Raw genomic sequence first — 285607 nt, forward strand, 5'->3', positions numbered from 1 at the left:
GGCTCCCTTGAGGACCCAGGGACAGTTCCTCCCGCTCAGCCTGGTTTTGGGTTGAAAATATTGGGCTGGTACCAACAGACCCAGTTTCTAGATCCCTCTCCCACCAGAAAAGCTGCCTTGAGGACTCTGGGACAGTTCCTCCTTCTCAGCCTGGTCTGTGAAAATGATGGGCTGGGTATCAGGAGACCCAGGTTCTAGGTCCCACTTCAATCACAAAAGCTCTCTTAGGGACTCTCGGCTACTGCCTTCTTCCCAGATCAAAAGCCGATAGACAATGCCAGAAATCAAATTCAGCTGTTTATATTCTGATAAGGGGACATTTTGGGACTTGTCATGCAAGCCCTATCAACCATGTTATGAATGTTTCAATGTTTATTTAAATCAGAATAGAGGCGGAAGGGACCTTGGAGGTCTTCTAGTCCAGCCCCTGCTCAAGCAGGAGACCTATAACATTTCAGACAAGTGGCTGTCCAATCTCTTCATAAAACCCTCCAGGGATGAAGCCCCCACAACTTCTGAAGGCAAAGCTGTTCCACGGGTTAATTGTCCTCACTGCTGGAAAGTTTCTCCTTAATTCCAGGTTGCTTCTCTCCTTGGTCAGTTTCCATCCATTGTTTTTTGTCCTGACTTCTGGTGCTTTGGAAAATAAATTAACCCCCCTCCTCTTTGTGACAGCCCTTCAAATACTAGAATACTGCTGTCATGTCACCCCCTAGTCTTTCTTTTCTCCAGACTACCAAACATCTCCAAAGTTCCCAATCACGTCACTAGCTCTACAGAAGGGGTGGGGAACGATGGTGCCTTTATGACTTGTGGACCTTCAACTCCCAGAATTCCTGAGGCAGCCTGTCTCAGGAATTCTGGGAGTTGAAGTCCACAAGTCATAAAGGGACCATCGTTCCCCATCTCTACCCTAAAGCTTGTCTGACAGTGCCTGCCATGAAAACGGTAAGGAAGCCTTTTGGATTTCCAAAAAGCATTTTGTTTTTGATAAATTATTTCTCTCCCTACTTTTCTTCCACCAAACTACCGGAAAAGGAATTGCGATTGGCCGCAAAATGTCTGGGGACACTGGCACTCCCAAAGATATACCTGTCAAACGTGTTTGATGTGAGCCTCCCTTTAAGGGAACTCAGCCCTGTTCCAACTCAATTTACAGCAAGGATTCCCAGGAGGCTTCACACTACAATATACGATCATCAGAATCTCCCTCTGTGATGCTGGGAACCAGTTTCTCCTGTTCAGAAGCTATGCTGGCGAGAAAGACATTTCTCCCAGCGGGTTTGCACAACGGGCTCTTTATTTGCTTATTGCTTATTAGATTAAACCCAAGGGACTCACAGCGGCGTGCTTCCGTGTCTGATTTTTTTTTTCCACAACCACCTTACAAGAAAGAAAGTGATTGGCCCAAAATCATCTAATGGGGTTTTGGTGATTGAAACTAGACACGAGTCTGGATCTCTAAGGATCCAGTCCACTCAGTAACTACAGGTAATTTTTGACTTTCAACCACAATTCAGACCAGAATTCCCATTGCTAAGCAAGTCGGTTGTTAAGTGAGTTGCCTGACTTTATGGCCTTTTTTTGGCCTTGTCTGTTAAGCCAATCACTGCTGTTGTTAAGTAAATCACATGGATGTTATGTGAGTCCAGTTTCCCCATTAATTTTGCTTGTCGGAAGACATCTGGGAAGGTCACAAATAGCAATTTTTAGCAAATTGTATTTGCTAAAAATTGGAAAAATGAGAAAGCACCATCGCAGGAGGAAACTATTAAGAAAATATTGGAATGTGCTGAAATGAGTAGATTGACATTTGAAATTAGAGAACAAGAGGATAAACAATTTTACAAAATTTGGGACCTTTTCTATCAATGGTTAGATAATAAAATACAATAATAGAATATGTAGAATTTTAGAAAATAATGAATATATAAAGATGTATTTCTTTTCTTTTTTGTTATTATATCTATAAAATGTCTTTAGGATAGATTTGGGAGGATTATATGAATTGTTATAAAATAAACTAAGTAAATTATAGTTATCTCGCAAAGTATGAATGAACAAAATTACAGTCAAATGATTGTTTAATAGTGATACTAGGGTATTCAATTTTTGATTGATAATATGAGTTATTATGCAATGTAACTGTAATTGAGACTATGAAATGGATGCACAAAAAATTTGTAAACCAACCGACACACTGCTTGTACACTTATGAAAGAAAGTTGGATGTTTTTATGTTTTGTTTGTTTTTATTTGTCTTTAAAAACCAATAAAACTTGCAAAAAACCCCAAAAACAAATAGCAATCAAAGGACCCCAAAATGTTCCAATTGTTACAAAATACATGCTATTTGCCAAGCACCCAAATTCGGATTATGCGATCACAGGGATATTGTGACAGTCATAAGTGTGAAGAGTGATCGTCAGATCTTTCAGTGCCGTTGCAACTTTGAATGGTTGCTAAACAAATGTTTATAAGTTGAGGACTACCTGCATTTCATAGCTCTAGTTTGGTACTCTGTCATAGATTACTGTGTTTCCCCGAAAATAAGACCCTGTCTTTTTTTTTTTTTTGCCACCAAAAAAGGCACCAGGTCTTATTTTGGGAGGATGTCATCCACTGACTAAAGTCACTGATGCACGTCACCTCGGCCTCCTTTTCGCTGTCAGAGGCCTTCAAGAACTTACTCTTCTGCAGCCAGCAAGGCTTTCCTGAAGGCCTCTGCAGTGGATAACAGAGCTCTGGATCGATCTGGAGCTTTGTTATCAGCTACCGAGGTCTTCAGGACAGCCTTGCCAGCTTTGCTGGCTGCAGAAGAAATGGGCTGGCAAGGCAGGTGTGCGAGGCCTGGCTACAACTGTCCAAAACTAAATAGTAGGGCAGCTCCACCCCGCTCATCCTCTCCCTAACTTAATTTTTATCTGTCCACTCTGGAGTGGGGGGGATATTACTTAGGGCTTATTTTGGGGGTAGGAATTATATTGGGCGCACATATAAAAACCAAGTTAGGACTTACTTTCAGGGTAGGTTGTATTTTCGGAGAAACAGGGTACTTAGTTGCCATCATGTGTGTGACTTTGCCCAAGCGGTATTCCAGTATTTGAGAGACAAGAGGGGGTCAGCTTATTTTCTAAAGCGCCAGAAGGAAAGACAAGAAACAATGGATGAAAACTAATCAAGTAGTGAAGGAACCTGGAATTAAGGAGAAACTTCTAACAGGGAGGACAATAAACCAGTGGAACCGCTTTGCCTCCAGTGTCAGGGCTCCAACAAATCTACCCTCATTCAAATCAAAAGTCTCTAGCCGCATCTCAGAGAAACGTAAATTAATTTATTAGGAGTGGTCATGTTGGCGTAAGCTGGATGCAGCCGATACTAAATTATATCATACATTTCCCCCCTGACCCTTGGTCTTTTTGGCTGCCATTCAGAAGTTGTGGGAGCTTCATCACTGGAGATTTATAAGAAGAGACTGGACACTTGTCTGAAATGCTATAGGGTCTCCTATTTGAGCAGGGGTTTGGACTAGATGACCTCCAAGGTCCCTTCTAACACTATTTTGATTGGAAGAATTTTTTTTATTTGCAAATAAAAAAATTGCCCAGAAATGTGAACATGGGAAAATGGGAAACACGCCTGCTTGAGCGGCACCCTTTTTATACAATTTTAAAATGCACATATTGTCATGAGCCAATCATGGGAGCATACACCAATAATAAAAAATCATCATCAGGCCTACATTTCAGTAGTCATAGCAACATGGTTCAACCAGGGGTTTGATTCAACTAAAAGTTGGAAGGTATGCCAAGGTTTCTACCTTATCACCAACATTCCTACACTAAAAGCATTCCTAAATAACTTGGTACCAGGGTCTCATCAATCCCCTTGATAAGAAGGTGTTTCTAAGAAAGAAGACAAAAAGTTTATTTTCTTCTACAGGTAGTGCTTGACTTACAACCGGTCACTCAACAACAGTTTGAATTTACGACAGACCCCTCAAAAGTTACAGGTGTCCTCAACATTTAGTGACCGTTCAAAGTTACAATGGCACCGAAAAATGTGACTTTTGATTGGTTTTCACAGTTGCAACCTTTGCAGTATCCCCATGGTTGTGTGATCAAAGTTCAGATGCTTGGCAACTGGTTCATACTTATGGCCGTCCTGGGGTCATATAACCACTTTTTGTGACCTTTTGTCAAGCAAAGTCAATGGGGAAGTCAGGTTCACTTAACAACCAGGTTAACTTATCAACTGCAATGAATCACCTAACAATGTCAAGAAAAGTCCGGAAATGTAACTAACACAGTGTTAGGGACATATTATCATATGTGGTGGTCAGGCATCAAAGCAAAAGAATTTTGGTGGCAGATTAACAAATGGTTGGAAGAGATGCTTGGCTAAAAAATAGAGTTTAGACCAGAATTGTTCCTATTGGGAATTATAGAAGGAAAATATAGCAAAGGAATGATATACTTAATGTTACATGTTATAACTGCTGCAAGATTGGTCGATGCCCAAAATTGGAAGAATGGGAATTTCCCCGAGGAAAGTGAAATAATAAAGAAAATTTTGGTCTGTGCAGAGATGGATAGGCTAACATTAGAAATTAAAGATAAAGGTGAGACAGAATATTATGAAGTCTGGAACAAAATGTACCAATGGTTAGAGTCGAAGAAAGGAAGTTGGAATAAAAAAACCAAAAACCAATTGTGATGCTTTTATAAGACTGAAGGTGGAAGATTCTTAAGCTAAAGACAATGTAATATAATGATTATGTAAAAAGAACGTGCAAGGAAATTATGTGGTTAATAGGAAAATATACAAATAGCACCAACTTAGTAATGTAGAATAAGGAAGAGATCAATTGTTATATGTGGGTTTTATGTTATAGCATCTATGGCAAAATAACTGCCAGGAAAGTCCCACTGTGTTCAACTGTTTTAATGTTTATCCAATAAAATTTGTTAAAAAAGAAAAGAAAAGTCATAAAATGGGGCAAAACTCATTTAACAAATGTCTCACTTAACCACAAAAATGCTGGGCTCAATTGTGGTCGTAAGTCAAGGACTACCTGCACTTACAACCTGGATTTGGAGTATTGATCGTTGTCCCCCACCCTTACCCCACCATGTGATCCCATTTTGGGCCCTTGGAAACCGCCCCGCATTTATGGCAGTTTGCAGCTGGGGAATTCTGGGAGTTGAAGTCCATATATCTTAAAGTTGTCCAGGTTAAGAAACATTGAAATAGATTGTATCTATAAACAGGTGTGAGTTGAAGATGGTGGTCTTGTATTTCTGCCTCCGTTTTCCTTCTTTGTATTTACAGCAAGCAAGAGTTCCACTTGTAAAAGTAGCATGAAAGTTTGCGGGCTACTCTGAGCACAACGTTTATGCACACATGAAGAACATCCATGACTACATTTGTGGCCTGTGTTCCACATGCAAGTGATCGTCAGACCTCTGGTTCTAATGTTTCTGCTGAAAAAAAACCCCATGATGATAGTTAGAAGAAACTGGAAAAGTCGATGTCACAACACTGCAAAGGTTGCATTTGTGTTGTTTTGTTGTTGTGCTGTTTTGTATTTGTGTTGTTTTTAACTGTGTAAAATTCAATAAAAAATTATTTTTTTAAAAAAAGAAAAAACCACGATGAACAAAGAAGGTATGGCAATGATTCCTTCCACAGTGAAAAGCGAATAGCCTCGTATCAGAACAGGCTGCTGTTAAAACTAGGAATGGATGGAAATGCCCTCTCCTGACCAAATCATTTCTGGCTCTTACATACAGGAGACAGGATACAAAGGAGCAGGAATTTTAATGACTGTTTACGCATACAGATAGTCCTTGACTTACAACAGTTTGTTTAGTGACTGTTCAGACGCAAGGGTCTTCAAACTTGCCAATTTTAAGACTTGTGGAATTTAACTCCCAGAATTCCTAATAAAAATACTTTATTAAACAAATTTATACACATACAATAAAACCAAACATTCCACTTGTCGCAACGTAAGCAATGTGTTGACTCAATCTGACATCTCTCAAATTATGTAGAATAACCATGCACACTTATTACATTTATAACACAAAGTTTCATCTAATTATATATTACAAAAATAGTTGCATGTAATGTTGCTAATTTCCATCATACCTTTTTATTGGACTTTGTTTTGTTCCTTTCATGTCTACCTTCCAACCAACTGTACCAAAAATTCCAAATCTCATAGTATTCTGACTCCTCTTAAGTTCTATTGACAACCTGTCCATTTCTGCACATTCCAAAACTTTCTTTATAATCATGAAGTCGGGGGAAGTATTTTCACATTTCTAATTTTGGGCAAAGGCAAGCCTTGCTCCTGTTAATACTTGGAGTATAATATATAATAACATTTTACTATTTGTTTATTTTAAAATTCTTAATAAAAATATCTCTGGTTTCCATTCAATTTTTTAACTTTTGTAATTTCTTCTAGCCAATTTCTAATTTTCTGCCAATATTTTTTTGCTTTTGGGCAGGTCCACCACATATGATACTAGATTCCCTGCTCATAGCCACATTTCCAACAGCTTGCCAAATTATTGGGAAACATTTTTGCAAGTCTCGCTGGCAGTAAATGCCAACAATAAAACAGAATTCCTGAGCTTAAGATGACTGGAGGAGGAATTCTGGGAGCTGAAGTCCACAAGTCTTAAAGCTGTCATGTTTGAAGACTCCTGGTTCAAAGTTACAAGGGCATTGAACAATGCAACTTTACAACCGTTTTTCACAGTTATGACCTTCGCAGCATCCTTATGATCATGTTATCAAAATTCAGTTGCCCACCAACTGGTTCATATTTATGACGGTTGCTGCGTCCCAAGGTCATGGGATCACCTTTTGTGACCTTCAGACAAGCAAAGTTCATGGGGAATCCAGATTCACTTAACAACCGGGTTACTAACTTATCCACTGCAGTGATTCTCTTAACCACCGTGGCAAGAAAAGTTGCAAAACGGGGCAAATTTCACTTAACAAAGGTCTCACTTCACAACAGAAATTTTGGGCTCAATTGTGGTCGTAAGGGCTACCTATACAGCAGCGGTGCATTTCAAACATTTTTACCACCGGTTCAGTGGGGGTGGCTTGGTGGGTGGGTGTGCTTTGTACACAAACTTTGTTCATGTACCAAACACGGACATTGCACAGGCACAGAGGTTTTCCGACTCGCCTCCTGCAATCCTGCACTCTCCCTGTCGCTTCAGCGGCTGCCCTGCCGGCAATCTGCCGTGCCGCGCAAAGCAGCGCCGCTTCAAAAGCAGGACATAAAGGTTAGTATGGGAGCCACATCAGGTGCTCTTATGCCCATGTGTGCCTGTTTATCTCTTGCAGTCCAGCTAGAAGCCTAATGGAGCTCTTTTGGATTTGGGAAATTGAGTTTGGGGGGGGCACCCTACCTCCTGGAGGGCATTGTGCTCAGGAGAGTATCTGCAGCCTGGAATGATAACGTTGCAAGGTGGGCTAAACAAAAGCTAAAAATTGGTGCTGTGGCTCAAACCATAGAATTCTCGGTGCTAGAAGGGAGGGAGGGACGGAGGGAGGAGGAGAAATAATTATGATTTACAGCCAGAGCTTCTCAGGGTCACTCCACTGCTGTTTTACATCTGCTAAAACAGCCACTTGACATTTTCCAGTTGAAAGACTGTTATCAGCTCCTGATTGTTGTCCAAGTAAATACAGTCACATGACGCTGCCCTTGGTTATAATGTAATTCCTTCCAGAAAGGTTGGAACAGGTCCGAGTCCGGGAGAAGTCACTCCAAAAGACTGTTCTCCCCCTCCCTCCTCCCTCCCTCTCTCCCCTCCCCTCCACCTCTCCCCCCTCCTTCTCCTCTCCCCCCTCCCCTTCCCTCCCTGCCTCCTCCTCTCCTTCTCTCTCTCTCCCCCTCTCCCCTCTGCCTCCCCTCTCCTTTTCTCTCTCCCCCTCTCCTCTCCCTCCCTTCTCCTTCTCTCCCTCCCTCCCTCTCTCTCTCCCTCTCTCTTTACCTCGCTCTCCTTCTCTCTCTCCCTCTCCATCCCTCCCATTCTCCCTCTCTCTGTGTTGTGCATGTAAAGGGCATTTTTAGGTTAGATGTTAGGAGAAATAGGATTCCTTAGTGTAAGAGTTCCAATTTAATTGAGAACTATTTGGGGGCAAGAAGTCTCTGAAACGGCATAGATGCCCTAGAAATTTCTGGGTCAGCTCTGAATATTGCAGTTTAAAATGTTACAACTTGATGCAAAAGAGGAAAGCTTCTGAATACTGTCAAAGAGAACGGACTGATTACAAATATTCTATATATACCATAAGGGTATCTATTGACACCATTTTCTTTTAAATACCCCATAATCCCTTGCAGGAGTGGAATCTGGGCAACTGAATGGAGCTGAGTGTTTACTGGCTGGATGCTCTTCTTGTTGCCAATGCAGAGTTTTGTTCAGCAGATATATTCTCAGTATGCATAGAGAAATATCTGCCTCTACCTAGGATCAAACTCACAGCCTCCTGATTGTGAAACGAGAGCTCCACCTCTAGGCCACCACACCACTCATAAGGGTATCTATTATATCCTGGGGGCTAAACTAGAAGATCTCCAGGTCCCTTCCAGCTCTATTCTGATTCTGATCCTGTTGGGCATATCAGCATCAGAAGGATAAATGACATTAATGGTCACCATCCTTTAGCATAAAACAGTACTAATTAAACAAGCCCAATGGATGGATGGATGGATGGATGGATGGATGGATGGATGGTGTAAATAAATCCATCCATGTGGACATGTAGAGTATATTAAATGAAATTTGTGTTTTCTAGTGAGTCTTGGTACCTTAAACCAAGTTTATCATCTAAAAATCCAGATCCAGATAGAGCCTTTAGCTGACCTTGTTAAAATTTATTGTGCAAACGCAGCCACTTGTTCGTGTTTAATCAAGCTGATTCATAGTTGTTGTGCTGAGAATCCAGCCAACTGGATTCAGGAAGTTTCCAAGAAAGTCATTAATTATTCCAATGGTCAGTCTGTTCTAATTAAACATTAAAAGAGTTGCCATTCCAGAACCATGGGCAGCGCTCTTATTTATTTTATTGGTTAGAGCCCTAATTTGTCCTGCAGAAATTGAGCAATACTGGCATGACTGAGGTGGTGGGGTCCTCTGAAAAGTTGTATGTGTGGGGTGCATCATTCTGGGGTGACTTTCAATAAGATAATATAACTTTTATTGTTACTTTTTCTGTGAACAAACTGGCATAAACATATATGGCATCCTGATGATGGCAGATGAGATTCTGCCGAAACGTTGCTACAACTTTAAAAGCACAACTACAATGACGTGGGAAAATACCCGAACAAAGCTGAATGCCATATATGTAAGTACCCGCGAAAACTTAAGAAAACAAATATACATATATATACATATACACATATTTATACACACGTATGTAGAGTAGGGTAGGGTAGAATAGAAACAGAAACAGAAACGAATAGAATAACAGAGTTGGAAGGGACCTTGTAGGTCATCTAGTCCAACCCCCCGCCCAAGCGGGAGACCCTACACCATTTCTGACAAATGGCGGTCCAATCTCTTCTTGAAAGTCTCAAGTGATGGCACTCCCACAACTTCTGAAGACAAAGCTGTTCCATTGGTTGATTGCTCTCACTGTCAGAAAATTTCTCCTTATTTCCAGGTTGAATCTCTCCTTGCTCAGTTTCCATCCATTATTCCTTGTCTGGCCTTCGGGTGCTTTGGAAAATAGCTTGACTCCTTCCTCTCTGTGGCAGCCCCTCAAATATTGGAAGACTGCTTTCATGTCCCTCCTGGTCCTTCTCTTCACTAGACTAGCCATGCCCAGTTCCTGTAACTGTTCTTCATATGCCTTAGTCTCTAGTCCCCTAATCATCCTGGTTGCTCTTCTCTGTACTTTTTCTAGAGTCTCAACATCTTTTTTATAATGTGGTGACCAAAATTGGATGCAGTACTCTAGGTGTGGTCTTACTAAGGCTTTATAGAGTGGTATTAGTACCTCACTTGATCTTTGATACACACACACATGCATACATACATAAGAATAGAAGTAGAGTAGAATGTATGTGATGTTATGTGTTATGTTATTTTATGTTATATGCTTTATGTTATGTTATTATACACACACCCATATATATATTAATCACAGACCATTTTGAATACACGGTGGAAATGTTTGGAAAATCAAGTTTCAGGGCTTCGGGGAGAAGGGACTAAACCTGGTTCGCATCCACGTGGCATCTCCACGACTTCTTTCACTGAAAAACAGCTTCCAAAAGGCAACGTGGAAAGGGGCTGGAGGGGGCGGGCTTAGAACGTCGGTACCTGGCGTTGCCGGGGACGCCTGCGCGGTTGCTAAGGCGTTCGTTGAGGGGACCCTTCCCGGATCTGACGCGCCGGCGCGCTGGCACCAGAGGGGAAATAAACAAGAAAGGGGAGCGCGAAGGAGGGAGTGAGATCAGCTGGTGGAAGAGGGCGGGGAAGCGGCTGCCGGCTTCATCCAAGGCAAGATCTGGTGGGTGATCGGGGAAATGAAGCGGTAGTTTATGGGGAGGGGGAAGTTTACGGGTGCATAAATTGGGAGCATCGGATGCATAAATTGGGAGCATCGATCTAGGACACGCATACACACATACATAAAAGAGATCTAGAAGAGATTCGAATTGCTTGATGATCATATCTTGGAACGGGGTTGATTTATTTATTTATATTTGTCAAGCAAGTATTAGATAACAGGTATAAGTATAAGCATGGTTATGAATACATGAAATGGATACGAATCAAAAAGAAACAATAGGACAGGGACGCTTATACCCGCCCTCTACAGAACTCTTAGGAAAGGGGTGAGGTCAATAGTAGACAGTCTAAGGTTAAAGTTTTTGGGGTTTGAGGAAGAAACCACAGAGTCAGGTAGAGTATTCCAGACATTGACCACTCTGTTGCTGAAGTCGTATTTCCTGCAATCAAGTTTGGTGTGGTTTACCTTGAGTTTTTATCTATTGTGTGCTCTTGTATTGTTATGGTTGAAGTTGAAGTATTCATTGACAGGTAGGACATTGCAATGTATAATTTTATATACTATGCTTACAAAGTGCGTGTTTATTTTCGCCAAAACAAAAACCAGGCTTTACCTAATGGGACTGGAGTGATTTACTCGGTCTCGATCCGGAGGAGTTTTTAATTCCTTTTAAATCTTGGGCAGGGCAGGACTTTTTCCTCTCTCCCCAGAAAACTCCCCTCCATCCATCCACGGTTTGCAATAGGGGGAGAAGCTAATGGGATTGTAAGGGGAATTCCTAATGGGCTTTTCTTTTCTTTTTTTGCCCAAATTCAAGCCACAAACTTGCAAGGATGGACCTGTAACTGTATGAGGGGTGGGGTGGGGGCGGAGGGGTGGGGGAAAGGGACCCTGAAGATTAAAGGATCATGGGCGGTGTAGTCTCTCTGACGACTAGAGGGCGCCCGACAAGATCAGGGTTGACTCTTCTGCCATCTCATCCATTGCAAATCCGAGAAGGGAAAGATTTCAGCGGGAGTGGGGTGGAAAACGACGCGTCTGAAAAGAGGCTTTACTTAAACCGGAGGGCATCGGAGGAGCTCTTTCGTCGCCCTACGCCGAGAAAAGAGGCTGCTGTGCCTTTAAGAGCCGCCCGGTGCGCCAAGGCAAGCAGCTCCGGACTGTGAGAAGCTTTTTTTTTTTTAAGCGGCTTTGCAATAAAATAAAATAAAATAAGCCAAGCGGGCGCTCTCGCTTTCTCGGCCGCCCTTGCTGGATCTCCACCTGGGCATCCGCCAGAGATGGAGGAGCGACTCAATTGGCCGTGACGTGACGTGACGGGAGTCGCCATTCGCGTGGAATTGTTTTTTTTGCACGGTTTGGAAGACGCGGCATCAAGCGAGGTGATGGACTCGCGCGACAGGCCTCTTTCCCTTCGTTTTGGGCGGGGGGGCTCTCGTGGGGTGGGCATGTTTCTAACCGGGTTAGGTTTAGAGAGAAATCGGAATCCGGTTTGTGGCCGGGTCGGGAAATCGAACCACGGTGTAGTAGTCGATTCTTGCATTCACGCGATGTGGCCTTTACTAAGGAGGGTGGGTTGGGTTCACACAACACGTTGAGGTCAAACGTGGGTGGCCGGTTAGTAGTTTTGTGGTTTGATTAAGATTTGGGGCTGAGGGATTTTTCCCGTACAAATAGTCCTTGATTTACAACAGCTCATCTAGTGACCTCTGGAAAAAAAAAGGGACTTATGAACGGTTTTCACACTTATCATTCCCGTGGCTGTGTGATTAAACTTCAGGTGCGTGGCAACTGACTCATATTTATGACGGTTGCAGTGTCCTGCGGTCATAGGACCATGTTTTGAGACTTTCTGATGGGCAAAGTTGATGGGGAAGCCAGATTCACTTAACCATTTTAATAATTTAACAGCTGTTGTAAAACGTAGCCAAAAAAAACCTCACTTAACAAATGTCCCGCTTAGCAGCAAAATTGTTGAGCTCAGTTGTGGCCGTAATTGGGCACAAAAGGCTTGGATGTCAGCTGACCGATGACATTTGAGCTTAGAGAGTGACTGAGCCCGCATGGCTGGTGTGCAATGACATGGGTCATTTATAATATATAAGCCCTGAATAAGTGGGGTAATTGTGCATTGTGGTGTGTGTTTTCAGTTACGGGTAAGTGTAACACTATCATTACTGTAGGAATTGTTGATAATTAAGTTTAGCTACTGCAGTAGTTAACTTTTGGATTTTCCCATGCCATGTTTCACTCTTCATTAGTCAGATTTTCTTTGTGTTTTTCATCTCAGTCATTCTAAAGATTGGCTGACTTTGTCATGCTGCCTTAGGAAACAGGAAGAATAAAAGGCAGCACTACTCGTGGATGTTTGACCTGGTAAATGATTGCCTTTCGGTGACATTTGTAGTGCAAGACTTGTGGGTTGTAATCTGGGAGCTCTTGATTTTCTTGATTTGATTTTTTTCTTGTGAGGAGGGCAATCTGAAATTTGGAACCAGGTCAGAAAGTGACTACCATCTGGGGGAAAAAGGCACTCAGACTTTTCGGATGTCTCATTTCAAAAACAAGAAGAGAATAAAAAAAGTCCCTCACTTGGAGCCCAGAGCTTGCATGAATAGAACAGAATATCAGAATTGGAAGGGACCTTGGAGGTCTTCTAGTCCAACCCCCTCTCTAGGCAGGAAACCCTACACCACTTCAGACAAATGGTTATCCAACATCTTTTTAAAATCTTCCAGTGTTGGAGCATTCACAACTTCTGAAGGCAAATTGTTCCACTGATTGATTGTTCTCACTGTCAAGAAATTTCTCCTTAGTTCTAAGTTGCTTTTCTCCTTGATTAGTTTCCACCCTTGTCCTGCCCTCAGTTGCTTTGGAGAATAGCTTGACTCCCGCTTCTTTGTGGCAGCCCCTGAGATATTGGAAGACTGCTATCATGTCTGCCCTAGTCCTTCTTTTCATTAAACTAGACATATCCAGTTCTTGCAACCATTCTTCATATGTTTTAGCTTCCAGTCCCCTAATCCTCTTGGTTGCTCTTTTCTGCACTCTTTCTAGAGTTTCAACATCTTTTTTATATCGTGGTGACCAAAACAGACTAGACATACCCAGTTCCTGAAACCTTTCTTTATAGGCATGGTGTTAAGAGGAGGCATAAATGGTGTGCCTACGTAGAATAGGTCATATGCCTTGCATTAGCCTGTGTGAAGCCAACTAATATACTAATAAATTATGATTTAGCACAGTAGTTCTTAAACTGTGGTCTGGGGGCCATGATGTCATCACAGGGGGCCTGTAAAGGCTTGAAAAAATGGTATGATTTAAACACTGAGTTAAGTCTTGGTGGGCCGTGGCCACGGTCCATGGCCCCAAAGGGTATTTAAAGGGGAATCCGTGGTGAAGAACCACTGATTTCGTATATGTTGTATAAGCAGTTGTGACTTATTTATTACAAGTATTCCTCAACTTACGACCCCAATTGAGCCCTAAATTTTTGTTGCTAAGCCAGACAGTTGTTAAGTGAGTTTTGCTTCATTTTATGACTTTTCTTGCCACTGTTGTTAAGTGATTTTGCTTGTCAGAAGGTTGCAAAAGCGGGAACGCATAATCCCAGGACCCCACAACCACAACCATCATAAATGTGAATCAGTTGGCAAGTGTCTGAATTGTGGTAACTTTGAATGGTCACTAAACAAACTGTTGTAAGTCGAGGACTACGTAGCTTGTGTATTTTGCATATCCAAGATGGCTTAGTTCATTTTTCATACTTCATAATGTGGGGTTTTGTTTTATTATGTTGCGTGAACTGAGTCATGGCGTTTATAACCAGGATTCCTAGCTTAGAACAAAATATGAACTCTTCCATTCTTATAGATATATTGGATAGAATGTTGTAAGGATAGAAAATAGGGAAACATACTTTTAACAGTATTTGTGTAACTAGATTTAGCTATATTTGTGTTTCCTTTTTATCTGATGCCTTTTCTTTCGCTTAATATTCTTTATTCCTTTTCTGCAGTTCACATAACATTGCTAATGCTGAAAGGGTACTGTAGGGTTAGTGTGTGCATATGATTAAAAATGGGCATTTTTGAGCCCATGCTCAGCTCAGCAGCTTACCATCTTTAGCAGAATTAAACTTTCAGATGTTTTTTTTAACCCACAAATCCAGCTTCTTATTATTTCTGTAACTGGAGAGAGTAACTACATCTGTACAGTGTATCTTTCTCTATGCTTAACTTAACCATGCTTATAAGTTTGATTTGCTGGTTACACAAAGCCACAATCAAACCTGGATTCCTGCAAACTGTGGTTGAGTTTTACTTCAAGAATGGCATGTGAAATAACCGGCAAAGAATGTCACATTACGATTGCTTATCATTTGGAAGTCAGAAATCCGTTGTTGATCCACTGCAAGTCAACCAGGTCGAAGATTAGATCTCAGAATGAATTTTCCCTACCTGTATCCAGTGCAAGGATCATTTCCCTGAATTGACTCCTCAAGTTACAACCACCATTGAGCCCAGATTTTATGTGGCTAAGCGAGAAATTTGTTCAGTGAGTTTCACCCCATTTTACGACTTCTCTTGCCACCTTTGTTAAGTGAATCAATTCACTTGTTAAATTAGTAACGCAGTTGTTAAATGAATCAGGTTTCCCCATTGACTTTGCTTGTCAGAAGGTCGCAAAAGGGGATCCACATGACCCCCCAGGACACTGCAACCGTCATAAATGTGAGTCAGTTGCCAAGCAACTGAATTTTGATCACATGACCATGGGGATGCTGCAATGGTCATAAGTCACTTTTTTAGTGCCGTTGTAACTTTGAATGGTCCCTAAGCGAAGGCTTGTAAGTTGAGAACTATTTGTATTTTGTTTGAAAGTCATATATTAGGAGAGGAAAATTTATGATGGGGTTGGATAGAAGCTTCTATTAGCCAAGACAGCATAAACAATTCCCAACAGCTTTTCTTAGTTGTACCTTAGACATTTGTACTTTTCCTAGACAGATGAAAATAGCAAGCTACATATATTTTAGATATTGCTCTGTTGCGTTGGCTTTCAGTGCCACCACTTAGTTATATCCCTTTGGGGCCTTTCATCTTCCTGCAATTTCTGGCTCTGCATCCTCCTTTCCACTTTTAAAAAGCACCATAACATTTTGCAACCAGCCAACTCAAAGTCGGTGCTAAACCTGAATACCTTCCCCCCCCACCCCCTGAATGCCATCACTCTGTTAAACAAATAATTCGCTCAACACCGTTGAACTATTTACTAAGTCTGCATTACCATTACTGTTACTATAACTCCTCCCACCCTTCCTTTCATCCATCTCCTCCCACTTATGACTGTATGACTATACAACCTTGTTGCTTGTATCCTAATGATTTATATTGACCGTTTCCTAGTATGGTTTGATTGCTTATTGTACCCTATGACTATCATGAAAGGAGCTTTGGTGGTGCAATGGTTAGAGTGCAGTACTGCGCGCTATTCCCACTACAGTTTGGCCGATCGAATCCCACCAGCCTCAAGGCTGACTCAGCCTTCCATCCTTCTGAGGTGGGTACAATGAGGACCCAGATTATTGGGGGGCAATAGGCTGACTCTGTAAACCACTTAGAGGTAAACCACTTGAGGTAATTCCCCATTAGGAGAATGAGCGCATACAGGGAGACGTATAGAGAGGAGTGTTGGAATAATACACACAGAGCACGCAGATACACTGTACAGTAAATGTAGGTTTTTACTTCCAGAAAGGTTTAAGCAAAGTCCAAAATAAGCAATCCAAAAATCATTCACAGGTAAAATCAGTCAGTTTTCAACCCAGGGATAATCCAAATATCAAATTCCAGTGTCAAAAACAGTTCAGTATCAGACTTACATTAAATCCAGTAATATCAGTCAATTAGGAAAAATGGAGGAACGGCAATATTTCCCAACAGAAGGAAACAGAGAAAAGGGTAATGGAAAGGGAAAGGGTATGGAAAGGAATTGGGTATGGCTAGTCTAGAGAAAAGAAGGACTAGGGGTAACATGACAGCAGTTTCCCAATATCTAAGGGGGCTGTTGCAAAAAACAGGGGGGTCAACCTATCTTCCAAAGCAACCTAGGAGAGAAGCAACGTAACAGAAATTTCCTGACAATTAATCAGTGAAACGACTTACCTCTTGGAAGTTGTGGGTGCTCCCCAACATTGGAGGCGTTTTAGAAGAGATTGAACAACTATCTGAAATGGTATAGGATTGAGCGGGGGCGGCGGGGGGTTGGACTAGTCCAGTGGTCACCAACCAATGGCCTGGGGACTGCTGGTGGTCTGTGAGAAAATTTTGGTGGTCCACAGAGAAATGTCACCCCTAAAGTGCCCCCCAAGCAATTAACGTGGAGGGTGAAGGATGTGTGTTTATGTTTATTTTCATGGTCATGATGTGCACTGAAGATGGTGTTTGATTTCGTTGTAGGAAGCGTGATGACAGTAAAGTAAACTAACTAACTAATCCAGTTAGTTGCGCGGGAACACAAGGCTGCGCTGCCCACATGGCCCGCGGGAGCACAAGGCTTGCGTCGCTTGCATTGCGAACAACACGAGGTAGTGAGGGGAGGGGGGAAAGGGTGGAGGGGGGAAACTTGCCCCATGTACCTTGCCTGGCCACTGGGCTGCTTCTTTCCGCTTCTTTCTTCTGTTTTTGGCTGCATGCAAGGAAAGCACCAAAAGTCTTTCTTTCTCTCACCCAAACTCCGCCAGCAATGAGTCTTTGGGACCTGCAAGGCATCCTGCTTCAAGAGGCTGCGCCATTCTGGCGGAGTTTGGGGAAGAGAAAGAAAGACTCCTGCTGCTTCTGCTGCTTTCCTTGCATGAAGCCAAAAGTCTCTCTCCCCCACTCCCCCAAGAACAGAGCTGGAGACGGTATCCTGTGATCCCAAATAAAGAACGATCGATCGGTAGGAAAACAGGGTTAGGAATTTTCCTGCAGACTTTTGGGGGGATTTTCCTAGGGTCTCTGGTCCTTGAGATTTAAAATTACGAGTTTGGTGGTCCCAGAAGTCCAAAAGGTTGTCGACTCCTAGACTAGAAGACCTCCAAGGTCCCTTCCAACTCTGTAATTCTCTTACTAGATAGCAAGGAAACTGATTCCATCTAGTCATCAGCAATTGGGTAGACCAATCCTGCTATTGGCTACCGGAGAGTGGTCAAGCCAGCAAGAATTTACTCCCATTTCCATAGCTTTTTGTCCTTGGTCATTCTCTTTTACCATTTAGATAAGGAAATATCTCTGAAATGATGACTCAACAGTCTTGGGTTGTCTTGTACGCTTTTAAATATGTTTTCCCCCCATGAAAGGGCCAATCACTGCAGTTGTTCAGTTAGTAACACTAATCTGGCTTCCCCATTGACTTCGCTTGTCCGGGGTTTCAAAAGTTGATCGCAGGACCTTGGAACACTGCAACCGTCATAAATATGAGTCAATTGCCAAGCATCCAAATTTTGATCACATGACCATGCTATAATGTAGCAGTGGGATCTTACCTGTTCCACTATCGGTCTGGTGATTGCACACGCAGCTTTCCCCACGATAGCTGAGGCCTGCAGCACCAATCAACTGAGAGGATGTAGAAGAGAAAAGTGCAGGAGTGGGTCTCTTCTCAGCTAATTGTGGAAGGTTTTTTCCCTCCTCTCAGCTGATCATAGGCGGCTTTTTTAAAAAAAAAAAAACTACCGGTTCGGCCAAACCGGTCTGAACCGGTAGCATATCACCACTGCTATAATGGTTGTCAGCGTGGGAGAAAAAAAATATCACTTTTTTTCAGTGCGATTGTAATTTTGAACGGTCCCTAAACGAACTGTTGTAAGTCAAAGACTACCTGCATTTCCACTGCTTCCTTGTGTTGTGGTTCGCCGGCAGCAGGTGCGGACGGCTGAGGTTTCGGAGAGCGAGGATTCGGATGAGGTGCCTGCGTGTGATGCAGGAATGGGATCAGGACCATCAGGGAGTGGAATGCCGCCTTCGGAGATTATGGAAGCTAGCAGCAATGATGAAAAAATCCCTGAGGAGCCTGTGCCCAGTGTGCTCGAAGGAAAGAGCAGCTGTAGCAGCACAGGCGACTCGGGAGTAAGGCTGCCGGGTAATGGCCCCTTCCTTAAGAGAGAAAAGCCAGCTGAGAAACCGGAGCTCTTTGCAGGAAGCAAAGAAGTTTTTGTACTCAAGCCTTGTGGACGTTCTGAATATCTTGGTTGGTGTTTGGAGACTCTTTGTGTTGGAAATATTTCTTAGTAACTTTATCTAGTATTCTTGGTAGCTTTGCACAACCTTGGCAAGGCTTGTTCTTATCAGAGACGATTAGTTTGAAACAGCCTTTTAACCGTGAAGGAACGGAATTCGTAAAGAATCATTAAAAGGTTTTGCTGTTACCTCTGTTTTGTGTTTGTTTCCTTGGAACAAGGTTTGGGTCAAAACATCTTGGTAGAATAAGCAGAAAAGAAGTACATCCCCTTCTGCCAGCCATGAGTTGTGTCTGGAACTGGTGATGGAGAACGTGCATAAAATATGTGGGATTGAGAGAATCTAGGGCAGATCCCTGAGCCTGGTGTCCCCCAGGCACACTGGAATATTTTGCTCCCCAGGATCACTTATTGAGAGATGGGCAGATCCGCAGATTGAATTAATATATAAACAACCCCATGATGATGGCATTTGTATTGCCACGTTTCAGAAATACACAGGGAAATGGATGTAGGACAAGTGTTCTCCAGGAGAGCAAATACCAAATAAATTATTATATCGATCTCCTTGCATCCCATTGCAGGAATCTAACAGGCTTCCTCTCTCTGTGGTCTCCCTGGCCTACTTCACCCATGATCGACTGGGTTCATCATGGCTTTAGGATTTGTTTTAGTTTGACCTAATGTTTGCATGAAACAGCTGTCACAGCTCGGGAAGATATTTAGTTTAGGTTTATTTATAGCATTTACAGTCACTAATTCCTATTTTAAGAGTCCCAAACTTGTGGAATAGCTGTGCCAATAAGCGAGCAGGAAAAGAATGGCTCATCTTCATATCCTGTGACATCAAAATGTTTTGACTAACTGTTTAATATGATGAAAAGGTTGGGAAAGAATTCAGAGGCTAGGATAATGGTTATAATAATAGTTGTGACCGTGTACCTTTAAGGTAGAGTGTATGTATGTTAAAAAAACAACCACAAATATTTTTTTTAAAAAATCCAACCCCCCAAAATCTAGTAGCCAAACCAGTGCACAAAGATTAACATTGAAGACAAACACAACAGCGTGAGGCTTTCAAACAATGCTTTCGAACGATGCTCTGTGTTACAATAGAAACCCTGTCATTAAAATATTAACCCGGGAACAAGAAAATAATAGGATGGGATACTCAGGCCCTGTATTACCGTAATTCACTAGTCCAACGTCTCCCAAACTTGGCAGCTTTAAGATGTGAGGACTTCAACTCCCAGAATTCCCCAGCCAGCTGGCTGGGGAATTCTGGGAGTTAAAAGTCCACACAACTTCAAGTTGATAAGGTTGAGAAACACTGCGCTAGTCAAATAAGAAGGTATTTAAGCCCTTTTTAAAGGCCATCAAACTTACACAAAGGTGCAAGGAAGGAGGAAGCTGATCCCTGAGTCTGCAGGACTAAGTGCCTGGTATTGCCCCCAAAAGCCTGAACACCCCCAACCCTGGAGCAAGAAACGTAAGGAGCAAGTGGGATTGTAGTGAGAAACAAGGACAGGCACAGAGGTGGTATATTCAGCAGGTTCTGACCAGTTCTGGAGAAACCAGTAGCGGACATTTTGAGTAGTTTGGAGAACTGGCAAATCCCACCTCTGACTGGCCCCGCCCCCATCTATTCTCTGCCTCCCAAGTCCCAGTTGATCGGCTGGGTCTTCTTTGGTTGCCCTGCACAGGAGAATGGAGCTGGAAAGCAGGTTAGTGGGGTGGGGAGGGAATGGAGATTTTGCAGTAACCTTCCCCTGCCACGCCCACCAAGCCACACCCACAGAACCGATAGTAAAAAAAGAAATTTGAATCCCACCACTGGACGGATAGATATAAGCGTGACCAGAAATTCTGTAAATACAAACAGAAGTAGTATATACTAAGCCCTGGCTCATAACACCCATAAAGAGACTTGCTCAGTAAGACATGTAACAGTTGTGTAGAAGGTCCAGAACAATCACAATTACCCTTTTTTTGGTTTATGATCAATGGATGGAGAGAAGAAGTAAGAACTCCTGCCAGGGAACTATTGCAGCAACCAAGATGTGAAACAATCAGATTATTTATCAAGAAAACCAGAGTTTCCTTCATCAGAACACCCCCCATCCCCGATGTTCTCCTGTCCCTCCCCACTACAGTATAGGTAGTCCTTGACTTACGACCACAATTGAGCCCCAAATTGATGCTGCTAAGCGAGACATTTCTTAAGCGAGCTTTGCCCCATTTTACGACTTTTCTTGCAACCGTTGTTCAGTGCATCCCTGCAGCTGTTATGTTAATAACATGGTTGTTCAATGAACCTGGCTTTGCTTACCAGAAGGTCGCAAAAGGAAGATCACGTGGCTCTGGGACATGGCAACCGTCATAAACATGAATATGAATCAGTTGCCAAGCATCCAAATTTTTATCAAGTGACCCTCAGGATGCTGCAATGGTTGTAAGTGTGGAAAATGATCATGAGTCACTTTTTTCAATGCCATGGTAACTTTGAGAAGGGTCACTCAGTGAACTGTGGTAAATCGAGTAATCTGTTATCAAACCCACTGTTTGATATAATTGAAATGATTAATGGGACGCCCTTCGAATGTTTTTGTTCTCGTCCCATAAATGGCAGCCGGGGAGCACCAATGAGAAGAACAAAATTTCTTTGCTGAAGGGCCTCAGGTCAGGGGTAGGATTCTACCGATTTGGACCAGTTCTATAGAACCGGATGTTACTATTCTGTGCACTTCAGAGAACCGGCAAATCGTGCCCCTGTCTGGCCCTGCCCCTCTCAGTCTGCCCCTCCCTTGTCTGCCCAGTCAGTCCTTATCGCACATGCACGATATTGTACGCATGCACAACATCACTGAGTCTGTTCTCTCCCTCCCAGTAACTCCTTAAGGTCTTTTCCCTCTCCCGATGATCAGCTGTTCTGATGATCAGCTGTGCCAGGATTCCTCTCGCTGTCTTATTGTTTTGCCCAGGAGGCTTCCCTGAGGCCCAGGAGGCAATTTTCTCTTTCCCAACGATCAGCTGTTCTGATGATCAGCTGTCCCAGGATTCCTCTCGCTGTCTTACTGTTTTGCCCAGGAGGCTTCCCTGAGGCCCAGGAGGCAATTTTCTCTTTCCCAACGATCAGCTGTTCTGATGATCAGCTGTCCCAGGATTCCTCTCACTGTCTTATTGTTTTGCCCAGGAGGCTTCCCTGAGGCCCAGGAGGCAAAAAGGGGCGCGGGGGAGTGTGGGTGGGTGCTGCACCCCCCCGGCTCCATTTTTTTAACCTTCCTGGGCTCCACAGAAGTTTCTTGGGAGCAAAAACGCCTCCCAGGAGGCTTCCCTGAGGCCTAGAAGGCCCCAAAATTTGAGCGGGGTATGCTGCAAAAAAAAAGAAGAAAAAGCCATGGCCACCCAGTTACATGGCCATACCCACCTACCACGCCCAAAAAACCGGTTGTTAAAAAATGTGAATCCCACCCCTGCCTCAGGTTTTCATTAATGGAGGAAACTCATGGCCCTTTCTCTGCCTTGCTACAAAATCTTCTGCATGCCTTATAAAGAAACACGCTTTAAACAGGCTTACTTTTTAGGCAAAGGGGTTTTTGGATTGTAACCTTGGTTCTGGCTTGGTTCAAACCAGTATCTAATGTTGCTATCTATATGAATACAAAGAGATCAAGGAGTAGGTATGCAGTCCGTGATTTGTTTGATGTGGTTGAACAAGCTTTAAATTCAGGTTTAGAAGCCATAATAAGGCCTGGATTTTTACCCCAAGCCGAAGCAACAGCATTATGATTGACATTTAATATATTTCTTTTTTATATAATGATATGTTATATTTATGAAGGCCGAAAGAGCTGAACAGCAAAGTCTAGCTATAATCTAAGAGGCTAAGCGTAAGATAAAACAGTTGGATAGATAACATACATCGACAGGTATTATGTAAAACATTTCAAAACTAAAATGTACTATTAGGGATTACTTCTGCAGCCATAGCTAAGAAGTTGGCTGTGGCCATTTGTAACTTAGAAATTTTTAACCCGATTAGTAACATTTTAACGTTTTCAGAAATATCTCTTCCCTGCTTCTTTGTGTTCATCTGGGTGGCAACATAGATGCTGATTTTAAAAGGATTGAGGTTACAATCCAAAAATTCTTTGCCCGAAAATAAGGCCTTTTGAAGTTTCTTTATGAGGAGACATGCAGAAGATTGCACTGTTAAATATTTCAGCTTTTTGAATCCGTTCCCAGGCATTGATTTTTTAAAAATATATTTCTAAGTAATCTTAAAATACGTTTTTGCTTGTCCATCCCTGGCTCAGTGCGGTACAATTATTTGCTATTAATGTTTGGGCTGGAATGCTAAGTTATATACTTTCTTTAGAGGAAGGGAATTGAACAAACCTAGATTTTTTTTATTGAATACATACTCGTACATTTTATTAAGCAATTTATCCTAGTGGTTTCTGGCTATGCTATAATGGTGTAGACTATCGGGATAAATGGGTTTCATAAATAATAGAAGGTATGATACTGGACATGTTTAGCAATAATGGCAGTAAATGTTATATTCTCTTTGGGGGTATAACATACCTTTGTGGCATTTCTTTAACCTCTCTGGCTACTCTTTGCATTATTGCATTTTCCCTTCCTTTTAAAAACACTTTTATAACCTGAAACTACTCAATGATAGGTTTCACACATTGCACTAAAGTCTGGTTTGCTTTAGGATGTGCTTAACCATGGTCCAGACAAGGTCCCCACTTCCAAACTTGCAGAATAGATTTAGCAGAGCTGTAAACTTGTGGGAACAGGGTAAATTTCCCTTTGCCGATTCAACTAACCAAAGCCATGGGCACTCTTCAGGTTTCTCCCATGTGATATTTTCTGTTATACAGCTATGTAAGTCGGACAACTTTATTAAATCAGAGGTTTTAATTATTTCTTTGATGCAACTCCCCTGTTGTCATCAAAATCTACATAGACTGTAGGCAGCTTCCATCACAAGCTTGTAACTGGCAGCAGTTAGCTAATATAATTGCGCGAATCAACCCATCTATTTGAAAATTGTGAAAGGCACCAGATAAAGGGGAAGCCACGCAAGACCATATTGCTTGCTGGAATTGTTGTGATGGTGCAGGGGTTTTCAAACTTGACAGCTTTAAGACTTGTGGACTTCAACTCCCAGAATTCCTCCTCCAGTCATGTTAGCTCAGGAATTCTGGGAATTGAAGTCCACGAGTCTTAAACTTGCTAAGTTTGAAGACCCTTTGTTAGTGAAAGGCAAGAGGGAGGGGTCAATTTATTCTCCAAAGCACCTGAGGGCAGGACAAGAAACAACGGAGAGAAACTAATCAAGGAGAGAAGCAACCTGGAATTCAGGAGAAACTTCCTAACATATGCGAAGTGAATTTTGCCCCATATTACGAACTCTAAAGGGGTTATTATGTGAATCTGGCTTCCCCATTGACCTGTCAGAAGGTCACAAATGGTGAGCACGTGACTCCAAGACACTGCAACCATCATAAATATGAGTCAGTTGCCCAGAGTCCAAATTTTGATCAGGTAACCATGGGGATGGGTGCAGTGGTCATAAATGTGAAACACAGTCACATTTTTTCAGTGCTGTTGTAACTTTAAACAGTCAGTAAGTGACTGTTGTAAGTCAAGGACTTCCTGGATTTGTCAAAGAGAAGGTTAGAGTAGAGTAGAGTAGAGTAGAGTAGAGTAGAGTAGAGTAGAGTAGAGTAGAATTGAATTGAATTGAATTGAATTATTTATTGGCCAAGTGTGATTGGATACACAAGGAATTTGTCTTGGTGCATAAGCTCTCAGTGTACATAAAAGAAAAGATATATTCGTCAAGAGTCAAGAATCATGAGGTACAACACTTAGTGATAGTCACAGGATACAATAAGCAATCAAATCATACTAAGAAACAGTCAATAAAATCGTTAGGATGCAAGCAAGGAGGAAATGGGTGGAAGGGTGGGAGGATTCATAGTAATAGTGATGCAGACTTAGTAAATAGTTGGACAGTGTTGAGGGAATTATTTGTTTAGCAGAGTGATGGCGTTTGAGGGGAGGCGGACTGTTCCTGTGTCTAGTTGTTCTGGTGTGCAGTGCTGGAATCATGGGTGAAATGGAAGGAGAATCAGATTTGAGTAAAGAATCAGATTTGAGTAAAGGGCCAACTTATTCTCCAAAGCACCAGAGGGGCAGGACGAGAAACAATGGATGGAAATTAATCAAGGAAAGAGAAGCAACCTGGAATTGAGGAGAAACTTTCTAGCAGTGAGGACAATTAACCAGCAGAACAGAAGTTGTGGATGCTCCATCACTGGAGGTTTTTAAGAAGAGACTGGACAGCCACTTGTCTGAAATGTTATAGAGTCTTCTGCTTGAGCAACAGGTTAGACTAGAAGACCTCCAAGGTCCCTTCCAGCTCAATTTGGTAGAAGCTACGTAAGGCCTCAGGCTGCCACAGATGATATTTAAGTATAAACAAGAGGTTCGCTTCTCAAGAGTATCTCGACTGCATCCTTTATTTATTTTATTTGATTTGTCAATTGTTTACAAGATAATAAGTATAAGTGTATACATAGTTATGAATACATGAAATGGGTACATATAAGAAAAATAAAAGAAAAATAAAAGAAACAATAGGACAGGGACGGTAGGCACATTGGTGCACTTATGCATGCCCCCTAGAGACCTCTTAGGAAAGGGGTGAGGTCAATAGTAGACAGTCTAAGGTTAAAGTTTTTGGGGTTTGGGGAAGAAACTACAGAGTCGGGTATCCTGCCGTATAGAACCTGTATTCAGTGGTCAGCCTAAGTTGACCCCTGTGGCCTTGTCCAGTTGTATTGTCCTCAATCCACTTCACGAGTGTTTCACCTTGGTGACCTTTATTTTGGTTAATGTTTGAGCAGGTTGCACCCGGTCCCCGTGAGTCACTTTTACAGCTCTCCGTCATCGTGGGTCAGTAGAAGTTTTGCTTGTCTCCTGTTGATACCCTTGTTAAATCTTCTGTTGCAGAGCGAGTTAACTTGACATTGATTCATGAGTTGACAACTTGTCTGCGTTCTTCCTCAAGCAGGTTAAAAGAAAAAAATAAAAGGAAGGATGAATGAATGAATGATGGCCAAACTGAATATTCTCCAGATGAGCTGTTCAGAGCATCCATTGTTTGGAGGGGATGATGCTTCTGTCGCTCGTTTGATAGGCCGGGCTTTAATTGGGAGGACGCTCCTCCTCCTCCACGGGACTCCTCCCTAGCGTCCCCAGTTTTTGCTCAGCCTTCGTGGATATAGGCAGCTTAATTTCCTTTCCCTTGGCCGGAATAGCAAAGACTTCAAAAAGAGTCAACAAAAAAGTTTGCTTTTAAACTCTAAACAACTCCTTTAAGGCTTTTAGTTTCAATGAGTCAAGCAGCTCTCTACAATACTCGAGCCAAGGGAGCTCACCGTAGCTTCAGATAATGATCTCTCACCCCCAGGACGATAGGAGGTGATAACACCTCAGCTGCATGGCTAACAACTCACATTACGATCTTTTCAAGCCGAGCCGCTACGATCGCCACCACCTGCGTCCGACGGGAGAGGCTCCATTTTAAAAGGGTCCGAGGCTTTTTTCTCTCCCCTGGGAACACCGTCCGGGGTGGGGGCATCAGTGCCCATCTGCCCCACCGCGCCTTTTTTATTCAAGGGGAAGCTCTGCAGTACCGACTCCCCACAAGGTGTGGAAGTGCTGCTGAGCCGATTTACCTCATTACGCGCCTAAAGAGATAATGGCTGGTGCCATTGCAGACTCACTAACCATGCGGTAGTGATCTGCATTTTATTTCTGGAACTGTGAGAGGCTTTTCTTTTTCCAAGCAGGGGTCTCCTTCCTGGAACCCGAGAGGAATCACCATAATACATATGTGTGTGTATGTATGTATGGATAGAGAGAGAGAGAGAGAGAAAGAGATTCAGATATAATTATTTTATTTTGGACCCTTATTCATTAAGGAGGAAACTGTTGGCTTATGCCCTCACAGAATTAAACAGCAGCACCACAGCGAGCACCAAGGCCCGTGTCCGCCTGTGCAGGAAGCTGTCGCAGGCCTACATCTTATTTCAACAATTCCTCCTTTCTAGGCCTATGAGGTGTTCCTAATTTGGCTAATTTGGAAATAATAATATTAATAACAAAATAATAATAACAATAATAATAATAGGAACAAGAATAAGAATTCAATATTCTTACATAAGATTATACAAAACTGGGGAGCATTGTTTTAGCGTTCCCTGGCCATTGCTGGTTCAGGCCTCTGGTCGTGCCAACCACCCAACGTTTCAGCCTCATTAACAGTAAAATTTAATAAGCGGTCACAATGGCAAGTGGCAGTAGCTCAAGAGCCATGTCAAATTCTCAAAACAAATTGAAGCATTCTAAGTGTATCTCCTAAGCAGCAGAAAAAGACGCTAACAAGTGCCATAAGGTAGTAGAAAAACACATGAAGTTGTTCATGTGGGAGGATGAAGAAAATTCTCAAACCTCATCTCCTCCAGGCCTACTTCGGCTCCAATCCCCCTCTGCAACCACCCCTGAATCTGTCTGTGTAATCCAGATGGAGCACAGCTGCACAAGATCAGATAGCCCATCTAGATCAGTACAAGTGACTCGAAGTGACTCTGTGGCCACATTGCTCCAACAGCGGCCAGATTCTGTCAAGATGATGACTTACCGGAAAAGATCCCCACAAGATTTGACTGTGGATGGAATTAGCAATAGGCCAATGTATCTCTGCGGAGGTGCAGCATACTGCTCTGAACAACAGACCGCTCCTTCTGACTGGAATTCCCTATAACTCCAGTCACTAAGCAGGACAGAGCATCCTTACCCTCAGGTATCTTTCCACAGGAGATTCTGTAGTTTCAGATATACTCCCGCAAGGTATATAGAAGAAGCAAGGGCTATTGATCGGGTGGAGCCAGAGGACTCTGAGTTCTCCTGCTCAAATTCTCAAATTCTAGTTAGATTCGCATCGGCTCACATTAAAAGGTGATGGTTGATGCTACATCTTGATGATTAAAACAACACCGGCATCATTTTGTTTATAAGAATTCCATGGCATTATCTGTTGAGAACTGGTTCAACCCAGGCCTTTAGCAGCGCTACTTGCCTGACAGACAGTTGTGGGACCACACCAGAATTCCTCCTCCCAGAGGATATCCCTGACAAATTGAAGGCCTGGAGGGACATGGCAACTTGAAGAGGCATTGCAGCTGGGGCACAGTAGAATTGAGGGCTAGGCAGCCTCCACAATCTGACCTCGATTCTCACTCGATTTAGTTACTATGCAGAATAGACCTTCATTACCAGCAGGTACCTCCTTCAGGGGAGTATTATATAACCCAGTTACACATTCACACGATGCACAGGATGAGAGAGAACTAGAGATCAGATGGAACAGGTTGAGGAAGGGTCTACTCACAACAGTGACCAAAATCTGTCAGAGGCGGATCCCCTAAAAAGGGAGGGCATGTCAAACATTGAAGGCATTAAGCCAGAGCACCGACCTTCAGGTCTGTTTCGCCCTCAGACTTTTTTCAAGTCTCTGTTGTTTCCAAAAAAAACCCCAAAAACCTACTTCCTGCCTTGATATTCCATTTCCTCTCGGCCCAACAATCGTTATATAAGGGGGGGTGTCAGATGAGTTAATCTTCTCCCAACCAGTAATGTAAGAGGAAGTCATAACTGTCCCACAGAGGTTCTCGGACCTCGTCCAGAAACAAGGGGTCTCTTCAGTGGCGTATACCCCTCTTACAGGATATGATAGCAAAATTTTAATTTCGTCTTCTCATTCTGCTAAATTTCTCGTCACCATGATAGTAGATAAAACAATAATGGCAATTATCATCCTCCTCTGCAATTCCAACGGAAGCAGAAGAGGCTCTCAAGTCAAAGGATATACAGGGTCGAGTTGTCCCCATGTAGGGCATGTCGATCTGATGTGAGGGCCATAAGGGCGGAGTCGGACTCATTCCCCCCCCCTTTTTTTTTACTAGATCGTCTCTCAGGTTGCTCCAACATCTGAGGGAGATTATCTCAAATTCCAATACCAGGGCACACAAGAACGCCGCAAAACTCTATTAAATTATCTGCTCAAGCCAGGGCATCTCAGGTTACTCCTTGCCTTCTGCTATAGCTCAGACATTGGCAAGCCGATATCACACGACTAATGGAAGCTTGCTTCCTCCCCAATATAGGGAGATAATTTGGTTGGTGGTGCCCCGACCTATCTCTGATAGAGACTAGAAGCAGAAAATAAGTTCCTCTCTTTTCATGGACCCCAAAATAGTCCTTCCCAGCTTTTTGGAGGGTTCCTTCGTTCCCTCTACCAGGAACTTTTTCTTTCCAGACTCCAGGGACCGTCTGGACGCATGAATCGCCAACAGTCAGATAGTTTCCGATCTGGAGATAGATACTGAAGGGGAGGGCAGAGCCAAAGAATCTCTTGAGGAACATGAAATAGAGGTCTCTGAGGCACAACGTAGGCCTCACGACTGTGCCCCTATTGGTGGACAGATGGGATGCCTTTCACGGACAGATGGGATGCCTCTACCTCTGTTTCCTGGGTTAGAGGTATCAGAAGTTTAGGCCTGGCTATAAAATTTCCATCCTCTCCCCGGGACCTTTGCATTACTTGCCTTCTCTCTGGGGATCCTGTTAAAGGGAGCAATGATGGAGACAGCTATTGTTCATTTATTGGAGATCCAGGCAACCGACCTGTGGCACCAGATCAGCAGGGGCAATTTTAGTTTTAAAATGATTTAATTGATCCATAGTTCATAGGAGGATTTAGATGAGCATACTGAACTCCATACTTCTGAGCTTCAGAAGGGGCGACTTTCTACCGTCCATTGACTTAATGGAGGCCCATCTCCACATTCCAATTAGATCCTCACATAGCAAAACTCTTAGTTTTTGTTATAACGCTCAACGTTTTGAATACATTGCACTGTCCTTTGGGTTGTCATCTGCCCAAGGTTCTTACGAAGGTTCTGATGGCTCTGGCTGTCCATCTCAGGGGAACACCTGTTAGACGGCAGTGTTATTTATATGACATTTCATTATTATCTTGTTCATATAAACAGGCAAAGGGGAGGCCTTAGCATCGGTCATCACTAGGAGAGACTTGTAGTCCATCTCTCATCACCCACGCATATGCCATTTTCTTGCACGGGGCTACAATCTTACAGCCTCCTGTAGTGCATTGATATCACACGTGGGACCTCAACAAGGTCCTTACCGCACTCAAGAAAACTCCCTTTGAGCCCATGTAGACCATGCGTCTCCATTCCTAACGTACAAGGTGGTTCTCTTGTTTGCCATTACATCGGCCAGTTACATCCTGGATCTGTTTGTCTTGTCAGTTAGACAGGAGCTCTGTATTTTTTCACACAGACAAAGTGGTCCTTAGTCCAGATCCATCTTTCACCCATAGATAATTTTGGGTTTCCACAGATCATAGGAACTGATGCTCCCGCACATTTGTCTGAAACCGACATAAAATCTGGCACGACAATGCCGCAATCTAGATGTAAGGCGAGCTTTCTGCATATATTTCAACTGCACGATGTGTGTTAGGAAACAAAGGTTCTCTTCGTTTCTTTTCAACCACCCACGATTGGGTGCAAGACCCCTTCCTCAATGACCATTAAGTGGCTGAGAGCACAATTCCCAAGTCCTCTGAGACACAATCTCTTCCTGTACCCAGGGCCATCACTGCTCATTCGACCTGGAGCGCTGCGATGTTGACAACATGGACCACAAGCACCAATAGCGAAAATTTACAAGGTGACAACATGGGCCTCACCATCGCCTTTTATTTAGAAACTATTAGAAAGATGTCTTCGCCTCTATGGGGGCTGCCTTTGACAGGAAAGTGTTACAAAGGGTCCATAGGGACCAAGAAAAAGAGGAATCTGAACCAGACGGAAGCCCTCCCGTAGGACACGCCAAGCTTTGGTATGTCCCAAACAATGGATGTTCTGAACAGCTCATCTGGAGAAGGGGCGTTGGTACTTACCTGACACGCCCTTTCTCTGTGAGCCGTGAAGAGCATCCATCCCCACCCTTATTCGTCTGGTGGGATGCTATTCCGGCCAAATATTAGAAAGGGTGAAGGAGAAGAAATATTTCATCACTTTGACTTCGCCAAAACTGGGGACGCTAGGGAGGAGTCCCGTGGAGGAGGAGGAGGGTCCTCTCAATTAAAGCCCAGCCTATCAAACGAGCGACAGAAGCATCGTCCCAAATAAACAATGGATGCTCTTCACAGCTCACAGAGAAAGGGCATGTCAGGTAAGTACCAACGCCCCATGTCATCACTCCTTATCGCCCATCCCCTCCCACTTGTGACTGTATGACTGTAACTTTGTCGCTTGTATTCTTACGATTTATATTGACTCTTTCCTAGTATGATTTGATTGCTTATTGTACCCTAGGACTATTATTAAGTGTTGTACCTTATGATTCTTGACTCTTGACGAATGTATCTTTTCTTTTATATACACTGAGAGCATTTGCACCAAGACAGATTCCTTGTGTGCCCAATCACACTTGGCCAATAAAGTATTCTATTCTATTCTATTCTATTCTATTCTATTCTATTCTATTCTATTCTATTCTATTCTATCATGCTGAAAAAGCCCCGATTTCCCCATGCAGCTGGGCATGTCCTACTTGTGAGGCTGAGTTAAGAAATACCCATTTAAGAAGTACTCTTTTGCAAAGCGGAGAAAATGTGGCATTTGTACCACGTGTGTGTGTGTGAAGCAGATCAGTGGTGTTCTCTTGCACCATCCGGTTCTTGCATGAGTTTTTGCAACTTCCTTTTTAATTATTTCATGAAGGGAAAAGAAGCAGAATTGGACTGTGCCATGCTAGACTGAATTTATGGAGTCCTGTTTCTGACAGAGGTCAGTCAAAACCAGAGGTGGATATTCAGCAGGTTCTGACCAGTTCTGGAGAACCGGTAGCGGAAAATTTGAGTAGTTCGGAGAACCGGCAAATACCACCTCTGACTGGCCCTGCCTCCATCTCTTCTCTGCCTCCCGAGTCCCAGCTGATCGGCCTTCTTTTGTTGCCCTGCAAAGGAGAATGGAGCTGGAAAGCAGGCTAGTGGGGTGGGGAGGGAATGGGAATTTTGCAGTATCCTTCCCCTGCCATGTTCACCAAGCCACACCCACAGTATCGGTAGTAAAAAAAAATTGAATCCCACCACTGGCCAGAAGCTTCTCCTTTGAGACTGCTGCTCGTTTATGGGGATGTTTTTAAATAGAGGACACCCCACCCTCACAAACAGATAACAACTTTGCAAGGAGTTGTTGGTGTGGAAAGAAGCCACAGAGGCTGCTTATTTAACAGATGAATAGAGTTGGAAGGGACCTTGTAGGTCATCTAGTCCAACCCCCACCCCACCCAAGCAGGAGACCCCTACACCATTTGTGACATATGGCTGTCCAGTCTGTTATTGAAAACTTCCAGTGATGAAGCTCCCACAACTTCTGAACGCAATGCTCTTCCATTGGTTGATTGTTCTCAGTGTGAGAAAATTTCTTCTTACTTCCCGGTTGAATCTCTCCATGTTCAGTTTGTATCCATTATTCCTTGTCCGGCCTTCAGGTGCTTTGGAGTATAGCTTGACCCCCTCCTCCTCTCTGTAGCAGCCCCTCAAATATTGGAAGACTGCTATCATGTCTCTGCTGGTCCTTCTCTTCACTAGACTAGCCAGGCCCAGTTCCTGTAACCGCTCATCGTATGTTTTACCCTCCAGTCCCCTAATCATCCTGGTTGCTCTTCTCTGTACTTTTTCTAGAGTCTCAACATCTTTTTTATAATGTGACCAAAACTGGATGCAGTATTCTAGGTGTTGTCTTACTGAGGCTTTAAAGAGTGGTGGTAGTACCTCAGTTGGTCTTGATTGTATCCCTCTGTTAATGCAATTTAGGATTGTATTAGCCTTTTTTGGCTGCTGCTGCACACTGCTGGCTCATATTTAGCTGGTTGTCCACAAAGACTCCAAGATCCCTCTCACAGTTACTGCTATTGAGCCTGGTTTCACCCAGTCTATAATGTGTACTTTTGGTTTTTCTTGCCTAAGTGTAGGACTTGACTTTTCTCTATATTGAATTTCATTTTGTTAGATATGGCCCAGTATTCTAGTCTGTCAAGATCCATCTGGATCTTGAGCCTATCTTCTTGTGTGTTAGCTATTCCTGCCAGCTTAGTATCATCTGCAAATTTGTTAAGTTCCCCTTCTGTTCCCTCATCTAAGTTGTTTATGAACACATTGAAGATTTGGGGTTGCTTTATCAGGTTTGCAAGTTAAGAAGTTGACTTTTTTATTTTTAACAGTATAAGCAGTACAAATAAGGTCTCCTTCAAGTTGAGTTCAGTTCCTGGTAGCTGCATGGACATATTTGTGCAACTTTATTTTTTTGGCAACAATCCAGAAATGCTGCCACCTGTTGAGTCAGTTACCGAACAGAGAGATTATCTAAAGAGCTGCAGGATGGAAAAATCTCAGTCCAAACTATCTTGTTCCAACCTGAGCTGTGCTGACATGCCAGACATGTTTCCAACATCTTGGACTTAGAAGCAAGGGAAGTTTAGAAACCACAGAATTTGAACCTCAAAATGTTTTGTATACGTTACCTTCTTTGAACCTTGAGTCATAAAATCATGACCTAATTCTCCTGTCCTTCAAGATGTGTCAGTCACTATTTAGAATAGAATAAAATAACAGCGTTGGAAGGGACCTTGTAGGTCATCTAGTCCAACCCCTTGCTCAAGCAGGAGACCCTATACCATTTCTGACAAATGGCAGTGCAATCTCTTCTTGAAAGCTTCCAGTGATGAAGCTCCTACAAGGTCCGAGAGTAAGCTGTTTCATTGGTTGATTGTTCTCACTGTCGGAAAATTTCTCCTTATTTCCAGGTTAAATCTCTCCTTGTTCAATTTCTATCCATTATTCCTTGCCTGGTCTACAGGCACTTTAGAAAATAGCTTGACTGGAAGACTGCTATCATGTCTCCCCTGGTCCTTCTCTTCACTAGACTAGCTGTCAGCTTTGGAAGCCCTGTTCCACGCTGCCACGTAGCCTGAGAAAGTGGGAGGGGGGTGATTTCAATTAAGTAGCTCTAAGTAGACAAAATAGAATTCCTTTTTTTAGTTCAAGGTCATTTAGTATGGCACAGGATGAAATAAGGATCTTACTTTTGGATGGATCGTGATTGGGCCTTGTGATATGATGACAACTAAGGGTGGATGGATTTGTTGTTGGGGGAATTGTGGAAAGCCCGAAAACTTTTAGATTTGGGATTCCACAGATGTGCCAGGTGCTATTCTAATAAAGGTACTTTTGAGATATGTTTGTCTCTGAGTTACTGATTGGAATGGAGGTTTGCTGCAAAGCTGACACTAGCCATGCCTAGTTCCTGCAACCGTTCATCGTATGTTTTAGCCTCCAGTCCCCTAATCATCTTGGTTGCTCTTCTCTGCACTCTTTCTAGAGTCTCCACATCTTTTTTATAGTATGGTAACTAGAATAGAATACATCGGAGCACTATAAACTGGAAATAAGCTGCCTTTAACATCTCCTCTCTCAGTTTTGCAAGAAAAAGATTTCCTGGTCTAAAGAAATACAATTCCTTCCTTTATACTGCGGTTTTATCACCTTAGTCCTGCATGTGTGATAGTAGAATATATGCTCGGTATGAAAGTTCTTTGGAGCAATCTGCTTTCTCCAGGAAAAAGTTTCTTCGAGAACTTCTGTCAGTCAGGATTCAGAATCGGGAGACTAGAATTCCTGAGCTAGCAATAGCATAAGTCAATTTGCATGGCAGCAGTTCATCATAGGATTCCCGGTGGCGATGAAAGGAATCCTCTAGCCCAGTGGCCCCCAACCTTTTTAGTACCACGGCCCGGTACAAAATGATCCACGGACGGGTACCAGCATCAGCACGCACGACCAAGGCAAGGCGAGCCAAGCGACTGGCCAGCCAGCCGTCCCCCGCTTTTCCCCGCCACCTTCAACTCCTCCTTTGTACCTTCTCGCGGTCGATGGGCTTTTTCTTTCTTAATCTCCTCCTGAGTAACGTGAGACTCCACCGCCATTGGGACGGCTCTTCGTTCGAAGCCTCCCCCCACTTTGACGAAACTAGGGCGCGAGGATTCCTTCAGCACCCAAACGCCGCTTTCCAACCGACGAACGACAAGCTCACCCGGAAGCACTTTCTCAAGCACCGTCGAAACAAGATGGCGGTGCCCAAGTAAAATAGGTGGCCCGGTACAAAATGATCCACGGACCGGTACCAGTACCGGTCCGGGGCCCGGTGGTTGGAGACCACTGCTCTAGCCCAGTGGCCCCCAATCTTTTGCGCACCAGGGACCGGTTATGTGGACAGAGGTTTTTCCAGGGACCGGAGGGGGGGGGGGCGTGGTTTTGTGTGCTGCCTGGATCCCATAAACGGGGCTTCACATGTTTGCATGGCCCAATTTCTGGCATGCTGTGCTGATCCATGGACCAGGGATTTATTTATTTTATTTTATTTTATTTTATTTATTTTGTCAAGTAAGTATTAGATAACAGGTCTAAGTATAAACATTATTATGAATACATGAAATGGATATGAATAAAAAGGGAACATTAGGTAGGCACGTTGGTGCACTTATGCACACCCCTTATAGAACTCTTAGGAAAGGGGTTCAAGTTTTGGGGGGTTTGGGGAAGAAACTACAGAGTCAGGTAGAGTATTCCAGGCATTGACCACTCTGTTGCTGAAGTCATAGTTTGGAGCAGTTCACCTTGAGTTTGTATCTATTGTGTATTGTGGTTGAAGCTGAAGTAGTCATTGACAGGTAGGACATTGCAATGGATAATTTTATGTACTACACTTAGATCAGACTGAAGGTGGCATAGTTCTAAATTGTCTAAGCCTAAAATTTCAGGTCTGGTGGCATAAGGTATTCTGTGGTGAGTACAGGAGTGGAAGACCCCTGCTCTAGCCCAACTTTCTATAGCCTAAGTAGTCCTCCATTTACAACGGTAATGGAGTCTGTCCATTAGGGTTTGTAAGTTGTGATAATTGTAAAGCAGGACATCACTTGACCAAACCCATTTTTACCACCTCTTTTTAGTGGTGGCCATTAAGCAAACACTACGGTCATAAAGTGAATTCTGAGGTCATTAAGGAAACCCACTGTTTGCTGGGGGGGTATTTTTTTGGCAGAAATCAAAAGTAAATGCTGATTTTTGACAAAAAATTTAAATTGGGACTGTGTGATGCTGCAGGTGTAGGGCCACACCTGGAACACTGCATCCAGTTTTGGTCACCAAATTACAGAAAACAGATGTTGAGACTTTGGAAAAAACGCAAAGAAGAGCAACTAGGGCAGTGGTGGCTAATCTTTTTGTGCCAGAAATTGTGCGTGTGCTTGCACACTCGTGCTCATATGCCAGCACCCCCATGGCCCCTACACATGCGCACACGATCCCCATCCACCCCCGCCACTCCCTTACCTGCACTGCACCTCACAGCTGATTTTCGGTGGGTTTGAGGCCTTTTTTGGCCACCCAGAGGCTTGAGGAAGGATTCTGCTGGCTTCTGCAGGCTTTGCAGGCCGAAAATTAGCCCCATCTCATCACTTCCGGTATTTTCAGAAAACCAGGAAGTGATGAAACAGGGCTAGTTTTTGGCCTGGAAAGCCTGCAGAAGCCTTCCTCAAGCCGTTGGGAGGCCAAAAAAGGCCTCAAACCCACCAAAAATCAGCTGTGAGGCGTGCGCATGCACAGTGAGGTAAGTTTGTCTGCAGCTCGCATGCCAGCACAAATGGCTGTGCGTGCCACCTGTGGTACGCGTGCCATAGGTTCGCCATCATGGAACTAGGGTGATGAAAGGCCCGGAGACTAAAACATATGAAGAACGGTTGCAGGATTTGGATATGACCAGTCTAGAGAAAGGAATGACCTGGGGGTGGGGGGGCACAAGATAACAGAATTCCGGTATTTGAGATGCTGCCACAAAGAGGAGGAGTCAAATTATTTCCCAAAGCAACAGAAGGCCAGACAAGAAACAATGGATGGAAACTAATCAAGGAGAGAAGCAACCTGGAATTAAGGAGAAACTTTCTAGCAGTGAGGACAATTAACCAGTGGAACAGCTTTGCCTTCAGAAATTGTGGGAGCTTCATCACCGGAGGATTTTAAGAAGTGACTGGACAGTCACTTGTTCGAAATGGTACTATAGGGTCTCTTGCTCGATCAGGGGAGTGGACTAGAAGACCTCCAAGGTCCCTTCCATCTCTATTCTGATTCTGCTTAAACTGCAATAATGCTGGCCAATTGCTGAGCACTCAAATTGCGGTTATGTGACCCAGGAGTGGCCATTTGCAACTTTGGAACCAGGCCCCGGGGAGATCCATCATCCCGTTGAATGGTTGCTTAAGCATCCAGTTGTACGTTGAGGACTATATGCAGAAGTATAAAACCATCCTTGAGAAGGAGGTATCCAATTTTCTCATAAAAACCTCCGCTGCCTCTGGAAATCGACTTCTTTACTGTTTGAAAGATTTTACCGTCAGGATGGTTTTCCTTATACGGTTTTGCTAGGTAGTTGCAACTTATTATTTCTGCACCTAAGTTTTGTGGCAACATAAAATAGTTCCTGCCTGTCTCCTCTGTGGCGCCATTTAATGGGCCGGAGCGCTAATATTGCATCTCCTGCAATGGTGTTAATGTTTTTCCTCCTTACATTTCTCCCTGTTGAGAACATCTTGTTCCTCTTCGCCCGGTCTTCCAAATTATCCAGGTCAGAACTGCAAACTTGTTCTGTCACCCTGGGTGTTGGCTGGACTCTCTCCAAGGTTGGCTAGACTTTGCAATTGTGGCTCTACCTGATAGTAGTGTCATCCAAATTGCACTTTAACATCTTGTCAGTGAGAACTTCTTGTCAAAAGCTTGGCTGCAAAGGGGAATCATTCCTTTGTATTCCATCTTTATTATTTGTTTATAAATAACTCAACCAGATCTAATACACGTACTTGTTGACTTATGACCAGGTGAGTTTTGCCCCAGTTGACGAACTTTTTGCCCCAGTTGTTAAGCGAATCACTGCTGTTGTTTAGCGAATCATACGGTCATTAACGGAACCTTGCTCCTCCCATTAATTTTGCTTGTCGGAAGCCAGTTAGACAGGCTACAAATGGTGCTCACATGACCCTGGGACACTGCAACTGTCATAAGTACATGCCAGTTGCCAAACACATGGATTTTTGTCACGTGCCCATGAGGCTGCTGGAACAATTGTAGGTGTAAAAACTAGTTATAATCCTCCCCCCTTTCAGTGCCATTATAACTTCAAACAGTCACCAAATGATTGGTTGTAAGTCAAGGACTACCTGTACTCCTTCCTTCTCCTATTTTCCCCCACAACAGCAGCCCTGTGAGGTGGACTGGGCTTGAGAGAGAGAGTAACTGGCCCAAAGTCACCCAGCTGGAATTCATGGCTAAGGTGAGACTAGAACCCGCAGTCCCCTGGTTTCTAGCCTGGCGCCTTCCCCGGTCTACTAAAGCTATTACTATGTCAGAAAAGATTTCTCTCACATGACTTCTTTTTGGCAAAGCCATACTGGCATTTAGCAATTACAGGCATTGTCTGCCGTAGATAAAAGCAGAAAGTTATGAGACGGTTGAATCCTTTGATATGCTTCTGGGGGTATTGTGTCTCAGTGCTGTAGGGAAATATATATATATATATATATATATATTGGATTTTTTTAAAAAAAGAAAACTATTTTATTAGGAACTGCCCTGATGCTGAAGCCACTCTGGTGGCTCCCAAAACAACATAAAACATGATTTTAAAAAATAGTTAAATAAGATGGGATCCACCCACTCCATACAAACCGTGTACAGTAACACCTCCAACAACTAAAAATATGAGAAGTGCTACATTGGATTGGATCCAAAAAGCTATTAAGCAGCGATTTAGCGAAGATTCCACTCTGGTTGTAAGAGAAAAAGCCACCGCCCTGCTTTGTTTACTTGATCTATATCTCGTCCTTGTTTTGATCAACTTAAGGCACTGTATACAATATGGAATTGAGAATAACAAGTTGTTTGAAGGGACCCTGAAGGTCTTTTAGTCCAATCCCCTGCTTGAACAGGAGATCTTATACCATGATGGGAAACCTATGGCACGTGTGCTACAGGTGGCACGGACAGCCATTTGTGCCGGCATGTGAGCTGCAGGCAAACTTACCTCACTGCTCATGCGCACGCCTCACAGCTGATTTTTAGTGGGTTTGAGGCCTTTTTCGGCCTCCCAAAGGCTTGAGGAAGGCTTCTGCAGGCTTTCCAGGCCCAAAACTAGCCCCGTTTCTTCACTTCCTGGTTTTCTGAAAATACTGGAAGTGACGAAACGAGGCTAGTTTTCGGCCCGCAAAACCTGCAGAAGCCTTCCTCAAGCCTCTGGAAGGCCGAAAAAGGCCTCAAACCTGCTGAAAATCAGCTGTGAGGTGCAGTGCAGGTAAGGGGGCAGCAGGTGTGGGTGGGGAGTGCACACGCATGTGTAGGGGCCGTGAGGGGCACGCATTTCCTTCTGGGTGCTGGTATGCGAGTGTGCAAGCGCGCACACAGTTTCCGGCACAGGAGCCCAAAAAGGTTAGCCACCACTGTCCTATACCATTCCTTCCAGTCTCCATTGTATTTTTCCATCACAACGATCTTGGGCAGAGAAAAAGCAACGGTCACCCAACCAACTTTCCTGTCCAGAGGAAGAATTTTTTAAAAAATTATCCCAGTTTGGTGCTGCCTTAACTGCTACACTACACCATCTCTGATACAGTTCTCGGAGGTCTTCCATTGAAACATTTGTCATTTCTAACTACAGTTGTTCTATGAAGGTCATTGCAACACATCTGTGTAGGGTAATCTTCAAATTGCAGCCATTCGTTTAGGACCATTTGAAGTTGCAACGGCACTGAAAAAAAATGACTTATGACCGTTTTTCACACTTACGCCCATTTTCAGCAACCCCCGTGGTCACATGATCAAAAGTCAGGCACTTGACAGCTGAGTATGTATTTAGTACGGTTGTAGTGTCCCTGGGATCATGTGATCCTCTTTCGTGACCTTCCGATGAGCAAAGTCAATGGGAAAGCCAGTGTCAGGATTCCAGCAGTTACCCTCATTAAATCATGAGTCTCGAGCCAAACTTCCAGAACTTCAAAAGGATTTATTGGGAGTTAACATGCCCGGCACTGCCTGGGTGTAGCCGACTCTGAGACACATAATTCATTGTCACCCTTGACCCTGGTTTCCCCCACCCCACCCCCTGGGTATATCATAATTCATATTCCCCAATGAGATACGCCCATAGCCAAGAGTCATCCATCATGCTCTCCAGTTAGAATTTTGCATGGGAGAAACTTCAGTCACCGTCTTTGAAAATTATTTATGAAATGCACTTTTGATTTCCAAGCTACCTCGTTGCTCTTTCGAACCCCTTTCCCCCACTCCCTTTCTGTTGGCAACTCTAAAAAGACCATAGAAATATTTTATGAGTTGCTAGCCAGATTCAGTTAACCACCATGTTACTGACTTAACAATGGCAGGGATCCCCTTAACAACTATGGCAAGATAGGTCATAAAATGGAGTAAAACTCACTTAACACCTGTCTTATTACTTACCAATGGAAATTTTGGGTCGTACGTTGAGGACTACCTGTATTGAGGAGGAGGAAGAGGAGGGTTTGTTATTGACATACCATACTAACCTGTCAGTCTCCTTCCATGGATCTCCAGCTACGTAGTCCCCACACCTGGGACCTGAAATATCTAGGAATTTCCCAGGGGAGTTTTACCCAGGCAGGAAGTTATGCCGACCTCACCTTTTTTTTTCCACTGGGGAAATGTAGCTTCACCTGGAATTTAGGTGGGGTAGACGGATTCCTCCTTTTCTCAGGAATAAAATGTTTGAGGCTCCATTTTAACTGGGACGTGCAGGCCAGGATGAGGCTAGCCTAAAATTCAGTATTGGATTCTGACAAAGACAAGAACAAAGGACTTGAGGGAATAGTTTAAAGGCCAGAAATTAGATGGGACTGAGATCTACAAACTCAGCCAAAACAGTAGAATGGGGAGATTCTAGCCCAGTGTTTCTCAACCTTGGCGACTTTAAGATATGTGGAGTTGAAGTCCACACATCATAGAATGGAATGGAATGGAATGGAATAGAATAGAATAGAAAATAGAATAGAAAATAGAATAGAAAATAGAATAGAATTAGAACAGAATAGAATAGAACAGAATAGAAAATAGAATAGAATAGAATAGAATAGAATAGAATAGAATAGAATAGAAAATAGAATAGAATAGAATAGAATAGAATAGAATAGAAAATCGAATAGAATAGAATAGAAAATCGAATAGAAAATCAATAGAATAGAAAATAGAATAAAATATAGAATAGAATAGAAAATAGAATAGAAAATAGAATAGAAAATAGAATAGAATTAGAACAGAATAGAAAATAGAATAGAAAATAGAATAGAATATAGAATAGAATAGAATAGAATAGAATAGAATAGAATAGAATAGAAAATAGAATAGAATAGAATAGAATAGAATAGAATAGAATAGAATAGAATAGAAAATAGAATATAGAATAGAAAATAGAAAATAATAGAAAATAGAACAGAAGCTGAAGGAATCCTGGAGGTCTCCTGCTTCAGCCCCGTGCTCAAGCAGGAAAACCTATACCATTTTAGATAAGTGACAGTCTAGACCAGGGTGAGTTTGACACCCCTGGTCTAGACTCTTCTTTAAAAACCCCAGTGATGAGACGTCCACAATTTCTGAAGGCAAGCTGTTCAATTGGTTAATTGTCCTCCTGCTAAGATGTTACCTAGCCTGGTAATGAAATGTTTGGAAGTCAACCCACAAGCTTGGAGAACGAACTTTCACCCTCATCCTACATCCGAGCTACAAATATTCACCACTGTTGCATATGTTTACTTCTCTCCTGTCATGTTCCCATCATACGCTAAATAATAATATAAGCTGTTAAATGGATCCAGCTTTTCCCACCAACTTTGCTTAAGAGCCGTGGTGGCGCAGTGCTTAGAATGCAGCATTGCAGGCTATTTCTGCTGACTGCCGGCTGCCAGCAGTTCGGCAATTTGATCCTGACCGGCTCAAAATTGACTCAGCCTTCCATCCTTCTGAGGTTAGTAAAATGAGGAGCCAGATTCTTGGGGAGTAGTATGCTGACTCTTTAAACCTCTTTGAGAAGGCTGTGAAGGGAATAGGGAGTGGAGTGGAGTAGAATAGAGTAGAGTAGAGTAGAACAGGAATAGAACAGAACAAAACAGGAATAGAACAGAATAGAATTCTTTATTGGCCAAGTGTGATTGGACATACAAGGAATTTGTCTTTGGTGCAAAAGCTCCCGTGTACATAAAGAAAAAATAAAATACATTCATCAAGAAATGCACTGTGAAGCGGTATATAAATCTAAGGGTTTTTGCTATTGTCAAAGGCTGGCTGGAAAGGTTACAAATGATGATCTTACGATCCACCAGGGTGCTGCAACCATCATAAATGCATGTTGGTTGGCCAAGCGCTCCGATTTTGATCCTGTGTGAGCCTGGGGATGTTGCCACGGTGCTAAGCAAGAGGACCAGTCATGAATTCCATTTTTCAGTGCTGTTGTAACTTTGGACAGTTGCTAAAAACATGCTTGTAAGTAGAGGACTACCTGTGACTCCTTGCCCTTATTCCTGTTACAGTTGGATATGTGGAAACGGGCGAACCTTGTGCTCCTTCAGATGATCTTTTGGGATGTGTTCCTTTGGTGCTGATAACATTTCTCGGCTGGTAGACAGAATGCTAATAATTACAAATCTGTAATTATATTCCCCACGTGCATTGGATGTCACGTTCATAGGAAAGGCAGGTCTGTTTGGAGAAGAACACATCCCCCAAGAAGACAAATGGTGTACCATGAGATAGTGGTGAATGGGCGTTGGTAGAAGTTACCCTGAACGCCCTTTCTATCTGTGCTGTGAGAGAGCCCAGGATGAGTTGACTCCTTCCTATGACGTCATTTAGCTGAGTCTGTACTAAGATATAAAAGCCAGCCCCCGGGAGAGACCCCAGCTTTGGCGAAGAGACTGAAAGCTTTGGCGACAGACTGAAAGGGGTCTCTGAAAGCACAAAATGAATACAGAAATATGACTTACCCACTCCGGACGAATCAAGGGAGAGCCTGGGCGCTCTCGCAGCATAGATAGAAAGGGCGTTCAGGGTAACTTCTACCAACGCCCATTCTCCTCCATGCTGCATCGAGAGCCCAGGATGGGACATACCAAAGCTTGCATGTCCACGGGTGGGTCCTAGTCATGCTCATCACACCGACTGTTGAACCACTCGTTGAAGCACCCGTCTGCCCAAGGCTACAGTCGCCGAGATGGTAGTGTCTGATGAAAGGAGATGGGGAAGTCCATGTGGCTGCATGACAGATCTCCTCCAAGGGTGCTTGGTTCGCCCAGGCAGCAGAAGTGGCCGCGCTTCTGGTAGAGTGCGCTGTCAGACCTTGAGGAACCGGAAGGGCCGCAGCTTTGTAGGCCTGATCAATGCAAGATCTGACCCACCTGCTAATAGTAGGAGAAGAGGCCTTGTGCCCCAAGTGAGAAGGGAAAAGGAAACAAACATGGCTTCCAACTTTGTGAAGGAGGAAATGCACTTAATGTATATTCTAAGAGCCCTTCTTATGTCTAGCGTGTGCCACTGCCGCTTTAAGTCATGTTGCGTGAGGGGGCAGAAGCCAGGCAACACAATGTCCTGGGACCTGTGAAACCAGGTGTTAACCTTTGGAATAAATGAGGGGTCCAGACGGAGAACAACCCTATCATCGTGAAAGGAACAAAGGACCTGTCTGATGGAAAGAGCAGCGAGCTTGGATACCTGCCTGGCTGAAGTGATGGAAACGAGGAACACTACCTTCAGAGTCAGGAAACGGAGAGACACTGTTCTAAGGGATTCAAAAGGAGGCTTCATAAAGGCATTAAGGCATTAAGGTCCCAGGAAGGATACCTGTGAACCACCGGTGAGTGCAGGTTGGAAGCCCCTTTCAAAAACCTCCTGACTGGAGGGTAATGGGATAAGGAAGGAAGCGAACCCCATGAAAGAACCGAGGAGAGGGCCCCAACCTGCCTGTGTAAGGTGTTGGAGACCAAACCTGTCTCCAAATCATGCTGAAGGAATCTAAGAACCTCAGCCAACTCAGATGAAGCAGGAGAGAAACCCTCCATAAGGCACCATTGGGAAAGGGCCTTCCAGGTGGCATCATAGATGCACCTTGTAGAAAGTTTGCAAGATGCCAGGATAGTGATGATGACCCCTTCTGGAAGATCAGCCTCCTCTAGCCGCTGCCGCTCAAGTGCCACACGGTCAGCTTGAGCCACTGGGGCTCTGGATGGAACAGAATCCTCTGATGAAGGGAGATTAGATGGGCTGGGATCCTCCAAGGAGAAGCCACCGATAGGTTGACCAGGTCCACAAACCAGGGTCTCCTTGGCCATAGGATGCCAAGAGGAGGAGCTCCGTTCATTCCTCCAACATCTTACGAATTACTGCCGGAATGATGGGAAGCGGGGGAAAGGTGTAGAGGAGACCTTTGGGCCATCTGCACCGAAGAGCATTGGTCCCCTCTGCTCCCTGGCAAAGAAACCTGGTGAAGAATCTGGTGTCCTGGGTGTTTTGAGGAGTGGAGAAGAGATCCACCTCCGGCATTCTGAATCTGAGGGAAAGGTCCCTGAATAGAGATGGAGGAATGGACCATTCTGCCTGGTCGACTAGGCTCCTCCTAAGCCAGTCGGCCTGGGAGTTGTCGACCCCAGAGATGTGGTCTGCCGAGATCGACAACAGGTGTTTCTCTGCCCATAACCCCAACCGTAGAGCTTCTCCCAAGAGGGCTCTGGACCTCGTCCCCCCTTGCCGGTTGACATGAGCCATTGCAGCCAAGTTGTCCGAAAGGACTAGAACATGAGAGCCGGTCACTAAGTGCCTGAAATGCTTGAGAGCTAGAAAAACTGGCTCTGAGCTCTAACCAATTTATGGGAAGGGTCTGCTCTGACCTGGACCAAACGTCCTGAGCTATCGTCCTGAGCTATCTGGCCCTGCATATGGGAACCCCAACCCAGGAGGCTGGCATCAGTGGTTATCGCTAGCCTGTCTGGGACTCTGAACAGAAGTCCCTACCAGATTGGGGAACGCCACCAATTAAGCTCCTCCTTCTGGACTGATTGGGTGCGTTGCCCACGTCTTTTTCTCTTATTGGGCTTAAGAGACTGTTCCACTGGGGGTAGGGAGGGAGAAAGCTCTGCCTGAGCCTTATCTTGCTCCATTTGTAGAATAAAGGCTCTTGCAATGGAAAGAAACTGTTTGGAAATTTTTGTATTAAGCCCCTTAGGGTATAAATTGGCCCCTGGGCTTACAAAATGGCCGCTCACCTCGTGGTGGAAGGCTTCAATCCAAGACAGCCGCTGACTAGGGAAAACAGGCTCCGAGATCGAAGAATCGCTCCTTAGGCTATAAAGAGCCCCGAGCGAAGTCATCAAAGGAAAGGGCAGCCTCCGTCCGCACGATCAGCTGGCTGACGCTGTTATCGGTTTGCTGATCGCTTTTTACGACCGCTCAAACCGCAGGCGTGGGGGAAGGTCTACAGACGCTGCCCAATTTGCCCGAACAGCGCTCTGGCAATGCTGCTCCCAACGTTGCAGGAGAGAGAGAGCCCTGCTCTCCTGGAAGAGCAGCTGCCCAGATCCCTGGGAAGGGAGGAGGTTTGAAACGAGGAAAAAAGATACTGAAGATCGCTGGTGATTGCTGTCTAACAGAATGCTTTCAGAGACACAGCTACTGACTGAAAGGAGCTGAGTCAAAAGCTGGGGTCTCTCCCGGAGGGCTGGCTTTTATATCTTAGTACGGACTCAGCTAAATGACGTCATAGGAAGGAGTCAACCCATCTTGGGCTCTCGATGCAGCATGGAGGAGAAGATAATGGTGAGCCGCCTCCAGGAAATTACACAGTCACGCCTATGGTCCTCAACGGTTGACCTTCACTCTAAATCTTTAAGCTTTTAATAACATTTCTCTTCTTTCAGATGGAAACTTTATGAGATCCAACTGCCAGTATTAAAGAATAGGGGTCAATAAAAGCTTTTACACAAAATCCTTGGCAGGCCTAGCTTGTTGTAACAAAAATACCATCATTCTTCAAAGTCACATTATTCCTTTGTGGGGGGGGGGGGAACCCAGATCTGCTTTGTCATTTGTTACCACACTGGGGGATAGGGATAGGAATAGGAATGGAAATAGAATAGAATAGAAAGAATAGAATAGAATAGAATAGAATAGAATAGAATAGAATAGAATAGAATCTAGAAAGGATCTTGGAAGTCTTCAAACAGGATACTCTATTCTATACCATTTCAGACAAGTGAATAAAAATGTGGTTTTTCTTGCATTTATTTTTAAACCCTTTTGCATGCTTGGGACAAAGTAGGTTTCCAGGAATGAGAAGTATGATTCCAGCCCATTTCCTTAGGCTGTCATATTCAAAAATGTTACAGGTAACATATGGTGGGAATAAACAACTTGGAACTCTCCAGATGTTTTGCAGATGTATCCGAGCCCCAGACCAAAGAATCCATAGCAAAAGATTTGGGAACATTTGGAGAATAAAGGTTTCCTCTGATAAAACACAGTAGATACAAACTCAAGGTAAACCGCACCTAACTTGATTGCAGGAAATATGACTTCAGCAACAGAATGGTCAATGTCTGGAATACTCTACCTGACTCTGTGGTTTCTTCCCTAAACCCCAAAAACTTTAACCTTAGACTGTCTACTATTCACCTCACCCCTTTCCTAAGAGGTCTGTAGGGGGCGTGCATAAGCGCACCAACGTGCCTACCATCCCTGCCCTATTGTTATTTTTTATTTTTCTTATATGTATCCATTTCATGTATTCATAACTATGTTTATGCTTATACCTATTATCTTGTAAGCGATTGACAAATCAAATAAATAAATAAATAAAAAATTGCAATAAAACAGGGCTTTATAAAGACATCAAGAATTGTAGATGATCAAAAAGTTAATTTTCAGTACCAGAAGTACCCATTGTTTTATTTTGCTTTTATTTATTTGAATTTCTTAGCCATCCAATTCCAATAGATTCTGGACAGTGTACCTACAGGACAGATAGTCTTCGACTTAAACAGTTCATTTAGCGTCTGTTCAAAGTTACGACATCATTCTTTAAAAAAAATGACGTGATCAGAATTCTAACCTGAGCTGTTCTGACACGTGATCAAAAGTCAGGTGCTTGGCAACTGACTGATATTTATGACCTTTGCGGTGTCGTGAGATCATGTGAGCATTTCTTAAGAGAGGCAAAACTCTCTTTAAGAAATCTCTCACTTAGCAACAGAAATGTTGGGCTCAATTGGTGGTCGTAAGCCGAAGGACTATCTGTAGTGAATTTTGATAGGTTTGTCACTATTTAAATTAGATTTTCAGTAAGGAAGGAAAAAAAAAAAGAGAGATTTTGAACAGCATCTTAGGAATTGTTTTAGGATGTAGAGTAGAGTAGAATAACTTTATTGTCACTTGAGTGCACGCTAATCAGCATACATTAAAATGAAATTTCATTGCACACAGCTCTCAAAGGGTCTCCACCTCCAAACATACACTACACAAACATGAGAAAATAAATAAATAACTACAAAATTATGCATATAGCCACATATATTATATGACACAGAGAAACAACACTATCTAGTTCAGATGTATACGTGTACATGGCAAGAAAAACGAATCTTGCGAGTTTACCAGATGGATGGCATAGGGAAATGCTTGAAATAGGTACTTCGAAAACTCCTCCCAGAGGGGAGCGACAGAAACAGACCATGAAGTGGATCTGCGGGGTCACTAACAGTGGTTTGAGCTCTAAGCACATAGGGCTTATAAGCACTATCCTGAATAACAGGAAGCGAACTTCCTATAATCAATCTTCTATGCTGTCCTCACTACTCTCTGTAGGGACTTTCTATCTGAGGCACTGCTGCTATAATTTCCTGGGTCTTTTTTCTTTAATATCACAGCAGATTTTGATCCAGTTATATGGATGTATGTTTTCATGTTTGTTCGAGATTAACATAGACGTTGGTAGTCCTATAAAGGTAGTCCTCAACTTACAACCATACAATCATTTAATGACTGTTCAAAGTTACAGTGGCACTGAAAAAAAAAGGAACTTGAAACCAGTTCTTGCACTTAAAACTGTTGCATCAATGCCACAGACATTTAATTGCCATTTATGGAAACCCATCTGGTTTCCGACAAGCAGTGAGGAAATCCAGATTTACTTAACAGCCGTGTCTGATTCACTCAATGATCACAGCAAAAAGGTCATAAAAGCAGGTATCTTGCCAAGATATCTCTTGCCAAGATATCTGGGATTTACCTGTCAAAAGGACAGCTCTCTTGCCAAGTTATCTGGGATTCATTTTGGCTCGTGGCTTCTGAGAAAGTTGGTGGAGTGCCCTCTGGGATGACCTTTGCCCCCTGAGGGATGCCTCCATGTGGTCTTGTGATTTCCCCCTGGGTAGTTGGCGGGGATAATTTTTTCTGGGTTTTGGAAATTGTAGAACCTCAAATCAAGGCTCTCTTTTTGGAGGCCTTTCCTGGATGTGGAGGAGATAATTTTCATCCAGCCTCCAGCTCTCCTTCAGTAAAGGTTGTTGGGTCAGTGATGGGAACTCGATCGTTTGGCATACCCTTAAAAAAAGTGGACTGGCAGGATGACCCTTTTCAATTGGGCTTGAGATCTAGCTACAGGGTACTCCTTGACTTATAACCATAACTGAGCCCAACATTTCTGTTGCTAAGTGAGACAGTTGTTAAGTTTTGCCCTGCTTTACGGCTTTTTTGTCATTGTTGTTAAGTGAATCGGTGCAGTTGTTAAGCTAGTTACATGGTTGTTCAGCAAATCCGGCTTGGACTTTGCTTGTTAGAAGGTCTCCAAATGGGATCACATGACCCCCAGGACACGACAATTGTCATAAATCTGAGTCATCTGAACTTGGGTCACGTGACTGGGGATGCTGCAACAGTCATTAGTGTGAAAAACGGTCGTCATAACTCACTTTGTCCAGTGCCGTTGTAAGTTTGAATGGTCACTGTACAGACTATTGCGAGTCAAGGACTACCTGTATGGAATTGGAACGGGGTTGGTGTGTACTTGGATGAGCCTTGTTGAGACTTGAATGGAGAGCAGTCTGTCATCTTGGTCCTTTTACAACTCATGGTGCAGTGATGGTATTCTACCGGTACGGCCCGATTCAGCTGAGCCAGTAGCACTGATGAGCAGCGGAGACCAAACCGGTTCTCTCCGCCACTCTGCTATTGGGCCCACCTGCCCGCCTGGGCTCCCATACTCACCTTTATCCACGGGTGGGATTCTACCAGTTCACACCTATTCGCTAGAACCGGTTGTTAACATTCTAAGCAGTTCGGAGAACCGGTTGTTAGAAGAAATTATTGGCCTAATCCTGTAAGGAAGGCAGGAAGGAAGCATTCTGGTGTTGCTTACGGAAACTGCCTCTCTATTAACCCTTATTACGTTCTTGGCAGGGCTAGACTTCCTGTCTCAGGAACTTCTCTAGAGGCTTTTTCCCCTCCTTTGCTGGTACTTTGCTTGTGTGGAGTGACCATTCAAAGTTACAATGGCACTGAAAAAAGTGACTTATGACCGTTTTTCACACTTAGGACTGCATCCCCACAGTCATGAGAGGCCAGGGGAGGAGATGCGTGCCTCAATGTGAGTGATATTGAGTTGGCCGCACCCAGCCAATAACATGACCACCAAGACACGCCCACCCAGTCACATGATCACCAAGCCACACCCACCACCTAAGCTATTCCCACAGAACCGGTTGTTAAAAAATTTGAATCCCACCCTTGCCTTTATCCTCTCTTTTTGAAGTGCAGCTGCTTTGCACGGCACAGCAGAGTGCTGCGCGGCAGCTGCTAAAGTGACAGAGAGTGCAGGCTTGCAGGAGGTGAGTTGGACCGCCTCGGTGCCCGCGCACGTAAAGTGTGTGCATGCACACAAAGTATGCCCACCAAACCACGCCCACCGAACCGGTGGTAAAAATCTTTGAATCCCACCACTGTCATGGTGGTTTTCAGTACCACCAATTATGGTTTTGTTCCTGGCCTATGGGCAGGACTTAAGAATTGGTGGCATTGTTTCAGGTTGGTTTTGGACTGACCGGACCGATGGTTTTCCAGAGAACCTTCTTTTCGGATGCTGAGTAAGTCTTTCATGGATAGACTAGACTAGACTAGACTAGAATAGAATAGACTAGAATAGAATAGAATAGAATAGAATAGAATAGAATAGAATAGAATAGAATAGAATAGAATAGAATACTTTATTGGCCAAGGGTGATTGGACACACAAGGAATTAGTTTTGGTGTAAATACTCTCAGTATACATAAAGAAAATGTACATTCGTTAAGAATTAAGAATCATAACGTACAACACTTAATGATAGTGATAGGGTACAATCAACAATCAAATCATACTAGGAAACAGTCAATATAAATCGTAAGGATACAAGCAACAAAGTTACAGTCCTACAATCACAAGTGGGAGGGGATGGGTGATAAGGAGTGATGAGAAGATTAATCATAATAGTAGTGCCGACTTTGTAAATAGTTGAACAGTGTTGAGGAAATTATTTGTTTAGCAGAGCGATGACATTCAGGGAAAAACTGTCCTTGTGTCTAGTTGTTCTGGTGTGCAGCACTCTATAGCGTCGTTTTGAGGGAAGGAATTGAAACAGTTTATGTCCAGGATGTGAGGGGTCTGTAAATATTTTCACAGCCCTCTTTTTGACTCGTGCAGTATACAGGTCCTCAATTGAAGGCAGGTGGGTAGTAATTGTTTTTTCTGCAATCCTAACTATCCTCTGAACTCTGTGTCTGTCCTGTTGGGTTGCAGAACCAAACCAGACAGTTATAGAGGCGCAGATGATAGACTGAATAATTCCTCTGTAGAACTGGATCAGCAGCAGCTCCTTGGGCAGTTTGAGCTTTCTGAGTTGGCACAGAAAGAACATTCTTTGTTGTGCTTTTTTGATGATCCGTAACTGAATCCGGGTACTTTTGAGGGCAGCCTGAAGAATCTCTAACTTTGATGTTCTTCTGTGGTAGAGACACCCACTGAGGAAAATATGGAGGCTTGGGAGACCGCTCGGCTTTCTACCTAGCCCACCTCATCTCCGCATCATCTGAAATCATGATTTACAAAACTTCTGTAGCCCTTGGTGCCGGTTGCTTGTCAAGTCTTGTGTTGATCAATGATGAAAGGAATTCCTTGTCTCCACCCATAGGTGTTCTGTTGCTTCAAAGGAAAGGGGCGGAGCTAGGAGAAGTCCTTCTTAATCCCAACGTCCTGGCCAGAACCATGCCATAGAGCTCAAGGTCTCTCCAAGCACATCATCCAGAAGTGGGAGTGTTGCCCAGTAGAGGTGTGAGCAGGTAAGACTTCTGGGAAGACTTTAGGGTTTAGCTTGGGTGTTCCTGTTTTAACTCCCGGAAAATACTGTCTTCACCGCTGGAGACATCTGATAGATGCAGACCTTTCATGTAACAGCATGTCATTACCACAGTTGTTAGTGTGGGTAGTGCTTCCAAGAAATTATAGGTTTGGTCTTTGAAGGTTACTCCGTATTCCCAACATGCTTGGTGTAAATTGTTTATATCGGAATGAGACCTAATGTTGAGCATAAGGCCTGCCAGCTTGTTTTAAGCCTTGGCTTTGATCCAGAGTTGTGTGTCTTAATTCACTTGATTGTGTGTGTGTGTGTGTGTGTGCAATCCATCAGAAAATCAAAGTCCTGTACTTTAGGTGGTGTTTCTCTTCATTTCAAACTTGTCTTTCTTTTAACCAAGGGATAGCAGAAAGGGCCTCTGAGCAATTGGAATGAATGCGTTGTTTGTGATACAGTTTTCCAGATGTATCTGCTCTTCAGTTTTAATATAAATACATACAGTAACACGAATATCCATGGAAATTCTTAGTCATCCAGGTCGTGGTTGACTCAAGGGTGCTTTTTCAAAAGGCAACTGGACTTCTCTTTTCCATATCATGGAGTTGGAGCGGGGCTATTTCCCTGATCGTCCACACAGCTGTTTTTCAACCCTTGTTCATTTTTATTTGAGTTGTCCTTAAAGCATGGAATTCCGAACAATATGAGAGCGATCAAACACTCCTGTTTTGTGTATGAATTAAAAAAGAAAACCCCCAAACTCGCAAATAATACCAAAGCTCATCAAACAAGACAGGAGCGTCCAAGTTGAGGTTAAAAAAAAAAAAAGTCAAAATGGCATCTGCAACCAAAATTGTGCCTTCCCCCCCCTTTTTTGTGATGCTAAGACTTGATCTCTGGCCATTATCTTGTCTTGTATGATAAGTATCTTCCGCAGATATTCTCTTTTAACTGTGAGCTTCATATTTTGGGCGGATTGCCTCCTGCATATTCATTTGTTTACAAATAACTTGCTCAGCCTAAATGTAGTCATGTTTCCAGGAGTAACACAGATTCCCCGTTCTGGCCAAACAGAGATTAGCAAACATGCACAAAGCATAGTAAATATATATATATATATATGGAGTTTCTCAGTCATCCAGCTCACGGTTGTCCCAAGGGTGCTTTTTTCAAAAGGCAACTGGATTTTCTTTGTTTTTCCTCGAAGACGTTTCGCTTCTCATCCAAGAAGCTTCATCAGAACTTCTTGGATGTACTTTGGGGCAAAGCATAGTCGTGACAGTGTATGTCATGTTCAAAGAGTTGTGTGTTTCTGTCACCATCAAGCAGAGTTGGGAAATCTGCGCCAAATCCCAGAAAGAAAGAACCAGTAGGCGGCAAAAGATCAACTAGTGCAGCCGTGGGATCCTACCTTAGTCGCTACCGGTTCGGTGGTTGCGCGCCCCCAAACACGGCACCCCTAACAACAACAATCAGCTGAGAGGATAAAGAAAGCTAGGGGTGACCCTTCTACCCTCCCTTGCACTTTTCGGTCTTTTATCCTCTCAGCTGATTGGAGGCTTTTTTTTCCTCCTCTCAGTTTGAACTGTACTCCGTATTGTTGTGTGTCGTAATTGTTTGGGAAAGCTAAATGTTCAAAGGAACATTTTCGGATTGGCTTTGATCTACATGGATCCCTGAATCTTGAAAGCCTAAATGCACTTCTTCTTTATCTTTGTGTTGAGCTAAGGAGGGGCTTGTTGTCAGAGATGTTTCCTCAGATTGCTTTCTTGGCTAGGGCTCAAATCCCTCTTATCTTATATAGTTGCCTTGATGGCTGCTCTTCATTCCCTCTGGCCAGTACAGCTGCGCTTAACAAAACTGGTAGTTGAACTCCCTCCTTAAAAAAAGGTTCGGATACAGGAGGAAGGTCCCACAGTTTGGCAGGTCCAAATCTCCCCTCATCCTCTTCAACTGAAGATTTTGGCGGTCATAATCTATGTATATTTTAAAGCGAAATGTCACTCACGCACAATCACAAAATCTCCAGAACCGTAAAGCCTACAAACTTGAAATTTGGCCCTGATGTTGCTTCTAGGTGTTCACTGAGAAAGGGTTTTTTGAAATGACCATCAGAGCATTAGTACTTCCTATATTAGTATTAACACGCTCTGATTCTACAGAGTTCTACTCCCTCTCCTCACCTGAAAAGAAATCTCTTCCAAATGCAAAACACAAGCAGAGGAGCTTCAGTTTTATGTTCACAGCAGCAGCAGCTTTAGTACAGAGCAGTTGAGCTAAGACACACCCAGGCTCCTTGCTGTCTCCTTCTCGCTCACACAGCAAATACTGTTTCAGTTTCCAGACAGCCCTCAACTCTCTCACACACTGACAGGACGCTAGCCAGATTAATACTGATAGGTAGGCAGAGGCACATTTTTCCCCTTATTTTCCTCCCCAAAAACTATGCCCGACCACATAGTTTTGTAGCGAAGCACGGGTATCAAGCGAGTCCAATATATTTAGAAGTCACAAAATGAGAAAGTCTGAGTCAAAGTTTCGATACTCACTTTGTACATTTTGGCACCTATGTACAGGTAGTCCTCGACTTACCACAGTTTGTTTAGTGACCGTTCAAAGTTACAACAGTGACTTAATGACACTTTTTTTCACACTGACGACCGTTGCGGCATCCCCATGGTGACCTGAGCAAAATTCATATGTTTGGCAACTGACTCATATTTATGACGGCTGCAGCGTCCCAGGGGTCACTGGATGCCCTTTTGCAGCCTTCTGACAAGGAGAGCCAATGCAGAAACCAGATTCATTCAACCACCCCTCGTACTAATTTAGCAACTTCTGTGATTCACTTAACAATGGTGGCAAGCAAGCTCGTAAAAGGGGGCAAAGCTCACTTAACAAATGTCTCACTTAGCAACAGAAATGTGGAGGCTCAGTTGTGGTCGTAAGTCAAGGACTACTTGCACTCTCTCTATTTCTCTCTGCTTAACCCATGTTAAAGGATTGCTGTGAAGATCAGTTCAAAATATAGTTTTAAGAGGCTTAAAATCCACCTGGAGTTTTTCTAAGGAGGAACTAGATATTGAGAAAAGATAGGCAACGCTTGGTTGAATATTCTAGATTACCTGACAGAGGTTATTACTTGGCAAAACCCAATATACTGGTCCTCACAGTATAGCATGTGTGAGCCTGGCCTATCTGAATAGACCTGCAACATTGTGTACATGCAAAGTTGCAGAAGGCTCTCCTAGAGAAATCCTGGCTAGTTAATTAACTTAATTAACTGGCTAGTTAATTAAGTTAATTAACTTAACCTTATATAGAACGTCAGACTTCTGCAACCTACCATCAGAAATATCTTAGGTCAATGACTGTAGCTTTCTTTTGGGGTACATTGAAATGGGTTTGGATCTGACTGGGTACCTAAACTTGGGTTTTACAAGCATCCGTTTAGTTTTTTTTAATAAAAGTTTTATTAAACTTTTCAAAGTAAAAATAACAAAAGAATTATCAAGAAAGAAAATAGTAAAGGGGATGGAGAGAAAAATAGGAAAGAAAGGTACAGTAAAATAAAACAAAATGTAGAAAGATGCACAAAAAGGAATGATTTCTGGTTCCTCTTAGAGGAGATAGAAATGAAACTTAAGTTCAACTCTAGAATTACAGATTTCTCTCTCTTTTTATGACCCCGTAATCCCTTGTATTGGGGTAGAATTGTGTTGACTGAATGGAGCCGAGCGTTTGCCAGTCCAATGCCCTTTCTGACTTCTATGTGAAGTTCACAACAGATATTTTCTCTTTGCACCCTGATAGAGAAGCATCTGTCTGTGCCTAGCATTGAACTCTCAGCCTTCTGAGACCACCGCACCATCTAAAAGCCACTGCACTTGTCTAAAATTACAGATTAATATCCGTTTTTAAACAGGGTATTGCTAATCAATAAATCTATACGTCATAATTTATTTATAAATAACAGATAACAGATAATCAGAGTTGGAAGGGACCTTGTAGGTCATCTAGTCCAACCCTCCCCCCCCTGCCCAAGCGGGAGACCCTACACCATTTCTGACAGATGGGAGTCCAATCTCTTCTTGAAAGTCTCAAGTGATGAAGCTCCCACAACTTCTGAGGGCAAAGCTGTTCCATTGGTTGATTGTTCTCACTGTTAGAAAGTTTCTCCTTATTTCCGGGTTGAATCTCTCTTGTTCAGTTTCCATCCATTATTCCTTGTCTGGCCTTCAGGTGCTTTAGAAAATAGCTTGACCCCTTCCTCTCTGTGGCAGCCCCTCAAATATTGGAAGACTGCTATCCTGTCTCCCCTGGTCCTTCTCTTCACAAGACTAGCCATGCCCAGTTCCTGTAACTGTTCTTCATATGCCTTAATCTCCAGTCCCCTAATCATCCTGGTTGCTCTTCTCTGTGCTTTTTTCAGTCTCAACTTCTTTTTTATAGTGTGGTAAAAGTGGATGAAGTACTCTAGGTATAGTCTTACTAATGCTTTATAGAGTGGTATTAGTACCTCCCTTGATCTTGATTTTATCCCTCTGTTAATGCAATTTAGGATTGCATTAGATTTTTTTGCTGCTGCTGCACACTGTTGGCTCATGTTTAGCTAGTTGTTCACTAAGACTCCAAGATATTTATTTTCTGTGTCCCATAAAGAGTTCAAAAGAGGTGTCTAATTGGTAATAAAGTTAGTCAGTATCTTTTCTTTAAACATCCATTTCTTCAATGTTTGTTCTTTGTTATATTCCAAGCTCTGGATTTTAGTTTCTAATAATACTAAGGGTCTTTAAATTTGAATGTGTTTGTTTATGGATTCAGATGAAGGGAATGCATTCAGGTCTTGGATTACGCTTTTGAGATGGAAGACAGATTTCTTCTGGATGACGCAATCTGTGCTTTTCAGCGCTGATTTGTAAGGGACACTGCCTGCTTGTGTTGAAAGTAGGTCAGTGGAATTCCTGCCCGGTGAGCAATAATAGCAGATCAGGGCTCACTTTCACATCCGTCCTGCATTTACGGACACCGAGTTGACTAAGGCAAATTATCTCCGCTTGTATGAATCCTGGTGCCTCTGTTTGAAAGAATAAATAGCGTAGTCAGGGTTGAGTTACTGCGAGAGTGATCAGAGAAAATATTGAAAGTAAAATTTGTTTTCAAGATATGCATGTGCATTGTTGCATTCACAGGGGCAATTATAATTTGTTTTTATGTTTTATATTTCTGATTTTTACATTGATAATGGGTAGATCTTTCCAATTACTCGTGCCTCATAGGTTACCGATCCTTCATTCTCTTCTCTTTTTTTCCCCACTTCCTGGTCAAAGACAAAAAGATTATGTGATTTATTTCTTTATTAAATTTATTTATCTTACCATGGAGTAATTGTAAATGGCTTACAATAGCCATTGCAATAGCACTTATAAACAGCTTCATGGTGCTTTCCAGCCGTCTCTAAGTGGTTTTTACAGAGTCAGCTTATCATTTTACGCACCTTGGAAGGATGGAAGGTGGCGTCAACCTTGAGCCTGGTGAGATTTGAACTTACCAAATTGCAAGCAGCCGGCAGGCAGCAGAAATAGCTTGCAGTACTGCACTCCAACCATTGCACTACTGTGGCTCGTACAGTATTAAAAAGACAAAACTATATAAATGAAATAATGCAGAAATTCAAAATACAGCACACAGCCCTAGCTAAATGATAGGGATGGAGGGAGGGAGGAGGCTGGGGTGGTTGGGAAGAGACGGGATCAGTTCTTAATCTATCAACCACCTTCAGTGTGATGCTTCCCCAAGCCAGCTGGCAGTACCAGGTCTTTTAAGCTCTTATGGAAGTCTTTTAAGGTCTTACAGAAGTCTTTATGCTTTACGGAATGTCAGGAGGATTGGATCAGAGAGAATTATAGAATGCATGCTTTGGAATGTACCAACATGAATTTAAGATGGTAAAATGTGAAAAAGAGTGCCCACGGGAAAAAAAGATGCTGGAGAGAATTACCTTATCCTTGACAAGCTCGATGCAAATAAATTGTCAACCGTCCCACTGGGGAAGACAGCAAAAGAAACTCTTTTTTTTTTTTTTTAAAACCAAGAGTATAACTTTACTGAGGAATTCCTTATGGGTGCAGAAGTGGAAAAGCCAGATCTAACTATTTCACGCGCAAACAGCATGAGAAAACTTTCGCTTTCCTCCCCTGGACCTTCCATTGCCCATTCTCCAACAATCGTTTTCACTTGCATCGTTTTGGGAACAGTTTGTCTGCCTCAGATATTCTCAAGCAATGACCTTGGGGTGTTGGATCCACCTCAGGCTTCCAGTCTCCACACTTTCACCCCAAATTTCCCTCTCAAACCTCCCTTGCATTCCAATGCATTCCCTTCCCGCTTCCATTAATATTGTCTGGTGGCAAGTGGGTTTTTTATTTTATTTTAGACAACAGAGAGGTGAATTCAGTAATTCTACAGCTGTCTAAATATGGTACATGTAGCCCACATTTACAATTTTGTTTCAGCCAGAGTGAGAATTAAGCCAGGGCCCTCTGACTACACGAACTCTTGAAATGAGTATTAGACTTGTATATTTATTTATATTTCACCCTTCTTAAGTGCCCATATTCCTCTGTAATGTTTCAAGCTGCCGGCCTGCCTACTGCTCCTAGGGGGGATGCATTGGAGATTAAATTTTCCTCTGCAGCCTTTTTAGGAAATAAAATGTGGAATGGTTATAACCTGAAGCTTTGATTCAAACTGCATCCTCCGGCCCAGAAAAAAAGCAACAAAATTAAGAGAGGGGGAAGAAAGCATTTAAGGAACAAGTGAAGGTGAATGGGAAAGGATGTCAACATTTGCCTTTGGAGTAAATAACAGGTGTGTTTGTGTGTTTGTGTTTTGTGTGTGTTTGTGTGTGTGTGTCCATCCAGATCCCCCATTTTGTGATTCTCTTTGACATGGCCGTAGACTTAATGTTTCCCGCTTCTAAGTTTGGGCAGTCACTCCATAATACACTGTTGAGCAGAGGAAGGAATTTCCGGCTTAAATGGACAGTGAGAAATCTCTTAGGATTGGGCTGGAGGTCAATTTAACCCTTCTCTCTTCTCATCCAGCTGGTGGGACCATGCCACACCACCGAGACTGTCTCCGGTTACTGGCTGCTTCCTGCCTCACCTTCCTCTTCCTCACGTTCACCGCCTCTTATAAGCCTGTCATCGTTGTCCATGGCCTGTTTGACAGCCCTTCTGACTTCCAGCTCTTGCTTAATTTCATCAATGAGGTGAGTGGGGAAGGCCGCGTTGATCAGAGTGACGGGGAATGATGGGAACCATAGACGTTGACCTCATAAATAATTATGTCTCTTCTCTCCCCTCCCCTCCCTTCCTCTCCTCTCATTCCTCCCCCCCCCTCCTTTTCTCTTCTCCTTCCCTCATTCTTCTGCTCCTTTTCTTCCCTCTGCTCTCACTTTCCCCTTTTTTTCTCTCCTTCTCTTTCTTCTCCTTCCTTCCTTCTCCTAATCTTTTCTTCACCCCTCCTTTGCCAGTCTGGGAGGGAGAACATCTGTAGTCACCCTGTCCTGATTAGAATCTGGATTAAGGTGTACTTTATTTTTCTGGGCCTCAGGTGACTCATTCTGGGCAGGCAGCAGACAGAATATACGTACTCCTGTGTGGAGCGATAAACAGGCTGATATTGCACAGGGATTGAGCTAGAAAATCTGGTTTTTCTGGGCAGGGGAAAATGAAAGCTGGGACTCTGAAGCTTCCAAATGCTTGTTTTATTGCCGTCCAAATGTCAATTCATGACTCTTCATTCTTTTATCCAGACCAAGCAACGTGCCACAAAGTACAGTTTTAAATCTGACAAACCCAAGCCTCCTTTTTCTTTAGCATCCTTGCAACCATGTATACTTATTCTCAGTGTTTTTTTCCCTCTCTTGCCATGTGAACTTAGAAATATCCTTTTGCCATTGTTTTAAGTTATACAGTCCATGAATCATCGCTGTTGATAATGTCTGAAACAGAAGCCACATCTTTGGTAAAAAGTTCATCTTGATTATGGAAATTCTGCCCAACAACGATAATTGTAATTTAACCTGTCTAAGTATCCCACCCTTTTTTCAAGTTCAGTCATCATATTCCTTCCTCTACCCCGTTTTTCCCTTTGCAACACCTTGTAAGGTAGTTCAAGTTGACAATTATAGTGCTACTTCCATACTCATCATTAATTGGTTCCAAAAACTATGAGTACCAAATAGATTTTTCCCATGAGGAATAATGTAATGAGTCACAAGACAGCTGACCCGGATAAGTTCTAGCTCGTGTGTTGAGTACTAAACGAGTACCAGGACAAAAAAGTTCATGTTAAAATGCGTTGAGTAACAAATTTGCTGAGTTTCAAAGCAATTGAGTATCAAGGAACCATTTTATGACTCAGTAGGACTATGAACCAACAACTTATTAATCCAAGTTTGGCCTTATCTAATCACTACATCAGGCTGCCTCCATACATGAAAGAAAAAGGGGAAAAATCACCACCAGAAGATATTCCCCCCTTCCAATCTTAGTGTGTCATCAGAGGCACTTTCTTCAAATTTCAAGGCAAAAGGAGTTTAGGAGTTCTGCTTTCTGCACAGAATGACTACAGTGGGTAGCTGAGGTTGTGCTGTGACTAGACGTTAAGCAAACCTTGTTGATTGGGGCAAGAATATTTTGGAGAAATAGATCATCAGATCTTCCCTGATGGAAATAAGGAATAAATTGGGACTAAGTAACAAATGTAGCTTTATGTTTGTGGTATTTGTATCTAGAAGGAAAAGAAAAGATTGGGATAGTGCAGGGCTTACATTTCCCCTTTGTAAATCTTTTATACGTCCCTCATCCTTTCTCGCTGTTGAAAGCTGTGTGTTGTTACTTTACTGACAGAAAAAAAGACTTGGTAATTCCTTTGAAAAAATTTTTTTATAGCACTGTTACATTTATGCTTCAATCTTCTTCCTAAAGGTTCAGTTTAGGTTCGGCTTCAGCCTAGATTTTTCCCAACGTCCAAGGAATGTGATAAAGGATTGAAAATATCTTGTGCTTTTCACCCCTGTCAAATTCCTGCAGACTCATCCAGGAACCAACGTTTCAGTTGTGGATTTGTTTGACCGAACAGAAAGCTTGAAATCTCTATGGATGCAAGTGGAGGGGTTCAGACAAGCGATTTACCCTATTATGCAGAATGCTGTTGATGGAGTCCACCTTTACTGCTACTCACAAGGTAATGGGGCTCTTGCTATGGCCAAAGAAAGGTCTGGCTCCATATAGGAAGGGGCTAACTGATAACAGATAATCAGAATTGGAAGGGATCTTGTAGGTCATCTAGTCCAACCTCCCGCCCAAGTGGGAGATCTCACACCATTTCTGACAAATGGGAGTCCAATCTCTTTTTGAAGGTCTCAAGTGATGGCGCTCCCACAACTTCCAAGGGCAAGCGGTTCCATTGGTTGATTGTTCTCACTGTCAGAAAGTTTCTCCTTATTTTCAGGCTAAATCTCTCCTTGTTCAGTTTCCATCCATTACTCCTTGTCTGGCCTTCGGGTGCTTTAGAAAATAGCTTGACCCCTTCCTCCCTGTGGCAGCCCCTCAAATATTGGAAGACTGCTATCATGTCTCCCCAGGTCCTTCTCTTCACTAGACAAGCCATGCCCAGTTCCTGTGTGATATGTTCTTCATATGTTTTAGTCTCCAGTCCCCTAATCATCCTGGTTGCTCTTCTCTGTACTTTCTTTCTAGAGTCTCAACATCTTATTTGTAATGCGGTGAACAAAACTGGATGCAGTACTCTAGGTGTGGTCTTACTAAGGCTTTATAGAGGGGTATTAGTAACTCACTTGATCTCGATTGTATCCCTCTGTTAATGCAACTTAGGATTGCATTAGCTTTTTTGGTGGTTGCTGCACACTGCTGGCTCATATTTAGTTGGTTGTCCACTAAGACTCTAAGATCCCTCTCACAGTTATTGCTAATGAGCCTGGTTCAGTGGAGTGCTCCTGCCCTAGCCCTTAGTCTCCAGTCCCTTAATCATCCTGGTTGCTCTTTTCTGTACTTTTTCTAGAGTCTCAACATCTTTTTCGTAATGTGGTGAACAAAACTGGATGCAGTACTTTAGGCGTGGTCTTACTAAGGCTTTATAGAGTGGTATTAGTACCTCACTTGATCTCGATTGTATCCCTCGGTTAATACAATTTAGGATTGCATTGGCTTTTTTGGCTGCTGCTGCACTTGTGATGGCTAACCTTTTCAGCACCAAGTGCCCAAAGTGCACGCGTGCACCCCCAAAATGCAACGTGTGCGTGCCCCGCGCATGCACATGCGTCCCCCCCCACAACCCTTGCATGTGTGTGTGACCCCCAGGGCATGCGCCCCACCCCCCCACTGCTTATGCATGGCAGAGACCTGAAGACCAGCTGGCTGGCAGGAAGCACGCAAGCACATGCGCAGCTGAGCTGGAGCGACGGCTCAGGCGCCCAGAGAGAGGGCTCTGCGTGCCACGTCTGGCACGCATGCCACAGGTTCGCCATCACGGCCCTATAGAGTTCAAAGCCTTCCTCTTTGTGTATGAGCTTCACCGTATCATCTTCTCCATATTTGTTTGAGCTGCAGGCCTAAAGCAGAAAAGCTATTTTGATACCATCCTGGCTTGCAACCCGGGGCCTAGATAAAACTGTATTCAAGAGATGATTGGACTGTACGGACACCACCCAGTCATCTTTAAACCTCCCTTCTTTGACCTGGGAGTTGAAGTTCACACATCTTCAAGCTCCTGAGGTTGAAAAACACTGGCCTGAAGCAATGTTTACCAGGGCAAGCATCATTCTGTTATTCTGAGGGCTGTAAAGCATTATAAAGCAGTATATAAATCTAAGAGCTATTGCTATTAGCTTGCATTTAGGAAGTTTGCTCCGTATGCAGATATCTGTAATGTTTGTCCTAATCTTTGATGCTACTTGTCATAATCTCCTTGCGAAACTCACAGATGTTTCCAAATCTGAAGAGAAATACAGTTACAAATTGTCCTCGACTTATAGCAGTTCATTTACTGACTGTTTGAAGTTACAATGGCACTGAAAAAAGTGACTTGTGACCGTTGTTCACGGTGATGACCCTTGTAGCATCGCCGTGATTGTGTGATCAAAATTCAGCTTCATGGGGCAACTGGTTCATACTTAAGACCGTTTCTGTGTCTCAAGGTCATGTGATCCCCATCGGACAAGCAAAGTCAATGGGGAAGCCAGATTCATTTAATAACTGGGTTACTAACTTATTGACTGCAGTGATTTGCTTAACAACCATGGCAGGAAAGGTCGTAAAATGGGTCAAAACTCACTTAGCGACAAAAATGTCAGGCTCGATTGTGGTCGTAAGCCGAGAGCTATCTGTAGTTCTTGACTTCCAGATGCAACTGGGATTTGAATCTTCATCGCTAAGCAAAGTGTGTGTCGCGCCTGATTTTTTGGACACTTTTTGCTACAGTTGTTAAACATTTTTAAGTGAATCACGTAGTCATTAAGCAGATCCAACTTCTCCCATTGTCTTTGCTTGTCTGAAGATTGCTGAGAAGGTCGCAACTCGTGACCACAGGTCTTTGGGGTGTTGTATACCAGTTGCCAAGCCCCCAAACCTGGACAGGGCTGCTACAATGGTCATAAGTGTGAGGACCAGTTGCAAATCACATTTTTCCAGTGGCATTATAAGTTCAAGCAGTTTGTAAACAGATCGTTGTAAGTTGTACCCCGAAGGCTTCACTTCTAACCTTCAAATCTTCTACATATTGTGAAAGATTGGTGTTTTTATGGAAGGCCCCAAAAGTCAAGATAGAAGAACACCTTTTTTTTTTATTTGGGTGAAATTTTAGAGAAAAATGTTGTGATGTGGATGCTGTGTAGACTTGAATTATGTTGGGAGATGAAGGAGCTGTTGCCCCTTTTCTAAAACTCGATTATTTTCTGTTAAAATCTTTAAATTTAGTAGCTGGAGCAGTGGGGTTGTGTGGTGAGCCACAACACACAGTTGTGGTTGAGTTTGAAGAGCGCTGGCTCCTATGTGAGTCAGTCTGCTCTGATTGACTGCTATGGGTGTGGAGGGGGAGTTTACCCCTTTTCCCCCACCCTTTTCTTCTCTGTGGTTTGTATGCTCCCCGATTTACCTCATGATGTACTGATGTGCCTATCTTATTTACTGTAAATGTAGATGTTAATGGCATTTATATACTGCACGAGTCAAAAAGAGGGCTGTGAAAATATTTACAGACCCCTCACATCCCGGACATAAACTGTTTCAACTCCTACCCTCAGATTGACACTATAGGGCACTGCACACCAGAACAACTAGACACAAGAACAGTTTTTTCCCAAACGCCATCGCTCTGCTAAACAATAATTCCCTCAACACTGTCAAACTATTTACTAAGTCTGCATTACTATTACTATTAATCTTCCCACCCTTCTTTTCATCCATCTCCCACTTATGACTGTATGACTGTAACTTTGTTGCTTGTATCCTAACTATTTTTATTCTGTTTCCTAGTATGATTTGATTGCTTATTGTACCCTATGGCTATCACTAAGTGTTGTACCTTATGATTCCTGACTCTTGATGAATATATCTTTTCTTTTATGTACACCGAGAGCATTTGCACCAAGACAAATTCCTTGTGTGTCCAATCACACTTGGCCAATAAATAATAAAGAATTATATATTGGCAGAATGCATCCATAAATACCAACTGGCAGCCAGAAGACATGACAAAAATTATTTAATTTCACAACACATAGACAGATTCAACCATAGTTTCAATTGGAAAAATGTCACCATCCTAGACCAGGCCATGTCCAAAAATGCCAGGGGAATTTCTAGGAGCCTGACAGTGACAAATCAGCCATCAATAGACACATACACATTAACAACATCTACAGACAATGCAAAAGAGACAATTAACCAACCCAAAAGAGAACAAAAAGACTCCAGCATTTCCCCACCAGTAATCTGCACCCAAATCAGTATAGATTAACTCCAAGGTTATCTTCAGACCAACAACCAAGTAAACAATACCCCAATCAAGAAATTGCCAAAGATCCATCAGTAAACAGCCCAACCGAAGAATCTATAAGACCACACAGACAGGCAAGAAACCAGAATATAAACTGACATCAAACAGCACTCCTTACTACCGATAGCACTGATGTTGTTATCTAGTTAGGATAATAAAACATCTGCAAGAAAACAAGCTCAGAGAGCACCAAGGACCCCTTAAATATATTTATTTAACATCAGGGCCATGGTGGCACGGTGGTTAGAATGCAGTATTCAAATAGCTTACAGCCATTTGTGGTTGTTGCTAAGTATGCTGTCAAAATGTACATCAAAATGTCAAATGCAAGAGCCTCGGTGGCACAGTGGTTAGAATGCAGTATTTCAGGCTGACTCTGCCCACTGCCAGGAGTTTGATCCTGACCTGCTCCAGGTTGACTCAGCCTTTCATCCCTCCAAGGTCAGTAAAATGAGGACCCAGATTGTTGGGGCAAATATGCTGACTCTGTAAACCACTTACAGAGGGGCTGTGAAGCACTGTGAAGTGGTATATAAGTCTATGTATTATTGCTATTAATATAAAACTACAAGTCTATGTCAGCGTCTCTGACTCCATTTGGATACCGGCTACGCAATTCCCTGACAATTTTCACTCTGTCCTACAGGAGGGCTCATTTGTCGTGCTCTGCTCTCTACGATGCCCGACCACAATGTAGACACATTCATCTCTCTCTCCTCCCCGCAAATGGGGCAATATGGAGGTAAGTGCTGCAGTGAAACAAGGACAAGGGGACACTCTGGTGACATTTGTGTGGCACTTTGGGATGCAGGCCTGGAGTGTCAGGGAAAAAGAAAACAAAAGCAGAGACTTACAACTCTTTTCAGTGCAGTAGAATACAAAAGTGCAATTAGAAACGCAACTTTTTTGCTTTACGTTTCTGACAGTTACTTAGTCATTTCTACAACAACAAAATAGAATATTTCATTTTCAGTCTCTTATCCCTTGCCCTGGAGTGGTGAGGTGGCCTAGAGGTGGAGCCCTTGCCTCACAATCAGGAGGCTGTGAGTTCGATCCTAGGTAGAGGCAGATATTTCTCTCTTTGGGCACACTGAGAATATATCTGCTGAACAAAACTCTGTATTGGTGACAGGAAGGGCATCCGGCCAGTAAACACTCAGCTCCATTCAGTTGCCCAGACTCCACCCTGCAAGGGATTATGGGGTCGTTAAAAAGAGATGATGATGATGATCTTACCCCTTAGTCCTGTTTGGTTTACCGTTCATGCCTGACCAATCCAGAAGTTTCATTTCTGCACCTCCATTTCTGCACTTGTTTCAATTATATTTAAACATAGGTTTGTAGAGGTAATCCTCGACTTACGACCATAGTTGACCCCCCCAAATTTCTGTTGTGAAGTGAGACAGTTGTTAAGTGAGTTTTGCCCCATTTTATGACCTTTCTAGCCACAGTTGTTAAATGAATCGCTGCAGTTGTTAAGTTAGTCACATGGCTGTTAAGTGAATCAGGCTTCCCCATTGACTCCGCTTGTCAGAAGGTTGCAAAATCTGTTCACATGACCCTGGGGCACTACAAGGGTTATAAATACGAGTCAGTTGCCAAAAATCTGAATTTTGATCACATGACCATGGGGATGCTGCACCGGTCACGAGTGCGAAAAAATGGTCTCTAATTCACTTTTTTTCTGTGCCTTTGTAACTTTGGTCACTAAAGGAACTGTTGTAAGTCGAGGATTAACTGCATTTACCTTTCTACGTTTATTTATATTTGCACTGCTAAGATGGAAATCTCTGGAATTTTGACAGCCCCGTCTTCTAGCTTTTCCAACTGGAGCTGCCTCCAAATAAGTGGATTTCAACTCCCCAATAAGCTGGGATCAGTGATGGGATTCAAAAATATTTACTACCGGATCTGTGGGCGTGGCTTGGTGGGCATGGCTTGGCTTGACTTGGTGGGTGTGGCTTGGTGGGGCATGGCAGGGGAAGGATACTGTAAAATCTCCATTCCCTCCCCACCCACTAACCTGCTTTCCAGCTCCATTCTCCTGTGCAGGGCAACCAAAGAAGTCCCAGGCGATCAGTTGGGACTTGGGAGGCAGAGAATGGAGGCGGGGCCTGTCAGAGGTGGTATTGGCTGGTTCTCTGAACTACTCAAAATTTCCGCTACCGGTTCTCCAGAACTGGTCAGAACCTGCTGAATGCCACCTCAGGCTGGGGTGCATATAGCTATTTACTTTTAGTAAATTTAGTTAGTTGCCTTTTTGTGCTTCATCCTTCCTAAAGCACACAGGGTCACCCTGTCTGGAAATATCAGATTGGGTTACGAAAGGATAGATAGGAGATCCTGAACTTAAAACAGTGGTGGGAAAACTGTTCATTGGCTTCCTCTGCGTTTCTTTCTCAATTCAGATACCAAGTACTTGAAATGGCTCTTTCCACACTACATGAAAAGCAATCTGTATCGCATCTGCTACACACAGCTGGGCCAAGATATCTCCATCTGTAACTACTGGAATGGTAAAATTCGGTCTGCTTTTTGACTTCAGCAGTTATTCTGCATTTCATGGGGGGCTTTGGAGGGTTTAAACCCGTGATGGCAAACCTATGGCACGTGTGCCACAGGTGGCACGCAGAGCCATTTGTGCCGGCATGCGAGCCGCAGTCAAACTTACCTCACTGCACATGCACGCGCTTCACAGCTGATTTTCGGCTGGTTTGAGGCCTTTTTTGGCTTCCCAGAGGCATGAGGAAAGATTCTGCAGGCCTTTCAGGCTGAATAATAGGCCGGTTTCATCACTTCCTGTATTTCCGGAAATACCAGAAGTGACGAAACGGGCCTATTATTCGACCTGAAAAGTCTGCAGAGGTTTCCTCAAGCCTCTGGAAGGCCAAAAAAGGCCTCAAACCGGCTGAAAATCAGCTGTGAGGCACAGTGCAGGTAAGGGGGCGGCAGAGGCAGGGGATTGCGCGCACATGTGTGGGGGTGGGCGCATTGCCTTCTGGGTGCCGGCGTGCAAACGCATGAGCGCAAGTGCGCACACAATTTTTGGCACAGGAGCCCAAAAAGGTTAGCCACCACTTGTTTAAATTTTTTTCACTTATGAACGAAGTTAAATATGCGTGTCTCAGCATAATGTTGCAAGATCAACTCTGGCTCGGTCACCAGGACTAGAAGTTTTTGTCTTCCGAGCTTTCAGACTCGTGCTGGAGCCCATCTTCATGGAACTTCTCTCTCTCCAAGAACCTTTTCACCTATATTGGTGAATTCATATATTGTGCGAGGCCATGGTTTGGTTTTAAATGTGGTTTGCTGAAGTTCCAGTAGCTCAGCTAATAGCACTAAGCGATAACCACCATGACATTATGGTTAATGCAATGGGTGAGCTCATCTTTTGGCCTGGTTCTTGTCTTAAGCCAAGTTGGATGGCCAAATGTCATTGGGTTGAGTGAATACAATTCACTAAACCATAAGCTGTGGCTTTCAAATTATAGTTGCTGAATTCACGCTATGGACTTAGCTAAAAATAAATAATGTCTTAATGGGATGTTTGATTTGGCCTCTGCATCAACATAATTCCTTAATAAGCCAATGTTTATCCACATTTTCTGTTTCTAATGTGTGGGATGTATGAGGCATTTACTTACCCAGCCACAATAATAAGATAATAGTCTATGCCAAAAGTGTTAAATTAGCATTTTAATTGCTCATTTCCAGTATTAAAAATTGGTTCAGATCTACTTTTATATCTAAAATGTAGGAGGGCAGAGAAATTTAGGCTAGGTTCACACATTGCCCTAAATCTCAAGGTTGATTTAGTGATTTAATTGATAGATACAGAAACAAAACAAGATTTCTCTCTTTATTGTTCTCTCCCCCCCGCCCCCAATGTCTTTTCCATTTTCAGACCCACACCATCGGGATCTTTACCTCAACAATAGCAATTTCTTGGCCGTGTTGAATGACGAAAGATTTCACCCCAATGCAAGTGGTAAATATTTTTTGACATCCTTCAATTCCAGTAACGGAAGGGAGAGTGGTGAAATAGCAAACATCGCATATATTCCTCCTTTGTGGTTAATTCAAAATGCAGGTAGTCCTCAACTTAGGACCACAGCTGAGCTCAACATTTCCAATGCTGAGCAAGGCAGTTAAGTGAATTTTGCCCCGTTTTATGACCTTTTCTTGCCACACCTGTGAAGTGAATCACTGCAGTTGTATTATAGTTGTTAACACGCTTGTGAAGTGAATCTGGGTTCCTCATTGACTTAGCTCGTCAGAAGGTCGCAAAAATTGATCGTGTGACTGTGGGTCATCGCAACGTTCAGTTAATACGAATCAGCTCCCAAGCCTCTGAAGTTTAACCATGTGACCATGGGGATGCTGCAACAGTCATAAGTGTGAAAAACAGTCATAAGCCACTTTTTTCAGTGCTGTTGTAACTTTGAACATTCACTAAATGAATTGTTGTAAGTAGAAGACTACCAATATTATCTTAGTTGCCTTAATACTTGCACCAACCCAGAATTTGCTGCTATACTATGAACTGGTGTTTGTTCTTGCCGGGGTAGAAAAATGCAGTTGAAGCCATGGTCCAGTTTGGAATGCAAAAACATGGCACTTCAAAGGTTGTTAAACTACCACTCCCACAAGGCTTTGCTAGTATGACTAGTACAGTGAAGGATGCTGGGAGTTTTAGTTCATCAATGTCTGGTAGGCTGCAGAATCTTCATTTCTGAATTGAAGCCAAACAAGGATGGATATAGATAGTTCTTGGCATACGACTGGTCATTTAACAATCACTTGAGGTTACGACAGATTTTTTTTAAAAAAACTGGTCATGACCCATCCTTGAAGTTGTAACATCTGTCCCTTCCCTCCCTCCCATAGTTACATAATCACATTAGCTCTGGATCCCATTTATGATTGGTTGTAGCATCCTGTGGACACGTGGCTGCAATTTGGTACATTTTTAATTAGAATAGAATAGAATAAAGTTGGAGGTCTTCTAGTCCAGTGGTGACTAACCTTTTTGGGCTCCTGTGCCAAAAATTGTGCGCGCGCTCACATACTAGCACCCAGAAGGCAATGCGTGGCCCCCCACGCCCTGACCTGCATTACGCCTCACAGCTGATTTTTGAGGCCTTTTTTGGCCTCCCAGAGGCTTGAAGGAAGCCTCTGCAGGCCAAATAGGCCCGTTTCATCACTTCTGGTATTACAGGAAGTGATGAAATGGGCCTATTTGGCCTGCAGAGGCTTTTTTCAAGCCTCTGGGAGGTCGAAAAAGGCCTCAAACCAGCTGAAAATCAGCTGTGAAGCACACGCATGAGCGTGTAAATTGGCCTGCGGTTCATGTGCCAGCACAAATGGCTCTGCGTGCCACCGGTGGCACACTTGCTATAGGTTTCGCCATCACGGTTCTAGTCCAACCGCCTGCTTAGGCAGGAAACCCTACACCACTGATTTAATCCAACTGAGGTATCACCCATCTCACTTTCAGAGTGACTCTTTTCTGGCAAAAACAAGAAGAAATAGATTTGCTTAACAACCACATGATTCACTTTACAACTGTTCGACTCACTTTGCAACCATTGTAAGTATTATCATGAAAGTCCAATCATGTGGTATCTCAATTTATGGGAAAAAAACCCCCACGATTTATGACTGAAATTCCAGACTCTGTTGTTGTCAAAGACTACCTATAGTGGCTAGGCAGCTATCAGCCCAGGATGCTTTAGTTCAATTCCTGCACCAAGAAGAGTTGGATTCAGTGCCCAAAATAGCTGTTTCCAACTCTATGATTCTCTGTTCAAACCCCCAGAGCAAACTAAATCTCCAATGTATTCTTGCCAAATGGGATTGTTTTGGGGAGCCTGTCCAAACTACCTTACTGCCTCTGTACCTCCAGCAGTAGTTTAGAAACGAGACTGCAGATGATTTTATTTGCAAGCAAAACATTTCCTAATATGGAGAATACAAGTTGACTGGAAAAATCATAGCTCAATTTCCCCCCACCACCCAACCTTTCACAAAGGTCTGGCCAAGCTAGATTAGCTGGGAGCTTTAAAATTCAAGCTTGTCAAATTTCCTTCCCTTTCAGGCTTTGGGATAACAGTGAAATGCCATTCAAAATCTTTGCTTCGGGGATAGCTATTATGGCATGGACTAGCTTTATTTTTCTGCATCATTTCTTGCAAACTGCCTAACCCAGCATTTTCTAATTTTGGCAATGTATGAACTTCAACTCCCAGAATTCCCCAACCAGAAATTCCACTCCCAGAATTGCTCAGTAGCTGGGGAATTTTAGGAGTTCAAAGTCCACACCTCTTAAAGTTGAACCAGGTCAGGAAACAGTAGTCTAACCTAGGCATTAATTCATAAAAACAATTGACAGATCACAAATCTTAAAGTAAAAGAGGAACAAAGCCAGAAGGGGAAAAAATGGGATTAATTAAAGGCATCAGTTATGACAACTTTATTAGAAATTTCCTGGAGGTTGAATGGTTTGTTTAATTTGTCCACAGGTAGAGCAGGAAAATCTATTTTAGGCCTGGAACATCCTCTCTACCTGGGGCCAGGTGAGGGTGGGGCCAGTGAAATGATGATGTCACTGGAATAGGGGAAGCTGAAATACCCAGGATCATTTTTAGTCATTTTAAAGAGAAAATAGATTCCACTTAAATCTCCCTCAAACATATAGGTAGCCCTTGACTTTTGACCACAACTGAGCCCAAAATTTCTGTTGCTAAGTGAGACCTTTATTAAATGAATTTTGGCCCACTTTATGACTTTACTTGACACAGTTGTTAATTGAGCCGCAGCAGTTATTAAGTTAGTAATAAGATTGTTAGGTGAATCATGGCTTTTCCATTCACTTTGCTCATCAGAAGATTGAAAAAATGATCCCATGACCCTGAGGTACTGCAGTTGTCAGAAATATAAACCAATTGTCAAGAAGCCGATTTTTTTTTTATCACCTGACCAGGGGGATGCTGCGAAAGTTGTGTGAAAAATGATCCTAAGTCACTTTTTTCAGTGCCATTGTAATTTCTGACGGTCACTAAATGAATGGTTGTAAGTTGAGGACTACCTGTATTGTTTTGTCTGCTTTTTAAGAGGTATAATGTCTTTTATAGGAGTGGTACGGTGGCCTAGAGGTGGAGGCTGTGAGTTCAATCCGAGCTAGAGGCAGATATTTCTCTCTCTGGGCACATTGAGAATATAGCTGCCGAACAAAACTCCACGTTGGTGACAGGAAGGGCATCTGGCCATTAAATTAAATATGCTAGCTCCATTCAGTTGCCCAGACCACACCCCACAAGGGATTATGGGGGTCATTAAACGTAGAGGATAACATCTTTTATAGGTGTCCTCAAATCTCAGTGAAACGGAAGGCATGTTTTTTTTGTCCCGCATTTCAGTCCTCTCCTTTCTGCAGGCTGCAAACAGCTTCCCCACTTAATGGCTTAAAATACTCCTCCCCTAATCTCAGAATTTCCAGAAATGTGAGGACCACAACTCCCAGAATCCTCTGGGAAAGGGCAATCGCAACAAGACATGGAGAACGTCAAATAGGGAAAGATGAAATAAGTAGAACTGGTTTTATTGCTTATGGCTTTTATAAAAATAGTAGGAAAAGTTGCAAAGTTTCTGTCTACGGAGATTCTCAGTCATCCAGGTCATAGTTGTCCCAAAGGTACTTTTTTTTCAAGAGTCAGCTGGACTTTCTGGTTTTTCTTTGAAGACATTTCACTTCCCATCCAAGAAGCTTCTTCCTCAAGAGCTGAAGAAGCTTCTTGGATGAGAAGCGAATCGTCTTCAAAGAAAAACCAAAAAGTCCAGCTGACTCTTGAAAAAAAAGCACCTTTGGGGTTCCAGATTTTCTGTAAACTTCGTAGAAGAAGGGCGCGGGGAAAATTCTCTTTGGTTTACTACTGAGGGGGCAAGAAGGAGGGAAGGAGAGAGAAGGGAAAGGGGAGAAACTGGGAAAGCAACCACATTTCTGAAATTCTGCTCCTCTCGCAGCGTGGAAGAGAAACCTTTTGCGCATTCGTAAGCTGATTCTGATCGGCGGCCCAGATGACGGGGTGGTCATGCCCTGGGAATCCAGGTGAGCTTTCGGACGTGGCAGGAAAGAGATTTGGGTTCTGGAGTGAGAGAAGCCAAGTGCTGATCGCCACTTAAAGGTTTCAGCAAGGAGAAACTGTTTAGCACCACTTGAAACCAGTGGTGGGCTGCAAATTTTTTAACAACCAGTTCTCTGGCTGGGTAAGCATGGCCGGTTGGTCATGTGACTGGGTGGGGGGCTGTCACTCATCACATCCAGCCCCGCCTTTCAGGCACTCGCCTCAAAGACAGATGTAGGATTCAGGCAGTTGGGCTAATCCCACCACTGGCTGGCCCCACCCCGCCCGTTTTTCGGCCAGTTTGGGGGCCATTTTGAGGCTGTTTCTTGGGTTGTTTTTCAAGCCATCTTTGGCCCAGAAAATGGGCCCCAAACCAGGCTATTTTGGCCAGTTTTCAGGGCAGTTTTCAGACTGTTTTGGGCCATTTTTCAAGCCATTTTGGCCTGGAAAACTGCCTGAAAACGGCACCAAAAACAGACTGTTTTGGGGCTTTGGGAGGCTGTTTTCAGGGCATTTTCCAGGTTGTTTTTGGTCCCCAAACAGCCTGAAAATGATCTAAAAACAGCCTGAAAATGGCCCAAAAACCCGGACAAAAAAATGGTCAGGGGCAGGGCCAGCCAGTGGTGGGATTTGCCAGTTCTCTGAACTGCACCTAATCTTAACTTCCGGTTTCCAGAACCGGTGTGACCTAGCAACAGCTCTGTTTGAATATTGGGAATATTGGAATTGGTACAGTCTTGAACTGCTTAACTTGTTTCCTTCATGACCCAGTGGGAGGCAGAGAGCGAGCCCCCAGTGTTGAGGTAATTCCCTGTTAGGAGAATGAGCGCATATAGGGAGATGTATTTGAGAGTAGTGTTGGAATAATACACACAGAGCCCACAGATACACTGTACTTTACAGTAAATGTAGGTTTTTACTTCCAGAAAGGTTTTAGCAAAGTCCAAAATAAGCAATCCAAAGTCATTCACAGGTAAATCAGTCAGTTTTTCAATCCAGGGATAATCCAAATATCAAATTCCAGTGTCAGAAACAGTTCAGTATCAGACTTACATTAAATCCAGTAATATCAGTCAGTTAGAAGAAATGGAGCAACGGCAATACTTTCCAACAGAAGGAAACAGAGATACACACTCAGACACACTCTCTTCTGAGACTAAGACTAAACAACCCAGCTTTCTGGCTCCATCTTATGGCTGTTTGAGAAACCACACCCAATTGCATGCTCTTGCATTCCCTTAAAGACATAGTACTAAAATGTTTATCCTGGTTTATATATTTCTAACCCAAATACCTGTTAGGTGACTTATATTTCTAACACCCAGTGTTCACTCTGGCTGAATCAAAACATGCTTTCTAGCCACTGGGATGGGGTAAGGGACAAACACATATCCTACACCCTTCATGCCACTTCAGTTTTGATTTTCTGCAGCCATCTGCAGAGCCATTCTGGAGTGGTACGGTGGCCTAAAGGTGGATCTTTCTCTTTTGCCTCACAATCAAGAGGCTTGTGAGTTCGATCCTAGGTAGAGGCAGATATTTCTCTCTCCGGGCACACTGATAATATATCTACTGGACAAAACTCCGCATTGGCAACAGGAAGGGCATCCGGCCAGTAGAACATTCTGCTAGCTCCCTTCAGTTGCCCAGTCTCCACCCCACAAGGGATTATGGGGTCATTAAATGATGATGATGATGGTCTGCAGAGCCTTTCTCCTACTTATACTGGTAGTCCTTAACTTTCCATGTGTTAGTGCAGAGAAGAGCAATAAAGATGATTAGGGGCCTGGAGGTTAAAATATATGAAGATTGGTTGCAGGAATTGTGTATGTCTGGTCAAGGGAAAAGAGGGATTAGGGCCGTGGTGGCTAACCTATTTGGTGCCAAAAATGTGTGCCCAGAAAATTGCCCAGAAGGCAATACACGCCCTCCTACACGCCCCTTATGCATGCACACGCAATTCACCCCGCCGCCGCACCCTTACCTGCACTGTGCCTCACAGCTGATTTTTGGCCAGTTTGAGGCCTTTTTCGGCCTCCCAAAGGCTTGAGGAAGGCTTCTGCATGCTTCTGCAAGCTTTGCAGGCCAAAAACTAGCCCCGTTTCATCACTTCCTGTTTTTTCCAAAAATACCAGAAGTGACGAAACGGAGCTAGTTTTCAGCCTGCAAAGCCTGCAGAAGCCTTCCTCAAGCCTTTGGGAGGCCGAAAAGGCCTCAAACTGGCCTGAGACGAAAGGGCCAGGGAGGGCGGGGGAGCGTAGAAATAGCTGGGATGTTGTAGTCTAAATAAAATTATTTCTCCTGGGAATCAAGGACGTTGGTGCAGGTGTTCGAAAGGTGGAGACTGAGGTCACCTAGCAACTGGGCTATATGCTGATTGGACCATGTGACTGATGAAGCTTTACTTTTAATTGGGTGTAAAACTGGCAGGAACTTTGAGCTGGTTTTTCACCAAGACCGTGCCAATTTGATAAGTCCCAATAAAATGTTCTTTGAGGAATTTGCCTGCCTCAGAGTTCTTATTGAATTATTACTTATTACCCTGACATCTGGCTTCTCCCACTGACTTGTCAGAAGCGATCTGGGAAAGTCATGAATAGCACGCATATGACCACAGGACTCCCTGCAACCATTGTAAATACACGCTGGTGGCTAAACATCTGAATTTTGATCACCTGACCTTGGGGGTGCTTCAGAGGGCTGGTTCTAAGTCGCTTTTCTCAGTGCTATTGTAACTTCCGAACAGTCACTAAATGAATGCCTGGAAGTCAAGGACTACCTGTATAGTCTTTGCTTCAGTTTCCCTCTTCAATATCACGATTGTGCCTTATCATCATCACTTCCCATGCAAGCGTTTAATTTTTTTTTCTTTCCAGCATTCCCTTGCCGAGTTTTATCCCAAATCATTTCCTCTTGAAATTCATTCACTTTTCCTTTGGAGGGAGTTTTTCACTCCTCTTCAGCCACTTCCAAAACAACTTTTTATTTCGGATTCCCTGCATTTACCTTTTATTTCTTCACCTTAACCATCCTTTGTTCCAATGGTAGCATGCTACCGGTTTGGACCGGTTCACCTGAACCGATAGTAAAAAAAAAAAAGGCTCCCACGATCAGCTGAGGAGGAAGGAAAAAAAGCCTCAGACATCAGCTGAGAGGAGAAAGAGGAGAAAAGGGCAGCATTGGCCCTCCGATCTTCCCCTGTGCTTTTCTTTATCCTCTCAGCTGATTGGCGCTGCAGGCCTCAGCCGGTGTGGGGAAAGCACACAGACACGCGCACGATCGCCGAACCAGTAGTTAGGATCCCACTGCGGCTTTATTCTCTTTATTTTTTCACTCTGTACATACACACCATCGGTACCTCTTGTAAGCGGGTGAATTTTATAATGGTCTTTGATCAGCGTAGGTACACATATGCACATCAACATACATACATTCTACATCGGTCATACAAATAGTGATGAAAAAGGAATTGAAATATTTAAAAAGAAAAAAGTGTTGGGGTAACTTCCAGATTTATCATTAGACACACTATAAATCTACATGGGTTGTTCGGTTTTGTTTCTTTTACAGTATGTTTGCCTTCTATGACGATAACGAGACGGTGAAGGAGATGACATCTCAGCCGGTGAGTTGAGCCTGAGACGTTTCCTCAAATTACATTTCTTCTTTGGGCTCTGATTTCTCTTATCTGACTGTTGCCTTAGCTGTGAGTCTTCCTCAGGGTTATTTTTTACAATCCGTTACGTTATGAAAATGCAAACTGCAGGCCTCCTGAGGCAGGATTTGCGATGACTTTTTATTTGTTTATCTAATTTACATAACCGCCCATCTCGTGAGCAAGTGGCTCTGGGTTATCTACAACAAAAGTAAAACAAAATTTACGTTTCTCTTTATTTCAGAGTGAAATAAATATGCTAGGTCTGTAGCAAGATTAACACAGCTCACATAGAGGCCTTCCCCATAACGTCCTCGCAACAGTCCTATGAGATTGGATGGGTGGAGAACTGAAGATTGTCCCACGATCATCCACTGTGTTCTGTAATGAAGGGAAACTCAGATTTTAAATATCTGGGATGCCAGTCCTGTGCCTTAACTACTACCCCAAATACATTCTATTAGTTCATTTCAGCTCTGCATGGTCTAGGACAGTGGTGGCTAAGCTTTCTGGGCTCCTGTGCCAAAAATTGTGCACATGTTTGCACGCTTGCGTGCCAGCAGCCAGAAGGCAATGCGCGCACTCCGCCCCTTACGCATGTACACACAATTCACCCACCCACTCACCCCCCGCCACCCGCTTACCTGCACTGTGCCTCACAGATGATTTTTGGCTGGTTTGAGGCCTTTTTCAGCCTCCCAAAGGCTTGAGGAAGGCTTTTGCAGGCTTCTGCAAGCTTTGCAGGCCAAAACTAGCCCCGTTTCTTCACTTTCTGTTTTTTCCAAAAATACTGGAAGTGACGAAATGGGGCTAGTTTTCAGCCTGCAGAAGCCTTCTTCAAGCCTTTGGGAGGCCGAAAAAGGCCTCAAATTGGTCGAAAATCAGCTATGAGGCGCGCACATGCACAGTGAGGTAAGTTTGCCTGCAGCTTGCATGCTGGCACAAATGGCTCTGCATGCCACCTGTGGTACACATGCCATAGGTTCACCATCACAGGACTAGGACAGTGATGGTGAACCTTTTTGTTGTGTGTTAGAAGTGCGCGCGTGCCGGCACCCACAATGCAATGCGCTCCACCCACCCCTGCGCATGCACGTGCAACACCCCCACCCTGCCCCCTTACCTGCACTGTGCATGTGTGCACCTCCCAGCTGATTTTCGGCCCATTTGAGGCCAGTTTTGCCCTCCTGGATGCTTGAGGGAAGCCTCTGCAGCCTCGGGAGGCTGAAAACGGGCCCATTTTGGCACTTCCGGAAGGCCTGTTTTTTGGCCTCCTGAGGCTCCAGAGGTTTCCCTCGAGCTTCCGGGAGGGGGAAAACGACACCAGTCCCATTCAACAGGAAGTTGACGGTTGAATGGGGATTCCCTATGACTTCCTCGCACTGCTACCTGGGAGTTGGAGGCTGAATGGGAATTCCCACATGACATGGCTGCGGCACTCCGATTCATGATACTTAAGGATTCATACAGCAGGTGTTACGAGGTGTTCATAGAAGTAGAGGAGATCGGTGGTAGGTAGGATGCAGAGCGTTCTAGGTTATGATACAGGACTACAGCCTAATCACCTAATTAGTCATATTAGGAAACGTTGGATCCATGGGTGATTAGAATAGGCCAGTCCGCAGGAGGTAGCTGTGATTAGAGGGGTGGGGTAATGCTATAAAGAGCACTGGAAGGCAAATGCTCCCAGTGCTAACCTAGATTGGAATTCAAGCAGTTATCACTGGATGGGATGTGCATTATGTGTACCAATAAAAGACTGCGTACCTCAATGTTTGTTGGTTTGTATCTCGGGAATATGAACATCCGGAAGACTGGCTAACACTCTCCAGGCTCAAGGTTGACTCAGCTTTCCATCCTTCCAAGGTCGGTAAAATGAGGACCCAAATTGTTGGGGGCAATAGGCTGACTCTGTAAACCGCTAAGAGCAGGGGTGTCAAACTCAAGGCCCGGGGGCCATATCCGGCCTATAGATTACTTAGATCTGGAACATAGTTGCAGGAGGCTGTGGCAGCCGAAAACAAAATTTGGGAGCCCATTTTTGCTGGCAGAGTGCTTGTGCGGCCCACAGATGCCCCCGACATGAGTGATATTGAGCTGCCACCCACCCCCCGAGGTCAAACACAACCCAGATGTGGCCCTCAATGAAATCAAGTTCACCCCTGGCTTTAGAGAGTGCTTGTCAAAGCATTGTAAAGCGGTATATAAGTCTAAATACTATTGCTACGCTATGGGACCAGAGGCATAAACATCTCCAGCAGCGCCACAAGCAAACGAAAGGTTGCCCGTCAGGAGATAGTTGCGATCTAGATTTAAAGAAGGCGAAGGAAGGAGGAAACTGAAAGCAGCAGAGCCAGGAAGAGAAACTGGGGAAAATAACAAAGGGCTGAATTATCCATTTGTTGGTTGAAGTAATAGCCCTGACATGTTTAGAGCAAAGCTGACCCAGTTATTTTAAAACGTGGGGCATGGTTTGAAGTGGCTGTTTCCCATTTTGTCATTCAAGAGTGCCAGGGGGCACTGGGGCAACTCTTATCACAACCAGGGGGATAGCTGGCTGAGAAATTCTGAGAGTTGAAGTCCACGCCTCTTAAAAGTTGTTGAGAGCCAACCTCATCATCCTTTAAACTGGGTGGACTTCAACTCCCAGAATTCCCCAGGCAAGAAACCAGCTGGGGAATTCTGGGAATTGAAGTCCACAACGTTGCTAAGGTTGAAAAACCCTGATTTATTGCCTTTGCAACCCTCAAATTGTGGGGCTTTGGAGGTCCACCCAGTTGAACTTTTGGGTTTTTGTTGGTCTTTTCTCAGGTCTACCTCCTCGACACGTTTGGCTTGAAGACCCTGGACGCACGTGGCGACATTGTTTTCTGTAAAATGGCCAATGTTTCTCACACGACCTGGCACTCCAACCGCACCGTCTATGACACTTGCATTGCCAAATGGTTGACGTAGCTGGCCAAGCCTGGGAAAAGGAAGAGGAAGAGAGAGAGAGAGTCCAAAAACTCTGAGCGGTGTTCTCTGACCTCAACTTGGCGTTTCTCCTCCCACAGAGGAGAAAAAAATATCATCTGCCTGTAACTTTTCTAGGAATGTATTTTTTCTCCCCCACAGCAAAACGGACTTTTTCCCTGCAAGACACTTTGGTAGAAGTCAGTAGCAAATTTGGGTGCTCAAAGATGCTGCATGGAAGGCCTCAAATGAACTGGATCCTTAGTCCATTTTTTTGTGACTAAGCTACAAGACAAACAGACAAAAAAGAAGACCGTAAATGGATTACAGTTACATGTAATGAAATATACCCAAAAGTCATATTTTCTAGTAGCCAGCCTATGGCAGAAACATGGCAACTGTGAGAATTGGAGGTATTTATCCTTTTTAGGTTTCAACTCTGGTGTTTAGTGTCATTTGATTCCCAGTTTGGAAATGTTTCAGTTGCGTAGATTATATTTTTTTGTATTATAATAATGCCACAGCTACCCAGGACCGGGTTTAAAAGAGACTAGCCCAACATTTGTGAGAACAAATTCAGGGGGGAAAAAATCTTACTATTTATCCCCTCGGTTAATTTGAGTTTTGTGCTTCGATTATTGCTTTGGCTTTCACCAGAGCGGGAAGAAAAGGACAAGTAAATGTGTAAACTTTGATCCAGAATCCAGTTCCACGCCACTAAAGAAAACTTTAGTGGAATGCCAGAAACCCGAATAACTCAAAAGAGTTCCACTGGAAAGCATATTTTGTGTGTGTTTCTTTACATAATCCAGCTGGAAATAGCTTAAAGATCCCTGCCTCCAGTTATACATCAAAATCAATATTATAAATTATTTGGACTTTGGAGGGCAGATTGCATTGGCGTATATTTCTTCTCTCCTTAGAAGCAAAACCTCAGGATGGCAACAGAAGGCCAATTTAGCTAAAATTGTTCAGGATCTTGCTTTATTATTATTTTTTTAAAAAATGTGTATTTAAGAGTGACTAGCCATTTTTAAGAGACCAGAACTTTCAATAAGGCGACCTTTCTCCCTGTTTCTAGAAGCAGAAGCTGCACGGCTTTGCGTGCAAAAAGTATTAAACTCTTACATTTTTATCATGTTACAGTAAGATGTTTACATGGACTCAGGTTCAACTTTTAACATTAGATCAAGTATGAAGGGGAAAATGCGTTAAATTTAAGCTGAGATTCCAAGGGGATGATATGAAATGTGTGTAAAGTATCTTTTGCCTTCCAGATGTTTCTGAACTGAAGTCCCAGATTCTGGGGGCTGCTGTGTTAAAGTTTGCAGCAGAAATTCAAGTCCAGAAAACACACAGATTAAACTTCTTTTTATATAAAATAAGTAAATGTAGTTTCTTCCAACATGGACATAAGCAAAAAAAAACACAAGCAGCAGCTCAGAGGCCTCAGAACAGAACTCTAGTTTCACTTTCAATTCTCAGCAAAGCACACAGAGCCAAACCACACCCAGGCTGTCAGCTCCCATTGGCTGGTCTGTTGCCATGCTTACTTTGTTAACCATGTCTCTGCCAGTTAATGAATATACTCTGACATGCTGGCTGGACTGCTGGTTGGTTTAGCAACATCTGGAAGGTTCCAGCTGTGTACTTCATGTAGAAAGTCCTTACAAGTGGACTTGGCAGCCTTCTTACAATGAAGATATTCTTTGGGGGGAAGCAATCAAGAATGTGACACACACACACACACACACACACACAAAGTGATACAACCCTGTTACTTGAAAAGGTTGGCTTTAAAAAGCTACTCAAAGTTTCTCCTCTGAAACTTCCCCTTTGACATATTTCCAGCTGCCTTCTTTCCTTCATAAGGACTCCCAGCCATTATGGTTTGTGAACTCTGGTTTACGGTTTAACGGTGACTGGGGAGTTGAGCCACTAGAGTTTCTGGGCATCTACTTTTTGGCTTTGGTATCCCGGAACTCTCTTATTTTGCTTGTTTAGGAGGAAGTGACACAATTGAGCTGCCTTCCGGTAAACAGAGCGATCCACAAATTTGATACAGAGGGAATTAGAGATTTGTCAGTCTTATCGGATTAGAAGCACTTGTGACGCTTTGACGCACTCTAGCAAGGCGGGGATAGGATCAGGTTTTCAGGAAAAAAATAAATGGTTTTGAGAGAAAACTCGGACAATCAAACAAGAGACTCACAAGGATCAGTCCCACTTTATTTGGCTTTGAATGCTAGAACAACATCTCTCCGTACAAGAGTGTGCTATTACCTCAGATGGTTTGGGCGAGGCAGGATTATTCTGAAGAGGTATTCCTCATTTTGTTGCTTTTTGCAAAAAAAAAAAAAAAAAGTTGGGGATCAAAAATACTTGCTAATTTGCTACAGGTAGCCCAGAAAACAAGCAATTGATCCAGTGGTGGGATTCAATTTCTTTTTTTACTGCCTGTTCTGTGGGCGTTGCAGGTGAAGGATCCTGCAAAATCCCCCATTATTTCGTTGGTCTCAGGTTTCTGAGTACAATGACAATAAATTTATCTATCTATCTATCTATTCCCTCCCCACCCCACTAACCTGCTTTCCAGGTCCGTTCTCCTCTTCAGGGCAACAAGAGAAGACCCAGCCAATCAGTTGGGACTTGGGAGGCAGAGAAGAGATGGGGGCGGGCCAGTCAGAGGTGGTGTTTGCTGGTTCTCCGAACTGCTCAACGTTTCCGCTACCGGTTCTCCAGAACTGGTCAGAACCTGCTGAACGCCACTTCTGAATTAATCCCAATCCATTTTTTTTCCCTAAGGCCGTTCCTTCCTTCATCATACATATAAATTTGTAGAGAGCCAGGTTGGTTTAGTGGTTAAGGTACCATGGTAGAAACAGGAGACTGTGAATTCTGGTGCTGCCTCTTAGCTATGAAAGCCATCTGGTTGACCTTGGGCCAGTCACTCACTCTCTCTCTCTCAGCCCAACCCACCTCACAGGGTTGTTGTGGGGAAAATAGAAGGAAGTGTATTATGTTTTCCACCTTGAGTTATTTCTAAAGATAATAAAAGGTGGGAAGTACTAGTAAATAAATCTGCACATTCACTCTGTACTAAGTGTGGCAGGATACTTGGTTACTGTTGGCCTCTGGGCACTTAGAAGTATTTTTTTAAAAAATGTCAATTTTGTCAAGGCTTCAATCTGGGAAGGATAATACAGAGTATTTCTGGCTTGACCAGGTGTTCTGACCCAACCGGGTGCCCAAAGAGCAAACACAGACAAAGGCAGCAGCCCCCACCCTTTAAGGTTTAATAGTGAATTCTGTTCTGAAGGCTGCTTTCCACTGATTAGCTCCAACAAGAAAGAGCCTTGCCAAATTGTTTGTCAAGGCTGCCCAAAACCCAAAGATAAGAACTAATTTACAAAATTCTACAAACAGGAACTAAGATGTCCACCAGTTGAGCTTAAAAGCTTCTTGGCTGTCTACAAAGAACGCTTTTTCAAACCTGACTTTTATCCTCTTGAGGGGAGGGGCCATTACCTTGCAGCCTTACTCCCGAGTCGCCTGTGCCGCTGTAATTGTTCTTTCCTCCGAGCAATCCTTTGTGCACGTGCACTTGGCACAGGCTCCTCGGGAACCTCCTCATCGCTGCTGCCAGCCCCCACAATCTCTGAAGGCAGCAGTCCACTCCCTGATGGTCCTGGCCCCTCACCTGAGTCCTCGCTCTCCTCAGCTGTCCGCACCTGCTGCCGGCTAACCACAACACCAGGGTACAAATTTTAGATATGCTTTGATACATTGATACATAGAATAACAGAATTGGAAGGGACCTCAAAGTCTTCTAGTCCAACCCACCCTGGCCAAGCGGGAAACCCTGTAGCATTTCAGACAAGGGCTTGCCCGATCTCTTTTTTGAAAGCTTCCAGTGATGAAGCGCCCACAACTTCTGGTGGCGAGCTGTTCCACTGGTTAATTGTCCCTACTGTTAGGAAGTTTTTCCTAAATTCTTTTCTCCTTGATTCGTTTCCATCCATTGTTTCTCATCTTGCCTTTGGGGGCTTTGGGAAATAGTTTGAGCCCCCCTTCTTTGCAGAAGCCCCCCAAAATAATGGAACACTGCTATCGTGTTTGAATGATTAGGACAAAGGTGTGTCAGATACACACAATTGTTTTTTTTAAAAAAATCATTTTTCACCCCCATTCTTTACCTGGGGTAGAAACGAGAGGGTAGGGGAAAGGCAGGAGTCACACAAATAAAAACACAAAACTCCGTTCTTGGATCTCTTTCCATTTTAAACCTTCCTTTGGTTTAGTTTTACCCTTTGCCTTACAATAAGGTTTATTTCAAGAACAAATGTGAATTGCATAGAAGCAGCCGCATTAGAGGCTGACGTGCCTTCACTGTGAATTCATGTCGTTTTTAGAGCACTATGGCCATGATCACATGTTCTCTCCTCTCCCCAAAATGCAATTGGAATTTAGAGGCTTGTTGAATGTCGGGGGGAATGAGTGGGTGCAGTGGCCTAGAGGTGGAACTCTTCGCCTCACAATCAGGCGGCTGTGGGTTCGATCCCAGGTAGAGGCAGTTATTTCACACTGAGAATGTATCTGCTGAATATATAACTCCGCATTGGCAACAGGAAGGGCATCCGGCCAGTAAAAACACTCAGCTCCATTCAGTTGCTCAGGTTCCAACTCGCAAGGGGTTATGGTGCTGTGAACAGTGATGATGATGATGATGATTGAAGGCTGGGGTTGGAAAGGACTTCGGAAATATGTTCCAAATCTCTTCCCGAGGACAAGATCCTGAAATCATTCCAGATACATGACTGCTTCGCCTTGGATTTAAAGCTTCACTGAGCACCAGGGCTGGCTGGGGAGTTTTGAAAGTCCATCCATCTTAAGGTTTCTGAGGTTGTGGAAGTTTGCTTTAATAGATCAAGGTGTATGCTATGCTTGAAGTGATGTTTGTTCCATTCTGGCAAATCAAACCCCAGATTTGCTAGGAAGGTTAAAAGGCCATTCAAAGGATGGGTGGGTGTGACCTAAGGAGAGGTTATACTAGTATATACTTGTGACCAATAATCTCTTAATGACCCCATAATCCCTTGAGGGGTGGAGTCTGGGCCATGGAATGGAGTTGAGCGTTTACTGGCCGGATGCCCTTCTTGTCACCAATCCAGAATTTTGTTCAGCAGATATATTCTCATTGTGCCCAGAGAGAGAAATAACTGCCTCTACCTAGGATCGAACTCACAGCCTCTTGATTGTGAAGCAAGAGCTCCATCTCTAGCACCAATCGCTGTGCCAAAATGAACCACTGGTGTCCCATAGAATCGAGAAGCTATACTTCCTATTGAGGCCTAGTGAGGCCTAGGGACCACCCTGGTGGGAAGGAAACAGCGCTCTGTGTGCCTTCGGCATTTAGTCAGTGGCGGCCACATGACCACGGAGACGTCTTCAGACAGCGCTGGCTCTTCGGCTTTGTAACGGCAATGAGCACTGCCCCCTAGAGCCGGAAACGACTAGCACGTATGTGCGAGGGGAACCTTTACCTTAGCATTCATTAGTGCTTCATATTCAGCAAGTCAAGATCACAGCTTAGCAATAATGCATAAGTCCTGTCTGTTTACTACAAATTGGAATGAGAAACCAGCGACTCGGTGCAGTGCTGATTTGCCAGATTCCTACGTGGCTCTTATTTTTTTCCCCCAACCAGATTTCTGTAATAGCTCTGCACTGTGTACTTTTGAAAAGAAAATGATGGAAGAAAAACATGCCAATATGGGTACTAATGGCAAAAGGCACATTTCTCATTTGCTTCTGTCTTAAAATATGGGAATATATAGCCGGTCCTCAATTTATAATAATACATTGAGCAACCCAAGTTACAATAACACTGAAATAAGTTACAACTAGTCCGCACACTTCTGACCCATGTAGCACCCCCATGGTCATGTGATCCAAATTTGGGAGTTTGGCAACCGTCATGTATTTAATAAAATGGTGGCAACATCCCGGGGTCATATGATCTCAACCGGCTTCCAACAAGCAAAGCCAGTGGAGGAAGCCAGATTCACATTAAAGTAACTGCAGTGATTTGCTTAAAAAAAAAACCTGGTATTAAGTTCATAAAATCAAGCCAAAATCACTTAAAGGCCCAAATCATTTAACTGCCTTGCTTAATGATGGAAATCCCATTTGTGGCCGTAAGTTAAAGAATACCTGTGCAATTAAGTCTGTTATTCTGTTATGTCAAAGGTGTCAAACTTGATTTCATTGAGGGCCATATCAGAGTTATGTTTGACCTCGGGGTGGGGTGGCTTAAAAATTTAGCAACTGTTTCTCTGCCCAGTTGTTGGGCATGGCCTAGTCAGCCTCCTGCACTACAGTGGAGAGGCCCGTTTTCACCCTCCCTGGGTTCTGAAGGCTTTCCTCGAGCCTCCTGGAGGATGAAAATGGCCTCCCCTGGCTCTGGAGGCCCTCGAACCCTAACCCTTCCAGAGCCTCTGGGAGGCATGTTTTTCGCCCTCCCTGAGCCTCTGTGCGGGCCCTGCACTTACCTTGGATCCAAAACGGTCCATGTGGGGACCCCCTGGGAGAGGTGGGGTGGGGTGGTCGGAACCAGCCAGGGATGGGATTTTCCGGTTTGCCAAACTGGCCATAAAATTAACTACCGGTTTGCCCAAACCGGGGTGAACCGGTATCAGCCCACCCCTGGGGGGGACATGGCCAGGGTAGATGTGGCCAGCTCAATATCACTCATGTGGTGGCCTGAACACTCTGTCAGGGAAACCATTTTCACTGGCAAAAGGTGACAGGAGGCCGTCGCAGCTGAAAACAGAGCTCAGGGGGGCTGTATGCAGCCCTCCCGAGCTCCATTTTTGCTGGGAGGCACCCCACAGGCCAGTCTTTTGCTGTTTCCAGAGTGGCCCCCACGGGCCAGATCTAAGCACCTCATGGGGCCGGATTAGGCCCGTGGGCCTTGAGTTTGACACTCCTGTTACGTCCTCTTCACTTGGGAATATGCCTCAAGGTTTGCAAGTTATTCTAAAAAAAAATACATTCATGGATTTGGAACATCACAGGACACAAAACTGACATCTTTTAATGATTTTTTAAAAATGGATTTTTAAGCCTTTGTTTTTAGTTTGCTATTTCCTGGCATATCAATTGTATTTGCTCTGCTTTGCACGATTGCTAAAAAGAGACGAGACCATCGTCCGCCATAGTGGTAGGGGAAATGGATGAATACTGGGGCTGGTTGGGCTACAGTTATGACCAAATTTTCTGTTGCTACATGAAGCGTTTGTTTTGCTCCATTTTACTACCGTTCTTGCCACAGTGGTTAAGTAAACTATTGTTCTCCAAGTAACCTAGATCCCTGTCCCGAGATTGCAGCTCAACAAAATGGCTCCTTTTTTCTTGTCACATTTTGCAGAAGACAAACCTACACACACACACACACACACACACACACACACACACTCAAAAAGAGAGGAGGAGATTAAAATGCAAATAAAAGTTGCAATGGTTTCTGGCTAGAAGCTGGGCAAATGCAGAATTTTCTAGAATCTGGATATTGAACCCCAAAATGGTTAGCTAAATGTTTATGGTGATTCTCAGTCATCGAGATCATGGTTGTCCCTGCTTTTTCTAGAGTAGAGTAGAATAGAATAGAATAGAATAGAATAAACTTTATTGTCATTGCATTCCATAAATATAACGAAATTTGAAAGCTACTCCAGCATAGTGCCCCAAACATCACATCACAATCATACTACAGAGTATTTAAAAATTTAAATAACTATAATAATAATAATAAGACTAAATCACAAATGCATTGTTTGATTCAAGACAGTTACTGCCTTGGAAAAGAAACTGTTTCTCAAATCTATTAGTCCTCATTTTAAGACACCTAATACGCCCCCCTGATGGTAACAGTTCAAAATATGAATGTCCAGGTCTGTGGAGATTTTTAGTGTTCTAGAGAAGAGTCTGGTCTTTGCAATCTCTTCCAAAGCAACTGGACTTTCTGGTGTTTCTTTGAAGACTTTGCTTCTTATCCAAGAAACTTGAAGATGTTTTGTTTCTTATCCAAGAGCTGAAAAAGCTTCTTGGATAAGAAGTGAAACGTCTTCAAAGAAAAACCAGAAAGTCCAATTACCTCACAAAAAAGCACCTTTGGGACTGGATGTTGAATGTTTTTCAATGCATCATTCCATAATGTACAGCTAGTCATCAAATTAAAATAGTTCGGTTAGTGACCATTCAAAATGACAATGGCACAGAAAAAAGTGACTTAAGGCTGTTTTTCATGCTGTTTTCCGTGCTTACAACCGTTGCAGCAAAATTTTGATCACGTGATCAAAATTCACACACTGATTCATATTTATAATGATCGCAGTGTCCCATTTTGCAACCTTTCGACAAAGTCAACAAGGAAGCCAGATTCACTTAACAACCATGTGACTAAGTTATAAACGGCCGCAATTCACTTGAAAGAACCATGGCAGGAAAAGGGGGCAAGACTCACTTGACAAACGGCTCGCTTAGCCATAGAAATGTGTGCCTCCGTTGTGGTCGTAAGTCGAGAACTACCTATAGCAGTGATGGTTTTTTTGGTGGTGTGCCAAAAGCACGTGCCCACCAGCACCCACAATGCAATGCACACCCACCCACCCACGTGCATGCACGTACAACACCCCCTGCCTCCCCCTCTTACCTGCACTGCGCATGCCTCCCAGCTGATTTTGGGGCCATTTGAGGCCTTTTTCGGCCTCCCAGAGGCTCAAGGGAAACCTCTGCAGCCTTTGGTGGCCGAAAAGCAGGCCCATTTTGTTTTTGGGCTTCCAAAGGCTGCAGAGGCTTCCCTCAAGCCTCTGGGAGGCTGAAAAAGGCCTCAAGTGGGCCAAAAATAAGCTGGGAGGCTCATGCACACGCAGTGCCATTAAGTTTGGCTGGGGCTCATGTGCCCCGCAGAAATGGCTCTGCGTGCCACCTGTGGCACACATGCCATGGGTTCGCCATCTCGGACCTATAGTCCCCCCGCTGGTCAGTTCCTTTGGCCCCCAAAGTGCTGGGATGGAGAGAAAGTTCATTTGGGGAGAGGAGAGTTGAGACCATTTGTTTCGTTCCTGGAAAGGACCCTCTCCGTCTTTTGAGCCTCGCTTGGCAGAGCCATCGCCCTTTGCAGGCTTCCCACGACCCAAAGGTTTTTCCGCAGCGGGTCGGGGCGTTAAAAAACAGGCCCCGGGTGACTTTTGCAACGGCTGCAGCCAGCCAGCGTCAACAAGGCAGGGTGGGGGCCGAGGGCGCGACGTGGCAGGAACCGGCCCGTCTTCAGGTGAGCAAAGGCTCTTTATATAATCCTCGCCTCTTCCAGATCTGCCGCCGAAGCTCCCTCTGGCGGCGCGCCCGTGGAACTGCTACTCGGGGCGCCCCGATTGCCAGACTCCCGACGGAAAAGTGGGGGGGGGGAGTTGTGGCCAGATCCGGCTTGCAAAACTCCGGACCGCCTCTAGATGGCAGCAAGACCTTGCAAGTGAACTCATCTGGGGCTCCTTGGAAAGGAGGCGGCTCGCTGCTCCGCCTCTGGGCTCCGTGCGGGATTCAAGGAGAACCACATGCCCGGATCTGAAGGGTGGCTGGGAAAATCGTTCGTTCGGAGCACGGAGCGAGCGTTCTCACGATCCGCGAAGGAGCGCAAACAGACAGCCCCGAGGCGCAAAGGCAAGCGGGCGAGGGCCGGGGTGGAGTGGAGTGGGGACGCCTTTTAACCGGGACGAGCCTCGCAGGCAAAGAAGAATCCGAGCGGCGGATCCGCGGAAAAGCGGGGCTCGATCTTGCAAGGGATCCGCTGGGGATCCAAGATCCCAGGAACTTGGCGTCTTAGGTAGTTAGGATTTTCTGTCCCGAAGTTTCTTCAAAACCCGGAAGTGAGGCTTCACAGGGCGACTGTGCTTTTCGACGCGCGAGAGGGTTAAGCGGGACAAGCCGGGAATCCCTTCCGACCACTCGGATCCTCTCGCCGAGGGCGGGGGTGGAGCGATCCCGTTAAAGGGATCGCTTTCGGAGACAGTCCGGGGCCCCGTCGCGTGCAAACGTCAGTCAGGTGCAGCTCAATACAGCAAGGAAAGGCTTATTTCCCTCTCCCTCCCGGGTGTGGATTGTTCTTACCTGTTGCAATGGCAGCGGAAGAAGCACGGGTGGGTGTGCGCGCGGGTGTTTGAAGGTGCGTCTCCAAAAACTGGAATTGACTCGGGTGCAGCTCTCGCTATATAGCAAGAGGAGTTTTCCCGGGTGTAGATTGTTCTACCTGTTGCAACGGCAGAGGAAAGCCCGGGTGGTGTTATGCGCGTGTATTTTTAAGGTGCGCCTCCAAAAACCGCAGTCGAGGGGGTTCCGGGAGAGGCAGTTTTTGCAAACGGAATAATAGGTGGAGTAGAGATGTTGTGCTGGCCATTTAAAGCACCGAGTAAGGATTTTAATAATCCGGGGAGATCAGAGATGACAAAGAAGTAACATTTTTTTGTCTGGAGTTTCTCACTCACCCAAGTCACGGTTGTCCCAAAGCTGTTTTTTTTTTTTCCAAGAGGCAACTGGGCTTTTCTGGTTTTTCTTTGAAGACCTTTCGCTTCTCATCCCAGAAGCTTCTTGGAAGTAGCCTCTTTCTATCATCTAGATGGGGGAGAATAGAAATAGGACTAGACTAGACTAGACTAGAATAGAATAGAAAATAGACTAGACTAGAATAGAATAGAAAAAAGAATAGAATAGAATAGAAAAGATAATAGAATAGAGAATAGAATAGAATAGAATAGAATAGAAAAGAGAATAGAAAATAGAATAGAATAGAGAATAGAATAGAAAATAGACTAGAATAGACTAGAAAATAGAATAGACTAGAAAATAGACTAGAATAGAAAATAGACTAGAATAGACTAGAAAATATACTAGACTAGAAAATAGACTAGACTAGAAAATAGAATAGAAAATAGACTAGACTAGAAAATAGACTAGAATAGAAAATAGAAAATAGAATAGAATAGAAAATAGAATAGAATAGAATTCTTGATTGGCCAAGTGTGCTTGGACACTCAAGGAATTTGTCTTGGTGCAAATACTCTCAGTATACATAAAAGAAGAGATGCATTCGTCAAGAGTCGAGAATCATAAGGTACTTAATGATAGTCATAGGGTACAAGTGCAAAGCTCTTTAGCCCCTCCCTGCGCCTTCAAGGGGAGAGGTGGCAAGCCCAAATGCTTATCCAAGGAGAAGCCCCTCCTCCCTCCGTCCTCCCCCCTTGGAGAGGTGGAGCTTCTAAGCCAGGTGTGCTCCGATCTCCTGCCCTTTGCTCTGGATGGAGTGGCCGAGGAGCAGGAGAAAGGTAAGAGGGAAGAAGTTGCAGACTACAAGAAATAGCCACCCCTCCCTCTCTCTCTCCAGGGAATGGCTCCCTCCCCTTTCCCAAACTGGGGAATAGGAAGGGAGATTCAGTGGGCGAGGGCTTCCTTCTTATTCAGCCCTCCTTGGTCCGTTCAAAGTCCAGCCCAAGAAGTTTGCTGGAAGCTGGTTTGCCGGCTCCGCTTTGGAGGCCCAAACCCTGGTTTGCAAATTGCATGCCAAAGTAACCAGGGTTTGAGGCATCTTCCGTGGCCAAAGCCGGAAAGTGACACCGCTAGGCTAAAGAGACCAGAAGCCTGACTCAGCGGCTGGTTCTTCCTGTTTCGGGATCTGGGCAGGGCTGAGAACAGAAAGGTTGTATTCTTGAGGACAGGAGTGTGTACCTGTCGGAGGGCTTAGCAGGTTGCTCCAGGCCTGCTGGAAACCAGCAGCAGTCTGACCTGTTGATTTGGGAGGTTCTGGGGTTTGGTCTGCAAAGATGGATGGTTTGGGTGGCACGAACCCTGCTGTGACTGGAAGGCTTTTTAGCTTTGTTTTGTTTTTTTAATGGACTTGATTGTGTAAATTAGGTCATACTAGCAGGGTCACCCATGCTTCGCTACGAAACTATGTGATCAGGCAAGTTTTGGGGGAGGAAAATAAGAGGGTGAAAAAAATTGGGCCTCTGCCTACCAGCATCCATCAGTATTCATTTGGCTAGCATCGTGTCAGTGTGTGAGACAGTCGAGGGCTGTTTGGAAACTGAAACAGTATTTGCTGTGTGAGCAAGAAGGCGACAGGAAGGGGCCTGGGCGTGGCTTATCTCAACTGTAGTTGGAACAGATTTCTTTTCGGTTGGGGAGGGGGAGTAGAACTCCTTATCATCAGAGCATGTCAATAATAATATATGAAATACTAATGCTCTGATAGTCATTTCAGAAAATCCTTTCTTAGTGAGCACCTAGCAGCTAAGAGGAACATACGTGCCAAATTTCAAGTTTGTAGGCTTTATGGTTCTGGAGATTTTGTGATGATGCATGAGTGGTATTTTGCATTTATATATATAGATTTGTGGGAAAATGTACCTGATTCATTTTTAAACTGGAGCATGACCCATAAGGACTTCTCTTTAAAATATGACAGGTTCATGTTTCTCTCCTCTCATTTCTCTCTCTCTCTTGTGACACACACACACACACACACACACACACACACACACACACACACACATCCTTGTTAGCCTTATCAGTTTTGTAAACATTGGAAGAAAGTTCCATATGGGATCTCTCCATGCATGTAAACATTAATGACAGTGAACCAACCTTATGTAATTCCTTCCCTCTATTGATCTTTTCCTTTAAGCCTCTTATAAATCGATTACCATCTGCCTCCTTTCTTTGTGATCCAACTGGGACTTCCTTGTCCACAGTTGTGCTCTCCAAAGAAAATTGAAAGTGTCAGGGAAGAGGAACAAAGATGATTAGGGCACTAGGGGCTAAAATATATGAAGAAAGGTTGCTGGAACTGGGTCTGTCTAGTTTAATTAAAAGAAGGACTAGGGGAGGCATGATAGCAGTTGTTCCAATATCTCAGAAGGGCTGCCACAAAGGAGAGGGAGTCAAGCTATTCTCCAAAGCACCCGAAGGCAGGGCAAGAAGCAATGGGTGGAAACTAACCAAGGAGAGAAGCAACTTAGGAGAAATTTCCTGATCGTTAGAATAATTAACCAGTGGAACAACTTGCCTCCAGAAGTTGTGAATGCTCCAACACTGAAAGTTTTTAAGAAGAGATTGGACAATCATTTGAAATGATCTCCTGCTTGAGCCAGAGATGGACTACAATAGTGATGGCTAACCTTTTCGGCACTGAGTGTCCAAAATTCAATGTGTGCACATGCCCCACGCATGGATACACATCTATGTGCATGCATGCGCATCCCCTGTGCATGCACCTCACCCCCCCCACATGTGTGCATGTCCCCTGTTGCATGCGCCCCATCCCCGGATATGCATGTGCATCCCTGTGCCTGCACCCCATCTCCCTGCATGCGCCCCACCTCCTGTGCATATGCGGCGGAGACCCGAAGACCAGCTAACCGGTGGGAGGCATGTGCACACGCATGCACAGCGGAGCTGGGGCAATGGCTTGCAACTCACAGAGAGGGCTCTGCGTGCCACTTCTGGCACGCATGCCATAGGTTCACCATTACGCGACTAGAAGATCTCTAAAGTGCCTTCCAGCTCTATTGTGATTGATTGATTGATTGATTGATTGATTACTCTTGGATTCTGGGTCATCTGAAAACAGCTGGTTCTTCTTTGTGAAGTTTGTATTTCCTAGTTGCCTGGCCCAGGCAGTCTTTCTTGGCAAGGAGAAGGATGAAAGCTTGTCTATTTTTGCACTGTGTTTCCCTTGCTGTGTAATTACTACATCTTATAAGACTTGGAACAAAATCACAGCATAGACTATTGCTTATGCCTTTTAAAGCATGTTTTTATGCTTTTTGCTCTTTGCTGGTCAAACACAATTACTCGACTGAGCTTTTTTGGGGGGCATGGGGGAGAGATCCCCATGTTTGTTTTTCTGGAAGGTTATTTTGCTTGCTTGCTGCTTTCACCAAACTTCCTTCTTGTCCTGAAATTTCTGGTTTGGGTTCTGCGAAGATTCACGTTCGGGGAATCAGTTTTGTAGAACTGTTGTGCTTTTCCGGCAGCCTGTGCAGATGGCAGCGGAATCGGACAGTGGGGAAGAACGGGTACCAATCCAGGAGTCTGGAGAGGACTCGGATGAGGGTCTTGCATCCAATGCAGAGATGGGGGCCAAGACCATCTGGGAGTGGGGTGCTGACTCCAGAGCCTCCGGAGTCTAGCAGCAGTGAGGCAGAGGACCCAGGGGAGCCTGTTCCCAGTGTGTGTGTGCACAGAGCTGCTAGAAGGCAAGAGCAACTGAGACAAAAGGGGTGACTCAGGAGTAAGGCTGGGTGGTGATTGCCCCTCCTATGAAGTACAAAGGACAGGCAAAGGTGACGAAACCTTTGCAGGAAGCAAAGTCATTCGTTCTGTTCGGATTAATCCTTGAAGCTCTTGTGTGGACTTTGTACTTCGGTTGGTTTTTTTTATAGTTCATTTGGCACTTTGGTTTTTGGCAGCAATTCAAAGGAAAGAAAGGTGGGTGCTTATCTTGAGGGACTGGGACTCATTACGGGCTGGGAATGCACATAATTCCCAGCGTAGAAATAAAACAAGAGTTGTTTTAACTAAGCATATGCTTAATTATGGTTTCAGAAAGCCTTGATCAGAACAAGAACCCTATAAAGTGGGCACATTCACAGTGGGAATCTGTGGTGGCCAGTTTATTCCTTGGTTCATTTTGTGGACTTGCCAGAGACCTACAGAGAGTGATTTTTTTAAAAAGTCAAGATGGCAGCCATGATGGTTCAGTAAAATAGACTAGAATAACAAGAGTTGGAAGGGTCCATGGAAGCCTGAGGAAAAATTGGAAATAAAAGAGTCCTTTCTCTTTCACTTCCAGCGCTTCTGAATTCATGGAGAGCCCTAACAATTTCTGCCGTCTTTGTGGCACTGTGCTGCGTGGGAATCAACGGCGGTGGCTTTTCAGCCGGAGCAGTAATGGCGCGCGCCCTGACCTGCTGGTGATACTGTCCTATGTCCTCGACCGAGAGCTTCCCCGGCGTGGAGATGGGTGCGGAGAATTCCTGTGTGGGAAATGCGCCCAGGCCTTGGGGCGGGTGTACCATTTCGACACGGTCATCGCCCGGATTCAAGCTCTCTCCATTGACCGCCTCCAGCGCCTGCTTTCGGAGAAGGACCAGTTGGCCCGCTCGCTGCGCCACATCTACACACGGCGGTTTCCAGATAGTGGGGCCTCCGTGTCCTATGCGGGCCAAGAGATCTCAGCCAGCATAGCGGATTTGCCCCAAGTGCAGTACCAGCGCCTCCTTCAGGATGATATGGCCCTCTCTGAATATGAGTGCTGGGCTGACAGCCCTGACAGCAGCCGTCCGGGCACCCCGTGTCGGAACCGCCAATGTCGCAGCTGCCACGGGCTGAGGGTGGATGACAACAATTATGAGTGGGTGTGCCGGACACCAAGGCGACTGGGAACCTGGTCCCCCATCTTCTCCCTCTGCCGGGACAAGTCACAAAGCATGCCCACCGTGTGCTGCGCGGGCTCCCAGGCCTCTCTGCGGTCCCAGAGCTTGGGGGACGTCGAGTCGTGTTCCATGCTGTCGTTGGACACTTTGCCAGAATCAGAACTTGCCTGGGAGGCGCTGAAAAACCTGAAGGACATTAGAAGGAAGCGGCTGAAGGTCCCGTTGGGCAGTAAGATCCCTGTCCTGGTGGACAACTGGCGGGGGGCCACTCCCCAGAGAGAGAGCCCCGTGGGAGAAGAATCCTATGTGGACCTGATGGATGAGTTTCTGCCTCTTGAGCCAAAGGTAAGAGGCACAAAGAAGTAAGGGAGGGTTGGCTGAGATCAGGCATTATCCTAAGCTGTGGGATGTTCTAACCCCCATTTGTTCTGCAGGTAGTCCTCCACTTACAACCATTTGTTTAATGACAGTTCAAAGTTAGAATGGCACTGCAAAAAAAATGACCATTTTCTACGCTCATGACCATTATGGTATCCCCATGGTCACATGATCAAAATCCAGGTGCTTGGCAACTGACTCATATTTATGACGGCTGCAGTGTCCTGGGAGTCACGTGATCCTCTTTTGCATCTTCTGAGGAGCCAAGTCAATGGGGAAGCCAGTTGCAAAACATAATCACCGAACCGGTAGTTGAATCCCACTCCTGGGCACCTGCAATTCCTAGTAAAAAGGGGCCGGGCTACAATTGCTCAGGGTGTGTCTGCCATCTTGGTTTTTGCCCCTAGGCCAGGGGTGTCAGACTCAAGGCCCCTGGGACAGATCCAGCCTGTGGAGTGCTTCGATATGGACCGCAGGGCCAGGCGGGAAACAGCAACGGCCCTCAGTGCCTCTGCCGGTGAAAACAGAGCTCGGGAGGGCTTTCCGTGGCCCGCCCAGGTTCTGTTTTCAGCTGTGATGGCCTCCTGCTGCCCTCTTCCAGTGAAAACACGTGGCCCTCCCAAAGTTCCGTTTTCACTGGGCCACCACAGATGCCACCAACACTGACGTTGAGCTGGCCACACCCACCATGGCCACGCCCCCCATGCCCCCAGGTCAAACACAACCCTGATGCGGCCCTCAGTGAAATCGAGTTTGACACCACTGCCCAAGATGGAACCTAGGTGTGTCCCTGCCCTATCTCGACAGCACCATTGGCAGAAAAAGAGGTGTGTTTGAGGAATTCTGGGAATTGAAGTCCACGCATCTTAAAAGATGCCAAGGTTGAGAAACATGGCTCTTAAAGGAGGTCCCATGGACCCTTGTCGCTGACAACTCAAGGGTGAAGAAGGAGGTGGGAATGGAATGAACTCAGAAAGGACCGTTGTGATAAATGCATACATTGTCTCTGTTGCCCAAAGACTGGGGTGGGTAGTGGAAGCATGGCTGGCTGGGGAATTCTGGGAGTTGAAGTTCACGTACCTTAACATTGCCAAAATGGAGAAAGACTGGCTTAGAAATTCAGCTCTATCTGAGCTCTGAGCTAGAAATTAGCAGAGGTGGAGAATCAGGACTCCAGGAAATCCCAGATGTTCCACAACCCACTGTAAGTGTGATTTATGAATGAATGTCTAGTCTAGTGGGAAAAAAAGGACTAAGGGTGACATGATTGCAATGTTCCAATATTTGAGGGGTTGCCACAAATAAGAGGGAGTCAGTCAACCTATTTTCCAAAGCTCGAGGAGGCAGGACAAGAAGCAATGGATTGAAAATATTCAAGGAGAAAACCAACCTATAACTAAGGAGAAATTTCCTGACAGTGAAAACCATCAGTGGAGCGGCTTCGCTCTAGAAGTTGTTGGTGCTCCATCACTGGAGGCTTTTAAGAAGAGACTGGACAGTCTGTATGTCGGGGTTCCGACAATTTCCCTAATTAAATCATGAGCCTCAAGCCAAGCTTCAAAAGAATCCAAAAGATTTATTAGGAGCAACATGTCTGGCACTTCCCCCCCTCCTTGTTATGGCAACTCGGAAATAGGCATAGGAATGCTTTACGAGTTGACACTGTATGTATTCTCAGTCATCCAGGTCATGGTTGTCCCAAGGGTGCTTTTTCAGGAGGCAAATGGACTTTCTTGTTTTTTTTTTCTTTTGAAGATGTTTCGTTTCTCATCCAAGAAGCTTCTTCACCTCTGACAGGATAGTGGCTAAGAAGGAATGGAAGGAATCCTTCCATTCTCCACCATCCAGTCAGAGCTAAAGAAGCTTCTTGGATGTGAAGTGAGATGTCTTCAAAAGAAAAAAACAAGAAAGTCAAGTTGCCTCCTGAAAAAAAACACCCTTGGGACAAGAGACTAGATAGCCACTGTCTGAAATAGTATAGGGCAGTGGTCCCCAACCTTTTTTGTACCAGGGACCAGTTTCACGATTATTCATTCTTTGCGGCCTGGTGCAAAATGGATCCACGGACCGGTACCGGCATCAGTACGCACGACCAAGGCAAGGCGAGCCGAGCGACCGGCCAGCCAGCTGTCCCCCACTTCTCCTCGCCATCTTCAACTCCTCCTTTGTACCTTCTCGCGGTTGATGGGCTTTTCGGGCTCTTTCTTAATCTCCTCCTGAGTAACGCGAGACTCCACCGCCATCGGGACGGCTCTTTGTTCGAAGCCGCCCTCCCCTTCGATGAAACTAAGGCGTGAGGATTCCTTCAGCATCCAAACGCTGCTTTCCAACCGACGACTGACAAGCTCACCCGGAAGCACTTTCTCAAGCACTGCCGAAACAAGATGGCGGTGCCTAAACTTTCATTCTTTGTGGCCTGGTAAAAAATGATCCACGGACCGATACTGGTCCGGGGCCCGGTGGTTGGGGACCATTGGTATAGGGTGTCCTGCTTGAGCAGGGAATTGGACTAGAAGATTTCTAAGGTCCCTTCCAACTCTGTTGTCAGCTTTGGAAGCCATATTGAGACCAGATGCCCTCCCACACGGCCACTTTTTGAGCCTGGGAAAGTGGGAGGGGAGGAATTTCTTGGAGTGTACGTAGTTAGACACCATAACATTCTTTTTTCTAATTCAAGGTCATGTTATTTTGCGCATAAGTGAGGGGAAGTCTCAAGTTGGGACGAATGGTGATTGGAGCATGCATTGTGATGATGGGTGCAGGGGATGGATTTTGTAGTTTTGACTTATTGCCATGAAGCCCGGAACTTTCAGATTCGGGATTCCCCCAGTTTGTGCCAGTTTACTATCCAAAATAAAAAGAACTTTTTGAGAAGATGTCTTTCTCGGAGTTATTGGTTGGGAGTGGAGTTTTGCTGGAACGCTGACATTGTCTTTCCCAAAGCTCCAGGTTCAGCGGTCTCTGCACCAGGACCTCCAAAGATCTTTTGATAATTTGAAGGAACTTCTTGAAACAGCCAAGGGAGAGCTGAAGAGCTTCCAGGAGAAGCAAGGAGGGGCACCTAACCAGGTAGAATCCGTAAGTCTTCCTCGTCTCTTTTATTAAGCAGTGCCTCCCAAGCAATGGATGCCACCCAAAGGCAGAGGAATTGACCTCCAGCCTCTGGATCCCCCTCTTTGGCTCAGGATTTACCCCCATTTGTTTGCTCCGGGGGCAAATTAGTTTGACACCCAATAAACGGGGCTGGTGCAGGTTGAGAGAGAAACGGTGCAGCCTCTCTACTTCAGTGGGGCTTTATGTCTGTGTAACCTTATTCTGCCCACCATAGCAGCTCCTTTTCAGCCTGCTCCAGGTGTGTTTGAGACATATTGGATTGGCTTAAAAAAAAGGTAGGTTTCCCTATCCGTCGTGTCTGACTCTAAGGCATGGTGTACATCTCCGTTTCTTGGCCGAGGAGCCAGCCTTGGCTGAAGTCAACTTCTGTGGTCATATGGCCAGCATGTCTGTACACCAAAGGCTCTTACCTTCCCACCAAAGGGGTACCTATTAATCTACTTGCATTTGCCTGCTAGATCAAGGTCAAGGGAAGCACTAATACCCCTCTATAAAGCCTTAGTAAGACTACACCTAGAGTACTGCATCCAGTTTTGTTTACCACATTATAAAAAAGATGTTGAGACTCTAGAAATAGTACAGAGAAGAGCAACCAGGGTGATTAGGGGACTGGAGGCTAAAACATACAATGAACGGTTGCAAGAACTGGGCTTGGCTAGTCTAGTAAAGAGAAGGACCAGGGAAGACATGATAGCAGTCTTCCAATATTTGAGGGGCTGCCACAGAGAGGAAGGGGGTCAAGCTATTTTCTAAAGCACCTATAGGAATAATGGATGGAAACTGAACAAGGAGAGATTTAACCTGGAAATAAGGAGAAACTTTCTGACAGTGAGAACAATCAACCAATGGAACCGCTTGCCCTCGGAAGCGCCATCACTTGAGACTTTCAAGAAGAGATTGGACTGCCATCTGTCAGAAATGGTGTAGGGTCTCCCGCTTGGGCAGTGGGTTGGACTAGATGACCTACAAGGTCCCTTCCAACTCTGATTATCTGTTAAATTTGCTAGACAGGCAGGAGATGAGGCCAGAACAGGAACTCACTCACCCCATTGCGCGGAGCTCAAGTCTAGAACCCAATTGACTGAGTCAGAATTAAAGTAGCAGAAGAGGGAAAATATTGTGACTTGTTTAACCAAAGCCTGGTTTATTCCTTCCTCTGTCACTGATGCCAGAGAAAGTCAACTGACTGTGATGGGCTTAAATGAAAGAGGAAGTAGGCAGAGGAGCATAAGCCAGGATCCTGGGTTCAAATGGGAACATAAATTGTGATTAAAGCAAGAGAGGATTAGTAAACCAATGACTGCTTTGTTGTCTATAATAAAACACAGTTTTGGGATGAGTTGATGCATTAAGCTCAGCCAGAAAGGAGTAAGCAGAATTAGGGTTAAAATTAATTGAAATCCTTGTCGGTCTGTCCTGTTGAGATTCCCTGGGATTAAAAACCAAATTGACATCCTTAGTGTTTCATTAAAGTCTGGGAGTGTCCTTAAATGTTATTTCTTACTGAATCTGCTCAAACTTTGAAGCCTCCATAATATTTCTAAACCCCAGGGTAATATTTTTATATTTCTTTGATCCCTTTTTATTATTCTTTTTCCTTACTTTTTTCAAAGAGCTTGTTCTATATTGTAAACCACTAGTGAAAATTTTATTGTTAAAGTTGCTTATTCTAAGTTACAATGAAAAAGATATATATATGGATGGATGGATGGATGGATGGATGGATGGTATTCAGCTTTGTTTGGGTATTTTCCCACGTCATTATAGTTGTGCTTTTAAAGTTGTAGCAACGTTTCAACAGAATCTCATCTACCATCATCAGGCTTCTGTATTGTGTTCGTCTGTGAGTCAGACTTTCACAGCCGTTTCTGTTTTAAATTTGGGGCTAGCCTACTGCTGCGCCAGAATGTTTTTTTTCTTCATCCTGATTGGTTGGGAGTCTTGGTCTGTGTTTATTGGTCTTGGAGTTTGCTGTGTTCTGCTTGATTGGTGTTTCTAATATCTTCTGTCTGTTCTTTAGCATTTTTTGTCTTGTCCTGCCCTACATAAGAGGTAGTACAGACAAAATCAGTATGATACCACACAGGCATCACTTCAAGACTGCCTTCAAAACAGACAGAAAAATAGCAGCCACTCTAAGAAACCCCAAAGATAAAATTGACCAGGAAAACCAAGGCATATATGAAGTCCCCTGTGCATCATGCCCTGCCACATACATTGGACAGACCAATAGAAGAATAAGCACCCACCTGGATGAACACAACAATGCAGTAAAAAAGCTGGAACACACTTCCTCCCTAGTCCAACACATGAAAGCCACAGGTCATAGCATCGACTTCAATGGCACCAAAACCCTAGCCACTATAGAAAACCCCAGCCACAGAATTATCAGAGAAGCCATAGAGATTGAAAAAAGACCTGAAAGCATGATTAGAAGAGATGATTCCACCAGACTGTCAATCATTTGGAAGCCTGCACTCACAAACAAAAAAATCTCCACACCACAAGCCAGGCAAACACCTGGGCACAAACAGACCCGCCCCCCCAATACCTCTTGTTTGGGTATTTTCCCACGTCATTATAGTTGTGCTTTTAAAGTTGTAGCAACCTTTCGGCAGAATCTCATCTGCCATCATCAGGCTTCTGTATTGTGTTCGTCTGTGAGTCAGACTTTCACAGCCATTTCTGTTTTAAATTTGGTGCTAGCCTACTGCTGTGCCAGAATGGTTTTTTTCTTCATCCTGATTGGTTGGGAGTCTTGGTCTGTGTTTATTGGTCTTGGAGTTTGCTGTGTTCTGCTTGATTGGTGTTTCTAATATCTTCTGTCTGTTTTGTGGCTTTTTTTTTTTGCCTTGATTGGCTGGCAACATTGTGTTTCCTGTATTGGAGGCTTTTAGTGCAGCTTGGCTCCGAGTAAACGGACGGCTGTCATTTATTAGGAAACTAGGTTTCATCTGGGTGCCTGAAAATGGTGACCTATGACCATTTTTCACACTTACGACCACTGCAGCATCCCCACAGTCACGTGATCAAAATTCAGTCGCTTGGCAATTGGTTCATACTTAATGACGGTCGCAGTATCCTGAGGTCACATGATCCCCTTTTGTGACTTTCCAACAGACAAAATCAACGGGGAAGCCAGATTCACTTAACAACCAGGTTACTAACTTAACAACGGCAGCGATTCACTTAACTGGTCGTAAGCGTGAACTGGTCATAAGTCACTTTTTTTCCCCGTGCTGTTGTAACTTTGAGATGTTAGTAAATAAACAGTTGTAAGTCAAGGACCACCTCTATGACTTCTAGACATGCAAGATTCTGTTACTATAGCCTTGCGCTACAGACAGAGCTAATAATTCTAGCTATGCTTCTTATCCGGACTACCTCACAAGGCTGTAATGTTCTCCTTTTACTTTTTTCCCCACCCCCCCTCTCTCTGACCCAGGAGGCTGGTTTTCCACCTGAGAAGGCCATGAATCACCAGGAACAGCTGATCCATCAACTGACCAGGTGTCTGCAAAGCAAGGAGGAGGTGTTACAGGTGAGCCGAGCAAGAGAGAATTCACCTACAGGTGATCAGATGACTGCCTCACCTGCCTCATTTCCTGGGTGAAGGATATCCTAAGGCTATGATAGCGAACCTATAGCACGCATGCTGGAGGTGGAATTTTTCCATAAAAATATTCATTTATTTTATTTTGTCAAGCGATTATAAGATTACAGGTATAAGAATAAACATGGTTATGAATACATGAAATGGATACATATAAGAAAAATAAAAAGGAACAATAGGACAGGGACGGGAGGCACGTTGGTGCGCTTATGCACGCCCCCTACAGACCTCTTAGGAAAGGGGTGAGGTCAATAGTAGACAGTCTAAGGTTAAAGTTTTTGGGGTTTGGGGAAGAAACTACAGAGTCAGGTAAGAGTATTCCAGACATTGACCACTCTGTTGCTGAAGTCGTATTTCCTGCAATCAAGTTTGGTGCGATTTACCTTGAGTTTGTATCTGTTGTGTGCTCTTGTATTGTTATGGTTGAAGCTGAAGGATTCATCGACAGGTAGGACATTACAATGTATAATTTTATATACTAAGCTTAGATCAGACCGAAGGCGGCGTAGTTCTAGGTTTTCTAGGTCTAGAAGAAATTTCAAGTCTGGTGGCATGAGGTATTCTGCAACGAGTAGAGGAGTGGAGAACTCTTCTTGTGAAATATTTCTGGACTTTCTCAACTGTGTTAATAGCAGATACGTAATGCGGGTTCCAGACTGATGAGCTGGATTCGAGTATTGGTCTGTGTGCCACTTCCGGTATGCATGCCATAGGTTTGCCATCATGGCCCTATAAAATGGGTGGGGGGGAGGATGAAAGAGGAAGTCAAGAAAAATTTGGTCTTTTCAGAAAGGAAACTCTGATGCTTTTGTCTTCATTTTCTTCTGCAGGACTGTTTGGTCATCTTGCTGTCACTCGGATCGCCTGGGGTGAACCCCCCGCAATTGGAAACCCTGATCAAGGAGATGGCCCTGCGTCTGAAAGATAGAGACCAAGCATTAGAGGTAAACCAGGAAGAGGAAATCCCAAAGGTGCTTTTTTTTTTTCTCCCCAAGAGACAACTGGACTTTCTTGTTTTTTCTTTTAAAGATGTTTCGCTTCTCATCCAAGAAGCTTCTTCAGCTCTGATTGGATGGTGGGGAATGGAAGGATTCATGCTCCTTGCAGACAGCTGGTCATTTGCACTCTTTTAGAGAGTCCTTGGGGCCACTTGGAGATTTATCTGTGTCCTGAGTGGTGCAAATGGGTGTAGGAACTGCTGAAAGGACTGTGTTGGAGATTGGAGATAAGGTGATGCTGTATCTACAAGAGAGTCCTTTCAGCAGCTCCACACCCATTTTCACCACTCAGGTGACTCTGAGGACACAGATAAACCTCTATTTCTCTATCTATCTATCTATCTATCTATCTATCTATCTATCTATCTATCTATCTATCTATCTATCTAATCTAATCTATCCTATATCTATCTATCTATCTATCTATCTATCTATCTATCTATCTATCTATCTATCTATCTATCTATCTATCATCAAAAATAACTCCTAATTCTCTCTTTTTGCTTTGACTGCCACAGAAGACTCAGTCCAGCCATTTCTTGGCCCTGGAGTCTGTGCACCGTCAGTTAAGACACCTTCAGGAAGCACTGAAAGATAAAGATGCTGACTTGGCACGACTCAGCACCAGCCTCCGTACGGAAGAGGAGACCATGCATGTATGAATGGCCAGATCTGGGGGTCAAGCCGGGAGGGATCCAGTAATATAGACAATGTGGTGGAAGATTGTTCGATTTTTTCCAAGGTTGGAGGAATCTCAAATGGTGTAAAATCTCGAATGAATATCAAAAAGGGAGGTTTGGGACAGATGGGAATTTGCAGCCGTTGGGTTGTCTGGAGGCTTTTGACCTTCTCTGGTCCTTCTTCTTCTTCTGTCCCAGGCTCTGAGGGAGCTTTTGAACCAGAAAGAGCGGGAAATCCATCGCCTGGAGTCCCTCTGTGCCTCAACTCAGGAGTTCTGGCAACTGCAGGGCCAAACCTTGGTCTTCGCTTTGAAAGAGAAGGAAACCTTAATTAAAGCACTCCAGGAAGCTTTGACCAGTAGCACCAAGGATGTGGAGGTAGCCCTACGCAAATTCAGATTGTATTTCTCGATACGTTGTGCAGGTAGTCCTCGACTCACAACTGTTCACTTAGTGACCGTTGGAAGTTACAACGGCACTGAAAAAAGAGACTTAGGACCATTTTTCACACTTGCGACTGCTACAGCATCCCTGTGGTCAAAATTCAGACGTGTGGCAATTGACTCACATTTATGACGATTGCAGTGTCACGTGGGGGGGGTCATGGGATCCCCTTTTGTGACCCTTTTAACAAAGTCAATGAGGAAGCCAGATTCACTTAAGCAACCATGTTACTAGCTTCATATTAACCAATTTAACAACTGTAGCGATTCGCTTAACAATGTTGGCAAGAAAGGCCGTAAAATGGGGCAAAGCTCTCTTAACAACTGTCTCACTTAACAACAGAAATTTTGGGCTCAATTGTGGTCGTAAGTTAAGGACTACTTGTATTTGTATACCCGCCTTTTATTGAGTACCTTGAGGCACCCTAATGGTGCTCTTCCTCTTATTTTTCTACACAACCATAATCTTCTGAGGTAGTTTAGTTTACTTTATCGTCATTGCATTTCGTACAACGAAATCAAACACCGTCTTCAGTGCGCATCCTGCTCATGAAAATAAACACAAACACACATCCTTCACCCTCCACACATTGAACCGAAAACCCCCAACACCACACCAACCCTGCACGCTACAGTAGAATTCAATATAATTACTGCCCTGGGATAGAAGTTGTTTTGCGGCCTATTTGCCCTTGTTTTTATTGTCCTGTACCGTCTGCCAGATGGCAATAGTTCAAAAAAAGGTTGCTCAGGATGAGATGGATCTTTGAGAATGTTTTGAACTTTCTTAGGGCAGCAGGAGCTATAAAGCTCTTCCAAAGAGGGAAGAGGGCAACTAATGATCCTCTGGGCACTGACGTTAACCCTCTGGAGTGCTTTCCTATCTGCCACTGTGCAATTGGGAAAACATACAGAGGTGCAGTAACTTAAGATACTCTCTATGGTGCAGCGGTAGAAGGTGACCAGCAGTTTTTCATTGAGTTATTGTTTCCTGAGAAGTCTCGGGTAGTATAATCTCTGCTGGGCCCCTTTTGACCAGGGCTGCAATGTGAGCACGCCAGGTCAGGTCCTCTTTTAGGGTAACACCCAGAAACTTAAAATTGGCCACTTGCTCCACTCGGTTTCTGTTGATAAGCAAGGCCTGGATGCCTGATCTGTTTAGGTTGGGTGGAAATAGGGTTCCATGCATCTTCCATGTCTGAAGGGTGATTAGAACCTGGGTCTCTCTTCTCCTGGCCCAGAACCTTTTTCGCCCCCTATCCTACAATGGTTGTTGGGCTGAAAGAGGGGGACTGGCCCAGAGTAGTCCAGGGAAACTATGTGGTTTAGAGACAGTCAGGATCTAGGCCTCCCTGCTCCTAATCCAGCACCATCCCCACTACCCTGCCTGCATCCTCCAACATTTTTAGATATATTAAAACAATAATCATAGCACTTACAAACTACTTCACAGCGTTTTACAGCCCCCTCTCAGCAGTTTACAGAGGCATGTTCGGAGTATTGCAGCGTAAATTCAGCGCCACAAAAGTAAACACAGATGGCTGAGGCTTCATTTAACTTCTTTATAAACGTATAAAGTAAATTTTACAATACCAGTTGTAGATTTCTCCAACATGGAGCCAACTCAGACAGAGGCAGACATGTTGCAGGTTCAGAGCAGGACAGCAACTCAGGAGCTCGGAAACAGACATCAGTTTCACTTTAGTTCAGCAGGCAAGCAAGACACACAGCAGAGGAGAAGCAGTTTCATCTTCAATAGACAGACTCAGAGCTTAACATAACTTCAGAGCTGCAGCGCTTAATATAGAGCCACGCCTAGGCTACTTCTAGTTTCAGTTTCCAAACAGTCCTCATTGGCTGGCTTAGTTGCTATGCCTATGCATTGGCTGACCTTGTTACCAAGCTCTATTCCAGTTCATGAATATACTCTGACAAGGCAGCTTATTGTCCCCCGCAACAATCTGGGTCTGTAGAGTTGCAGGAATGTTCCAATCTCGGATGGCAAACCTCAGATAAAGAATGTTTCCAAGCAAATACAACTCAGGTAAACAAAGTCACTAATCTAAAGGAGGATTAGAGAGAGGAAGTAAACATATTTAACTAGAGATAATTAATTCCTGTGCTAAACAGTAACCAAAGTTAAGCAGTAACCAAAGTTAACCAGGGATGGAGGATAACTAAAAATGTGTATAAATGCAAGACTAGAATCCAATAAAGATCATCATGATTCAGTTGTTCATGATCAAACAACTCGACTGCCTCGTCGTTACAACATGGGTCCTCATTTTACTGACCTCGGAAGGACAGAAGGCTAAGTCCACCTTGAGCCTGGTGGGATTCGAACTGCCAAATGGCGGGCAGCCGTCAGCTAGCAGAAGCAGCCTGCAGTACTGCACTGTAACCACTCTGCCAGAATGGCTCATTACGTGTAGAATATGGCCCTTTCCAGATTGGATAACTCTGATAGATCTTCTCTTGCCTCTTTGTCTTGGCTCTAGGCTCTTGCAAATTCCCTCAGCAGCTCCGACTTGGCTCCAGCGTTTCTCCAACAGATCCAGGAGAAGGAAGACTTGCTGGCCCAGTCCTTGGCTGAGCAGACACGGCTCCAGGCCGAGTGGCAAAGGCAGCTGCAGGTGGTAGAAGAGGCAGCCAGTGCCCGAGAACACAAACTCCAGGTAACGATAGGTATGACTGGGGGCATCCCGTGATTTGGGAACCCGAAAAAAGGGTTGGCCTTTCTCTTCAATCTTGTTTTTGATCTTGAGATCAGTGGTGGGATCCAAATTTTTTTTACTACCGGTTCTGTGGGCGTGGCTTGGTGGACGTGGCAGAGGAAGGATACTGTAAAATCTCCAGTCAGACATTGTATTTCCGGTTCTCTGAACTACTCAAAATTTCCGCTACCAGTTCTCCAGAACTGGTCAGAACCTGCTGAATATCCACCTCTGCTTGAGATGGTGTGTGGGAAAGACCTTGGGAGGCTTGGCAAAGAGACTCTTGTCAAGGGAATCGTCAGAGAAGAGACAGCATAGCCCGCAGCTGGATAGTGGGCGGGGCAAGAGACTCAGGAGCAGGGGTGGGCTTCAAAAATTTTAGCAATGGGTTCTCTGCCCAGTTGCTGAATGGATGTGGCCATGGTGGGTGTGGCCTAGTCGTCCTCCTGCACCATGGTGGGAGGGGCGTTCTTGCCCTCCCCAGGCTCCGGAGGCTTTCCTCAAGCCTCCGGGAGGGCGTAAACAGTCTCCCTGGGCTCCGGAGGCTCTCTGGAAGCCAGAAACAGGCCCATTTCTGGCCTACTCTTCTGAGAGGCCCGTTTCTCGCCCTTTCCAAGCCTCCATGCGTGTCCTGCACTTACATGCATCCAAAACGGGCTGCGTGGGGACTCCTTGGAGAGGAGGGGTGGGGTAGGTGGGGCCAGCCAGGAGTAGGATTTGGGGGTTCTCTGAACCGTACAGATTTTAGCTAGGGGCTCTTCTGAACTCCTGCGAACCCCCATCAGCCCTCCTCTGCTCAGAAGGGACCCTCCCTAGTTTCTCAAGATGTAAAGAGGAGTGTAGTTTCTGACTTGCATGAGTGATGTGAACCTCACGGGATAAAACAGCTCAGTGAACTAAAACCAGATGAGCTAAATCTACCCCAGGCTTGTCAAATTGGCGGCCTGGAGGCTGGATACGTTGCACGCAGGCCACGCCCACCCTAGCTCCACAAAGGAAAAAAAAAGTCACCATACGTCTTGATCCAGCCCATGAGGCAATCAAGTTCAACACCCAAGATCTACTTTACGTGTAAAACTGCAGTACAGGTAATCCTCGACGTACCACAGTTCATTTCAAAGTTGCAACACCGCTGAAAAAGGTGACTTCCCGCCATTTTTCACCCTTATGACCATTGCAGCATCCTCATGGTCATGTGATCAAAATTCGGATGCTTGGCAACTGGGTCTTGTTTATGATGGTTGCAGTGTCCTGGGCCTTCTGACAAGCAAAGTCAACGGGGCAGCCAGATTCACTTAACAACCATGTGACTAATTTAAGAACTGCAGTGATTCACTTAACAAATGTGGCAAGGTTAGTTGTAAAATGGGGCAAGTTGCTTCCTTAACTAACATACATTTTGGCCTCCACTGTGGTCGTAAGTCGAGGTCTACCTGTACTTGTACACTCACTGCAACTATTGGCCAGTGCAACTTAAAATGTGTTAAGGCCTTGGGATTTAAGAGCCAACCAGCAATGAAGCTGTGGCTGATGCAATAAGAATGAATCAGCATAACATGGGTATTTCCCTTTAAGACTAGGGATGGGTTCTACCCCTTTAAGAGGTGCTTATATAAAGGCAGCCATTAGAGGGCTTGTTCTCTCTCTCTATGTCCAGTATTCATTGCAGAGTTAAGGACAAAGATGGCTTGTAAGGTATTTTTCCTACCAGGTATATGTCTGTATATAACTATTGTATATAAACCACTGTTAAATGTCTTAAGTCTCTGTGTGCTGTGTTTTGCTCCTGGGTTGTTTCATACTGGTAGTCACGCTGAAAACTCTCTGACAAAATGTTTTTTTATTGTACTCCTTCTCTGTGGAAGTAAATGCCTTCTGCTTCTCTGGGTCTATTTAGGAGCAGTTATGTCAACAATCTCAGGATGCCAAAGAGCGAGGCCAAGAAATCGCACAACTCCGCAGGCAGCTGGCCCAGGCTGAAGCCAAACTAAGCCAAGGAGCTGTTCTCCTAGAGGAACACTGCACAAAATTGGCTGAACTCCAAGAGATGGAGAACCTAAAGGCACATGCGCTGGAGGTGATCAAAATCGTCAAGGCATTTGCGCTAGATCTGGGAAACAATTGAATGACGGGAAGAGGACTCCCAGATTTGGGGTCCAGAACACTCTGCGTTTCTCCAAATTACAGGTAGTCCTCAACTGAACAACCACTTACTGCCAAGCAAGGCGGTTGTTAAGTGAGCCACTCCCAATTGTACAACCTTCCGCTCCCCCCACCTGCTTTTTTAACTAAATCACAACAAACTCACTTGTCTAATTGAATTTGGCCTTTCCCATTGATTTGACTTGTTGGGAAGCTCACAATTGGTGATCACATGACCATTCAGACATTGTAACTACGAGATTACTAAAGGCCCAAGTTTTGAGCACGTGAGTTTGGGGATGTAAGTTGTAAAGGTGAGGACCAGTCGTAATTTTCTCCACCGCTGTTGTAATGTTGAATGGTCAGTAAAATTTACAGTTGGAAGTTGAGGACTACCTGTATTGTCTGGATGGTACTTTGGTCGCTAAGGGACCAGTTGTAAGACGGGGATTCCCTGTGTGTAGCAACTTCTCATACAGGATTACTCACCAGGAGTGTTTTCTCCAAAGTGGCGCCTTTTCGGGTTAACATTTCATTTATTAACATTAATGTCATTTATTAACAGTGGGGAGGAAGAAGGGGGAAGAGAAGTGAGGAAGGATAAGATAAAAAGAAACATCGACCTCCAACTCTCTCTGTTGCAGTAAAATAAAATCGCACCTTTTTTGTTTTGTCGCAATAATACGAACAAGCCATTTCTATGAAGATCTATCAATCTAATCAAGGGTCTCTTTAAGACTTGTGGACTTCAACTCCCAGAGTTCCTCAGCCAGCAAAGGAACTCTGGGAGTTGAAGTCCACAAGTCTTAAAGTTGCCAAGGTTGGAGACCCCTGATCTAATAGATAAAACCCCAAATCAAAGTTTCATTCTTTTCGACTACAAGCACAAAGTTCAGAAGCGGTCTCCATTTGGAACAAAGTGGTGCCTTTTCAGCGGGCAAGGTTTAGTTGGGGAACTCCGCAGGTGTCAAAAATAATCAAGATGGCAGTTATGTCATCCCACATAAAAAAACAAACGAGAGGGCTTTGATGGCAAGGCTATAGCCACCATCTTGACTTCTTTGACCTTCTGCCCCTTCCCAGATATCCCTGGGTATATTCCTCCTATTAGCCGCAGGTTCAACTTCACCTTCCTCTTCTATTTTTGGCAGAAAGCTCTGCGAGAAGGAGAGGAGAAGGACCGGCTCCTTCAACGCTTACAGGCCCACTGGGCTCCGGCAAGAAAGCATGTTCCAGATGGACAAAGTAAGTCACGAGGGAACAAGGCTGAGCATGTGGGAATGGCAACCGGGGCCAACCCATTGCCGACTCCTGAAAGAGGCAAAGAAAACACTTGTGGATGGGAACTGGACCTCAATAAAGAGCTAGAGCGGCGAGAGTAGCTTTCACCACACTGGAGATAGCAATAGCAATAGCACTTAGACTTATATACCGCTTTATAGTGCTCTCTTAAGCAGTTTGCAGAGTCAGCCTATTGCCCCCAGCAATCTGGATCCTCATTTTACCCACCTCGGAAGGATGGAAGGCTGTGTCAACCCTGAACCTGGTGGGATTTGAACGGCCAAATTGCAGGCAGAAGTGGTCTGCTGCACAGCACTCTAACCACTGTGCCACCGAGGCTGTTATATGGTGGGCACCTATAGCTATGTCCTCCATCTGGGTTTGGCTTGATGTCATCCATTCTCTGAGGGAGAGAAGGAAGGGGAAGGGACGGGAGGAAAGAAAAGAAAGGAAAAGAAAGGACAGTAATAGCAACAGCACAGATTTATATACCACTTCACAGCCCTCTCTAAGCAGTTTACAGAGTTAGCCCCCAACAATCTGGGTCCCCATTTTACCCACCTCAGAAAGATGGCAGGCTGACTCAACCTTGAGCAGGTCAGGATCGAACTGCTGGCAGTCAGCAGTCGGTAGAGTGAACCTGCAATACTGCATTCTAACAACTGTGGAGGGACAAAGGAAGGGAGGGAAAGAGGAAAGGAAGGAAGGAAGGAAATGGGAGGGAGGGAGGGAGGAAAGGAAGGGTGAGAGGAAAAGAAGGAAGAGGAAGGGAGGAAAGAAAAAAGGAAGGCAATGGGAGGGAGGGAGGAAAGGAAGGAAGGATAATTGTACCAGAGAGAAACAGACATTGTAAATACATGCTGGTTGCCAAGGACACAAATTTTAATTGTGTGGAGCTGAGGAATCCTGCAACTGTTGTACGAGAACCGGTTGTAAACCACTTTTTCAGCGCTACTCTAATTTTCGCTGCTAAACGAATGGTTGTAAATTGAGGATTACTGCCATTTATAACCATTCTGTTTTCCTTTCATCTTTTTAAGTTTTATTTTCTCATCCTCACCCTCCGCTAAAAAGGGAAACGTAATTAGAGGATGCTTTCGGATTGAGCATGCTACTTCTTCCCCAACTACCTGCAGTCTTGCTTTGGAACCAGTCATGTCATGTGGTGACTGAAGTAACGTCGGCTCCGATCCAGTTCTTTGGCAAACAATCTTCTTCCCTTCAGAGCATTCCTTCCTAGGCTTTAATGTCCAGAAATCTTTATTGTCCCTTTGGCATTTAATTGTATTTTCATCTTAATTGCCTATTGATGCCAAAGTGGATTTTTCCGATTTCTTATTTAGGTCTCTTAGCTGTCAGTGTAAGGAAGGAGAGAGAAGAAAAAAAAAGCCAAACCTTTCCCTTTTCACTTTCTTTCGCTGCTTCCGACTCTTCTTTGGGAGCGATGTTATCTTTTGTAAAATTTAAGTTCCAGAGTACCTTAGTTATTGCTTTTTCAACTTGACCCAGTCAGCCAAAACTTTCATTTCTTATCTTCCTCCTGCACGTGCTTTTCCGGTTGAGTACTTCTTTGAGGTAGCCATTTCTGACCACCGCTCCTACCGCCTTTGGGAAAGGGAGTTTGGCCAGCTGAGGAGGAGAGATGCGGCTCTTCTCGACCCTGCTGGCGGTCTCCCCCCTATTCGCCACCTCAATGGGGTGGCTTAGCCCCGAAACCAGCTAGCTCGGGGCGCTCCAGCAGCGAGCCCAGGCAGAAACCGTGCACGATCGCGGATTCCTGTCTGTCGCTGAAGCCCTTCAAACCGGAAGTTCCAGCATTCCTTCCTAGGCCTTAAGCAACAACTAATCTGCAACACTTAAATGATTCAGGGAGTCCTCCAAAGGCAGTAATAATGTGTGTGGGTTTTTTTTTCCTCTCATTTTCAGGCCATCTCCTGCTTCCTCCCATTTGAACCCGACCTCCAGGATCCAAAGAATAAGAGATGCCAAAGAATGAGAAGTGGTCAATGGATGAATGGAAATAAAGGAGCAGCAGCGGGTGATTGATCGAATGGGCTGGTGTTTTGATTTTTCATTGCTTGGGGAGGGAAAGTATGGGTTTGCTAGATGGGATTACCTCTCTACCTGTAGTGAGGGGAGCTCTCCTCAGAAGATTTTGCAAGCTAGAAACTGCTGCTTTTAGGAATTCACTGCCTGAAATAAATTAAAATGACAATATCAAGCCTTCTCGGATGTTTCTGGGGTTCCTTTGGTTGTGGGTTTTTTTTTTTTTTCAGGAGACGGCGGCCCATTCTAGGTCAGACCAGAACCAAAACATGAGGCGGCGGCTCCAAATCAGAAGGTTCACCATCCATGGAATGAGCTCAGGGGTGGCCTTCAAAAGTTTTAGCAAAGGGTTCTCTGCCTGGTTGCTGAGCGGGTGTGGCTGAGTCGGCCTCCTGCACCATGATGGGGCAGGCGCTTTTATGCACCCCAGGCACTAGACATTTTCCTTGAGCCTCTGGCAGGGCGAAAATAGCCTCCCCGGGCTCTGGAGGCTCTCTGGAAGCCAGTAACAGGCCCATTTCCACCCTTCCAGAACGTCTGGGAGGCCCATTTTTCATCCTCCCCAAGCATCCACACATACCCTGTACTTACTTGCATCCAAAACAGGCTGTGTGGGGACACCTGGAAGAGGCAGGGTGAGGTGGGCAGGGCCAGCCAGGAGTGGGATTTGGGGAGTTCTCGAACTGCATAGAATCTTAGCTAGGAGCTCTCCTGAACCCCTGTGAACCCCCAGAAGCCTGCCCCTGGGTTAGCTGTAAAACAGCCTGAAAACTCCCTGGAAAATGTCGTGAAAATGGCCCCAAAACAGCCTGAAAACTCCCTGGAAAATGTTCTGAAAATGGCCCCAAAACAGCCTGAAAACTCCCTGGGAAATGTCATGAAAATGGCCCCCAAACATCCTGAAAATTCCCTGGAAAATGTCATGAAAATGCCCCCCAAACAGCCTGAAAACTCCCTGGAAAATGTTCTGAAAATGGCCCCAAAACATCCTGAAAATTCCCTGGAAAATGTCATGAAAATGGCCCCCAAACAGCCTGAAAACTCCCTGGAAAATGTCATGAAAATGCCCCCAAAACAGCCTGAAAATTCCCTGGAAAATGTCGTGAAAATGGCCCCAAAACAGCCTGAAAAATCCTTGGAAAATGTCATGAAAATGGCCCCAAAACAGCCTGAAAACTCCCTGGAAAATGTGAAAATGGCCCCAAAACAGCCTGAAAACTCCCTGGAAAATGTCATGAAAATGGCCCCAAAACAGCCTGAAAATTCCCTGGAAAATGTTCTGAAAATGGCCCCAAAACATCCTGAAAACTCCCTGGAAAATGTGAAAATGGCCCCAAAACAGCCTGAAAACTCCTGGAAAATGTCATGAAAATGGCCCCAAAACAGCCTGAAAATTCCCTGGAAAATGTCATGAAAATGGCCCCAAAACAACCTGAAAAATCCTTGGAAAATGTCATTAAAAATGGCCCCAAAACAACCTGAAAACTCCCTGGAAAATAGCCCAGAAAATGGCTTGAAAATGGTCTGGAAAACAGCCTGAAAAACACCAGAAAACAGCCAGAAACCAGAAGAGCAGCTGGCGATGGTGCGCATGTCCACTGAGAGGGCTTTGTTTGCCACCTCTGGCACATGTGCCATAAGTTTGCCATCACGGGAATAAACTCTCCTACTCAAGCATGGGGCTGGAGTAGCTCAGGGGCCCCCAAGCAGTGTGCCATGACCCACTACCGAGCCAAGGCCTATTTGCCAGCGGGCCGCGTTAAGCTACCATGGACTCCGCAAAAGATTACTTATGACCCAGTTCAAATAGCCGCTCCCTCCCCTTTCTTCCACAGTCACACGACCGCATTTTAGGGGCTTGGCAACCAGCCTGCATTTAAGACCGTTTACAGCACCCTGTGGTTTTGCTTAACGAGGGTGTGGTATTCACTTAACAACCATGCATTCATTTAATGGTCATGGTGATTCACTTAACGACTGCCGCAAGACAAACATTCTAAGATTGTCTTGGTCATGGGATTTATGACTGTTACAATTTATGACCGTAATGAACAAATTTGATTATGGTCGTAATCGAGGATTAAGGTAAAGGTTCCCCTCGCACATATGTGCTAGTCGTTTCCAGGTCTAGGGGACCGTGCTCATCTACGTTACAGAGCCAGTGCTGTCAGAGACGTCTCCGTGGGCATGATTGAACGCTGATGGCGCACAGAACGCTGTTACCTTCCCACCAAAGTGGTCCCTATTTTTCTACTTGCATTTTTTACATGCTTTTGAAGTGCTAGGTTGGCAGAAGCTGGGACAAGTAATGGGAGCTCACTCCGTTACACGGTGTTAGGGATTCGAACCGCTGAACTGCCGACCTTTCTGGTCAACAAGCTCAGCGTCTTAGCCACTGAGCCACCGTGTCTCATAAGTCGAGGATTAGCTGTATATAAAAGAGCGTTATACTGTCTTTCACCAAGCTTTGGAGGCCCTGCTGGACCAAACTTTTCCCCCACTCCCTGAATTATTCAAATAAAGGAAACTTTTGGGTTGATACGCCAATGCTGGCTATTGACATAAAAAGATCTGGCTACCTGAGCCATGTGGCGCAGTGATTAGAGTGCACTACTGCAAGCTACTCCTGCCAGCTGACTGCAATTTGGCAGTTTGAATCTCACCAGGCTCAAGGTTGACTCAGCCTTCCATCCTTCTGAGGTCGGTAAAATGAGGACCCAGACTGTTGGGAGCAATAGGCTGACTTTTTAAACCGCTGAGAGAGGGCTATAAAGCACTGCAAAGCGGTATATAGGTCTAAGTGCTATTGCTATTCAGGCTGTCATGACAGAATATTGCAAGGTGATTTATATGGGGCTGCCTTTAAAGACTCTCTGAAAATTGCAGTTTGTCCAGTGGGCTGGCAAATGGACTGGACTCCTGGCATTGGGAGAAACAAAAAAATTGTGGGTCCCTGCACTGGTTGCTACATGATTTCTGGGTATAATTTTAGTTGCTGGTTTTGATCTATAAAGCCACGGTTATTTACAGGTCTGCCTTCACTATCAATTAGACCAATTACAATAGTGCTTTTCCAACGTGGCAATTTGGAAGATGTTTGGACTTGAGTTTCCAGAAGCACTAGTCTGTCACCTTCTGTGCTCTCTTCCTTGTCCCATCTCTTGGCACCCAGCTTCCCTGATTCCTTTATTATTATTTTATTTGTATCCTGCCTTTATTATTGTTACAAACTCAAGGAGGCAAACACAAAAATGCTCCTTCCTCTTCCTAGTTTCCCCTCAATAACAATTCTGTGAGGTAACGCAAAGATACTTTTTCAAGAGGCAACTGAACTTTCTAGAATAGGGGTGTCAAACTAGATTTCACTGAGGGCCCCACCAGGGTTGTGTTTGATCTCCGAAGGGCTGGGGTGGCCATGGCTAGGGGAGGCTATGACCAGCTCGACAGCACTTGTGTCGGGGACATCTGTGGTGCCAAGTGCTAAGGCAGGACTTCCCTTGAGACTCTCACTCTCATAATTTTTCTTTCCTTCCTTCCTTCCTTCCTTCCTTCCTTCCTTCCTTCCTTCCTTCCTTCCTTCCTTCCTTCCTTCCTTCCTTCCTTCCCTTTTTCCTTTCCTTTCCTCTCCTTCCTATCTTCCTTTCCCCCCTTCACTCATTCTTTCTTCTTCCTTCACCTCTTATTTCCCCTTCCTTGCTCTCTTCCCACTTTCCCTTTGTCTTCCCTCTTTCACTCTCTCCTTTCCTGTCCCTTGCATGGTCAAATGCAAACGGGGGAAACATTTATCTTTTTCTTTTGTTTTTAGTTCATTATGCTAGTCCTCTGGCCATAAGCTGGCAGAGCGCTGCAGGAGGCTGTCATGACTCCTGAGCTCTGTTTTTGCTAGCAGGAGCACTGAGGGCTGGTCCTTTGCTGTTTCCAGGCCGGCCCCATGGACCAGTTCTAAGCACCCTGAGGGCCAGCTCCGGCCTGCAGGCCTTGAATTTGACACCCCCGTTATAGAAAGTCCAGTTGCCTTTTAAAAAGGCATCTTTAGGACAATCATGACCTGGATGACAGAGAATCTCCATTGACGTTCCATGAAGTGATTTGGGCTGAGACAGAATGACTGGCCCAAAGTCACCCAGTTGTCCTTTGCTCCTGAACCAGAGGTGGTATTCAGCAGGTTCTGACCAGTTCTGGAGAACCAGTAGCGGACATTTTGAGTAGTTCGGAAAACCTGCAAATCCCACCTCTGACTGGCCCCACCCCCATCTATTCTCTTCCTCCTGAGTCCCAGCTGATCCGCTGGGTCTTCTTTTGTTGCCCTGCACAGGAGAATGGAGCTGGAAAGCAGGTTACTGGAGTGGGGTGGGAATGGAGATTTTACACCAAGCCACACCCACAGAACCGGTAGTAAAAAAATTGAATCCTACCACTGTCCTGAACTCATCATAATCAGGAGCTATGATAAAATAAAAGAGTGGGATTACTGGAGCTAGGTAAACTCTTACTAGCAAAATGAGTGAGTCAACGAACAGAAGACCGCAATCACTGTTATTTAAAATCATATTTAATCGCACATATTCTTTGTATAAAACAATTTCTTTTCATTTTTATACATACGAGAAAAAGGTATGTACAGAAAATGCCTGCAATGGCACCCTTGCATAAGATACAAATTGATCCGAAGAGCAGAGGTTGTCCTTTGCATCTTGCCATAATATTGTTTTTATGATTATTTTTTTTAATGGCAAGAGATACCCTGGAAAGAAAAAAACAGAGGAAAACCGATGCAGAAGACTGCAGAAAGATAAAAGTGAAGGAAACAAAGCAAAAACAGAGGTGACAGGAAGTTGGTGTGAATTAAGCTGGTTTGTAAATCATAAACTCAGGCCAAACGTTGGCATTGCAATATTAGAAATGGAGTTTATCCACAAAGGCACTTAGGAAATAAGATGGCCAACATTCAGCCTACCAAAAACCATTTGTCATTTGGGGCTTGGCCAGTGCAATATTGAACAATTCCACCAGTAAGACTTTCAGAAATGGAATTGGCTCAACAGGAAAACAAAAACAACAACACAATTTGATCTGAAACATAAGATGGCAGGTTGGAATAATTACCAGTTTCAGAAAAGTCTTTGGTCAGAAACAGGAATTCAACAACACGCAGGACTTAATCCTCTAAAAATAGTCAAAGATAAAAATATACATCAGAGGAGACAGTAGGAACAGCCCTTTAGAAAATGCTCCAAGTATATCTGAAAGGCCAACCATGTTCTAACAGTCACCGAAGCTGAAGAAGGATGGACCGAGCAATCGAAATGATTTGGACTCCCGACTCCTGCTCGGAAGTTCGCATTCGAAACACCTGGAGAACATCTGGACACCTGGTCCAAGACACTCTTCCAGAGGGTATCCACTCAACGTGCCAGGGAAGCAGGACTTTTCTGAGATCGTTCCACACAAGGATGGTGGCAACAGGAGAAGAGGTGCTTCTGAAGGACACGTTTTAAGGAGGAGCTTCGTGGTGGTTCCCCACTGCCTGATTTGGCCTGGAATGTAGCTAAAAAGGTTTGTATTTTACAAATGGAGTAGGTGGATAATCAAAGACTATGAAAAGAGTCCTGATTTTGACCCATCAGAAAGACAGTTGACCAAAACAAGGGCAAAACAGCCGCGATAGGTTGAATAATCCCAAACCAAGGAAGCGGAGTGGTCTGTTCTGAAGCAGGAAAGGTTTGGGAAGATGGGAGATCAAAACAAGGATTCCAAAGAGACCATGGCACCAGAGATAAATTAAATAGATCAATTATTCATAAATAGTCAATCTGCGCAATAAACAGCAACCTGCTTGTTTTACAAAACGGGGTTGTTTTCTGCGAATGGCAAAATATGGCAACCAAAAATAAAATAATAAAATGAGGAAGAGTTTCAAGTCGTGGAAATCCACAACATTGTACGAAGGGGAAGGGCAAGAAACATTAAGTTGTCTCCGATATGGGCGAAAAGAAACGATGAAGAAATGATAGGGACCAATAACATAAGTGGATGAGTTTTTCCTCCAGCCCCAGGTTTTTCTATTTGTCTTTAGCCTTCTGGTTTTTCTTGTTCAGGATCTTCATAAGAGACTTGGACATGTAATACGGCTTTTCTTGGGAACCATCATTTCGCTCCAGGTCTTCCACTATGGGGATAAAGAGAAGGTTGGCTAGTATGATACATTTCTTCTCCAACTTGAGACCCTCCTGGTCCTTGATTTCTGCTGACTCCATGGACAACCCCCCTGAAATTCTCTTAGCAACATTTTCATAAAAGTACATAGAACAACAGAGATGGAACAGACCTTGAAGATCTACTAGTCAACCTCCTGCTCGAACAGATCCTATCCCAGGGCTGTCAAACTCCCGGCCTGTGCGCCGGATGCATCATGCGTTGGCCACACCCACGGGAAAAAAGTCCTTATAAGTCATATGACGCCGCTGGGATGACGTGAGTTTGACACCCCTGCCCTATACCAATTCAGACAAATGGCTGTCTAATCTCTTCTTGAAAACCTCCAGTGATGGAGTACCAGGGGTGGGAATTCTACTGGTTTGGGCAAACCGGATGTTAAAGTTAAATCTGGTTCACTGAACCTGTACTTCAACTGGCCCTGCCCACCCCATCTCTCCCCTCCCAAGAATCTCCACACGGACTATTTTCAATGGAGGTTAAATGCAGGGTCTGCGCGGAGGCTCTGAGAGGGGGAAAAAACGGGCTCTGGAGGCCTACCGGAAGCCAGAAACAGGAAGTTCCGGTAGGCCACGCCCACCCAGCAACCATGCAACAAACAGGTTGCTGGGATTTTTGAGTCCCACCCCTGTGGAGCACCCATAACTTCTGAAGGGAAGCCGTTCCACAGGTTAATTTGCCAGGAATGTCTTCTTAGGGACTAAGACTAGCTCAAGGTTACATACTGAGTTTGGTACCCAGGGCAGGATTAGAACTCAAGACTCCCTCCTCCAAATCCACTACCTTTCACCAGAGCACCAGATATATTTGTGACTAAACCCCAAATTGGAGCAGCTGCAACCTATCTCGAGGGGGAAGATTGGGGAAGGCTGGTATACTCTCTACGGCAATGTTTCTTAAACTGTTTTTTTTTTCCCCAGAAAAAATTCCCCCCATGCTTTTAAAAATTATGGTTGACCCCCCAAAAGAGTTTTCGTTTGTATGAGTTATGAAAAGGTAAAGGTTTAACACCACTAGTTGTAGCTGAATTTAGGAGGCAATGCTCATCTCCATTACTTTAAGATGAAGATGTTTCCACGGACCTGTGGCCAGCATGACATCACGCCACAGTTCAAAGCACACAGCATAACACAGAAAGCTGTTAGCTTCCCATGAAGTGGTACCTATTTATCTACTCGCATTTACTGTTCATGCTTTCCAACTGCTAGGTTGGCAGGAGAAGACGCAAGTAACGGGAACATGGTGATAGGATTTGAACCACCGGAGTATAGACCTTCTCCGGTGTTTTTTAAGCCACTGAGCTGCCGTATTTCCTTATATGGCTTATATGTATTGCTATTTACTGTATCAAACATTAAAATTAATGCGTTTGTGACCACTACCATGTCTCACCATCGTTCTATGGGATTTTAATATTGTATTATTAAGGCTGGCAAATAATTTTGATCTCATAGGCCCCAGAGAGGATCTTGGGGATCCCTCAAGGTTCCTTGGACCACACTTTGAGAAATATTGCTCTTAGGGAAATGAGATCCAGAGATGTGAGGTGGAATACTCACAGAAACAGAGGAACAAGGTGTCAACACACATATTGTAGACACTGAAGAATCCTTGGGCGATGAGGTAGGAACCTACAACCACGGTCTAAAGTAAAAGAAAGAGAGGAAAGAAATGAGAGAGAACTGGAAGATGGTGAGACTTCAGTTTTAGAATACTGTGGGATGCTCTTCATTTTACGATATTCCTATCAACCATGTTCTTAAAGATGCCAATTGGTGGTTCGCAATTTATATTCACAATCACAGAGTTGGAAGGGACCTTGGAGATCTTCTAGTCTAACCCCCTGTTCAAACAGGAGATCCTATACCAGTGATGGCTAACCTTTTTGGGCTCCTGTGCCAAAAATTATGCGCACGTTTGCGCTCGTGTGCCAGCATCTAGAAGGCAATGTGTGCCCCCCATGCCCCCCACACGTGTGTGCAATCTCCACCCACCCCCGCCTCCCCCTTACCTGCACTGTGCCTCACAGCTGATTTTTGGACGATTTGAGGCTTTTTTCGGCCTCCCAGAGGCTTGAGGAAGGCTTCTGCAGGTTTTTCAGGCGAAAAAGTAGGGCCGTTTCGTCACTTCCAGTATTTCCGGAAAAACAGGAAGTGATGAAACAGACCTAGTTTTCATCCTGAAAAGCCTGCAGAAGCCTTCCTCAAGCCTCTGGGAGGCCAAGAAAGGCCTCAACCCGGCCAAAAATCAGCTGTGAGGCACGTGCATGCACAGTGAGGTAAGTCTGCCTGCAGCTCGCATGCTGGCAAAATGGCTCTGTGTGCCACCTGTGGCACGCGTGCCATAGGTTCGCCATCACCACTCTTTCCTTCTATTCTTTCCCTTATCCACTGTACCATGTCTGAAGAACACAGGAAGCAGTTCACAGTTGCCTCCAGTCTAAGACACTAGTTTACTAAGGATGTTTTCTACCACTGTGCTAAAGTTTCTCTGACTCTTTCTCTCCACTCTTACCACCCTCAGCATCGTTTTTTTTTTCTCTACCAATTCCATGCAATTTTATGCCAGCCACCTCATTTGAGATTAGGGGCCTGCAGAATCTTTTCATAGATTTAATATTCTGTATGTACTACAGATAGTCCTTGATGTAGAACCAGATGCTTAATGATGGACACCCCCTCAAAAGCTACTTAGGACTCCTTTACAAAGTTGCAATGGACACACACACACACACACACACAGACAATTCCATGTGGCATCCAGCTCACCTTTGCAGCCACTTGCAGTGTCCCACAGTTACAACTATGATTTTTTTTTTTGCCAGTTTCTGTCATTTATTTCTGCTTTCCAGCAAAAAAATATGGCCACTGGGTAAAATGGATTTGCTTAACGACTCCGGCATTTGTTTAATAACCACGGCATTTACCTAATAACTGCCACAAAAAATGGATTCAGTCACGGGATGCCTCAATTTATGACTTCAATGATTTATGACCATAATTCCAGACTCTGTGATGGTCATGTCGAACTACTTGTACCTCTGCCCTCAGATCCCAATTTTTGGATCTTCCCTGTCCAAAATTGTTTTAAGAAGGTTTGAAGGAGGTAGGAAGAAGCCATGTATTTGCCCACCAAACAACCACCATGATATACCAGAATGGGCAACCAGTAGTAGTTGAGTACTGGGGATTTGAACCGGGGATTCTCAATGGGGATTCGCCCCGTGAAGAAGAAAAAGGACAGGATGCCGATTCCTCCAACCACCAAGAGCTTCCCAAACAATAGCAGCAGATCTGTGACTTTGTCCAGGATTACGACTCTGCATTGAGAAGAAGAGAAAGGCGAAATGGAGATTGAATTTCCCTCCTTCCTTGGCCAGGTTGTCTGAGGGGTTCCGCTGTCCCAACTTGGTTACCTCATAATATTCCTCATCAGGAGATTGAAGGCGTTTTTGGCTGATACACAAAAGTTCTTTCCATAAATGGCAATCTGAAATGGGAGGATTTTTAAAAATTAGTTTACAATATAAAATACAAAATAATAATAATAATAATAATAATAATAATAATAATAATAATAATAATAATAACGGGAAAGTAAGAGAGGGAGAAGAGAAAAGTGTAGGAAAAGGGGAAAATTGACTCACGCCTATAAAATGGTATAGGTTTCCTGCCTGAGCAGAGGGTTGGACTAGACGACCTCCAAGGTCCCTTCCAACTCTGTTATTATTCTATTCTATTCTATTCTATTCTATTCTATTCTATTCTATTCTATTCTATTCCATTCCATTCCATTCCATTCCATTCTTCCCAACTCCTTTTGCTGCAATAAGACAATGGCCTCAAACAACTTTCGACTTTTACACAGTGTTACAAACTAGCCATTTCTATAACGATGAACCTATCTAATTGGTAAAACCCAAAACCAAAGTTTAATTTTTTTTTTCCACCTCAAGCATAAAGTCCAGAAGTGGTCTCAAAGTAGAAACAAAAGTAATTGTGTGTTGTTGTTTTCTTTAATCAAAGGTGCTAACTCCGACTTTTGCAGCCATTCATCCATTGTGGAAATCAAAGTGTCCTTCTATTTTTGTGAGCATTTCCAAATGATGTTACATTTTTGAGGGAACTATAAGATTTCTCTTTTTGCCTCCTGAAAGCACCGGATTTCTTCCTGGTTTTTAATATGGGTTGAGATGGTTCTATATAATCTGAAACCTCAACGTTATCCGCCTCTCCTTTCTCACCTGGCTACACACACACACACACACACCCATTTGAATGACTGATTCATTGGAGGAAAAAGCTTGGAACTCAAGATTTTGATTAGTTTAACACACACACACGCTTTGCCAAAGTGTTTGGTTTATTTCATAATTAAGCCAGCCACTGTGGTTTAGTTTAATGGCAGTGTTAGTCATCACTGCCATATACCATACGAGCCATGGTGGCGCTATGGTTAGAATGCAGCATTGCAGGCTATTTCTGCTGACTGCCAGCTGCCTGCAGTTTGGCAGTTCAATTCTAACCGGCTCAAGGTTGACTCAGCCTTCCATCCTTCCATGTCAATAAATTGAGGACCCGCATTTTTGGGTGGCAATATGCTGATTCTGTAAACCGCATAGAGAGGGTTGCAAAGCACCGTGTGGTGGTCTAAGTGTTATTGCTGTTGGTACTTTTAAGAAAACCTGAATTGTTTAATAATAGCAGCCATGACTCACCATAATGTAAGCATTACGGTTGAGGAATTTGAGGAATTTCTCCAAGCACCAGAAGCAACATTTCAGGCAGCATAGAAAAAACTTGGCAACTGGATTTTCGGAATCTGCAAATATCAAAGCAGAATTAGAAGCACAGTAAGACCGACATGGCTTTTGTCTGAAAAATGTTTTTTTTTTCCAAAAGGCAATTGGCCTGTTTCTTTTTTCCCCTTGAGGAAGAAGAAAACATTTCGCTTCTCATCTAGGAAGCTTCATCGGTTCCGATGATTCATCAGTTCTGACAGAATCAATTTCTGATCCTGTCAGAACTGATAAAGCCTCTTGGATGAGAGGGGAAGTGTTTTCTTCTTCATTCTCAAGGAAAAAAAAAAAACAGTCCATCTGCCTTTTGAAAAGGCACCTTTGAGACAACCATGAATAGAATAGAATTATTTATTGGCGAAGTGTGACTGGACACACAAGGAATTTGTCTTGGTACAAATGCTTTCTGTATACATAAAAGAAAAGATACACTCGTCAAGAATCATAAAGTACAGCACTTAATGATAGTCATACGGTACAATAAACAGTCAAATCTGGATGACTGAGAATCTCCACAGACATGGCTATGATTATATCACTGTTTAACTCTCAGGATATGGGCTGAGCTGCTATGGGAGGAAGAACCCTGATGTGCAGTGGTTAGAATGCAGTATTGCAGGCAAATTCTGTCCACAGTATGGAATTCGATCCTGACAGGCTCAAGGTTGACTCAGCCTTCCATCCTTCTGAGGTCGGTAGAATGAGGATCCAGATTGTTGGGTGGAAATATGCTGACATGGTAAACTGCTCTCAAAGACTACCGTGACACACTAAGGGGCAGTATATAAGTCTAACTGCTATTGCTGCTATTTTTTTTCCAGACTATTGTTCTGAAGTGGTTTGGTAGGAAGTAAGCCACTTCAAAATCTGCAATGGTGGCGCAAAATCTAGGTTTAACATAGCCCTGTAAGCAGGGGTAGGTTCGCAGGGGTTCAGGAGAGCCCCTAGCTAAGATTTTGTGCAGGTCAGAGAACCCCCAAATCCAAGTCAAGACAGTTTGTCACTTGCCTTTGAACTTGTGGTCCAGATATTCTAGTACCATGCGTATCAGTTGAACGATGGTGAGGATAAGAGAGCCGAAAGCTAGTGACCCCATGTGGAATCTGTGGATAAATTATATAGTTATGCTTTATTTATGCTCTATTTAATTTATATCTCACCTTCATTTATTTTTTAAACAAATAACTCAAGATGGCAAATACATCTAATGCTCCTTCTTCCTCCCGTTTTCTCCACAACAACAACTCTTGTGAGGTGGGTTGGGCTGAAAGACCAACTGACTTTCATGGCTAAGGCAGAACTTGAACTCAGGGTCTCCTGCTTTCTACACTGGTGCCAGGGGTGTCAAACTCTATTTAATTGAGGACCGCATCAGGGATGGTGTTTGACCTTGGGAGGTCGGGGCGGATTCGTGTTAGGGAGGGCACCTGTTGGTGGCCAAGTGCTAAGGCAGGACTTCACTCAGATCCTCCCTCACTCTCATTATAATCTTGTAGAATAACAGAGTTGGAAGGAACCCTGGAGGTCATCTAGTCCAACCCCCTGATCAAGCAGGAGAATCTATTCCAAGTATTGACCTCTACCTAGGATCAAACTCACAGCCTCCTGATTGTGAGGCTAGAACTCCACCTCTAGGCCACCAGAACCGATTCTCTCCTTCCTTCCTTCCTTCCTTCCTTCCTTCCTTCCTTCCTTCCTTCCTTCCTTCCTTCCTCCCTCCCTCCCTCCCTCCCTCCCTCCTTTCCTTTCCTTTCCTTTCCTTTCCTTTCCTTTCCTTTCCTTTGTTTTCTTCTCCCTATTCTATTCATTCTCCTTCTTCCTTCCCCCTTTCCTTATTTTGCCTTCCTTGCTCTCTTCCCATCTTCCCTTCTTTTTCTTTGTCTTTCCTCTTTCCCTTTCTCCTTGCCTGTCCCTTTTTGCATGCTGGAATGCAAAAGACGGATCATTTCTCCTTTTGTTTTGTTCTTAGTTTGTTTTGCTAGTTCACTCCGAGCAAAAACAGAGCGCGCCCCCCCCCAGGGTCCCAATTTTGGCTGCGACAGCCTCCTGCAGCCCTCTGCCATAGAAAATGCACCTTGGGTTCCATTTTTGCTGGCACAGGCACTTCCGGGCGGCTTGGATCTACGCACCCTGTGGACCAGATCCGGCCCATGGGCCGTGAGTTTGACACCCCTGCACTAGGCCAAAGTGGCTCTAAATCAGAGGAGATTGCACTCACATGTTCCATTAAAAAAAACTAAAAATGAAGATACATTTGAGGAAACAAAAATAGAGGAAGAAGAATTCACGTACAGGTGGTCCTCACCTTTAAACCAGATTTATTGACAATTTGAAGTTATTATGGAAAATGTTACTTATGACCGGTGCTTGCAGTTATGACTGTCACAGGATCAAAATCTGGTTGCTTGGTAAGAGGCAAGTATTTACAAGGGTTTCAGCATCCCAAGATCATATCATCACCACTTGCAGCCTTCCCAGATGGCTTTCGACAAGCAAAAATAATGGATTTGCTTAATGACCACACAATTTACTTAACAACTGTGGTGTTCTGCTTAATAACTATGGCCAAAAAGGTCATAGAAGAATCAGAGGTGGCTCGTTTAACAACTGCTTTGCTTAGAAAGTTGTTAAGTAAATTGTGTGGTCATTAAGCAAATCTGCTGGAGGCAGAGAGCCCCCAATTACCTCAGAAAGACAAGCAGCAAGGGAAAGCTTTTAATAGTCTCAATTGAACTTCTGGGCATTCAGCCAAGAGCATTTCACACCTCGTAAAAGTGTTGCAAGCTAGATAAACAATCCACTCAGCGCTTATGAGGCACAGAAAATCAGACAACATAGCCACTAGCCTCTGAAGGGATTAATTCCCCAATAATAAGAATCACGTAACTCACCAGAAACTCCACTAAGACTCTAAGATCCTTCTCACTATTAAGCCTGGTTTCACCCAGTCTTTGATTTAAGTATTAAATGCACAAAATAATAAACAACTTTTTGGTATATATCTTTTTTTAGGTAGTTAGGGCAAAGAAGCGACGTCGAGTTGGCCACGCCCACCCAGCCACCTGACTACCTAGTCACACCCACCCAGCCACACTCACCCATTAGGGCAGAGAGCCCCTTGCTAAAAAATTTGAAGCCCACCCCCAAAATCCGCGTGCTGAAACCATTGTAAATACAATAACGGGTGTGTGGGATGTGTGTGTGTGTGGATGGAATGTCAGGGAGAATGGTATTCAAGCATCCGTTGGCTTCCGTGAGACATTGCTGGCATCTCAAGGACATACTGAGAAGATTTCCCAGCGTGGCTACCTGATTCCCATCACATAACGAACAGAAGAGATTGGTGGATGTTATGGACAGTGGGTGGCCCGTAGGGAAAAGGAGGACATTGTGCAGGAAACCCAGAGTGCGTTTAGCTCCTTCTGTGCCAACGTGGTTTATTCAGTAAAGTTTTATACTCCTGGTAAAATAATTTCCCAGAACTTCCTTTTTTTCTGGATTCGCCAACTGGACAGTTGGCAGCATTTTTGAGGCAACTATGACTTGGATGACTGAGAATCTCCATAGACGTTTCTCCTCAAACTACGCACCTTAATGTCCGGAGGAAGGAACTAGACAGGGCACAGGCTGGGATATCTTGAGGCTTCTTGAAGGCCCAGTAATAAGAGGCAAAGGCTCCCGCAAGTACACACTGCCCCAGAGCAATGACGAAGTTGATACACCAAAGGAAGCCCACAATGTTGTAGATCTGAAGATTGAAGAGGTTGCGCTGGTAAAGTCCTTCATCATTATATCTGTAGAAGATGCATTCAGTTACGCAAGGGAGACTGGCGGAGGCATTGAACTCCTGAGAAAAGGAAGAACAAGACACGTGTGATGCAGGTAGTCCTTGGCTGACGACCACAATGGAGCCCCAAATTTCTGTTGTTAAGTGAGACAATTGTAGAGGTGAGTTTCATCTCACTGAATGACCTTTCTTGCCACAGCTGTTAAGTGAATACAGTCTAGTACAATCCATGGTTGTATAAACAGAGGCATAGAAACAAAATAACGTGAAGTAGTAGTACAGCTTTATAAAGCCTTAGTAAGGCCACACCTGGAATACCACATCCAGTTTTGATCACCTCATTACCCCCAAAAAGATGTTGAGATTTTGAAAAAAGTGCAGAGAAGAGCAATTAAGATGATTAAGGGCCCGGAGTCTAAAACATAGGAAGAACGGTTGCAGGATTTGGATTTGGCTACAGAAAAGAAGGACTAGGGGGGACATGATAGTAGTATTCTGTTATTTGAGAGGCTGCCACAAAGAAGAGAGGGTCAACTTATTTTCCAAAGCACCAGAAGGCAGAACAAGAAACAATGGATGGAAACTAATCAAGGAGAGAAACAACCTAGAATTAAGGAGAAACTTCCTAAGAGTGAGAACAATTCACCAGTGGAACAGCTTGCTGTCAGAAGTTGTAGATGCTTCATCACTGGAAGTTTTTTAAGAAGAAACTGGACACAAATTAAGTTGCAGTTCAAAAGATTTATTGCTCCAGCATATACATAAGATCTTGTCAAATGCCAGATAAGGGTCAACGGAATTCAAGAGAGGTTAAACCTGGATCATTTGTGGGAATTTAATGACTCTAAGCTAATGATCTATTTAACGCCTCCTTCCAGCTCTGCCTGCTCTTCTACAGATTTTTAGTTTCTTATTTAATCTTTTTCATATATATATATATATATACACATACAAACATGCATACATACATACATACAGGGGTGGGATTCTACCAATTCGCACCTATTCGCTAGAACTGGTTGTTAATATTCTAAGCAGTTCAGAGAACCGGTTGTTAGAAGAAATTACTGGCCTAATCCTGTAAGGAAGGCAGGAAGGAAACATTCTGGTGTTGCTTACAGAAACTGCATCTCGGTTAACCCATATTATATTCTTGGCAGGACTAGACTTGCTGTCTCAGGAACTTCTCTGGAGTATTTTTTTTCCCTCCTTTACTGGTACTTTGCTTGTGTGGAGTGACCATTCAAAGTTACAATGGCACTTATGACCATTTTTCACACTTACGACTGTTGCAGCATTCCCACAGTCAGGAGAGGCCAGGCGAGGAGATGCGTGCCTCGATGTGAGTGGTGTTGAGTTGGTCACACCCAGCCAATAACATGACCAACAAGCCATGCCTACCACCTAAACCACGCCCACAGAACCGGTTGTTAAAAAATTTGAATCCCACCTCTGTGTGTGTGTATGTATGTGTGTATATATATCTCTCTCTCTTAAGTTTTCGCGGGTACTTACATGTATGGCATTCAGCTTTGTTCGGGTATTTTCCCACATTATTTTAGTTGTGCTTTTAAAGTTGTAGCAACGTTTCGGCAGAATCTCATCTGCCATCATCAGGCTTCAAGAAATGAAACATTGCTACAACTTTAAAAGCACAACTACAATGATGTGGGAAAATACCCGAACAAAGCTGAATGCCATATATATATATGGGTATTAGTATGTGGATCTTTGGTTATTTGGGTTTTCTCCCACGTAAGATTGGAGGTATCTAGGCAACGTTTTGATGAAGTCTCATTCATAATCTTCAGGCTTGTGTCTTTGGCTCTGTACTTCTCAGAGTAATGTGAGCTTGCAGCTGTTTTTTCTTTTAACTGCCAGTGGGAGTGCCGCTTGACTGGGTGGGGCTTGGCTATGTTCTGATTGGGTGTGGGTGTGTTCTCACTGGTTGGGGGCCTGGCTGTGATCTGATTGGTTGGGGGGTTGGCTGTGTTCTGATTGGCTGGGGGTGTGTTCTGTTCAGGTGGGGGCTTGGCTGTGTTCAGGTTAGTCTTAGTTGTCAGGGGATTTGAGCTGGTGAGCTGTGATCCTGTTGTTTGGCTTTGCATTCGTGGTCGTGCCAAATCTTCATGTTGGGCATCAGTTCACTTCATGTATGGGATGGAGGGGTTTGAAGCGGGTAGTGATGCAGCTACGATACGGCTTCTGGTCCGTGGTCGTGTCTCATCATCTGTGGGGGTGTGAATCTGCTTTCTATGTGGAAGTGTGGTGGTAGCATCTTGTGTGGCCTTCATGGATGATTTTGTGTCCAGAAAAACACACTGAGACATAATGGAGACCTAGAAGATGAACAGACCCATGGAACATCTGTCCTGCCCTACATAAGAGGTAGTACAGACAAAATCAGTAAGATACTACACAGGCATCACATCAAGACTGCCTTCAAAACAGACAGAAAAATAGCAGCCATCCTTAGAAACCCCAAAGATAAAATTGACCTGGAAAACCAAGGCATATATGAAGTCCCCTGTGCATCATGTCTGGCCACATACATTGGACAGACCAATAGAAGAATAAGTACCCGCCTGGATGAACACAAAAATGCAGTAAAAAAGCTGAAACACACTTCGTCACTAGTCCAACACATGAAAGCCACAGGTCATAGCATCAACTTCAATGGCACCAAAACCCTAGCCACTATAGAAAACCCCAGCCACAGAATTATCAGAGAAGCTATAGAGATTGAAAAAAGACTTGAAAGCATGAATAGAAGAGATGATTCCACCAGACTGTCAATCATTTGGAAGCCTGCACTCACAAACAAAAAAATCTCCACACCACTAGCCAGGCAAACACCTGGGCACAAACAGATTCCCCCCTGAGACCTCCAGCTCAAACACACCCCAACCAGGCACCCAGATGAAATCTAGCTTCCTAACAAATGATAGCCGTCTATTTACTCGGAGCCAAGCTGCACTAAAAGCCTCCAACACAGGAACACAATGTTGCCAGCCAATCAAGACACAAAAAAAGCCACAAAGCAGACAGAAGATATTAGAAACACCAATCAAGCAGAACACAGCAAACTCCAAGACCAATAAACACAGACCAAGACTCCCAACCAATCAGGATGAAGAAAAACCATTCTGGCACAGCAGTAGGCTATCCCCAAATTTAAAACTGAAACAACTGTAAAAGTCTGACTCACAGACAAACACAATACAGAAGCCTGATGATGGCAGAGGAGATTCTGCCGAAACGTTGCTACAACTTTAAAAGCACAACTATAATGACGTGGGAAAATACCCGAACAAAGCTGAATACCATACATATATATATATATACACGCACGCACGCACGCACACACACACACACACACGCACTTTTGAGTCATTTTAAAAGCCTCCCAGAGTTGCCAAAAGAATCAGATGGGCAGCATATAAGATAAACAAACAATGTCCATCTTGCTTGGCATTCATTTTCCACTCTGGCTGATTTGCTATAAGCTTGATATTAGGGATTGAGGAGAGCATACAGAACCGGGAGAGGAGCTGTTTACAACGTAAAAGCTTTGGAGTACCCATTTCTGATACAGGCGACATGAGGTTCAGTTATCCAGAACTGAACTGATTTTATTCGGCTCCCGAAATTTCTATTCTGGAAGAACAGGATCCGTTTCCTCCCAATCATTCTAAACTTTGAAAAAAACGGTGCTGTAGCCAAAAGGCATCCAATTCATTTGCGAGACTACTTCATGCGCTTCTGTCCCCCTTAACACCAAAGCATTATCATAAGAAAAAACAGAGACATTCCCAAAATATGATACTATCGTTCATCATATTCCAATGGCTAAAGGACTAGCCAAAATGGCTCTGGGGATCAAAGATGCTAGTATTTAGTAGCTGGAACACTGAGTGGTACGGTGGCCTAGAGGTGGAGCTCTCGCCTCGATCCTACGTAGAGGCAGATATTTCTCTCTCTGGGCACGATGAGAATATATCTGCTGAATATAACTCCGCATTGGCAACAGGAAGAGCATCCGGCCAGTAAACACTCAACTCCATTCGGTTGCTCAGACTTTACCCTGCATGGGATTATGGGGTCGTTAAAAGATGAAGATGATGAAGAATGAAGTGTACAGCGGGCCAGAGCACACAGCTGCAGTTGATTGTCCGGAGTGTGTGGACTCATGCATGGTTGCAGTCTATGCTGTGGGTTGGTTGCTTTGAATGTGGAGGGAGAGTTTCCCTTTTCCCCTGCCTTTTCCTTGTGTGCGATCGGTATACTGTTTCATTTACCTCATGATGTTCCTGACTATCTTATGTTTTTCTCTTTCTGGATTATGATTAACTTACAGGTTTGTATTAGCGTCTCCGACTTCATCTGAAAAGCTGCTGCACAAATCCCCGACCAAAGATACTTTGGTTCTGCATCTGACCACTTACCAGTGGCTTGCAACTTTCATTACCACGATATTTTTCACAGCCCGGGCCAGAGTCATTTCTTGGGGCGACACGAAAAAGGGGCTCTCCGGAAGTAGCAAGATATCTTGAGAGATGGAAAACAGTCAAGGAAGGTTTTCAAACCAAAATATCCCCTTTCTGTCCTTCACAATGCGGAATAGAATAGAACATTAACCAAGTGTGATTAGACACACATGGAATTTGCCTCTGGTGTGTAATAGTAACAGCACTTACATATTGCTTCACAATGCTTTACAGCCCTAAGCGGTTTATAGACTCAAACATATTAACCCCTGTGGTCCGGGTCCTCATTTTACTGACCTCAGAAGGATGGAAGGCTGAGTCAACTTTGAGCTGGTCGGAATTGAACTGCTGACAGGTGGCAGATTTAGCCTGCAATACTGCTGTCAGGATTCCGGCAGTTATCCCAATTAAATCATGAGTCTCGAGCCAAAACTAAAACAGGATTTATTGAGAGTTTAACATGTTGGCATGACCTGGGTGTAGCTGACTCTTGAGATACATAATTCACTGTCACCCTTGACCCTGGTTTCCCACCACCACCACCATGGGTGTATCACAATTCATATTTTCCAATGAAACACGAAACACATCCACAGCCAAGAGCCATCAATCACGTTCTCCAGTTAGGTTTTTGCGTGGCAGAAACTTCAGTCACCACATTACAATCTTTGAAAAACTATGCATGGAATGCACTTTCGATTTCCAAGCTTCCACACTGCTCTTTCAAATCCCTTTCTGTTGGCAACTTTAAAACAGCCATAGAAATGTTTTATGAGTTGACAACTGCATTTTAACCACTGTGCCACCATGGCTCTCATAAGCATACGTTCTCAGTGCACATGCAAAACAACCAATTAATGATAAAGATAATAGAAACAATAATCTTAATCTTAATATCAAAGTAATAATAATCATAATAATGATATCAATAAGAGAAGGCAATGGAACAGTTGAGAGGAATAAAATACAGCCATACAACATGGATTAATATCGTGAAGACACAAGACAGTACTGTGGGAATTAGGTGCTCAGCAGAGCGATGGCGTGAGAGAAAAAACTGCCACGGTGTCTGGTTGTTTTGGCATGCAGTGCTCTGTAGCGTCACCACTCCAGAGGGGGTATTATGGGATGGGACACAACCCTGGCATCCTGCAGTTGGGAACACAAAATGTATTGCCACTGGAAAATATTGCAAAGGAGGACTGAACCAAATCTATACAAATGCCCTATTTTGCAACTCCGGATTTGAATGCGGCCTTTCTGAAACCATAATTCAGACTATTGAACTTGACGTTTGATACCTCGATACAGGAAGTCCTCGACTTATGACTCCAATGGAGCCCCAAGTTTCTGTTGTTAGGTGAATTTTGCCCCATTTTGCGACCTTTCTTGTTAAGGGAATGGCAATGGCAGTGGATAAGTTGGTAACATGCAGAGGTGGATATTCAGCAGATTCTGACTAGTTCTGGAGAACCGGTAGCGGGAATTGTGAGTAGTTCAGAGAACCGGCCAATCCCACCTCTGACTGGAGATTTTACAGTATCCTTCCCCACCAAGCCACCCGCACAGAACCGGTAGTAAAAAAGAAAATTGAATCCAACCACTGGTAACAGGGTTGTTAAGTGAATCTGGCTTCCCCATTGATTTTGCTTGTCAAAGCCTGATCCCATAACCTTGGGACATAGCAACGGTCATAAATACGAATCAGTTGCCAAGGATTTGAATTTTAATCGCATGATCATGGGGATGCTACAAAGGTTGTAAGTGTGAAAAAAAAATGGTCGTAAGACCATTGTAACTTTAAACGGTCACTAAATGAGCCGTTGTATGTCGAGGACCACCTGCATTTGAATGCTTTAATTGAGGACGTTCTTTGCCTTTCTCCTTATACCCTGGCAAGGAAGTGAGAAGGCTGAAATGAGACATTAAATGCCAACTGTCAAACAATGAAATACAGTCAGGTCTTTAATTTATCTCATGTATGCCTTGGATCTATTTCTAGACTAACTTTCTCCCATCAAGGGCACAAGGTACAGCATCAACAATTACCACCAGGTTATAACTGAATAATAAATGTAGCTATGGAAAAAAAAACCCTAAATAAATATTCTCCAAATGTTCAAAGATTCAAAGATTACGTTAGCCCTGAATATAAAATAACAGTTGTACTTTATGGAATCCTTGGTGCTTTATGAGCTCGGTTGTTTGCAGATGTTTCATTAGTGACTAGTAAATCGGGAAAACCACTTGGTTTCAGGATTAGTGCAAGTGAATGTGGGGTTTGCTTTGCTCCCTATTTATCCCTATTTATCTGTCTCGCACCCTTATAGCTGCTTGCCCTGCCAGTTTGGGTGCGGGTGCGGGTTTCTCCTTGCTGGTTCCATGATGAAGGTGTTGTTTGAAACTGGAAACCGAAGCAGAAAAGCAGAAAACTTTATCTTAAACACGGAACCGCTGCCACCAATCTTGGCAGGCCAAGTTGCTGTATGTAAACCCCACACTCTTTAGAACCGATGGTGTAACCTAATTTGGTAATGCAACGTCTGCAAGAAAGAAAGCAACCAAACCCCACATCAAGGACCCCACAGCCACAGAAATTAGATTACAGCCAGGGCTGGGCTGCTGGGGGTTCACAGGAGTTTGGGAGAACCCCTAGTTAAGATTCTGTGCAGTTCGGAGAACCCCCAAATCGCACTCCTGGCTGTCCCCCCCTGCCCCCTCCCTCCCAGGAGTCCCCACACAGCCCGTTTTGGATACAGGTAAGTGCAGGGCGTGCACAGAAGCTCGGGGAGGGTGAAAAACGGGCCTTCCGGAAGTTCGGGAAGGCTGGAAATGGGCCTGTTTCCGGCTTCCAGAGAGCCTCCGGAGCAGGGGTGGGATTCAAAATTTTTAACAACCGGTTCTGTGGGCGTGGCTTAGGTGGCGGGTGTGGCTTGATGGTCATGTGACTGGGTGGACATGGCTTGGTGGTCATGTTATTGGCTGGGTGTGGCCAACTCAACATCAGTCACATCGAGGCACGCATCTCCTCGCCTGGCCTCTCATGACTGTGGGGATGCTGCAACAGTCGTAAGTGTGAAAAATGGTCATAAGTCACTTTTTTCAGTGCCACTGTAACTTTGAATGGTCACTCCACACAAGCAAAGTACCAGCAAAGGAGGGGGAAAAAAACTCCAGAGACGTTCCTGAGACAGGAAGTCTAGTCCTGCCAAGAATGTTAATGGAGAGGCAGTTTCTGTAAGCAACACCAGAATGTTTCCTTCCTGCCTTCCTTACAGGATTAGGCCAGTAATTTCTTCTAACAACCAGTTCTCCGAAATGCTTAGAATGTTAACAACCGGTTCTAGTGAATAGGTGGGAACTGGTAGAATCCCACCCCTGCTCCGGAGCCCGGGGAGGCTGTTTTCACTCTCCTGGAGACTCAAGGAAAGCCTCCGGAGCCCGGGGAGGGCAAAAATGCTCCTACCTGCCATGGTGCAGAAGGCCTACTAAGTCACACCCACCATGGCCATGCCCACCCAGCAACCGGGCAGAGAACCCATTGCTAAAATTTTTGAAGCCCACCACTGATTACAGGTGAACATAATGAAACACTGTATACGTGTGTGTGTGTGTAAGATACACTATTTTGGAAATTTTATATGTGTATAAACACACACACACACACATGCACACACACACATATAAAACTTCCAAGAGAGTATACCTTTTCAAACTACGTGTGGATAACTTCCAGAGTAATGCTTTTAAATGAACAACACACAGAGGCACATATTTGCTAGTGTTTTGTAAATAGCAAAGACAATATACTGTATTTATGCAAGGAAGCATTTAAAAAAAATATAATTTGCCATATGCAGTCTGAAAAAGCAAATGTCTTCATACCATTACTTGGCAACAATTCTATGACTTCTTATAATATTGTTTGCCATCTTAATTATTTTTTTCCAATTGCAATGCAGTTTCTCTCCTTGTTTCTTTGTTTACACTTCTTTTTTTTTTAAACAACCTGTTTATCAAGTAACCGGGTGACATAAATCCGTGATGCATAGGAAAGAAAACCCATCCACCAAAAAGTAAATAGTGAGAAACAAAAACCACATTCATACTTCATAAGCATGATCGATATGTCTGTAGCAATACTTAAACTTTGTTCCCAAGTTTGACAGAACTGTAGTTCCTGCCTCTGATATTTCCCTTTTTTAAAACTCTAAATTATTTTCAGCATCATTCGTGAAAGCTTTATTTAATCCACACCTCGATTGTTAAGACTATGTAGGTTTTCCAACAATAAGGCCATCGTTATTTTAGCTGCTAAAATTAAGAAATACAGGCATTATTCGACTTATGACTGGAATTGAGCCGGGAATTACAGTCATAAGTTGAGGCATCATGTGACCGGATTCAAAGTTACAAACTATTTCTTACAAGAGTTGTTGTTAAGCAAACGCCGCAGTTGTTAAATTGAACCCATTTCCCCCAGTGGACCTTTTTTTCCCGGAAACGGGAAGTAAACATCGGAAACCAGCAACGAAGGGTCACATAACTGTGGGATGATTGTGCAAACACTCATAAAAGTGAACTGCTTGCCAAGCACCCAAAAATGATCACATGATGGGGTCCACTGTATCTCAGAAAACAGGTCATAAGTAGCTACGGGGAGACCTGAGAACGGTCATTAAACGGTTCAAGGTCTGGAGGACAAAACGTATCAGGAGTGATCGGAGGAACTGGGTATGTACAGCTGGAGGACAGAAGGCAAATGGGGAGACATGATTAAAACCTTTAAATATATTACAGTTGTGAATAAGGTTCTAGAACAACATTTCCCGCTTTACAGACAGTGGTGGTGGGGGAACGGAATGGTTTGTACAAGCGGCCAGCAAGCGCACACACATGTGCAGCTCTATTTCCATACACCTGCCACTCACGCAAACGGAGAGCGCGTGAGCTCGTCAGTTGTTCCCGCGGCTCAGTTGCAAACTCCTCAGGGCCCACTTAGTGGGCCACGCGGCCCACAAGGTTGGGGACCGCTGTTCTAGAAGGCGTTATTTTCAACATTAAGCAAAAGTCAAGGACATCAGAGCATAACACCTCAGACTGACAGGAGGGAAGTTCAAAAGTAAGATTAGAAAGCATTACTTCGCAGAAAGAGCAGTGAAAGCTTGGAGCCAACTTCCAGCAGAGGTGGTAACTCAGCAACTGAGTTTTAACATGCTTGGGAGAAACACATGTCTATCATCTGACAAAAAATAAAAAATAAAATAAAATATAAAATATACAAATAATAATTAAAAATAATGAATAAATCAATACATTAAAAAGAAGACAACAAACAGACTCAAAGGACCATTGGGTCTTTTTGTGCCATCATCTTTCTATGTTTCATTAAGCGACGCGTTATAAATCATGGGCTAACTGTAACAAATTCCTTATTTTCAAACTTAAGGTTCAAGGACAGGCAGGGTAGAAAGGTGCGTTGTGATCACTTTGTGTACAGAGCAGTAAAAGAAAACAGGCCTGCCAAAGAACTGGAATGGACAACTCTCCGTGGCCAACTCAACACGGCCAACTCAACACGGCCAACTCGCGGTGGCCAAGTCACCATGGCCAACTCATTGTGCAACAACTCACCACAGCCAATTCACTGCAGAACTTGCCGCGGGGCAATTCAACAATTCAATTATTTGAAATAATTTTAAAAAAATAATGTTGAATTTTTGTCATTCACATTTCATTTTGTCCCTCCTTTAGCATTCTTTCTTTAATGATTCTATTCATTTCTTCAATATTAGTGTAACTCTTGTCCCACGGCAAGTTTTCCCACGATGGGTTGGCCATGGTAAGTTGGCTCACGGTGAGTTGGCTGTGGCAAGTTGACCACAGCAAGTTGGCTTTTGCAAGTGATCCTAGACCCCCAAAAACACAGTGCCTGAACTCTATCAAAGCTGATGCCAGCCAGAGCATAGAACAATTTAAATAAGTACTGCAAGATTAGATGATGTGAAGAGATCTCGAACATAGAATTGCCAAGAGTCAGTTATGACTGAATTGATATCATCATCATCACCATATACAGATCTGACATCAGCTGATTCTCTTAAAGGAAAGCACGAAAAAGCCTCCCAGTGTTGTTTTAGCGTGAGATGGGCACCATATAAATGCAATAAATAAATAAAACATCACAGCATCATCGGAAAGGATACAGAGCCGTCATGCCCCAATAGGCCACGCAGATCACGATTAAGATAAAAGTCAGCAGTGGGTAGATGAGGGTGGACATCATATGTCCAATGGCTCTGGAGAAAGAGACAATGGAGAACTATCAGTCTCTTCCTCAGTTCCCATCCAGAACCTAAATGCAATGGCACCAAAGTATTGCAGGAATCCACTTACCGGCTGGCTTCTTTGATAAGCGCAATGGCAATGAAGATCCGGTTGCGGAGGAACACAAGACTAAGCAACAAGATGGCTTCCACCACACAGAGGACAATCACTGGAGGAGGGAGAGAGAAAGGAGACTGCGGTTTGACTGCAGCTGCCTCAAAAGAAGCTGGGAAGAGCTTTGGGCCAAACCACCCCAAGCGAAGGCCATCATGGGATTTGTTTCATTGAAGCTGATCCTGAGGTGTGAAATCGCCCACCAAATGTGTAAACCACGGCCTAGTGTGACGATGTCTAAGTACAAATGTAAACTAATAGTATCTCTATCAACTGAACGATATTAAAGAACTCTTGCTAACCCAAACAATGGTTTAACTCGGGGTCTCCAAACTCGTCAACTTTAAGATTTGTGGACTTCAACTCTCAAAATTCCACAGCCTTCCATGGGGTGAAATATTTCACTTAACATCATAAATTTTAGGCTCAATGGTGATCATAAGTAGAGGAATATCTGTAATATAGTATTGCACCTAGGAATACCTGTAATATAGTATTGCACCTATCTGTAATATAGTATTGCACCAGATTTGCACTAACTGTGGTTAAGAAATGCAAGATTACAAATGGGTAAGAGGCCAATAATTGTTTTGATCTTCCCAATGCTCATTTTGAACCATCCTTGCCCATTATCGTAATCCATAATAATCTTTTCCATAGACATCTATGGAGATTCTCAGTCATCCAGGTCATGGTTGTCCCAAAGGTGCTTTTTTCAAGAAGCAACTTGACTTTCTGGTTTTTCTTGAAAACTTTTCGCTTCTCAGCCAAGAAGCTTCTTCAGCTCTGATTGGATGTTGTGGAATGGAAGGATTTATATTCCTTGCAGTCGGCTGTTCATTTGCATCCTTTTAGCAAATCGTTAATGTCATCTCGAGGCTTATCTGTGTCCTCAGGGTCACTTGAGTGGTGCAAATGGGTGTGGAGCCTTCTTGGAATGGTTGAAAGGACTGTATTATAGATTGGAGTTATGACATCACCTATTTTCAGTCTATGACAAAGTGCTTTCAACAGTTCAAAGAAGGGTCCACATCCATTTGCACCACTCAGATGACCTTGAGGACTCAGATAAACCTCCAGGTGGACTCAATGACTTTCTAAAAGGATGCAAATAACCACCTGTCTGCAAGGAGTATAAATCCTTCCATTCCCCACCATCCAATCACAGAAGCTTCTTGGCTGAGAAGTGAAAAGTCTTCAAAGAAAAACCAGAAAGTCTAATTGCCTCTTGAAAAAAGCACCTTTGGGACAACCGTGACCTGGATGACTGAGAATCTCCATAGATATCTATGGAGAAGATTATTATCGATTACGATAATGGGCGAGGCTGGTTCAAAATGAGCATTGGGAAGATCAAAACCATCACTGACCTGTTTTGTACATTTGTTTTGTACATTAAGATTACATTTGTAATCTTGCGTTTCTAAGTCACAGATAGTGCAAATTTGTTCCCAAATAATAAAATGGGTCACGCTCATGCTTATGGATACACACACATTTCCTTCTATCCATTCATCCAGACAGACAGACAGACAGACAGAGCCAGCCAGCCTTTCTGTCTGGATCTTCCCAAAGACAGAAGTCTAGAACCTCAGAACAGCTGGAAGGTTCACAGTCCAGCAAGCAGAAGATAATCATGGATGGGAAACCTGGTAAGGTAATTCCATTCTCTATTAGCAAATTCAATTTAAAAAAGAAAGACAGAACATTTTCACGCCTCTTGCTTGATAATTGTAGACCAAAACGGAGCAATCGCGTTTAACTGCAGAGAAAGGAGGCTTAAGAAAAAAAGGGATAGCTTAAAATGGAAAGGGGGCAAGACTAGAACAAGGAGAGTTTATCATTACAGTACATTTTATCCTTTCTGTGATATTGGTCCTCTTACCTTTGGAATTTACTCATGCATACCAAACTAAAAAAAACAACATACCCACAGGCACTTCTTATGTACAAAAATATGGCAACTCGCAACTTCCTGCTGGTTGAGCAGTAAACTTGTTTCACTTGCCAATTGCGTGCTGCTTTTGACGAGCAAAGGCAATGGGGGAAGGTGGATTTGCTTAATGACCAAGAAATAATTTAATGAACTGCAGTGATTCATTTAACAAGTTGTAAAAGGGGGCCATAAAAATTCGGTGCGAATGGCTTAATGACTGCTTTGCCTCCTAAAGGAAATTCTGGTTCCAGTTGTGGTCGTAAGCCGAGGAATAATGGTATTTCATTAAGAACTGGAGAAATGAATATCAAAAAAAGGATGAGATTTAAGCAAAACTTATGGAGTGGGGAAGAGAGATAGATGGAAGTCAGCAGAGGTGGTTTTCAGCCAGTTCTGACCAGTTCTGGAGAACCAGAAAATCCCACCTCTGACTGGCCCCACCCCCATCTCTTTTCTGCCTCCCGAGTCCCAGCGGATTGGCTGGGTCTTCTTTGGTTGCCCTGCACAGGAGAACGGAGCTGGAAAGCAGGTTAGTGGAGTGGGGAAAGAATGGGGATTTTTTAGTAACTTTCCCCCAGGAGTGGGGAGGAAATGGGGATTTTACAGTATCTTTCCCCTGCCACGCCCACCAAGCCATGCCTACCAAGCCACGGCACACCCACCAAGCCATACCAAGCCCACCAAGCCATGCCCACAGAGCTGGTAGTAAAAAAATAAATAAATTGAATAACACCACTGGAACACAGCTCCTTCTTTGCTTTGATCAGATGCTCCTGCCCTTGTCCTGCTCCCACACAATCCCAAGATCCGCCAAAGGCCATGTATCTGTGCCCTTGTCCTGACTTACAGGCTACCATCCAGGTCTCCTTGACACTGCCATAAGCACTCCAGTTGGTGGTCAATCCAATGGTCTGGATGGTGGCTCCCTTCTTTTGGAGCATATCATACTCTGTGTAACAGTGGTAGATTCCTGGAAGGGGGGGGGGGAGGGGAAAGAAAGACCGATGGAAAAAAATACTAAACAAGAGCATTCTTCAAATCCTGTTTCCCTCCCTCCGCCATTTTGTTTCATAAGAGTCCTTCCCCCGTTTCAACCTTCTTTCCCCCAACGACCAACCAGTGGCGTGATGTGCCTACAGGATGGCACCAAGACTCCATATCTTGGTGATTGTTAAGATAACATGGCACTTCAGATGTTGCCGAATTACAAGTCCCGGCATCCCTCACTACTGGCCAAATGGGCTGAGGGTGCAAGGTCTGAATTCACCAACATTTTGAGAATCACAGGTCACCCATACCAAGCTTGGCTACTTGTTTACTGCACTTACTTGCTAAATATATTCAGAGATGCTAGATAGCTTATTTTATGGTTATGACACCTGGCAAGTACATGTATGTGTGAGAATCAATGTTCTGCAGTGGACAATCTGCAGAATATTGCAGAGTAGAGTAGAGTAGAGTAGAGTAGAGTAGAGTAGAGTAGAGAGTAGAGAGTAAAGAGTAGAGAGTAGAGAGTAGAATAGAATAGAATAGAATAGAATAGAATAGAATAGAATAGAATAGAATAGGCAGTGGAAAATATAATTCTGAGAACTGGACAAGCTTTGGCCTACATAGAAGATTTCTGATCATCTAGGCCAGGGCTTTCCAAACCTGAAAACTTTAAGACTGGTGGACTTCAACTCCTAGAATTCCTCAGCCAGCCATGCTTAAAATCTTAAAAGTTGCCAAATTTGGGGACCCTGATCTAGGCTAACATTATACATTTTGTTATGGACAGTTTTTCAAGATTTGGACAGAAAGGAAGTTCTTCCTAGCCTAGGTATAAATATCCATAACAGTGTTTCTCTATCTTGGCAATCTTTTAAGATGGCTGGTTGGGGAATTCTGGGAATTGAAGTCCATGCATCATAAATTTGCTAAGGTTGAAAAAAACCCTATCTATAGACTGGGTAGCTTATTTGGTATATATGTGGAAGATCTATCATAGCAAACCCCTGAATGATTGCTAACGAGGCCTTGCCTATTTACCAAATGATTGACATGATGGACCTGACTGGTTTAAAAAGGTCCATCAAACCACTGTCTACGTCTATCGCCTGTGGTAGCACCTTTAGCCCATTCATCATTTTGGTGCAGTATATCAAGATTTTTAGTTCAGCTACTTGGTCTCATTTTACTCACCGTATGCAATGATGCTTACTACTCCCACAATGAGAATCCATACCAGGACACCAGCGACATATCTCAGCAGCAGGAGAAACAGGAGGCTCAGTAACATGGCAAATAGGAGACCTCTGGAAAGAGAAAAGCATAAAAAAAGAAAGGATGTGATGGCATGACTTTCTTCTCCACCTGTTCTGCTTGTAAACTCTAATCTCTGTCTATGTTCTGACCAAGGCTTCCTGGAATTAAGCACACTCTTAGTTCAAACAACTATTGTTTTATTTCAACGCTGGGAATTATGTGTATTCCCAGCCCGTAATGAGTCCCAAACAGTTCCTCGAGATAAGCACCCACCTTTCTCTCCTTTGAATTGCTGCCAACAACTAAAGTGCTAAATTAACTGTAAAAACAACAACAACAACCGAAGTACAAAGTCCACACAGAGCTTCAAGGTTTAATCCAAACAGAGCGAATGACTTTGCTTCCTGCAAAGGTTTCTTTACCTTTGCACCTCCTTTATACCTTAGAGGAGGAGCAATCACCTCCAAGCATGGCTAGCTGAGGAATTCTGGAAGTTGAAGTCCACAAGTCCTAAAGTTGCCAACTTTGGAGACCCCTGGTCTAATCCCTCCTCCCTCTCTCTTCCTGAGAAGGAAGATAAACCCCAAATCTGAAGGATTTTCTCAGTTATGTTATGGTTCATGAAATGCCCACTTGACTGACAAATTTGGAGCTAATCTTCCTGCCTTAAAAAAATGAGAAACAAAGATGTTATTTTGTACCGAAGAGTTTTCAGTACCTTTAATAAATCAATTATAGAGGCATCCCTTGACTTTCAACCAACTTTCAACTGAGATATTGCGTCTTCAGCTACATCCATTCTGGAGCTTAAAGCAGGGATCTTAGAGTCTGGCTGAGGAATTCTAGGAGTTGAAGTCCACATGGCTTAAAATTGCCAAGGTTGGTGACTGCTGGTTTAGAGTATTAATAATGCCTTTAATCTCAGAGAGTACAGTTGTCAAATTTTACTCAACATCTGGCAGAACTATCACTATAAGAAAGGAAAATGGTAGCAGAATATTCTTGGGTGCCAAGTCATCTAAACCAATAAGGAACAAGCTCTTTTGGCTGATCAAAATATCAATGACCTTGCCTTTCCAATTCTGATAGTAACAATTACTGCAGAAAATAATTATGAGCTGTAGAAATGCAGGAGATGCCCCATAAGTCATTTTATGGTAGCACATTTTGAACAGAAGTCTCTTCAAAATCCTTTTTGAACCAAGTGAGGTACTAATACCACTCTATAAAGCCTTAGTAAGACCACACCTAGAGTACTGCATCCAGTTTTGTTCACCACATTATAGAAAAGATGTTGAGACTCTAGAAAGAAAGTACAGAGAAGAGCAACCTGGATGAGTAGGGGACTAGAGACTAAGGCATATGAAGAACAGTTACAGGAACTGGGCATGGCTAGTCTAGGGAAGGGAAGAACCAGGGGAGACAGGATAGCAGTCTTCCAATATTTGAGGGGCTGCCACAAAGAGGAAGGGGTCAAACTATTCTCCAAAGCACCTATGGGCCAGACAAGGAACAATGGATGGAAACTGACCAAGGAGAGATTTAACCTGGAAATTAGGAGAAACTTTCTGACAGAACAATCAACCATTGGAACAGCTTGCCCTCGGAAGTTGTGGGAGTGCCATCACTTGAGACCTTCAAGAAGAGATTGGACTCCCATTTGTCAAAAATGGTATGGGGCCTCCCGCTTGGGCAGGGGGGTTGGACTAGATGACCTATAAGGTCCCTTCCAACTCTGATTATCTGTTATCTGTTAACTATGATGACCAAAACAATATGCAGTATTTTTCACACTTGCAATCATTGCAGTATCCCCATGGACCACTCTAGCATCCCCGTGGTCAAAATAATCAAAATTCAGATGATTGACAACTGATTCATATCTATGATAGTTGCTGTGTCCCAAGGTCCTGTGATCCCCTTTTGCAACCTTCTGACAAGCAAAATCCATGGGGAAGCTTGATTCACTTAACAACCATGTTACTAACTTACCAACTGCAATGATTCACTTAACAGCTGTGACAAGAAAGGTCATAAATTTGGGCAAAAGACGGTTAACAAATGTCTCATTTAGCAACAGAAATTTTGGGCTCAATTGTGGTCGAGGACTACCTGTACTGAAAAACCCTGTTCATCTGAAATTTCCTTAGGATTTTTTGGTACAACCACAAAGGCAAGAAGGGTCCCTAAAAGGATATGAAAAATGTAGTTCGATTCCAAATCAAGCCAAGTTCCACAATTGATGCTTACACAACGAAAAAAATAAAAACCTCACCATACTTTATAGGTTCAAGAATCAATATAATCACAATATAATATAATACATAGTATATAACCATGATGGTGAACCTATGGCATGTGTGCCACAGGTGGCATGCAGAGCTATTTGTGCGGGCACATGAGTCCCAGCCAAATTTACCCGCACTGCGCATTTGCGTGCCTCCCAGCTGATTTTCAGCCCGTTTGAGGCAGTTTTCGGCCTCCCTGAGGCTCGAGGGAAGCCTCTGCAGCCTCGGGAGGCCGAAAAATGGGCCTTCCGGAAATACTGGAAGTGTCCATTTTCAGCCTCTGGAGGCCCTCTGGAGCCCGGGGGAGGCCATTTTTGCCCTCCTGGGAGCTCAAGGGAAGCCTCTGCAGCCTTTGGAGGCCGAAAAACAGGCCTGTTTCGGGCAAAAAAGGCCTCAAACGGGCTGAAAATCATCTGGGAGGCGCATGCATGTGCAGTGCAGGTAAGGGGATGGAGAGTGCTGGGCGTGCATGCACAAGGGGGCAGGACACATTGCATTGTGGGTGCTGGCACGCACACACATGCTTTTGGCGCACCACAACCAAAAGGTTCACCATCACTGATATATAACCTAACCTACACAAAGGCCTCTTGATTTCTTCAGCCCCCATGGACAATTTCCTTCTGCTGCAAGAAAGACTCACATGAGAATCCATGACCACGTCCGTGTAAAATCCTCAAAGATCTTCACGCTGATATCCTTCACATTGAGAGAACTTAGAAGTTGTCTATAAAAACAAGAAGCCAAACTCAAGACTTTTGTAGAAGGGAATCCATACCAAAAAAAAAAACAAAACAGTTTAATGTGCTTTCCTCCGTTCCAGTGCAAAAGTATCCCAACCCAGTTTGTTAGATCTTCATAATCAGTCTCTACTCTGCTACAGCAGTTGTGGCATTGTCTATTTACCGCTGGATAGGTTGAAGTGCAGTATTTCCCTATTTTTGCAAGTATAAATTCTAGGAGTACTTCCATCCTTATGTAAGTTACACAAAGTTTGCAGAGTCCTTGATGCCGAGCTTGGTTGTTTGCTGGCAGACCTTTCATTACCTATGTAACATCGTCAGTGCTACTGAATGTGGAATTTAATTCCTGTTTAAAATACAATAAGTTGCCCTGCCACTGTTGGTGAGGATGTGGTTTTCTCCTTGGTAGTTCCTTGATTAGAGTATTGTTTTCCACTTGATTGTCTGCCAGGTGTTAATCCCTGCTTAACTGAGCGTCGGTTGCTGGGTATGATCTATTTTGGTCTTTTTGTTTCCTTCCTAGCTTTTTAATGTGTCTTTTGAATGGTGTGTAAATGTGATTTAGTATCTCTATGTATCAACTGATGGCTGATTTATCTGAAATCATACCCCAACCTCCGCCAACCCAGGCAAAGCAAGCTATTGTAGATAAACAGGGAGCAAAACTGTACTCAGTAGCACTGATGATGTTACCTAGTGGGGTCAGGAAATGTCTGCTAGAAAATAACCAAGCTCATTGAGGACTCCACAGTTCAACCCTGAGCTACATATATTCTCTTCTGATGGAAACAGGGAGTTTGCTATAGAATTGTCCCTTGTCCTGTTTTCCATGGCATCAAGCCATACAATAAAAATTTAGAGGCTGTGGTGTCCTAAAAAAAAATAAAAATCAAATCAAACCAATCAATCAATTCATTTTGGTAAGGCCAAGCAAGTTTCAAATAACCGAGGCAAGGGAGAGTCCTCACCAATGGAGATGACTGTGATAAAAGATAGACTAGAGTCATGGATCACTGTGTTTTCTTATTGAAGGGAATAGTAATAATAAATAAACGTAGTAAAATGTATTACAGCATTAAGTAGATGGTTACTCTATAGGCATTTCTTATCTTGCTGTTGTAAAAAAGATTTCCTTAACCTTTCACTTGTTGTAAAAGAATTATAAACACATGCCTGCAATCAGTTACATCCCCCTCCTATTAAGACACATGATTGTCCCATCTAAACCAATCTGAATCCATCTGTTTTCCTGGATTGATACATTTCACCCCAGCATCACCCCCTGGGAATGAAACGTACCTCTCTGGGAATGTATCGTACCTCCATTCGGAGGAATCCACACCTTTGAAGTATGCGGTTAATAGCCTCCTTAAGTGGTCAATTGTGATCAATTAGAATGGACAATTGGAGAAGAGATAATGAAAAGTAAACATTGCCGGAGAGAGGTTTGTCTTTTGCAGGATAGATGTAAATCTAAGTTAGAGAGTTTTACAATGCAGTTACTCAGGATTTCTAAGAATCTTAAAGGTATAAGAAGGACAGGGCATCTTTCTGTATTTTGTAGAATGTTCCTCCCATGTCTCTTGTGATGTGCTAGGAGCTTCTTCCCAGATCTTTAACTTTGACTAAAGATTAAGTCTACTTTCTTTGATTTGCAAGCCTCCGTTTAAGACTTTGTTTTGGTTCATTTTGGGCTTAAGCCAGACCTTATATTATGTTGGTGTGATGTTTTCTTCATGTTGATGTCAAGCTTTGCAGCGTATGCAGGCTGATTTCGTTTTGACAGCTTCACACCTTGCCAACAGACCGGGAGAATAAGGGAGGAGATTGGAATGTACATTCCAGGAGATAGCAAGAAACTGAGAACCAAAGCAGTGGTGGAATTCAAAATATTTTACTACAAGTTCTGTGGGTGGGCGCTTCATGTGTGCAAGGAGCGTCCTAAAATGGGTAATTTTAAGCATGAAACTTACGTTATCGTCAGCACTGGTGAGTAAAACAGCTGAGGCACGGCAATCCGCTCTGCCGCGCCTATCAGCTGAGCTACAAGCGAAGGAAATATAGGACAGGAAAGGGTGGGTGTGGATCGGCGGGACCAACGGCTAACCAGCACTACCGGATCACTAGAACTGGTGCAAACCGGCAGCATCCCCACCCCTGAACCAAAGGAGTTCCAGTATTTGGTTGCTAGGGTCGTGGAGGTTTCCATAACAATACCTGGACATTTAATTGGACTACGTGACCTGCACTGATTAGATGGGGGGGAGGATTCCAGGGGTGGGATGCTACCGGTTCGGCCCAGTTCTATAGAACCAGTAATTCTGAAGAGCAGCAGACACCGAACCGGATCGCTGCAACAACTTTTTGTTCGTCTGTTTGGCCTGCCCACACACCGGCCCGGGTTCTTGGGTGTCCTTTATTTCCTGCTTTTTTCAACCTCAACTGCTTTGCGTGGCACAGCTGAAGTGGAAAAAGCACCAAAAGAGGATTCTCAAATGCTGTGCAGCTGCGCGCAGCACTTGCCAGCTGTCCGGGCGGCACAGCTGAGGTTTTTTGAAAATGCTGTGCATATGTACACAAAACTCTCACCGAACCAATAGTAATACCGGTTGAATCCCACCCCTGGAGGATTCTATACTTTAATAATAATGAATTGCCCGAATATTAAACAGAGCTGGCTTTGCTTTCAATCTGCACCAATATGATGTACTCAATAAAGATTAGCATAAAGACATTGGAACAGCCTGCCCCCAGAAATTACAGGGGCAGTTTCTTTAAGAAGAGACTTGGCAGCCGCTTGTCTGAAATGGTATAGGGTCTCTTGCTTGAGCAGGGGGTTGGACTAGAAGACCTCTAAGGTCTCTTCCAGCTCTATTCTGATTGACTGATTGAAGATTGGATCATCTTGACCACGCTTGCTTGGTTGGGTTCATCAGTCAGAACCTTTATAGTTGGATTTTGAGAACGAGGTCTGGGAAGAGTGGGAAATTGCCACTGTGGCTGTAAGACATTTGCTCAGAGAAAGGCCTTGATGAAGATTTCAAACTATTAAAAAAAAACTTACTCTGTGCCGTTGGTGATGTGCTCCATGGTTTCATTCACTGACATTGTACCCACACTAAAGCTTCCAATATCAGCGGTGTTAAAAAAAGGCAAGCAACGATTAAGAACTGTAAATAAAAGGAGCGGATATAAATTAGGGGTCATTCTGGACATTCATTGACATCAAACTATTTTTCTCTGCAAAGTCCCAGCCCTCAGGGTGAATTACAAAGGATTAAAATTCATTTTGAACAAATGCATTCATTTTTTCTTCTTCTCCTGTAGCCTATCTTCCAATTTCCTGGGATTTATTTCCTCCCCCCGCAAGACACTGGAAATGCTTTGGCATGAAAGCTATCGGTGCCAGTGTTTGTCAACCTTTAAAACTGGTGGACTTCAACTCCCAGAATTCCCCAGACAACATGCTGGTTTAAACAATCCCTCTTACTGCATCATAAAGCGACCAGTCCTTGGAAATTGAGTTCCCCAGAGACCAAATCATTCAATTTTATCTCGACCCAAAATGTCAATGGTTATTTCTTCCAGTTAAGATTCTGTTTTTCCATTAACAGACTACAGGTGGTATAAAGTGTCATGCTGGTTGGGGAATTCTGGGAGTTGAAGTCCACCCACCTTACAACTTGCTGGTGTATAAGATCCTGGAACCGATCTTTATCTTCACACTAAATCTTTCACCTCCTAAAGGATCTATGTGCCCAGACCTTTTTTTTTTTTTCCTGTTTAAAGACACAGAAGTAGTGTTTGGGGTGCGTTACAAAGCAAAGCTGAAGCTATGCCTAGCATCTTCACTCCCTGCATACCAACTCAGGGGGAACCTCAGAGAGCATCTAGATCAATCGCTGTGCAATCCTTGAAGTATCAATTTCTATTAGGTGTAGGGGTGGGATTCTACTGGTTTGGCCTGGTTCGGGCAAACCAGTAGCTCCGAGGATCAGCTGGGAACGAACCGGTTCAGTTTGCTCCAACGATCGGCTGTTGGGCCCACCCGGGCTCTATAGAGGCTGTGCTTTATATCCTGTTTTTCAAGCTCAGCTGAGCACAATGGATTGCCCCGCATCAGCTGTTTAATACACAGATTTTCTTGCGACGCTTGTTAAGCAAATCGCTGCAGTCATTAAATGAGGAACATGGTTATTAAGTGAATCTGGGCTCCCCGACTGACTTTGCTGGTCCGAAGGTCGCAAAATGACTGACTCCTGAACTATGCAACCATCGTAATAAATGTGAGTCCGTGGTCAAGCCTCTGAATGTAAATCACGTGACCGTCGGGCTGCTGCAAATGGTCACAAGTGGGAAAAATAGTCACGTCGCTATTTTCAATGCCGTTGTAACTTTGAGCAGTCACTAAACAAACTGTTGTAAGTCAAGGACTACCTGTAAAGCAAAGTTTGAAAACCTGACATCTCCTGTCTAAGATTTGTTTTGCTTTCTGTCATTTTCAACAACATAATAGCGGAATCTTTTTTGTCTTTGCAGAATCAACACTTACTTGGCCTGGTTGGGATGGTGAATTGAAGACAAAGTTGCTGGTTGAAGATTTCTGACACGGTCTGGGGGGAAAAAGCAAGAGAATTATATCAATGTTGCATTCAGATAATAGAATGGCCCCCTAATGGAGGAATTATTGGGGTGAAGTGCCAGGAATATTGCAACGAGACAAAACTCATTAGGGAAAAAGAGGAGAGTTTACTATTCTCAAGGTGACTCCAAGATTTGCCGATATACATATATGTTATGTCTCACCTTTACAAAGGAGGTGAGAATTCCAGCTGAATACAAACAAGCAAGCAAATCCAGTAATTATAGAGTTAACTCCTTGAGCCGATAAAATTCTTGGCAGTCTTACACACGCTGTCTGCCAAGTCCGACAAGAAAGCAGGAATATAAATCACACAAGCTATCACCACACAGAATAATCGAGAGCTCCTCTGAATAAGTCACACGTTGTCCCATATGAAACTCTCAGAGCGAACACACCCACTTTTATTCCTTGTGGGGTGTGTCAGTCCCTCAGCTCAGTCTCTGATTCGTCCCTTCCTCCTGCGCTGAAGCTCACACTTTTGCCTGCGACGCTGCCTCGCATCAAGCCAGCATTCCTCTGCTTGATTCTCAGCCAGAGACTCTGATACGCCCTCCTCCTTTTCCTGATTAGCCTCAGGTCTTCCCTCTCGTTATCTGCCAACACCTGAGGCACAATCAGCGAGGAAGGCATTGCCGAAGAGGAAGGTCCTGGGGAGGAAGGCATTTCCAAATCCTCCTCTTCCCCATTGTCCGAGTCTTCGTCCTCTAACAATGCAGGCTCAAACCTCAGAGCCACAACACATATATACATAGATTATATACATACATACATTAAAAGCAACAAGCACCAAAATGCTAAACATTTGAGGCAGGGATCCCCAACCCCCTGGCTGCAGCCGAGCACCAGATTGTGGCCTATCCCAGTGGTGTCAAACTCAAGACCCAGGGCCCAAATCCAGCCCATGGGTTGCTTAGATCTGGCCTGCAGGGGCACCCTGGAACCAGCAAAGGACCAGCCTCTGATGCCTCCGCCAGCGAAAACAGAGCTCAGGAGGGCCACATGCCTCCCAGCCTCTGTTTTTGCTGGCAGAGGGTTGCAGGAGGCTGTTGCAGCCCAAAACGGAGCTTGGGAGTCTGTTTTTGCAGGCAGAGCGCTTGGGCCACGACAAATGCCCCCAACAGGAGTCACACACACACACACACCAAGATCAAACACAACCCTGATGTGGCCTTCAATGAAATCGAGTTTTACATGCCTGGGCTGCATGAGTGGCAGGCCTGGTGCACATGCATGCACAAGCACAGTTTCATGCGTGTGAGCAGCGCTCAGCTCCACTCCCACAAACAGTGGGCCAGGGTGCACAAGCATGCATGCGTAGCTCCACTCACACGAACGGCGGGCTGGAGTGTACTCGCATGCCCACCGGCCCACTGCTCACACAAGGGGAGCTGCCCACGGGCGCACCAGTTTGCCGCTTGCACGGCCCAGTTCCCCTCTCCTCCCTCCCAGCTGCAAAAGTTGGGGATTGCTGGTTTAAGGGAAACGGTGAGGAACAGTGAGGCAGGAAAGCTGGAACAAGGGCATCCTGTTAGAAAGAAATAAGCTAAACCAGAGGTGTCAAACTCAAGACCCGGGGGGGGGTGGGAGGATCCATCCCATGAGATGCTTCGATCTGGCCTGCGGGGCTACCCTGGAAACAGCGAAGGACTGACCCGCGGTGCCTCTACCAGTGAAAACGGAGCTTGGGAGGGCTGCGTGTGGCTCTCCCGAGCTCCATTTTCATTGGCAGACGGTTGCAGGAGGCCATTGCAGCCAAAAACGGAGCTCGGGAGCCCCTCTTTACTTGCAGAGCACTCAGGACTCCCGACACGAATGACATTGAGCTGGCCACACACAGCCCGCCCCACCCCGCCCCCAAGGTCAAACACAACCCTGATGTGGCCCTCAATGAAATCGAGTTTGTCATACCTAGGCTAAACACTGGTCAGCCACTCATGAGGTCCACTGGCCAACAGGCCATGACCCGGTAGTACGACTACAGCCCACAGGTTGGGGGACTCCTTTCTTAGACTGTATTCTTATTCTGGGCTCTTCTTCCACCTCACCTCTGTTGAGGGAGGTATGTTCAATTCTAACAAGATGGCTTCTTTTAATCCTCTCTTTCAAACCGGTGGTCCTCTCTAGGATCATTGTCTGTGTGCAAAACATGCAAGGTCCACATTTTGGCTAGAGAGGCCGCTTGGTTGGAAAGAGGATCCATCTACGTTAGCACTGAACAACACCCTTCCCTCAACAGAGGGGGACGGATAAGACCAGGGGTGGGATGAGACAGGGTTAACTACCAGTTTGGTCATTGACAAGGTTTAGTGATTTACGATGTGCTTCCCTGCATGCTGCCGGAGCACGCCTGTAAATCGTCATCAGCCTGCTGCATGCAGAGAAGCAACCTTTCAAAAAGCCCTTTTCCCCTGCTTTTTAAACTGTATCTGTGCCTCGCACGGCAGCTGAAGTTGAAAAAAATCAGGAAATAAAGGTCGTGTCAGAGCCCGGGTGGGCGAGTGGGCAAAAACATCAGCAGACATAGAACCGGTCTGCTGCTCTTCAGAGCTACCGGTTCTACAGAGGTGGACAGAACCGGTAGAAACCCACCCCTGGATAAGATACCATCTATCTCCAGTCTACAACGCAACCTTTGCAGGACTGCCAGGAAGATTCAACAACCAATTGCACCCTGATTCAGATAACCTTGAGAGCACAGATAAATCCCCATGTGGCCTCAACGACTCTCACAGATAGTACAAATGACCAGATGACTGCAAAGAAATACAATGCTTCCATATCGCCCCCTCCCCAATCGTCCTATCAGAACCTATCCTTCCACCATCAGAACTGATTAAGCTTCTCGGATGAGAAGCAAAACTTCTTCTTCCTCAAGGAAAAAAACAGTCCAGTTGTCTTTTGTAGAAAAAAACAACAACACTTTTGAGATAAGGCCTCACTGAATATCCAAGGAAACTTGAAACACTCGTCAGGATTACCGGGAAGGAAAAGAATTAAGATTGGGCTCATCCAAAGGCAACAACTTACCAACTTCGTAGTTTCGAGATCAATGCTGAGTTGGCACATTGTCTGATTCCAAACATCAGAAGGTTTCTTACTTGAAGGCACTAAATCAGCTGGAGGCACCACCCAGAATATGCTGGAGCAATCGGAGACACAAATCTGAAAAGGAAGGAACACAGGGAAGCCGTCTGAAAAACCATCGGCAATGATTTCTAGGACAACTAAGATGATCAAAAGGCCTGGAGACTCAACCATACAAAGAATGGCTGCAGGTTTTGGGTCTGGCTAGTCTAAAGAAGAGAAGAATCAGCCAAGAATGTGGAAAACTCCCCAACCCATCGAGGGTCAATTTAGTGACCGATCAGGATTACAGATGTGGTCACGTGACATGGACTACATTTCCCAGGATATCTTAACTACATTTACCATGATACATTCCCTTAAGGGGACAGCTCCCAATTGCTACCTAACTATCCCAATTCCCAGACACTGGCTGGACAGCACAGAAACCCAGAGGCATTGTGGGAAATCCAGGCTGGTACAGTGTTAGCAGTATTTTTTTTTCTTTTTTCTTTTCATTAAAAATACTCCCTAATCCAGTGGTGGCTAACCTTTTTCGGCTGCCGTGCCGATAATTGAGCGCATTCTCACTTGCGCATGCTTGTGTGCCGGCACCCAGAAGGCAATGCATGCGGGCCACCTACACGCCCCCCGTGCATGCGCATGCGATCCCCTTGCACGCCATGCATCTCTGCCAATGCGCACGTATCTCCCACCCACCCCCGCGCATGAGCACCAGATACCCAATAATCACTTGTTGGGCGGCGCCGGGTGCACCTTCTGGGCAACCTCTCGCATTCCAGGGGAAATGGCTATGTGTGCCACTTCCGGCATGCGTGCCATAGGTTCACCAACATGGGCCTAAATGTTAAGGTCTGCAGAACATGCCTAGGAGCAGACACCTAGGCTGTCCTCGTTTCGCGACTGCCTTGTTTAGTGACTGTTTGCAATTACAAAGGTGATGAAAAAAACAACCTTGCCACCAATATTCACGTTTAGGGCCTCCTCAGGATTGTTAAAGGAAAGCTGAGGTGAGAACCTAAGTACCGTCACGGTTTCACTTAGTAAGTGCTTTGCTTAATGACCAAGTTGAAATCACCGAGGACTATTTGCACCTGGTTACACACATGCGCAGGCACACACACAATGTCAACTAAAAAAATACTTCTTTGGTCTTTTTAGCTGCCAGAAAAGAAAATGGGGAAAAACAAGGCATTCCTTAAATGCCTAGATAATCACCCCAGCAGCCCAAAGTTGTCGGAGCATAAGAAGTTTATAGGAGAGCATGATGGAGGACTCTTGGAGATGGATGTGTCCCATTGGAGAAGTCACATCCAAGGGCTGGGGGGAAGACCAGGGTCAAAGGGGAAATGTATGATGTAATTTAGTATCGGCTGCACTCACCATGCGTCAACACGGCCAACCCCTAATAAATCAATTTTCTTTTCTCTCAGATGCGGCTAGAGACTTTTAATTTGAATGAGGGTGGATTTGTTGGAGCCCTCACACTTACACAGAGAGAGAGAGAGAGAGAGAGAGAGCAAGATACCTGTGGGGTAGGGCATTGCAAGCCCTTCATTGCTATTGCCAGTGGATTCGCTTCCACGACACATTGCATGAGATTGAAGTAGAGAAGGTAAGGTTTGCCACTAAACAGAAAAAGGGAATTGAAGAAACACATTAAAAGAAATAATTCCTGGTAATGACAAAAAAAAAAAAAAAAGACACTCGGGTCGCTCCTGTTCTCAAAGTACATCCGGTTAACTGATTGCCGGACAATAATTTTGTACCGGTAGTCCTCGACTTACGACCACAATTGAGCCCCAAATTTCCGTAGCTAAGTGAGATATTCGTTAAGCGAATTTCGCCCCAGTTTACGACTTTTCTTGCCACGGTTGTTAAACGAATCACTGCAGTTGGCAATTTAGTGACATCGTTCTGAAAGTATATCCGGCTTCCCCTGTCGACTTTGCTTGTCCGAAGGTCGGGGACGATCCCACACGAGCCCCGGGGACACTGCAAATGTCATCAAGAGGAGCCAGTTGCCAAGCATTTGAGTTTTGGTGAGGTGACCCTGGGGACGCTGCAAAAGTCGTAAGTATGAAAAACAGTCCTAAGTTATTCTTTTTAGTACCGTTGTAACTTTGAACAGTCACTAAACGAACTGTTGTAAGTCGAGGTCTACCTGTACAGAGTTTTTTTTTTTTAATTCCAGGAAAACTGCGGCTGTCGGAGCTTGGTTAAATCTCTGCTTGTTAAAAATCCCTCCTCCAGGGGTGCGCTGGTGGGGGTTCACAAGGGTTTGGGAGATTCTCTAGCTCAGTGGTCGCTAACCAGTGGACCAGGGACCACTGGCGGTCCACAGAGAAATGTCCCCCCCACAAAGCAATTAATCCAGGCTGCTCCAGAACACAAGGCTGCGCCGCGCACATGACCTGCCCACCCGCTGGCCCCCACCCTTCGACCGAGCGCAAACCTTACCTTGAGTAGAGCCACGCGAGCTGGAACTGGAAGTTAAGACCAACGGTGGGGGAGGGAAATCCGCCCGGGGTGGATTGCTGAGGTTGGTGGAAAAAGTCAGTCCCGTATTCCAGAGCTGCAGTAGTCACAGGACTGGCCCTTTGGTCATCCCGGAGCAGCTCCTCCAGTCCATGGCAGGCCGGTGCGCCCGGGTGGAGGAGTAGCTGCTCTGGGATGACCAAAGCACCAGTCTTGTGACTACTGCAGCTCTGGAATATGGGACCGACTTTCCCACCAACGTCAGCAAGCCACCGTCTGTCAAATTTCATATTAGCGGCCCGAGGGATTTAAAATTATGAGTTTGGTGGTCCCTGAGGTCCAAAAGGTTGGCGACCCCTGGACTAGCTAAGATTCTGCGCAATTCGGAGAACCCCCAAATCCCGCTCTTGGGTGGCCCCGCCCACCCCACCCCTCCCGGGAGTCCCAACATGGCCCATTTGGGATGCAGGTAAGTGCAGGGTGCCCGTGGAGGCTCAGGATGGGAGATAAATGGGCCTGGCAGAAGTTCAGGAAGGCCAGAAATGGGCCCTTCTAGAGAGTCTCCGGAGCGCAAGGAGGCTGTTTTCGCCCTCCCGGGGTCTCGAGGAAAGCCTCTGGACCCAGGGATGGCAAAAAAGCACCCCCCGCCTCGCTGTGGTAGAGAAGGCCGACTGGGCCATGCCCACCATGGCCACGCCCACCCAGCAACCGGGCAGAGAACCCTTTGCTAAAATTTTTGAAGCCACCCCCCCCCCCCGCCCCCGACTCTAGCCAAGCAACAGTTTTGACGAGTCCCTTCCTTCCTTCGCAGGATTTCCAACGTACCGATTGCCGCCAATTCCGCAATAGGATCCCGTTGAATTTCTGGGATAAATAACTTGCCGCGGATCACCGTAGAGCCAGGCTTGAAAAACAAAAAAGAAGGGAGGGAGGGAGGGAGGGAGGGAGGGAGGGAGGGAGGAGAGAGAGAGAGAGAGAGAGAGAGAGAGAGAGAGAGAGAGAGAGAGAGAGAGAGAAAGAGAAAGAAAGAAAGAAAGAAAGAAAGAAAGAAAGAAAGAAAGAAAGAAAGAAAGAAGGAGGAAGGAGAGAGAGAGAGAGAGAGAAAGAAAGAAAGAAAGAAAGAAAGAAAGAAAGAAAGAAAGAAAGAGCGGGAGGGAGGGAGGAAGGGAGAGAGAGAGAAAGAAAGAAAGAAAGAAAGAGAGGAGGGAGGGAGAGAAAGAAAGAAAGAAAGAAAGAAAGAAAGAAAGAGAGGGAGGAGAGAAAGAAAGAAAGAAAGAAAGAAAGAAAGAAAGAAAGAAAGAGAGGGAGGGAGGAAGGGAGAGAGAAAGAAAGAAAGAAAGAAAGAGAGGGAGGGAGGGAGAGAAAGAAAGAAAGAAAGAAAGAAAGAAAGAAAGAAAGAAAGAAAGAAAGAAAGAAAGAAAGAAGAGAAGGAGAGAGAGAGAGAGAGAGAAGAAAGAAAGAAAGAAAGAAAGAAAGAAAGAAAGAAAGAAAGAAAGAAAGAAAGAAAGAGCGGGAGGGAGGGAGGAAGGGAGAGAGAAGAAAGAAAGAAAGAAAGAAAGAGAGGGAGGGAGGGAGAGAAAGAAAGAAAGAAAGAAAGAAAGAAAGAAAGAGAGGGAGGGAGGAAGGGAGAGAGAAAGAAAGAAAGAAAGAAAGAAAGAAAGAAAGAAAGAGAGGGAGGGAGGAAGGGAGAAGAAAGAAAGAAAGAAAGAAAGAGAGGAGGGAGGGAGAGAAAGAAAGAAAGAAAGAAAGAAAGAAAGAAAGAAAGAAAGAAAGAAAGAAAGAAAGAAAGAGAGAGAGGGAGGGAGGGAGGGAGAGAGAGAGAGAGAGAGAAAGAAAGAAAGAAAGAAAGAAAGAAAGAAAGAAAGGGCGGGAGGGAGGGAGGAAGGGAGAGAGAGAGAGAGAAAGAAAGAAAGAAGGAAGGAAGGAAGGAAGGAAGGAAGGAAGGAAGGAAGGCAGAAAAAAAATATCAATATTTCATAATTTACCATGGATATTCACCAGTTTGGAGCCCCCCAAAATGAGAATTTTAAGAAGTGTGGACTTCAACACCCTGCTGTCTGGGGAATCATGAGGTGTGAAGTTCACACTTCTCAAAGTTGCTACAGTTGAGAAACACTGAATTGAAGGGGGAAAAAAATCACACACTAACTGCAGATCCTTCTTTTTTTAAATGTCCAAACAACTTTCTCCTAATTTCTCAATTACAGAGGATTGATTCTACTATTTTAGTTGTTATGGGTGGGGTGGAAAGGCGGAGAACTGGGGGAAGAGATACATCCATCCTATCTAAAGTCTTCAAGAGAGGAGTTATTCCTTCCAGACCCCAGGGAGCTTTTAAACAAATGATCTGCTGGACAAAAGAAATAATTTCTTTTCAGAAAGCTTTAAGGAGGCTATTTGACTCTCCTTTACTCTTTTTGTTAATGAAATGCAAGTCTCCTTCCTTCCATAAGTTGGAATCTGAATGCTTAAAGCTGACCAGTTATATAATGCTGGCTTCTCCAAAACAATGATCTCTTCCCAGTGCCCAGGAAATGCATAACTCAGTGGGGCCAGTCTATTCTACATAACAAAGATCTACCTCCTTCAGGCAGAGCCATAATAGGAATTGCCCAAAGCCAGAGATGGTATTCAGTAGGTTCTAACCAGTTCCGGAGAACCGGTAGTGGAAATTTTGAGTGGTTTGGAGAACCGGCAAATCCCATCTCTGACTGGAGATATTACAGTCTCCTTCCCCTGCCATGCTCACTAAGCCACGCCCACAGAACCGGTAGTAAAAAAAAATTTGAATCCCACCACTGCCCAAAGCCCTTTCATTACATCATCACCCAGCAAGAGTCAACCAAGCCTGGGACTCAAAAGACAACCTACAAAGTTGCCCCTGCATGGCCTCATGGGAGTCTGACAACCAATCAGAACACAAGCTCAAATTCAAAGCCCAACAGGGGTTATATAACTAAGGGACTCTCAGCATCTCTTCCCTCTTTCTTCACCCAAGGCATGTGATCCTGTCCACCATTAAACCATCTTTCCAAGCAGTCAACATGTTTCCAGTGTCTTTCTTCCCCACTTGGAGCTGAACCCAAAAGGACATTTCTTCCAACAGCATTACTTAATATGACAAATAGAATATAAAGTTGACCAGTGGCAATAGAGATCGTTTCCCTTGGTCCTCTTCTCTAAGTTAAGAAACTTACTCACCCAAAAGCCCTATTATCATGTAGCCAGTGAGGAAGACCCCAAAGATAACACAGCAAATAATATCTGTACAGCTCCTGGAACAGAGAAAGTGAAGGGTTAGTCATCAACATACTAACTTACAGGCACATGTGTATGGGTGTTTACATCAAGTGGAAAGACTAAAACCTCAGCCTCAAATTCTATTGTCTTTGGGTATATATCCATAAAGCTTTTTTAAATGATTTCCCAAGTCAGCTAACACACATAGGATCTCTTGTAGTTTCTGATTCAAGCATGGATCAAGCCAAGTTTTTTTTTTCTGAGGTCAGCCAAAGTTGGTTTGGGACTGCCGTATACACAGCGGAAAGTTCTTGACCAGCTCAAGGTTGACTCAGCCTTCCATCCTTCTGAGGTCGGTAACATGAGGACCCAGATTGTTGTGGGGGCAATAGGCTGACACTGTAAACCACTTGGAGAGGGCTGTAAAGCACCATGAAGTGGTATATGCCAGGGGTCGCCAACCTTTTGGACCTCAGGGACCACCAAACTCATAATTTTAAATCCCAGGAACCACTAACAGTTCTATGGGCATGGCCTAATTTGTGGGTGTGGCTTGGTGGTCATATGACTGGCTGGGCATGGCTTATATGTAAACATTATAAATATTTATATAAATATTGAATTTTTATTAAAAAAAGAGCAACTTTTACCCAAAAGCAGGCAAAGCAGGCAGGCTGATTGAGTTGTTCACAGAATCACAGATTCATTCAGAGATCGATCTATCTGCCATTGGCTAACTCAGTCTGTCACATAAAATTTGCCAGCAAGCAAACTCACAAAATTAACTCACAACACACCATGCATGTAAATATTGATTTTTTATTAAAAAAGGAGCAACTTTTACCCAAAATCAGGCAAAGCAGACAGATTGAGTTGCTCACAGAATCATTCAGTGATCTATCTATCTGCCATCGGCTAGCTCAGTCTCTCAAATTTGCTTGCCGTGAGTCGGCACTGAATAACAGAACCTTCAGTCCTAAGGGAGGTTCGGCTGTGCTTAGCTAGAAAGCAAGAAATCCTACTATTTCCGGCTTCCTAGCTAATCTAAATCTCCCAGAACAGCAGAACAGATGAGGGTCGGAAAAAGGAAAAATAGCAATTTAGCAGGCAAGTTTACTGGGTAAGGAGTGAGTGGGCAAGGAGCGTTCCTGCGGACCATGTGGGCGGCGCAGCCTTGTGTTTCTGTGCAGCCTGGATTAATTGCTTTTGGGGGGGGTGTTCTGGGGGGTGAGATTTCTCTGTGGCCCACCAAAATTTTCTCATGGCACACCAGTGGGCCACGGCCCACCAGTTGGCGACCGCTGGTATATACCGTAAGTCTAAGTGCTATTGCTATCATTGGATGCTGGGCTCTTCCATGGGTTATGGGTTGGAGGAACACAAGGCTCTTCTCCAAGTAGACTATGCCTCCCCCCTCATTTTAAAAAATTGGCACTTTCCAGCATGGCACCCTCCAGTCCCCTTGAAGTTCAAACTGCGGTATCTTTGTCAGCCAAGCCATGCGCTGGAATTCAGAATATAAGTTCAATGTTGATAGAACAGTGCCAAGACTAGCCTTGCTTCCTAGGGGATTACGGGGCTCAAGTCCAACCTGTCCAGAGTTGGGAAGGCTGACTGTAGTAGACACAACGACAGTGGAAAATATGTTGATGCATCATCACCAGGAAGTTAAAAGCACTAAACTGGCATTATTTGCATATAATTTTATTAGGGATTCTGATTACAATCGTAAAAACTCATTCAAACTAAACTTAAAGAGAAAAGACAGTACAAAGTGCAGAAAATGAAAAAAGGATGAAGAGAAAGGAAAGAATGTAATAAAGGGAAAGGAAAGAAATGTATAAACAAGTAACTTCCAACCCTCATCATAATTAGATTCAAATTTAGTGGCTCTTCACAACCTTTTAATATTATAAGCACTAAACATGCGTTTTATAGCAGGCTGATATTTGGGGGGTGTTTTCTAAAACAACTTGCTGTGGTCAACTCACCACAGTCAACTCGCCACAGCCAACTTGTTGTGGCCAACTGGTCGTGGCCAACTCATCATAGAACAGCTCACCAGATCCAACTCGCCAGGGAACAACTCGTTATGGGACACGAGTTACACTAATATTGAAGAAATAGTGGAACAGAATCATTAAAGAAAGGATGCCAAAGGAGGGACAAAATGAAATGTGAATGAAAAAATTTGAAATCATTTTTTACTTATTTTAAATAATTAAATTGAATTGTTGAATTGTCCTGCGGCGAGTTGGCCATGGTGAGTTGGCCATGGTGAGTTGACTGTGGTGGATTGTCCGCGGCGAGTTGGCTGCGGTGAGTTGCCAGATGTGGGAACAAACAACATCAAAAACCAAGAGGCTTACTTGAAAGAAAATGTTTTTTTTTTCAGAATCTCAAACATTCATGGTTCCAAAAACATGTATCAGTCAGCAGATCTCCTGACGCCCAGAAATAAAACTCAACATCTCAAGCAAAATGTAGACCTCTTCCACATGCTTTCCAGCAACTATCCCTTTCCTCTAAATTTTTTATACTGCCCCACTTCCCAGGGATGTCCTTGTTCACAGACCTCCCTTCTTCCCTTCTGAGCAACTAAAGCTTCTCTCTTGTCTTTAGCTCCAGCAGCCTCGATCTCCTATTTGACACTCCAGCCATCCCCTTTGTCGCACGAGGTGTCCTTACCTCTTCTGGATAGGACCATGAAAAGAAGGATCGTATTGAGATTTCTCCCCTGGGGAAAAGAAAAAGCAAGAATGAGAACACATTTGGTCTAAAAGCATTACAGAAGGAAGAGGAGGTTCCTTAAAATCTGATCTCTATGGCTGGGTGCACATATAGACATACGTGTTAGTCGTTTCTGGCTCTAGGGTGCGGTGCTCATTTCCGTTACAAAGCCAAAGAGCCAGCGCTGTCCGAAGACGTCTCTGTGGTCATGTGGCCAGCATGACTAAATGCCAAAGGCACACAGAATGCTGTTAGCTTCCCACCAAAATGGTTCCTATTTTTCTACTTGCATTTTTTACATGCTTTAGAACTGCTAGGTTGGCAGAAGCTGGGACAAGTAACGGGGGCTCACTCCATTACATGGTGCTAGGGATTCGAACCGCTGAACTGCCGAACTTTCTGATCGACAAGCTCAGCATCTTAGCCACTGAGCCATTGCGTCCCTGTAGACATTATTAGCATAGTTTAATTTAAATACAGGCAGTCCTCGACTTTCGACTACATCCGAACCCAAAATTTCTGTTGCTAAGCAAGACAGCTGTTGAGTTTCCCCCCCATTTTACAATCTTTCTTGTCACAGTTGTTAAATTAGTAACTTAGTTTGTTAAGTGAATCTGGCTCCCCTATTGACTTTGCTTGTCAGAAGTTTGCAAACGGGGATTCACATGACCACAGGACACTGCAACCATCATAACTGTGAGTCAGTTGCCAAGCTTCTGAATTTTGATCACATGACCTTGGGGGTACTGCAATGGTTGTGAGAAAAACGGTCCTAAATCATGCTTTTCAGCACCACTGTAACTTCAAATGGTCAATAAACAGACTGTTGTAAGTCGAGGAGTACCTGTACAGGCATAGCACAACTCAGTGCTGGAGAGGGTTGTACCATCGATCTAGATAGGTAGGTAGGTAGGTAGGTAGGTAGATAGATAGATAGATAGATAGATAGATAGATATAGATATAGATATAGATAAATATACATAGATAGATAGATATACATAGCTAGAAAGATATACATAGATATACTGTAGATAGAGAGAGAGAGAGAGATACATAGGGAAGTAGGGAGGTAGGTAAGTAGGTAAATAGATATAGATAGATGATAGATAGATAGATAGATAGATAGATAGATAGATAGATAGATAGATAGATAGATAGATATAGATAGAGATAGATATAGATATACATAGATAGAGATAGAGATAGATATACATAGAGATATACATAGATAGATATACTGTAGATAGATAGAGAGAGAGAGATACATAGGGAAGTAGGGAGGTAGGTAAGTAGGTAAATAGATATAGATAGATGATAGATAGATAGATAGATAGATAGATAGATAGATATAGATAGATATAGATATACATAGATAGATAGAGATAGAGATAGAGATATACATAGATAGATATACTGGAGAGAGAGAGAGAGAGATACATAGGTAGGTAGGTAGGTAGGTAGGTAGAGAGATAGAGATAGATAGATATATATATATACTGTAGATAGATAGATAGATAGAGAGAGAGAGATACATAGGTAGGTAGATAGGTAGGGATAGATAGATAGATAGATAGATAGATAGATAGATAGATAGAGATAGATATAGATATACATAGATAGAGATAGAGATAGATATACATAGAGATATACATAGATAGATATACTGTAGAGAGAGAGAGAGAGAGAGATACATAGGGAAGTAGGTAGGTAGGTAAGTAGGTAAATAGATATAGATAGATGATAGATAGATATAGATATACATAGATAGATAGAGATAGATAGAGATAGAGATATACATAGATAGATATACTGGAGAGAGAGAGAGAGAGAGATACATAGGTAGGTAGGTAGGTAGGTAGGTAGGTAGGTATATATATATATATATATATATATATATATATATATATATATATATATATATATACTGTAGATAGATAGATAGAGAGAGAGAGAGAGAGAGATACATAGGTAGGTAGATAGGTAGGGATAGATAGATAGATAGATAGATAGATAGATAGATAGATAGATAGATAGATAGATAGATAGATAGATAGAGATAGATATACATAGATAGAGATAGAGATAGATATACATAGAGATATACATAGATAGATATACTGTAGATAGATAGGGAGAGAGAGAGAGAGAGAGAGAATGGGAGGGGGAGAGAGATATTTTGTGGACAATACAATGTAGGAGATAACATATTACATTAAGATGAAACCATAGTAAAACTACCATAAGAAGCCATAGAACTGCAATAGGATAGATGTTGTAATTCATTATCAAAAGAAGCTAACCATCTCTCAGGGGTCTTCAAACTTGACAGCTTTAAGACCTGTGCACCTCAACTCCCAGAATTCCTCCTCCAGTCATGTTCGCTCAGGAATTCTGGGAGTTGAAGTCCACAAGTCTTAAACTTGCCAAGTTTGAAGACCCTTGATCTAATTGCTTCTGGTGTGGGAGCAGTGAGATCATCCCAGATGCCTTGAAATTTCCTGAGGGGATATTCTTGAACTATCTGTGTTACAGTTTGTTCCAGTGCATCATATTTGACAGAGGACACCTATAAAAAACATTCAGAGCTGCCATCTAGATTTATTTATTTTTTTAACCATACTCCGGGGACTTTCCTTCTTCCAAAAACAGGATTCCCAGGCCCAACGCAGCACAGCTTCTGTGCCCAAGCTAAGCTGGCTAGGAGCTCCCTTTCCAAATAATAGTTCTAAAATCCACCATAAGCAACAATAATGTTCCTCCAAATCCTGATCACACCCACTGGCAGCCTAGAATTTCGTGGCAATAATACGTTCTCCACATTGCCTATGTCTTTTAACATTTGGCAATGGCTGAGGTATTTCCTTGGCTCATTTCTTTACTGTAAGCCAGGGGTCCCCAACCACCGGGCAGCGGACCAGTACTGGTCCGTGGAACATTTCCTACCGGGCTGCCGGTTTGCTGGGCGCCGCCATCTTGTTTGACGAGAAAGTGCTTCCGGGTGAGCTTTTCTGGTTGGAAAGTGGCATTTGGGTCCTGAAGGAATCCTCGCGCTTTAGTTTCATCGAAGGGGGGCAGCTTCGAACGAAACTAAGGCGCGAGGATTCTTTCAGCACCCAAGGCAAGGCAAGCCGAGCAACCGTCCCAAAGCCGTCCCGAAGTTAAGCCCATCGACAAAGGTACAAAGGAGGAGTTGAAGGTGGCAGGGAGAAGCGAGGGATGGATGGCTGGCTGGTCACTCGGCTCACCTTGCCTTGTCATGTGTGCTGATGCCGGTACCGGGCCACGGATCATTTTGTGATGCCGGTACTGGGCCGTGGCACAAAAAAGGTTGGGGGCCACTGCTGTAAGCCACTGAACCATTTCAGAGTGGGGAACGCCAACATATTGTTGTGTTCCCACGCAGAGGCCAGCAAGCACTTTCACAGATGTGTTGGGAACGGGATTACTAAATCCACAATCATCATGGCTTCCCATCTTGTCCAGAAGACATCAATTTCAGAAACATGCAATATCTTCTGTTCCTACTTGATACAGAAAATGTGTGGCACCTCAGCAGTGGTTCTGTGGGCATGACTTGGTGGGCGTGGCAAGGGAAGAGTACTGTAAAATCTCCAGTCAGAGGTGGTATTTGCTGGTTCTCCGAACTACTCAAAATTTCCACCGCCAGTTCTCCAGAACTGGCCAGAACCTGCTGAATATACCACCTCTGCACCTCAGCCAATGTCAGGTCTGCCATCATAAACACTTCAGCCTGTTTTGCTTCGCTGGCATCCTGCCATAAAATGTGGAAGGAGGGAGAAAGGGAATATAAAGGAAGACAGATGACAGGAACCAGAGGTGCCAATCTGGAACAGACTGGAACATCCAAAGACATGAGTGGGAGAACGGAATGCAAAACTACACCAAAGAGGCTCCATACCGCAAAGCTGTTACCAAAACATCAAATTCAAATATCATTGGACACTCATGAACTGATCAAGGAGGAAGCATCCGAGAAAAGGCAGGTTTTGAGCTGGAATATTCAGATCCAGCCTTGCTTATGATGCAACCACTTGGCTTTAGTCAAAGTGTACCTTTCACTACAAATGGACTCTTCCTTTCCTAAATGCCGAAGCTGGGGCAAGACTGACAGTCTATTTCTTTGTCACCTCCAGGGTCAATTGCTAATCTAATGATAAATCTATTAGGTCCAATTCTTTGGTATAAGAAATAAACAGGAAAAAATTTAAACAGGAAATAACCAAAGTTCTCTGAAAACATTCCAGAGATATGCCAGAGGTTTGGAAAGGTCACTGACAAAGTATGCAAATATTATAAAATGGACACTTCATCTCTGAAATTCCCACAATGGGGGCTATAATGTAACATCTGTGTTTCTGGTCCGAGAGTTTAAGGGAAAGTGGATTGTGGGTACCATTCAGAAAATATCTCTATATCACCTCCTACAATTGATGGGGGCCAGGACTCGGGAGGCTCCAAAACTAATGCATTGTACACAGTCACCTAAATCACAAAATTTAATGAGCTGAATTCTGAGGTGAGGGTTTGAACCCCACAAAATAATATCTGATAAGTCCCAATAGGATGAAAACTGGGCATGTGGGCCCCCTGGTGGTCAGTTCAACCTGATTCAGAAGTTTCTTACAGGTTGACCTTGACTTCAGGTTACCTGGTAGATGCAACCACGTAACTTCTCTGGCAGCTATATAGAAGGAACTCATTACTATCTTTTTCTAAGATTTTTAAAAAAAATATCTTCCCAGTCTATCTCCAGCTCTTGGAATTTCCTAGCAGTAGTCCAGGCAAACACTAACAAAACTGCTTAGTTAATATCAGCCAGGTGCTACTTTCTACTGTGGATCTAACACATACTGAAGGCACCTCCCCTGCGTTCACACAACAGAGTCAAACAATGGTTGAGTTTCCCAGCATCAATGCTCGTTCAATTCAGCAGTCCAGAGCTATTTCCCTCCAGGTACAATTTCTGGGGAGTTAATAGGTCATATTGTCTTCAAGTCTTGGTTGCAAACAATTCCTGGCGCTGTCACCTTCTTGGCCTCATCCACATAATTTTCTTAGGAGTAAGAGTCATTTTCCTCTGCTTTTGTTTTCCATGTGACTTCCTAGTCTAACCTGACTGATTATGCGCCATTAGTTGTTGCTGGCTCCTAGAAACTGCAAATATAAACTTTCTCCACCACGATCTGTTCTTAACATGGTACTGCTTCAGGTGTTCCAAAGGTTTCTTCATCTCCGTTACACCGAGACCATCCATCTTGCGGCTGGTCATCCTCTTCTCTTTCTTTTCCCCTTTTCCAGAATCAGAGTCTTCTCCAGAGAGCTAGATAACAGAATAACAAAGTTGGAAGGGCCCTTTGGGGGTCTTCTAATCCAACCCCCTTGTTCAAGCAGACCTGATACTGTTTCAGACAAATGGACGATGTTGTGTTCATAGACTGACGGCGGTCCTCACTCCGGTCCGCCGCTCGGGTGGGAGCGCCGACCGCTCCCATTGGCTGATGCCGTTTGACAGCCGCTATAAAAGGAGCTGTCAAACTGCATCAGCTGTTGCCGCCAGCTGACTGCCAGTTAGCCCCGGCAGCCGCGGCAACCCTTTATTCGAGTGAATAAAGCCTTTTAAAAAGTCAAGCCTGTGTCTGTCTCAGTATCTGCCGCCACTCCACAACACTAGCAACGAGGGCGGGATACAATTAGAGACAACCAGGTGAAGACAGCTGAGCCAGTCACTGTCAAAAAGAGCCGAAGCCACTGAGAGCTGAATAACGTCACCGCCGCTGACGCTCTCCATGAGCGCGAAGTTCAAAACTCCCCAGCTGAGGAGCCAGATGCCGCCTGACAGGCGCAGCCGCAAGCGCTTTTCTAAAAGCGCGAATTTAAAGCTCCCTCAGCTGAGGAGACCAACGCTGCCGCTTCACGATGGTTTCAAACCCGGCATTCCCTCCCTTCCAGCCGACGGCCGAGACGTGGGAGTCGTACATGAACCGGTTCGAGTGTTTCCTGAACGCGATTGACCTGACAGAAGCCACCGACCTGAGGAAAAGATCCTATTTCCTGAGCTTCTGTGGAGCTGCTGTTTTTGATACTGCCTCCGCACTAGTATCCCCCCGCTCTGTGAACTCCTCCCTGGGAGGAGTTGCAGGGAATCCTGTCTAACCACTACTCCCCCAAGCCTTCTCAAATAGCTAGAAGGCTGGCTTTTAGAAGGAGAGTTCAGGCTGAGGGGGAGACCGTTAGTCAGTATATGGCAGCCTTAAGATCAGCTGCCATACACTGCGGCTTTAGAGATTACCTGGAAGACGTGCTTCTTGACCAAATCGTAGGAGGGGTTAGAGACCTAAAGCTTCAGAGGAGATTACTAGTAAAAAAGGACTTAACTCTAGCCATAGCCATAGAAGAAGCTCAGGATGCTGAGCTGTCTGAGCTGTCAGCAGCTGAGATTCAAGGGAACCCCGTAAAAGAAGGAAGCTCTACCATTCGTTTCGATGAGGTTTCCCCAGCTGAGGAACCGCTTGACGTAAACTGTCTCAGACAAACAAGACCCCCTCCAGAGATACCAAGGAAAAACACCAACCCAGCAACCAGACAGCAACCCAATTGTCTGAGCTGTGGGGGGGCACATCTCAGGTCAGCATGCAGATTCAGAAATGCCATCTGCCTGAACTGCCAGAAAAAAGGGCCACACAGATAGGGTTTGCCAAGCTGAAAAAACCTTCCCACAAAGACCGCGAGCCATTTCTTCCTTCCAAAGGCAAGTGGAAGATTGCTACACCTGTTACCACTCAGACAATACCACCCCTGGGTCTAACAAAATAAGCATTTTTGTCTTTCTAGAAGGTAAACCCTGCCGGATGGAGGTGGACACTGGGTCTGCCCTCTCTATCATCTCGTGGGCCACCCTGAAGAAGCGGCTGGTAATGTTACTCTGGGATATTACTCTGGTACCCCTATCTCATTTGATGTAGGCCCACAAGCTACCCCCATTCGTTTAAAACCTCGCAGAGTCCCTTTTGCCATTCGCCCTAAATTGGATTTGGAACTAAACAAGCTAATTAAGCAAGGAGTACCAGAGCAAGTAGATTTCGCAAAATGGGAGACACCCATAGTTACCCCTCTTAAAAAAGACGGCAGCGTGCAAATCTGCGCAGACTATAAAACGTCCCTCAATCGTTTCCTCCAAATTAGTGCATACCCAGTCCCCGTAATCCAACACCTGTTGCACTCCTTTGAGCCAGGTACAATTTTCGCAAAACTAGATATGTCACAAGCATATCAGCAGTTTCCTGTAGACAAACATACTGCTGATTTGCAAACAATAGTTACCCACAGGGGCGCTTTTAGGTGTAAGCGTTTACAATTTGGAGTTAGTGTGGCCCCTGGGATCTTTCAGTCTCTTATGGAGAGGATTCTCCAAGGATTCCTAGGTTTAGTCCCATATTTTGATGACATTTTGGTCTCTGCCACCAACAAAACACAATTATTGCTTAGGGTCAGGTCAGTTCTTGACCGTTTCAGGCAGCATGGGTTAAAACTCAAGAAAGACAAGTGCACCATTGCCACTAAGCAAGTGGACTTCCTAGGTTATCGAATTGACGCCTCTGGAATACATCCTATAGAATCAAAAGTCAGGGCCATCCATGAGGCACCCACACCCTCCAACAAAACGGAACTACAAGCTTTCTTAGGGCTTCTGAATTTCTACGCAGTTTTCCTTCCTCACAAGGCTTCTATAGCTGAACCTTTACCTAGACTCTTAGATAAGAAAGCTCCCTGGCACTGGGGACAAAGAGAAGCTAATGCTTTCCAGGCAGTCAAATCCCTGCTAACTTCAAACGCAGTGCTAATTCAATTTAACCAACAGCTTCCCCTGGTTTTGGCTGCAGACGCTTCCCGCTTTGGCGTGGGGGTAGTACTCAGCCATAGGCTGCCAAATGGCTCTGAGGCCCCAATTGCCTTCTTCTCAAGAACCTTCTCTGCAGCAGAAAGAAACTATAGTCAAATTGATAAGGAAGCCTTAGCAGCAGTTGCTGCTATCAAAAAATTCCACGAATTCCTGTATGGTCTTCACTTTGAACTTATAACAGATCACAAGCCACTTTGAGGACTTTTAGCAGGAGACAAGCAAACCCCACAGGTACTATCCCCACAGATGACCAGATGGACCCTGTTCCTAGCCGCCTACTCATATAAGCTGGTACATCGCCTGGGAAAGAACCTGTGCCATGCAGATGCCCTCAGCAGATGCCCCCTACCAATACCAGTGGAAGACCCCGCGCCCATCCACGTCATTTTTGATTGCAATGAACTCAACCTGCCCATCTCAGCTGAGGATATTGCTGCCCACTCCAGAAGGGACAAGGTAATTCCCAAGTGCTGGATTGGGTGGGGAGGGGGTGGCCGGAAAGTCAGTACACCCCTGAACTGATACCATTCAAGATCCGCAGGCAAGAGTTATCTTCACTACAGGGTTGCTTACTATGGGGGACAAGAGTGGTCATCCCCACTACTCTACAAGAGCCAATTTTAAAAGCCCTGCACAAAGGCCACCCTGGCATCGTGAGGATGAAGGCTCTGGCCCGCAGCTACGTGTGGTGGCCAGGCCTGGATGCCCGAATCTCCAGCTGGGTAAGCACGTGCCAGCCATGCCAGGCAACTAGATCGGCACCACCAGCAGCTGCCGCAACTCGATGGGAGGATGCTGGGGCCCCTTGGTCCTGGCTGCATATTGACCTGGCTGGCCCAGCACATGGGCGGACCTTTTTAGTCATAGTAGACTCGTTCTCTAAATGGATTGACGTAGCCTTGCTTCCCTCCACAGCTACGCTGGCTGTCACGAGAGCCCTGACCAGACTGTTCGTCACGCATGGCCTCCCTGACACCTTGATATCAGATAATGGCCCCCAGTTCACCTCTTGTGAGTTTGAAGTTTTTGCAGCCAACCTGGGCATCAGGCACGACCTCACAGCCCCTTTTCACCCTGCAAGCAATGGGATGGCTGAGAGGGCTGTTAGGTCTGTAAAGGAAGCCTTGGTAAGGTTCAGCCAAGCAGATTGGCACTCCAAATTGTCCACTTACTTGCTCACCCAGCATTCTACTCCATGCACCAACACCAACAAGTCCCCTGCAGAACTATTAATGGGCAGATGCCTTAGGACCACCCTGGACAGGTTGCACCCCCATTATGCCCCTGGCACCCCTCTAGGCTCTGACAGCCATGCCAGGGGATTCACCCTGCAAGACCTGGTTTACACCAGGAATTATGCAGGGAACCCTCTATGGATGCCAGGGCAAATAGTTTCCATTACAGGCCCCAAGTCCTACAGTATCCTCCTGGAGGACGGTCGAGTATGGCGCCGGCACATCAACCAGTTAAGGAGGCGTTGGGAAAGAGCTGCCATTGACTCCCAGGGGCCGCCAGATGTACCGGTCTACCAGCCGCATGCTGAAGCCTACCCACCGAGCCAACTGGTCTACCCAGCGGTCGCGAACGGTTCCCTGCCAGACGATCCGGTCTACCCGCCGAACCCCGAGCCGTTCCCGCAGCGAGCCGATCGGAAGGATCTACCTGGACAGCAGCCGGATACTCGGGCAAGGGCTTCAGAGGACCAACGTCGAGCTCCAAGCGAAACCCCGGAAGCAAGAGACTCCTCTCAAGCAAGTGAGTCCCCAGGACTGTGGCAATCTGGCCGCGAGTGAAGGCGGCCTACCCGGCTGCAGGACTACACATGCTCCTGGCCAGGGGAAAGGAGTGTTGTGTTCATAGACTGACGGTGGTCCTCACTCCAGTCCGCCGCCCAGGCGGGAGCGCCGACCGCTCCCATTGGCTGATGCCGTTTGACAGCCGGCTATAAAAGGATTTGTCAAACGGCATCAGCTGTTGCCGCCAGCTGACTGCCAATTAGCCCCAGCAGCTGCGGCAACCCTTTATTCGAGTGAATAAAGCCTTTTAAAAAGTCAAGCCTGTGTCCGTCTCAGTATCTGCCGCCGCTCCACAACAGATGACCAATCTCTTCCTAAAGACCTCCAATGATGAAGACCCACAATTTCTGAAGACAAGCTATTCTACTGATTAAGTGTTCTAACTGTTGGGAAATTTCTTCTTTTTTTTTTTATAAAATTTTTATTGGTTTTTAAAACAAACATAAACAAACAAAACATAAAAACATCAGGCCCTCTTCCATATATGTACATACAGTGTGTCGGTTGGTTTAGAAAATTGTTTTGTGCTTCCATTTCGTAGTCTTCAATTACAATTACATTGCATATAATCTCATATTTTCAATCCAATATTAAATACTTTGGTATCATTATTAATCAATCATTTGACTATACTTTTATTCATTCATGCTTTGGAAAATAATCATATTTTACTTAATTTGTTTTGTGACAATTCATATTATCATCCCAAAGCTATCCTAAAAACATTTTGTAGATATAATAAGAAAAGAATACATCTTTATATATTTAGTATTTTCTAAAAGTCTGCATATTTCATTACTATACTTTATTGTCTAACCATTGATAAAATAGATCCCAAATTTTATAAAATTGTTTATCATCCTGTTCTCTAATTTCAAATGTCAATCTACTCATTTCAGCACATTCCAATATTTTCTTAATAATTTCCTCCTGTGATGGTATTTTCTCATTTTTCCAGTTTTTAGCAAATACAATCCAAGCCGCTGTTAATACATTTACAATCAGGTATTTCAAATCTTTACTATATATTTCAGCTAAAATTCCCAATAAAAATATCTCTGGTTTCAAGTCTATAGGCTTTTTTTGTCATTTTTTCCAACCACGTGTGGATTTTAGTCCGGTATTTTTTAGCATCCACACAAGTCCACCATATTTGGTAATATGAGCCAGGTGTCTGATGACATTTCCAACATTTTTCGGATTTATTCTTGAACATTCTTGCTATTCTTGTCGGGGGAAAATGCCACCTGTGAAACATCTTATACAAATTTTCTTTATATGCTGTTGACATTGTCATTTTATAATTTTAAGACCACAATTTTTGCCATTTCTCTAGATCAATCCCATATCCAAAATTCTTCCCCCGAGCAATCATAGTTTCTTTAACTTGTTCTTCTTCTAGTTTAATTTCTAATAAATATCCATATAATTTTTTAATCACCTTTTCATCAGTACCTGTCAAAATCTTATCTAAATCAGTTTATCATAGAAACCTTCTGTTTTAAAATCTTTATCATACCTTGAATTTATTTGCGCATATGAAAACCAATTCATCTTTATACCTTGTTCCTCTAGTTTTTGTACAGATTTAAGTTCACCCTTTTCATTCAATATTTCACCATATCTAACTGTTTGTTCCTTTTTATATATTATAGGATAAGAAAATGCTTCAATAGTTGATAACCAGACTGGAATTTTCAAATAACATTGTCTTTGAATCTTCTCCCAGTTTAACCACAGAGACTCCCGTATATAATGTCTTCTAAAATACCCCTGTGTTTTAGTTCCTTTAACCATAGAAAAGCATGCCACCCCAACAACAGATCATGTCCTTCTAATGTCAACAATCTAGCATTTCTTAATGTTATCCATTCCTTAACCCACATCAAATTTATAGCTTGGTAATACAACTTCCAATTAGGCAAACCAAATCCTCCTCTTATTCTAGCATCTTGCAAAAGTTTTAACTTTATTCTCGCTTTCTTACCTTGCTATATAAATTTCAACACAATTTTATTTAAATCTTCAGAATAGTCTTTTCCAAGCCTAATTGGAATTGTTTCAAACAAGTATAAAATTCTGGGTAATATATTTATTCATCTTGATTGTTGATATTCTCCCTATTAGTGACAGTTGTAAATTTTCTCATTTCGCCAAATCTAGCGCTATCTGCTGTTTAAGTTTGATATAATTATTTTCTTTAAGTGTACTACATCTTGCTGTCAAGTATATCCCCGAGTACTTGATCTTATTCGTGACCTGAATTTTCAATAGGTCTGCCAGTTCTTCCTTTTGTCTTAATAGCATATTCTTTGTCAAGATCTTTGTCTTATCTTTACTTATTTTCAAACCAGCCACCTTTCCATATGTCTTTATCTTTTCTATCAATTTTGATGCTGTTTTTAGTGGGTCTTCTAGAATAAAAACCAGATCATCTGCAAATGCTTGCAACTTAAATTCTTCCTTTTTAATTTTCATCCCTTTTATATTCTTTTCATCTCTAATATTTCTATTTAGCACTTCCAACTGCTCAAGAGCAATAACTGTGAGAGAGATCTTGGAGTCTTAGTGGACAACCAGCTAAATAGGAGCCAGCAGTGTGCAGCAGCTGCCAAAAAAGATAATGCAATCCTAAATTGTATTAACAGAGGGATACAATCAAGATCAAGGGAAGTACTAATACCACTCTATAAAGCCTTAGTAAGACCACACCTAGAGTACTGCATCCAGTTTTGTTCACCACATTATAAAAAAGATGTTGAGACTCTAGAAAAAGTACAGAGAACAGCAATCAGGATGATTAGGGACTGGAGGCTAAAACATACAATGAATGGTTGCAGGAACTGGGCTTGGCTAGTCTAGTAAAGAGAAGGACCAGGGGAGACATGATAGGAGTCTTCCAATATTTGAGGGGCTGCCACCGAGAGGAAGGGGTCAAGCTATTTTCTAAAGCTCCTATAGGCCAGACAAGGAATAATGGATGGAAACTGAACAAGGAGAGATTCAACCTGGAAATAAGGAAAAACTTTCTGACAGAAAAACAATCAACCAATGGAACAGCTTGCCCTCGGAAGTTGTGGGAATACCATCACTTGAGACTTTCAAGAAGAGACTGGACTGCCATTTGTCAGAAATGGTGTAGGGTCTCCCACTTGGGCGGGGGTTGGACTAGATGACCTACAAGGTCCCTTCCAACTCTGATTATCTGTTATCTGTTATCAGATTCTCAATGTCTTATGAGCCATGGTGGTGCAGTGGTTAGAGTGCAGTATTGCAGGCTACTTCTGCTGACTGCTGGCTGCCTGTTCAAATCTCACCATGCTCAAGATGGACTCAGCCTTCCATCCTTCCTAAGTCGGTAAAGCGAGGACCCAGATTGTCGGTGGCAATAATCCTGACTCTGTAAACTGCTTAGAGAGGGCTGTAAAGTGGTTTATAAGTCTAAGGGCTATTTTATTTCCCCTAAAAAGAGAAGTAGAAACTCAGAAGTAGAAATTCACCTCGGTAGCAGAAGCTCATCCTTACCTTTGTTAATGGATGGGCCATTAAGATCTGGGCCAGAATATTCTACATAACAAAGGCCTCTACCCATCTCACCACCTGGCCTGCATCAGCCAGCACTCAGGTGAAGCCACGTGGTCCAGACAAAGTCTACAAAGTTAGCTAAGACCCCCACCCCCCTGGGAGTCTGACAACCAATGGGATACATTCCTTACACAGGAACAGGAAACACTAATGTTGCAGGAAATTATGAGATTCAGACCTTGGAATCCAAAAATAAGTTGGTTTTATTTGCGCAAACCAGTTCAGAGTATTTTAGTGAGAGTCACTTCTGAACAAATGTCTTATAGAACAGCACATGCCTATATACTTCTTCAGAAGGGGCAAAACACAGAAATATAACTTGTCAGTCGTTCATTGGTTACTTGAAACACAGCTTTCCCCCTCCCCTGTTGTTAGGCTAGGATGGCTGGATGTCACAAACCCATCTTGCTAAACTCCCTGGCTTGTGGTTTTGTTACAAGCGAGACTAGGTTTCTTGGCAAATGTGACCGATAGATGATCCTTGTGCTTTGGCTTTTCGAACTTCCTTGTTCTTTTTCTTGCTAATACCACATATCTATAAAACTTGTGCCATTATTCCTCTAAAATTAATATATTTTTATGTCCTGCCTTACTAAGATGGGGCCCAACAGAGGGTATATAACTAAGGGTCTCTCAGTATCTTGCCCGTTTTTTCTTTCCCTTCACCCAACATCTTGAAGCATGTGATCGTCCATTTCACTTTGGAGCTCCAAGCCATGTGGTCCTGTCCACCATTAAACCATCTTTCGAAACAGCCTCCATATTTCCAGTGTCTTTTTTCCCCACTTGGAACTGAACCCAGAAGGATAATTCTCCCAACACAAGTGTTTTAAGTGTGATCTTATCAAGGGACTCTAACGCGGTACTAACTTTTCACATAATTTTGATTCTATCTATCTATTAATGCAGCCTAGGATTGTGTTGGCTTAAAAAAACAACAAAAAAGACTGCATCAGGTTGTTTGCTGGCTTCTTTGTCGGCTGCAGCTGCAGGTCTCTGTGTTAAAGTGTCCAAAGTAGGATAATTTGAGCTTGGTCATTTGTGCCTCCAGTGCCTTCAGGTTGATTTGTTTGATGTTTATTGTCTGGCCTTTCCACAGCCTTCTCAAGCAACTAGCCTACAGCTTTGGAATTCCTAAGCGGCAGACTTAAATAGCTTGAACTCAACCCATCTGAGACGATGCCTGAAGGGCTTTATGGTTCGGCAGGCCGGAGAGAAGCCTTCTCTCTGGTGTAGCATCTTTAAAGATAGGACAGCGTTGTTGATCCGGAGGCCATTCTCAGTAATCGATTCCTGGAATGAAGGGATCAAACAAAGCCCTGGGTTTCTCTCCCACCCACCCACCCAAGCTTTCTTCTTTCTTGAATGCAGAGCGCTGAGGGCAGGTGCTAAGTGCTCTGAGGGGCAAAAGACCCCGGCTGGTTTTTCAACAAGAAAAACAACTTTTATTGAAGCTTCTGTGGGACTTACATATTCCCAACATCTTCGTAGGTTTTGTAGCAGGTTCTGGTGTTGATTTTTTGTTCTCCTCCTCTGTCAATCTCATATGCACGTTGAAGAAATCCACTCCACTTTTAAATGTTGGCTTGAAATGGGTGTTGCCTCCAAAGAGACACCCTTCCCTTTTCATGTGTTGGAAGTTAAAACCCACCCTTCTCCTAGAAAAAAATGGAATGTTTTAGGATATATATTACAAAGGCAGAATATTTCCCCTAAAAGAGAAGTAGAACCTCAGAGAGGCAGAAATTCAGCTGCCAGGAAAAGGGGAGTGAGGGAAAATAAGGCATTCCTTAAATGCCTAGATAATCACCCCAGCAGCCCAAAGTTGTCGGAGCATAAGAAGGTTACTGGAGAGCATGATGGAGGACTCTTGGAGATGGATGTGTCCCATTGGAGAAGTCACATCCAGGGGCTGGGGGAAAGGCCAGGGTCAAGGGGGAAATGTATGAAGTGATTTAGTATCGGCTGTACCCAGCCACGCCCCAACATGGCAACTTCTAGTAAACCAATTTACTTTTCTCTGAGATGTGGCTAAAGACTTTTAATTTGAATGAGGGTGGATTTGTTGGAGCCCTGACACACTTTTTATAACCTTCTGACAAGCAAAGTCAATGGGGAAGCCAAATTCATTTAACAACCATCTTACTAATTTAACAACTATAGTGATTCACTTAACAATCATGGCAAAAAAAGGTTGTAAAATGGGGCAAAACTCACTTAACAACAGAAATTTGGGGCTCAGTTGTGATTGTAAGTCAAGGACTACTTAATTAACTCTCATGCAACTTCAGGATGCCAAATAAACTAGCAATGGTGGCCTGCATCTTTGTTTGTTTGTTGATTAAATTTGTATGGCACCCATGTCTCCATCCATCACGCAACGTTCAACATAAGTAACAGAATAAAACAATTCCAGGATTAAAATATCAAACATTGAAAGCGGAAACATTACCATTAATATTAAAATGGATAAGCTAACCTTCACCTAGTGTAACTTCTTTACAATAAATATAAAGGTTTCACCCTAACCCATTCATGATGTGGCTTTGTTAGTTTTGCGGTTGTATTATGGATCCTTTAGCACCAGAGGTCAAGGAAGGTATTGTCAAGCTATCATGTTTAAACTGTTCTGTGTACATTATAAATGCATATTTCTCTGGGTGTTTTCTCTTAAGGTAAGATACTCAGAAAAGAGGAGAGCAAATGTCATCTCATATTCAGTTTTTAAGCTTGCCTCACAGGGGGGTGGGTCCAGTGGATTTTTATACTTTAATTGGATTGCATTAATATATACCAGGGGCAGGCTGCAATGTCCCCTTTACGACCTGTGGACTTCAACTCCCAGAATTCCTGAGCCAGGCTGGCTCAGGAATGCTGGGAGTTGAAGTCCACAGGTCGTAAAGGAGACATTGTAGCCCATCCTGGTATATACAATGCATCTATTTCCCTAATTCAAACTTGGCAAGTTTAAGACTTGTGGACTTCAACTCCCAGAATTCCTGAGCTAACATGACTGGAGGAGGGATTCTGGGAGTTGTAGTCCACAAGTCTTAAAGCTTGAAGATTCCTGTCCTAGTTGGTTGTGATTGGCAATTTATTTGTTTATATCCTGCTTTTATTGTTTTCATCAATAACTCAGGCAGGTGAACATAGCAGATACTCCTTTCTCCTGCTTTCCTCCCCACAAAAACAACAACCCTGTGAGGTGGGTTGGGGAGAGAGACAGAGAGGGAGGGAGGGAGGGAGGGAGAGAGAGAGAGAGAGAGAGAGAGAGAGAGAGAGAGAGAGAGAGAGAGAGAGAGAGAGAGATTGGCCTAAATGCACCCAGCTGGCTTTCATGCCTAAGGCAACTTGAAAGCTCTGATATAAACAATAAACATTACCAATAGCTGAGAAATAATTTATATAACCAGGATGTAAAGCTATGATGAAGAAAGAATAGCAGAGACACAGTCCTTAGCCCTCATTCCATGAGGTAATTACTCTGGGATGAGTGTTTCAAGAACAGGGTGTGTTTAAAAAAAAAAAAAAACCCACGACTCTCCTACAGCAAGAAATCCAATGAAGCAGATTTTAATAGGTCATTTACTTTGGTGATTATTTCTTGCTCAACGGTCCTGCATTGTTTTTATACAGAATCTTGATCTACCAGTTCCAGATTGTTGCTCTTACAATTCTGCATCTACCAGTAGGCACCTGGATGAGTTACCACAGAAGAACATCCATTTTTCATCCTCGGTTATTGAACAATAGCAGTACTCTCCGGGCCGTCCTCGACGTAGGGCAGCAGTTGAGCCCGGCGTTTCTGTTGCCTGAGTGAGACACTTGTTAAGTTTGCCCCATTTTACAATCTTTCCTGCCACGGTCGTTAAGTGAATCGCTGCAGCTGTTAAGTTAGTGACACGGTTTTTAAGTGAATTTGGCTTCCCCATCGCCTTGCTTGTCAGAAGATCACAAAAGGAGATCACATGACTCCAGGACACTGAAATCGTGATAAATACGTGCCAATTGCCGTCTGAATTTTAATCATGTGACCATGGAGATGCTGCAACCATCGTTAAGTGTGAAAAAGATCCTTAAACCATTTTTTCAGCGCGACGTCAGTGTTCATATAGTCTTCGCATTCACCTACCTACGTGAACTTCAGTATAACTTCAGTCACTAAATGAACTGTTGTAAGTTGAGGACTATCCAGATTGTCTTATATGTGATATATATGTAGGACCTGTATTGTCCTAAGGTAGGTAGGTAGGTAGGTAGGTAGGTAGGTAGGTAGGATAGATAGATAGATAGATAGATAGATAGATAGTAGATAGATTGGTAGATAGACAGAAAGACAGATACATACATACATACTTACATACATACATATACACACACACATATATGTGAGGATACACACACACACACACACACACATGTACTACATGTCAGGGTTCCAAGTAATACATCTATAGCAAACAGAACTCTGAGGCAGGTAGATTCCTCAAAGAACAGTTTTATTGTATTTATCATATTGGCACAGACTGGTGAAAACCAACTCTTAAAGGTTCCCACGGTTTTCACCTAATTAAAAGTAAAAGTTTCCCCCCTTTTCCCAAACAAATGAATCACATGATCCAATCAGATTGCTGTCCTGTTGCTTGGTAACTTCATTCCTCCTCCTCTTCAGCCACCTGGTTGGAATGTCCTTGGTTCCCAGGGGAAACGATTTTATTTTGGCTACAAAACCCCAGCTATCTCTATTTCCTAACCCTCATCACTGTTGTGGCAACACTGAAGCCTGAAACATGGCTACAGCCAGGCTATCTTCAAAGTTGACACTACCTATACGTGACTATATGTAAGCCACACCATGGTGGCTGGGTTCAGAAGCTACATTTACCTGTTGTGCGGTTTGTTTGAGTTGCGTTGTTAGGGTTCAGAAATTCTAGTTCAAGTCTTAGCATATTGCGTGAACAGCTGTAGCTTTTTGAATAAACATGGCATAGAACACATCCAACCCAGTGAGTTCTCGCTGTAAGCAAGATGATACCTATCGTCCTGGCCTTTTTCAGAGCAGCTCCCTGTAGCGCAGCTGGTTGTTTTTTTTTTGCTCCTTAGCTACTTAAGATGTGCTTTACCTTATCATGCAGATCAACAGCATCTTTCACACTGGGAACTAAGCCAGAATTCAAGTTTCATTTCATAGCCAGTAACTGCCAGGCTAGATAAGCCAAGATGTAACTTCCAAAGTTTTATGCCTTAGAAGTTCAGGATGAGATGAAGGACTGAATGGAGATGGTTGGTGGACTTCCACAATTCCCCATCAGCATGACTATGGGCAGGTCCCCAGCTTACAGAAGCTTTGGTAGATGCATCCATCCCCTTAATCCTTGATGTTGATGCTGATATTCATTCCGTTGTGTTCAACTCTTGGCGATTCTCTGGGCCAGGTCTTTCCACATCTTCCGATCTTGCACTACTTCTTTGAGTTGTTCAACATCTGCCCGGTGTCATGAGCTTTGATGGTGTCCAGCCATTGTGTTTTTTGATGGCCTGGTTTCCTTTTACTGCTAACTCTTCCAAAGATAATTGCTTTTCTCCAGTGAATTCTTCCGCATCACATGGCCAAAATAGGTGAGACACAATTTTGTGGTTCCCCACTCCCCACTTCCTAATTAGAATTAAGATCATAGTTTTTTAATCGTTGTTCTCCTAAAGAGATAATTAAGGGAGTGGGGCTCACTGCTTTCCCAACTTCTAGATGTTCTGGGAGTTATGGGATCTGAATTCCAACACTTCTTCTAGAGAGGACAAACTTGGGGAAAGCCAAGGGCAATTTTCTGAGTTTTGCTTCCTGCAGTAACAATCACATGAAACATAATCTAGGGCAAATAATACACTTATTCTTATTTGCTTTGTTGCATTTCCTTGTTTTGCTTTCTCCTTTCTCTCCTGCTCGTAAGGCTACACCCTTCTGATCAAACATCCCGGTCAGTTTCCATGGATTCCATGGGGGAGATAGAAGTTGCTTAAGTTTTGGGGTAACTATTCCAAAGCTACTTTAGAACAATCTGTTTTTAAGAAATCATTAATTTGAGAAGCATTTGGAAGATGCAGTTTAAAATACGCCTGAGGAAACCAAACATAATCATTCCAACAATAAGAGAAACAATTTGGGAAAAAATGTTTGTTTGAAAATTGCAGAATACCACCCAAAACCTTCCTGCTAAGTATGATAGATTTAAACATGGAGAAAAAATATCAATATTTAATTTTGCACATCGTAACTGTGGCCAGAATAACCTACGCACAAAACTGGAATCTGTCATTCATTTTTTCAGAGGATATGGTAATTAAAATACATGAATGTGCTGAGATGGATAGCCTAACCAAATTGTTAAAAAATAAACTTGATAGTGACTACTATGAAATATGGAACATTTGGTATGATTGGTTAAAGAAAAGGTAATATTTGATATTTGGATAAGTTATGGAAATGACAGAAGATGTGCATTTAATTATAAACTATATAGAGAAATTAAAACATTAAAAGAACGAAGGAGTTATTGTAACAAGGCAGATCATGTCAATGATAAAGAAAAAAAATTAACCATTGCTCAATACATGCTGTAAAATGTGTATATGTATATGTATACATATGTTGATTTGTCTGTTTTAAATGTATGTCAAATAAATGTTTTTTCTAGAATAAAATTTTTTTAAAAAAAGAAAATTCCAGAATACTTTATGCCACCAGACTCGAAATTCTAGACCTAGAAAACCTAGAACTATACCGCCTTTGGTCCGATCTAAGTATAGTATATAAAATCATACATTGCAATGTCTTACCTGTCAATGAATACTTCAGCTTCAACCATAACAATACAAGAGCACGCAATAGATACAAACTCAAGGTTAACGGCACCAAACTTGATTGCAGGAAATACAACTTCAGCAACAGAGTGGTCAATGTCTGGAATACTCTACCTGACTCTGTGGTTTCTTCCCCAAACCCCAAAAACTTTAACCTTAGACTGTCTACTATTGACCTCACCCCTTTCCTAAGAGGCCTGTAGGGGGCGTGCATAAGCGCACCAACGTGCCTACCGTCCCTGTCCTATTGTTTCTTTTATTTTTCTTATATGTATCCATGTATTCATAACTATGTTTTTGCTTATACTTATTATCTTGTAAGCAATTGACAAAATAAATAAACAAATAAACAAGCAAGCAAATAAATAAATAATAAATAAATAAATAAAATTCACTACTGATAATATAACTAATGGGAGAGCACAGTGAAAAACATCACAACACATACAAAAAAGGGGGCTAACAGATTAACAGAGTTGGAAGGGATCTTTTACGTCATCTAGTCCAACTGCCGGCCTGTTCTGCCTGTTCTGACTCAAACCTTGCTTTAAGGAAACAAACATGAAACAGAGATAACAGCAAAACCTTTAAATGATTCTTTATGAATTCCGTTCCTTCACAGTAAAAAGGCTGTTTCAAACTAATTGTCTTTGATAAGAATGAGCCTTGCCAAGGTTGTGCAAGGCTGCCAAGAACACTAAAGTTACTAAGAAATATTTCAAACACAAAGAGTCTCCAAACACCAACCGAGATATTCTGAACATCCACAAAGCTTGAGTGCAAAAATGTCTTTGCTTCCTGCAAAGAACTCCGGTTTCTCAGCTGGCTTTTATCTCTGAAGGGAGGGGCCATTACCTTACAGCCTTACTCCCTAGTCGCCTGTGCTGCTGAAGCTGCTCTTTCCTTTGAGCTGCCCTGCGTGCACACGCACTGGGCACAGGCTTCTCGGGGATCTTTTCATCACTGCTGCCAGCCTCCACAATCTCCGAAGGCAGCATTCCGCTCCCTGATGGTCCTGGCCCCATCCCTGAATCACACGCAGGCCCTTCTTCTGAGTCCTCACTCTCCGAGACCTCAGCCGTCCACACCTGCTGCTGGCGAACCACAACACTGCCCAAGCAGGAGACCCTACACCATTTCTGACAAATAGCAGTCCAATCTCTTCTTGAAAGCCTCCAGTAATGAAGCTCCCACAACTTCCGAGGGCAAGCTATTATTCCATTGATGGATTGTTCTCACTGTCAGAAAATTTCTCCTTACTTCCAGGTTTAATCTCTCCTTGATCAGTTTCCATCCATTATTCCTTGTCTGGCCTTCAGGTGCTTTGGAAAACAGGTTGACCCCCTTCCTCCCTGTGGCAGCCCATCAAATATTGGAAGACCGCTATCATGTCTCCCCTGGTCCTTCTCTTCACTAGACTAGCCATGCCCAGTTCCTGTAACCAGTCTTCATATGTTTTCATCTCCAGTCCCCTAATCATCCTGGTTGCTCTTCTCTGCACTCTTTCTACAATCTCAACATCTTTTTTATAATATGGTGACCAAAACTGGATGCAGTATTCTAGGTGTGATCTAGGGTTGATTTGGTTGTGACTCCTATCTTGACATTTTCAACCCTCTTCCTACACCCATTTTTGTCCATTAAAGCTAATAAAATGTGTGAAGGCACCCAGTTTTCCAAGAGAGAGCATAATATTTGAAACTAACTACAAATGGTCCTCAACTTACAATCGTTTGTTTAGTGACCATTCAAAGTTACTTAAATAAAGTGACCTATGACCGTTTTTCACAATTATGACCATTGCAGCATCCCCGGGGTCATGTGATCAAAATTCCGATGATTGGCAACTGGCTCATACTTATGACTGTTTCTGTGTCCCAAAGTCAGGCAATCCCCTTTTGCTACCTTCTGATGAGCCAAGTCAATGGGGAAGCCGGATTTATTTAAGAGCCACATTACTAACTTAACAACTTGCAGTGATTCACTTAACAACGGTGGCAAGAGAGATAGTCAAATGGGGGGGGAGGAACTCACTTAACTGTGCTGCTTAACAACAGAAGTCTTGGACCCAATTGTGGCTATAAATCAAGGACTCTCTGTAGTCTTCAGTTCATACAAGCAACATTACTTCAGGATGACCATCAGCCAGTTAGAAGAGAAAAAAACAGCCCTTGATTTGAAGGGCACCTACGATGTCTGCACGATGCTTCTCCAGCATTAAGCTAACCATAGTTTATCTAACCCAGGGGTCGACAATCTTAAACACTCAAAGAGCCATTTGGACCTGTTTCCCACAGAAAAGAAAACACCGGGAGTCACAAAACCCTTCCCATGCCTGGCTATTTCCTAAGTGGCCACAAAATTAGCATATGTATTTGAATTAAACATTCTGTTTTCTTCTGAAACTGTTTTTTCCTTGGATTAATCATGTTTGGTCAAAAAACTCAATAAATCGCCTGCCGGCGGGTGTCACACACGGATGGGATCCGACTACCGGTTCGGTAATATATGTTTTGCTGTGCACGTATGTGAAAGTTCGTCAGCTTGCTGCCTCGACAGCTGAAAAGCGCTGCGCGCGGGTGCACAGCATTTGAAAAAGCACCATTTTCCTGCTTTTTCAACCGCAGCTGTGCTGCGCAAAGCAGCTAAGGTTGAAAAAGCAGAAAATAAAGGTCAGGTAAGAACCCAGGTGGGCGGGTAGGCCAAAACAGCAGCAGACACAGAACTGGTTCTGTGTCTGCTGCTCTTCAGAGCTACCGGTTCTACAGAGCCGGACAGAACCAGTAGAATCCCACATTGGCGGTTGTGACACATATTTTGAGTGACAGGGAGCTATAGCAGAGGGATGAAAGAGCCCCATGCGGCTCCAGAGCTGTGGGTTGCTGACCCCTAACCTAAGCCAACTGAACCAATTTCCTGTTGGTGGTAAAACACACCAAGCTACCCTATAATTAGCAATGCAGGCAGGTTTCCAAAGAACACCTAGTAAAAAGAAAAGGGCTTGTTTGTCTTTCAATGTGGCATGCCAACATTACTGGAATTTGGTGTGAATAATAAAAAATGATCAAAAAAGAGCAGCTAAAAGATTTCCCACAGGTAGATCTACAAAGTCTGGCAATGCCCTGATCACTGCCTTTCCCCTGTGGGGAAATAGTAATAGCACTTAGACGTACGTACATACCGCTTCACAGTGCTTTACAACCCTCTCTAAGCGGGTTTACAGAGTCAGCCTATTGCCCCCAACAATCTGGTTCCTCATTTTACCCACCTCCGAAGGATGGAAGGCTGAGTCAACCTTGAGCCTGGTGAGATTCGAACTGCCAAATTGCAGGCAGCCGCCAGTCAGCAGAAGTAGCCTGCGGTACTGCACTCTAACCACTGATTAAATAAACATATAAATGATGCAAGTATGGGCATATATACATGCACATGTGCATCTAGGCAGATCTGTAAGAATTAACCCAGGGCAAATTTAAGGCATGTTTATTCTGTTTTTCCTTGGGGGAAAATAGAAATGGCCACCGTTCTGCTTGGTGCTTAAATCCAGAGGTGCTTAAATCCTGCAATCTGAGACACGATTGATCCAGCCTGTGCCATTTCATCTCATGCCTCTTGCCCTCAGGAAATGAAGGAAAGCTCTCACCCACCCTTGTACAGGAGAAAATGCTCCTTGAAAATCTCAGAATGTAAGGCTTGAACCTGTTTGTCCCTAAGATTTAATTTCTCTCTATTTCACATCTTCTGAGGCATGTTCAGCAAGTAGCCCCAAGGCTATGAATCGTATGATATCCAAAGTATAAAATATTAATTTGAGAGCTTCCAAAATAATGTCAGGGCCCAGCCTAGGTGGCACAATCATGCAAAAGGCTCAGGGCTAATATTTCTTTCTTTCTAAGATTGGGGAAAGGAAATTGAGTGGATTCATTTTTAAAATAATAATGTATAACCCAAAAGTAAATTAATTGTATTTTCAAGTCAGTCCTTCCTTCCTTCCTTCCTTCCTTCCACTTTCACTTACTTACTCACTCACTCCCTGTTCCTTCCTTCTTTCCTCCCTGTTTCTTCCTCCCTTCCTCCTTCCATTCTTCCCTCCCTGTTCCTTTCTTCTTTCCTTCCTCCCTCATTTTTCCTCCCTCCTTCACTCACTCACTCCTTGTTCCTTCCATCTTTCCTCCCTCCCTCCTTGTTTCTACCTCCTTCACTCACTCACTCACTCACTTCTTGTTCCTTCCTTTTTTCCTCCCTCCCTCATTGTTCCTTCCTTCCTTCCACCTCCCCTTCCTGTTTCTTCCTCCCTGTTTCTTCCTCCCTTCCTCCTTCCATTCTTCCCTCCCTGTTCCTTTCTTCCTTCCTTCCTCCCTCATTGTTCCTCCCTCCTTCACTCACTCACTCACTCCTTGTCCCTTCCATCTTTCCTCCCTCCCTCATGGTTTCTCCCTCCTTCACTCACTCACTCACTTCTTGTTCCTTCCTTTTTCCTCCCTCCCTCATGGTTTCTCCCTCCTTCACTCACTCACTCACTTCTTGTTCCTTCCTTTTTTCCTCCCTCCCTCATTGTTCCTTCCTTCCTTCCACCTCCCCTCCTGTTTCTCCCTCCCTCATTGTCCTCCTTCCCTCCCTCTCTCCTTCCTTCCTTCCTCTTACTGCCTGATTCATCTCATTGGGGAATCCCATTACTTTCAGAAGGGGCACCCAACAGTCACAGAGAAAGGAGCAGGACAGCTTAGGAACGTCTGCCAAGAAGATTTTTAAAAAGTTCAAGTTGGTGCAAGGGAATGGGGCTTCGATCATACCATCATCCTGACTTCGACATCTACCCCTTCTCCCCCCCATGACGGATCTAACGTGGCCTGTATAAAAACCCGTGGCCAATCTTGTTTTTCTGGGAAACAATTAATGTGAGATTAGACTTTGTTTTCTTCCCCACATGATTTCAGGTCTAATTTTAGAGCAACCAGGAAAGGCATCAAAGAATAAAATGAAAAAAAAAACATGCGGAAATCTTATTTAAGACACTGACAGAACATTATAAAAGTAAATTATTACACCAATTTAATTGCTGACATTTCTGGTATGGTGCCCCTCAGTTCCTCAAGAACAGCTTCTCCTCCTGATGACTCTCATTTTTTACAAGCTTGGAATCTTAGACTTCCTCGTTTCTCATAGCCAAACTACTTTCTATAGCAAAAGACATTCAAAAAAGGGATTTTTCATCACTAATTCCTAGTACAATCGGAGCGTCAACAAGATCACATCTTGGAGGTGTCTGCCAAACACCCGACAGATATTTTTCTAGGTCCTTCCATAACTTAAGTCAATCTACCTAAGGGATGCTATAACAGAAGAATTTACGGTATCTAAGATTAGTGAAGTGTTCAGAAATCTTAGTTACCTCAATGAGGAAGTATTGTTGTTGCGTATGAAACCTAGTAACCACACAGCCGGTTTTTGAAATCCTGAGGGAAGGAATTTTGAGTAGATCTCCTGGGTTTCCTCTTTTAGCAGAAGGAACTATAACCCTGGCTTAATTTTAGAAGGAATCAGAGAATCAACTACCAGTAATCCTCAATTTACAACAGTTCATTTCGTGATCATTCAAAGGTACAACGGCACTGAAAAAAAGCAACAGGACCATTTTTCACACTAATGACCTTTGCAGCGTCCTCATAATCATGTGATCAAAATTCAGGCGCTTGGCAATTGATTCATACTTACGGTGGTTGCCATGTCCCAGGGTCATGGGATCACCTTTTGAGACCTTATGATAAGTGAAGCCAGGTTCACTTAACTACCACGTTACTAACTGATAACAACTGTGGCTAGACAGTTCGTAAAATGGGGCAAGACTTACTTAATAAATATATCGCTTAGCAATGGAAATTTTTGGCTCAGTTGGGATTGTAAATCAGGGATTACTTGTAACTGAGATAAAAGATAAGTGTCTAATAGAAGTGCAAACAAAAGACCCCCCCCAAACATAGCAGTAGCACTTAGACTTATATATAGCTTCACAGTGCTTTACAGCCCCTTTCCAAGCAGTTTACAGAGTCAGCCTATTGCCCCATATAATCTGTGTTATGTCCCTGGAACTTGCCAAAGTCCCCACCCAGGTCTGTTCATGCTGCGGGGGCGTTTGTTGCCCCTCATTGGCTGGCCTCCCTCGACGGCCGGCTATAAAAGCCAGCTGCAGGGTCCGGCCAGCCGCTGATCGCTGTGAGCCTGCTCCAGGCAGGGCTAACACGTACAGTCCTTTATTGTCTCAATAAAGTCTTGTTGCATCCATGCCCTGGTCTAGCCTCTCATTGCTCAACTACAACAATCTGGGTCCTCATTTTACATTCTACTATTACTATTAATCTTCTCATCACCCATCCCCTCCCACTTGTGACTGTAACTTTGTCACTTGTATCCTTTTTATTGACTGTTTCCTCATAGGATTTGATTGCTTATAACCCTATAACTATTATTAAGTGTTGTACCTGGCGAATGTATCTTTCTTTTATGTACACTGAGAGCATTTGCACCAAAGACAAATTCCTGTGTGTCCAATCACACTTGGCCAATAAATAATTCTAATTCTACTGACCTCAGAAGGATGGAAGACTGTGTCCACCTTGAGCCACTCAGAATTGAACTCCTGGCAGTGAGCAGAGAGTTAGCCTGCAACACTGCATTTTAACCACTGTGCAACAACAGTTGTATATAAATAAAGTAGATATCAATGAAAGTTCAACTTTCACTCTCCAATTAAAAATGTACATTCCATTTTCCAAGGCATTTATAAATACTACTAATACCCAAACCCATAAATGATGATTTCATGTTTTCCTGTTTTGCACAAAAAGTCCAAAAGGGCCTTCCAACTGATATTAAATCCAAATGAAAGTAAATTTCACGAATGAAGGTGAATATACATGTCCTGGGATAATATGAAAGGATCCAATCTGGGTTGGTCACCGGGATCAGAAGTTTTGTCTTCCAACACACATTCAATTTTGCAGCTACTCAGATTATTGGGGGAGCAGGCACAAAAACAGCCAGTGAAGGGATTGAAGCCTGGGAAACAGGCCCCTCGTCAGTCAACCTGCTGACTTACCACCAGCCTATCAAGTAGTTAAAAGGCGAAGGCTGGGCAGCACAAACAAATGACAGGTAATGACTTAAAAGCCAGTCATCAACACACTCCAATCAACATCTAAAAAGCCACTTACAACAGGCACTATAAGTACCACACGCAAAACAGCACACACTGCGAGAAAGAAACTCCTTGAAGATAAGACTTCAACGCGACTCTGAAAGTTTTGGAAGACAAAACCTCTGGTACTAGTGACCGACCCAGATCAGATCCTGGGAAATTAAATGTAGTCAACATCTATTCTCTAATCAGAGCCCCAAGCCACAGAAGCCAACAACTCTATCAAGTTTATCAACCATTCCTCCTTGTGGAATCCTACGAACAGTTGTTCTGTAACAACTATAATGATGTGGGATAATACCCAAACAAAGCTGAATACCATATGTGTGTGTGTGTGTGTGTGTGTGTTTTCTGAGGTTTTTGCGGGTATTTGTATGTGGATCTTTGGTTATTCGGGTTTTCTCCCACGTAAAATTGGAAGTATCTAGGCAACGTTTCAATGAAGTCTCATGAGACTTCATTGAAACGTCACCTAGATACTTCCAATTTTTATGGGAGAAAACCCAATAACTATAGATCCATGTGTGTGTGTGTGTGTGTGTGTGTGTGTGTGTGTGTCTGAAAAGTGAAGGAGGGCAAAAAAATTAAGAGGATGACTGCAACTGCACAGTTCAAGCTCTGCTCCTCTTTAACATACATGATGTATATAAAATGGATGTAGCTTTGATCACATAATCACAGACACTGTCTTATTTTTTTACCTCCCCCATGTACATCCAGTTTGATATGTCTGGCATAATATCCAATAATAAACTAAGATGCATGAAGCAATTTTAGTTTTTGGTCAGTGGGTTGGGTGAACCCAGATAATCGTGTTTGGGAACAAACCGTCAATGATCCTCATTTGATAATCTAGAACAACGTTTATCAAACCTCAGCTACTTTCAGATATGAGTTGAAGTCTACATGTCTTAAAGTTAGACTTTTAGACTTTACAATGACTTTATTGTCACTTTAAATGTTACTCAGGATGTGAAACATTAGGTGAACCCATCTCCATGATTAACATTGACACTGTGCCTCATAAGATAACCTTTATTGTCGTTTTTTTAATTGTGAACGCACTGGCACACATTAAAAATGAAATTCTGTTGCCTGCTCTCAAAAGGAAGTATATATCTTACCCACACACATTGGTAACACACGTTTGAATTGACATTAAAAAGAGCTTTTCTTTCTGATATGTTTTCAGGAGAGTCAATCCATCAAACAGTTTAGCACTTAAGGTTTCATTCTGACTGGCAGAAAGGATGAAAGGCAGGTTGAAGACTCTTTCATGCTGAGAGCACCAGATATTGAATTCAAAATCCTTTTGCAAACCAACATTATGTTCTGCTATGCAGAGCCACTTTGGTCTAGTGGTTAAGTTGCTGGTTTCAGAACTCGAGAAACTGTGAGTTCAAAGTCCCATCTTAGGTATGGGAAACAACTGAATAGTTTTGGGGGGGCGGAAATTCTCTCAGCCCATTTCATCTCACTGGGTGGTTTGTTGTGGGGAAAAGAAGAGGAGGAAGTAGTATTAGGTAAGTTTGTTAGTTGAGTCATGGCAAGGGGACCTCATTTTCTTTTTAGTTTGAAATGTTTTGCTGCTTGTCCCAGTATCTTCTTCCATCAAGCTGGTTAGGGGGATCAGTTGCCATTACTCAACTTCTAGACAATTCTACCTGGATGAGTGAGAATCTTCATCAACTAGTATTAGGTATGTTTGCCACATTTAATAATTTATATCTATATATCTATACATCTATCTCTATATATCTCTATCTCTCTACCTACCTACCTACCTATCTATATATCTGTGAAATACAACTCACGCATCACCACAAAATCTCCAGAACCATAAAGCCTACAAACTTGACATTTGGCACGAATGTGCCTCTTGGCTTCACTAAGAAAGGATTTTTCAAAATGACCATCAGAGCATTAGTATTTCCTATATTATTATTAACATGCTCTGATGCTAAAGAGTTCTACTCCCCCTCCCCACCTGAAAAAAAATCTGTTCCAAATGCAAAACACAAGCACAGGAGAGGAGTTTCAGTTTCAGTTTCACATCAGCAACCAGCTTTAGTACAGAACAGTTGAGCTAAGCAACGCCCAGGCTCCTTGCCGTCTTCTTCTTGCTCAAACAGCAAATACTGTTTCAGTTTCCAAACAGCCCTCAACTCTCTCACACACTGACAGGACGCTAGCCAGATGAATACCGATGGATGCTGGTAGGCAGAGGCAGAATCCCCAGCCCTTATTTTTCTCCCCAAAAACTAAGACCTATTTTAATTAGCTGGATACCTGTATCCAGCTAGTAGAACAATAAAGGTGGAATAAAGATCAAATAAATAAACACGGTAACATTTGCCTTCCCACTTCAAAATGCAGAGAGTCCATTTGATGTAGTGGTTAAGGCACAGGCTAGGAACCATAGGAGATTGTGAGTTCTAGTCTTGCCTTGGGCTCAAAGCCAGTTGGGTGACCTTGGGCGGGTTCTTCTCTGTCAGCCCTAGGAAGCAGGCAAGGGCAAAGCACTTCCAAAACCTGCCCAAGGTATTTCCAGGAAGCTGTCAGGACTCTGACCAAAGGCACACAAGTCCATTTCCAAAATGTTGCCAAGCAACCTGCAGAGATCCATCCACCCAGGAAGTTGCCAGTGACACTGGCTCAAAGGCCCACACGCATATCACTTCCAAAATCTTGCAGGGAAAAAAAAAATCTGCAGAGACAGTCCAGGAAGTTGCCAGCCAGGAGTCAACACGAATCAAAGTCACACACATATACACACCCCACATCCAAAATCTTGCCAGAAAATGGGCAGGGACTAATCTAGGCATTTGCCAAGAATCCACATTGATTTCTGTGGCATACACTTATCCACACCCATACCGATACACACCACTTCCAAAATTGTGCCCTTCCACACCCCCACACACGTCTAAATGCAAGGACAGGTAGTCCTCGAGTTACAACCACCAAACTTCTGCTGTTAAGTGAGACATTTGTTAAGTGTTTTGTCCCATTTTACAACCTTTCTTGCCTCAGTTGTTAAATGAATCACTGCAGATGTTACCTTAGTAACCTGGCTGTTAAGTGAGCCAGGCTTCCCCATTGACTTTGCTTGTGAGGTCATCGCAAAAGCAGATCCCATGAACTTGGGGCACAGCAACGGTCGTAAATATGAACCAGTTACCAAGCATCCGAATTTTGATCACGTGACCATGGGGATGTTGCAATGGTCGTTAAGTGTGAAAAACGGTCATAAGTCACTTCTTTCAGCGCCACTGTAACTCCTAACATAAACATTAGGAGCCTCTGTGGCGCAGTGGTTTGAGTGCAGTACTGCAAGCTACTTCTGCAGCCAGCTGCCTACAATTTGGCAGTTCAAATCCCACCAGGCTCAAGGTTGACTCAGCCTTCCATCCTTCCGAGGTAGGTAAAATGAGGACCCAGATAGTTGGGGGCAATAGGCTGACTCTGTAAAACACTTAGAGAGGGCTGTAAAGCAGTATATAAGTCTAAATGCTATTGCTATTGAAGGTCGCTAAACAAACTTTTGTAAATCAAGGGCTACTTATACCAGGAGTCTGCAACCTGTGGCTCTGGAGCCATATGTGGCTCTTTTGAGCCCCTGTTGTGGCTCCTTCTCGGCTGATCCCACCACTGGCTGGCCCCTCCCCATCCCCGTCACTCCTCGCCCGGCCTGAGAAGGTAAGGGTGATGTCAGGGGATGGAGACTCACTCCATATTCCGGAGCACGAGGTGACTGGGTGGGTGGGAATGAGTGACGTGGAGTTGGCTATGCCCACCTAGTCACACTGGCTGTTCAATTTTTGGCTCCTGGTGTTTTCCTTTCAGTGGGAAACAGGTCCAAATCAGAGGTGGTATTCAGCCGGTTCTGACCAGCTTTGGAGAACCGGTAGAGGAAATTTTGAGTAGTTCGGAGAACCGGCAAATCCCACCTCTGACTGGCCCCGCCCCCATCTCTTCTCTGCCTCCCATTGAGTCCCAGCTGATTGGCTGGGTCTTCTTTGGTTGCCCTGCATAGGAAAATGGAGCTGGAAAGCAGGTTAGTGGGTGAGGAGGGAATGGAGATTTTACAGTATCCTTCGCCTGCCACGCCCACCAAGCTATGCCCACAGAATAGGTAGTAAAAAAAAAAAAATTGAATCCCACCACTGGTCCAAATGGTTCTTTGAGTGTTTAAGGTTGCAGACCCCTGGGTTATACTGTAGTAGATTAAGAAACTTCTTAAAATTAAAATTAGAAGGCTGTCTAAAACCTGGCGAAGCACAGCCAGAACACAGCTGCTCTAAGTGAAGTTAAAATACATGTAGCCTTTACAATTGTTCATTTAGTGGCCGTTCAAAGTTCCAATGACACTGAAAAAACTGATTTATGACCATTTTGCACAGTGACGACCTTTGCAGCATCCCCCATGGTCACAAAGTCAATATTCAGGCGCTCGGCAAACTGTTTCATACTTATGACCTTCGCTGCATCCCCAGGGTCGCCACGACCTTCTGAGAAGCGAAGTCAACGGAGAAGCCGGATTCCCCTTAACAATGGGGTTACTAACTTATCAACTGCGGTGATTCACTTCGCAACATTGGCGAGAAAGGTCGTAAAACGGGGCAAAACTCACTCAAGCGGCGTCTCACTCAGCCATAGAAACCTGGGGCTCACTTGTGGTTGTTAAATCGAGCGCCACCATGTAAGAAAGATATCAGCTGAGACCGAGTTTGCGTTTATAGTTGTTTCCTCTTTCCTGGATGAATTCCAAACTTCCTTTTGCCAGCGGAGCCAGGAATGAAAACGGGGCGTGTGTCCACCCAAAAGTGAGAAGAGATCCACCAAAAGTTGTCAGCGATCAGCTCTCCATTTTCCCTCAACAGCTCCCACTTCAAACTTTCTTTTTCTTTCTTCCTTTCTCTTTCCTCTCTCTCTTTCTCTCTTTTTCTCTCTTTTTCTCTTTCTCACTTTCTTTCTCACTTTTTCTTTCTCACTCTCTCTCTCTTTCTTTCATTCTCTTTCTCACTTTTTCACTCTTTTTCTTTTTCCCTCTTTTTCTCTCTTTCTCTCCTTCCTTCCTTCCTTTCTCTTTCTTCTCTTTCTCTCTTTTTCTTTCTCCCTTTTTCTGTCTCTTTCTTTCCCTTTCTCTCTCACTTTCTTTCTCGCTCTCTTTCTCACTCTTTTTTCCTCACTCTTTCGCTCTTTCATTCTCTCTTTCTCGCTATTTTTCACTTTTTTTTTCTCTCCCCCTCTCTTTCTCTCCTTCCTTCCTTTCTTTCTTTCTTTCTTTCTTTCTTTCTTCTCTCTTTCTCTCTTTTTCTCTCTCTCTTTCTCTCACTTTCTTTCTCGCTCTCTTTCTCACTCTTTTTTTCTCACGCTCTCTGTCTCTTTCATTCTCTTTCTCGCTCTCTTTTTCACTTTCTTTTTCTTTCCCTCTCTCTCTCTCTCTCTCTCTCTCTCTCTCTCCTTCTATCTCTGTCCACCCCCCAATATCTTTCCCAAATCCTCCTAGTTCCAAAGCTCCCCTTGCTCTCTCCCTTTGCTCGCCCTTCTCACACGCCGCACCACGGATCTTAAAAAGTCTAGAAAAGAAAGGCAGCGGGGAGGGGGGGGGGCGGAGGAGGTAAAAGGTGGGATCAGCTCCAACCACTAGACTTTCCAGCCTCAGCCCACTTTTTTTTTTAATTTCCTTCCTTCCCCACCGGGACTCACCGTACTGGTCGGAAGCCTCTTTGCCTTCTCTTTTTTTGCCCGCCATGTCGAAGCCGGCTTCCCCCGCTGCGACCCTGAGCAGCCCCGGGAGTGATGGGGAGGCGAGCGAACCGAGAAGTCTCCGAACGGGGCGATTCTGAGCTGGAACCTGTTGCCTGGCAGTGCTCCGCCCACGCTGACGTCACCGCGGCCCCGCCTCCCGCCGAGCCACACACCTGCGGGGGGCGGCGGGCGGCTATGCTCACCTGCCGCTGGCCTCGGCCACGCCCCCTGCCGCTCAGGCCGCTTTGACCCTTTCCGCGCCGGCGCCTCGGAGCTGCTCGACAGATGAACAGAGTTGGAAGGGACCTTGTAGGTCATCTAGTCCAACCCCTTCTCCTCCCCTTGCCTCTCCCCCCCCCACCCCCCACCCCTTAGATCTCAGGTCAGGACGAGCCAGCTTGACTTTTCGGGGTCCCGAAAAAAGGAAGAACTTTTAGCTATGCAATTTGGGATGGTCACCCTTTGAATGGTGTGGGAGTAGGAATGGATGGCTGGGGATGGTGTGGGGTGGGATTTCAGACTACAGAACCCAGAAGGACAACTCAGGTGACCCTAAGGACACAGATCAGCCTCCAAGGGCTTCAATGCCCCTCTTACACGATGTCTTCTATTTTACTCCTATGACAACCATCTGTGACAGAGTTGGCTGAGAAGGAGAGCACCCAGGTTCCTAATGTTTTCCTTTAATTGAACTGTGAGTAGAGTAGAGCAGAATAGAATAGAATAGAATAGAATAGAATAGAATAGAATAGAATAGAATAACAGATTTGGAAGGGACGTTGAAGGTCTTCTAGTCCAACCCCTTGCTTAGGCAGGACACCCTCTCAGACAAATGGTCTACCTCTAAAAGGATGCAAATAGCAATAGCACTTATATACCACTTTTAAGTGCTTTACAGTCTTCTCTAAGTGGTTTACAGAATAGCACAGCACAGCACAGAATAGAATAGAATAGAATACTTTATTGGTCAAGTGTGATTGGACACACAAGGAATTGGTCTTGGTGTAAATACTCTCAGTATACATAAAAGAAGAGATACATTCATCAGGAGTTGAGAATCATAAGATACGACACTTAATGATAGTCATAGGGTACAATAAGCAAGAGTCAGCCTATTGCCCCCAACAATCTGGGTCGTCGTTTTACTCACCTTGGAAGGTGAGTCAAGCTTGAGCCTCGCGAGATTCGATCTGCCAAATTGCGGTAGGAGTAGCGTGTAGTACTGCACTCTAACCACTGCGCCACTGACATTCATTCACCAGCTAACTACAAGAATATAAATCCTTTCACTCCCCACTATCCTGTCAGAGCTGAAGAAGCTTCTTGGATGAGAAGCGAAACGTCTTCAAAAGAAAAAAACAAGACAGTCCAGTTGCCTCCTGAAAATAAAATCACCTTTGGAACAAGCATGATCTGGATGACTAAGAATCTCTACAGACTTTTAACTTGGGTGTAAATGTTTATGGAGATTCTCAGTCATCCGGGTCATGGCTGTCTCAAATGTGATTTTTTTTCAGGAGGCAACTGGACTTTTTTGTTTTTTCTTTGAAGATGGTTCGCTTCTTATCCAAGAAGCTTCTTCAGCTCTGTTGAAGCTGAAGAAGCTTCTCTGGATGAGAAGCGAAACGTCTTCAAAGAAAAACCAAAAAGTTCAAGTTGCCTCTTGAAAATAAAATCACCTTTGGGACAACCTGTTGGATCAGTCCCCTGAAAAGATGGAGAGGCAGGCCCTTGGATGATGGGTTTACTGTTACACCAGAGCGGGTGTATTCAATTGCAATTTGGTTGACTGGAATAAATCATCAATAGCCGGGCTAGGTTCCAAATATATAAATATAAGTAATGCCTCTGCCAGTGGAAATGGATCTTGTGATGACAGTGTGTGGCCCTGCCAGGCTCTGTTTTCAGCCACAATGGCCTCCTGCAGCCCTCTGACAGTGAAAATGGAGCACACACCCCTCTGAGCTCTGTTTTTACGGGCAAAGGGCTGGAGGAGGTCATTGCAGCTGAAAATGGACTCAATGAGTGACGTCGAGCTGGCCATGCCCCTGGCCATGCCCCACGCCTCCCTGAGGTCAAACACAACCTTGATGCAGCCCTCAATAAAATCAAGTTGATATCCCAGCTTTAGGTGAATTTAGGTGAATTAGGTGCCTTCATTCAGAGCAGGGATGAGAGTTCACTGCCCCAGTTGCTGGGTGGGCATGGCCATGATTGGCGTGGCCTACCAGAACTTCCGAGAGGGCCATCTTTCACCTTCCTAAGGATCCAGAGGCTTCCCTCGGGCCTCTGGGAGGGTGAAACCAGCCTTCCCCGGGCTCTGGAGACCCACCAGAAGCCAGAAACAGGGCCGTTTTGCGACTTCTGGTACTTCCAGGAGGGGTGTTTTTGCCTTCCCAAGGATCCGGAGGCTTCCCTCGGGCTTCTGGGAGGGTGAAGCCAGCCTCCCTCAAGCTCTGGAGGCCCACCGGAAGCCAGAAACAGGCCCATTTCCGGACTTCCGGAAGGCCTATTTTTTTTCCCCCTCTCAGACCATCCGCACGGACCCTGCATTTACCTGCATGGAAAATGGGCAGTGTGGAGATTCTTGGGAGGGATGGTGTGGGCGGGGACAACCAGTCAGTTCAAATATTGGTTCAGTGAACTAGGTGCAAATTTAACATCCGGTTTGCCCGAACCGGTCTGAACCAGTAGAATCCCACCCGATTCAGAGGCATTGCCAGAAAGAAAACAAAATGAAACTTCCTCCTTAAATTTTTGCACAGAAGGAAGGAATTTGATGATTGGGCACTCTTGTCAGTGAAGAACGTCGGTACACTTAGTAAAACCTTGCCCTTCCGGTCCACATAAAAATATACAGAGATCAGAGGACCTAACCCGGAGTTTTCAACCTGCTCTGAATCTCATCTTGTTCAGAAAAACAGTTGCAGCATATCCGGGCTGTATATTAACCGTATCCTCAATCTCACCCAAATCCTGTGATGTAACCTTGCTAGAAAATGTTGCAACTGAGATTTGTTGGAAGGGGGGAAAACAATATTGTAAAGCAGACATCGGAAACAAGCCCCAGACTGTTAGTAAGAAAACGACGTAGTCTTGCCTTATAGAGTTGGGCAACGCTACGAATCGACATCTTTATGTATGTATGTTTGTATGTATATATGTATGTATGTATGTATTTATTTATTTGATTTGTCAATCGCTTACAACATACAGGTATAAGAATAAACATAGTTTTGAATACATGAGATGGATACTTATAAGAAAAATAAAAACAATAGGACAGGGGCGGTAGGCACGATTGATGCGCCTAAGCACGTTCCGTAATCTCAATTAATCTTAATCTTGAATTAATCTTAATTAATCTTAATCTTGAAGCTCAAGGAGTTTGGAGCTCAAAGTCTCAAAAAACGTTCTGCTTAGTACATTAGCACAGGGGTCCCCAACCCCCAGTCCATGAACCGGCACCGGGCTGTGGCATGCCAGAAACTGGACCATGCAAACAAGCAATCCCCCCATCGGCGGGATGCAGGCAGCACATGAAACCCAACTGATCTGTGGAAAAACCTCTCTCCAAGGAACTGGTCCCTGGTGCTCAAAAGGTTGGGGGCTGCTGCATTAGTATATGGATTGTCCTTGAGTTATGACCATTAGTTCAGCACCTGTTCAGTGATATACAGTGGCACTTAGCAATAGCACTTAGACTTATATACCGTTTCACAGTGCTTTATAGGCCCTCTCTAAGCGGTTTACAGAGTCAGCCTATTGCCCCCAACTATCTGGGTCCTCATTTTACTGACCTCGGAAGGGTAGAAGGCTGAGTCAACCTCGAGCCTGGTGAGATTTAAATTGGAAGGCAGCCAGTAGGCAGCAGAAACAACCTGCAGTACTGCATTCTAACCACTGTGCCACCATGGCGGAATGATATAAAATTACAATTTTCATGATTTCAGTAGTGTTTGTATTGTTAGTTGTACAGGTAGTCCCTGACTTACGATCACAAATTCACAACTGAACCCATAATTTATAGTTAAGGGAGAATGTGTTAAGTGAGTTTTATCCCATTTTAGGACCGTTCTTGCCACAGTTGTTAAATGAATCACTACAGTTGATAAGTTAGTAACCTGGTTGTTCCGTGAACCTGGCTTCCCCATTGACTTTGCTTGTCAGGAGGTCGCAAAAGGGGATCCCATGACCCTGGGACACTGCAATGGTCGTAAGTATGAGCCAGCTGCCAAACATCCTGTGGCCATCAGGATGCTGCAAAGGCCGTAGGTGTGAAAAATGGTCATAAGTAACTTTTTTCAGCGCTGTTGTAACTTTGAACGGTCACTAAATGAACTGTTGTAAGTCAAGGACTTCCTGTGTTTACATTTCAATAGATTTCAAGATACTAAGAATTTTCTAATACCTTTAAAGTCACGTGCTTTACTTTTGTGCATTGAAGCAGCTCCCAAATATCTGTAATCAATCAGTGGAGATTAAGAGAGCTGCTTTTCAACTGATCTAGAGATTAAAGTGGGGATTTGGTAGGTCAAACGTGTGTTCTGTAAGTGAACAACCAGTTCTCTTTTCCTGATCCATTTCATCATCCCTGAAGAGGCCTTGTTTTCTTCTACTTCCACCCTCTGCTGGCAGTTCTCACTGTACAAGGAAATATACATCTACTCATTTCAAGGACATGCATCACTTCTCTATTCAGTATCGTAGTCACGTCTCCCAATTTCTCCATCCTGGTTCCAGATGCCTGTTGTGTTGCACTTCAACTCCCATCAGCCTCAGCTGCTAGCCCTATACCTTTTTATTTTCCATTTGCCTGCTGTCCTCCCCTTTTGTAAAGGAAAAATCTCTCCTCTCTTTTAAACCTACTTTAAAGGTAAAGGTTCCCCTCGCACATACCTGCTAGTTGTTTCTGGCTCTAGGGGGCGGTGCTCATCTCCGTTACAAAGCTGAAAAGCCAGCGCTGTCCGAAAATGTCTCCGTGGTCATGTGCCCAGCATGACTAAATGCCAAAGGCGCACGGAGCGGTTACCTTCCCACCAAAGTGGTCCCTATTTTTCTACTTGCATTTTTTACATGCTTTCGAACTGCTAGCTTGGCAGAAGCCGGGACATGTAATGGGGGCTCACTCCATTACGCGGTGCTAGGGATTCGAACCGCCAAATTGCCGACCTTTCTGATCGACAAGCTCAGCGTCTTAGCCGAGCCACCACACAAAATAAAAATATAGATGCTTTCAAAGTTCTGGCTGGCTAGTCAGCCACGTCACCTTCTACGTCAATCTCTTCTAGCAGTTCCCATACCCAAACTTCCTCCAGTTTAAACAAGTAGTTATAATCGACAAAGGCCCCCGTGGCTTGAGACCAGCTTCCTGGCAAGTTTAATGACTTTCTGAGCCGGCCATGCCTTTTGTGCTCTCCGTCCCCCTGGGAGTCACTGAACCACAACAGCTGAATACGCGAGGCGCTGTTTTATACGCTTCAAGGAACAAACACATCGAACAAAGTGTAGAACCTTTCTTGCTGCCCAAGGGAAACAAATGCCAACGCTTTCCCCGCCGATCTCTGCCCTCTGAAATTAAACCAGAGAGCCTTGAAAGTTGGGCACTCAGTTAGTAACTTATGATCTTTTTCACAGGTCTGAGGCTACAAAAGAGCAAGCTCTTTTTTTTTCTTTTTTTTTTGACAATAGGAGCCTTAACTTCCAAAACTTACTTCAAGCCAGATAAAGTAATCCTTGATTTACGACTGTTATTGAGCCTGTCCATTATGGTCATTAAGTCATGACGGTTGCAAAGTGGGTTACTGTCAACTTGTAAAGCATTCCTATGCCTGTTTTAGAGTCGCCATAAATTGGGGGGGTGGGGAATGAAGGAGCAGGCGGCAGTTTAAAACCAGAAGTACATTCCACACTTACCTCACGAAGTGTTATGGTTAGCCAGCAGTAGGCGCGGATGATGGAGGAGGGACTCAAGATGAGAGGCCAGGACCATCAGGGTTAGGGGTTCAGATATTGTGGGGGCTGGTAGCAGTGATGAGTTCCCGAGGAGCCTGTGCCAAGTGCACACAGGATTGCTCGTAGGAGAAAGCAGTTACAGCAGCACGGGTGACTCGGGAGTAAGGCTGCAAGGTAATGGCCCCTCCCTCAAGAGGATAAAAGCCAGGTTTGAAAAAGCCTTCTTTGCAGAAGGCAAAGACGCTCTGAAACTCAGCCTCGTGGACATTATAGTATTTGAAAACTCTTGTAACCTATTTCTTATCTGTGGGTTTTTGGCAGCCTTGAAGAACAACTTGGCCAGGCTCTTTCTTGTCGGAGCTGATTTGTTGGAAGCAGCCTTTTATCTATGAAGAAAGAGGATTAGTGAATGAATCCTTCAAAGGTGGGGGCTGCTGACTTTATCTTGTGTTTGCTGTCTTGGAACCAGGTTGGGTCAGAACACAAAGAAACTACCCGGTCTTCTACCCCTGAAAATCCTTAATTGGAGAACGTGATTGATGACACTCAGCACATGCTTCATTGGAGAATCTGATTTATGATACACACGGGGGAGGGGGAAAACAGGGTCACGGGTGACTAAATACGTATGCCAGAGTTGGCTTCATACAGGCTAATGCTGGACATGTTGCTCCTAATAACTCTTCTGGATTCTTTTGAAGCTTGGCTTGAGGCTCATGATTTAATTAGGGCAATTGCCGGAATCCTGACAGTTCCCTCCATCATGCAGATTTGAACTGCTGACCTTTCTGATCGACAAGCTCAGCATCTTAGCCAGAGTCACCACCACGTCCCCTTATAGGAACATTAGGGGATCGTATATCTGGTGCCAAGGGATTTGGATTACCTCTGGGCCTTGTAGATTTGGAGACCTGGTTTATTTTTTGTCGGACAGTGAAACGAGATATAACTGGTCCAGTTCTTGGAAAGATATAGGAAGAAGAATGCAGGTTGCAGGCACTTCCTTGACTGAGCAACGGAGAACAAAGTGATGAAATCATATTCAAGCTGCTGCCGTTGCTTTTCATCGTATCAAAATCCACCTGGTTGCCAACTTTTATTGGTTTTACGGTGCGGATAAAATTACATTATAAAACCCCCAAGTTATGAAACCCATACAAAAAGAGACGGAGATAAGGCTGGCCCTCAAAACCGAGTCAAACCTCTCTTGCCAGGGTCGAAGAGGGAGGGAGAAAAGAACTTAAAACAAAACAAAAAAGCCTCAAAGACAAAGAAAGCAGACAAGCTGCTGCTCCGACTCCAAAGTAAACCTTGATCCACAATGAACTTGGCCCCCAAGGAGAAGGGCCACTACAGACATAGGCCCTGCCAGATCGCCATGCACATTTTCACACAGGAGCAAGAATGTACTAGGTGATGGCAAAAAAAGGCCTTTCAAATTGATGCTTGGTTTTTAAACTTCTATGCCTTCCCAGGATGTGTTGATGCACAAAACAAAAACCCACGCACAACCTGCCTGCAGTAGAATTTGGGCAGCCTCCTTGCTTCTCTACTCAGAAAAATAAAATAAATTGAGCATTCCCAAACCTCCGAGAGGTTGCTTTTTTGGCCCAGAAAGCTGGAGAGCGCTCCCAATTTCTTGCTTTTGCTGTTTTGCCTCCAGGATAGGGGAAACAGAGGCACAAAATGGGACAACTCGCCTCAGCCAACTCGCCTTGGGACAATTCAACAATTTAATTTACTTATTTAATCATTTAAAAATTATTTTAAGATTTGCCGTTCATGTTTTATTTTGTCCCTCCTTTGGCATTCCTTTCTTTAATGCAGAGGTCTTCAAACTTGGCAACTTTAAGACTTGTGGACTTCAACTTCCATAGCTGGCTGGAGAATTCTGGGAGTTGAAGTCCAAAGTTGCCAAGTTTGGGGACCCCTGCTTTAATGACTCCATTTGACTATTTCTCAAAAAAACTCTCATCCTGCGGTGAGTTGGCCTCCAGTCAGTTGGCCACAGCAATTTGGCTGTGGCGAGATGGCCATGGCGAATTGGCCACGTCGTCGTAGACCAGGGGTGTCAAACTCAAGGCCTGCAGACAGGCCCGATCCGGCCCCTGTGGGATGCCTTAAATCTTGCCTGTGGGGAACGGCCTAGAAATAACAAAGGACCAGCCCACACCCCATTTTGGCTGGCAAGGTGCCGCAGGAAGCATCCATCCGGTCCCCCCCTTGGCCTCCTCTCAGCCGGCCCACGGAGGAGAGCTACAATGCTGATCAGGACCTCGAAGAAATCCAGTTTGACACCCCTGTCGTAGATCCAAGTGTCAAAAGATTTGGCTGGGTCACGTAAGGTTAGTGAGCTCAGGGAAGAGAGAGAGGGCAAAATGGCAGCCGCCTCAGCCTTCACATCAAAATAAAATCAAACGAAGATGACACCCCACCCCCCACCCCCGCCAGTTCTCTGGTCTCCCATGGATGTTTCTCCAGCAGATCACGAGAGTCAGACATTGTGGGCACATCAATTGTGAGGAAAGCCCTTCAGGAGCTCAGATCTCTCCGGGGCCAAGGGTTGTCCTTGTTGCAGAGGTTTCATTTCCTTTCACACCCAACCCGGCCCCTCCTCTTCAGACACGCTTCTCCCGTCTTCTTCCCTCCTTTCCACCAACGTGGCATTTTCTTAAGGCAAATTCTTCTTGGGAGCTGAGCAGCTTCGGTGTTCCACAAATGACAAGCCGAGAGGAAGTCCATGCGGTGGGGATGGAAGAAAGGGGAAGTCAGGGGTGGGGCCCGGGAGGAGAGGCGATTTCACATGCAGAAGTGGGCAGCGGGAACCAGGTTTAAACCTGAGAGGGAGGGAAGCTGCTGCTGTCCGGCAGCACGTCTTGGTGGGCCTCCAGGCGAGCCAGGCGGCTCTGTTCCAGGGCAATCGCTTCCGCCGAATGTTTGCATTTCTCCGAACCGCACTGGCAGGTGAAATATTTGCTTTTGATGTCCCAGAAACGGTCCCCGTAGTCAAATCTGCAGCACAGGTTACAAGGGAGGGGAAAAAAAGAGAGAGAGAGCATAAAAATGACTTAGTTCACCCTGAAAACTAGAACAATCTAGCTTTTCAAAACCCAGAAAAGCTTAGGGACAAAATCGTCTCCTGCTTGGGCAGAGGGTTGGATTAAATGACCGACAAGCTCACGTCCAGCTCTAATCTAATCTAATCTAATCTAATCTAATCTAATCTAATCTAATCTGTCATGTCTCCTCCTCTCTTTATGGATGGATGGACTCTTGTCAGCCTCCCCAGGCAGACCAGGCAAGAAATACAACCTGATGTAGAGCTAATTCTACTTTATTGTAAGGCTATCTTAACAGAATCTTAAAAGTCTGAAAATACAAAGCTCCCACTGTCTCTTTTTAAAGCCTGCTTAAGTTAGGAAGGATTTTTGCTAAATTTCTTTCTGTGCCTGTTATGCAGCTAGGGGCTCTCCTTATTCCCCAGATAATCCTTTTATCTGATCTGCCAGCTGTGGGACACGCGGGCCGCCATTTCGGGGGTGTGCGTGTGCATGACTTGCTTGGCACTGATAACGAGCCGGAGAAGCAGAAAGAACTAGCCAACAGCTGAGAGGCACTAATTCAGAGACTGATGGCATTTCCCTTATTTGGCTGTTGGAATTAATCACCAGGTGATTTTGGGGGAGGCTTTTGCGCGGGGTTAAAAGGTGGTGCGGAGCACTAGGTAGGCAGTCCTGACTAAATTTGCTGCTTGCAAATAGGAGATAAACACTTCAAAGCCAAGCGTGCTTGTGATTATTGAAATGGAACCTGACAGGTAGTCAGGACTCTTTAACTACTTAGGATGGCAGAGGGTTCTCCAGGAAGCATCCCTTCCTCCTCTTCCAAAGTCACCCCCTTATACCATTACAGCGGAACCTCGGGTTGCGAATGCTTCTGTCCGCGACCAAATTGGGTGACGACCAAAAATTTCAGAAAACATTTGCATCTGGTCGCGAACACATCTTTGGGTGGCAACCAAACACACCCACGCTGATTTCCCCTTCCGCACCATTTTTTATTTTTATTTTTGCCTGTGCATTCATCATCAGCCGTGCTTCCGGTCACGACCAAATCGGGTTGCGACTGAAGTCCTGGAACAGATTACGGTCGTGACCCGAGATTCCATTGTATATGTATGAGCCGCGGTGACGCAGTGGTTAGAGTGCAGTACTGCAGGCTACTTCTGCTGGCTGCCTTCAATTTGACAGTTCGAATATCACCAGGCTCAAGGTGGACTCAACCTTCCATCCTTCCAAGGTGGGTAAAATGAGGACCCAGACTGTTGGGAGGCAATAGGTTGACTCTGCAAACAGCTTAGAGAGGGCTGTAAAGCACTGTAAAGCGGTATGTAAGTCTATTTGCTATATCTCTTCAGTCCACTTTTTCAAACACCTTCCCCCAGCAAAAGAAGGCAGAAGTTACAAAGGAAAGGAGTCTACCAAGTTATATTTCCCTACCCAGGGGAGGGTCTGAGGCCACCTTCATGCTTGTTCAATTCCTGTAATGGTACGTGAGACTGACCTGTGGTGACAGAAGGAAGAGCTGCAGACCGGACACCAGTCAGATAAGAGGCAGCCTAGTCTTCAGCAGGAATGTGGGTGTGGCAAACATCTCGTAAGAGACTCTCCCTAGTTTCTTGGACAGGAAAAGCAACCGGAGAGAACCAGGGGTGGGATTCAAATTTTGTAACAACCGGTTCTAGGGTTGTGGCTAGGTGGGTGTGGTCATGTGACTGGGTGGGCATGGCTTTTTTGGGCAGCCCCCTCCCCCCGATGGTTATTTTTACTCCCAGAAGGCTCCCCTGGGGCTCAGGAAGAAAAAAAATGGAGGGGCCAAAACAAGGAGGGGCCGCCGCACACACACACACACACACACACACGCTCCATTTTGGGGCCTTCTGGGCCTCAAGAAAATGTCCTGGGGGGCATATTTGCTCCCAGGAAGGCAAAAAATGGAGGGTGGTGACGGCATTTTTTGCCTTCCTGGGCGAAGCAGTAAGTAAGCAAAGGGAATCCCGGCACGGCTGATCATAGGAACAGTTGATCGTCGGGAGGGGGGGAAAAAGAAATACCTTAAGGCAGTGGCCCCCAACCTTTTTAGTGCCGCGGCCCGGTACCGGCATCAGCACACATGACAAGGCAAGGCGAGCCGAGCGACCAACCAGCCAGCTGTCCTCAGCTTCTCCCCACCACCTTCAACTCCTCCTTTGTACCTTTGTCGATGGGCTTCGCTTCGGGACGGCTTCGGGAACGTCGCTTGGCTCGCCTTGCCTTGGGTGCTGAAAGAATCCTCGCGCCTTAATTTCGTTCAAAGCCCACCCCCCTTCGATGAAACTAACGCGCGAGGATTCCTTCAGGACCCAAACGCCGCTTTCCAACAGGAAAAGCTCACCCGGAAGCACTTTCTCGTCAAACAAGATGGCGGCGCCCAGCAAACCGGTGGCCCGGTAGGAAATGTTCCACGGAATGGTACCGGTCCGCGGCCCGGTGGTTGGGGACCTCTGCCTTAAGGAGTGACTGGGTGGGGAAGAACGCAGTCAGTGATATCGGGCATGCCTGCAATGTTGTGCATGCACGATAAGGACTTTCTGGTCAGGGAGGGAAGGGCGGAGAGGGGCAGGGCCAGCCAGGGGCATGATTTGCCATTTCTGCAAACTGTGCAGAATCATAACAACCGGTTCTATAGAACCAGTCCAAACCGGTAGAATCTCATCCCCGGAGAGAACTTTCATTTTCAGACTTGCAAGATTCTATGACTAATACCTTACAATAAAGTAGAAGTAGTTCATCTGGATATGCTTATCATCTAAGTACACTTCTCCCTCTGTTGCCAAAGATCCGGGTTCTTTGGTAGACAGCAGTAATAATAACACCTAAGACTTCCCAGTGCTTTACAGCCCTCTCTAATAGGTTTTATAGAGTCAGCATGTTGCCCCGCCCTCCCCACAACAATCTGGGTCCTCATTTTATCGACCTCAGAAGGATGGAAGTGAGTCAGCTTTGAGCCAGTGAGAATCGAACAGCTGGCAGTCGGCAGAGTCAGCCTGCAATACCGCATTCTAACCCCTGCGCCTCCAGGGCTCCCTTTACTTCATGCCGCAGGATACAGTTACCGATGGCACTTAAAAGTGCTAAATGTTGAGAGCCACCATGAAGATGCATGCAAAGGAGTGCATCTCCCACCCACCCACCCCAGCATTCTGAACAGTGGTGGGATTCAACATTTTTACTACTGGTTCTGTGGGTGTGGTATGGCTTGGTGGGCGCGGCGTGGCAGCTGTGGCCGGAGGTTACTGCAAAATCCGCATTCCCTCCCCACCCCACTAACCTGCCTTCCAGCTCCATTCTCCTGTTCAGGGCAACCAAAGCAGACCCAGCCGATCATCTGGGACTCAATGGGAGGCAGAGAAGAGATGGGGGCGGGGCCAGTCAGAGGTGGTATCTGCCGGTTCTCCGAACTACTCAAAGTTTCCGCTACTAGTTCTCCCAGAACTGGTCAGAACCTGCTGAATACCACCTCTGATTCTGACTCTGCAACCGTTTCCTGGCTAATTCCACACAATGCTGTTTCATCCTAGATACACACACAACACACAATTTCTCTTAAGACTGACCCAAGCTCTTCGCCGGTCTGAATGTCCCGGCTGCTGAAGAAAGCAATGCGTGGGAAGCGCAGATCCTGGTGCAACATGAACACTCGTACGGGGATGATATTAGGGTCACACAAGTGGTTGATGAATCGGCTGACATTGCCATAATAACGGGCATCGATGCAGTAAACCTCGCCATCCTGTGGGAGGAAAAAGCGAGCATGATCCAAACTTTTTTTTTTGGACATTTAACTTTTTAATTAGTTGATCCAAGTATAAAATATGAAGAAAAAAAAGCATGAAAAAATAAGAAGAGAGGGAGGGAAAAAGAAGGGTATATAGTGTAACAGGAGAAAAAGGAAAAAGAAAAGGGCACAGACTTCCGACTCTCTTTAGCACACTAGAAAATAACATTACAATCACAACTTTTTGCTTTTGCACAACGGTAAGAACAAGCAGTTTCTATAACAATAAGCCTGTCTAGTTTACAAAAACAGAATCGAAGTTTCATTTCCCCCCCTACTTTAAGCACCTTATCCGGAAGCAATTTCAAAATAAATAAAATAGAGACAAAATTAAATATATTCTCTTCTTCGGATAAACCATCTCTTTGCTGTGTGGGATAATATATCATTCATTCTCATATTTTCAAATCTAGTCAAAAATATTTTACAAACTTTGGGATATTATCCAAACTCTTCTGAATGGTAGTAGAATCCTAGGGTTGGAAGGGAATTTAGAGGTCATCTAGTCCAATTAGATGACCTGATTGAACTAGAGGACCGATAAGATGAAACGAGAGGGAGAAGGATTAGGATTAATAATTTAATTGAAACAGATATGAAAATAATATTCTAAGATAGGATTACTAATTAAGTTATATAAGTATACACGGAAGATATTAGAAATTAATATGCAGTATGGGGAAATATGTAGAATCTGAGAGGATATATGTATGTATGTATGTACGTATGTATATATATTTGTAGTATATATTATTATTAATGGATTATATAATTTGATACTTATTTGTATAAGGTAATGAGGTATAAATATAGTAAAAATAATTATTTGTTTATATATTTAGATAAATGAAAATAAGATGGAAAATATAATTTGGATAAATGTGATGAAGTTAAGAGGGGTGTGCATGAAATGTGTATGTGTATATATATACAACTTTAAAAACACAATTATGACATGGGAAAATACCCGAACAAAGCTGAATACCATATATATATATATGGTATTCAGCTTTGTTCGGGTATTTTCCTACATCATTATAGTTGTGCTTTTAAAGTTGTAGCAAGAATCTCATCTGCCATCATCAGGCTTCTGTATAGTGTTTGTCTGTGAGTCAGACTTTCACAGCCATTTCTGTTTTAAATTTGGTGCTAGCCTACTGCTGTACCAGAATGGTTTTTTCTTCATCCTGATTTGTTTGGTCTGTTTATTGGTCTTGGAGTTTGCTGTGTTCTGCTTGATTGGTGTTTCTAGTATCTTCTGTCTGTTTTGTGGCTTTTTTTGTGTCTTGATTGGCTGGCAACATTTTGTTCCTGTATTGGAGGCTTTTAGTGCAGCTTGGCTCCGAGTAAATGGACGGCTATCCTTTATTAGGAAGCTAGGTTTCATCTGGGTGCCTGGTTGGGGTGTGTTTGAGCTGGAGGTATCAGGTGGGATCTGTTTGTGCCCAGGTGTTTGCCTGGCTTGTGGTGTGGAGATTTTTTTGTGAGTGCAGGCTTCCAAATAATTGACAGTCTGATGGAATCATCTCTTCTATTCATGCTTTCAGGTCTTTTTTCAATCTCTATGGCTTCTCTGATAATTCTGTGGCTGGGGTTTTCTATAGTGGCTAGGGTTTTGGTGCCATTGGAGTCGATGCTATGACCTGTGGCTTTCATGTGTTGGACTAGTGAGGAAGTGTGTTCCAGCTTTTTTACTGCATTGTTGTGTTCATCCAGGCGGGTGCTTATTCTTCTATTGGTCTGTCCAATGTATGTGGCGGGGCATGATGCACAGGGGACTTCATATATGCCTTGGTTTTCCAGGTCAATTTTATCTTTGGGGTTTCTTAGAATGGCTGCTATTTTTCTGTCTGTTTTGAAGGCAGTCTTGATGTGATGCCAGTGTAGTATCTTACTGATTTTGTCTGTAGTACCTCTTATGTAGGGAAGGGTAGCTGTTCCATAGGTCTGTTCATCTTCTAGGTCTCCATTATGTCTCAGTGTGTTTTGGGGGATCAAGCCGGTGATTTTGCTTTTGTGGAAGCCATTAGCTGTCAGTACTTTAGTCAGGGTGCATAGTTCAGTCTTTATGTGTGTCTTGTCTGCCAGGCGTTTGGTTCTGGCGATTAGTGTTTTGGCCACGGAGTTTATCTGTGCTGGGTGGTGGTGGGATTGGGCGTTGAGGTCGCAGTTGGTGTGTGTTTTCTTCTGGTATATGATGTGTCCTAGTGTGCCATCTGTTTTTTTGTATCTATATCTGCCTGCCTGCCTGCTTATCTATCTATCTATCTATCTATCTATCTATCTATCTATCTATCTATCTATCTATCTATCTACCAACCTACCTATCTATCTATCTATCTTCGTAGATCTTCACGGTACAGGTATGCAGGTCTTGGCGTATTCGGGTCTTTTCCCGTGTAAGATTGAGAGTACTTTGGTGACGTTTCGTTGAGGTCCCACTTGCCATCTTCAGGCTAGTGCTTTCGTGTTTGTGCGAGCAAAGCGTGATCGGAGCTGCTGTCTCTCTATAAATACAGGTGAGGAGGTGTGGTGTGCTGGCTCTGTTGTAAGCGGGCTGGTTGGCTGTGTTGTTATTTCTTGATTGGTTGATGGAGTTGACGTTTGCAGATTGGTTGGCTTTTTTGTAAGAACATGTGTGGCTGAGATATTGGCTGTGTGTCTATCAGCCTCCTGTGTTGTAATGACCTGGGTAACGGGCTGTGTGATGAACATCACATCACAGCTACCCGCTCAGGATATCACATCACAGAACTCAGGAGGTTACACCACAAAACCTCAGGATGTTACAACGCAGCCAACGACCCAGGAGATTACAGCACAAGATCCAGGATGTCACAACAGTAGAACCCAGAAGGTCATGACACAGCCCATACCCAGGTCGTTACAACCCTAACCCTAAAGATAGAGCTGATGGGGAGAAGAAAGGAATTGTTAGTTCCCATAGCAAAGGTGTCAACTCATAAAACATGTCTCTGGTCTTTTAGAGTTGCCAACAGAAAGGGAGGGGGATGCAGTGCAGCAGCTTGCAAACCGAACCTGCATTCCATAAATGTTTTCAAAGATAGTTTCTAGGTGACTGAAGTTTCTGCCACGCAAAATTCTAACTGGAGAATATGATTGATGACTCCTGCCTATGGATGTGTCCCATTGGAGAATATGAATTACGATACACCCAGGGGGTGGGGTGGGGAAACCAGAACCAAGGGTGACAATGAATGATGTGTCTCAGAGTCGGCTACACCCAGGCAATGCCGGACCTTTCAACTTCCAATAAATCCTTTTTGAAGTTTGGCTCGAGACTCATGATTTAAATGGGGTTAAGTGCTGGAATCCTGACAGCTAGCTGGGCTCAGAAGGTCGCAAAAGGGGATCACATGACCCCGGGACACAGCAATCGTCATAAATACAAGTCGGTTGCCAAGTGTCTGAATTCTGAATGGTCATAAGTGAGAAAAATGGCACTATTTTCAGTGCTGTTGTAAACTTTGAACTGTTATAAGTTGAGGACTACCTGTATGAAGATAGGTGTAAGAAACAGTAATGACAAATAGGCTGAAAAACAGCTTCTATCCCAGGGCAGTAACTCTGTTGAATTCTTCTGTATAGAATAGAATATAGAATAATGCAATATCAGAGGTTTTCAATTCAATTGCACAGAATGTGAAGGATGTGTGTTTGTGTTTTATTTTCATAGTCATAATGTATACTGAAGATGGTCTTTAATTTCATCGTACAAGGTGCAATGACAATAAACTAAACTGAACTAAACTGATCCCCAATTTTTAACTTTACCTTATTGTCTAGATCAAACAGGTATGAATCGTCTTCCCTTACGTCAGCTTCGGCATCGGAAATCAATTCTCCTACATACCTTTTCAGACGAGGAAACATAACAAGGGGAGAGAGGTTAGCAAGGATGACTTTCCCCCTTAAGTCAGCATGTTTCCAAAAGCCCCCAACCCTGAAGGCATACAGCAATCCTCCCTTCTCCCCCCCTCCCCACATATATAAAATGAAAATAGTTTCACTCACTCGCATATGAAGGTTCCCTGGGGGATGGTCTGAAGGGCACGGACCCCCCAACCCATTTTCGCCGTTCGGTACAGCTGCAGGCGAACCCTTCAATCAAGAATATACCAAAGGTGCAGTTGTGAAAATGTAAAGCTTGTTTCCTTAAATGTTATCTATAGAGCCATGTTTGTCAACCTTAGCAGGTTTCAAATAAGTGAACTTCAACTCCCAGAATTCTCCAGCCACCATAGTTGGCTGGGGAATTCTGGGAGTTGAAGTCCACTCCGCTGAAAGTTGCTAAGGTTGATAAAGACCGCATAGGGTATTAAAAATAAAAAGGGAATCCAATTAAAAAAAACTTCTAAAAAACCAACAGCCCTCTGGGAGAGTAGGAAATATTTAAACCAGATTTCCTTAATCTGTACCCTTCAGATGTGTTGCACTGCAATTCCTCCCAATTTCCAAATAGTAAAAGGGTAAAGGTTCCCCTCGCACATATGTGCTAGTTGTTTCCAGCTCTAGGGGGTGGTGCTCATCTCCGTTACAAAGCCGAAGAGCCAGCACTGTCCAAAGACATCTCCGTGGTCATGTGGTCAGCATTGACTAAATGCCGAAGGCGCATGGAACGCTGCTACCTTCCCACCAAAGTGGTGCCTATTTTTCTACTTGCATTTTTACATGCTTTCGAACTGCTAGGTTGGCAGAAGCTGGGACAAGTAACAGGAGCTCACTCCATTACGCAGAGCTAGGGGTTCGAACACCGAGCCACCACATCCCTAGTTCTAAATAGTATGGGATGAGAAAGAACAGGCTATGATTTTCACCGGAAGATTGGAGTGGGACATAACATGACCAGCAATAATGGGACAATGACAGCCATACTGTTGTTTTCTTTAAAACAAGGAAATTAATGTGTATTTGTAATAATACTTGGGAATGATCTTCGGAGATGGGAAAAAAATGCTGCCTAGGGAATGATTAGAGAAGAGAGAGCATAGCCCGCAGTTGCATAATGGGCAGAGAAAAAAAAAACTAAAAAAGGAACTTCCTTATCTTCTCAGGCTGTAAATTAGATGGCAGGAGACTTGTACTATCAGACCTGTTAACGTGGCCTTAAAATAAACAGAATTAGCTCATGTGGTTATGTTTCCTGTCTGGTCTATCTGGGCAGGCTGTCCCTATTATCTCGTGTTGTTGTGATTTGTAGGGTGTGTCAAATTTTTTAACTTTCAACTTCCAAACATTAGGGGTGCTCAACAGTTGTGACCTGCCTTGGGGATTGTAAAAATATTTTGGTTTAACATAATTTAGCCATGCTTGGTAAGTAACTACATAAATATAACTTTTTAACATTTTGTTTCACAAATGCAGTAAATTCCACAGGTGAATTCATTCCCACATGCTACTAATTTCCAAGTCTCTCCCCCCCCCCACTCAATTTTTGCAATTTTCTATTTTCAGAAGTGTTTTGGCGTTGTGTTCCAATAGTTGAGGGGTTCTGACAACGATGAGGTCAAACTATTTTCCAAAACACCAAAAGGCAAGACGAGAAACAATGCATGGGAACCAAGCAAGGAGAGAACGAAACTAGAGCTAAGGTGAATTTTCCTAACGGTGAGAGCAATTAACCAAAAGAACAGCTTGCCTTGGGAAGTGATGGGTGCTTCATCACTGGAAGCTTTCAAGAAGAGACTGGACAATTATTTATCTGAAATGGTATAGGGTCTCCTGCTCAAACAGTGGGAAGAGCTCCTAGGTCCCTTCCAAGTCTATTATTCTATGTTCTAATCTATGCTTTCTTTCTAGTGAGGAAGGGAGAGAGAGAAAGGACGTCTATGCGCATATGTATATGTATGTGTGTGTGCGTGTGTGTGTGTAAGAGAGAGAGAGAGACAGACATAGAGAGACAGACAGACAGAGAGAGCACAACTGTGGACAAGGAAGTCCCAGTTGGATCACAAAGGAAGGAAGCAGATGGTAATCGATTTATAAGAGGCTTAAAGGAAAAGATCAATAGAGGGAAGGAATTACATAAGGTTGGTTCACTGTCATTAATGTTTACATGCATGGAGAGATCCCATATGGAACTTTCTTCCAATGTTTACTAAACTGACAAGGCTAACAAATGAATGTGTGTGTGTGTGTCTGTGTGTGTGAGAAAGAAAGAGAGAAAGGGGAAGGAAGGAAGGAGAGAAAGAAAGAAAGAAAGAAAGAAAGAAAGAAAGAAAGAAAGAAAGAAAGAAAGAAAGAAAGAAAGAAAGAAAGAAAGAAAGAAAGAAAGAAAGAAAAAGAGATTGGCCAGTCACCCAAATGGCTTTTGTGCCTAAGGCAGGACTAGAACTTGAGCCTTTATACTCCTACTCTAGCTGTTTAAAGTGCTGGACCAAATTGGTCCTCTCCTGGATATTTTAGCCTCTGTTTCTTTAACCCAGAAACAATTTCTGCTCTTGTTTTTTTCCAGTTTGGGAGACGGTGAGAGTAATAAAGCAGTCAAAGATCTCACTTGATGCCGCCTTGCACCACCCGGTTTTTGCAGTTCCTCCAACAGGTGCAGGCCTGGTTACATTCAAAGATCAAAGGGGGTTCAATCTTGTTGAACTCTTGTAGCAAACGTCCATCCTGCAAAGAGGGAGAGAGGGAGGGAGATGCTGGTGGTTCAATTCCCATGGTAACAGTCTCTCTTTCCTGACTTGAGGTTGTGGGGATGTATGATGGCCTCATTTCCTCCCCCCGCCCTCCTCCACAACTGTTCTCCAAATGAGGAGAAGAGTTGAGGGGAAAAGAGAAGTTGTCAACTTCACGTTTTCTTACATTGAAGTCCTAAAGGTGCCTTTTCAAAAGGCAACTGGACTTCGTTTCTCCTTGAAGATGTTTTGCTTCTCATCCAAGAAGCTTCTTCGGTTCTGACTGAAAAAAAGCACCTTTGGGACATATCCTATGACCTGAATGACTAAGAATCTCCACAGGCGCTTAGATTAAAAGTTCCTCTCACTGGGCCGAGGATCATTTAGGCCTCAATTTTCTCACATAGTTAAATCTAGGTACAGGAAGTGCTTGGTTTATGACTGTAATTGGGGCCATAATTTCTGTTGATGAGCAGGGTGGCTGTTAAATGAGACATGCCTGATTTGACCGCCTTTTCTGCCACGGTTATTAAAACGAATCGCTGCAGTTCTTAAGTGAATCACATGGTGGTAAACCAGATATAGATTTAATTGAGATAAATACGGAAATGGAATTTACTGTAACAATATTGATATTTAACAAAGCGATGAGTAAAGGAAAAATTGAATTATGAGAATTGCAATGGAAAGACTATTATCAGCTCCCAAAATGAAATGAACAGATTAATACCTTTGAAATAAATAAATGATTTAAAACGTAATTGAGAAAAGAGAATACCATGCGGAATCTGACTAATATATATGGATTCTCAGAAAACAAACATACACACACACACACACACACACACATATATATATATACACGCACCTATGTGATATGTGAAGTTAGGGGATTATTGTTATTAATGTAGAATGTGATAATTAAAAAATGACTATTATGGCAAACTTTTACAATGAATTAAAGGGAATAAAATGGGGAAATGCATAAGGTAAAGGGGTGACAAGCTCAAATTGACAATGAAAGGGGATAACTGTTGGTTAATTAGAATTAGGATGAAATTTATTGAACAATGAATGGAACGATAGTATGTGATAAACTTGCAAATGTGACAGACAAAAGGAAACATGCGTAATGAGTATAGAAATGAAACAAGAATTTAGATAGTATTGTAAAATAACGCATGAGAATATTTAAAGAAAAATGAAATAAGCTATAATGTGAAGAAATTGGATAAAATGAGTGTAATGAATATAATAGTATATGAATATTTAAAGAGAAATGGAATAAGTAATAATATGATATGAAACTGAATATGAAAGCTGAATATGTAAACATGGTCATGTTTGTATTGAAGTGTAAAAACCTGGAGCCACATTGTTCACCCAGAGATGTTTTTTAAAATATAAAAATAAAAAATGTATTGCAAAAAAAAAAATCACTTGGTGGTAAAACAAGCATATTTCCCCCCACTCATTTTGCTTAGCAGAAACTGGCTGTGATGTTCACACATGGCAAGAACATAATCCCAGAAACGCTACAACCAGCATAAATACATGCCAGTTGCCAAGTGCCTGAATTTTGAACCCGTGACTCTGGACATCCTTCTAATGATGGCAAGTGTGATGGCTGGTTACTTTTTAGGGTGCCCTTGTAACTTCCAACTGTTGCTAAACGAATGAGTATAAGTTGAGGACTACCTGCATTGGTGGCTACCACTTCCAGAAAGGCAGACTGAACCTGGAAATTTGGAAATGTATAACCACAGTGCGTTTGGAAGGCACCAGATGTCAGGAAAGTCAAAGATATTGTACATGTTCTCCTTTTCAGGCACTGGCGTTCATTGCTAAATCCACTGGGATTAAAAGGAGACAGGACAGTCATTTGTCTGAAATAGTATGGGGGTTGGACTAGAAGACCTTGGCCGTCCCTTCCAACTCTCTTATTCTGTCCATTATTTTCTCTCTCAGGCCAACCCACTTCACGGTGTTGTGGAGAAAATAAGAAGAGGAAAATATGTTGGATAGGATAAGTTTGCTGCCATGAGTTAATTGTAAAACTAATAAAGGAGAGATATAAACAAAAAAAAACGAACAAATATATTCCACAATGCTCCTTCAGTAGATATGAAGCAGGATTCAGGTCTGTTCAGTTTCAAGGTAGCTTCCAACTCTGTTACAGGTAGTCCTCGACTTATAATCACAATTGGGGTTCAAGCCCTACTTTTAAACATGGATTCTCAAAATGATTTGGGGCCAGGGCTTCTCTTCAGCTCACTCTACCTTAAAGGACGAGGTTGGTGTCTGCTGCTTTAAATGCCTGATAAGAAATTAAGTATTAAAAACCCAGGGAAACAGGTTAGCAAAGAAAAGATGGCGGCTGAGTAACATTTCTCACATGCCATCCAGGTAGAATTTTTTTTTTTCACACGCCTTTCAATCAGAAGTTTCCAGTTTGCTTAAGCAGCTCTTCTGCCCCACACAAAGGTACCACCTCACCTTGTCGTACCAGCAGCGGATGCTGAGTTGTCCACAGAGACAGTTGCTGGAGGAACAGTCGTCCTGGCACGTGCAATGCTACCAACGTAAAAAGAAGGGAGGTGAACACAGAGGTGACGTGGCAGGAGATGGTGCCGAACATCATCCAGCTTCTATGCTGGTGTTTTTTCAGCTGTGGCAACCTGAAGACAGGGGAACTTTAACTCCCAGAAAGATGTTGGCTGGGGAATTCTGGGAGTTGAAGTGCACCCAACTTAAAGTTGCCAAGGTGCAACAAACATGGCTCTAGGCTAAGGCAGCTAAGCAATCTCTCCATAGGGAGGCAACATATACCGTAGTTTTTGCTCCATAAGATGCTCCGGAACATAAGATGAACATAGCTTTGGGGGAGGAAAACAAGAATATGAAAAATCTGCCTCTGCCTCCCAGCCCCACAGGGCTCTGCTCCCTTGCACCCACCCCCAGTCAGCTGAATGACAACTGGATCCCGGCCTCCCGCAGCCCCACCAATCAGCAGGCTGGCCAACCAGAAGGGGCGCTATTGCTGCCTCCTCTGTGTCTGCTGCCTCCTCTGTGTCTGCTGCCTCCGCCAGGGAACATGGGAGCCTTTGCCAGGGTTCCCTGGCTATCGCCGCTGTTATTCACCACCGCTGCCTATTGGCGGTTGGATCGGCCTCCCGGAATACTGCCAATCAGCTATTCCAGGCAGTAGAGAACACCGCTGCCTATTGCTGGTGAACTGTGGGGCAATCCCTGCTGCCTGGAACAGCTGTTCAGCGGCATTCCGGGAGGCTGATCCAACTGCCGATAGGTGGCGGTGGCGAACGGCGGTGAGGGTAGGCAGCGGCAGCGACAGGTGTCTTGCCTGTCTGGATGTCTTGCCAGTCTGAAAATGGCACATGTGGAGGGCAAAAACGGCCAAAGGGTGGGGGCTGGCGGGGCTTTGGTAATATTTGCTCCATAAAAAAACAGACAGATATTTCCGCTGACTTTTGGGAGACAAAAAAACGTGCCTTATGGCGCAAAAAATACGGTAAATCATAGTTCTGTGCTACAGGCAAAGTCAGCCACTGAGAAAGCAAAGGTAGCAGAAATGGCAGCCCAGAAACTGTATCTAACAGCTAGTCTTGTACTAATATCAGATCTTCTCTGTGAAGGAGGTGGGTAGTAAAGAAGTTTGATACCTAAATAAATAAAAATAAATCTTCACGTTCACTCCTTTTCTTAAACTTTTTAATTGTTAAGCCGACAGTAAGGAAGCTAACCAAATATTTCTTAAAGACTAGAGTCCAAATTTCACAAGAGCTCAACACATTCCTCTTGCAAGTTCTTTCTTACTAATACTATGCTTAACTCTTAAAAATCTTAATCAAAGCTCAGATTTGATCCTTAAATCACATTATTTGATTTGGAATGTTGGAAATGCCACATAAATACATTACAAAAGTGGAGTCCTTGGTGCTTTGGGGGTTTGGCTTGTAGACCTCGACACGATTACTAGTTGTCAGCGTTCCAACCAAACGCTTGGTTTCACTGACAAAGCTCCAGGTCACCCATCTTAGCCGTAACAGTGTCTAAGTTCTCCTCAGGGTGCCTCAATTAGCACTTCAATCCCAACCCAGAGTCCTGACAACCTGGTTAGTGGCAAGGAAATCCTGCAAGGAATCCGCTGGAGGAACTCTTCTGGAGCATGAATGGTTGTCTCCGACAACCACACTTCCCACATCCCTCCTCCTTATATCCCAACCAGGGACGGGCTTGTTAACATTTCCTTCTTTTCCTGGATAGCTGGCCCTCAGCCCTGAGTTGCGGTGCTCTCTGCACTTCTCTGCGCATGCGCATCTGGGACAAGGCCCAGCTGTTCCTCTCTCGCTCAGCTCAGGCCCTGAAAGCAGCTATATCTCCATCTGAGCGTGACTAAGTGGGAGCTGCATCTGGCTCTGAGGCCTCCTGCTCCTCAGAGCCTTCCATCGGCTCCGACGGTAATCCAGAAACCTCTCCACCTCCTCGGACTCATCTGACTCGACTGCCATCTCCGCTGGCGGTTGACGAACCCCAACACGAACAGCCAGGAATCAGATCAGAGACCTTGCAAAGGATCTACTCTCCCACCATGCCTTGATCCCTTCCCAGGCTAAAATAACTCTCCAGAGCCAAGCTATCCTTCTTGCCTTTGACTGTTGCTTTCCCCTCTGCCGGCTGTGCCCAGGAGTCCCGCTGTTTCGGGATGGATCAAAAAGGATACCTGTAAGTGGGTGATATTGCGATCGATGTTCATGGTGGAAGTCTCGCAGTTTTCCGAGATGTACTTGTAGTCATCTGGGCAGGGTTCATCATCCACAGAGTTGACACAGGGAATGGGCACGTTTTCGTAGCCCCGAGCCACATCCCTGGTTAAAGAAAGAGGGCAGAACCTATGACGGATAGCAATAGCACTTAGACTTATATACGGCTTTACAGTCCTTCCTAAGTGGTTTACAGAGTCAGCCTATTGCCCCCAACAATCTGGATCCTCATTTTACCGACCTTGGAAGGATGGAATGGCTGAGTGAGCCGGTGAGATTTGAACTGGCAAACTGCAGTCAGCTGGCAGTCAGCAGAAGTAGCCTGCAGTACTGCACTTTTAATCACTGCACTCACCGCGGCTCCTATCGGATGCTACTTTTAAGCACACCGCCATGTTTTAACAGCTACTGCTTCCACTTCTATCTTGCTAAATGATATGTCATCCTGCTTAAAATGAGTATTTACTGTGGATGACTGCTGGGCAATTTTTGTAAGCCTCAGTTCATTTTATTATCATTTTATTTCTCACAGCCTATTCTCTTCGTTGTGCTTTATTCTCTTTATTATGCATTGTGTACCACAGGAAAAAGAAACCGTAAGAATCCTAGGGTTCTAGGGTGTGCGTGATCTGGTTCAACCCCCATGCTGGGTAGGAATTTTCACACCACCCCAGACAAATGGCTGCCCAATCTTTTCTTGAAGACCTCCAATGATGGCACCCCCACAAGAGACAAGTTCTTCTCCATTGCTTAATAGCTCTTTCACTAGGAAATTCCCCTAGTTCAAATTTCACTTACTCTGTACCGGTAGTCCTTCTGTCGCAACTGTTTGCCACTATCACAGGAATCAAATAGTAACTTTAAGACTAATCCTCACATGTATGACCTTCACAGATGTGTAAAGGAAAGCTGCCCACTGTTTCACTTAACAGTGAAATTCACTTAACAGTGAAATCAGTTGATTTGCCGATCTCAATTGTGATTGCTAAATGAAATTAAGCTTCCACCTAGTTTTTTTCACTTACCTTCAGATGCTATGCAGTATAAATCTAAACCCCCATTGCTATTAAATGTCGGGTACCTAGTTTCTCTCTGCTTCCTGATAAACTCCTCTGTTTGCTTAAATCAAGGGTCTTCAAACTTGGCAAGTTTAAGACTTGTGGACTTCAATTCCCAGAGTTCCTCAGCCAGCTTTCCTGGGAGTTGAAGTCCACAAGTCTTAAAGTTGCCAAGGTTGGAGACCCCGGATTAGAAGCAGAGGCTTTACAAACAGCTAATCTCCCGTTTTGCGATACAGGATCCAAAACAGAAACTTTATTGTCAACTCTGCCTGTTGCTTACAGGACACTATCGTGGTAGCTCTCCTGGGCAGCTATATGCAGAGGCACATCTTCCCACATCTTTTGTGAAGTGGTTTTCTTAAATACTTGCTCTATACCTACCGGAAGTGACGAAACGGGCCTATTATTCATCCTGCAAAGCCTGCAGAGGCTTTTTTCAAGCCTCTGGGAGGCCGAAAAAGGCCTCAAACCAGCTGAAAAATCAGCTGTGAGGTGCAGTGCAGGTAAGGGGGCAGCATGTGTGTGTGGGGGGGAATTGCGCATGTCTGCACAGGGGGTGTGTATTGCCTTCTGGGTGCTGGCACGCGAGCGCCAGTGTGCCCACAATTTTTGGCACAGGAGCCCGAAAAGTTTAGCCACCACTGATGTAGGGGCTATAATAAAATGGAAAATACTGTATATACTGTGTATTTGCAAACAATGTTAGAAATGAAATGTAGGATTAATTATACGGCATATAGAATAGTAACTTATACAATTAGAAACTATTTTATTATAAGTGAATACTGTTACCGGAATGCTGTAATGAGTGGAAATGTGATTTTGTGGTGAAATATGACTAATAAAAATTTACTTTGGAAAAAAAGCCATAAAATGGCAAAACTCACTTAACGAATTTCTCACTTAGGAACATAAATTCTGGGCTCCATTGTGGTCATAAATCGAAGATTACCTGTACTGCATTCTTTTTTTTTTCTTTCTTTCTTTTTAAGTATAAGTTTTTTTATTTATCCATGAACATTTTGAATACAGTGTATTGTCAGGGCATACCATTTGCAGAAAAGCAAAAAAAGGGACAAACCAAAATATTAATACACATACTGGTAACAATAGTGGTAGTATAGCAGAATAAATTTTAACTAGTTTTCGCATTCTAAAACTACTGCGCCACCATTGCTCTATGAAACCGAAACTCAACCAAATGTGCTTGTTGTCAGCTCTGAGTTCAGCTGCCATAAGAATGTGAAAAATGCAATGCCAATGAGGGTGAGGGAGTTGAACAGCCAAAGTTATTTAGTATATCGCATTAAAAAATTCCACCTGCAGTTAACTGGTTCTCGTGATTTATGAAGTTTTTATGAATTTGGGAGACGGGCTGGAAATGAGTTTCAGTTTTGGAAATGCCGTAGATGTACCAGAGCTGTTCCTAATAAATCAATTGAAGATTAGAATTGTCTCGGAGTGATTGATTACCATGGACAATTTCTGGATGCCTAACACTTGTGTGCATACGTTCCACCTGACCACCTTTACCTGCTGATGATGCGTTCCGTGCGCACCGAACGGTTAAGGATGCCTTGACGGATCTTGCGATTGAGTTGAAGGGCAAACCAAACATCCGAGTTCTCCAAGGTCAGGTCCACGGGCAAATCCCCCTCCTTGTTTCGGATTTCCGTGTCAGCTCCCCTTGACAGGAACAAGCTGTGAGAGGAAGGAGGACGTAGTAGATTAGAACAGGGGTCTCCAATCTTGGCAACTTTAAGACTTGTGGACTTCAACTCCCAGAGTTCCTCAGCCAGCTGTGCTGGGAGTTGAAGTCCACAAGTCTTAAAAGTTGCCAAGGTTGGAGTCCCCAGATTAGAAGCAGAGGCTTTGCAACAGCTAATCTCCCCCCGTCTTGCGATACAGGATCCAAAACAGAAACTTATTGTCAGCTCTGCCTGTTGCTTACAGGACACAATCGTGGTAGCTCTCCCGGGCAGCTATATGCAGAGGTGTGTCTCCATGGAAATTGACCGCGTGGAGGTCACACTGGGCATTAAGCAAGACTTCGGCAATCTCCGCGCTTCCTGTGAAGGAGGCCCAGTGCAAGCAGATATTCTCTTCCTGGAGGGAAGGAGAGGAAGGCGTTAAAGAAAAACGACAGGCAACGGGACAGGTGTCCAAACTTCTGCATGTTCCCTCATAGAGGCCCGTAAAGCTCTGCAGAAGGTCTCCTCTATCGCTCTCAGCAGTAGCCCATAGGAGGGATCCCAAAAGGCAAGATGGCTGTCCTGACTAGCAGGCCCAAAGCCTGACCGTCCATCAATTTCGCATGCGCGTACAAAGAAATGAGACTTCAATGGCACTGCCATATCTACCATCCTTTTACTCCCCTTCCCCCTTAGCAGTGTTACTTTCCTAATTGCAAAGATTTCTTTTTAAGCAAGGGCCCAACAGCGGGAACAAATCTCACTCATCTCTGTTTTAACTCAACTTCACAAAAACCTGGTGCTTCGCCAGGAAACCCAAACTCACGTACGTTGTCAGTCAAGGTGACGTCAGCTCCTCGGGTGAGCAACATACGGATCACTTCAATGTGCTTATGCTCGGCAGCCCAGATAATGGGGGTCCAACCTCCATTATCCTAAACAAGGAATAGGAAAAACAAGTATCGTGTGAGGGTCCAGGGAGAGCTGGGTGAAGCTTGTAGCCACTGTCAGCAACCAAGGGAAACCAGCCTCCTCACTTACCTGGGCATTGACATCCACCTGTCCCGTGGAAAGGAGCAGGCTGACCATTTCCACATTTCCATTCTTGGCAGCATGATGAAGACAGGTAGATCCATCATCCTCCTTTTGGCAGTAACAAAAGGAAGATGAAACGCCATTAATTTAAGTTGCATGTAGGCACTTCCACTCCCCGAAGTGACTCCCGCCCTACTTTCATCATTCTCATAACACAATAATGGAATCCCGAACTCAAGTCCCACAAGAAGCAGCCTTACAAGTTTGGATTCACGCGTTACACTAATTTTTGTGTGATATTTTTTGGCTTTAGCTCAGGGTCTTTTATAAACCTAGTCAAAATGGTTTGCACCCAATGGCTTGGCATTATGTGCAATCCAGCCCATTCTGATAGGCTCAACAAACTATGGTTTGAAGCAAACCAAGCCTAATATAAAGGTTTAACCCCATCACTGAGTTATTCTATTAAACCAGCTGGAACAGTACTGTTAATCCAAGCTGTTGGAAATGCGTGGTTGTTTTGGAAAAGGTAGTATTTTCTACCAAAGGATGTAGCAATATAGGTTACTATGGCAGAAATCAATCCTGTGATATCTTACAATAATATATTATGCTGTTTATTTCCCCATTTCTCAATCTTTGGCAACTTTAGGATGTGTGGACTCCAATTCCCATGCTTGCCGGGGAATTCTGCAAGTTGGAATTCACACATCTTAAAGTTGTCAAGATGAGAGAAATATTGTCCAAGTTTCAGCGGTGAACCTGTGGCTATTGATTAAAATATAAGATAGGTTTTTTTAAAAAAATTTCCTTTCTTAGTTTCTGTGTTTGATTTTCTTCAGATTAAATACTGTTTTGTTACAAAAATAGATGAAAAAAAAAGCATTTTTGAGGTGAACGTCAAGTTTTTGAGGAGAAATTATTTCAATAGAGCGCAAGCCGGTTAAGGCACACACATTTGTTCCTCCACCAAACTATGATTTTTTTCAAACATAGCACACATTGCAAAGAAATGATACAATCAGCTACTTTGTATACGTTATGTTGAAGACTCTCATTCTTTTAAAAGCAGCAAGACACATAGAAATGAAACCACAGTGTACCAAAACAACTGAACACATGCAATTTCTTCTTGTCACATTAAGGACTTTTCCAGAAGAAAAAAATCTTGCACTGACCCCCGTTAAGAAATAAAATACCCCCCCCTCCAAATTCCCTTCTATACAACTCTCCTTCCACCAAAAGATCATTTCTAAAACCATTTATCTCCTAACCTTTGTGTATACACAACCTCCCCTCTTGACCAAGTAACGTGCGAGCTCCACGTGGTTGTTTGCAACCGCTTCCATTAAAGGGGTTCGACGCAATTTGTCCACCGTATTTATGTTGGCTCCAGCCTGCCAGAGGAAATATTTATGATTTATTATTAATTGATTTGTTGACTTGTTCAACTGGATACATAGGAAATACTAGTTTAGTGAGTGCCTTGGATAGGAACAGTTTGCAATTCTCGGGTTAAGGAAAAAATAATTTTGCCACCAGTGCCTGTATTTAGGACAACAAAAATCTTCAATGCGAAACTGATTAAGGTCTGGTCAGTTTCAGCAGCAGCTGAGAGACCGCCAGGAAGGTTCTAATGAACTAATTATAAGGTCCCAGAGCCGAGCTTGTTAATTAGCACATTTTAGGAAAGGGCTGGAAGCAGAGGTGGGATGTTACCGGTTCTGAGGAGCTGGTAGTGCCGAAGATCAGCTGAGTCAGAACCGTTTCTCTCAGGCGATCGGCTGCTGGGCCCACCTGCCCAGGCTCCCATACTGACCTTTATTATTTCCTGCTTTTGAAGCGCAGCTGCTTTGCGCGGCACAGATTGCCGCGCGTCAGCTGTTGGAAGACACAGGGAGCGTGCAGGATTGCAGGAGGTGAGTAGGAAAGCCTCTGTGCACATGCAAAGCATGCGTTTGGTGCATGCAACGCATGCAAAGTGTGTGCTTGCGTGCAAAGCACGCCCACTGAACCAGTGGTAAACCATTTTGCAACCCACCGCCGGCTGGAAGGCATAGAAAAGTACCCCAGGAAGTGACCATTTGTTTAAGGGGCAAAAAAGCAGCAAACCCCCCCCCCCCCCAAACAAAACAGAACAGGATACCATCCAAGAGAACTTTAATCTGAGTGAGACTATAGGATCTTACAGCATCTCTGTCACTCTCTCTATCACTGGTTTGCTTAGTGACTGTGTCAGCAGCCAGAACAATTGCAGTTGTTCAGCAAGGACTATTCTGTGCCAATTTGATTTGATGGTTTGATTGCTTATTGTACCCTATGACTATCATTAAGTGTTGTACCTTATGATTCTTGACTCCTGACGAATGTATCTTTTCTTTTATGTACACTGAGAGTATTTACACCAAGACAAATTCCTTGTGTGTCCAATCCCATTTGGCCAATAAAGAATTCTATTCTATATTTAATATACTGAATATTCAACAGCTCTGCTCTCTCTCTCTCTCTCTCTCAGCAAACCCAGAACTGTGTATTTCCCTCCTTTAACCTTTCCATCCCTCCCTCTTTCCAGAAGTTCATTTAGTGACTGTTCAAAGTTACAACGGCACTGGAAAAAAAGCGACTTAGGTCCGTTTTTCACCCTTATGATCATTGCAGCATCCCCCAGGGTCATGTGATTAAAATTCAGACGCTTGGCAACCGACTCATACTTATGACGGGTTGTTGTGTCCCGGGGTCATGTGATCCCCTGTTGCGACCGTCTGGCAAGCAAAGTCAGTAAGGAAGCCAGATTCACTTAACCATCATGTGATTGTTAACAATTGCAGTGATTCACTTAACAACTGCGGCAAGGAAGGTCGTAAAATTTACTTAACAAATGCCTCACTAAGCAACATCAATTTGGGGCTCCATTGTGGTCATAAGTCGAGGACGCTGTAGAACTTCCACACAGAGGTTATAATCAGGAGCAAGTGAGGAAGAGGTTCAGGTGGAGCTGTCTCACTTAACAACAGAAATCTGGGGCTCAATTGTGATCGTAAGTTGAAGTCCACCTGCACATTCAAATCTACATGTGGGTTGCACGTAAATCTGAACTGCCCTTTCTCAAAATCGGCTGCAGAATTTCCAAACAGCAGCAAAACGGTGCAATGTATTTTATAGAGTAGAATACTATAACTGGAAAAGGAGTGAGATGGTTCAAGGAGATAGTATATATTTCCTTTTACTGTCAAATTTGCCTGCAATGTTTAAACTGCTGAATGGGAGTTTACCTCCTTCAACTCAATAAGTTGGTGAAGGATATTTATTTACTTCTTGCTCGGGGGCTGGTGTTGCCAGCTCTAAAAGTCAAGCCCAGGACAAACCAAGGAAAAAAGGAAACCCAGTAGATCCCAGCGGCCCAGGTTTATTTACACACAGACAAACCTGAAGCAAAACATGGCAGATTTCCATGTAGCCCTTCTGTGCTGCAGCATGCAATGGGAAACGCTTGCTTTGTTGCTCAGTCTGGAAATTGGGGTCTAAGCTGTCTACTGAGGGGGAAAAAATAGAGAGAGAAGATAAGTGACAATTAAAAAAGGAAAAGAGAATAAACAATTGTCCCAATTGGCTAGATTCATGAAAATAAAAGGGTACATTTCAACCCCATAAGGAAATGCTGACAGAAACACCTTTCTTTTACCAACTCTTGATGGCTGGCTGGGGAATTCTGGGAGTTGAAGTCTAGAGACATCTTAAATGTCTATGGAGATTCTCAATCATCCAGGTCATGGTTGTCCCAAAGATGCTTTTTTCCCAAGAGGCAACTGGAGTTTCTGGGTTTTTTTTTCCTTTGAAGACGTTTCGCTTCTCATCCAAGGAGCTTCTTCTTCATTGATTCATTCTTCAGAGCTGAAGAAGCATCTTGGATGCAAAGCGAAACGTCTTCAAAGCAAAACCCGAAAGTCCAGTTGCCTCTTGGAAAAGCACCTTTGGGACAGACAATCTTAAAAGTTAGTAAATTTGAAAAACACTGAGGAAACCCAATAGAAAGCCCTTATTCAGGGGTGGGCTTCACATTTTTTAGCAAAGGGGCTCTCTGCCCTAATGATTGGCTGGGTGGGCGGGGCTGGGTGGTCATGTGACTGGGTGGGCATGGCTAGGTGGTCATGTGACTGGGTGGGTGTGGCCAGCTCGACGTCGCTTCTTTGCCCTAACTACCTAAAAAAAAGATATATACCAAAAAGTTGTGTATTATTTTGTGCATTTAATACTTAAATAAAAGTCTGGGTGAAACCAGGCTTAATAGCAGTGACTGAGAGAGGGATCTTGGAGTCTTAGTGTGGTTTCTGGTGAGCTACGTGATTCTTCTTATTTGGGAATTAATCCCCTCTGGAGGCTAGTGGCTATGTTATTTGATTTTCTCAATGGTTCTTGCACAAGGTGTTTTTACGAGGTGTGAAATGTTCTTGGCTGAATGCCCAGAAGTTCAATTAAGCCTATTAAGAGCTTTCCCTTGCTGCTTGTCTTTCTAAGACTGCCCTGCACAGTCTTAGCTAGGGGCTCTCCTGAGCCCCTGAGAACCCCTAGCACAGGGGTGGGCAAACTTTTTGGCTCGGGGGCCTCACTGACTTTTAAAATTTGACAGACAGGCCGCCACCTGGTGTCGAAAAGCCTGTCATTACAAGTCAAAATCGAATGAATGCAATCATTCAATCATTCACATCAAACCTTAATTCTGTACCAATCTTCGGCGGGCCGGATTAAAAAGACCAACGGGCCGGATGTGGCCCCCGGGCCGTAGTTTGCCCACCCCTGCCCTAGCAGCTCACCCCTGCCCTTATTCCTGTCACCGGTCTCCCCATTCCCCATTCCAGCAGGGAAGTGGGTAAGGCAACTTACACAACATCAGGACTACTTTCTGCAGTTCCCCTTGCTTAACGGAGAGGTAGAGCTGACGCGGATGGAATCGCAGCTTCTTGCGCCTGGGAGCGATAGAGGAGAGACGAATCAAAGAGAATAAGGCAAATGAAGCCTGGAGAGAAAGACAAACTGGAAGGCAAGAGACAGGGCAGAAGGAGAAAATCAACTCGGCACCCATTTAAGCGTTCTCACTTTGCTTCATTGCTGAGGCCGGACCTCTGCTATCAAACAACGAAGGTTTGCCGGAATAATGCTAATGATAATCCTGGTCTTACAATCAAGGCAGAGAGGGTGAGAATAGTGGCTTGCTTACCTTTCGGATTCCTGTACCACCAGGGCTCGCTCTAGCTGCTCCCTTCCGGCCCCCATTGGCAATCCTTGTGCTGAAAGCACAGCCCCGTTAGGAAGAGTCAGCCGTGGTCCTGCGCTATCAATACCTGGGCCACCGAAGCCCGCCGTATCATTTGGCGGGTGTTCAACACCTGAGCCCCCACGCATCCGAGCACTGAGGGAAGAAGGCCAAACAGAGCAGTAAGAAAGATTCCAAGCTAAGAAATCATAAAGTCGTAAATACAGGTGTCAACTCATATTTCTAAGGTCTTTTTAGAGTTGCCAACAGAAAAGGAGGGGGGAGAAGTGGGCAGCTTTTTCACACACAAAAAATAGAATAACAGAGTTGGAAGGGAATTTGGAGGTCTTCTAGTCCAACCCCCTACTCAGACAGGAGACCTTACACCACTTCAGACAAATGGTTATACAACATCTTCTTAAAAACTTCCAGTGTTGGAGCATTCACAACTTCTTGAGGTAAATTGTTCCACTGAGTAATTGTTCTCATTGTCAGGAAATTTCTCCTTAGTTCTAGGTTGCTTCTCTCCTTGGTTCATTTCCACCCATTGATTGCTTCTTGCCCTGCCCTCAAGTACTTTGGAGAAGAATTCTAGTATATCTTGGGGATCTGTTTCTTGATCTGGCCGACTTCAGAGGGCTAACGGGATGTCACTGGAAAGGAGTGAGGCTGAAAACCTTTGAAAGCCTTTGGGTGCATATTTGTGGAGAACGGTGGAATGGAGGAACTTTGGAGTTGACATCAACCCTCCTAAGCTTTGCTCAAATGTGGCCCTTTTGCCGCCTGCGAGTTCTAGCAGTGCCACTTTTCTTTTATGGGATTTAGGGACAGGAAAGGAGAAACTGCTTTCGCCACAGACAGTGCCCAAAGTTGGAAGATTTAAAAATATTTGGTCAATTCTGTGTCCTTTAGAGGAGTCCAGCAGAGATAGGCAACAATGGCCCCTTTATGACTTGTGGACTTCAACTCCCAGAATTTCTGAGCCAGCACGAACTCAACTCCCAGAATCCCTCAGGATAGCTGGCTCAGGAATTCTGGGAGTTGAAGTCCAGAAGTCACAAAAGGGCCATAATTCCCCACCCGTTTTACAGCTTGAGAGTAATACTAGAGAAGACCTCTGGCATGAACTAAAAAGATTTCATTTATAAATAAAACAATACATTTCCTTTTAAATAGCTGGATACTCGTGCTTCACTACAAAACTATGTGGTCAGACTTAGTTTTTAAAGAGGAAAATAAGGAGAAAAAAATCCTGCCTCTGCCCACCAGCATCCATCGGCATTCATCTGGCTACTTCCTGTCAGTGTGTGAGAGAGTTGAGGGCTGTTTGGAAGCTGAAAGTTTTTGCTGTGTGAGCAAGAAGGAGACAGCAAGGATCCTGGGCGTGGTTTAGCTCAACTGTTCTGTACTAAAGCTGCTTGGTACTGTGAAAACTGAAACTTCTCTGCTTGTGTTTTGCATTTGGAACAGATTTCTTTTCAGGTGGGCAGGGGTAGTAGAACTCCTTAGCATCAGAGCGTGTTAATAATAATATAGGAAAGACTAATGCTCTGATGGCCATTTCAAAAAATCCTTTCTTAGTGAGCACCTAAAAGGCAAGAGGAACATACATGCCAAATTTCAAGTTTGTAGGCTTTACAGTTCTGGAGATTTTGTGATGATGCGTGAGTGGTATTTCACTTTTATATGTATTGATTTTCTGAAAACCCAGGAATTGGGATCCCTGCCAGATGCAGGCTACTCTCACCTGGGTTGGGTGGTGTCAGCACGGCCAGTGGACTCGGAAGCGCTTTGGCTATGCGACGGTGGGATGGGGACAGGCGTGGAGGTGTCCGCCTTGGCTATGGTGATCTCCTGGGCCTCCGAAGCATCTTCTCCACAATGTGGACAGAAGATCATGCCGTTGAGTTGGGAAACGCAGGCCTTGTGGAAGCGGTGAGCCACACGGAAGTCCGGGTGGCACTCCAGAAAGGTGCCCTGAGAAGAAGGAAAACAGCTGTCAGGAATCTGATGGACTGGCCACACCTTGTGTATATTAGCGCTCAGTAACAAATCCTAGGGTTCCTCCTCTGTCCAAGCTCGCCAAGACTGTTGGGAATTGTAATTTCCCAAACATTTGGAAGGTTACTGGATAGCCAACATTGGAACTGACAACCAAGCTTACTAGAAATGACAGAGTTGAATCTTCAGGAAGAGACGATATGAGAACCCAACCTTTGCCATCAGCAAGCAGCCAAATTCTCCAGGAAGGCCAGGCCTAGATGTAATTGAAGCTGCCTGGTCCTCTCTGCTTTCTTGATTAACGTGGCCAGGCTTTCTTCTAGTTGACCTTGAGGCCTTGGCTCAAAATGGCCACCAATGGATTCATTCAGGTAGAGACAGTCTTAGGACTGTGCTCTTCCTCTCAATATATCCCCAGAGGGTGGACGGTGACCCTCTCACCCCATTATCAGGTCCCCACACGCCTGCCGATTTCTGTTCCTCACCGCCGTGCAGAAGTAGCCACATCCAGGGCAGCAGTGATGCTTCACCATCCGGGCGCGATGGGTTTCGCACAGGACCATGAGGGGAACCCGGCTGGAGGGACGCATCGTTTCTTGCTTCAAGATGCTGCTGCTGCAGCCGTTTAGCTGTAAAGGCAGAAAGGAGAAGCTGTCGCCACCTTTTTGTGGGCCAGGTCCCACTGAGGTAATTTATTAGGGTAATTTGAAGGTGACTTCCAGAAGTGAAGGGAGTTGAATGTCAACTAAAAAGATACTCCTTTGGTTTTTTTAGCTGCCAGAAAAAGGGAGTGCATTCCGTAAGCGTCTAGATAATCAACCCGGCAGCCAAAGTTATCGGAGCGCAAGAAAATTACTGGAGAGCATGATTGATGACTCCTGGCGATGGATGTGTCCCATTGGAGAATATACATCCAGAGGGTGGGGGGAAAGACCAGGGTCAAGGGGGAAATTAATGATGTATTTTAATATCGGCTGCATCCAGCTAACACCAACATGGCCATTTCTAATAAATCAATTTTCTTTTCTCTGAGATGCGGCTAGAGACTTATGATTTGAATGGGGATGGATTTGTTACCAGTCCTGACAGTAATAATGTTTCAACCTTGGTGACTTTAAGATGTATGGACTTCAACTCCCAGAATTCCTCAGTCAACCATGCTTGGCTAGGGAATTCTGGGAGTTGAAGTTAAAACCCCTGAAGTTAAAACATACCTTAAAACCCCTCAGATTGAGAAACGCTATTGGCGGCTAAGCTATTTTGTTTCAGATAGCAGAAGGCACTTAGCTGAGCAAAAGACGACCCATTTCATTCAGATGTCAAGCTTGCCATCTTCAGCTGAAACTTAATGTCAAAAGATCATCTTATAAAACTGGGCTGAGGGCTATTTGTATCGGACAGAATCCTTATTACCTGACAGGTTCTGACATTTGTGGTTTTCTGGAATGCTGACACTTATCATTATTTAGAAGCAACAGGGGGGCTGCAATGAATGATTTGACTTAAAAAATCTTCAGGGCAAAATGGCTTCAGCAAAGCCATCTGGAGTCTCTTCCTTCCCAATTCCCTAGCCACGCTTACCTCCCCATCAGCACTCTCCGTTGCCATGCACTGATTTCCAGCCTGCTGGCTAAGCCGCTCAATGGTTGGGGCTTCCATGCGGCAAGAACACAACGGAAGTTCCTCAAAGCGTTCGGTTTCCAGCGAACTCGTCTCATTAGACACACCTGGGAAAGAGGAGAAGGAGATGATGTGCCTCCTCGAAAAGCGTATTTGTCAGCCATGCAGGTCCATGTTCTTTGCCCGTCCAGGTCAAGCTCTATCAATTGGGCATCCCAAAGTTTATTAGATGCTCTAAATCGGGGTCTCCTACTTTGGCTTACTTTACGAGTTGTGGACCTCAACTCTCAGAATTCCTCAGCCAGCCATGATCTGAGGAGCATGATGCCAGCTGGCTGAGGAATTCTGGGAGTTGAAGTCTACAAATCATGAAGTGGCCAAGGTTGGAAACCCCTGCTCTAAATTATGACACTTGTGGCTTGAGTTTGAAGAGAAGATGGCAGCCTCTCCATGTACAAACCCTAATGCAACTATTCTTCAACACTGGAAATTGGAGAGGAAAATTCTACAGCAGATCTGTTCTGACCCAATCGAGTTCCCAGAGAGCAAACACAGACAAACTCAGTAACTTAAACGTTCACAACTTTAATCTGCAAATAACTTCTTCGTAGATAAAAGATGGCTTGAAGCCAATTAGTCCAACCAGAAAAGCCTTGACAGAATTCTTCAGATAAGCTGGAGTCTCCACACACAATGTTGAGTTCTTAGAGAGTTTTTGCCTTCCACAGAACAAAACCCTTTGAAACCAGGCTTATATTCCCTGGAGGGAGGGGCCATTAATTAGCATTCTTACTCCCAAATCGCCTGTGTTGCTCTTTTATGAATCATCCTGCGCTCACTCGCACTTAGCACAGGCTCCTCAGGAACCTCCTCCTCATTGCTGCCGGCTAACCACAACAAGGCCTGAGTGGCTCCCAGACCACATCTGGCCCTTTGGCTATCCCTGTCTGACCCAAATGGGTGACTATTTTTTTTCCAGTTTACATATGCAAGTGCATGCATGCATGCATGCCTACACTCTTTCACATCTTATTGGTTCAGCCTTCCACACCTGTCCCAGTTTTTCACGTGGCCGCTTAAGACAAATTCATTGTTCTGCAGCATATGAAGGCACTACACTAGCAAGAGCATTTAGGCTTATATTCTACTTCATAATGTTTTACAGCACTTTCTGGGAGGCTTACAATATAAGCATTATTTACATTATTGCCCTCAACAATCTGGGTCCTTGTTTTACCCACCCCAGAAGGATAGAAGGCCGAGTCAATAGCAATAGCACTTTAACTTATATGCTGCTTCACAGCCCTCTCTAATGAAGTTTACAGAGTCAGCCTATTTTCCCCAACAATCTGGGCCCTCATTTTACCAAACTTGAAACGACAGAAGGCTGAGTCAACCTTGAGCCGGGCAGGATCGAACTCCATGCTATGGACAAAGTCTTCCTGCAGTACTGCACTCTGACCACTGCGCCACCTGAACTCTTCACCTACTGCTCTGGCTGCAACTTCCCATCGCACAACTCTGGGTCTTAAATCGACACCTTCCTTCTCAACAATGCTCCTTCCCCCCTGAGCTTGCAGGCTCTGCACAACTTATGGGTCCAAAAATGACGGGCCACAAATGATTCACAAATGATTTGCTGTTGAGGTTGCAATGGAGGAAGCCCACATTGTTAAAAAAAAAAAAAGAGATTATTTAACGGAGGCGATGTTCAAAAGATACCCCAAAGCCTATTCTCTTTCCTCTGTTCTAATAGTCAGATATGCCTTGACAGCTTTTCTTTTTATAGTCCACTTTTCTCACCTGAACAGTACAGTGAAAGCTGTGAACATTTCTCCCCTTTAAAAAAGGGAAACTAAGATATCCACAAACCTTTCAAGAAGAGATTGGGCTCCCATCTGTCAGAAATGGTGTAGGATCTCCTGCTTGGGCAGGGAGGGGGTTGGACTAGATGACCTACAAGGTCCCTTCCAACTCTGGTTATCTGTTAATATCTCTTCTACACTTGAGACTTTCAAGCTATGCCACCTCCCCCCCAAGACAACAGGCCTTGAATTCTTGAACCCATTGCTTCAAAGGAAGAGGAGGGATGGATGGGCACACACCGGCATTGTTGGGGGACAGAGCCCCCTCATTGGGCAGCTCCAGGCAGCCAAGAGGCACCTCCGTGTACTCGCTCTGGGTGGCTGACGGGCCGCCATTCAGGCCTAAGGAAGGAAATGGAGAAAGAAAATGTCCCCAGTAAGGAAAAAGTACATCCATCAGATGCCCGTTGATTTCTTTTCATTAAGTAATTCCAATTTTGAGGGCCTTCTCCTCTGGAGGTTCTGACTGAAACTAGCAGCCCCTTCAGATTTGGTAACCTCCTAAATATTTTCAGATCAGGCCAACAGCTACAGGTAGTCCTCAGCTTACGACATTTCATTTAGTGACCATTTCAAAGTTACAACAGCCCTGAAAAACACTGACTTATGACCGTTTTTCACACTTACAACCGTTGCAGCATGGCCAGTCACATGATCAAAATTCGGATGCTTGGCAACGGATTCATATTTATGATGGCTGCAGTGTCCCAGGGTCACGTGATCCCCTTTTGCGACTGTCTGACAGGAAAAGTCCATGGGGAAGCCAGATTCACTTAACAACTGTGGTACTAGGTTAACAACTGCAGTGATTCCCTCAACAACTACGGCAAGGAAGGTCATAAGACGGGGCAAACACGTGTTTCACTCAGCAACAAAAATGTTGGGACTCAATTATGGTCGTAAGTCGAGGATTACCTGTACTACAGATATTCCTTGACTTACAACCATTCGTTTAGTGACGGTTGAAAGTTACGATGGCCCTGAAAAAAGTGACATGACCATTTTTCACACTTACAACCCTTTCTGCATCCCCATGGTCAAGTGATCAACATTCAGATGTTTGGCAACTGGCATGTATTTATGACAGTTGTAATGCCCTGGGATCATAGAATCACCTTTTGTGTCCTTCTGACAGGAAATGTCCATGGGGAAGCCAGGTTCACTAAACAACCATGTGACCAGCTTAACAACCACAGTGATTCACTTAACAGCTGTGGCAACAGAGGTCGTAAAATGGGGCAAAGTTCACTTAGCAAATGTCTCAATACCACCACAGATATTTGGGGCTCAATTGTGGTCGTAAGTCGAGGACTGCCTGTACAGCTGGTTCAGAGTGCAGTGGTGCGAGTAGTTAAGGGTGCACTTGATACAAGCCCTGGTCCCTGTGAACTTTTGCAAGCTTTACTATTTGGACTCTCGGTACAATTCAAGGTTCTGGTTACAGGTAGTCCTTGACTTCAGGGGTGGATATTCAACAGGTTCTGACCAGAACCGGTAGTGGAAACTTTGAGTAGTTTAGAGAACTGGCAGATCCCACCTCTGACTGGCCCCGCCCCCATCTCTTCTCTGCCTCCCGAGTCCCAGCTGATTGGCTGGGTCTTCTTTGGTTGCCCTGAACAGGAAAACGGAGCTGGAAAGCAGGTTAGTGGGGTGGGGAACAGTGGTGGGATTCAATTTGTTTTTACTACCAGTTCTGTGGGTATGGCTTGGTGGGCATGGTAGGGAAAGGATACTGTAAAATCTCCAGTCAGAGGTGGGATTTGCCGGTTCTCCGAACTACTCCAAATTTCCGCTACCGGTTCTCCAGAACTGGTCAGAACCTGCTGAATATCCACCTCTGTACTGCACCGAAGGGATTGGGTGGTCAATGCATTTTTTTTTCTTTTTTCCTTTCTTTTCTACCCTTTTCCTTCCCCTTCTCCCTCCCCTATTTTTCGCACTATTTTTTTTTGTATTTTGTATTATAAACTAAAAAAATATATGTAGATTTAGGATTGATTGCAAAGGGATAAACAAACAAACGTTTTTGCATTCCAGATTTGGTTGCCTTGAGAGAGAAAATCACCTTTGTTTTCCTTGGGATGCGGCTCTTTGCGCTTCCGTTTTCGGGATGGTTTGATCCAGGGACTGTCGTGCCGCCACCGCTTCCTGGCTTTACGTTTGGAGCTGGAGGCAGTGCTCTAGAGGGTAAGAAAAACAGAAGAGTCTACGTGCAGACGGCTACTCTATGCATCTTGGCCTTAAATGGGTAGAGAGCCTCATCTACTACAGGCAGACCTCGGGTTACGACCACAACGGAGCCCAAAATTTCTGCTGCTAGGCGAAACATTTGTTAAGTGAGTTTTGCCCCATTTTATAACTTTTCCTGCCACGGTTGTTAAGTGAAGCACTGGACATGTTAAGTCAGTAACATGGTTGTTAAGTGAATCTGGATTTCCTCATTGACTTTACTGGTCAGAAGAGTCGCAAAACGGGACACACACACCCCCATGGCCCCTGGACACTGCAATCCGTCATAAACATGAGTCAGTTGCCAAACACCTGACTTTTGATAACGTGACCATGAGGGAACGCTGCGACGGTCGTTAAGTGTGAAAACTAGTCATGTCCCCATTTTTTTCAGCTCCATTGCAGCCTTGAGCAGTCACTAAATGAACTGTTGTAAGTCGAGGGCCACCTGCACAAGCCTGTTAGAATGACAGGCAGTCCTCAACTTATGACCATTCATTTGAAAAACCAAAGTTGTGATGGTGCTGAAAAAATGACTTCTGACTGGTCCTTGCACTTACGACTGTCACAGGGCCCTCGAGGTCACACAACCAAAATTGGTTGCTTGGCAACCAGTGTGTATTTATATGTCAGTTGCAGTGCTCTAGGACCGTGATGGGGAACCTATGGCATGCGTGCTACAGGTGGCACGCACAGCCATTTGTGCTGGCACATGAGCTGCAGGCAAACTTACCTCACTGCACATGTGCGTGCCTCACAGCTGTTTTTCGGCCACTTTGAGGCCTTTTTCAACCTCCCAAAGGCTTGAAGAAGACTTCTGCAGGCTTTGCAGGCCGAAAACTAGCCCTGTTTCATCACTTCCTGTTTTTCCTAAAATACTGGAAGTGACGAAACAGGGCTACTTTTCGGCCTGCAAAGCCTGCAGAAGCCTTCCTCAAGCCTTTGGGAGGTCGAAAAAGGCCTCAAACCTGCCAAAAATCAGCCGTGAGGCACAGTGCAGGTAAGGGGGAGTCGGGGCTGAGTGAGAATTGTGCATGCATACGTAGGGGGCATGGGGGGGGGGCGTGCGTTGCCTTCTGGGTGTTGGCATGTGAGCGCAAGCGTGCAAGCGCCCACACAATTTTTGGCACAGGATCCCAAAAAGGTTAGCCACCACTGCTCTAGGATCATCATTTATGACCCTGGCATGGGGTTCCAACAGGTAAAGACAACAGGGGAAGCCAGGTTGACCATGTGATTCACTTAACGATGTAGTGATTTGCTTAACCATGCGGCCAAAATGGGTGTAAAGTCAAGCGTGACTCACTTAATGACTACTTCATTTTGTGATGGAAATTACGGTTCCAACTGTGGTCGTAAGCCGAGGTCTACCTGTACGTTTGACTGAACAATAAACCACAGGTGGGTAACGGGTGCCTGAAAGTTGCACACAGGTCTTGTGCTTTCAGGCCCACAGAGTGCAAAATTGGTAGTTTAGTAGCAATATCTCAAAGGTGCTTTTTTCTTTTTCCAAAAGGCAAGTGGACTTTGTTTTTCCTTGAAGGCATTTCGCTTCTCATCCAAGAAGCTTCTTCAGTTCTGATTGAATAGTGGAGGGTGGGAAAGATTTATATTCATCTGGTCGTTAGCATTCTTTCTGAGAGTCGTTGATACCACTTGGAGGTTCATCTTTGCCCTCATAAGGAATATAAATCCTTCCCATTCCCCTCCATCCACTCAGAGCTGAAGAAGCTTCTTGGATGAGAAGTGAAACACCTTCAAAGAAAACCAGAAAGTCCAGTTGGCTCTTGAAAAAAACCACCTTTGGGACAACCATGACTTGGATGGCTGAGAATCTCCGTTGAAGGAGGAGAGTGCAAAAGTTGGCTTGAAACTCAACATTAAGAAAACTAAGATCATGGCATCCGGCCCTCTCAATTCCTGGCAAATTGATGGGGAGGAAATAAAGGTAGTGACAGATTTTATTATCATTGCAGATGGGGACTGCAGCCAAGAAATTAAAAGATGCTTGCTCCTGGAGAGGAAAGCTATGGCAAATCTAGACAGCATACTAAAAAGCACTTAGAGGGCTGTGAAGTGGTATATAAGTCTAAGTGCTGTTATTATTGCTATCATCAGCAGAGACATCACCCTGCCAACAAAAGTGCGAATAATCAAGGCTATGCTTTTCCCAATTGCAATGTATGGCTGTGAAAGTTGGATCGTAAGAAAGGCTGAGCGCCAAAGGATTGAGGCCTTTGAACTATGGTGCTGGAGAAGACTCCTGTGAGTCTCTTGGACTGCAAGGCGATCAAACCGGTCAGTCCTAGAGGAGATCAACCCCGACTGCTCTGATGAAAGTGAAAGACTTTAGCCATCTAATGAGGAGGAAGGACTCACTGGAGAAGAGCCTAATGCTGGGAACGGTTAAGGGCAAAAGAAGAAGGGGATATTGTGGTTAGCTGGCAGCAGGTGCAGATGGCTGAGGAGAGCGAGGACTCAGGTGAGGGGCCAGGACCATCAGGGAGTGGACTGCTGCCTTCAGAGATTGTGGGGGCTGTCAGCAGTGACGAGGAGGTTCCCGAGGAGCCTGTGCCAAGTGCATGTGCACGAAGGATTGCTTGGAGGAAAGAACAATTACAGCGGCACAGGCGACTCGGGAGTAAGGCTGCAAGGTAATGGGCCCTCCCCTCAAGAGGATAAAAGCCAGGTTTGGAAAAGCGTTCTTTGCAGACAGCAAAGAAGCTCTGAAACTCAACTGGTGGACGTCTTAGTTCAGTGTTTGGAGAATTTTGTAAATTAGTTCTTATCTCTGGGTTTTTGGCAGCCTTGACAAACAACTTGGCAAGACTCTTTCTTGTCGGAGCTAATCAGTGGAAAGCAGCCTTCAGAACAGAATTCGTTATTAAACCTTAAAAGGTGGGGGCTGCTGCCTTTGTCTATTTTTGCTCTTTGGGCACCCGGTTGGGTCAGAAAAGGGGACGGCAGAGAATGAGGTGGCTGGATGGAGTCACTGAAGCAGCCGGCGTGAGCTTAAATGGACTCCAGCAGATGATAGAGGACAGGAAGGCCTAGAGGAACGTTGTCCATGGGGTTACGGTGGGTCAGACACGACTTCGCAACGAAGAACAAAAGCAATACTTATCTGTTTGTAACTAAACATGGTAAATGTAAAACCAAATAGCAATTGACAGGATTAGATGCTGCAATTAATTGTAACACTAATGTAAAACAAGAGGCCTCTAAACCAGCGGTTGCCAACCAGTGGGCTGCGGCCCACTGGTGGGCCATGAGAAAATGTTGGTGGGCCGCAGAGAAATCTCACCCCCAGAGCACCACCCCAAAGCAGTTAATCCAGGCTGCGCAGAAACACAAGGCGGCGGCGCCCACATGGCCCACGAGAACCCTCCCCGCCCATTCACTCCTTACCCGGCAAACTTGCCTGCTATTTTTCCTTTTTCCGACCATCAGTTTGGTGGTCCCTGCTGTGCTGGGAGATTTAGATTAGCTAGGAAGCAGAAAATGGTTGGATTTCTTGCTTTCTAGCTAGTCTTTAGATCTTTGGCTCTGCTTTTAAGCACACACGAACCTCTCTTAGGACTGAAGTTTTGCTTGCAAGCAAATTCAGTGCAGACTCACGGCAAGCAAATTGGAAAGACTGAGCTAGCCGATGGCAGATAGATAGATCACTGAATGATTCTGTGAGCAACTCAATCTGCCTGCTTTGCCTGATTTTGGGTAAAGTTGCTCTTTTAAAAAAAATAAAAACTCAATATTTACATGCATGGTGTGTTGTGAGTTAATTTTGTGAGTTTGCTTGCAAGCAAATTTTATGTGATAGACTGAGCTAGCCGATGGCAGATAGATAGATCTCTGAATGAATATGTGATGCTGTGAGCAACTCAATCCGCCTACATGCTTTACCTGATTTTGGGTAAAAGCTGGTCTTTTTTTAAATAAAAAATTCAATATTTATATAAATATAAATATTTATAATATTTACATACAAGCCATGCCCAGCCAGTCACATGACCACCAAGCCACACCCACAAATTAGGCTACACCCACAGAACCAGTTAGTGGTCCCTGGGAGATAAAATTATGAGTTTGGTGGTCCCTGAGGTCCAAAAGGTTGGCGACCCCTGCTCTACACCAAATGGGCCGTAACGTATCAAAATATTAACCTCTGTGCATTAAAGCGAACAGATCTGAATTATATTAAGTGATTAACAGAAATCTTACAAATAAACTGAGGGGTCGCTGAAAATAAATCCTTATCCAATCAAGATGAGGTTCTACTCACCCTATCAGAGATATTTCCTGACTCTTCCTCATCATCTTCATCTTCATCTTCTTCCTCTTCGTCCTCCTCTTCTTCCTCTTCTTCCTCCTCTTCTTCTTCTTCCTCTTCCTCACTCATATGTTCTCCAGTAACATCTGCATCAGACTATAATCAAAGTAAATGAAGTAATTAAAAGATGAGAAGGGGAAAAAAAAAACTAAAATTGGAAGTCCTGCTTTCAATTCCAACTAGACTTCCTATCAGGGCTTCTTATCCTGATGGAATTTCCTACGTAAGTGCCAAAGAAAATCTGGAATATGCTTTCCCTGATAAATATTCTGAAGGTATACTTAACCAGCTGTTTTCCTAAAGGAATATCCGTTCATTAAATGCCACAGGGAAACTCAGCGTTTTTATTTTTGACACGAGGGGGAAACTAAGAAAAAACAAACACTGAATTTGGTATTGCTGTTCAGTGTAGTCTTCTAAGATTTCCACGTTTCTGTCCAAAATAAGTTCTGAGCCCTCCTGATTGCAACTTTAACAGAGAAACATGCAGGGAGAAAAAAAAACCCTGCGAAATATTTATAGTCAAAGGGCACTAAATTAAATTTGCAGGGGATCTGCTTCCAGTTTGCAAGTGTTTCTCTTCCCTGTCCCTAAATAAAATATCCAGTAAGAAAACGTGTAAGTGTCATTTTGCATAATTTATATTGAAATGATCGTTCATGCTACTCAATCTAATTTGACTGCGGCACAGATATCTAATCTTTGGAAAAATTCTCCCAGGTCAACTTACAATTTTTCACAAGAAACAGGAGAAAGAGAAAAATATGTCCAGGGTTGGAATTTCAAAATTTTAAAAGAGGTCCCATATACTCTGTAAGGGAGTCCTTGCAATATTTTATTTCTCTATAAAGTATACCTCAAGGACACAGTCCTTGGTTAATGACGACAATTGGGACTGAAATTGCAATTGCTAAATGACATCATCATAAAGTGTGACATCATATGACTGTGCTGCTTAGTGACAGAAACTGGCACTGCTGCTTGCTATAGTTAAGCAAATCAGGACAGCAGGGACACTGTGATAGCCAGACTCTCAGGGCCTGTCCTGAAGTTCAGTGTTTCATAAGTTTAAATGGTCACTGAATGAGTGATCACTAAGAAACAACCACCTATAAGAACTGTGGTGGAGCAGTGGTTAGAACGTTGTATTGCAAGCTAATTCTGCCGACTGTCAGCAGTTCAATCTTCACCAGCTCAAGGTTGACTTGGCCTTCCATCCTTCCAAAGTCAGTAAAATGAGGACCCAGATTGTTCGGGGAGCAATAGGCTGACTCTAAACTGCTTAGAGACGGCTGTTAAAGCACTGTGATAGTATATCAGTCTAAGTGCTATTGCTGTTACTACAGTTTGATCTATCAGTTCAAGTGTTGGACTAGAAACTGGGGTCAGCTCCGGACCGCCAGATGGCCTGGGGCCACCATTCGGATGGGGGAGGAGTGGCCAGCTGGAACACATGCGCATGGGCATCAACAGCCACACCGGGCAGCCTTCCTGGTAGGAAGGAGCCGCCAGCTAGGATGGTGTTCCAGATGCATGCCTGCGTCCTGTATTGCATGGATCCTGCATTCACGGGACTACCGGCTCGCTAGCAGAGGCCCGGGCTTTACCTAGCTGATTGTCGGCTCATGGAAGAACAGCTGAATGTCGGACCGCAGGAAAACAGCTGATTGTCAGATCGCAGCTGGAAGCAAGAGGCAGGTCATGATAAGCCGGGATGGGTGGCTGGGGGTGTGGCTGGACTGTGGTGGCCGTTTTGGCATAAGCCAACAATGGGAGGGGAGGGGTGTAACGTGGGGTGGTGGTGGAGTACAATATAAGGGGTGAAGTAATCACGGTAGCACAAACTTTGATTCCCGGAGGGCTATGTACGGAGCTGTCCCTTTTGTGCCGCCATTACTTTCTGGTTGGTCGCTTTGTGCCAGGTCTGTGTTTCCAGATAGACATTATCACATCGACCTGTGTTGCTGGTTTTTCTTTATGTGAGACATCGGAACCTGACAACTGGGAGGCCGTGAGTTCTTGTACTCCCTGATGCACAAAAGGCAGCTGGCCGATTTGGGGCCAGTGTCTTTCGCTCAAGCCAACAACTTCACAGAGTTGTTGTTGTTGTGGGGAAAATAGGAGGCAGATGCAACAACCGGAATGGCATGAAAGGCACAATATAAATCTCATCATAATAATAATCAGTATGAAGAGCTTACAGCCAGCGACGATATCTGTAACATCATCAAACATCCCCATCTGCCTATCCTAGGTCCTTGGGAAGGACTCAATAGGCGGACAAAAATACCAAATCCAGTCTGAACATCTGGCTGTGTGAAAAACCACAAGATAAAGGAAGGCCTTGTTTAACTTGAGAGGAAGCATGAGTTATCCCAATGGGCAACGGGAACCATTTTAATTCTTCTACAATGCCTTTAACACCAGCATTCTGGGAAATTTAAAGGGCACCTCCCAACTCCAAGAGAAGCTTCAGCACCCTGGGTTGGGTTACAACAGCAGGATTCTGGTAGCTGCGAAAAAGGGGTTAATTATATTTTTTTAGTAAATTGCACCATCCTGCACTCCTTGAACGAGTCTTAAAGGGATTAATAAAGTGTTTCAGAACTTTGGTGAGTTGAAGATGGGTGGACTTCAACTCCCAGAATTCCCTAGCCAGCATGGCTGACTGGGGAGTTCTGGGAGTTGAAGTCCACCCATCTTCAACTCGCCAAGGTCGAGAAACACTGGCTAAAAGACTCAGACGTCCACCATCTTAGTCTTCACACCTTGCTGTCCGAATCGATGTGGCCATCCACAGAGTAGCTGTCGTAGAAGAGGCTGAAGTCATCCCCCACTTCCGTCTCCCATTCTTGGCCTCCATCATCCTGTGAAGCCGTAGCAGGAGCCGTCATCTCCTCCGTCACGGTGATCTATGGGAAAGGATGGGCTTTCATTAAAACCCGGTGAAGGATTATTTTGATGTGCGGTATGGGGTTGCTAAAGACTACAGTTAAGGTTACTGAGGAAGGAGGAGATTGCTTTCGGTTTTTCTACTGTAGGAGTCGCTTCTCAAAGGCTGGCCTCAAAGTCATGCAAAATAAAGACACGAGGGTTTTTTTTTCTCCTTCAGAACAACTTTGAAAACGTTATTCAAACTCAAAATTGACTTTTAAGATGGGTGGACTTCAACTCCCAGAATTGAAGATGGGTGGACTTCAACTTTAAGATGGGTAGACTTCAATTCCCAGAATTCTCCTGCCAGAAATCCAATTTTGTTTCACAGGACAGTGTGTTTATTTTAAATGTTCAACCATTTACAAATAAAATAAGCCATTCTAGCGACAGAGACATATAGTCCTCGACATATGACTGCAATTGAGTTAAAAAAAATTGTTGCTAAGCGAGACCCTTGTTAAAGTGAGATTTGCTCCATTTTACGACCTTTTTTGCCGTTGTTAAGTGAATCACTGCAGTTGCTAAGAGAGTAACACGGTGGTTCAGTGATTCTGCCTTCCCCATTGACTTTGCTTGTCATGGCCCCAAATGACCCCAGGACACTACAACCGTCATAAATATAAGTCGGTTGCTAAGCAATGGAATACTGATCACATGACCATGGGGAGGCTGCAAAGTCTTAAGTCTGAATAATATTCCTAAGTCCCTTTTTTCCCCGTGCCATTGTTAACTTTGAACGGTCTCTAAATGAACCGTTGTAAGTCGAGGACTGCCTGTATTATCAGCAGGACTCACTTTCCCAGTTACTATCAGGGCCTTCCTTAGACAATTTGAATACCCGGATCTGCTGATAACTTTTCCTGCATTTTCCCTGGGATGCATCTGTGCATCAAACTTAAAAAATATATATTTTCTCTCTTCCTTCCTGGTGGCTTCTGTTCCTTACTCAATGAACTCACAGCTTGAAACTCGTCATCATTCATGCAAATAAGTTTTTTTAATCAAAAAACGGTGGTCCCTGTTCCGATCCAGACTTCAGGAGCCTCACTCAATAGGACTACTCATGAGGAGAAACCCCTTTTTATTTAGAAAGGCAGGAATACACTTAGACATTCACTGACAAAAGCTCCAGGTCACACATCCATAGGTGATTCCCAAGCCATGACAGTGTCTAAGTTCCCCTCAGGAAGCCTCAGTTAGCACTTCACAAAGAGTCCTCACCAATCTGGTTAGTGGCAAGGACATCCTGCAAGGAATCCGCTGGAGGGAACTCTTCTGGAGCATGAATGGTCGTCTCCGACAACCATGCCTCCCAAACCCCTCCTCCTTATATCCCAGGCAGGGACGGGCTTGTTAACGGATAGCTAGCCCTCAGCCAGGGGTGGGATTCTACTAGTTCGGACCAGTTCTACAGAACCGGTTGTTATGATTCTGTGCAGTTCGGAGAATCGGCAAATCGCGCCACTGGCTGGCCCCTCCCCTCCCCTCGGATTTCTGCTTTCTAGCTAATCTAAATTGCTATTGTACTGCTTTGCTTTCGCCTAGGAGGCTTCCCTGAGGCCCAGTCAGGGATGGTATTCAGGGGGTTGGGGAGAAGTGGCCTGAGAGCAGAGCTGAACCTTCCTTAGGATTGAAGCTTCTATTTTTCAGTGCAGACTCAGGCAGCAGATTGCAGAAAGGTAGATCTCTGAGTGAATCTGTGATTCTGCAAGCAACTCAATCTGCTTTGCCTGATTTTGGGTAAAAGTTGTACACACACACACACACACACACACACACACATGTTTTATATATATATATTCTTAAGTTTTCGCAGGTACTTACATGTATGGCATTCAGCTTTGTTCGGGTATTTTCCCATGTCATTGTAGTCGTGCTTTTAAAGTTGTAGCAACGTTTCAGCAGAATCTCATCTGTCATTATCAGGCTTCTGATGATGGCAGATGAGAAGCCTGATGATGGCAGAAGCCTGATGATGGCAGATGAGATTCTGCCGAAACGTTGCTACAACTTTAAAAGCACAACTACAATGACGTAGGAAAATACCCGAACAAAGCTAAATGCCATACATACATACACACACACACACACACACACACACATATATATACATACATACATATACATTCAATATTTACATAAATATTTACAATATTTACATACAAGCCACACCCATACAGTCACATGACCACCAAGCCACACTGACAAATTAGGCCATGCCCACAGAACCGGTTATTAAGAAATTTGAATCCCACCCCGCCCTCAGCCCTGTGTTGCTGTGCTCTCTGCACTTCTCTGCGCATATATGCATCTGGGACAGGGGCCAGCTGTTCCTCTCCCTCACTCAGCTCAGGCCCTGAAAACGGCTACCTCTCCACCTGAGCATGAGTAGATAGGCCCTGTTCTGCATCTGGTTCTGAGACCTCCTGCTCCGCAGGCCCTGATGGTAACTCAGGCAGGCACCCTCTCCATCTCCTCTGACTCGACGAACTGGGCCTAAACTCAGCCTTCAAACCTTAGTCCTTAATGGAGAACCATTAAGCCTTCCAAAGGAGGAGATGCACCTCTGTGGTAGCTCTGGGACTCGAGCGCTGAAGCGAGAGGGGAATCCTCTTGTGCAACGCATCTGCCATGTAATCGTATTTCCTGTGCTTCGCGGGTTCTTCTTTAGAAAGAGAAGGAAAAAAAAAGTGAAATTAGAATCCAGTAGACTTAACCCGCTCCTTCCCCTGGTGATAGGACTACAACTCCCAGAATCTCCAGCAGGAGTAGAAGACTAGGTTGAGTAATCTGCTCTAGCTAAAGCCTTTAGTCCCAAATATATTTCTAAAACAGCCCAGTCACCCTTCTAAATCTATGGCCTCCATACCTGGTTCTAAAATGCTTCTCAAGTCATCCGAGACACGGAAATGCAACATCTCCGAGACTCTCTTTTCAGGCACCTTGGGGGAAGGAGAAAAGGAAGGCCGATCACCCATACAGTCAATATTTCATTTTATTTTAGATATAGCCCTATCAATTATCTATGGAGCTTCTCAGTCATCCAGGTCATGGTTGTCCCAAAGGTGCTTATTTCAGGAAGCAACTGGACTTTCTGTTTTTTCTTTGAAGACGTTTTGCTTCTCATCCAAGAAGCTTCTTCAGCTCTGACTGGATGGTGGGGAATGGAAGGATTTATACTCTTTGCAGACAGTTGGTCATTGTCATTCTTTTAGAGCAGGGGTCAGCATTCCAGAAAACCTCCGCTCCAACATATAACTCCGTGGCAGACATCCTCTCCAAAGTTCTTTTTATTAAGAGTAGTAAACTGGCACATCTGGGGAATCCTGAATCTGAAAGTTTGGGGTTTCCTTGCAATAAGTAAAAAATTACAAATCCATCCCCTGCACCCATCATCGCATCACATGCCCCAATCACCATCCGTCCAAACTTGAGACTTCCCCTCACCCAGGTGCAGAAATGACATGACCTTGACTTAGAAGAAGAATGCTATTATGTCTAACCACATACACTCCAAGGAATTCCCCCCTCCCATTTTCCCAGGCTCAAGAATGTGGCAGTGTGGAAGCTATGTCTGGTGCTAATATGGCTTCCAAAACTGACAGTAGGGATGTCAAACTTGTGTCATCACAGTGGCGTCACATGACATATTGGGACTTTCCCCCCTTTGCTAAACAGGGTGTGGGTGTGGCCAGCATGTGACACATCTGGCCTGTAGGCCATGAGTTTGACACCCCAGTTTTAGAGAGTCGTTGGCCTCAAGGAGTATACATCCATCCATTCCCCACCATCCAGTCAGAACTGAAGAAGCTTCTCGGATGAGAAATGAAACGTCTTCAAAGAAAAACCAGAAAGCCCAGTTGCCTCTTAAAAAAGCATCAACTGATATTAGCAGAAATCTCACGTGGGGCAGGTAACACAAAAAAGTTCCTCATGCAAGCCCAAATATTTCACAGAATAGAATTTTGCAGCTGTTTAGAAAAACAATTCAAAATTCCTGTTTGGAACTATATCAGTGTTTTTCAACCTTGGCCACTTTAAGAGAAGTGGACTTCAATTCCCAGAATTCCCCAGTCAGTTTGCCAGCTTCACCAGCCCACTACCAAATATGTTGGACTATCATGCCCATTACTCTAGAGCAGGGGTGGGCAAACTTTTTGGCTCGGGGGCCTCATTGACTTTTAAAATTTGATAGACAGGCGGCCACTTGGTGTCGAAATGCCTGTCATTACAAGTCAAAATCGAATGAATGCAATCATTCAATCATTCACATCAAACCTTAATTCTGTACCAATCTTCGGCGGGCCGGATTAAAAAGACCAACGGGCCGGATGTGGCCCCCGGGCCGTAGTTTGCCGACCCCTGCTCTAGAGTGGCCATTTAGGATAATGGAAATCAAGTCAATCTTCCCAGATGGAAGATACCATGTAAAAAGATCCCAAACCAGACGATCTATTTCTCTCCCCCTCAAAAATTAGTCATTCTTGAGCATCAAAAGCGACTGTAATTTTGTTGGTGTTATATATATATTTATAAAAAGAAATCCAATATTCACTGAGGAGATCCTATTAGGTATTTGAGTTTCGAGAAGGGTTAGGAAAAAGAAAGGAAGAAATGTGTCTTGATGTGTGCAGCCATGTCACAATCAGGTTGCATGGACACATAAGGAGCCTCCCAAAATGGCTTTTGATCAGATAGACATTAACGTTAAGTTGCGCTACTAGTTCTCCCAGTTGTGCTATCGGTTGTTGGAAGAAGCAATTGTAAGTTCCCCATTTGGGGAAAACACACATGCCATTTTCGTCTTGCAAGAAGTACTGTGATCGCTTCAAGGGCATAAACCACCAAATAGACTAGACAAAAGTATTTACACCCTGAAAAGCATTTCTTGGTGATTTGTGGGAATAGTCAGCTTGGTATAATAATTAAGGTGCTGGCCTAGAAACCAGGAAACTGTGAGTTCTAGTTCCACCTTAGGCATGAAAGCCAGCTGGGTGATTTTGGAGCAGAAATTCTCTTTCAGCCCAACTTACTCAACCCACAAGTTACTGTGGGTGGAAAAAAGGAGATGGAAGGAGTATTAGATATGATCATCACATTATAAAATAACTAGCTGGATACCTGTGCTTTGCTACGAAACTATGTGATCAGACTTAGTTTTTGGGGAGGAAAATAAGGGAAAAATTTTCTGCTTCTGCCTACTAGCACCCATCAGTATTCATCTGGCGTCCTGTCAGTGTGTGAGAGAGTTGAGGGCTGTTTGGAAAACTGAAACAGTATTTGCTGTGTGAACAAGGAGACAGCAAGGAGCCTGGGCGTGGCTTAACTCCACTGTTCTGTACTAAAGCTGCTTGGTGCTGTGAAACTGAAACTAAAACTGAAACTCCTCTCCTCTGCTTGTGTTTTGCATTTGGAACAGATTTCTTTTTAGGTGGGAAGGGGGAGTAGAAGTCCCTAGCATCAGAGCATATTAATCATAATATAGGAAAGACTAATGCTCTAATGGCCATTTTGAAAAATCCTTTCTTAGTGAGCTCCAAGAAGCCAAGAGAGGAACATACATGCCAAATTTCAAGTTTGTAGGCTTTACAGTTCTGGAGATTTTGTGATGATGCATGAGTGGTATTTCACTTTTATATATATATATATATATATAGATAAAGGCGGGATAAAAATCTAATTAATAAGAATCCATGGTGTTCAGCTGCTCAAGTTAATCATAAGATGTACAATCATTATACAGCCTAATGGCAAAGTGGGGTTATTTGTATGTTAATTGATTTTGCAATTTTAGTGATACGAAAGAGTTGTTCTTCATTATGTAAAGATTTGTCATCCTTGATTAACTTGCACACTGATGTAGGGATTTCTCTGGACCCAGTTGTTTAATAAATGCCTTGGGGAAATTATTGCTGAAAATTATCCTTATCATCATTAACAAAGACAACCCAGTCTCTAAGTACATCTCTTTGTAGCCAAAACAGTATCGTACATCAATGCTTCTCAACCCTGGCAGCTTTAAAGCTGTGCGTACTTCAAACCCCAGAATTCCTCAGTCAGCAAGCTGGCTAGGGAATTCTGGGAGTTGAAGTCCCCACTTAAAGCCGCTAACGTTGAGAAACACTGATACACACACGATCAACCAACAGGTCTTCTGAATCACCTTCCCTGGGCAGAAGCTACATTTGCAAACCTACCTGTACGCTGCTGGGCTTTGACATTGTTTTCCGAGCCCGGTGAACCTTGGGTTTGACTTCCTCAGTGGTTGATGCTGAAGGCTGAGCAGGAGGAGAGGACACTGCTGGAGGAGGAGGAGTGGGGGCCGAATCTGGCGCTGGGGCTGGAGCTGAGGCTGGCCCTTCTGTGGTGGGAGACCCAGAATCACCTGGAAGACGTGATCCAGGCATCGTTAGTAAGCGCATAGCCAGACTCTGGATAGAAGTTGGGGACTTGCTGGTCCCGGTAAGGGACATCTTGGCTCGGCTGGGCCCAGCTGTTTTACTGGGGGACGATGGGAAAGTCTTGGCAGCATGACCTGAAGAGAAGGGGATGAGATGTTAGGACACCCAGTCTAGATCACATGAAGGCAGATGAGAGGGAGGTACAGAAAAGCCACAGGACAGTTCCACACAAAATGCCTCTCTTGTTGCAGTTTGTGGACCAGTAAAATCCGTCTTCTTCAACAAGCCTTTGGCTCTAGAGCAGGGGTGTCAAACTGGTGACCCGCAGGCTGCATGCGTCACGCACTGGCCACGCCCATGTCTGGTTTAGCAAAGTGGGGGAAAGTCTCGATATGTCACGTGATGCCGCTGACGTGAGTTTGACACCTCTTCTCTAGAGGATTTGCATGCAGGTATCCATCACGGACATTTCCAATTGGATTAGCTACATTGGGGTTTTCCCTTAACAATCTATATTTCTTGTGTTATTGTGCTCTCCATCTTTCCCTGGCTGGCTCAAGCCACAAATAATATTAAATACGTATGAATAAAAGTGAATTAATAAACATGCAGCTGAGAGGAGACTTATATCTGGATCCCCCGGTCCAAGACAAACTCTTAATGTATGATAGCCAATTTTCAGTCTAGGAAGCTTCTAAATTAGATGGCATCCGTTGAAACACCAGCCCGAGAATAGAGATGCAAAATAGCACATCATCACTCAACAGAAGTCACCCGACCACAATGTTGTGGCCCGACAGTGGACAGCGGAGCTGGCAGCAGATTCGGACAGTGAGGAGGTTGGGGAGGAACATGGGCCAGTCCTGGAGGCTGGGGAAGGCTCTGACAAGTGCTCTGCATCAGAGGCAGAGATGGGTCCAGGACCGTCCGACAATTATCAGCTGCCTTCGGAGTCAGACATCAGAAAGGCAGAAGAACAGCTGGAGCCTGTTCCCAGTGTGCACATGCACAGAGCTGCCAGAAGAAGGGAACAGCTGAGGAACAAGTGCCGATTTGGGAGTAAAGCCACAGGTGGATGGTGAATGGCCCCTTCTAGAGGGAATAAAAGAGGAGCAGAAGGGGAGCTTTGCAAGGGACAGTTCATTCTGGCATGCTTGTCAAGTATTGCAGTGTCTGAAAGATATTAGCCTGGCCACTCTTCAAGCCTGATAAAGATCTGTAATTAGGAACTATCTTGAAAGACTCTTGGCCGGGACTTCGTTGGAGAGGAAATTCATTGTAAATTAAATAAAAGGGGTTTATCGGGATGAAGACTTGGGTTCGTGCGCTTGGGGAAGCCAACACACAGCCGTACAAATCTCCTCACCATAATCCTGCCAAAAAGTCATCCAGTGAATCCTTGGTTTTTTTTTTCTACAAAGGAAAACAACCTTCCTACTAACATTCTCCTCCGTCACCAATCCCCTTCCCGACTCACCAGGTAAGCCTTTGCTCCCTGGGGTGGGGCTAGGGTTTGAGCCAGCCAAGGGGCTTTCTGATTCTGGAGATGTATGTCCTCCTTCTTTTCCGCTCCCCGTCGCTTGCGTCCAGACTCCATCATCCCCATTTCGGCTGGAGACCAGGAGGCCATCCGCTACTCCTCCCAGTGTGCTTTTGGTCTTCTGAGGAGACAAGGTTCCCAACGAGACCTCCAAGTCCTCTTTGGAAGGTTCAGGATCTTGAGAAAAAACATAGACAGACACGAGACTCTTAGGGCCCAAGAGGGATCTGGAGTCAGTGGGGTTCAAATCAAGGCTGCAGAGGAAAGCAGCACCTTCCCCAGCTTCTAATCTTCCATAAAACTTACCTATTTCGCCTGCTTCAACTTCCACCACAGCCGACGGCCCCGCTAATCCCCGATGGGCGTCATCCTGAGGGGGGGAAATAAACAGCGATTCAAAACTCAAGATTAATTGGCAAACGTTTATCTGGATTTACATGAAATACTAATCGTGGTTTATTTCACCATGGTTCATTACAGAGGAGATAATTGTCAGCCTATATCAATGACTTCTCCAGAAGTTTGTGAGGTTGACATATTAGACTTATTTTTAGGGTTCTGAAATGGGTTGAAGGAGAACGTATCTTTTATTTCAAAATTAACATGCTTCTATCTTTAAAGTGCTAATTTTTATGCGTACACATATTTATATTTTGTTCCCAATCACAAGCATGCAATCTGCTATCGTGGGAAAACATGGTGATAGATGAATTATAATCAAACTTGAGTCTCAGCTATTTAAACATCCCCCAATAATCAACCAAGCTCCATTCAACATTTCCTAATATATTACAGATATAAGTCACAAAGCCATTTTTTCTTTGCTTGGTCATGGTTTAATGTTATAGGAACAATCATCACTATTTAGTCTATACGATCCTGCATAATCCCAAGCTGTGGCATATTTTAAAAACCATGATTAAATTGTAGGCTAGTGTAGGAAGTTAGCACCCACCCCTCTCCTAGAAAAATGAAATATGCTGGGAAGTATTAAAAAGGCAGAATATTTCCCCTAAAAAGAGTAGAAACTCAAGAGCAGGAACACCTCAGAAGCAGAAGCTCACCCCACTCCCACCTTTGTTAATAGGTGGCCATTAAGGCCTGGGCCAGAATACTTTACAAAACAAAGATCTCCAGGTAAAGGTATAGCAATTGCCCAAGAACCCTTTCAGTACATCCTCATCCAGCAAGGCTCAACCAAGTCTAGAACTCAGGACAGCCTACAAAGTTAGTTAAGACCCCCCTCTCCTGGGAGTCTGACAGCCAATGGGATACATTTCTTGCACAGGAACAGGAAACACTAGGGTAGGGCCCAACAGAGGGTATATAAAGGTCTCTCAGCATCTTGGCTGGCCCTTCTTGATCTTTTCCTTCACCTTGAAGCATGTGATTATCCTTTTCACTTTGGAGCTTCAAGCCATGTGGTCCTGCTGTCCACCATTAAACCATCTTTCCTAACAGCCTCCAGGTGTCCAGTGTCCTTTTCCCCACTTGGAACTGAACCCAGAAGGATATTTCTTCCAACACTATCATACAGTGCAAACCCAACAACTGAAAACACCAACTTTCTTAATGCACCTACACTAAAACAAGGCTTCAGATTCAACCCCTTCTTCCTCAACAAAAATATTAAGTTTGGTTCCTATCACACACACCCCCTTTTAATTTCTCTCCAACCTTAGCTAAGGTGTTAGAATTCTTCTGACCCATTTCCCGCAGAGGAACGATTCGAGCCTTCTTCCCTCCAGCCAATGAAAGTATAATTTATTGTCAATTACCTAAGCCCGTTCACCTGTTCTACCAATCCAACCCCTACAACAATACAAGATGGCTTTATTTAGCTTCTTCCCATTTCGCCCTATTGATTTTTAAGTCAAAAGATCCATCACAGCCCTTTTGTTGCTTCTAAATAGTGGTGATAGTAAGGATTCTCCTAATTCTCTTTAAATCCTTGACTTAAAAACATTTGTTTAGTTACAGTTTGAAATTATAACAGCAAAAAAGTAGCTTATGATTGGTTCTTGCAGTTACAACCTTTGCAACATCCCCACTCTTAAATGGTAAAATAAAAATAAAAATCAGGTGCTCATATTTATGATGGCTGCAGTGTCCTGGGGTTTCACACAATCATCTTTTGTGACTTTCTGATAGGCCAAGGATTTCAAACTTGGCAAGTTTAAGACTTGTGGACTTCAACTCCCAGAATTCCTGAGCTAACATGACTGGAGGAGGAATTTTGGGAGTTGAAGTCCACAAGTCTCAAAGCTGTCAATTTTGAAGACCCCTGTGATAGGCAGTCAATGGGAAAGCCAGAATCACTTAACTGTCTCACTAACTTAACTGCAGTGATTCACTTAACAGTGATTGCAGGGTCTGGAGGTCATGTCACTTGTGATCTTCCCACCATCAGTGCTGCCAGTCAATATGGGGTTTGCTTCCTGTTATTGTTAACTACTGCTGTGCCAATGTTGGTAGGGATGTGATTTTCTCCTTAGTAGTTCCTTAATTAAGGCATTGTCTTCTGCTTTCTTTTTCAACTAATCCTGCAGTAATGGAACCACAGAGAAAAGTATATTGCCACCAACATTGGCAGGACAAATTGCTGTATATAAATAGGGAGCAAACCCCACATTCACTTATACTGATAATGTTATCCAGTTGCAAACATCTGCAAGCAAACTCAGAAAACACTAAGGACTCCATAAATTATAACTGTATTTTGTATTCAATGTCAGGATGCCAATAGGTGATAGTAGCAGCTGCTTGATGACATCACAATTGAGAGACCGGGCTAGGACTGAAAAAAAAATGGAGGAGCACATCCTCTTAAAGGCATAGGAAATAAAGAGACTCTTAATCCATCATGCAACCCTTCTGGGAAAGAAATTCACAAGCTTCCAGGAAACCTAAATTAACATTAAATAAAAGGATGGCATACCCTAATTTTTGCCATCAAAACTCAGTTTTAAAAAAATCTAACTGAATCTTACTTCTTTGATTGTGCTTTGCATGTTCAGAGGATGGACAACGCCATAAGAATTTTTATTTTGGCATCATGGCCAATGCCACTGACTGCAATAGACTTTAAATTAAGGCTTACAGTTTAGATAGTCTGGACATCCAAGGTAGCTTATATTCCAATAAGACGTAAACCTCTAAGTGCTGTTGATAATGTTTGGTGGAATGTGTTTAATTGCCCCCATATCAGAGCTTGTTAGCTGACCTTTACAATTAGCATGCCAGAAACACCACCAAGATGTACTCTTTAGCATGCTCGCATATATATTGAGTTTCTCTGGATTTATTAATTGCTGGTTGTAGATCCACAAATAGAAAACTTTGTTCTACAAATCATGGCTAGTTCTAAGTTTCTTGCCAATTTTTGTTCCTTTGGCAACCTTAGCAACTTTATGTGTGGACTTCAACTCCCAGGATTCCCTAGCCATCATGGGGAAGACTGGGAGTTGAAATCCTCCTATCCTATCTTTTCTTCAAGATTAAAAAAAACAAAACCCAAAGTCAAGATAAAAATTTTTTTTAAAAAAACCAGAGCCTTTTGAAAAAGCACATTTGAAACAACCATGACCTGGAGGACTGACAATCTCCACAGATTATCTTAAAAGTTGCCAAGGTTGAAAAGCACTGCTCTGGCTTCTACTTCAGAAAATAATGGATAACTATAGCCTGAATTTACAAGAAGCAGGGAATTCTGGGAGTTGAAGTCCACACATCTCAAAGGGGCCAAAGTAGAGAAGCACTTAGCCAATTAGAACAAGGGTCTTCAAACTTGGCAAATTTAAGACTTGTGGACTTCAACTCCCAGAATTCCTGAGCTAACATGACTGGGGACGGAATTCTGGGAGTTGAAGTCCACAAGTCTTAAAGCTGTCAAGTTTGAAGACTTAACCTTGAGAAAACCATGGAAACACACATATGAGAGGGCAGGTTGCCTTTAAACTGACTAGCATCTGGACTGATGATGTCCTGCTCCTTAAAGACCTTTCTCTAGCCAGTCCAGCTACCCAGTATTATAATACAATAATACAAAACCCTATAAAAGCCGAGTAGAAAACAAAACAGTGGAATGTGGTAGTTGTTACGGGAGAGAAGGTAGTGTTTTTGGAAATATAACAATGGGAAGCAGCCTAGGGCTAACAGGAATATTGTTCTTTAGTAGTAAGCATCACAAACTGCAGTAGTCTACTACTAGTAATAGTAATAGTAGACTATTACAATTTGTGAGGCCTACTGCTAAAGGACAATTCAGAGTTCTTAGGAACAGACCCGGGGAAGTTGTAAGAACTGTGAGCACCAGCCATTGAATGTGTGTGTGTGTGTGTGTTGCTTAAAGGCCAAGGATGATTGTGTTGTTGTCTCTGGAGTTTTGGAAGCCCACTGACTTTGGGATTTTAAAATAAATAATTTTTATCTATTTTTATCGATAAAAGAACCTGTGACAAAGTGGTATCAGCAGCGGAATATCCAAAGAGTGCTATATCAGACTCAAAGGGGCAATCACACAAGTGGTAGCCGCAATTTAATATACACCAAATGAAAACAAACATCCAACTAAGGTTTAAAAAGGGTGCAAAAGGAAGGGGGTCCTTGCAGAGCGCAGGTTTTGATGAATTTGCTCAGCTGACGTCCTGCTTGAGGAAACCAGACCCCATACCAGAATTTACGCCAAACACACTGACATGGACAAGGGTCCAGGTTACTTGAAGAACATCTCACCCTTATGGCTTGCCCCACTGGTGCTGGCAAAGCAGGATGCTGTGGATCCCATCAATCAAGGAATTTCGGCTGGTGGAGTCCAGAAGGGCCTTCTCTGCCATGGCCCCCAGTCCTTTGAAATATCTCGGTGCCTAAGGTGAGATTGGTTCCCATCCTCCTGACTGACTGCAAGAGCCTGAAGCCCTGGCTCTGCCAGTTGGCTTGAGACCCCAATGGGGGAGCATCAAATTTGAGGGGGTTGGTTGACCAATAGCAACTCCCAGTTCATGCCTCCCCCCGTACATTGTTCCATTGCTCTCCATCTTTCAGTTTTAGTTATTTGTATTTCTATTGTGATTTTACACACATTTGTATCACTATATCACTATGTATGTCTGTCGGTCTGTCTGTCTGTCTGTCCTTGGTGCTCCATTGGATGATTTAAGGCAAGAGTCTTCAAACTTGACAAGTTTAAGACTTGTGGACTTCAACTCCCAGAATTCCTGAGCTAACACGACTGGAGGAGGAATTCTGGGAGTTGAAGTCCACAAGTCTTAAAGCTGTCAAGTTTGGAGACCCCTGGTTTAAGGGGAGCCAAATCTCTCTCCTCTTTGGATTTGACAAAAGGATACTGACAAATCCCACCGCATACCAATCCAGAGAGAAGACTGTGATTATTATGCAAAAGACAGAACTCTCTGTCATGTTTTCAGGAGACAGGAGAAAAAAAAAATAGTGTATTTGAAATTACAAAGATGTAGATTTTGTTTGGACATCAGAAAAACAAACAAACCTTCTAATGGCAAAATTTATTCAACAATGGAAAAGGTTTCTCCCAGAGGTGGAGGGCTCCAACTGGGTGACCTTGGGCCGGTCCTTCTCTCCAGCTCAAGGAAGCAGACAATGGTAAGCCACTTCAGAAATCTTGCCCCCCCCCCATCCCCCCAAATTGCAGATATTTGTCAAGGAGTCAAACACTGACTAGAAGGCACAGGAACAAAATGTTGCATGAAGTTGGGGTGACTAAACGATCTCTTAAGATTCCTCCCAATTTCTCCATTCTATGATTGTTATGTGAATGGGATCGTCTCAGTAAATCATTATGTGACTGGTTTAGCATTTTCCCCAATTCATATTCCATTCATATCACCAGCTGCATGAAAACGGTCAGCAAGAGAGCATGGGCAGAAACAACGACCACCAAATGCAGCTTGGTGGAACCATCAGGTAATCCTCGACTTACAACAGTTAATGACCCTTCAAAGTTAACACCACCACTGAAAAAAGTGACTTGTGACCATTTCTTCCCACTTACAATCCTTGCAACCCCACCATGGTCATGTGATTTACATTTGGATGCTTGACCCTTGACTCACATTTATGACAGTCGCAGTGTCTTGGGCGCACGTTTTTTGTGACCTCCCCCCACAAGCAAAGTCAATGGGGGAAATCCAATTCACTTAACAACTGTGCCACTCGTTTAAGAACTGCAGCGATTCCCTTTAACAAAGGCGGCGAGAAAAAAAAAACCGTGGCAAAACAGGTCCAAAGCACAACTTTCCCAACGTCTCCCTCAGCAACATAAAACGTTGGGCTCCATTCCGGTCATAAATTGAGGACCACCTGTACTTTTTAATCGCACTCTAAGGCGGTCTCAAGATGAATGGACCAACCTTCAACAAAGAGGCGGCCAACGGTCTCTTGGGGCAAAGCTGGGGGAAGCCGAGGACGGAAAAGGGGCTGGCCCTTAAAAGCCAGAAAGATGCACGCGGGTTCTTAAAACGCCACCGGGGCTGCAAGCTGGGGTTAAGAAGAAACGTGCCCGTCGGTCGTGAGAAAAGAAGATCGGGTGACACTAGGCGATTGCGGAGGGGGCGGGAAAGCTTAGCACACGCTTCAAAGGAAGCGGGTCCCTTTTAGCCCCGATCGCCACGGATTCCTAAATTTTTTACAGTGGATCCGGAAAGGATCCCAGGCTCCAAACCCACCCACCCACCCCGCGCCTCCTTCCCTTTGCACCCAGAGAAGCTGGCCGGGTCAAGCGGTTAAATTGCACCCCCCGCTCCCCTCGCTCTCTCCTCCAGCTGCGGTCCAGGTGGAAAATGCACCCTCCTTTCTTTCTTTCTTTTCCTTTCTTTTCTTTTTTTCTTTTTGCATTTCCTAAGCGCGTTGCAAAGCAGCCCCTCCCCGCGTGCCCGATCGAGCCCGAAAGGCGGCGGCAAAGCCGGGCGGAGGTGGGAGGTGGGAAACCCGAGGAATTCCTGCCGCGCCTCAGCCCGATTCGCACGATCGTTGGTGCAATTCCCGCCAACGCCGCCCGGATCCTCCGTCTCCCGGCCCCCCCCCTCCCCTCCGCGACCCAAACCTGAGCGACTCCCGCTCCGACATCATCCATGGCCTCGCGCGGCGGTGGCAGCAGCACAGCCGGCCCCTGCGCTGACGTCACGCTCCCGGGGCGAAGGAAGGAGGGAACGGAGGGAGGGAGGGAAGAGAGCCGCTTAAAGGGGCAGCGCTTCCATTCATCCGGCTCAGACAAAGAGCGAGGAGGGATTCCCGCTCGCTATCTATTCAGGCCGAGCTTGTCCGCGAGTCTCCCTTTAGAAGCTTTCCCGTATCCGGTTATTACCGGATCTCTTCAGGATCCTTCCCAGTATTTCCAGCCGCCGAAAGCCACGGGGGTGGGGATGATCGGTGGGCATCGAACATGCAACTGAGTATGTTCTGGGTGCTAAGACTGCGACCCCCATAACCCACAGCCTCCGTGCCTTTCGCCGGCTGGAAATATTAGCAAGGGTCCTAGCAGATCCGGTACAACCAGATTGGCGAAACCTGATGATAACCTTTCGATGCGGGGGAGGGAAGACTGCGATCCCCATAATCCCCAGCCCCCGCGGCTGGGCATAGCCTTTCTAGAGTTTAGAACCCAAACTTTTAAAGAATTCTTTATTGGCCAAGTGTGATTGGACACATTAAGGGATTTGTCTTGAAACTTATAGAAAAACGTAACTTAGAAAGGGGGTGTTTGAAATCTGTGTTTTCATGTTTACTCAGAAAAATGCCACCGTTTCATCTAAACAGAAAAGTTTACACGGATTCGGTGGAGCATGGAACGTGCTACTTAATATATTTGGGGTGACCCCTCTGCCCCATCTCCAGGCACCCAGGATAAACAAGTTATGGGGGGGGGGGAGTGCAAAGAGCCAAGAAAAAAGATCCAGGGAGAACAGAATCTGATTTGTGGGATCCCTAGTGCCCTGGACTTGTCTGTTTGCTCCCAGACGTCTCATTACCCTGCTAGGTAACATAACCAGAGAACTCGTTTGCTTTTTTTTACATCTGTGGTACACTTGGAAGGGGATCTCCTCAACACTAGCAGAGCCTTTATTAATACTTGCTGGCATGGGCAGCTCGCAAGACTGTTTCCATTTGCCCACCTGTAAATATGCTCACCTGTAAACAAGCACTTAAATGGTGGCAAGGGGCACATAAAACCAGCCATTTCCTAAACAACTGGGCAGTAAGCCTTTCTGGGGTTGAACTGCCTTTGGTATGGCAGGTTTAACTGAGGTTCATTTGACCAACCACAGTTCATGTTTGAATGGGTGTGATTCTGCAAACCGAAGTCTACCCGATCAATTCTCCTCTTAAAATCTGGAAGTCAAGAGGACATCCAGCAAAGGACTCTGAAATTTTGGTCCCCTTCCCCAATGAAATCCAGTCAACAACAGGAGCACCAGTATTATGGTTGGTTTTATTTTTATTTTTTTAAGAATAAAATAAAATGGGGGAAAAAAACTAGTTAGGGTCCATGGGATCAAAGTCATCCCCCATTCCCACACTTGTGGCAGCCATTCCGGCGTGATTCAATGCAGGTTGCCCTTTTCACTACTGAATATACAATACAGCAATCCAGAACAATTCAATTCCCAGCTGGGTTGGTTTTTAAAAGTTTTTTTTTCTAGCCCTCAAGATAATTGATAAAAGTGCATGGGTAGCATCCAAAAAGCCATTAACTATCTTCCCAATGAACAAGCCTTAAGATTCTGTACTTGCAACATTTCTTATCCTACAGCCCCGTTTCATCAAACTTTCCCAATTTCTACAGACTGCAAAATCCATTTTTTCAAAGATTAGCATGTTGATTACTTTTAAGCATGAAGTATTCACTGTCTCCGTAAGGATGCTCCCAAAACCTTCTGTCGGAGTCACAAATTATAGGGATGGTTTAGGTTCAGTGAGTTGTGAGAACTCTTCGTCAACTATGGTTTGTTCAGTAAACAAAGTTTACAATAATTCCTGCTTAGCACAATATGTGAATAGAACCGTGAAGATTTATGGTGATTTCATTAATGGGAAAGTAGCCAAATAATAATTATGCAATACTGGAAAGGATGAATCTATGCCAAATCTACAGCTGTGGATATTTTAAATTCCCTGCACTGAAAAGAGACCTCAGCTGGTATTAAAAAGCAAAGCCTTCTAAAATCTAAATAAGTCAGTTTATTACTTGGATGGGACCACTAGAAAAATTCCAGGACTGTAGATTGTTGGTTTTTTTTGAGAATGAAACATCCTGAAAGAAGACAAGAAGAAGCAAGTCCCATGCCAAGAACAAAAAGGACAAGGATATGATCATGAAATGACTGGGGATCAAGGCCTAATTTTACTATTCTTTAGCAACATCTGAATTAGTTCTTGACAAAAGAGAAGAGCACCCTTAAACCAGCTGATCGAATTTGCTTGAGATTTCTAGACGGTTAAAAAGTCATTCTTTCTCCGTAATGGTAGTCACTATCCTATTAAACAGCGTTTTGTAATGTGTGAACAGCACTGAGCCCAAGATCTGGTTTTTTTTTGGTTTTCTTTCTGTACAGGTAACCCACGACTTAAAATTAATTTAGTGACCATTCAAAGTTACAATGGCACTGAAAAAAGCAACTTATGACCATTTTTCATACTTATGACCTTTGCAGCATGGTCATGCGATCAAAATTCAGATGCTTGGCAACTGATTCGTATTTATGACCGTTGCTGTGTCCCAAGGTAACCTGATCAACTTCTGTGACCTTCTAACGAAGTCAAGGGGGAAGCCAAATTCACATAACCCTTTTACTAACTTATCCACTGCAGTGATTCACGTAACAACGGTGGCAAGAAAGGTCGTGTAATGGGGCAAAACTTACTTAACAAATGTCTCACAGAACAACATAAATTTTGGGCTCAACTCTGATCATAAGTCGTGGACTACCTGTACTGATTCTTCTTAAAAGAAAAAAAAAATGATACGCTTGTTATTTTTAAATAGAAAATGTTCTATGTTTTCCAGAACATCTGCTGCCACGATGCTCATAATACACCAAATACTCTGGAAAATACCCTAGAACAGGGGTCTTTGGCCACTTGAAGACTTCAACTCCCAGAATTCCTTAGCCCTGAGGAATTCTGGGAGTTGAAGTCTACAAGTCTTCAAGTGGCCAAGGTTGGAGACCCCTGCCCTAGAAAAGCCAAATTATGTGACAACAGCAAGCTACTCAGAGCTTGTTTTGCCTCTCTTGGGTAAGCAGAAAGGAGCCATCAAAACCCGCAAAGGCCTGGTCTCCATCTTGAACGCCATGTTTATACTGATAGCCATGTGATCAAAGAACTTCCTTCATGTTGGCAGTTCTTACCAAATGTCTCAGGAGGATGAATTGCTCTATTTCTGCGGTACAATTATGGAGGAGGAGCCGAGGAGAACCGGCCCTACAACTTCCTCCAGCAGATCCCTCGCTCCTCTGCCATTTCCTGTTGAATTATTGCCTTTTTCTAAAATATATATATATACCTGGGTTAAATTGCAGTAGGCGGCCGTTCCCATCAAACGCCACAGTGGAGGCTTTCTTTTGACATCCAAACGATGTCAAATTCAGCGAATGTCACCCGTGAAGTTTAGGTGGCTGCCAACTTTTCCTTCCACCGTTTTCAGGTTCTCGAAGGTTTCAGGTAATGAAAAGCCTCGTCTGTGCAGTCTTCCTAAAGCTGTTCTTGCGGCTGATGACAAGAGGATCGGGGAGAAGGTCCAAGGCCACAGATGGCTGGCAGCATGTACCAACTGCATTTGAACGTTGGTGGAGAGCAATCTCCTGTATGCCACAAGGCTTCAGGTTTTTTTCCCCCCACCCAGTTTCTTTGGCTGAGATTGTTCCAGGTCTCATCCATCTCAGTAGGGAAGGAAGAGGTATCTCAAGTGAGATTTCCCCTCTGAACAACCCATAGCCACAATCCTACTATGCCTACTTGGGTGGCAGCTCTGTCCACTGTCATAGGATGTCTGAACAAACTCTGGATAGGACTGGGCTGTAAAAGAGGTAGCCATTTTATTTATTTTTTGATAAAGGGCCATATGGATCCGGTGAGGGATTTTAATAAAGCTGGAAGGGACCTTGGAGGTCTTCTAGTCCAGCTCCCTTGCTCAAGCAGAAGGCTCTATATACCATTTCAGACAAGTGGCTGTCCAATCTCTTCGTAAAAACCTCCAGTGATGAAGCAGCCACAACTTCTGAAGGCAAAGCTGTTCCACTGGTTAATTGTCCCCACCGCTAGAAAGTTTCTCCTTAATTCCAGGTTGCTTCTCTCCTTGGTTAGTTTCCATCCATGGTTTCTTGCTCTGCCTTCTGGTGCTTTGGAAAATAGATTGGCCCTTTCTTCTTTGTGGCAGCCTCTCAAATACTGGAATACTGCTATCATGTCACCCCATGTCCTTGTTTTCCCTAGACCAGCCAAACCCAAATCCTGCAACCATTCATGTTTTAGTCTCCGAGCCTTTGATCATCTTAGTTGCTCTTCTTTGCACTTTTTCCCAAAGTCTCAACATCTTTTTTGTAATGCGGTGACCAAAACTGGATGCAGTATTGCAGGTGTGGCCTTAGTAAGGCTTTATATAGCAGTACTAATGCTTTCCGCCTGTTTGGACAACCAAGGATTGTATTAGCGTTTCGGGCTGCCGCCGCACACTGCTGACTCATGTTTAAGTCATCGTCTACTAGGACTCCGAGGCCCCTCTCAGAGTTATGGTTTGTGAGCCAGGTTTTTCCTAATCTATACTTGTACCTTTGGTTTTTTTCCTGCCCAGATGTCATGTTGTTGGATTGGGCCCACTGTTCAAGTCTTGTCAAGATCTTTTTGGATCCTGAGCTTGTCTTCTGGAGTGATGGATGAGGACAGATCCCAGGAATCCCGTCTCCTCATGCCTTCTATTCGAACTAATTAGATCCTGTTCACTTCCCGGACTATCCAGGAGCTTCACTTCATGTACGGTCTACTCTGCTAATCCACTAGGCCCTTCCCACACCCATCCAAAGAATCCAGGGCTTCCACCCTCTATCACACTAGCACTAATCCTATCCCACAAAACTCGGGGATCCTGGCTCGTTACCCCTACAACTAATCCCTACAGCCCACGCCCCTCCCTCAAGAGCTCAGGAGTCCCCTCCCCCCTTTTTCTACTTCCCACCGCTACCCGACTTCCTCCTCCTTCAACGTATGAGGACGTTGATCTCGGTCACGCTGGCCTCCATGACGTTCTCCGCCGTGGTCTTGCCGTGCTGTTCCTTGAGGTGGCGGCGAATGGCGGGCTTGTGGGCAAAGCGCACGTCGCAGTAGGAGCAGCGGTAGGGCCTCTCGCCACTGTGGAGGTTCATGTGATCGTGCAGCGTGGACTTCTGGGTGAAGCACTTCCCGCAGATGGTGCAGGAGTGGGACTTCACCCCACGGTGGACATTCATGTGACGGTTGAGGTTGCTGCTGTGGTTGAACTGCTTGCCACACCGAGGGCACATGAAAATGAAGTGATGGGCCCGCATGTGGAAGACCAGCTTCTCCACCCCTTGGAAGACTTCCTCACATTTGGTGCAGCAGATGATCCTAGAGATCCCGCTACCGCCCCCAAGGGTTCCCGAACTGCCCCCTCTCCCAACCGCAGGAAAGGTGGAGAAAGGACGGCCGCTCAGTCCTGCGAGGACCAGCCCCATCCCACCGCTGCTGCTCTGGCACTCGGCCGCAACGGCTGCTGCCTCGCTGGTCTCCTCCAAATAGCCTCCTCCAGGGATGATCAGGAGGCCTTTCCCTACGTCATCCTCAGAGAGGCTGTAGGAGGCCTTGACCACACCGTGCTGAGCTTTCTCTGGTGTAGACTCTGGAGAAGACTCAATGGCTTCTGCCACCGTAGAGTTGACTTGAGGTTCTTCCTGGTCTCCGGATTCGGCTTTGTCCCATCCGGGCAAAGGAGATAATTCCTTGTCCCAAACTTCCTGTGGTGAGCTTTCCTTGTTCCAGCTTTGCTGAGGCGATGTGTCTTTGCTCCAGCTGGTGCTCATCTGCTGCTGTTGCTGTTGCTGCTGCTTCTTCTGCCGCTGGGCCACTTCCATGGCCGATTCGATCTTCACGATGCAGATGTCAGAGACAGAGTCTTCATACCCAAAATCCTCCTCCTGCTCCTCCTCTTCCTCTTCTGCCTTCATCTCCAACTCCTCTTCCAATGGGAACTCCAGCTTAACAGGCCGCTGAATCGACCTATCAACCATAAGAATACATTGAGAACATTAGGAAGCTGGGAGGCTTCTTACAAGGAATCAGACGATTGGTTCATTATTGCAAACCAGTAACTAACAAGTCTAATTAGCTCTATCCATTCTCTAGAGACAGGCAGCTCTTCTCAACACAGGTAGTCCTTGACTTACGACTAGGACCCCCCAAATTTCCGTTGCTAAGCAAGACAGTTGCAAAATGAATTGGACCCCATTTTACCACTTTTTCTTACCACAGTTGTTAAAATGAATCAGTGCAGTTCTGAAGTTAATAACACGGTTAAGTGAATACACGGTTTCCTCACTGACGTTGCTGGTCAGATCATCGCAAAACGGGACCACATGACCTTGGGACACAGCACAATGCAAGAACGCCAAAATGACGACACAAACCAAGTCATGTCATCCTATAAATGCCGGGGTCATGTATTTGTGCCTCTGTATTTGTGCATCTGATGCAAGTACAGGTAGTCCTCCACTTACGACCATAATTGTTGAGACCCAAATTTCTGTTGCTGTGCACGATGGTTATTAAATGAGCTTTGCCCCCATTTTATGACCTTCCTTGCCGCAGTTATCGAGTTATTAAGTGCAACACTGCAGCTGTTAGTAACATGGAGTAAATATGAGTCAGTTGACAAGCACCTGAATTTTGATCATATGACCACAGAGCTGCTGCGACGGTCGTTTAAGTGTGAAAAATGATCAGAAGTCACTTTTTTCAGTGCCATTCTAACTTTGGACGGTCATTAAATGAACTGTTGTAGGTGGGGGACTATCTGTAATTACACAGGATAGACAAGACTGAAGCAGAGAGCTATTACGGGTTTGGCTGCCTGGACATGGTGCTATTATCTTGCTTACCCAATATATTCCTTAGAGCAGGGGTCCTCAAACCTGGGTAACTTTCAGACTTGTGGACTTCAAATCCCAGAATTCTCCAGCCAGCTAAAGTTGCCAAATTTGGAGACCTCTGCCTTAGAGCACACAGTTAAAGAAATACCACTAAGAACAATTTTAAATAGCTTGCATTGGTCAGCTGGGGTGAGTAAGAATCACCTCTAAGTGACCAGGCTGGAAACTCCCTCCCCCCTTAAAACAATTGGTTCTTTCCATGGATTTTTCTCCCCCTTTTCTTTTAGGAAGGAACTCGGGCTAGTGGCGAAAAGGGCACCCAAACAGGCTAATAACTGTCTTGCACAAGTATTTGCACAAGACTGAGGAATTCTTTAGCAAACCTCTTGCGTGAGTGCACTTTATTGGATGAGGTAGAGCAACCCACAACGCTGGAAGACTTGAATTTCCGGTAGCCTCCAAATTTGGACGTTTCCTCCTTGAGGTTTATCTTGGGTTCGATGAATTGGGACAGGGCATTCCGACATTTCTCCACCACGTGCTCCATCTGGAGGTAGCTGGCAGCGGTCAAATAGTTCACAATGTCCCTGACGGCAAACTCGAGTGCTCCAGTGTAGCAAGAGAGAAGTAGGTCAGCTACAATTTTGGCACTGTGCATGAGGGACACTTGGAGCTCGGAGGAAGGGTTGAGCAGGAACTGGTCTCTCAGAAACGGGGAGCAGGCTGCCAAAATGACTTTGTGGCCGCGGAACTTGAGGCTGTCTGCCACGATGGTGACATCACAGAAACGCTCCTCAAAGCGCAGCTGGTTCATGTTGCGGAGGGTGGCCGCCTCGTGGCCAGGCAGCTGAAAGCGAAGAAGCTCCACGCCAGATGCCATTTTGGCTCTTGCGAGCTGGCTGATTTTCAAACGGGGAGGAGTAATAGAAGAGGCTGAGGGTCGAAGAAAACCTTCACTGTAAAAAAAAAAAGGGGGGGGGGAAGAGGAAGAAGAAAACGAATGTAAGACTTTAAAATAATCTCACTTTGGACAAAGTGCCACAATCCTGCCCTATACCACCCCCAAGGCTTCACAGAAAGTGCAAAATCTTAATTTATCCAGTTTGGGATTAGCAAGTTGTATGAACCAAGCAGGCAAGCCCTATCCAACTAATCATGCTCTAATTGGAGTTACGGAAACTGAAAAGAAAAGCATAATGCTGGCTGAGTTTACAGTGTGTTGTCATGTGTTATGGGTGTGTGTGGATGGATAGATTAGATAGATAGATAGATAGACAGACGGACAGACAGATAAATAGGATAAATAGTCAGATAGATAGCAGTTTATTATCTGCTTTTCTTTTAAAAAGGATCAAAAGATTTTGGATGTATACACACACACACACACACACACACACACACACCCTAACCTTTTGCTCCTTTTTAAAAAAGCAGATAATAAACTGCTCTATGCCCTAAATTGTGGTTCAAATTGAAACATATCTCAGATGTAAGTTTGCCTGATTCATAGTACTTACTAAGCTATAAACCAGTTTTACAAACAACCACAGAAATGTTCTAAATCTAGAGTTGACCTATCTGTGTTGCAATACTTCCAACCACCACTAAAAAAAAAACCACCTGCAAATAAAATTGGTCTCTGTTGCCACCTAATGGTTGGGTGGTGCTCTGCAGTCCAAATACTAACAACAATACAAACAATTGTATTGTTTCCTTAAGGCTTAAGCACTTCCTTCAACTATACCTCAAACTTCTGATTGCTTTGTCAATGATGTACTGATGGGAGAGAGAGGAAAAAGCCAAACAGAACATATTTTTGTTCCCCAAAGCTATTTGTGAGCTCAAACACAGTCTCTATCCCGGTTCACACAACACTTCAAGATTTGATTTCTGGCTTGGGAGGTTAAGGGAATCCAGTCAATATTATTCTGCTCTTTAGTTCAGGGTTTGCAATATCGTCTCCAGATCTGGGCTTCCCTTGCAAAATATCAAAGCCTACGTTGCATTTTTTTTTTTTTTGAGGTTGTGGCATGAAGAAGTTATTTTCGGCTTCTATACATTTTCTGCAGGACGAATATTACATACACCCATACAAAAAAAGAGGGAAGCACCCGTCTAGGCTCGGCTCATTTCCCCAAGTGTTTTCTACGCCCTACTCCACTTTCACTTCGCTGGCCTGTTACCGTTTAATTTAAAGAGCCGACGTTTCAGGCATCGAGCCAACGGACACGGCTTTTCCAGCACACACGAGCATCTTCCACGTGTGCGCGCCCAACTTACAGCGAACAACTATTCCGCCGCCACAGAAGTTGCAAGCGGAGAGAGCGCTTGCAAAAAAAAAGAAGGAAAATAAAACAGGTGTGGATTAACTTTACGGGCGACGGCTGGGGAGGTATGGCGTTCAATTCCCACCCAAAGGGAAGCGCCGTGGGAAGGGGCAAAACCCCCGCGGTGCGTGTGAAAAGTCTGCCGCGTTGCCCCTCTCGGCTTTCCCAACCAGGCGCCCTCCCAGCTCGCTGGATCAAAGATCGGAAGCGATTCTTCGATTGCAAAGCGCCGCTTTCCAGGCACCGAAAAAAAAAAAAGAAAAGAAAAAAAAGGCGGGAATTTTCCTTTCACACTCTCTCTCTTGCAGCACAAAGCCTAACCTGCAACCTTTTCTTTTCTTTTCTTTTTCCGCGCGGGGGTGCAAAAAAGAGGCTTGCACTTTTCTTCCCCTCGTTTGCACGCTTCCCCAAGCCCGGGATCTCTCGCGTGCACGCTTGCACACACAAACCACCCCGCTCTGCTGCTGCTGGTCCCCGGCTCCCTTTCCCCCGCTTTTGCAAGCTCCTTTCTTCCTTTGCAAAAGACCCAGTTTCGCTTCCTTGCAAAAGAACCGGAGACCCACCTACCCACCCACCCACCCACCCTCTCGTCCCGGGTATAGATCCCCGCCTCACACCACCCCCACCCCCGTTTCCCCAACCTCTTCTTCCCCCCTCCCACCTCACCTGGATCGCGGTTCCCCCTCTCTTGGAGGAGAGGGGACGGCCCCAAATCGTCCAAAAAAAAAAAAAAAGAAGGAAGCCAACGGAAAGGAATTAAAGGGGCCTCCTTAAAGGGCCAGAAACGAGGGGGAGGCAATATTTGTCAGCCAGATAGAAAAAGAAAGAAGGGGAAGGGGGCGGGGGAAACCCTCCGAAAAGGGTCAATGAAAAGAAGGTGGGAAGAAGCAGAAACAACTTCATTGCATTGTGGGAGAGAGTCCACCCGTGGGATCCTTTAAATGCCCATCCTCTTCCCCTTTAAGGCCGGTGACGTCATCAACCCGCGCCTGGAGGGCAAGAGGGGAGGGATGTATTCTTCAGCCTCCTCCAAATCACCTTGGCAACTAATCCCTCCCCCTCCTTGGAAACCGCTTTTGTAGAGATGGAGGAGTTTTTTTTTTTCCCCCTCCCTTTTTAAAAGGAAATTATGAGGTTTCCAAAGGGGAAAATCAACTGGGAAGAGCCTGAAGTTTTCCCGCTATATGCCGTCTTCGAGATGGCAAAGGTGCAAATCTAGCCTCTGAAGCCAGCCCGAAAAGCTCTCCTGCCCTTTCCCAGTTGTCGGGCTGCAAGGAATTTCCTTTTTCTCATCTAAACAACCGGCTTCCCATCGATAGAGCTTTAAACCTATTTAAGAGAGTCGTTAGATTTTTTAAAAAGTCCTACAACTGGCCCAAACCGATTTTTAAAAACATCCCCTGCTTTGAATGTGCTTGCAAAGCAGTATAGGTAGACCTTACAACCACAATGAAGCTGCAAATTTCTGAATAGGAGTGAATAAGAATAGAATAAGAAAAGAAAAGAATATAATGAGAAGAGAGAATAGAATGAGAAGAGTGAAGAGATAGAGTCCAGAAATATTTCACAATAAGAATTCTCCACTCCTCTACTCATTGCAAAATATCTTATGCCACCAGACTTGAAATTCTAGACCTAGACAACCTAGAATTACGACTCCTTTGGTCTGATCTAAGCATAGTTACAAAATTATACATTGTAATGTCCTACCTGTCAATGAACACTTCAGCTTCAGCTATAACAATACAAGAACACGCAATAGACACAAACTCAAGGTGAACTTGATTGCAGGAAATATGACTTCAGCAACAAAGCAGTCAATATCTGGAATACTCTACCAGACTCTGGTTTCTTCCCCAAACCCCAAAAACTTTAACCTTAGACTGTCTACTATTGACCTCACCCCTTTCCTAAGAGGTCTGTAGGGGGCGTGCATAAGTGCACGAACCTGCCTACCGTCCCTGTCCTATTGTTTCTTTTTATTTTTCTTATATGTATCCATTTTCATGTATTCATAACTATGCTCATACTTATACCTGTTATCGCTTGACAAAATAAAATAAGAGAAGAGAAGAATAAATAGAATAGAGGAGAGGAGAGAATGAGAAGAGAATAGAGTAAGAATAGAACAGAACAACAGAATAGAATAGAACCTTTATTGTCATTTTGAATGTACACTAATTGGCATACATTAAAATGAAATTTTGTTGCACGCAGCTCTCAAAGGGTCTCCACCTCCAATACACACTACATAAACATGACTAAATAAATAATCGATGGTGGCTAAAGCAAGACATTTTCTAAGTGGATTTTAGAACATAGAAAGGAATTGGAAGGGACCTTGGAGGTCATCTAATCCAACCCCCTGCTCAAGCAGGAGAGTCTCTTCCAAATATTAATCTCTACCTAGGATTGAACTCATAGCCTCCTGACTGTGAGGCAAGAGCTCCACCTCTAGGCCACCGCCCCATTGTATGACCTTTCTTGCCCCACTTGTTAACTGACTGACTACAGTTTTTATGTTAATAATGTGGCTGTTAAGTGAATCTGGCTTCCTCCCCACCCCAATTGACTTTGCTTGGCAGAAAGTCACAAGAGGTGATTGCATGAACCCAGGACAGTACAACCATCATAAATATGAATCAGTTGCCAAGCATCTTGATCATGTGACCATGGGGATGGTAATGGTCAGGTAAAAAACAGTCATAAGTCCCTTTTTCCAGTGCCATTGTAACTTTGAATGGTCACTAAACAAACAGTTGTAAATCGAGGACTACCTGTATTTTATTTCTTTATTATTCCTTTTATTTACTTGCCAGGCATTTGGGAAGTTCTCATCTAAGTGATGGCTGTTATTAGTGGTAGAAGTCATCAAATCTGTAATGCAACAAATTTCCTTTTTCTCCTTCAGCGTCATTGTTAGACAACCAGCTTCCTCTGGCAGATTTCAAATTGTTAATACATTTGTCAAATTTGCATGCCAGGCATTTAGAAGTTGAATAGTGGCTGAGAAATTCTCCACTTGGTCCTCAAGTCTAGTTACTTTCTGGAATATGGAGGCAATTATGGGATGGGCATCTTTGTGGAGACTAAAATATACGAAGAATGGTTGCAGGATGTGGGTTTGGCTAGTCTACAGAAATGGACTAGTGGAGACATGATAGCAGTATTCCACTATTTGAGAGGCTGCCACAAAGAAGAAAGGGCCAATCTATTTTCCAAAGCACCAGAAGGCAGGGCAAAAAACAATGGGTGGAAACTAATCAAGGAGAGAAGCAACCTGGAATTAAGGAGAAACTTTCTAGCAGTGAGGACAATTAACCAGTGGAACAGCTTTGCCTTCAGAAGTTGTGGGGGCTTCATCACTGGAGGTTTTTAAGAAGAGACTGGATAGCCACCTGTCTGAAATGGTATATAGAGCCTCCTGCTTGCTTTGGAAGAGGGACCCAAAGTCCATTCCAGCTGTATTCTGATTCTGGATCACAGATCAAACTTACCAAGGAGTTCCAGAAAATGAAGTGGCCGAAAAAAAATTGGTTTAAATACGTTAGAGGATATGGATGTCACAGTACTTTTTGTTACTTTTTTGTTTATCTTATTGTAAGGCTGGTTATTTCCAGTGAAGTGGCATAAGTAAATAAATTAATCCTTTTGGTAGAAAATGAATACAATTGAATACAATACGTTCTTACTTAGGTTTGTGACATAAAGACAATAAATAACATTTCAATACCGTGCTGTCTTCATTACATCAGTGAAATGCCATCTATAAGACTCGTTTTAATAACTCATGCAGAAATAATGGATGGAAACTAATCAAGAAGAGAAGCCATTTGGAATTAAGGAGAAACTTCCTCACCGTGAAGACAATCAACTAATGGAGCAGCTTGCCTTCAGAAGTTGTAGGTGCTTCATCACTGGAGGTTTTTAAGAAAAGACTGGAGAGCCACTTGTCTGAAATGGTATAGGCCAGGGTATACTGCTTAAGCAGAGGCTTGGACTAGAAACTCTCTAAAGCAGTGGTGGGATTCAAAAATTTTTTACTACCAGTTCTGTGGGCGTGGCTTGGTGGGCATGGCCGGGGAAGGTTGCTGCAAAATCCCCATTCCCTCCCCACCCCACTAACCTGCTTTCCAGCTCCATTCTCCTGTGCAGGGCAACAAAAAAGGAAAACCCAACAGATCAGCTGGGACTTGGGAGGCAGAGAATAGATGTGGGCGGGGCCAGTCAGAGGTGGTATTTGCCGGTTCTCCGAACGACTCGAAATTTCCGCTACCGGTTCTCCAGAACTGGTCAGAACCTGCTGAATGCCACCTTTGCTCTAAGGTCCCTTCCAGCTCTATTTCCTTCAGAAAAAAGTGCAAGACATTTTTTTGCTAATAAAGTCACTTTCGTATGTTGACCAAAGGAGCCAAGGAGATAACTGAGCTAACAGTTTTGCAAAATAATTGGGAATTGGTTCAATCTTATTGACTCTAAAGATGTCAAGGGTTTACTTTCTGTCACCAGTTTGACCATCATTCTTCCTGGCACCTTTTGGTGGCTAAGGTGGGACTGAGGGAATGGACTTGAGAAATAAGGGAGAGGGGCGGTAAGAAGAGTGAAATATACATAAAACCTTTTTTGAGGTTGGGAGGTGAGAGATATCTGCAGCTATGAGAAACTCTCTTTGGAAGAGGTTATCTGTCAACCCCACGGCATTTCTATCCATTATTATGACAGATCTTGGAGAAAGTATTGGGACTTCAGCGGTAAAGAATCTTGGATGAAACTGGATGATCCAGCTCAGAACCAGCTGTGTGTGTGTGTGTGAGAGAGAGAGAGAGAGAGACAGAACTGGCTGTTCCTGTGAATGACCTTTGTTGAGACTTGAATGTTAGGTATGCAGCTTTTCTTGCTAGGTTTCTCAGCTGCTTTTTATTGCCATCAATCATAATATATTTTGCAACACCTTATAGGAATTGAAACTGAGGGCACTGCATTATAATTCTCCTTCCTGAGTGGGTGATATCAGTCACTAGTGATGAGGGCTGAAGGATGAGACCCATAACCTCTTTTATGTGGGGCACTGTACACGCTATATAATAATATATAATATCTACATGAAGCCAGCTGAGGAAGTCATCTGGAGTTAAAGGTGAAATATCAATACAGGTAGTGGCTGATTTACAACCGTTTGCAAAATGGCCAACCAATGTTATGACAGATAACTCTCATGGTCCCTGCAGTCACGTAAGCAAAATTCAAGAATTTGGCAATGGGCATGTATTTAAATATCCTGGGGATTCACTTAACAACCACATGGTTTACTTAACAGCGAGTGGTAACAACCATGGTCAACAACCATGGTAAAAAGTGGCCAATTGGGCATGACTCACCCAACAATGGTCTCACTTAGCAACAAATGGAAGTTCTGGTCCCAATTACAATAGTTAAATTGAGGACTCCTTGTATGCTAATCACATCTAACTAATTCATCTCAACACAGGGATGAAAACATTGTGTGGAAGTTCTTACCCAAGTCCTGCAGAGTAAGACTGGGTGAATGAGTTGAAATTGAGACCCAGGAAGAAAAAGAAACTATTTTTCCTGTACAGGTAGTCCTTGTCTTACAACGGTTCATTTAGTGACTGTTCAAAGTTACAACGGCACTGAAAAAAGTGACATGACAATTTTTCACGCCTGTGACCTTTTACAGCATCCCGATGATCATGTGAGCCAAATTCAGATGTTTAAGCAACTAGTTCATATTTATGATGGTTACAGTGTCTTGGGGTCATGTGATCCCCTTTGGTGACCTTTTGACAAGCCAAGTCAATGGGGAAATAGATTCACTTAACAACCAGGTTACTAACTTAACAACAACTGTAGTGATTCTGCCAGCTTTGGAAGCCATATTGAGACCAGATGCTCCCACGCTACCACATCTTGAGCCTGGGAAAATGGGAGGGGGAAATTTTTTTGGAATGTACATAGTTAGACATAATAACAGGTGGGATTCAAATTTTTTAACAACCAGTTCTGTGGTGTGGCTTAGGTTGGCGTGGCTTGGTGGTCATGTGACTGGGTGGACATGGCTTGGTGGTCATGTTATTGGCTGGATGTGGCCAACTCAATATCACTCACATCAAGGCACGCATCTCCTTGCCTGGCCTCTTATGATTGTGGGGATGTTGCAACAATTGTAAGTGACAAAAACGGCCATAAGTCACTTTTTTCAGTGCCATTGTAACTTTGAATGGTCACTCCACACAAGCAAAGTACCAGCAAAGGAGGGGGAAAAAACTCCAGAGAAGTTCCAGAGACAGGAAGTCTAGTCCTGCCAAGAATGTAATAAGGGTTAACAGAGAGGCAGTTTCTGTAAGCAACACCAGAATGTTTCCTTCCTGCCTTCCTTACAGGATTAGGCCAGTAATTTCTTCTAACAACCGGTTCTCCGAACTGCTTAGAATGTTAACAACCGGTTCTAGCGAATACGTGCAAACTGGTAGAATCCCACCCCCGCATAATAACATTTTTTTTCTAACTCAAGGTCATGTTATTTTGCGCATAAGTGAGGGGAAGTCTCAATTTGGGACGGATGGTGATTGGGGCATGTGATGTGATGATGGGTGCCGGGGATGGATTTGTAGTTTTTAATTATTGCAGGGAAGCCCAGAACTTTCAGATTCGGGATTCCCCAGTTTGTGCCAGTTTACTATCCAAAATAAAAAGGAACCTTTGGGAAGATGTCTGTCTCGGAGTTATTGGTTGGGAGTGGAGGTTTTGCTGGAACGCTGACAGATTCACTTATCAGCTGAGGCAAGAAAGATCGTAAAATGGGGCAAAACTGACTTAAGGAATGTCTCACCTAACAACAGAAATTTGGGGGCTCAACTGTGGTTGTAAGTCGAGGACTACCTGTAGCATTTTGGTGGGCTCGCCTGTGGGTTTCTATAAGGGACAACAGTGTCTCTGAAGGAGTAAGTCCCCAATTTGGCCATGCACCTGCGTGCACAGTTCCACCTACATCAACAGACAGAAACTCTGATGCAGCTGGGAGGAAAGATTACATATATGCATAGGTAATAGATGATGTAAGAATAGATATACATACCTGGCAAACTACCTGTCCTTTCCCACCCTTATTTTACTCTTATCCTTAGGAAAGAATTATTGTTTTAATGAAAAGAAACATATCGGTTACATTGCCAAAAGAAATTCAGATGAAGCATAGTGAGAACCAAGCACTACAAGGTTGTCCCAATTAGCACACATTTCTGCTATTTTGCAAACACGCATACAAAAGGTATGTTCTATTTCTCAGACACACTTACAGTCCTCCAAGGATTTGTTTTCCTCACAGTCTTGACTAATATGATGAGGCTGTTTGGTAATATGGCAGTTACATTGCAAATACTGACTGGCTTCCAATTGGGTTATAAGGACAGTTCAAGGTGTTAAAAGGGTGACTCCCTTCGCACATACGTGCTAGTCATTTTCGGCTCTAGGGGGTGGTGCTCATCTCCGTTACAAAGCTGAAGAGCCAGCGCTGTCCGAAGACGTCTCCGTGGTCATGTGGCCGGCATGACTAAATGCCAAAGGCACATGGAACGCTGCTACCTTCCCACCAAAGTGGTCCCTATTTTTCTACTTGCATTTTTTACAAGCTTTTGAACTGCTAAGTTGGCAGAAGCTGGGACAAGGAACGGGAGCTCTTTCTGTTACGCAGTGCTGGGGATTCGAACCGCCGACCTGCCGACCTTTCTGATCGACAAGCTCAGCATCTTAGCCACTGAACCACCACATCCCCACAGTGTTAGCATTCATTTATAGCAGGGGTGTCAAACTCATGTTGTCACATTGTCCTGTTGTAGTTCGCCAGCAGCAGGTGTGGACGGCAGAGGTCTCTGACAGTGAGGACGAAAGGGAGTCAGTCAGGGAGCCTGGCGAGGACTTGGACAAGAGTCCTGCGTCTGATGCAGGAATGGGGCCAGGACTATTGAAGAGTGGGGTGCTGCCTTCAGAGCTTTTGGAGTCTGGCAGCAGTGAAGCAGAGGATCCCAGGGAGCCTGTGCCCAGTGTGGGTGTGCGCAGGGCTGCTCGAAGGAGAGAGCAACTGAAGCAGCAAGGGCGGTTCGGGAGTAAGGCTGGAAGGTGATTGCCCCTCCCGTAAGGGATAAAAACCAGCCCTCGGGGATGTGCTCTTTGCAGGAAGCAAAGAAGTTCTTTGAGTCCTTGTTGAAGCCCTGTAAACTCTGGTTTGTTTTTGAAACTTCTGTCGGTTGATGTTTATCAGTAATTAGACTTCTGTTCTGGGCTGCCTTTTACAACCTTGAAAGGGTTTGCTTTTATCTTGGACAATTAGGTTTAAATGACTCTTGGCTGGGAATGCGAAGAATTCCCAGAACTGCATTAAAAAGGGTTTGATTTTATACAGAGTTTGTGTTTGTTTAATTGGAACAAGGCTTGGGTCAGATCATGTCCTCATATATTATATCCTCATAGACTAATACTTGAACACAGCTCATCAGTCTGGAACCCACATTACGTATCTGATATTAGCACAGTTGAGAAAGTCCAGAAATATTTCACAAGAAGAGTTCTCTACTCCTCTACTCGTTGTAGAATACCTTATGTCACCAGACTTGAAATTCTAGAACTAGAAAACCTTGAATTACGCCGCCTTCGGTCTGATCTAAGTATGGTATATTATATCATACATTGCAATGTCCTATCTGTCAATGAATAAATACTTCAGCTTCAACCATAACAATACAAGAGCACACAACAGATACAAACTCAAGGTAAACCACACCAAACTCGATTGCAGGAAATACGACTTCAGCAACAGAGTGGTCAATGTCTGGAATCCTCTACCTGACTCTGTGGTTCCCCAAACCCCCAAAACTTTAACCTTAGACTGTCTACTATCGACCTCACCCCTTTCCTAAGAGGCCTGCAGGGGGCGTGCATAAGCGCACCAACATGCTTACCGTCCCTGTCCTATTGTTTCTTTTATTTTTCTTATATGTACCCATTTCATGTATTCATAACTATGTATACACTTATTATCTTGTAAACAATTGACAAATAAAATAAAATAAAATAAAAATATGGTATCGCAATTCCCCCCCCCCTTTTGCTGAAATGGGGGTGGGCGTGGCCAGCGCCTGACACATCCGGCCCACGGGTCGTGAGTTTGATACCTAGAGTCCCAAATGGTACGGTGCCAGGACATACATGTGACCATCTCTTATAAGTTGTCTCTGGTCAGTTTATTTGACCTGCTCATGAGGAGACATTCCCAAGGGATGAAGAAACAGTGATGTGGAACCAGGGTAAAATTCAAATCTTTTCCCTAGCAGATCTGTGGGCGTGGCTTGGTATATTTGGTATAATAGTAATAACAACCAGGGGTGATTTTTTACCGATTCAAACCATCCTGATCACCTCTCCCAAGGTGGGCCGAGGTGGTTGAATTTCACCCCTGTGTGGATCCATTGTTTTCAGTTATTTTCGTGACTTTTTGAAATAAGTTCCCCTCTGAGATCCAGTTAGCCTTTACTTAAGTCATTTCTGAAAAATGTGTTAAACATAGCTTGTGAAATAACAACCCCAAGACAGCAAAATAGCAAACTAATACCTATGCTTTGCCTGTCATCTGTTTTGGCCATCTAAATTTTACATTGTTTTCAGCGGGTACTGTGATATGATTTTATGGTTTTATTGCGCCTAGAGATTGCAATGGAAAGTAGTGGAAAGTTACTTTCCATCATAATTACACAATTCCATTACACAGACAAAGGAAAATCAATAAATATTGTATCTAGAGCTTTCAAAAACATGGATGAGAGATGGTTTGTGCAACACAGAAGAGATTTAACAAATAAAATGGTGAAGGAAAAATGCCACGAAGTGTGTGTTTGTGTACCTGGTACATTCCATAAGCTCTTTTGGACATTGAATTTCTATTCAATTTCTATTCACTGGATGCAATACCGTTGAAGACCATTACAACATATTTTTACTTGAAGTCAAAAGAGTCATCAAACTATATGTACCAAAACAACTTCCAAAACCAGAAAAAAACAAATTACCCATAACAATTAGGAAGCTTCAATCCAAAAAGAAATCACTTTGGAGAAAAAACAAATCTGGTCACGTTGCCAACTTCAAAAGCTGATACAAAAATTTATGCCATCAGATAAAGACTAAACGCACCAATTATCACATTAAACAAGAGGAAAACCTTCTACGCACCAATTCCACCTGCACTTTCTACAATTTTGTAAACAACAAACTAAAAGACTCAAGGTCCATCCCACCCCTGATAGGACCTAATGGTAAAGACTGTAACGATGACACCATTAAAGCCAACCTCTTTAACACATTCTTCGGCTCAGTTTTTGTAAACAGCAATGGATCATGCCCAGTATTTCCTAGTCGAACCACAGACAACTACAATGATCTAATACATATCGATTTTACAGAAGACAATGCTGAAAAAGCACTACGCAATCTAAAACCATCTCTATCTATTGGAACGGATGGAATATGTGCCTACTTCTTTAAAAAGCTATCCATTGCCATAGCCCAACCTCTAAGCATAATATTTGGAAAATCTTTCAGGACCAGCTCCTTGCCAAAACTATGGTCACTAGCCACGGTCATCCCCATCTTCAAAAATGGAGACCCCAGCCTAATTGAAAATTACAGACCAATCTCTTTATGCTGGATCAGCTATAAAGTCATGGAATCAATTATTAACCAATCCATTATCCTCCACTTAGAGACAAACAACCTACTCTCTAATAAACAATTTGGTTTCAGGAAAAAACTATCCTGTAATCTGCAACTCTTACACTGCAAAAACATATGGACTACACAACGGAATCAGGGCAAAGCAATAGACACAATCTATATAGACTTCTATATAGCCTTTGATTCAGTGGTACATGACAAACTACTCCTAAAACTAAAATCATATGCTATCTCTGGACACCTGCATAACTGGATAGAAGCATTCCTGTCAAACAGACAACAAATGGTCAAAATTGGGAGTGTCTTATCAAATCTTGTACCTGTCAACAGTGGTGTCCCCCAAGGCAGTGTTCTAGGACCAACTCTCTTCATACTCTACATAAATGACCTCTGTGATCATATTAAGAGCAATCGCATTCTCTTTGCTGATGATGTAAAGCTATTCAACACCACAGACAATACTGCTACCCTTCAAAAAGACTTTGACTATGTATCAGAATGGTGAAACAAATGGCAACTTCAAATCTCAACAAATAAATGCTCTGTCTTACATATTGGCAAAAAATAAATAAATCAGAAAATAAAATACAAGCTGAATAGTCAAGACCTTGTTGATGATCCAAACTCTATCAACGACCTTGGAATACTCATCTCTAATGACCTAACTAAGTGCTAGAGCCCACTGTAACTACATAGCCAAAAAGGCATTAAGAATTATTAACCTAATCCTATGTAGCTTTTTCTCTGGTAATATCACACTACTAACTAGAGCATACAAAAATTTGCTAGACCAATACTTGAATACAGCTCATCAGTCTGGAACCCGCATTACGTATCTGATATTAATACAGTTGAGAAAGTCCAGAAATATTTCACAAGAAGAGTTCTCCACTCCTCTGCTTGTTGCAGAATACCTTATGCCACCAGACTTGAAATTTCTTCTAGACCTAGAAAACCTACAACTACGCCACCTTCGGTCCGATCTAAGTATAGTATATAAAATTATACATTGCAATGTCCTACTTGTCAATGAAGACTTCAGCTTCAACCGTAACAATACATGAGCACACAATAGATACAAACTCAAGGTTAACTGCACCAAACTTGATTGCAGGAAATACGACTTCAGCAAGAGAGTGGTCTATGTCTGGAATACTCTACCTGACTCTGTGGTTTCTTCCCCAAACCCCAAAAACGTTAACCTTAGACTGTCTACTATTGACCTCACCCCTTTCCTAAGAGGTCTGTAGGGGGCGTGCATAAGTGCACCAACGTGCCTATCACCCCTGTCCTATTGATTCTTTTATTTTTCTTATATGTACCCATTTCATGTATTCATAACTATGTTTATACTTATACCTGTAATCTTATAATTGCTTGACTAAATAAATAAATAAATAAATAAATAAATAGAATTCAATTCTCATCAGGCACAGTCATCTTCAGCAATGGTGGAAAATCCTGTGAATTGTAATCTAGCAATAGCGTCTTAGGGATAACAAAATAAAGAAGAGAAAATGCAAAAAACAAAAACAAAAAAAAATCCTATGAAACCCAAAAAAAGAAGAATTGAAGGGATAAGGTTGAAAGAAATTTGTAATTAATCTGTGTATATCTTTTGTCTGTTTCTTCATTCTGCTGTCCAAATATTTATTTCATTTCAGACATTACGGGATATCGAACTAAATTCTCCTGGAAATATTTCTGTATAGCTAATTTATATTGAAATATGAACTGTCTTGCCTCATCTCTTAAGCTCTGGAGCTCTCCTTTTATCAATTCACCTGCTAGTGAAGCCTACCAGGTACCAATTAGGTACCAATTTCAAAAACTTTCTTTTCCTAATCTTTTCAGCTAACCAGAGGCAAAAATAAGTCCTTTAATAATTAAATAGCCAAGCAGGAGATTTCAGCAGATGTCACTACAGCTTCTGGATTTCTTTGGCATTTTTTTGGGGGGGGGGCATACCTTTTTGTCTGGAAACGTAAATTGACATCTGAGGGCCTCTTCAGCAGCCTGTGAATCAAACTGGATGAACGATGAAGAAGGTTAACAAATGACAATGCACCTTTCTGTTGAAAGAACTGAAGGCCATTTTTTTTCCCCTCCTTGAAGCCTCAGAGAGATGAAGAACACAGAGTTCTTTGTGAAGGCCTCTAAGGAGGAAAGGACCCGGAAAGGTGTCAAGGAGAAGAAATCTCCAAAGAGGAAGTAGTCTTGCAAGAATGTGGGATGAGTCAGGTGGTGTCTCATGTACGTTAGGAGGAGTCTAGGAAGCTGTTTGTCGTCCCACAGAGAAGATAAGCAAGTAGTAATGTAAAATCGGGAGAAGATAGGATTGCTTAACACCTTCTCTGAATCTGTTGTCTTTCAAAAGAGGAAGAGGGTCTTTCCTAATCTAACTGAAAAAGAGGAGAGGGAAATGAGGTGTAGAATTGATGATCCAAGCTCTGTCAAGGGCCCTGGAGTACTCATCTCTAATGATCTAAGTGCTAGAGCCCACTGTAACTACATAGCCAAAAAGGCATTAAGAGTTGTTAACCTAATCCTACGTAGCTTTTTCTCTGGTAATATCACACTACTGACTAGAGCATACAAAACGTTTGCTAGACCAATACTTGAATACAGCTCATCAGTCTGGAACCCGCGTTATGTATCTGATATTAACACAGTTGAGAAAGTCCAGAAATATTTCACAAGAAGAGTTATCCACTCCTCTACTCGTTGCAGAATACCTTATGTCACCAGATTTGAAATTCTAGACCTAGAAAACCTTGAATTACGCCACCTTCGGTCCGATCTAAGTATAGTATATAAAATTATACATTGCAATGTCCTACCTGTCAATGAATACTTCAACTTCAGCCATTACAATACATGAGCACACAATAGATACAAACTCAAGTTAAACCAAACCAAACTTAATTGCAGGAAATACGACTTCAGCAACAGAGTGGTCAATGTCTGGAATACTCTACCTGACTCTGTAGTTTCTTCCCCAAACCCCAAAAACTTTAACCTTAGACTGTCTACTATTGACCTCACTCCTTTCCTAAGAGGTCTCTAGGGGGCGTGCATAAGCGCACCAACGTGCCTACCGTCCCTGTCCTATTGTTTCTTTTTATTTTTCTTATATGTATCCATTTTCATGTATTCATAACTATGTTTATACTTATACCTGTAAACTTATAATTGCTTGACAAATAAATAAAATAAATAAATAAATAAATAAAATTGAGAAAGGTCCTTGAAACTGTCCTCCTGCTTACCTTGGGGATCCAAATAAAATATCGCGATATTTTATAAAATATCGCGATATTTTATAAAATATTTTATAAAATATCACATAACGCGATAATGCCAGAATGACAAAACATGCAAAGTAATGTCATATAAATGCTGGGATCATGTATTTGTGTATCTGATGCAAGTACAGGTAGTCCTCGACTTACGACCACAATTGAGCCTAACATTTCTGGTGCTAAAGCGAGGCGGTTATTCAAAGAGGTTTGCCCCATGTTGCGACCTTCCTTGCCCCAGTTATTATGTGCATCACTGCAGTTGTTAGTAACATGGAATACTGCAACTGTCATAAATATGAATCCGTTGCCAAGCGCCTGAATTTTGAGCAGGTAACCAGGGGGATGTTGCAAACAGTCGTAAGAGTGAAAAATCATCATCATCATCATCACTTTTTTCAGTGTCGTTGTAACTTTGAATGGTCACTCAATGAACGGTTGCAATTCGAGGACTACCTGTAAGTAACTTACAACAGTTGTATGATGATGTCCCCAGATGTTGTCATTTGTCTCTCTTTCCTTCCTGTAGATATCTATAAACTGTCGGGCTTCTGAATGAATCCCATCAAAATGTCCTTCGGGAATTAATTCCACAGTTGGTTTGCTCTTTCTAATTAGGGTGGGTTTTTTTCCCCCCAGCCTTCTTAATAATTCTTCAAATTCAGCAGGATATTCATTTGCGTAAATATAGAATCCTTCTTTCTAAAGCCAAATTAAATGTGTTGCCAACAAATATACTGTAGATTCCCAAACATTCCCATCACTCAAAGATATTACCCTTGTAATGGTGCTGACTTTGAAATGTGGACCACATTTTACTGCATTGAGATTTTTACAAGGGACATGATATAATCTGCCTTTTTTTTTTTCCTAATTGAAGCCAAGAAGAAATATTTCTGAATATATTAGAGTTTTCTCTCAAATAAAAGTCCTAAAATTTTCAGTGGCAGTTTAACTATGGTTATAAATATAGAGTACAGAAAAATTAGGAACAACTTACTCCTAGGTGCATGCTGATCTTCTTCATTTATCCGCCAGAAGATTAAAATCCAGGAAGCTTCCACTGGCACTTGCATAACATTTGCCCAACAACCTTAACATCGATTCCCAATGTTGATGGAGATTCTCAGTCATCCAGGTAACGGTTGTCCCAAAGGTGCTTTTTCCAAAAAGGCCACTGGACTTTGTTTTTCCTTGAAGACATTTCGCTTCTCATCCAAGAAGTTTCTTCAGTTCTGATTCAGAACTAAAGAAGGTTCTTGGATGAGAAGCGAAACGTCTTCAAGGAAAAAAAAAAGTCCAGTGGCCTTTTTGGAAAAAGCACCTTTGGTTTGTCAATGGAAAATCAAATAGGTTGCTGAATGCTCAGACACAGGTAAAGGTCAATTACATTATGTACTTTGCTATTTTTACTTTTTGATCATAATAAACATGACAGACAACAACAACAATAAAGCCATGTCTTGAACATCATTTGTATTATGACCATCTGATGGAAGAACCTATTTATCTTGCTCTTCTTTTCAAGGCTAAATCTAAGCGGTTCCCTCAAACAGAAGGAAGACTCTTGTTGGTCCTCATTGCCTTTCTTTACACTTGGTGGTCCTTCGGTCTGGTTTGTCTGGGCCCTTCTTAAAATATGTTGCTGGGCTCTTTACATGTTTACCTTTTACAATGATTACAATAGTGTTTCTCAACCTTGATGGCTTTAAGACGTGTGGACTGCGACTCCCAGAATTCCCCAGCCAGCCATGCTGGCTGGGGAATTCTGGGAGTTGCAGTCGACACCTCTTAAAGCCATCAAGGTTGAGGAATACCCTGCCATGCCCCAGTTGGAGACTGACTCTGAGGGAGAGGAGGAACAGCTAACAGGGAGTGGAAGTGTGGCTCCGGAGGATGTGGAGGAGGCTGGGGAAGGGCACCAGGCCGTCTGGGCATTCAGAGGAAGACCCCAGGCCCATCCCCTCTCCATCCTAGGGCATACAGGGAGGAGAAGATAAGGGAGAAACGTGAATGGCATGGTCTGGGGGGAAGGAAAGGGCCTTGATCCTCTTCATGAGCGGCAGCTGTGAGGACTGTTTAAAAGGACAGACTGCGCACGAGCCAGTGCTAGAAACAAAGCGTGAAAATATTTCTAGCCTGTCCGTTCTTATCCGAGTTTGGCGTCCTTCCCAGTGTGTATTCCGATATCTCTGGATGTCTTCAAACCCCTTATCTGGCCTAGTTTCCTCAATTGCTTCAGTGTGGTTTGTGTTGTTTTTTCTATTCATAATTTATAGGTATTTTGAGTTTGAATGGTATTTCCTCCTTTTTGCAACTGTTTGTGGGGGAGATTTTTTTGTCTCCAGTCAAGAATATTTGGAGCTTTGAAGCCAAGTCGAAGGTATTAAAGGGACTTCACCAGTTTTTGTGCCTGGGTTTATCTTGTATACCATCCTGGGTCATCACATACCCTGTTAGAGCCTTCTTTACTTTTGCTTCTGGCGACAACCGGAAGCATGCTAACTTGGGACGATTTCTCATCTGCTTTCTCCTATCTGGCCTCTGGAGGGCGCAAAGGCTTCACCCCAATTTTTCTCCTATCACTAAAGGTAATCCTCAACTTACGACCACAATTGAGCTCAACATTGATGTTGCCAAGGGAGACATTAGTTAACTGAGTTTTGCCCCGTTTTACGACTTTACTTGCCACATCGGTTAAATGAATCACTGCAGTTGTTAAATGAGTAACATGGCTGTTAAGTGAATCTGGTATCCCCTCTTGCCTTTGCTTGTCAGAAGATCACAAAAGGGGATCCTATGACCCAGGGACACTGCATAAATGTGAGTCAGTTGTCAAGCATCCAAATGTAGATCACGTACCTTGGGGATGCTGCAACTGTCATAAGTTTGGGAAAAATGGACATAAATCACTTTTTTCAATGCTTTTGTGACTTCGGTCACTAAGTAAACTGTTGTAAGTGGAGGACTTACCTGTATCCAGGGGGTGGGATTCAGCCGGTTCGGGCTGGTGTAGGTGAACCAGATGTTAAATTTATATCTGGTTTGCCAAACCGGTAGTTGAACCAGCCAGCTAGCCCCGCACACCCTGCCCCTCCCAGGAGTGTCCACAAGGCCCATTTTGGATGCAGATAAGTATAGGGTCCGTACTGAGGCTCTCGGAGGGCAGAAAACAGCTCTCCTGGAAGTTCTGGAAGTCTAGAAATGGGCCTGTTTCTGGCTTCTGGAGGGCCTCCGGAGCCCGGGGGAGGCCATTTTCGCCCTCCCAAAGGCCTGAGGGAAGCCTCCGGACTCTGGGGAAGGTGAAAAACTTCCCTCCCAGAAGTTCCTGTAGGCCACACCCACCATGGTCACGCCCACCCAGCAACCAGGCAGAGAACAGGTTGTTGGGATTTTTGAATCCCATCCCTGCCTGTACCCTATTGGAGAATTCTCCACTTTTGCTTCTGGCCAGCGCTGGAATCATTCTAACTTGAGACAATCTTCCACCTGCCTTCTCCTATCTGGCCTCTAGAGGGCGCAAAGGCTTCACCCCCGTTTTTCTCCTCTCCTATAGCTCAGTTTATACAGCCAAGTTGCCTTCCATCTCTGTCCCATCAGCTGGCCTGAACTCCCTGAAGCTGTGCAATTATCAGCCTTGGTAAAGTAGTCCAGACCAAACAAACAAACACAGGAGTTACCTGCTTTATCCCTATGGCATTGGTTACATGAGCAGAATCTTTGCAAATTTGAAAGTACCCCTTCCTGCCCTCCTTTTTACTCTCCCCCAAACCAAGGAGGGTCTTTCAACCAATCCTCCTTCTTTGGACTTGAATTATATTTATCATAGTCTTGTCTAGACAGCAGATCTCCCTCCTAGCTACAAGGTCATTCCCACAGACCATGACATCAATTCACCAGCTGAATTGATAGTTCACTTCTGTACACAGAATGAGAACTGGGATGCCCGTGTGGGGATGAAAAGGTCCAAACAGGGACCTAGATTCTATTCTTTGCTTAGCCACAGAAACTTAGCCACAATTTGCTTAGCCACAGACTCTAAAAACTAGAATAAGCAGAAGAGCAACAAAAGTGATCAGGGGACTGGAGGCTAAAACATATAAAGAACGGTTGCTGGAACTGGGTATGTCTAGTCTGATGAAAAGAAGGACTAGGGGAGACATGATAGCAGTGTTCCAATATTTGAGGGGCTGCCACAAAGAAGAGGGAGTCAAGCTATTCTCCAAAGCACCTGAGGGAAGGACAAGAAGCAATGGGTGGAAATTAATCGAGCAGAGAAATTAAGAAAAAAATTCCTGACAGTTAGAACATATTAATCAATGGAACAACTTGCTTCCGGCTTGTGGGTGCTCCATCACTGGAAGTATTTAAGAAGAGACTGGACAGCGATTTGTGTGAAATGGAATAGAGTTTCCCAATTGAGCAAGGGGGTTGACTAGATGACTCCAAGGTCCCTTCCAACTCTGTTATTCTGTTAATAGAGCCCTCATGGTGCAGTGGT

General features: G+C 44.1%; 5 protein-coding genes across 24 annotated transcripts; 2 read left to right on the forward strand and 3 right to left on the reverse strand.

Moving 5' to 3' along the window:
- Nucleotides 1–7193: 7193 nt before the first annotated feature.
- Nucleotides 7194–80649, forward strand: PPT2 (palmitoyl-protein thioesterase 2). Of its 8 annotated transcripts, XM_087928556.1 has the most exons (11): nucleotides 11686–11939; nucleotides 17019–17146; nucleotides 51293–51440; nucleotides 58558–58724; nucleotides 60553–60706; nucleotides 65184–65279; nucleotides 66946–67053; nucleotides 68442–68525; nucleotides 72560–72644; nucleotides 76231–76285; nucleotides 79127–80649. In XM_087928556.1, the coding sequence occupies exons 4-11, from the start codon at nucleotides 58569–58571 to the stop codon at nucleotides 79268–79270; spliced, it is 882 nt and encodes a 293-aa protein (XP_087784682.1). In that variant the 5' UTR covers nucleotides 11686–11939; nucleotides 17019–17146; nucleotides 51293–51440; nucleotides 58558–58568; the 3' UTR covers nucleotides 79271–80649. The 8 variants fall into 8 exon arrangements, with proteins under 8 accessions (XP_087784683.1, XP_087784686.1, XP_026575861.2 ...); XM_087928557.1 differs by lacking the exons at nucleotides 11686–11939; nucleotides 17019–17146 and adding an exon at nucleotides 7194–7310; XM_026720076.2 differs by lacking the exons at nucleotides 11686–11939; nucleotides 17019–17146 and adding an exon at nucleotides 10402–10554.
- An 8279-nt stretch (nucleotides 80650–88928) lies between these two features.
- On the forward strand, nucleotides 88929–112344 carry LOC113449080 (uncharacterized). Of its 10 annotated transcripts, none has more exons than XM_026720047.2 (11): nucleotides 88929–89489; nucleotides 94173–95100; nucleotides 98077–98211; nucleotides 101693–101788; nucleotides 102691–102804; nucleotides 103377–103514; nucleotides 103737–103916; nucleotides 106480–106656; nucleotides 108593–108772; nucleotides 109989–110082; nucleotides 112045–112344. In XM_026720047.2, exons 2-11 carry the CDS (start codon nucleotides 94186–94188, stop codon nucleotides 112068–112070), a joined length of 2055 nt encoding a protein of 684 aa, XP_026575832.1. In that variant the 5' UTR covers nucleotides 88929–89489; nucleotides 94173–94185; the 3' UTR covers nucleotides 112071–112344. The 10 variants fall into 10 exon arrangements, with proteins under 10 accessions (XP_026575832.1, XP_087784688.1, XP_087784690.1 ...); XM_087928562.1 differs by having other exon boundaries at nucleotides 88967–89463; XM_087928564.1 differs by having other exon boundaries at nucleotides 89098–89193.
- A 4354-nt stretch (nucleotides 112345–116698) lies between these two features.
- On the reverse strand, nucleotides 116699–194530 carry SLC44A4 (solute carrier family 44 member 4). The gene is made up of 21 exons (XM_026720044.2): nucleotides 194353–194530; nucleotides 161243–161291; nucleotides 158516–158589; nucleotides 156140–156218; nucleotides 154365–154464; nucleotides 152780–152914; nucleotides 149660–149720; nucleotides 148172–148277; nucleotides 145008–145091; nucleotides 142014–142126; nucleotides 140677–140799; nucleotides 137849–137948; nucleotides 137659–137751; nucleotides 131411–131513; nucleotides 126769–127025; nucleotides 124187–124281; nucleotides 123098–123201; nucleotides 121796–121869; nucleotides 121534–121699; nucleotides 119940–120024; nucleotides 116699–118333 (listed from the first exon to the last, which is right to left on the reverse strand). Exons 1-21 carry the CDS (start codon nucleotides 194396–194398, stop codon nucleotides 118227–118229), a joined length of 2154 nt encoding a protein of 717 aa, XP_026575829.2. The 5' UTR covers nucleotides 194399–194530; the 3' UTR covers nucleotides 116699–118226.
- A 6860-nt stretch (nucleotides 194531–201390) lies between these two features.
- Nucleotides 201391–257769, reverse strand: EHMT2 (euchromatic histone lysine methyltransferase 2). Of its 3 annotated transcripts, none has more exons than XM_026720020.2 (28): nucleotides 257684–257769; nucleotides 250912–250975; nucleotides 250543–250782; nucleotides 248862–249199; nucleotides 245534–245606; nucleotides 245229–245329; nucleotides 242496–242639; nucleotides 239680–239823; nucleotides 235234–235348; nucleotides 233409–233510; nucleotides 231265–231410; nucleotides 230169–230312; nucleotides 229430–229659; nucleotides 227647–227838; nucleotides 227313–227395; nucleotides 225858–225964; nucleotides 223706–223828; nucleotides 222438–222539; nucleotides 222227–222331; nucleotides 221657–221811; nucleotides 221239–221406; nucleotides 218605–218749; nucleotides 216360–216437; nucleotides 213743–213858; nucleotides 211261–211347; nucleotides 211021–211099; nucleotides 207005–207180; nucleotides 201391–203361 (listed from the first exon to the last, which is right to left on the reverse strand). In XM_026720020.2, the coding sequence occupies exons 1-28, from the start codon at nucleotides 257711–257713 to the stop codon at nucleotides 203181–203183; spliced, it is 3768 nt and encodes a 1255-aa protein (XP_026575805.1). In that variant the 5' UTR covers nucleotides 257714–257769; the 3' UTR covers nucleotides 201391–203180. The 3 variants fall into 3 exon arrangements, with proteins under 3 accessions (XP_026575805.1, XP_087779416.1, XP_087779417.1); XM_087923290.1 differs by having other exon boundaries at nucleotides 245229–245326; nucleotides 257684–257759; XM_087923291.1 differs by lacking the exon at nucleotides 257684–257769 and adding an exon at nucleotides 255340–255470.
- A 1280-nt stretch (nucleotides 257770–259049) lies between these two features.
- Nucleotides 259050–268044, reverse strand: ZBTB12 (zinc finger and BTB domain containing 12). 2 transcript variants are annotated; one of them, XM_026720053.2, is made up of 3 exons: nucleotides 267731–268044; nucleotides 265121–265693; nucleotides 259050–263868 (listed from the first exon to the last, which is right to left on the reverse strand). In XM_026720053.2, exons 2-3 carry the CDS (start codon nucleotides 265615–265617, stop codon nucleotides 262833–262835), a joined length of 1533 nt encoding a protein of 510 aa, XP_026575838.2. In that variant the 5' UTR covers nucleotides 265618–265693; nucleotides 267731–268044; the 3' UTR covers nucleotides 259050–262832. The 2 variants fall into 2 exon arrangements, with proteins under 2 accessions (XP_026575838.2, XP_026575839.2); XM_026720054.2 differs by lacking the exon at nucleotides 267731–268044 and adding an exon at nucleotides 266921–267264 and having other exon boundaries at nucleotides 261658–263868.
- Nucleotides 268045–285607: the final 17563 nt, after the last annotated feature.

This window comes from Pseudonaja textilis, chromosome 2, assembly GCF_049901715.1.
Source record: "Pseudonaja textilis isolate UNSWEBS1 chromosome 2, rPseTex1.2, whole genome shotgun sequence".
Classification (NCBI taxonomy): Eukaryota; Metazoa; Chordata; class Lepidosauria; order Squamata; family Elapidae; genus Pseudonaja; species Pseudonaja textilis.

Coding starts and splice junctions, on each gene's coding strand:
- PPT2 (XM_087928557.1), top strand. CDS start 58,569: ATGCCACACCACCGAGACTGTCTCCGGTTACTGGCTGCTTCCTGCCTC. Junction 65,280..66,945: donor GCAAATGGGGCAATATGGAG/GTAAGTGCTGCA, acceptor TTCTCAATTCAG/ATACCAAGTACTTGAAATGG. Junction 67,054..68,441: donor CATCTGTAACTACTGGAATG/GTAAAATTCGGT, acceptor TTCCATTTTCAG/ACCCACACCATCGGGATCTT.
- LOC113449080 (XM_026720048.2), top strand. CDS start 90,518: ATGCTTATCCAAGGAGAAGCCCCTCCTCCCTCCGTCCTCCCCCCTTGG. Junction 103,917..106,479: donor GTAGCACCAAGGATGTGGAG/GTAGCCCTACGC, acceptor TCTTGGCTCTAG/GCTCTTGCAAATTCCCTCAG. Junction 106,657..108,592: donor CCCGAGAACACAAACTCCAG/GTAACGATAGGT, acceptor GGGTCTATTTAG/GAGCAGTTATGTCAACAATC.
- SLC44A4 (XM_026720044.2), bottom strand. CDS start 194,398: ATGGCGGGCAAAAAAAGAGAAGGCAAAGAGGCTTCCGACCAGTACG. Junction 154,465..156,139: donor TGCGGAATTGGCGGCAATCG/GTACGTTGGAAA, acceptor TTTTCTGTTTAG/TGGCAAACCTTACCTTCTCT. Junction 137,752..137,848: donor CTTATCAAAGAAGCCAGCCG/GTAAGTGGATTC, acceptor CTCTTTCTCCAG/AGCCATTGGACATATGATGT.
- EHMT2 (XM_026720020.2), bottom strand. CDS start 257,713: ATGGATGATGTCGGAGCGGGAGTCGCTCAG. Junction 227,839..229,429: donor GCTGACACCACCCAACCCAG/GTGAGAGTAGCC, acceptor TTCTTCCCTCAG/TGCTCGGATGCGTGGGGGCT. Junction 223,829..225,857: donor TCTGCCATGTTTTGCTTCAG/GTTTGTCTGTGT, acceptor TTCCTCTGGCAG/GCTGGAGCCAACATAAATAC.
- ZBTB12 (XM_026720053.2), bottom strand. CDS start 265,617: ATGGCATCTGGCGTGGAGCTTCTTCGCTTTCAGCTGCCTGGCCACGAG. Junction 263,869..265,120: donor AAAGTGCACTCACGCAAGAG/GTTTGCTAAAGA, acceptor TATGGTTGATAG/GTCGATTCAGCGGCCTGTTA.